Source organism: Natator depressus, chromosome 7 (assembly GCF_965152275.1).
Source record: "Natator depressus isolate rNatDep1 chromosome 7, rNatDep2.hap1, whole genome shotgun sequence".
In the NCBI taxonomy this organism is placed as follows: Eukaryota; Metazoa; Chordata; order Testudines; family Cheloniidae; genus Natator; species Natator depressus.
The window spans coordinates 105184840-105456827 of record NC_134240.1 but is presented as its reverse complement, the minus strand read 5'-3'; the positions used below and the strand labels follow the sequence as shown (position 1 = coordinate 105456827).

The following is a 271988-nucleotide window of genomic DNA, read 5'->3' as shown; positions in this document are numbered from 1 at the left end:
TCTGTAGCCTCAAAACACACATCTCTTCTACCAGGAAGTAACTGCTTGCCATAATTAGGGGTTTCCTCTTAGACATAGTTCTCCCTGATTGTAGCCTAATAGGTTATCTGCTACTAAGGAAATTTCACACCTCTCTTTAAATATTGTAAACTGGAGAAGTCCAATCATAGATCTTTCTGATGTACAGATTACCCCTCAAGTAACAATTTCTGCAAGTGAGAACAGAAGGAGGTAGTTTAACTGGTGCTGGTATCTTTTTAAAAACACTTCTTGATTCTTACAGATGCTTCCCTTTCCTCATTTGCAGCTCACCTCAGAGGGAGGTAAAATTCTGCCTCCAGATATTCTTTCAGTGCAGTGGGTTTGGTTACAACCCATCAAATCATAATATACATTGTCAGTCTGAGTAGGTATTTTCAGAGGATGAAGATCACCAGTTATTGATGGAAATCTAGCAAACTTAGGGCCCAATCTTGTGAGGTGCTGGGAATTCAGGGAAGAGCACTCAGCACCTTGCAGGATAAAGCCTTCAAAGGGGCGCCAGGAATTTTTTTCAAAAGGAAAGATTAATGAATTGAAGGGAGTGAAACAGTAGACAAGGTTGCTATGATAAGGTGACATACTGGCAGAGAATGGAATACTCAAAGCCATCTATTTCCCTGGAATCCACAGCTATTTACAAACACTTTTCCTCTTCCTTCTCACATGTATGTACATGAATAATTAATAAGAATAACCAGCTAACGGTTGGCTAGATATTCCACACTTTGTACTTCTGATGTTTTAAAAGGAATTAAAAGCAGAAGCAATGCCAGGATACTGTATTAAGATCCAGCTGGTGATTTGCCTGAGTTGCAATTTTTGGTAAATAATATAGCACTTATTCTGATACCTATGCATTGAACTTTAACTTGCTGATAACAACTTTATGGTCAAATAATCCATATTAATGCATTTGTCTTTATTGTAACACCTCGCATTTGTGGCATCACCAAAAAATTAGTTAAGCCTCAAAACTCCTGTGAAATAGATAATTTCTTAATGTTTTTTTGCTGACTTGGATATGTATCCAATGAGGCAATTAAATGCCTCTATCTCAGTAAATGGTTTGTTTTCATTTCAGCAATAAACCATTTCAGAAGGTGCTTAACCAAAGCTGCTACATAATTCAAATCAGGTAAAAACATCTTTAAGAGTTATTTCAGATATTAGGGATAGATCTCTAATTCCAGTGGAATCTCAATCTCTACTACTCAGGTGTGCATCTCATGCTCCACCCCTCCCCCTGCTTTCCCCCGACACACTTGGATTTGCAGTACAGTCCTAAAAATGGTGGTATGATCTGTGCTGTTTTATTACTACCCAATCCTGAACTCCTAACTGAGAGAACTCCCATTGCCTTTGTCATGTTCCACTGAAAAATGTTCATTAGGTGAGGCAAACAGTTTAAAGTCACAGAGGTGTAGCCATAGGACAGAAAGGTAGTGGGTGTAACTCCTGTGGAGTTATACTGGTGTGAGAACTTGACCCACTATTTTAAACAGCTAAAGAAAAACAGACTGCACTCAGTTTGCAGTAGTTGGGGGCTGCCTGCTTCTCATGTTGTTCTCATCCAGCATCTGATGTGTCATAGCTACAAAGCTCTCAGGATCAGATTCCTTACACTTCATTGCTATCCAACATAGTGTTCTCAAACATAAGCCAATTCACATTAATAGAACACTTTCATGTGATCCCAGGGGAAAGGGGTTCTATACACCACCAAGAAGGAAAGCAGTACAGAGGGTTATAAAATAGGGACAGAGTGGCACATTGTTGTGGCTTTTTTATTTTAGGAGGAAAGCTGGGTAAGTAAATCACAAATCGTATTTTTCATTAATCCTTTTAATAATGTACAGATTGGAAATTGCTAATTGGAATTTTAGGAATTACAAAAAGTCCAAGTGCTGGAGAAAAGTTTGTTTGCTTATAAGCAAAATTAAAGGCTCATTTTGAGGCTTTTTGTTTTCATAATCTTTTGCATAACTTGTTTTACAATCCATATAATCTGCAAAGTTGTGTGTGTGTGTGTGTGTGTGTGCGCATGTGCGTGTGGTATGGAAAGTTTTTTTTTTTTTTAATTTCAGTTTTTCTACTATTAGGCTAGTCACAAACTATGTCCAAAAGCAGGTTTTTGAAAACATGATAAAACATTTGACAGATATAGCTACTTACAAATGTTGGAGTCTAATCATGTCTGTCTTCCACCAATGCTCTCTTTTCTTTAAGATGCCAGGACTAGCTCTAGGACTTATTTGAGAAAGTGTTGCTTGTTGACTTTAAATTGCTATGGTCTAATGATAAGAATGTGTTTCCCGTCAAGTATTTCAGTGATAACATTAACTGCCTAGTCATTCAAAACTGATATTATGCAAATTGTCAATCCATATTCTTAATGACAAGCAGCTATAAAATGTTGCATTTTCATGCATGAATGAGACTCCGATCAATTTTAAAACACAAACTCTGGACACATCAATGGCAAATTGTGACTCTTGGGGAGCTGAATCCTTTCACATATCCCTAGTCAGTTGGACTTCTAGCCTTTTATTTTAGAGTATTGACCAGTATAATACAGTCTTTCACTAGTTTGAGATGCATTAGAATTAGATTTTTTGTACTGCAATTTTGAACAATGGCATAATATTGATTTATATTTTCCATGTGTAAACCATTGATGCTTACAAGTATGACACTTTTAGAATAAACATTAAACTGCCACTATTATGGAAACTAATTTACAGTAAATCTACCCTCAAATAGGTAGGTTCATGACTTGCCTTAGACAGAGGAACGAAGCATAGAACTGAGAGATATAAATTGACAATGTTTCTGGTCCTCCTATAGGCAGAGTCTGTTTATACTATGAAGACGGTATGATCTACACGGAATTTGTGTATATGAACAAAACTGGCTGTTCTAGAGCTTGATCTTGCTCTCCTTGCCTCAGTTGTTGAGAATCAGGACTTAGGAGAAAATCATGTTCACTTTGCATAGCCTGAGTAAGTGGGCTAGAGCCCTACTGCACATATAGGGGTTAAAATAAGTCTTCCCCGTCCCCTAAAGCCATGGGGTGGCAGCAGAATCTACTACTGCAGTATCAAAGCTGAAATAGGCAACAGAGCAGTTGTATCCCACAACCCTATCCCCCAACATACCCAGACTTTTCGGGGGAGGAGATGAGGGGAGGAGAAATATGGAAGGCAGACAGTTGGCTGGTGAATCCACATAGGGACCATGCCCGGTGGACTCATGACTATGCCTTACTCACCCTGTGTCCAAAATCCCCTCTAAACTAGCTCTTGTTGTGGGTTCTTAGTATCTTACCTATACTCCCTAAAGAGTCTGCTGCATTCAGGCCCTTTATATATTTTAAATGGACTGGTGTATTTTTCTTTTAAGGTCTGATCCTGACACTAAAGATCTACTCTGCTACGACCAATAGCAGGGGAAAAGCCTGTGCATGCTGCAATTACCTTTCACTTGGTATTTAATTAAATACATCCATGCATGCTTCCTTCTTAAAAATAGATCTGTAATGATGGCTAGCTTGGGTGGTGCAGGGAGTTCGGAATCACTTTGTTTATATTCCATAATTCTCGAGTCACTCTTCCCGGGTGTAGGGCTGGGAGGAAGAGTTTAAGAGGAGGGATATTTTTAAATGCTACCTTTTAAAGAGTATTTGTAATTTTAGCTTTTGGATTTGACTTCTAGCTTTTGGCAGATTATCTTTAAAAATAAAATTCTATGTAATAAATCTAACATGTCAAAGCAAAAATTACGCCCCCCCCCCAAGTCTCTGCTTTTGTTCTAGGAGATGTTGCAATTGCCTACTTGCTACCATAGAGATGGAAGAACTTGTTCTGCCAAATGTTTGTCAGAAGTTATGTTTAAAATTCCTAATGCTAACTTTGCATTCAAGTAGGCAGCCTTTACTCTGTTTCAGAAAGAGAGCACAAGAGGAGCTGGAAATGTTTAAAAAAAGGATGCACTGTTTTTAATCCTGTGCTCGAGAGGTTAGTCTGTTCTAACATGTGTTGTTGAGTATTATATGCAGCTGCCACTTAGGTAGGTCTCTTCTGGGACAATGATCTGTGTCTCTTTGGCAAGACTTATACAGAGTATTATATAAATGATGTCAGTAACAGTGTGAAAAAATTACATAGCAGAGGCTCTACCTACTGTAACATAACCCAGAAGGCAGCAGTCACTATAGTTCATGCTCTTCTCAACTGTCAAAATCCACAGAAGGGAAGAAAATAGTCTCAATCCCATATGTCCCCTCAGTGAAGCAGTCTGGAGTGGCTCATAAATGTGGGTGCCAGCTTCATGGCAGACTGTTACAAACCAGGGCACAAATCTCCAGTTGGCTGTGTGTTCTATAATTAGATTCCACTAACCAAGTATAAAGTGTGAACTCATCAAGCACCATAACAGCCTTACCATGGAGTCACAGACAATCCTCTTGGGCACTCTGCTCTATCTTGCCACCCAGGCAAACTTGCCTTTGTGATAGATGGTCCTTACACCAAAAATCACAATATTCAGGTTATTCCCAGTCCCAAAGGAACAGTCACTTACCCCAGGTCAATTGCATCTCAGATCACATACCAAAGACAATGCTTGTAGCCAATCTTGTAATCAACTAACTAAAGATTTATGAACTAAGAAAAGGAAACACATTATTTTCAAAGTTAAAGCAGATTAACATACACACACAAATGAGTTAGGTTTTGGAACCTAACACTGTAGTTCTTTAGAGCTAAGCAGATTGGGGATCCTTCCTTATGCTTAGAAATATTGCCCTCTTCAAATTCCAAGCAGCCTAGTGATGCCAATTTCTTCTTGGCAGGGATTTTTATTCCCTTCCCCCAGAGTTCAAGATGTGATGGGACAAGTGTTTGTGCATGTCCCCTCTCCATGGGTATAGGGTAAACAATCAACAAAACGTATGTCTACACTGGACATAAAAACCCATGGCTGGCTGGCTGACTTGAGCTCAGGCTAAGGGACTATCTAATTGTGGTGTAGACATTTGGACTGAAGCCCTGCCTCTAAGACCCTGCAAGATGGGAGGGTCCCAGAGCTTCGGCTGCAACCTGAGCCTGAACGTTACACAACAATTAAAACTGCCCCGTATCCCAAGTCCCACAAGACTGAATTAGCTGGTGTGGGCCAGCCGTGGGTCTTTAAGTGCAGTGAAGACATTCCCAAAGTCTTTTGTCCACTGATGTTCCACAAAGGTTCATCTAGTGTCTACAGGTCTTCCTTTGTTTGCCAGGACCTGATACCTCTTGTTGTAAACTAGTATTTTACACTTGGGAACTGCTTCTGTCCTGACTATGGGGGTTTCTAGTTTCATAGCAAACACTTAAATATTGCTTTATAACATGGGATACAGATATTATAATTGAGATTAATGCATGCAGCAACTCACAAGCACTTCATAAAGTCCAAACACTAAACACATTTCTCTAAATATAGTACCTATTTTAACAATATTAACACACAGGTGAGCCAGATAGGTTTCCAGCTATGCATTTGTCAGTGTTCAGAGAGGCCTAGGCATGAGGTGGCACCTGGTCTGCCAGCATCGAACAGTTCTGATGTGACAGAGTGAGGGCAGGAAGCTTGACCAGATAACTGGGATGCCAGAGATCCATGAGGAATCCTGGGCTCACTACGTAGACCCCAAGCCAGGCATTCTCTCCTTTTGCATTCTATCCCTGTATCCCCCAACCCTTCCAACAGGTGGCAGTAACATATCAATGACATTCATGGTAGAAGTGGTCAACAAATGGAAAACATTCAGAGGTGGTTTGTGGTTTCACAGGGCTCCAAGTGCACCCATTATTTATTTAGTGTTTTTTTTTTCAATGACTTTTTATTGAAAAATTATTATCAATATTTTGTTTACTAAAAACCCAGTTTTCAGTCAATGAAAAATTTCAATGGGTATTTTGATAAAAATGACAAAGCAAAAACTTCCATAACATTGACAAATTTTCATGAAAATATTCATCTAAAAAGCCATTTTTTATTAAAAAAATTAATTTGAAAAAATAAAAAACTAGTTTATTTGTTAATAAAGCCAACCCCCAGGAAATGGGTAAGCTTGGACTGTCTTGTAGAGCAGGTTGGGAAGGGCACCTGTTCACAGCTGAAACAACTCTCTTGCAGATAAAATAAATGATCTAATTGCTCAGAATACAGTCTCTCCCCCACAAACACCCCCACTGAATGGGTCTCACTTATGCAAAAACTACACACTGTGTTAGCAGATTGTGGGGCCTGTTACACTGGTGAGCAGGAGACAGGGAACAGAAGAGAAGACTGCACAAAGCAACAGTAGCTTGGAGATCTCTCAGGAACAAATGGGGTATGAGTTTTCCTGTGAAAGGGGAAGGCTGTGAAACCTACTCTAAACTATAGCAGGTGGTTATCTAGATCCACTTGAGATTTCATTCACCTTGATAAGAGGAGAGAAGCAGGAGCTTCTGAGGAGTGTAGAATGGGGAAGTGCTTCTGGGTCTCTGAGCTGGCTCTCTTCCAAAGTCCTTACAGACTACACAGAGTCTCAGATGCTTTTGTGTCAATAGCAAAAACTAGTGATAGCAGAGAACTGACTCTCTCAAGTTTCAGCTCAGCACTTACTTCCTCTACCTGTGGAGAAAAGTCTCTGGCTTTTGGTCCATTCAAAAGGTCCTTTCCTAACCTGCACTGGCTATTTTTGGGAAAAATGGGCTTTAATTTCTGTGATTGCTAGAGCCTATATCAATGTTCCAGTAGGTGTTCAGATCATTTTTTGGTTCTGCAGTGATTGTTGCCAGTGGGATTGTGTTTACATGAGCTCCCTAGGTCTGCATAATAGGGCTCACAAACAAGTGGTTAATCTTATGGAGGTTACACTTCAATGCACTGATTTCACCTTGACCCTGTGCTATAAATTTCAGAGATTAATAGGGACTGATTCTGCTCTCACTTACATCAGTGTAAATCAGCAGTAACTCCGTTTACTTCAATGGAGTTACATTAGTGTAAAGCAACTGTGAGAACAGAATGAATCAGGCCCATAGATTAATGTTATTTTGACAAATTAGTTTAAAATACTAGTTTCTAAGTACTGCATGACAGAACAAAGCTTGCTTTTTTTTTTTCACTTTTATATACTGTACATCATTAGAAGCACTTGAAACAGGGTATTAAGAAAATGGTTGATCACAATACATTCCCAGAAGGCATTGCTCAAAAAGTTTGGCAAACTATGTAAGGATACATTCTTTGCCTAATTAAGTTGATCATAACATGCTAGTTAGGACTTGGCAAACATTGTACTTCACGGATTTCACAGCAGGCATATGACTCAACTAACACTTTTAGTTCCAGGTCAGCCACAAGACACCAAAGATCCAATTCTTTGAGTCTTTGCAAAGGAGTTGGGGTTGGTTTTGTTTCATATTTAAAGCAGTAACATGCTGCTAGGATCTTTGGGCGGGGGCTTCAAAGTACCCCTTTCAAAAGTTCTGCCACCTGACACAAGGGAAGCTTAGGATGTTTTCACTGCCCGTGAAATTTGCCTCCCTGAATATTTCTAAATCAGGAATGGGTTCTCAAACTGTGATCTGCAAGATATGTTGCTTCATGGAGGGCTTGCTGGATACATGGTGTTGGCTGTCTTATTTCTAGCTGCTAAATCACATTAAAAGACAGCTAAAATGCATTAAATATTTTCCTATTATTACTTTTCCATGTAAGCAATTGTTGTAGCTGCCACAGAGATGTTTTGGAAGGGCATGTGATCAGTGTAATAACAAGTAGAAGAGCAGGACCATGAGATGTCAGCAGCGGGGAAAATCACTGGTGAGATTTAGGATGGCTGAGGTGTCCAATTCATGCTGTATAGGTGTTTCCACATATGTGACAAGTGGTTGCTTGGAGAGAATACAACTGCTGGCTGGGATGCTGTACCCATTCCTTCCTCCTCTGCCATTTCTCAGCCTCTTGAGCAAGGTGATTCTCTTCAAAACGGACTGAGGCTTGATGTAAGATGTGATGCCATTGCAGTCTATTACCAGCAAGCTGAGCTCTTCCCAATGTTGGGTGTCCTTGTAGCATTTCCTCTGTCCCCCATGGGGTCCTCTTACCATGATTAAGTTGAGAAAAGAGGACTTGCTTCGGAAGACAAGTATCAGACATTTGCACACAATGACCAGCCCAACTAAGTTGAGGTTTCATAATCTTCACCTCGACACTAGTGATGTTAGCTGCAGAGCAAACACTGGCATAGATGCGACAATCTTCTCATCTGATATGGAGAATCTTCCGAAGGCTGGTGGTATCGCTTCAGATGCTTTAGATGGTTTCAATATGTCATCCGTGTCTCGCACCCATAAAGAAGAGTGAGGATGACTACTGCAGCCTCTTAGTTTCCAGGATCTTAGTTTCCATCCACAGATCTCTGTAAATAAAGACATGATGGAGCAACTTTCTGAAGGTTACACTGACTCAATATATCCTATGTTGAATCTCCCCGTTAAGATTGGCTTTTTGGGAGAGGTGGCTACCAAGGTAAGGGAAATGCTCAATGTTTTCTAGGGGCTCACCACCAATGACAAATTGTGGGGGAAGAATGATAATTTGTGGGTGGCAACTTGTGCTGGGGCTGGCTGGTAGAGCACCTTAGTTGTCTCAATGTTGAGGGAAAGTCTCAGGGTATAGTAGGCACAGGAGAAGAGATCTAGAGTGGATTGCAAGTTAGCCTCAGAGAGCTGAGGATAGCACAGTCATCAGCATACTGAAGATCGATAACAACAGTCCTGGTGACTTTAGTTTTAGAATGAAGATGCCACAGATTGAAGAACTGGCTGTCCATGTGCTACTCAATCCCAATTCCAGAAGAAAGGCAGTCATGAATAAGAATCAAGATTATGGCAAGCTATATGGAAAAAGGGGTTGGGGCAATAACGCAGCCCTGCTTAACCAGTACAGGTGATGAACGAGTCTGTCTCCAGTCCATTACAGAGGATGGTGGCGGTCATGCCATCACGAAGTAGCCTGAGAACATGAATTAACTTTAATGGACAACCAAACTTAGACAGCACCTTCCATAATGCTTCACGACTGATGGATTCAAAGGCCTTAGTTAGGTCAAGAAATGCCATAGACAACTGCTGGTGGTGTTCTCTACACTTTTCTTGGATCTGTCATGCAACAAAAATTATATTGGTGGTGCCCCAAGATGTTCTGAAACCACAGGAGACAGTCTCTCTGTCGAGAGATAGTTCAGGCTGTGAAAAAGTTTGAGGACACCTATACTAAATCACCGCTTATAGTGTCTATTTTTTACCAAATGACTGGCATTTCAAAATATTCCCTGGGGGAGGATAATTCCAGACCCCTTCTAAAATCTTTGTCTCCACCCATTTCAAATTCTACACTGTGCTAGCAAAAATAGGTTCTGGGAGTAAATTTCTAGCAAATGAACTTCATAAAATTTTGGTGAAATGGTGCTCCCTCCTTCCTTGTTCAGAAGAGCATTTTTGATTAATAAGTGTGTGGGTGTATGGGGGGGGGGACAGGGGGAAAAGTGAATAGATTTCTTCTCACCTTTGCCATAGAGGTTGGGGAGGATGTGGCTGATGCACCTTGTGCTTACACCACTGGAATGTTTGAACAGCCCCTATGGGGCTGAACTACTCCTGATTGTGGCTGGGATTGGGATCGCAGATCAGCTGAACCCAAGGATCAGGTCCTTAGACGGGAAAGACAATGGCCTTGGCTGGGATTATAACACCTAATTGTAATACACATCTGCTGTTGAGTGGGAAGAAGTGCCTTAGACTAGGAAGCAGATTCTGTGGCTTCTTAGCTAGGGAGCCTGATTTTTATGGGTCAGGACAGAAAGTTTACAGTGGCGGGTGTCACTGCTCAGGGCAACTGCACCTGTATTCCCCATTTGTGTCCACCCACTTATAGGCTCCCAGCTTCTCAGCCATCACCTCTTTTGGGTGGAAACCCATGTCTCACCCTCCTGAGCAGGGGTTTATCCAGGCTGCACAATGCCTTGCCTATACTGTTGTTCCCACTAAATGAGCAGCATCTGTGCTTTGCGCTTTCTCTTTCTCTCTCTCGAGGGTATAAACTATGTAATTGCCCACAAGTTATAAGATGCCACACAGCTTTTTCTAAGCAAGCACATTTATTCTTAAGGTGAAAGCATTACAGAGCAAACCTATAAAAACAATGGAAGTTCCTATCTGCATGCTAAAAGCTTCCCAAAGGTCACCCACCAGACTTACGGGGCCAAAGTCCTTCCAATCCTTCTCAGGAAGGATTGAGGCCCCTCTTAGACAGAAGATCCTGGTGGTTGGTTGGATCAGAAAGAAGGCCCGGAGTCTATTTACATTTAGGCTATTTATCCAAAAGTCCTTCCTTTGTATGGTCTCTGGAGAATCCAGTTTGAACCAGTATATGCAAGCCTCTCCAAGTCGTGGTATCTCTCTGGAGTGTTACAATCTGGGTGAATTTTCCTAATCACCCCCAACTGTTCTTAGTTCCTGGAGGGCTGAGGGCACCCTCCCCCATGGAATTACATACAATCACTGGCCTACACATACATTTAATACAGTAAGATGTCTCCAAGATATTGCAGGAAATTGCCATATCTATCACAGTGGGTTTTTTATGTCTACATTTTAATGAATTTGTGGTATTTTACTTGCAAGATAGGTTGGCACTGGGGAGTCGCCATAATTTTAGGGATGTGTGTATCTATTGCACAAAATTTTCTGCAGCATTATCCCAAATTAATGTAATTGGCATGTTATCCCACTCAAGGAATATTTCCAACATACCTCTGAACAACATACTAATCCACAGAGACGTCCCTACCAACACTACAAAAAGAAGGATTCTAGGTAGACTCCTCCTGAAGGTCGAAACAGCAGACTGGACTTCTACATAGAGTGCTTCCGCCGACGTGCACGGGCTGAAATTGTGGAAAAGCAGCATCACTTGCCCCATAACCTCAGCCGTGCGGAACACAATGCCATCCACAGCCTCAGAAACAATTCTGACATCATAATCAAAAAGGCTGACAAAGGAGGTGCTGTTGTCATCATGAATAGGTCGGAATATGAACAAGAGGCTGCTCGGCAGCTCTCCAACACCACTTTCTACAAGCCATTACCGTCTGATCCCACTGAGAGTTACCAAAAGAAACTACAGCATTTGCTCAAGAAACTCCCTGAAAAAGCACAAGATCAAATCCGCACAGACACACCCCTGGAACCCCGACCTGGGATATTCTGTCTACTACCCAAGATCCATAAACCTGGAAATCCTGGGCGCCCCATCATCTCAGGCATTGGCACCCTGACAGCAGGATTGTCTGGCTATGTAGACTCCCTCCTCAGGCCCTACGCTACCAGCACTCCCAGCTACCTTCGAGACACCACTGACTTCCTGAGGAAACTACAATCCATCGGTGATCTTCCTGATAACACCATCCTGGCCACTATGGATGTAGAAGCCCTCTACACCAACATTCCACACAAAGATGGACTACAAGCCATCAAGAACACTATCCCCAATAATGTCACGGCTAACATGGTGGCTGAACTTTGTGACTTAGTCCTTACCCATAACTATTTTACATTTGGGGACAATGTATACCTTCAGATCAGCGGCACTGCTATGGGTACCCGCATGGCCCCACAGTATGCCAACATTTTTATGGCTGACTTAGAACAACGCTTCCTCAGCTCTCGTCCCCTAACGCCCCTACTCTACTTGCTCTATATTGATGACATCTTCATCATCTGGACCCATGGAAAAGAAGCCCTTGAGGAATTCCACCATGATTTCAACAATTTCCATCCCACCATCAACCTCAGCCTGGTCCAGTCCACACAAGCGATCCACTTCCTGGACACTACAGTGCTAATAAACGATGGTCACATAAACACCACCCTATACCGGAAACCTTCTGACCGCTATTCCTACCTACATGCCTCCAGCTTTCATCCAGACCACACCACACGATCCATCGTCTACAGCCAAGCTCTGCGATACAACCGCATTTGCTCCAACCCCTCAGACAGAGACAAACACCTACAAGAGCTCTATCAAGCATTCTTACCACTACAATACCCACCTGCGGAAGTGAAGAAACAGATTGATAGAGCCAGAAGAGTTCCCAGAAGTCTCCTACTACAGGAAAGGCCTAACAAAGAAAATAACAGAACGCCACTAGCCGTCACCTTCAGCCCCCAACTAAAACCCCTCCAACGCATTATTAAGGATCTACAACCTATCCTAAAGGATGACCCAACACTCTCACAAATCTTGGGAGACAGGCCAGTCCTTGCCTACAGACAGCCCCCCAACCTGAAGCAAATACTCACCAGCAACCACATACCGCACAACAGAACCACTAACCCAGGAACCTATCCTTGCAACAAAGCCCGTTGCCAACTGTGCCCACATATCTATTCAGGGGACACCATCATAGGGCCTAATAACATCAGCCACATTATCAGAGGCTCGTTCACCTGCACAACCACGAATGTGATATATGCCATCATGTGCCAGCAGTGCCCCTCTGTCATGTACATTGGTCAAACTGGACAGTCTGTACGTAAAAGAATAAATGGACACAAATCAGATGTCAAGAATTATAACATTCATAAACCAGTCGGTGAACACTTCAATCTCTCTGGTCACGCGATTAAAGACATGAAAGTTGTGATATTACAACAAAAAAACTTCAAATCCAGACTCCAGCGAGAAACTGTTGAATTGGAATTTATTTGCAAATTTGATACGATTAACTTAGGTTACCTTGCATAATGACTTAGCCACTCCCAGTCTCTATTCAAGCCTATTTCCCCTTGTTTTTTCCTACCCCCCGCCCCCTCCTCAGACGTTCTTGTTAAACCCTAGATTTGTGCTGGAAATGGGCCACCTTGATTATCATACACATTGTAAGGAGAGTGATCGCTTTAGATAAGCTATTACCAGCAGGAGAGTGGGGTGGAAGGAGGTATTTTTTCATGATTTGTGTGTATATAAAAAGATCTTCTACACTTTCCACAGTATGCATCCGATGAAGTGAGCTGTAGCTCACGAAAGCTTATGCTCAAATAAATTGGTTAGTCTCTAAGGTGCCACAAGTACTCCTTTTCTTTATCCCACTCTTGTCGTCATTGTTTTAAAAAATGGCTTCTGGTTAATATATCCTAGAGTGAAATACTTTGTGTTGCCATTATATAAAATATTTGAGAAACTAAAATGATAGCAATTATCTTTACTTGCTATTGAAACAAGTTGTCTGTGAAACATCCAGACTATTACTCATAGTTTCCATGCAATTCCTAACTGAAAATGGGAAGATAACACACAACCACCTTCTTTATGAAAAAGAGCTGCTGTTAACCACAAATCTGGAGTATTACCCAGTTTTACTGAATCCAGAAGAAAAACTCACCATGTTGTGGCTTTTTAAATTCATGGTTGGTGTAAAACATTTTCTTTCCATTTCTTTTGCAGGAGCTTGATCCATTCTGCCATTTACATGGCAAGACTATTGGGGGAAGGTAGGCATCAGGTTATTTTCACCAGTGATGACATTCTAATCAAACTAGCTTCAAAATCTGTTTAATTGTACTCTGTAAATACCCTTTACAAGTAGAATTACCAGCCCAAAGCCAATATTCTAATCACAGCAACATTAGACATTTTTTATTAATATAAAGAAGACGCAATAGTTTCAGAAAGTGGTACTAAGCCTTTCAATAAAGAATAACATGAGATTTCTTCAGTGTACCCTACAATCCTGCTATATGTGGCAAGTTATATTCTCATATTTTAGATTAAACATTTCATCCTATCCATAGGGCCCCCAGATCTTTCGAAGAGCAATATTATTCCTTTTCATATTTATTAGATTTTACTAATTATGCCTTGAAAGAGTTTACTCATGCACAGAATAAGTCCTGATTCATCTCACTTATACTAGTTTTATTTTTGCCCTCTGTTTCTGTTCCTGCACCTTTCTTCTTCTAAGTTTCTCTCCTTTTTCTTTTTACCTCTCTCTTCTCCCTCACACCCCATCTGCTTTCCTTTCCTGCACCAATTCCATCTCCCATGGACTGCTGTCCTCCTCTTTCCCATTTTGTCCACTAAAATGGCCAGCAGTTAAATCGTTAATATAGCATTTTAAAGCAACTTCATTGGACTTTAGAGTCAATGCCCCATTGAGATTAATGGGTGTGGGGAAGTCCACACCTCTAAGAGCAGTTGTTCCAGCCTGTTTGCAGACTCAGGAAAAAATATTGTGACTTTTTATTCATATTTTGAAGGTTTTCTTTCCAACCTTTCGCTCAACTTTACTGTTCCTGCTTAAAAAACTTAAATCCAGTACATACAACTAAACTTTGCCCCAAACTTTTGCTGAATAAGGTTTCCAATCTCTGGGGCATTCTCCCCAAAGCAAACACAAGTTTGAGTTACAGCATGGCTAATCTTAGGCAGGCCCGATGTGTGTACTAACCATAGTGAAATCCTTATGGAAAAATACAACTTTAAAGAAGAGTGAGCTTCTGACACTAGATACTTTCTCACTACCCAGCAGTGTGTTTATATTACTGGAAAATGATAACATAAATATAAATAGTGCCAGACCCAAGGGGCAAGGTAATGTGCTATGAATTTAAATCTGTCATTAGGAGAAGCTGATTAGGCCTTATGTCTGTCTAAAGGATGAAGACTTGTGCCATCTGTGATAACAGCGACTGGCTTAGTTACTTATCTTCAACAACTACAGTGGGACCTGGGGCCACTATCCATTACCATGTGATTAGATCACCTTTTTAAAAAAAGCCACCACCACGTGAACAAACCTGAAGCAATGCTTCATTTTAGGAAGTGATAATGTATTTAGCAACCAGTCTTGTTCACCAGGTCATAACAATTACTTCAGGTTTTGTGTTTAAGTGACTTTCTTTTTCTTGATATTTTGAATTCACCTAGTACCTGCTTGCTAATATTGAGTTGTACCACAGCAATCGACAAAAATCTAGGTGCATAATTTGCACATTAGTTTTAAACACTAATGACAGGTTTCAGAGTAACAGCCGTGTTAGTCTATATTCGCAAAAAGAAAAAGAGTACTTGTGGCACCTTAGAGACTAACCAATTTATTTGAGCATAAGCTTTCGTGAGCTACAGCTCACTTCATCGGATGCATACTGTTGAAAATACAGAAGATGTTTTTATACACACAAACCATGAAAAAATGGATGTTTATCACTACAAAAGGTTTTCTCTCCCCCCACCCCACTCTCCTGCTGGTAATAGCTTATCTAAAGTGATCACTCTCCTTACAATGTGTATGATAATCAAGGTGGGCCATTTCCAGCACAAATCCAGGTTTTCTCCCCACCCTCCCCAACAAACCCACTCTCCTGTTGGTAACAGCTTATCTAAAGTGATCACTCTCCTTACAATGTGTGTGATAATCAAGGTGGGCCATTTCCAGCACAAATCCAGGGTTTAACAAGAACGTCTGAGGAACAGGGGCAGGTGGAGGGGGCGGGTAGGAAAAAACAAGTGGAAAAAACAAGCCACTCCCTCTGTGGCTAAGTCATTATGCAAGGTAACCTATTTCCAGTGAGCTGTAGCTCACGAAAGCTCATGCTCAAATAAATTGGTTAGTCTCTAAGGTGCCACAAGTACTCCTTTTCTTTTTGCGAATACAGACTAACACGGCTGTTACTCTGAAACCGTTTATCCTCAGCCACTGATCGCGTGGCTCCCTTGTCATTCTCTTCCATAACTCTGACCTCATAAGGTGGCTTTCAACAGTTAGTATGAGCTTCCTTCTCTTGGTAGCTACTTTAAGTTCCTCTCATTGAAAGGAAGTTTCAGGCTAAATTGTCTGCTTTTGAGGGTGCTGGATGTGTTCTGGAGGGGACGTACACCATCAAAGGAATTCCTACATGTACTGTGAGCAGCACAAAAAAAACCTAAGGTCCCCAAGTGAATACCCCAGTGCAGGAGACCTTCTGTAGGAGCCAAAGAACCATCTCCACTGATTCCATGGCCCTGGCATGGGAGTGATAGGGAAGGGCAAGGGAGGAATTGAGAGAAGTCCCGCAGCCCAGCAATTCTGCTTTGCCACTGCAGCCTCAGGGCGGGTGGGAGGGGGGCAGAAATTAAAAGATGAAACATGGCTGCCAGCCACAAGCAGGGAGAGGCAACTGTTGGCAGCTGGATCAGGCTGTTCCTCCACAGCTTCAGAGGGAGGGGAAAGGAATCATCCATTTTCCAAGTAGCCCTTGCTCCCTTTTTCTTGTCTGTCCTTCTCCACAGCTGTCACAATATCACCAGACTCAACTTACTGGCAACCCCTGGAGCTTTTCTTTTCTTTTCTCTCTGCCTGTCTCTGGGAAGAAGGAGGGAGCAGAGAGGGCAGAAGAAGTAGGTCAACTCTACAGCTGCTGCTGCCAGGGGAGCAGTAGGGTGGAGAAGGAAGCTGGAGCTAGGCAGGAGATGAAAGATTCCTGGCACTGTTCCATGTATGGCTTTGACAGTGTGGTCTCCCCTCTCTGTATGTGGCTTTAGTGATCTGGTGAGCCAAATAGCAGCAGCTTATCCTTCCCCTTCTGCCAGCAGATAACTGAGACCATCTTTGGCTGTCTGTGGATTTTGTCCCACTTTCCCTATTGCTGTAGTTTGGGGGAGAAAATGCCCCTTCAGTATGGCCCAGAAGTCAGCAACCGTGCCCATCAACTCAGATCTTTGCTTCCCAGCACTCATGCTTGCTCTCTCCCAACCCCACCCTCACAAAGTCAGAGCAATGTCCTTCCAGCCTCTGCCTCAGCTAGGTTTAGGAATTCAGTTCCTTCATTTCCTACCCAGTGTTGTGTGTCTAAAATATGGTGACACCCACCGTAACAGGCACTTTGACTGTGTATCTAATTATGTAATCATAGGTTTCAGAGTAACAGCCGTGTTAGTCTGTATTCGTAAAAAGAAAAAAGAAAAGGAGTACTTGTGGCACCTTAGTCTCTAAGGTGCCACAAGTACTCCTTTTCTTTTTTCTTTTTATGTAATCATAGTTGTCTAATGATATAACTGGGTGTGAGGTATTTTCTTAAATTAATATGGAATGGACACAAGCAATCATGAAACCTGGATACTCTGCCCCCTTCATGGTGCCACACAATCAGGTGGAAAACCCTAGAGGCTTCCAGACCAACTTTCATCCTATATTGCCATGGGACTATTTGGTATTACTAAAGGCTGAAATGGGGCACAGTTTTTTCAACCTGGGAAATATTATTCCAGGTCTAGAATTCACTATTAATTAGCATAGCCGTCTTTCATCAGAGAACAGGACAATGTTCTGAGTACATAGATGCTTTTTACTCACTCAAAAGCAATATCTTGGGTGATTTTTAAAAAGATTAAGAAATTTTGAAGTAGAAAGGCTAGTGGATTGGAATAAGACTCAGGAGAGCAGTGTTCTAATCCTAACTCTGCCACTCATGTGACCTGGGTCAAGTCACCATACCTCTCTCTGTCTCCGTTTCCTTTCCTACTCTTGGTCTGTCATGTCTGTTTAGAGATTGTAAGCTCTTTGGGGGAAAGGACAATTTGTGCAATGCCTGTAAGCGTCACTTTAATTAAGAATCAAGTGGCTGCTAAATTGTATTCTGTACTTCCCATAAATGCTGTTTGCTATTTTCTAAAACCACTTACGAAGGTGATATGTGGAACCAAGCATTTGTTTGTTTATCTTATGGTTGTGTATTAAACATGTCACTATAGTATCTAGCTACTTCATAACAATAAGACCATGAGTAAAATTTTTAAGAGGCCGATGACTTGGGAGCTTAAGTCCCATTGGAAGTCACTTGAGTACTTTTGAAAATTTTACCCCATGTCAAAATCTAATAATATAATCCATTTGGTTCTCCAGTTTAATCAGTGATCTCAGTAAATCACGATAGCATATTCACAGCCCACGCTTTGAAATCAGAACAGATAGGAGCAGAATCATAATCAGAGGGTTCCTTAATCTTAGCAAGCACTCTGGAAATTCAGTGAACAAGCTGGAAACAAACTTAAGTTATGGAGTCACAATATTCAGGAAAAAAAAGAACTTCACAGCACACAAGGCAAATGTAAAAACATATATACACAGACTTACATGCATCAGCGAAATGTCATTAATAGATTTTAACATCAAATAGAACCATTATGATTATGTAGTCGTACCTCTTGCATAAAACATGCCAAAGAACCTCACCCAGTAGTTTCTGCATATAACTTCTATTTGAGCTATAGCATATCCTTAAGAAAGGTATTCGGTCTTGACTTAAAGACTTCAGGTGATGGAGAATCTAGCACAAAGCTGTTCCAATGGCTAATTACTATTATTATTTTAAAATGCATACCTTATTACTAGTTGCAATTTGTCCAGCTTCAGCTTCCAACCATTGGATCTCATTCTGCCTTTTTCTGATAGATTAAAACCTACCAGAAATCTCTTCCCCATGTAAGTATTTGTAGATTGTGATCAAATCACCTCTTAATTCATAACCTCCTCTTGGATCGACTGAACAGATTGAGCTTCTTAAATCTGTTGCTATAAAGCAATTTTTTCAGACCTAAAATCATTTTTGCAGCTCTTTCCTGAATTTTCCATTTTTTTCAACACCCATTTTAAATTATGGCCAGCAGCACTGGATACTGTATCCATCAGGAGTCTCACTAATGCCATATACAGGGGTAATACCATCTTTCTGCTCCTCCTTCTTCTACTTTTACATCCAAGAATTTCATTAGCCCTCTTAGCTACAGCACAGCACTTGAAGTTTATGTTCACTTGTGTTACAGTTTAGGGCAACTGCACCTGTGTTTCCTTTTAGCGGATCAGCAAGGGCTCTCACTCTGTGCTCTCTAGCCATTGCCTTTTTTGGAGCACCTTGAGGAGACCTGTGTGTCTCTCCCTTCTGACCATGGTATCTCCAGGCTGAACAGTTCCCTGCTTGCCCTGTATTATTCCAGAAAAAGACAGACTGCTTAAGCAGGGCTGCTTGCTTTCTCTTCAGAGATTAATAATACTGTAACTGCACACAGTTAAGTAACTAGCTACTAGCTAAAGTTCTTCTAAGCAAGCATATTTTATTCTTAAGGTAAAAGCACTACAGAGAAAACATAGTAAAAACAATAAAAGAACCTACACATATGCTAATAAGCTTCCCAGAGATTGCCCCCTCCAACATGGACTCAGGCAGGAGAAGTCCTTCAAAACCCCACCTAGGGATTTCCCTCTGGTTTCAAGTTCATCACACTCTTTGCTGAGAACAAGAACCCTCATGAAAAGTTTAGTCCTTCCTGTATACAGCTTTGAGGTCTTTGAATTGGAGTTTTTAGGAGTAGGTAATCAGTAGACAATTGGTTTCTCTCCCAATGGCATAGCTTCAAAAGGATTGATTGGAAGTGCATCATTTGCATTCTCCTCTCCCCTGTATTTCCTAGGAAATCCACTTCACATGTATTGTCCCAAAAACTCCTTTGAAGAGCCTAACATCTTCCACAGATTGTATTAATCATAACCTTCCTCTTGAAGAAGTTCTATACAATCCCACAATAGCACATAAATATTTGCATTTTCAATACAATGGACTCCCAAAATACTTAAACTTAATTCAAAAAGGTTTAACTATATTCCATAATGTCTACCCAGGATACTGCAGGATATTATCTGTCACATCTTTGTTATCTATCATGACCTCTCCACCCCCTCGTCTTTTTTGGTGTCACTGCATTCCCAGATACAGTCCCCTTAGTGAGACGAACATTATATACCGCCTCACAAATTCTTATCATCTCAAACTTTACCAGCAATGAGTTATCAATGATCTGGATGAAAACATAAAGATACTGAATAGCTTTGGCCCAAGAACAGGTCCTTGTGGGACTCTGCTAGAAACACCCCCATTGAAGGCACAATTTACAATTACTTGTGTTTTATTGGTTAACCAGTTTATAATCCATTTAATCTGGGCTATATTGATTTTTGTATAGTCCTCATTTTTTTTTAATCAGAATGTCACACAGGACTAAGTCTTGCAGAAGTATAGGCATATTATGACAATATAATTATCAACAAAAACAGCAACCTTCTCAAAAAAACAATGCCAAGTTTGACTAGACCTATTTTCCATAAAACAGCATTGATTGGCATTAATTATGCTACTGTCTTTTAATTCTCTGTAAAATGCATTGCATATCTGTCTTTCCATGATTTTGCCCAGGATAGATTTGATTCAGCCTATAACTTTCCAAATCATCCTGTTTACCTTTATTGCCACAAAATTAGCTTTCCAACCCCCCCAGTCCTCAGGAACTTTCCCAGTATTCCAAGGTTTGTTAAAATCAACAGTAATGATTCAGAGTGCTCCTCGGCCAACCTTTTTTTTAATATACGCGTGTGCAAATTATCAGGTCTTGCGGATTTAAATTGCTTAACTTTAATACTTGCTGTTCAACATCCTTCCTAGTTACTGAGGGAAGATGATATGATTGATTCATGTCAATAGAGTAAGTGTCTAAGGAAATCTGAAGGAGAATAATAGCTGAATTATTACTGTAAGATACTGTAGTGTATAAAATCAACATTGCTAGATGTAGTACTTGTACCATTAAAGTACAACGTTGTAATTTTTTAATAAGGTATTACTCTCCCCAACCTGGCATGACCACATAATTGGTTTTCTGTTGCTGCGGTCAAAGCCAGACTGTGGGTCCCCTAAAGTTGATGAAAATAGGGCCCTAGATCTGGAGGACCTTAAAATGTAAGGAGAATCTTAGGTTTCTTCTTTTAAAAAAAAAATTAATAATGATAATATCTTTAGTCCTGTAGTAGCAGAATGGTAAAAGTAAGTTTTGAAGTAGAATGAATCAGACAAATGTGGGATGTATCCCAAAATTATCCTCTCACAAACACTCCCCCAGATCCTCTGTCCCTGTGCATAGTGGTGCAACCATGGTGGACAAATACTGGTTGCAGTCCATTTAGGGAAGGGGCAGCAAAAAATGGTTTCACAGGCTTCCCCCCTTAAAAGCCAACTCTGGTTGTGGCTGCTAAGCAACAGTATAATTCTGCAGTTTTCACAGTGGCTCCAGCTGCCAAAGTTGCTAAGCAACATCAAGTGGAATCAATGTGTGCACTTTTGGAATAATCCAATAATATCCATTATAGGAAGAGTGCTTTATGGGATTTCTCCTAGATCTTAGCCTGGCTTTTGCTAGTTGTTGTATGACAGGAAATTAGGGCTGGAAACAACTTTAGGGTGATGCTCGTTATAGGCCTTCAAGATATTATGATGATTCAGAAAGCAAACAGACTGGTTCTGCAGTGGGTATGTTAAGATTATACAGTGCCGAAATTATATCTCTTCTGAACACACCCCTCTGCTGTGTCGTCCCTCGGAGTGTAGCAGATGCATAACTTTATGCTCAGTATTTCCATAGAGTTCTGCAATTTAATCCATTTATTTCACAGTACCAGGCAGTGTGACATTAAGGAAAAAATGTATCCCATCTTCCTTTGACAGTATTTGGATTCTAAGTAAAATGACCCTGAGCTAACTCTTTTACCATATAGATTTTAGCCAAAGAATATTCTGCTCCTCTAAAAGTCACAATACATGAGTAGCCTATGGACCTTTAAGTCTACAAAGGACTTATATGCTAGGAACAAATTCAGGTCACCTCTTACAAATATGTAGAATCAGCTAAATGATATATAGCTCATTGGCAGCTTCCCCAAAATTATGTTGTTTACCCTCTTGATGTCCACAAATACATTGAGAGCTGTTCTGGAGTAGGTCCAAGGGTTGGGGGTGTGGTTGATGTGTCTTAGCGCATAGCCACCTGATCCCATATGCCACTCCATCCACCTTTCAGATTACTGATGCTTCTGGCAGTAGTAAACTGCTGCATAGGAGCTGTGCAAATATTTGCAGTTTGGCCAGACAAAGGAATGCTGCTTTGCACATGTTCTGATAGCAAATATAAAGAGTGCCTGAATCATGAACAACTACAAAAGGTTGATTTCCCCTCTCTTCCCACCCCCAGTTTGTGCTGAACAAGTTATATTCTGCAAGGCACCTTCCTCAATTTCAGATAGTTGGGTTTACCCACATCGATATGATAGGTGGAATAGTGCCATGTACTGGCTTGGTGTGTGCGCGTGTGTATGAGTGAATGATGCTGCCTTTTCGTGATGGGCAAAGAGAGAGGATATGGTACCTGCCTACTACTAGTGCTAGCTAGTAGTATTTTCCTAAGCTCCAGTAAGAGGCCTTTGGTTTTACAGGTGAAGAGAAAGAGCTCACACATACGTTTTAGATAATTTTATTGTCTGCCAACAATGAACATTATGATGGCCCAACTAAAAATAAATAAATAAAGGGGGTATTGTCAGGTACAGTGAAGACCCAAATTTCATAAAATAAGCTTGATTAAATAAAACATTGATAAAATAAGCTTTTACAGAACCTAAACCAGGAGGTGGAGCCCAGGGGATAGGTGTTTTAAAGCCACTTTTGTTCCCTCCAGTTTGTAGGCTACTGTGAAGACCCAGACCAGCATTTTGTTGTTCTCATTTATGGCAGCCCATCCTGAGCTCCCTGTGAGCTGTGGCGCAGAATCCCCATGGCACTATGTGCTACAGAACCACCACTAACTCCACCCTGGGCATGCCAGGGTTTGCAAAAGTGAGTAGGGAAATAGTCACTTATGCCTGCACCAGGGAATTCTCCTCTGGTCAGTAGCCATGCACCAGCGTATAATGGTTAGAGTTGGGGACAGAATCGCTTCCAGTATATTGTTAACAAAAATGGTACAGAAGCAATGGAATTCACTTAGGCCTTGATCCTGCAAATACTTTGTTCAGTCAGACTGCTCATATGCATAAAGTTATTAAATTGCATATTTGAAGAACCAGGGTCATTTGCAAAATCCTCTGAGATGAATTCAGTTGTGAGTAACTGTAGGAAAAGAAAAGGAGGACTTGTGGCACCTTCGAGACTAACAAATTTATTTGAGCATAAGCTTTTGTGAGCTACAGCTCATTTTTGACAGCTGCCCAATGAAAGTCCTTCCACTTTTGCTTCTTTAGATAGCATGCATACAACAGTGCAAAAATTAGTACAGTAGTGCAATCCCTCAAAATGCAATAAAGGACCGTTTGTCATGTCATGTGGTACCAGCAAGAGCCACTTGCAGTTCTAACAAATGAGAAATTCATTGGCTGTTGCTGTCAGCTGCCTTTGTGAGCTCCCTTGTTGGGTGCACTTCCTGGAACTGACAGCAAGCAGTAATAATAGCAATTGGCTCACACCATAAACCGGTCCTTCTTGCACAATCACATTTCAAAGAGTTTTTGTTATCGGCCTCCACCTTTCAAGATGATTCATTGGGAAATTACTCCAACATACAGCCTGTGCGAGAATATTTAAATTAAATTTTACTTTGGCAGTAAACACTTCCGGGAGTTTCTGACAGCAGGGTCAGAAAATGAAAGACAAACTTAAAAAATACAAATAAGCAAAAACAGTGAAAATAATATTTTTTTCTATTAAAATAAACCACCACCTGGTTAATATTGATACAGTTTCACCTTGAGTAAATCTTCAGTGTAAGTAGAAGTGCTAATGCGTTAGATGGACAAGTACTATACATTGTGATGAAGAGACAAACATTTTCTGAAATGGTATTTGTATAATACAGTAGCATTTTTTTTAAAATGAAATTGCAAATCCATAATCTCTCACTTGAACAGTACAGAGAGAGACAGAAAGAGAGAGAAACTGGTTCTCTTCTGTGCCTGGGGTGGAGGCAGAGTTGTTTGTTCAACTGGTTATGTGTAAATTAAGTGGGTGTGTTGCTGAAATAAGCCTACATTTCATGTGATTCTGAGTGGAAGAGGAGGTGGAAAAAGAGGTGGAGGTTTGTGAGGTGCAGTCGAAAAGAATGGTTTAAAGACAACAGTCTGAAGTGTCAGTAGTTCCAGAGCAATCATACTTAATCCTGGAATGTAAGTGCAAAATAAAGTATTCTCTTTATTTAAGGGGGCAAATGATTTTATTGTACACCAGAAAAGGGCTTGAAGGATTTACCAGGCCAGCTTTGTACTAGCAGTTACATTTTGAAATGTGAAGTGTTAAATTACATTTAATTTATTTAAAATTATTTATTTAAAGTTGTTCCATGGTATTTAGGAACATAGGAAGGATACACTATATTTTAACTGAACTAATATTTAATTTATAGACTGAGATTTGTTTTATTAGCAAGCTTTTAATATTCACTTGAAATAAAATAAATATGAAAATGTTAAGCAAGAACACTCAGTTTAAGACCAGAGTTGTGACTTGCATTGAGGAAGTGTTTTAGAACCGTATATGGACTCACATATATGTAAAATAAACCCACTGGAATTATATTTTAATTGGCAAAAATGTCTTAACTCAGCAATGTACACTTCAGTTATTAATGTAGAGACTTTACTTTTACTCCTAATTTCTGGCAGATTTATTTTAACTCCTGGATAAGGGATGAGATCTGAGCTGAGGAGCCCAGACAGCTTTATATTGCAAGGAAAGAAAAAAAAATTAAATATTTTATTGGGGATTAGTGATTAGAGTTTTTAGTACTTATATGTCTGCTGCATTTTCATGTATCTTAATGGCTGTAAATTCTAATAAGGTCCTGTAAGCAACTCTGTATTATTTTGGTTGTAATCGTACCTTACAGTTTTAGTCTCCCTTAGTAGTTGCTGTGCTTAACAGTACTGAAGTGGTGTAACAAGCCTTGCAGGATATTCTGAAACGGAGTGAATTTCACCTGAAAGAAATTTTAAACAACACTAACATGACACAAGCGGACCAAAGCAAGGGAAGAATTGAGCCCCAAACTCTGTTCTTGATGATGATTCGCAATGCTGAAGGGGTGTGGGGGGAGAGGACATGAAAGTTAAGGCCAATGGGCTAAATTCTGGTCTCAGGTGTGCACTTCTTCCACAGATGCTATTGCTGTGCACATCCATCAGAGGGCAGAATTGGGAGCTTTGACTTTGAACTTCCTGGCTTTTTCATTTAGTATCACAATCTCAACATTATCTGAGTACAAGGCCAGCTGTTTTCCTGCCACAGAACAAACTGTGGGAACAGAAAAAGTTTTTGGTCAGCAGCGTGGAAACGTCAACAAAGTCTTCCCTTGGGAAAGGAATTAAATTCGCTAGTGTCTTGGACTAGTTGTTTAAGCAGTTTGTTAAGACACTTTTCAGAGTAGCAGCTGTGTTAGTCTGTATTCGCAAAAAGAAAAGGAATACTTGTGGCACCTTAGAGACTAACAAATTTATCTGAGCATAAGCTTTCGTGAGCTACAGCTCACTTCATCGGATGCATCATCCGATGAAGTGAGCTGTAGCTCACGAAAGCTTATGCTCAAATAAATTTGTTAGTCTCTAAGGTGCCACAAGTATTCCTTTTCTTTTTGTTAAGACACTGTTACATGTATGTATTTCAAAATATATTATAATATTTACCTGTTAGCCTAGGATGGCTCAATAGGACCTTGTTTCAGAGACTCATCCTGTGAGATTGGAGAGGCAAGGTGGGTGAGGTAATATATTCTATTGGACCAACTTCTGTTGGTGAGATGGACAAGCTTTCAAGTTTTACATAGAGCTCTTCTTCAGATCTGGGAAATGAACTCAGATTGTCACAGCTAAATACAAGGTGGAACAGATTGTTTAACATAAATTGTTAACACATATTTCAAGGGACCATTCAAGGTGAAGTGGCCCATTAACACCTCTCTAGTCATTGTTGGGGAAGGGGTAGATTAGTGAGTTATAGATCGTTGTAATAAACCATAAATCCAGTGTGTCTATGCTGTTCGTGATTTTTAGTATCTAGCAAAGTTATGAATTTAAGATCCAGGCTCGTCTTTTGAAGGCGTTGTGCAGGTTTCCTTTGAGAATAAGGACAGAGAGGTCAGATATAGAGTGATTGCTTTGTGAAAAGGGTTCATCCACAGGTGTTTTTTGGTCATGTTGTGGGATTTCCATTTCAGATGCAGGGCCGTTCTTAGGCATACGCGGCTGCGTAGGGCACCTGAAAATTTGGGGCACCACCAGTGCAGCAGGTAAGAGCGGGTCAGCTCCTGCACACCTAGCGCATGCTGCAGTCTCCTTAGGCAGGGGCCATATTAACAGAGCCGAATGTGCCAGCACAGCACATTCTGTGTGAGGGAGAGTGTACAGGGGTCTCTGTGGGGAACTGTGATTCTCCGCCGCCGTGAGGTGGGCCGGGCGGCTCGGTATCCTTTGCTGCCTCGTCCCACCCCCCTAGGCTGCAAGCCCGAGGTGCCGCAGTGTCTGCTCCGTACGAAGCTCGGTGTGTGTCAGTAATGGGGGGCAGTGGGTTCTTCTGGGGGTCTGCGGGTGGGGGTGGTCGCTGTGCCCCAAGTCAGGCATGGGGCACCAGTTTAATAAAACTAGGTAGGGCCCCATAAATCCTAAGGACGGTCCTGTTCAGATGGCAAAATGATGAGACTGAACATCCTCAACTGTTGTTGATTTTAATGGGAGTCGAGAGCATTCACCATTCTATGATGAGCCACTTTATCTCTTGGGAGAACCCATCCTGAAATTTGGTATGATCTTTGAGCCAGATCCTGCTCCCTTTGAAACCAATGGGAGTTTTGACAGTAACTTCAACAGGAAAAAGCTAGGGCTCCTATTAAGGATATGTCTGCACAGCAAAGAAAAACCCATGGCTGGCTGACTGAGGCTCGCAGGGCCAAGGCGGTGGGGTTGTTTCATTGCTGTGTAGACTTCAGGACTCAGGCTGGAGCCTAAGATCTGGGCCCATCACACCTCACAGGGTCCTAAAGCTCAGACTCCAGTTTGAGCCCAGAAGTCTACACAGCAATTAAACAGCCCTAAAGCCTGAGCTCCATGAGTCCGAGCTTGTAGAGGCCAGCTACGGGTTTTCTTTGCTGTGTAGACATACCTTAAGGGCTTAATCCTGCGCCCGTAGGAGCAGGTTCAGGCACTGTACATAAGCACAGCACCAAATAACGTAAAAAACCCCCTCCAATTTAAAAAAAGTTACCATTCTATTCTATCATGGTAATAAAATACCCTACAAGCTTATGGCGTTTTATGGACTACTAGAGCCCAATTCTTTTCTTACACCAACATAGTGTCATCAGCTTTAGTTAGCTACTCTTGCTTTATTCCAGAACATGAGAGCAGATTTAGGCCAACAGTCTGGAATTTCATCATAAGGCAAAAAGTAAAGAGAGTATTTGTAATATTTTGGTGGAGGATTCCTTGGGGAATACACCTGCATTTTACACTACTGGAAATGAAGTCTGAACTACTGTGCAGGCTATGTTTTGAGTATCTTGAGTCAGTCATAACAGTGAGTTGATAAATTAGGAAAATGAGCTGGTGGTAACCCCCTAAGTAGAGAACAATTCCATCCTTTTTTTTTTTTTTAATCTCCTTGTGTAGATTGGATGAACAAAGGCCCAGTTCTGCACTTTTTACACAAGGAAATAATCCATTGGGCTTAAATTCTGGAAGTCAGGAGTAATTCCATTAAAATCAATGAAGTTACACTGGTGCAAAATGGTTGGAAATGAAGATCAGGCCCTGTTTGTGTGAAACTGGTATGAAATCAGAGTCAGGCCCACTGCCTGTAAGTGGAGTTTTGTCTAAGTGAGGGCAGCAGGATAAGATTTCATTTAGTGTTAAGGATGTAAAAACCAAATGCTTTTATCTAAAACTCAATGGAAAAATAGTACTTCTAATGTAGTAAGTTGACAGACTTAACATTACAATTCCAGACTCCGTATGAATTCAGGATAGTATAAGAATTTAAAAAATTATTTGAATACAGTTAAAACCAAAAAGTTTCAAATGAGCTGTCCATCAGAACTAACTTTGGCAAAGAAAATCCCTAACCACTCAGATGATATACACAGTGCTTGTGGTAACTGAGAAACATAGCAACAAAGTTGTATTTAGAGGAGAGTCTGCCAGCTTCAGCAAAAACAATGTTGGAGAAGAGATCAGGGAGGAGCATCACAGAAGGAACCCTTAGAAAGCTATTTTCCCTTGATGCGTTGGAGCTGAAGAACATTATGAGCCTTAACGTTAGGAGAAAAAAGGATGGGGAGACAAAGCTTCAAATCTCTTGGTTATACAATGAAGGTTTACAGTTTTTCGTTTCTTCTAGTTATCTGGCTTAACCTAATTATTGTGTGATACTGGATCTCTTGCATCACAATGGGGAATGAAAACAGCCGCACAGAAAATCAGGTGGGTGTGATAAAACTTTCCTTCCCCCTTGTTCTTACTGCCTATCTTAGAGCAAGTCTTTTCAGAGAACTGCTCATTTTCCTGATGTGTTAAATTCTGCTCTGTAATACCCATGCAAGACCAAGGAGTTTAATGAATGCAACTGCGGGCAAAATCTGGGCCTTAAAGAGTAAACTGTTATATTAGTTTCCTCCTCTTTCAAGATAACTGTCTAGTTTACATGTGTTGATCCAGGCATTTATACATTGCTCAGCACAAGAGTCCTCTAGTATTTAATTTTGGTGGAAGGTGATCTTGTCTGATAAATGTGCAGATGTGTTTATCCTTCAAACATTTTATTTTTTAAATCACTGCAGTGAAAAGTACCTGTAATCGTTCCCTTAGCTAAATATATGGCTAGCTAGAGCCAATGTAACTCTAAGGGCTGCTAATAGTGAATTGCAGATGCTTCAACACCTCTCAGGATTTGGCCCATTGGTTACACGTGAGAAAAAGTTGTGATTGGCCCCTTGTTCTAGGAGCTAGAGATCACCGGAACACAGCAGCTGTCTGGCCATGCCACGTTTCTTCCTTACGCTGGGGCTGGGAGTGGGATCTCATAGAGTTGATTATGCTGACTCTTTACGTCTACACAGCAGTAAAAGGCTGGCAGCTGGTCTGGGTCAGCTGAGTTGGGCTCGCAGGACTCAGGCTGAAGGGCTATAAAACTACACTGTAGACTTCGGGCGTGGGCTGGAGCCTGGGCTCTGAGACCCTGCAGGCAGGGAAGGTCCCAGATCTGGCTCTAGCCCTTCACTGCAATTTTATATCCCTGCAGCCCAAGCCCCACAAGCCTTTAGCTGACCCAGGCCAGCCGCAGCTGTGCCACAGGTCTTTTATTGCCATACATCCCTGTCCTTGGGGTATCACCCGCTGACTGGCTAAGTGAGCTTTCCACCTGCCATGTGCAGCTGGAGTGGTACTGAGAAGGCAGGACAAATGCCAGATCTGGCCCAAACCATTTGCAACATTGTGACTTTAAAAAAAAAAAAAAAAAAAAAAAGGATACAAGCCCAAATTATTTTCAGGGTCTCTTGCTAACAGAAAATGCACTATTAGGCAAATAACATTACAAATAATTAGAATTGAAAGAATCACTGAAATCTGCAAAGCATCCATTGAAAAGATTTGTTATGTTTTGCTTATCAAGTGATCCAAACTCACGTTTTAGTTAATAAATGTTTAACTATATTTGTTTTTAGTCAGAAGTTGTTGGCACAAATAAAGTCATCCTAATACCACCCAATGAAGGAACACAGCAGGTATTAGACAATGAAAATGATTTGCATGGTTTGTGTTTCAACATTTTAACATAAGTCTTGGCTGTTTGTTTGACATGCATGACCTTTTGGCTTTTCTCTTCTTGACGCTGACTGCAAATTTAGTAAGCAGTCATGTATATGTTTTCAGGAGGTTGTCAAAAAACAAAAATCAAAATCTAGTTACTTTTAAACATGTGTTTAGTTGTTCAGTAACATTCTATGCTATTAGAGAAATGTCCGATGCTAGTATGTTATTGCATGCCAGCTTTCCTTCCTGTTTTTTATGAATTAAGATGGAGAAATGAATTTTGTTGATGGAGCCAATACCAATTCACATGTGGTGTTGATATATTTATCAGGTAGCAACATCCCAAAATTCCAGCACTGAGATGTGTCATGAATAAAATGTACAAGCACGGAATCAAAGATGGGAGACTGTACGCTAAATTTAGCACTAACTTAAAAGTTAGAAGGTCTGTTTATTAATTCTGAGCACGCAAGAATATGCTAGGAGCTTCACAGAAAAGGAGTAAAAGACACAGTCCTGCTCCAGAGAGTATACAATCTACATTCAAAAATCACACAACAAGTGATGGTAATAAAGGGATACAGTGAAGCAGAAAGTTCTAGGTTTAGAACTGAACTTGGCACTTTTAAGGTTCAAGTTGGCTCTGGCAGTGAATGAGTTCTCAGCTGCTGTGTGATTTTTAACACCCCAGCTCCCTTCCCCCCCACCCCACCCCGGTCATCCTAGAAACAGGGAAAAAGTTACTTTCAGAAAATTATTCTTGGTGGTGGCATAACACATTTGGCTTCCACTGAGTTAGAAATACAGGGATTTTAAAGTCACATTTCCTTTGAAAAGCAACAGTTCAAATTAAGGGGAAATTGTGTTGTTACATTCAAGGAGAGTTAGTGACAACAAAAGTTTTGGCCCAGATTGTGCAATTAAGGCCTAGTCCTTATTAGTGTTATGTTCATAACATACACACAGAGAAGTTAGATTAAAAACAAAATACTCTTGCTGGAAGGTTGCAGCGTAACACCACTTTATGCCTTAAAATTCAGAACAACAATCCACAAGGGAGGGAGGGGGAGAGAGAGAGAGAGAGCGCGCAGGCCACTCAATAAAACAGAGGCTGACCTTTTGGCTGGCTGTAGACAGAGGGTATGTCTACACTGCAATTAAATACCTGTGGCTGGCCCGTGCCAGCTGACTTGGGCTTGGGGGTTTGGGCTAAAACAGCCCCTTAGCCCAAGCCCCGCAAGTTCAAGTCAGCTGACACACGCCGGCCGCAGGGGTTTTAATTGCTGTGTAGACATATCCTGACTGTTGTAGGTCCAGATGGCACCCTTCCCTATAGAGTCCTCTAGCCTGCAAGTGCAACACATGCCTTTTCGATGTGGCACTAGAGTTTGATGAGTCTGCTAAGAGAGACACGTCTTTTAGCTCATGCTGTAGATGCTCATGTCTTAAGCTCCAGAGATCCCAGGTTTGATCCCAGCCACTGACCACCGGGATCTGTCAGTGTTACACAAGCAGGATCGGGAAACCCTTCACCCTTAAAGTGATAGCTTGGGATTTTAACACAGTTTTTAATATACTTCAAGTAGCTGCTATGCAGAGTCACCTTTTCCTAGGGGGAAAACCGTGGGAGGCACAATGACTTCTGGCACTCCAGGAGAGCCCAGTCACTGTGCTTCCCGTTAGGTATTTAAAAACACAGCAACTGTCACTAGGGTTGCCAACTTTCTAATTGCACAAAACCAAACACCCTTGCCCTGCCCCCTTCTCTGCCCTTTCCCTGAGGCCCCGGCCCTGCCCCTTCTCCGAAGCCCTGCCCCCCACTCATTCCATTATGTCCCTCCGTCACTCGCTCTCCCCCAACCTCACTCACTTTCACCAGGCTGGGGCAGGGGGTTGGGATGAGGGAGGGGGGGCGAGAGCTCTGGCTGAGGGTGCAGGCTCTGGGGTGGGTTTGGGGTGTAGGAGGGGGCTCTGGGCTGGGGCTGAGGGGTTTTGAGTGGGTCAGGGGATTGGGGTGCAGGAGAGGGTTGGGGTGCATGCTCCAGGAGGGAGTTTGGGTGCGTAAGGGGGTTCCGACCTGGAGCAGGGGGTTGCACTGTGAGGTCTGGGAAGGAGTTAGGGTGCGGGAGGGGGGTTCCGACCTAGGGCAGGGGGTTTGGGGTGCAGGCTCCAGCTGGGCGGCACTTACCTCAGGCGACTCCCGGTCGGTGGCATAGGGGGGCTAAGGCCGGCTACCTGCCTGCCCTGGCTCCGCGCGGTTCCTGGAAGCGGCCAGCATGGCCGTCCCCTACATGGTGGGGCCAGGCAGCTCTGCGTGCTCCCCATGGCCACAGGCACCGTGCCCGCAGCTCCCATTGGCCGTGGTTCCCAGACAATGGGAGCTTTGGAAGTGGTGTTTGGGGTGGGGCCAGCGCGCGGAGCTTCCCTGATCACACCTGAGCCTAGAGGCCACAGGGACATGCTGACCGCTTCCGGAGCCAGGGCAGGTTCCCCCTGCCTTAGCCAAAAGGGCCTGGTCAGCAGTTTCCGGTCGAAAACCAGACGCCTGGCAACCCTATATGAAGCCCGAGTTGCTGTTTTCGGTTGTCCTACTTAACACGAGGTCCAAGAAGTCCAGAATTTCCAGGGGGTGACAGACAGCTGCCCAACAACCCAGTGATGTCGATCACATGGGCAGGTGAAAACCCCAGAGCAGTTCCCAGAAATCTGAGAGCCGTTCCGTAGCTGTAACGCATTTGTCCCCAAGTGCACTTTTTTTAAGCATCTGCCGCACACATTTATGCAGGTCAGGGCTGAAGCACACTGGTAGGTTGTTGTGAAGAAGCTTACGTTGCCACAGCCTGCGCTGCACCTGTTCTGGGGATAAATAGTTCAGCCTCCTCAGTCGTGCAGAAAGGTCATAAGCACCCACAGTGCAAGGAGTGCAACCTTTGGGTTCAGACTGCCATTGCTTTTTCTGAAAGGGGAAAAGAAACGTGGTGTGTGAGAGAGGGAGATTAAGACAGTGGCTGAGTATGGAAGCACAGCATTTTTACTTTTTTTTTTTTTTTTTTTTTTACATGCGCAGTTAGAGATTTCTAACTTATGACTCAGAAGGAGGAAAATAACACGCTACTGTAGGGTCATAAGATAAAAAGTCTCGGAGCAGAATTATTTTAAAATTGCTTTTGCTTTCTTTTCACAATTGCCTAAACTTTGTCCTGTTAGTGTCGATTATAAAATGGCATGGAAAAACCTCCATGATAATTGGCACACTTATCAGGGAGACTAAAGCCTGAAGGGTTGTGAAAGCTGAATTACTTTACCCACAGAAGTAGTCCCTCCAAGGTTTCTTTTAAGACACATTGATATAAAGCATGAGTAGTTATTATTATTATTATTTTTATTTTATTATTGTATTTGCTTTACCATAGTGCCTATGAGGCCTAGTGAAGGACCAAGGCCATTGTACTTGGGCCACTGACAGAACAAAAAGATCCCTGCCCCAGAAAGCTGCCACTGCCTTTGCAATGTTGGTAGAGAACTCCTCATGTTGGAGCTCTGTCAAGCAGCAACTTCTGTGTTCGCTAGAGGCTTATCTACATGGTGCCTTAGTGCACACCAGTGGGGGGTTGTTTTCTAGTGGGCACTAACTGGCTGTGTCGACCCTGTTGAGGTGCCCTAAAAGTTTCCCAATGTGCTTCTCCTTGCTCCAGAAGTTGTGACCTGGAGGCACTGACCACTTGCATCAGCACACTCTGCCCCCCGACCCCCCTACGCACCCCGCAACCCTAATCTCGGACTGGTGCAGAGGGGAGGCCTGGGTGTGTGTGTTGGAGAATGAGCCACCCTGCACTCACCCCAGATGTGGGGTGGGCCTGGCTCCCTACTCCAGGTGTTGCAAATTGGCACATGTGGTTGCAGAGCTGCTCCGGTTTGGCCTGGTTGCAGGGTTGCAGTGCTCTGAGTAGGGAGCTGGATCCTCTCCGATGGGACAGGAGCCCCACTGCTGGGTGAGTTCCTGGGTCTTCCCCTCCATGCTGGGCTAGGATTAAGGTTATGGTGCTGTGGCGAAGGGTGCTGCTGCAGGAGGAGGAGTTCACCCATCAACCCGGGACGGGAGGCTGCACCTGCCACTGCTCCATTTGTTACTGCAAATCATACAGCACAATAAAATCTCGTCTGAGGCACTGACAACACCGAAGACCTCAGTACTGAAAATATCATTTACCTGGCAGAGGAGATTGCAGTAAAGTATAGTGACCTTGCCAACAAGGATGGGATGAAAATGCAAATGATGGACCTGACCTTGCAAGGAACTCCGCTCAAACAATTCTCTGCAACCATTTTTACAAAGTGATTTTTAGGGCTGTCAAGCGATTAAAAAAAAATTAATCGCTGTTAATTGTGCTGTTAAACAATAATAGAATACTATTTATATCAATATTTGTGGATGTTTTCCACATTTTCATATATATTGATTTCAATTACAACACAGAATACAAAGTGTACAGTGTTCACTTTATACTTATTTATTATAAATATTTGCACTGTACAAATAAAATAAATAGTATTTTTCAATTTACCTAATACAAGAACTGTAGTGCAATCTCTTTATCATGAAAGTTGAACTTACAAATGTAGAATTATGTAAAAAAACAACAACCCTGCATTGAAAAATAAAACAACGTAAAACTTTAGACCCTACAAGTCCACTCAGTCTGACTTTTTGTTCAGCCAATTGCTCAGACAAACAAGGTTGTTTACATTTGCAGGAGATAATGCTGCCTGCTGCTTGTTTACAATGTCACCTGAAAGTGAGAACAGGTGTTCACCTAGCACTGTTGTTGCTGGCGCTGCAAGACATTTACGGGCCAGATGCATTCCAGAGGACGTGTCCATGCTGCTGATGGGTTCTGCTCAATAACGATCCAAAGCAGAGTGGACCAATGCATGTTCATTTTCATCATCTGAGTCAAATGCCACCAGCAGAAGGCTGATTTTCTTTTTTGATGGTTCGGGTCCTGTAGTTTCCACATTGGAGTGTTGCTCATTTAAGATTTCTGAAAGCATGCTCCACATCCTGCCCTCACCAGATTTTGGAAGGCACTTCAGATTCTTAAATCTTAAGTTGAGTACTGTAGTTATCTTTAGAAATCTCATGTTGGTATATTCTTTGCGTTTTTGTCAAATGCGCAGTGAAAGTGTTCTTAAAAAGACATTCTGGGTCATCATCCAAGACTGTTATCACAAGAAATATATGGCAGAATGCAGATAAAACACAGAGCAGGAGACATACAATTCTCCCCCAAGGAGTTCAGTCACAAATTTAATTAACACATTTTTTTTTTAAATGAGCATCATCAGCATGGAAACATGTCCTCTGGAATGGTGGCCAAAGCATGAAGAGGCATACGAATGTTTAGCATATCTGGCACGTAAATACCTTGCAATGTCGGCTGCAGAAGTGCCTTGCAAACATCTGCTCTTACTTTCAGGTGACATTGTAAATGAGAAGTGGGCAGTATTATCTCCTGTAAATATAAACAAATTTGTTTGTCTTAGTGATTGGCTGAACAAAAAGTAGGACAGAGTGGACTTGTGGGCCCTAAAGTTTTTTACATTGTTTTGTTTTTGAGTGCAGTTATTTAACAAAAAAAATCTAATTTGTAAGTTGCGCTTTCACGATAGAGATTGCGCTGTGGTACTTGTATGAGCTGAATTAAATATTATTTCTCTTGTTTATCATTTTTACATTGCAAATATTTGTAATACAAATAATATAAAGTGAGTACTGTACTTTGTATTCTGTGTTGTAACTGAAATAAATATATTTTAAAATTTAGAAAAACATCCAAAATATTTCATAAATTTCAGTTGGTATTCTATTGTTTAACAGTGTGATTAATCACAATTAATTTTTTTAATCACAATTAATGTTTTGAGTTAATCATGTGAACGATGGTTAATCGACAGCCCTAGTGATTTCCCATCCACATGATCGACACAACTATGTTATCAGAAACCTTTTTCAAGAATCCCTCTTGTAAACTCTTTTTTTCTGACCATTTTTATACTGTAGATGGAACATTAATACACACACACACACACACACACACACACACACACACACAGGCACTCCTGTCTAATAGTTGTTAGGGTATTAGATTAGAGTTTCAGGCAAGTGGCAGTATCCCACTTTGTGTATTGGATGCACTATGAATAGCAGCCTATTCTTTTCACAAGGGCTAGGCTGCAGTTTTAAGAAATTAATTTAATTCGTAAGTATAACAAGAATACTGACGAATGCTCTACTATTCAGAGTTTTAGATGAACAAATTTTCCACTACCCTTTTCTGCAATCAGTTCAGGGCAGTAAAATGAGCAGTGTCCTGGCGGCAAAGTGTTACAGATGGACCATTTTTTTTAGAGGATCAGGTACACATTTTTTTCACTTGATAATAGCCTGCTAAGTCACACATGTGCAAACCATTTGGCTGAAAAGATGTGTGGCCTGCTGTCTTTAACAGTTAACATGTGTTACCCTCCCTATTTGGTCAGCTTGGCAGTTGTTTCTGAAATCTGATTCCTGACACCATGGGGATGACCTTTGGTCCACTTCCCAGCATTCACCTGCAGTCAGATTGTTCACCATAAGCTTCTTACGGAGGAAGTTGTTGACTTGGAGTGAATGAACTGATGATTCAAACAGACAAACTTTTAAACTAATCTAAGAAATAATTAGTAGCTCATGTTAGAAAAGAGCAATGGAAGATGTGGAGAAAATAAAAGGTAAGATCTAGTTTATTGATTAAGACTTTCAAAGCTTTGTTCCATCTCTCTTTTTTCCCCCCTTCCCAATAAACACTATTAGAAGCTATGAGAAATGGAAACTGAGTGTAACTCTTCAAAGATTACTTTCAACTAGAGTCAGAACGATGGCATGTTCCAACAACTGCCATAAAAGGATGTGTGTTTAATGTAGGAATGTACCATAGGGGAAGATTTAAAAGGAAGCAACTTTCTTCATTCAAAGAAGAAAAAAATAGCCTCCACCCATTCCTTGTGTTTAAGTCCAAATTTCTACTTTTAAAACAATCGTTTTAGTGGTGCCTTATCAAGAGCTTACTGATCTGTTGGGGAAACTGTCAGACCTCTTGGAATTTTGTAATACAATACCATGGCAGCAGCTAATGCTGTTGCTAGGGCTTTAAATCGGACTGGGAGATTCAATGAGTGTTCAGGGAACCGTACTGTGAATAGAATCCAATGCTGTGTTAAAGCAACTTTCTGATTCAATAATGTTTGCCATAGTATAAGGGTGGATTTTACTGGATAATTTAAATCTCTTGGATTCTAAAATCATTTAATAATAGACTATTCTTGTAAATCATTGGTCTCTTTAGCCCCTGGTCAAACAGACTGCACCAGAAGAAAACAATTATTGGGATACTGAAAGCTGATCTTTGTACATTTGCCTTGTGCTTTCATAAGGGATCTGTCCCTTTGGAAGGATTAAATGCAGTCCCTATTATATTTCCTTTTCCAGAAGAAATAATTTTACTCCCTTAAGTATAATACAGGCTTAAAGAAAAATGCAGTATTGAGATATTTGCTGTTTCTTCTGATATTTGTATATCCTCAATGTCAGTCACTCTTAACTGTGACTTTTTTCTGATTTAAAAAATTGTCTCATCAATGATCATTGAATAAAAATTAAAAAAATGTCATGCTCCTCTGACTGGTTAAATTGCAGTGGAAATTGCAGTGTCAAATCACTTCAGAGATTTCAAGAGGTCAAACAAGTAGTAATCTTTAATTTCATATGCATGCTTTCTTTTAATGTCAGCTCTCTAACTGTACATTTTGTGTAATGAACGCTATTCATGGTGAAAAAAGAATTGTGGTGGAATCCGATCCTGTAACTTTCTACCTTAACAAGAATGTATTGTGGGGAAAATCTAGTACAGCAATTTGTTTGCATATCTTTGTGATTTGAATTCTGAACAAATTGACAAAACAGTTGAATTTTGTTTCTCTGCCACTCGGCATAGACTCACAAGTGCATACCCTTTTATGAGGGAAAAGTAGCAGTGAACTAGAAATCTGCTAACACAAACCTACTTTAAAATGCAGTTCTTGATCACTTAAAAGGTAATGTTCCCCTTTTGGTTTAAAGACCTGCACCTTGATTGTTGTGTTTTTTTTTAAGATCCTGATATTGGGCCCTGTTAGCTATTGAATATTAGATATTGAAAATTTAGTTGCCTGGCTATGTGTTCTTGCCTAACTAGATGAGAAGTGTTTTTTATTTTCCTGTCATTGATGATGGTCCAGACACCTGCCAGTGTGGGAATGTGAGGGCAAGAATGAGATTTGCCTTCAAACTGCTGAGTACCATTGAGCCAATATATACATCTCTGTGCAAGTTATGCTTGTTTAGAACAGCTATATTCAGAAAATATATAACATGGCCAAGTTCTACCCTCAGCCAATCAGAGTTGTACAGGAAAAGCTGAAGGCTGATTATGGGCCATAATCTCTTAAATACTAAGTCACTGACAATAGAAAGATATTTAGAAAAAATATTAGAGCCAGCATTCTAAACTGAATTGGATTAGTCACAGAAGATTTTCTCATACTTATTTACAGTGGGGAAAAAAACTTCTAAATGATTTATAACTTTCAATTTGTGCCTATAGCTAGCCTATGGAACCATATTCTCATTACTGTTGTTCTTGTCCTCTCACCCCTCTTCCTATTACTGTTTGTTACACACATTTTTCATTGCTTCTTAATTTAATAGATTATAAAATAATTGGGACAGGGCCCAATGCATCTTCCTATATGCCTCGTACAAAGAGGCCCTAACCTTGGCAGGGGCCTCTGGGCATTACTGTAATATACACAAGTACATAATATAAATTAACATGTGTGCACGTAGGTAACCTATAAGTTGTGGTAATGAATAATACAGGGATCAGCAACCTTTGGCTCACGGCCTGTCAGGGAAATCTGCTGGCGGGCCGGATGGTTTGTTTACCCGCAGCGTCCGCAGGTTCGGTCGATCACAGCTCCCACTGGCCACGGTTCGCCATTCCAGGCCAATGGGGGCTGCGGGAAGGGCATCCAGCACATACCTTGGCGCGCACCGCAGCCCCCATTGGCCTGGAACGGTGAACCGTGGCCAGTGGGAGCTGCGATCGGCCGAACCTGCAGATGCTGCAGGTAAACAAACCGTCCCGACCCGCGAGCGGATTTCCCTGAGGGGCCACATGCCAAAGGTTGCCGATTCCTGGAATAGTAGATGTCACACATAAAACAACACAAAACCCTGCCAAAATCATTCTGGTCCCAAAGTATTCTGGGAAGCAACAGATTTTCTAGAAAAATTGGATGTACATGACAGTGCAATATGACACAATACGGGGTCTGGAAGAATCCGGTTGTGATGCTACAAATGTGTAACATGGACATCAGCATAGTTTTTGATCAGGAATATTTACTACCAGTATTATGTGTTTTGGTGACGATACTTTGGTAATTTTGCTATCTGACATGCTGATGAGCAAGAATTTTTTTCAATACCATAATCGGGTCCACCCTATTTATTAACTTCAGGTTAATCATGCTACTTTCAGGATTCATTGGCTTTGGCTGTAAATTTAGATAACATAAGTTGCCTCTATAGGAAACAGGTTTGATAAATGGCTTTGTATGTAGGAGACATCCCCCATTACCCTTTGGCATTGAAAGTGGGATGACTTCAGGTCAGTAGGACACAGAGGATTTGTAATTTGAAAGAGACCTATGAGTTAAAGAGCTGATCTTGTGAAAGAGATTAATTAGGAATGAGGAGTAGATACCAGGACCATACTGGGTTAATGCCTAAATTCGTCACTGCATTCCTCTCAACCTGCCTGACCCTGAAAGTGAGACATCCTGACAGAAAATGTGGTGCTGAAAGCTACCGGTGGTTCATGTGCAGAGACTGTTGTTGTTCATGATTTGTAAGGTGAGCCAAAAGGCTCAATCAGAATAAGGACCCCATTGTGCGAGGTGCTGTACAAGCCCAGAGGGAGACATGGTCCCTGTCCCAAAGCGCTAGTACAATCTAATAACTTTTTAAGTAACCTCAGTTTCCTGATTGAGCATTCTGATATCTCCAATTTAACCCAAACAGTCATTGTGAGCAACTGTTTCTCCACATGCAGTACCCACAACCGTGGAATATCAATAGCCTCAGTCCTCTTTCCCATCCTCATCAACATTTATATGAAGGCATTGGGAGATCTGGGGAGACTACGCAGGTTTTAGTGCCAGCAGACAACAGCCACTTCTATCTACATTATACACAGAGAGCACAGTCTCCCCCTTTCTTGGCTGAAGTCAGCACCTTGATTAAAGCAATTGACTAAAACTGATCCCAGGAAACATTAAGTTGATGTTAGAAGAAGAGGAAAGTGTTATGCTATACAAAGCACACAGGATCTTTTATAAGAGAGAAGGCAAATACGCCATATTTATTGAAAATACAACAGTTAGCATATGCTTTTCAGTCACACACACACATAAACATCATGCACACAGTCCTGCCAGTTGATGTTTTTATAGTTACCAGTCTGGATCAATCTAGTGGCCAGCCAGATTGGTCACAGAGGGGAGCCAGGCTTTGTCGGTTGCGATCCAGTGCTCCTGGAGTCAGCGGCGTATTAACACCTAGGCCGACAAAATTGCAGGGGAAGCAAATTTATAATAGCAGCCAGAGGCTCCTTCTCCCAGCGCCGGTTCATGGCCTCTGCCCCCACTCCACCCCTTCCCCGCCCCCTTTCTCACCCCCTCCTTCCCCCATTGGTCCCCTTCCCCAAATCCCCGCCCCGGCCCCGCCTCCTCTCCTGAGCGCGCCACATTCCCCTCTCTTCCCCCCCATCCTTCGTGAACCTGTTTTGCGCACAAATACTGGCAGGGAGCGGGGAGAAGCAGGACCCGGTGGCGCGCTCAGGGGAGGAGGTGGAGCGGAGGTGAGCCTGGGCGGGGTGCTGCTGGGGCGAGTGGCAATTATTTCAGGGTCTAGAGGTGGCAAAATCATTAATCCGCCACTGCCTGGAGTAGTGGCAAGATGAACCCAAAATCCCATGGCAAAGCACCCTGTTCTTATAGTTCTTTTTCTTTGTTGAAGTCTGGATTTTGCTGTGTCAGTTTGTGACAGGTTACTCCTTAATTGGTGTATCTTTTGATGTAAACATTCCAAAACACCTCGGAGAGGGTCATCCTGTACTTAATCACTTGTCTTTAGGGGTGCCAGCCTTTACCTCAGGGTCATCAATTTGACTTCCCTCAGTCATGGATGCGCATTGATGGTACTCTGGCATCGATAAATCTCCTTAGGTGTCTTCGCCCCTCCTTTCTTGACCATCTGGTTAACAGTGGCCTTCACACCTTATCTTTTCCTGATGCATGCATTCCTCATTCACACAGTCTCTCACAGAGAAGACAGAAATTAAACTTCACTAAATCTTGTGGTCAAAAACAGTTTACGTTGTGGCTCAGGCCTTCAACATTCCTTTAATCTAATTAACACAGACACAATACAAGATCCCATCTTTTACTTACTAAACCTTAAACCAAAGAAATGACTAGAGGGCAGTTTATAATGCATATAGGAAACAAGATCCCAGTCTCAGACGGTCATTCCTTTCTGTTATTCATAAAGGGTGGCTGGCAGAATTAATTCAAAGTTTACATCAATTTTTATAGTACAATTATAAAATCCTGTCCCTACAAAAGTACTTGGAAGAACAAGCTTCCTCTGTAACATCCCCAAACTGTTGAAAGCATCTGCACAGCGGTTGTTAGATTGGTCTCTTCCCTTGGGGTTCTTTTATGTTTCTCTGTGCTACTAGAGGCCCAAATAGTTGTGGCAGCAAAAAAAAAAACCCACATCCATCTGTGAGTGGCCAGAAGATTACGCTCCATCCTATTGGACAGAGAGCTGCCTACTATGATACTCGTATTTGTGACCAGGTTTTGATTCTTGCAACTCGTCATATGGAGGAGTAAAGCCACAGACACTGAGAAAAGCTACAGCTAGTACAAAACACAGCAGTTTATTTGCTTAGCAGCGCAGCTTGCTGTGACATATCACCCTAGTACTCCACTCTCTGCACTGCTTTCCCATTTAATTAAGTCCAGTTCAAGGACTGACTTTAGAATAATGGTGCAAAGATCTCCAAGAGATTAGCCCTAGCTCCCTGAGAGCTCCTTTCCTGCCATGACCATAACTGTTGTTCAAGGTTACGTTCCACTGGAACTACGAAACTGTCAACCAGCAGAGGAAAGGTTCACGAGTGTGGGAGACAGAACATTCAGGTGAGCAGGACTTAGGCTGTACAACTTGCTCCTGCAAGAGTGAGATGAAGTCAGAGGTCACGGTTTCCAGAATTAAATGCAAAACACATTTCTTCAATATTCCTTTCTTTCAGTGAATTCTTCGTACACACACACGTATACGCACCTCTCTTGATAAAAGAGATTTTCTTTTTAAATCTTGGGAACTACTCAGATACTGTAGTGATAGGAGCCGTATACAAACCCAAACAGATGAAAAGCCCACAAGCTGGATGTCCATACACACAATAAACAACCCTAGAGCCGTCAGCCTATCCCAACTGAGCGTCTCTGGCTCTCCACTCTGACCATGAAAACTTTATGTTGGTGTGACAGCGCAGTGTTAATGTGAAAAGTCTGTGTTGGCATGACAGCACAGCATGTTAACATGGAAAGAAATGTGGTTTCATATGCAAAGTCTTTCTACAATTAAAACGTATCAACTTCATTTGTCAATGAAGAAAATACAAATACAAAAACCCAGAACTAGAAATCAGTCTTATATACCCATGAGGCTCCACGCAGATGCAGAGGTTCATATTAGTGGTTGCTGATTCAGGATTGGGCCCTTTGGCTGCACCACCCCAGGGGGCGCATCAAGAAGCATTTTGCCTTGGGGAGGCAGTTCCTCCCAGAGCATCTTGGCACTTAAAAGATGCGTACCTGCCTGTGTACCACTTTTGGGGATTCAACTTACTTCTCCTCCCTCTATCTTATGCAGCCAGCCAGATCTACTGACCCCATAGTGAGTAGCAGGTCCAGAAAAATGGCCCCATGTCCTCTCTGCTCATCAACTTTGGTGGCCTTTGCATAGATGGTGCAAGGTGTAGGAAGGCTTTTTGCACCCTCCCTTCACTGAGTAAGGTCCAGGCAGAATTCGACTCTGAACGGATAACATGTCGTAGTGCCATCTAGGATTGCACCCAATTTGACAATATTTGTGGAGGTTCTTGTAAATAAATGTGTGTAGATGTTGCTGTGACCTTGCAACTTGGGCCGAAGGTTGGGCTCTGAAGCCCTCCCCCCAACCACCCCACCATGCCCCAGGCTTGAGAGCTTCAGTCCCAGCCTGAGCTGCAAAGTCTACATAGGTATTTTTAGCACGTTAGCCCAAGCCCCATTACCACAAGTCCGTCAACCCCAGCTGGGAGGCTTGCTCCTAGAAGCACTGTAGACATACCCTTAAAGCTTCAGTTGGGTAGGTGGGACGTTGGCAGCCTTCATGCAGAAAATAATACTTAGGACAGCTTCTCTTGTGAATTGAAATACAGGTTTGTGAGCCAGGAAGCTAATATGTTGAAATTTCTAAATGTTGAAATTTCTGAAACCTTTTCCATTTTTAGGAATGTGAGTGGGGAGACTAATGTGAGTGGGGAGGCTCAGGCTTATGGAAAGCTACTGTAAATAAAAATTCATGCTATATTGATATGATCTCTTGTGCTGCCAACAAGGCTGCATGCTTGGCCTGCCGAGTCCTGAGTAGAGCCTGCTCGTGCTCCCGGCCAGGTTCTCCTCTGACGTCCATTTACAGCTGTGAAAAGTGGATATAACATGTTACCAAGTCAGAATGACATTTCATACCCACTTTGTGTGGGTGTGAATGATTGCACAAGGTACACGGCAGTGGAGAATCAGGCCTTCCTTTGTTTTGTTTTGTTTGTTAACTTCAATTAACCAATGCCAAACCTTGGATCTGAACACTCTTGTAATATGGGGGAGAATTTGAAATCTGGCTCTGAATATCTTGCTTTGGGTCCTAGGCTGATTAATGCTGATTTATTTTTATATTATATTGCAAATTGTTTGTCACCTTTATGAATAAATAAGTTATAGCTTGTTTCCATCCTTCTTCCTTCTGATGCTTGTAAATGTACTTAGCTCAAGAAAGCATTTGCTGGGCTTGAGAAAGAGAAGATGCATACCTCTTTGGGCCAGTAAATGCCTTGAGCAGTTTCAGGCATTCTTCCATCTATGCCCTTTTTCTTATATTTATTTTTTACTCAACAATTTCCCTCTGTTCAATATACAGTTAGGAAAAGAAGATGGCTTCAGGATGGAATCTCTGAGTTCCATCATAGTTACACTACTCAAAAGTTTTGTCAGTGTATGGAACAAAATGATGGAAGCTACATAACGGTCTACAAAATCTTATGTACTCTAGACTAGTGCTGCTCAAAGTGGTGGTCTGCGGACCGGTGCCGGTCCGCGAGGCATCGGCTGCCGGTCTGCGCACACATTGGGAAAAAAAATTGCCGGTCCCCCACATCAGATAGCTTGAGAAGCACTGCTCTAGACTATATGATGAGATACTTACTTGACCTTTTTCCTTAATGTTTCAGAATGTTTCCTCAGCCCTGGCTCTGGAACCAGGCCAGCCTCCTGGTAATGGGCAAGATATAAAAAAGAAAAAACAGGAAAAGAAGAGTACAGAAAGGTCTGGTGGTCAAGACGTCTTGAATCTTCTACCTGCAGCTGCTGCTGCTGCACCACTGCCTGATAATGTCTCACCATTAACTACAAGGGCTACAAGGTAGGAAATGGACTTTCTTTCTTCATATGGTCAATATTCAGAATGTAACATTAAGCTCTGTTATTTGAGAGATTGGTTGTGTGTCGTTGCCAGACTTTGTTAGTGGGCAATCAATATTTAAAATCTGTCTTACTCATGGACAATGAGATGGTCTGCAAAATAGCACATCAAAAAGCAAAGGATATTAATATTAACTAAAATTATCTTTCTTTTTTAAATACATCATTGTAAATTAGTACTCTCTAGCTACCATAATAACTGTTCATCTACATCTTCTTTGTTCATGCTAATAAAACCTTTCCTGGGGCACAAAAATACTGAGCAATGTCTTTTAGGTGCTAAAATATGGCTAAGTACAGTGGTTAGTATGTGTATAATATAGGTTTTAGAAAGGCCATAATTTAGGGATAGATTCTGCCACCCTTACTCACATTGAGTAGTACTTTACTCTCTGAATAATCACAGTGGAGTCAATGGACTTCTCAAGGAGTTAAGTACGATGTGGTATGATTAAGGATGGCAGAGGGTAACAGAACCTGGACTTCATTAAATAACACAGGGAGACTGCTTTCCCCTAAGACACTGATACCATCTAAGGAGAATTTGAATTCTACTTTTCTGATGTAAGTAATGTTTTCAGCTGCTACAATGGGGAGACTGTTTAATGCCAGCGTGATTTCAACAGGGTTGCATTCTTTCCAAATCATAAGCATGACTCAGGATGCAAACGATATCTACCATTCACAAGGAGTGGCAGGAATTATTTACTGGTGTGTGGGTTGGATTTTTGCAATTGTATTTACATGGACACTTCTTCAATAAGATAAAGTAGCCACCATTTGAGTGCATTCTTCTCGAGCAGTAATTAAATCCTATAATATGCACATAGACTTTCCTCTTTCCCCACCAACAATAGCTTCCTTCTCTCTCTCTCTCTCAGCAGCTTTTTTACATTTTTAACGTTTTAACCAAAATTATGTTTAAAAAGGTGGTGGGTGAGAAGACACAACAAAACACTGGAAACAATGATTATCATTAAACATTAGAGATAAAAATAATTATTTTCATACTTATACATTTACGTTATATTTTCATTCTTTTCACAGTCGTATAGTGTTATAAATGTAACCACTTCCAATCTCTACCAAACATGCAACATGTTTTTTGACAGAACAAAATTTGGCTGTCTGAACTGTGAAAGATTTAGAGAGACGCTGCTCTGCACGTCCTCTACAACATACATCGTGGATGGTCAGGTGGAGCAATCAATTTATTTCAATTTATATACATATGGGGCTGCCCTGCCCTACTCAGAGCCCTCTGGCTATTATTATCATTTATTATTACTATTTATTTGTATTCTTGTAGCACCTAGGAGCCCCCAGTCATGGACCAAGACTCCACTGTACTAGATCCTGTATAAACACAGAACAAAAAAGAGCTTACAATCTAAGTATAAAACAAAAGGTAACGGGTGGATACTGACAGACCATAGCAGAATCAGTATATATGTGGGAGCTGCAAGTCAGCTGATCTCACCCAGAATACGGTGGTTTTGTGGTGTATTAGTATACTCATTCTGGGAGCTATTATCTCTGTTTCCAGAGCCTAGCAGAACTTGGCCCTTTGTGTTCTTTGTTGTAATACCAAGGCAAATGATTCAATTTAATTTTAAGAAGTCTTGCAGAAATAATGAAAACTGGCAAAAATTCTTCTTAATGTAATCAGTATATCTTATAACATATAATTACGTTAGTAAGGTGACTGTGAATTGGAGTTACTATACAAAAGTCAGGTAGTAGCAAATATGTTTTAACAGGAACCCCCTTACGAACACAAATTTCTCAAAACTGGTTCCTGACTCATCAAGAGCCAAATAAAATAATCCAACACTGTAAGAACAATACTGTCTCAAACTATCCAAGATATTTAGTTCATCTCTTTCTTTTTTTAAGTGATGATACAAATTGGGAATGAGCACACAACAAATCTCTATTGTCATGCGGCAAGCTAGATGTAAGCTCCCACAAGCACAGACATTAAGGCTTTGTCTACACTGGCAAGTGAAAGACAAAACTTTTGTCGTTCAGAGGTGTTAAAAAACTACCACCCTGAAAGACAAAAGTTGTGTCGATGAAAAGCGTGGGTGTGAACAGCGCTTTGTGGGCAGGAGCGCTCTCCTGCTGACAATGCTAACACCGCTTGTTGGGGTGGAAGTTTTTTGTCAGCGGGAGAGCTGTCTCCCTCCAACAAACAGCACGCCTTTAAGTGGCAGGGCCGTAGCAGCACAGTTGTGTCGCTAAAAGGTGCGTAGTGTAGACATAGCCTGAGGCTATCACTGATGGCTTCCAAAGATGGTAGCCAAGGGAACCAGCTTTATAGCAAAAAGGTTTACCCAAGGGAGGCCAGTTTTAAAATCTGTTTGGCTGCTGTCTTGTGCCTGCTGTTGTGTTGAAGGCTTTAGAATTCCATTGATTATCAGGATTCAATGCATACAATATTTTACAGAAAAAGAATCACATGACCATAACTATACAAGTTATTCAAAGCACTCATGTGAGGGAGTTAAGAATGAGAGAGTCTGTGACAAAACTCCACAACACACTCTATATCTGCCCCAGAGTGTCGTTTAAATAGCAAAATTGGCAAGCAGCATGAAAAAACATCAACAGTCAAAACTGGTTTTAATAAGAAAGTTTCCATCAAAAATTTGTTGGATAAATAAATAGACATAGTTCCTGTGGGACAAATTCCCAGTTTTGTTCTTGCTAACAAAGTTAAGTTGATGAAGTGTTGCACTTTCTAACGATATATGAATGAGTCTCTGCCATGTGGAATCACTTTAATATCATTGACCAGGTCTGTACATGAAAACATGTTCTTTCTTGGATTAGTTCCTAATATCACAGAAAGTGTCTGTCTATATGCATCTTCAAAATCAGTGAGGCCCCATATGTGTCATTTACATTAGTTTGGCAAAATTAACCCAAGTTGTGATGTAAACTTGAGGCGGAGGAGAATTTCAAAGGCACATGTTTCTCCTCTCTGTTTATTATTGTGGTTAACACATACCACATGCAGCTACGCAGATTCTTTCCCTAGTGTATACAGTGTCTTAGCCAGTCTATGCTTGAGTAATCATTATACAGTACACTTGCTTGGGATAACTAATGAAAATTTAAATTTCTTAAAAATTATTTTAAACGTGTTGTAAGTTACCATTTGATGTATTATGTGGGCACTTCCTGCCTTGTCTCTTTAATTTCCTGTTTCTAAAACTCAGTGTATTTTAGGGTCAGAGAGGGAAAGAAATTGGGTAGGATGGGGATTAATGATGGCTGGCACTATGTTTGAGATAGCATGGTAGCTAGCACATTTTTAAAGCCTATGGGTATTATAAACTGGTGAAATGAAGGGTATATATTTGAAACTGCATCTCCACGCACACATCCTTTTTATTAGTGATGCTCATTACAATTGAGGAGAACTGTTTGTACCCACATCTATAACATAATTAACTTCCAAGATCTTTAGCATGTAGTAGTTCCTCCTTGCTCTCTCTGCTGCTTCATTCCCAGCTCCAAAGCATTATTGCGAAATTTGTTTTCTCTTTTCAGTTATCAAAAAGCACCTTTTATATTGATACAGTTTCAGCCTTTATACATGGTTAAGAAAAACACATACAAAACCTGACTACAATATCTATCTGTGGGCCCTTTCAACCCATTACCAATTATGTAACAAAATTAGAAGGTTAGTGGAAGGATGGTATTATAATTAAAACATGGGACTGAGAAATATGTGTTCTAGTCCCTGATCAAGGCTTGTCTACACGGTACAGCAATGCACACTATGGGGGTGTGGTTTCTAAAGTTCACTGATGAGTTGTACATTAATTGGTCCATGCAGACTGAGCTGGTGTGCACTAAAGTTTCCCTAGTGCACTTTAACATAGTGCTGTTTGACACAGTCCTACTTTAATGCACAGCATTAGGGTCTACATGTTAGCTTTAGAAATCACATACCCATAGTGCATTTTACTCCACAATGTCGACAAGCCCCCAAATGGGTCAGCCTGGGCAAGGCACTGAACCTTTCTGCGCATCATTTTCTGCATCTGTAAAATGGGGATGGTAATACTTTATTAAGATGTGTGCTGAAGGCTTAAAACGCTGATATTTGTAAAGGAGTTTGACATCCTCAAATGAGTCCTTAAGGTGGAAAATGTTCTAAAGAGCAACAGCTGATATATCAGAAAGTTTAAATATCTGCATAGTTCAGCAGTGAGCTGTAGGCTAACATTATTGTTGCATTCTTAAGGAAGATAGCTGGAAGCAATGCAAAAAGTTCAAGCACAGTAAATCATCAGGACTCCATCCAAGAGTTCAGAGGAAATAAATGGATTTTCAAAACAATTTTCATGACATTTCCCCCCAATTTTTTTTAAATTTGAAACTTAATCAAAATTTTGAAACTTGAAATATTTGACCAGCCTTTAGATTTATAAAAAAAATGAAGGGGGAGGGAATTTGCAAACATAATTTCAAATTTGGGGGGGGGGGCCTTGGTTTGTTTAAATTTGAAAACTTTCAACCAACTCTTGTCAAAATGATTTCCAGATATTCTTTAAACTACGTTCAGTATGGGCCACATCAACTCCCTGTCCTCCCAGTTTTTGTCATGGAGAGGATGAATTGAGAGAGTAAACCTGCTCAAATGGCCATAAATCTGTTTTTGCTCAGTCTCTGGCGGCTGAACGCCACTTGTCCCTCAAATATAAATCTATTTGAGGGAGGAAACTGAGTTTATCTGCATAGCAACATTTCCTTCTACTTATCAAAGCCCATGGGGGCCCCTCTACATGAATTCCACAGAGTTAGAGCTCCTTGGGGTTGGGAGCTGTATCTAGGCAGGAAGGTGTGTGCAGAAATGTTCTCAGCAGTATCATCTCCCAGCAGACCTGGAGAGGAATGTTGTCCTTGCAGTTCCTGCAAGTTTTCATTCTTCTGCTGCAAACTTCCTCAGAGTATTTTTTATTCCAGCCATTCAGATGTGAAAAGCCACTGCAGCCAGCCTTCAGATAGGTCTTTGCCACTGTGTGGGGACAGAGGAGACCTAGGAAGTTTCTCACAGGGCCTGTACCTTATGGGTTTTTTGAGAGACCCACAGATCTCAGGACCTCTTAGGGGTGGAGTTTTGTCCTTCTGTTGCCTGCCAAACCCTACCCACAAGAGGAGACAATGTGTAGGGAACAAGGCTATCACATTTCCTGCTTAACTATGACCTTGCTGTGGCTTTTGATGGGTTAATGATTGATCTGGCCTACTATAATTTTGGTGAGGTTTCTCATGAATATCCAGAAATCCAGTTCACATGGTGTAAAGCATATGGGCTAAATTCTGCTCTCAGTTCTTTGCATTGACTTCAGTGGAGTTGCTCTGGTGATAACAAGACCAGAATTTGATCCTGTCAGTGTACTAATTTCAAAGGTTATCAGGAAGAATGTGAGGATATTTTGAAAATGTTCTATACAAAGTTGATAGACTCTTGTTATCTTGAGATAAATAACAGCAAATATATTTGTAAAGACCCATGTAGTGAGTGTTTCTCTTTTTTCTGCTCCAGTTCTGGCAGAGAAAGCTGGTCAGTAGTATCTGATTTCAAGAAAGGGGAACCCCAGCAAGGAGTTGGGCCCAATAATCTTCTTTTTGCTGGTCTGGATATTAGTGAAGATGCAAGTTCTCAGATCCCAGCTATAAGCAGGTATAGAAATGCTAAGTGTGAATCAAAAATAACACAACTGCTTTAGCTGACATGTGGTGTGAGTATGACATACCTTACATTAATATCCACAGTTCTTGTGCGTGGGCTTTCCAAACAATAAGTTCATTGAAGAAGCAAAGGATTACAAACAAATTGCTTTGGTTTAAAACTACAATTTGATACACTTGACTGGTTTTAATTATGATTTAGAACCCACAATGCCAAGAAGTACTAAAATTTCATATTCTCCTTCCTCTATCATCCAAAGGCAGTTTATTTAATGGTAAACATACCCCTTTTTTGGTAGCTTTTCATGGTCTGAAATGCAAAACAACCCCAAATGTATGCTTTGTAGTAGTTGGTTGAGACAACTTGACATTTTGGTATGGAAAATTTTGATTTTTTTTTTTAAACTAGTGGGATGAAAATTTAGGAAAGAATAATTCTTGTTTCAGAAGACATCCTGGATGATAGAGGGTAATTTGGGCAATAGAGCTTTCAGTAGCTCCCACTTATTAAATTGCTGGCACATAGCCAGTTATATTTTGTTTAAACTATTACATCCTGGCAAAATTAAAACAATGACAATAAAAGGAAGAAACCTGATGTTCACAAATATTTCAGATTCCAGTTTGTTTATTTTAAACTCTCATTCTTTCATACTACTTTAGCCGCATCTCTTCCATGCGTGTAGATAGACCTAAACAGAAAAGCTGTATAACAATCTGTAAAGTGTTTTAATACTCATTGTGCATGGCCTGCATTCTCCTGTTAGAATATCAGTGTGTAACATATGGAAAAATCAATTTTTACTGGAGGGGCATTTAACTTCAGTATGCAAAGAAAGGTTCCGATTTTAGATTCTCTTTCCCTTTTATAGAACTAAATATCCTCTTTAACAGCAATTATTCGTTCCCCACCATTCATCTCTTCAGATGCAGTAGGACTGTTGGGGAGTTCTTAGCCAATCCCAAACTTTGCCTTGGCCTTGATGTGACTAACACATAGCCAGATCATTTCCCCCAGTACATACATAGCGGGGACTCTGCTCACACCTCCATTGTACCAGCCTCCCAGGGATCTGTATGGAGAAAGTGGGCAGGAGATCTGTATGGGGAAAGTGGGCAGGGTGCACTGTTGGTAGGGATGTGGGTGGCGGTCAGGGAGCACATCATACCCCTGTAGGCCCTGTGAAGTTTGACCAGGAAAGGTAATACAGATCAAGAGCCTCTCTTTAAGAAAATCTCAGTAGCAGCCATGGCCAAGGGAAGCCTTAGTATATGCTCCTTTGGAGCCTGCTGTCAGGAGGGCACCAGAGCCCCAGAGCAAGTGCTGAGGCAGAAGGCTTCCGCATGAATGATCGTAGTCTTAGGCCAGTCCTCAATGATCCATATAAATTCTGTGGGATCCACAGTTTGGAGATCAGCCCTGTGCTATAAAGAGCTAAGCATCAGTTGGAGGTTTCAAGTTGCCATGCATCCTGCCACATTCAGTTATTCAGTGCCACATTTTCTGTGGCTCTTAGGCTGTCTCCCACACAGAGACCGGGGACCACTTGCTGTGACAGAGAATTCAACCAGGCTAGATTACAGCATCATGAATATGTTGTTAACTAACAAAAAATAATTTATAAAGTCAACCAAGTTATCCTGAAGCCGTCCTTAATCACCATTAGAATGCTGTAGGTGGTAAAACAAGTTTTGTAACTTGGCTGGAGTCAGAACTACACAGCTAATAGTTTGGGCATTGTCTCTTAACGACCCTGAAGTGTTTACCAAGGGATGTCTTCTCTTGAGCCTTTGGTTCACCTTCCTTCCTGTTTCCCCATCATCCCTGTTGATTTAACCCCCACATGTTATACAGGTTTCAGAGTAACAGCCATGTTAGTCTGTATTTGCAAAAAGAAAAGGAGTACTTGTGGCACCTTAGAGACTAACCAATTTATTTGAGCATAAGCTTTTGTGAGCTACAGCTCACTTCATCGGATGCATACTGTGGAAAGTACAGAAGACGTTTTTATACACACAAACCATGAAAAAATGGGTGTTTATCACTACAAAAGGTTTTCTCTCCCCCCACCCCACTCTCCTGCTGGTAATAGCTTATGTAAAGTTTCAGAGTAACAGCCGTGTTAATCTGTATTCGCAAAAAGAAAAGGAGTACTTGTGGCACCTTAGAGACTAACCAATTTATCTGAGCATAAGCTTTCGTGAGCTACAGCTGATGAAGTGAGCTGTAGCTCACGAAAGCTTATGCTCAAATAAATTGGTTAGTCTCTAAGATGCCACAAGTACTCCTTTTCTTTTAGCTTATGTAAAGTGATCACTCTCCTTACAATGTGTATAAGAGAGTGATCACTTTACATAAGCTATTACCAGCAGGAGAGTGGGGTGGGGGGAGAGAAAACCTTTTGTAGTGATAATCACCCATTTTTTCATGGTTTGTGTGTATAAAAACGTCTTCTGTACTTTCCACAGTATGCATCCGATGAAGTGAGCTGTAGCTCACGAAAGCTTATGCTCAAATAAATTGGTTAGTCTCTAAGGTGCCACAAGTACTCCTTTTCTTTTTACATGTTATACAGTAAACATTTCAATATTTAACCCAATACAGTTATACAGTAAATATCCCAACAACCAGTCAACATACAGTGTTTAATAAATTACAAAGCAGTCTACTTCTGTCACAGTATGTTCTAAAACGTGTAGCAGGCTGCATACTTATAACTTTTGTAGTGACAGGCTCTTTAAATGTTCGACTGCAAGCAAGCTTTATTTCTCTGCACTTCTGTCTTATGCAAAATAACTTTAAATAATTTTAGCCAGATAAGAATTAAGAATATTATTATTATTTGGGACTATAATTTTAGGGTAATGTTTATATGTTTGAAACTTTAGGCCCAATCCTGCAAAGACTCAAGCATATGCTTAACTTGAAGCATTTAAATAATCCCCATTGAGCACATTTTAATGGAATGGGATTCTCACATGCTTAAAGTTAAACATGCGCATAGATCTTTGCAGGATTACAGCCTGATGTATCCTTCACTGAATGCAACAACTAATTTTAGCAAAATTCCTTTGCATGCCTTAAGCTATACTGAAGCAATGAAGACCTACTTTATGTTCTTTTACACTTTCTCATTTGCATGTACCTGTGTTTCTCATTTTAAATATTACCCATTTGGTATGAATTGTCCTTTAAGGATACCAAGCAAAAACAGATTATGTACAACGAAAGACCAAGTAACCCCAGTAGAGGATGTACATTTATTTTACATTTGTAAAGGACTTTCAGGGGGATAGCATCTTTTAATCATGCCACATTACTGAAATAATGGAAATATATATATATATATATACCCTCCTTGTAATTACTGATGAATAATATTTTTTCACAGAGGTTGGATTATAGCTAGGAAATATGTTTTTTAACTCCTCTGTTGCAGCCCAGAATAAAAATTTAAGACAAATTGGCATATGGTAGAAGAGGACAAAGAGTAAGAACTAGTTACCTATGTTGTCAGTACAACATATGCTATCATTCTCAGTTGATTCTGTGCAGGATACACTTAAGGTTTAAAACTTATATACAAATCATACTTGTCTTTAGGGTGACCATATTGCAAGTGCGAAAAAGCGGAACCAGGGGGGAGTCGGGGAAAACAGGTTGCCTATATAAGACAAAGCCCCTAATATCGGGGCGTCTGGTCACCCTACTTGTCTTACTGGCATGAATAAGATAGGCAAGATTTTACCTTTAGATCAAACACCAAGGCCATAAAGGGATATTTGTGTGCTATAATTCATACAGTGTTAAACAGTCTGGCGTACAGATTTTCAAGAAAAAAAATCTGCTCTGGTGAGTGAGTCTGCTAATTTAGCTCTTGAAAATAGCTACCCACATGGCATTAGACAGATCAAGAACTCACAGATCCATATTCAAGAAAATGAAACAACTCCACGCCGGTTTACAGATGTTTGACCTTACACAATGTGGACTCTGCAAATATCAGTCTGTTGTGATGTCACATGCATTTGTCAGGTCTCCAAGATACTCCAGTCAGCAGCAGGACTCTATTAGAATTTATGCCCTTGTCACTTTTTCTTTATCTGAATCTGAGTTCTTCATTTCTGATACCCCACCATTAATCTTTTTAACTATTGAGCTGTTGGATAATTCAGTTCAGAATCTGGGGTTAATGTGTTGGCAACACTATTAAATGACATCTATCATTACATAAGTGCCTGTAAGTACCATCATTTCCCACACCTCCCAGTTCTCAGTCTCATGCGACCTCTGAGCTACGTAGCTAGGCTAACCTAAGTTTTAGGTGAAGACCAGGTCTTAGGCATGTAACAACTTCCACCAAATAATTTCTTTAAGGAAGAGGTGAACTGCTAAAGGAACAAAATGCTAAAATGAAAATTGACTTAATCCCAGATATGTGGTGGTTGCCCCACCTCCCCTAGCCAGGCAGTGGGATGCATTTAGCACAGAAAGAAACTTTTATGATTGGAAATTACTTCCTTCCTTAGTGAAATCCCACTGGCACATTTTGGTTTGTTGAGGGTATCCTTTTGTGACATCACTGATACCAGATATCTCATTGCCATTCATGTTGCCATAAAAGTCACTGAATGATACATTCCAAGGTATTTTTAGAGCACTGAAAAGTGCCAGGAATGTGTCACAGTGGAGAAAATAATTTTTAAAGCCCCTTAATGTTATCAATTCAGTTTGTAAATTAGTACTGATTGATTGATTCCCTGCAGCTTGCTTAATAGAATTAAGCACACATTTCTGGTCTTGACTGAGATTTTACTTTAGACTTGTAGTTCATCTTTAAGACATGCAAATTCAGGGGGCTGGCCATTTAAAGTTGGTGAGCCTTGAAAAGAAACCAGTCTTATAAAAAACAAATCTTGGGGGATATGGGGAAACTATTTTGTAGTGATTAGGAATAGGGTAGTATCCTGGAACTTGCTTATGGGGAAGTCATTTGGACTACAGGACAGTTTCACAGTACAAAGAGAGATTTTTACTACAGCTGCTGTAGCAGTTTGCATCTTGTAGTGCATTACAACAATCTGAGGTTTTCATTCTACTTCATTAGTCACCTGAGGCTCAGTGTGGTGTAGTAGACTAAATATAGACCTACTACAAGCGAGGCAATAGTGAGTTCTAACCATTTTGGCACTGACTCAGTGTGTGACTCTGAATAAGTCTCTTCCCCTCTCTGCCTGGGTTATTCCATGTGTACAGTGGAGATGATCATACTCACCTACATCACAGGCGTTGCAAGGATTATTTAGTTAGGGTCCAGTTAGAGTTGCGACTTCTGAAGTACAAAAAACGAGGACAGCCCGATGATCCTGAGTTTATGAAACTGAAATGTTTGCAATGTGTACTGAGCACTCTTCCAGATTTCCCAGACAGCTACCTCAAAAAAGGGATGATCCTGGGAAAACCTGGACAGTGGCAACCTTAACTCTAATCCATGCTGATCCCTGCAGAGGCAGCCAGGCCTTAAAGTTTGTCTAGTGCTTTGAGTGTGTAAAGCACAGTATACCATTTCTAAATATTATAAACTGAGTTTTACTACCTCTGAATTCATTATGAGCATGTTTCTGGCAGATATAAACAGTTGGTATTTTCCCAAGCCACGACAAATCTTCCCACCAGCACATAGGTTTCCAATCTTTCCCAGCACCCTGAAATTTTATGGTGTATTGTTAGTGCTTTTAAGTAGGTCTGTCAAGTGATTAAAAAAATTAATCATGCTTAATCATGCAATTAAAAAAATTAATTGCGATTAATCTCAATGTTAATAATAGAATACCATTTATTTAAATATTTTTGGATGTGTTCTACATTTTAAAATATATTGATTTAAATACAAAACAGAATACAAAGTATACAGTGCTCACTTTATATTTTTGATTACAAGTATTTGCACTGTAAAAAAAAACAAAAGAATTGTCTTTTTCAGTTTACATAATACAAGTACTGTAGTGCAGTCTCTTTATCATGAAAGTTGAACTTACAAATGTAGAATTACGTACAAAAAAATAACTGCATTCAAAAATAAAACAATGTAAAACTTTAGAGCCTACAAGTCCACTGAGTCATATTTCTTGTTCAGCCGATCGTTCGGACAGACAAGTTTGTTTCCATTTGCAGGAGATAATGCTGCCTGCTTCTTGTTCAAAATGTCACCTGAAAGTGAGAACAGGTGTTCTCATGGCACTGTTGTAACTGGCGTCGTAAGATATTTACATGCCAGATGCGCTAAAGATTCATATGTCCCTTCACGCTTCAACCACCATTCCAGAGGACATGCATCCATGCTGATGACGGGTTCTGCTCGATAACAATCCAAAGCAGTGTGGACCGACGCATGTTCATTTTCATTATCTGAGTCAGATGCCACCAGCAGAAGGCTGATTTTCTTTTTTGGTGGTTCGGGTTCTGTAGTTTCCTCATCAGAGTGTTGCTCTTTTAAGCCTTCTGAAAGCATGCTCCACACCTCATCCCTCTCAGATTTTGGAAGGCACTTTGGAAGGAAGATTCTTAGACCTTGGGTCGAGTGCTGTAGCTATCTTTAGAAATCTCACATTAGTACCTTCTTTGCGTTTTGTCAAATCTTCAGTGAAAGTGTTCTTAAAATGAACAATATGTGCTGAGTCATCATCCTATAACATGAAATATACTATACTACAACATGAAATATATGGCAGAATGCGGATAAAATAGAGCCAGAGACATACAATTCTCCCCCAAGGAGTTCAGTCACAAATTTAATTAATGCATTATTTTTTTAACGAGTGTCATGAGCATGGAAGCATGTCCTCTGGAATGGTGGCCAAAGCATGAAGTGGCATACGAATGTTTAGCATATCTGGCACGTAAATAGCGTGCAATGCTGGCTACAAAAGTCCCCTGTGAACACCTGTTCTCACTTTCTGGTGACTTTGTAAATAAGAAGTGGGCAGCATTATCTCCTGTAAATATAAACAAATTTGTTTGTCTTAGAGATTGGCTGAACGAGAAGTAGGACTGAGTGGACTTGTAGGCTCTAAAGTTTTGCATTGTTTTATTTTTGAGTGCAGTTATGTAACAAAAAAAATCTACATTTGTAAGTTGCACTTTCACGATAAAGAGATTGCACTACAGTACTTGTATGAGGTTAATTTAAAAATACTGTTCCTTTTGTTTATCAATTTTACAGTGCAAATATTTGTAATCAAAATAATATAAAGTGAGCAGTGTACACTTTGTATTCTGTGTTGTAACTGAAATCAATTTATTTGAAAATGTAGAAAAACATCCAAAATATTTAATAAATTTCAATTGGTAGTCTACTGTTTAACAATGCAATTAAAACGGTGATTAATCATAAGAACATAAGAATGGCCCTACTGGGTCATAGAATCATAGAACCATAGAATATCAGGGTTGGAAGGGACCTCAGGAGGTCATCTAGTCCAACCCCCTGCTCAAAGCAGGACCAATCCCCAACTAAATCATTCCAGCCAGGGCTTTGTCAAGCCTGACTTTAAAAACTTCTAAGGAAGGAGATTGCACCACCTCCCTAGGTAACGCGTTCCAGTGTTTCACCACCCTCCTAGTGAAAAAGTTTTTCCTAATATCCAACCTAAACCTTCTCCACTGCAACTTGAGACCATTACTCCTCATTCTGTCATCTGCTACCACTGAGAACAGTCTAGATCCATCCTCTTTGGAACCCCCTTTCAGGTAGTTGAAAGCAGCTATCAAATCCCCCCAAAGGTCCATCTAGCCAATCCAACAGTGGCCAGTGCCAGGTGCCCCCGAGGGAATGAACAGAACAGGTAATCATCAAGTGATCCATCCCCTGTCGCTCATTCCCAGCTTCTGGCAAATAGAGGCTAGGGACACCGTTCCTGCCCATCCTGGCTAATAGCCATTGATGGACCTATCCTCCATTAATTTATCTAGTTCTTTTTTGAACCCTGTTTTGGTCTTGGCCTTTACAATATCTTCTGGCAAGGAGTTCCACAGGTTGACTGTGCGTTGTGTGAAGAAATACTTCCTTTTATTTGTTTTAAACCTGCTGCCTATTAATTTCATTTGGTGACCCCTAGTTCTTGTGATATGAGAAGTAGTAAACAACACTTCCTTATCTACTTTCTCTACACCAGTCATGATTTTATAGACCTCAATCATATCTCCCCTTAGCCATCTCTTTTCCAAGCTGAATAGTCCCAGTCTTATTAATCTGTCCTCAAATGGAAGCCATTCCATACCCCAATCATTGTTGTTGCCCTTTTCTGAACCTTTTCCAATTCCAACATATCTTTTTTGAGATGGGGTGACCCCATTTGCACACAGTATTCAATATGTGGGCGTACCATGGACTTATATAGAGGCATGATGTTTTCTGTCCTATTATCCATCCCTTTCTTAATTATTCCCAGCATGCTGTTCGCTTTAAAAATTTTTTTTAATAGTGATTAATTTTTATGAGTTAATCACGTAAGTTAACTGCGATTAATTGACAGCCCTAATTTTAAGTGAAATGAATATGGAGATAAATCATAAAAAATATCCTATTCCCTCCCACACAGACACTCTCAATCTTATTCTCTTCATTTCTTCTTCCTCAACTTTCCTCTGAGGGGGAAAAATAGCTATTGCAAGTAGTTATTTCTTCTATGTATTGAAAAAACAAACAACATATCAAAAAGGCTAGACAAAGTATGTATTATTGCATGGCAATGCGTGGGCGGAAACCTTTAGCCTCGACTAGCCTCAACTGTGCTTAAATGCAGTTTTATGCAGTAACACAGTCATGTCTTGAGGCCAGATTTTGCAAATCCTTATTACCCGGTGCAGCGCTTATTAGTATCACTAATCGCAGTGAAATCAATAGGACTGTTGTACTCTCAGAAGTAAGCACCACACCCAGAAGTAAGTGTTTTAGTAGATGGGGCCCTTATTGCTTAATTGAATAAGATCTAGAAAAGCACTACAAAATGATGATGATGATGATCAGGGACATCAGGTCCTTTAACCCTGAACAAACATTTCTAGCTCCACTGGTAGGTCTATGCTAGGAGGAACTGCAAAATTGAGGATTTTTTTTATTTTTTTGGTCCAGTTCTCTCTCTCATAATTTTTTTCGTGTTTTTCTGTCAGCATTTTGGAGGGAAAAACATATTAGTGTAGGAATTAAATTATTAATACCAAATCTGTGGAGAGGTAAAAACATAAGACAAGTATGACGGATAGTAGACAAGGCTGAGGAAGTATATTTCAGTGCAATGAGTTTTTGGATCACTATAGAGTGTGCCTCTGATATCTTGTCTCTTGAAAGCAGATTGTCAACTTTTCAATGCACGTACTGCATGGCTTTGAAACCTCAGTGGCATGAATTGTTTTTATGTTTTGCTCCACTTTCTTTGCTGACATGAAACGAATAATCATTTCCATTGTTGGCAGCAGCAGTAATGAAGGCTTCGGTAGCCACACTGCTGAAGGTTTATCTGATCCAAATTCATGTGCAGTGTCTGCAGAGGTGACGGCACAGCGTAATATCCTGCAAGAACATGGAGGACAAACTGGTTCTGACTTACTGATACAGGCTGCAGAAGCAAAGGGGAGAAGCCTACCTATCTCCATGCCTTTAGCAGAATGTGCCAAAGAATATGTCACAGCAAATCTCACAGACAGCAGTGATGATTTACCAACCCCAAAGAGTACTGTAACGGTGCCTTCCCCAAACACAGTGGATGACAAAGAAATAGGAACAGCAGATGCTATATTTGTGGACAGTGGCCCAGAAAGTGACAATATTGCTGCCTCTATCAAAAAGAGTGAGAATGATCCAGAAAATACAAGCTTAGAATCTAGCCCTTCTGCAGAAGCTGCTTTGACACAAGGAGTTACACAAACAAATTCATGTGAATTAGAACCATTATGGCAGAGTGAACAGCTGGATGGCAAGAGGGATTTGCATGCTGTCTCATTACCCCAGGGTAAAGAAGCAGATTACTTTACCACTCAAGAGGCCAAGCAGGGGCCAGGATTTTTGGAAGTGGGTCATAAGGAGCAGACTGTAATACAGCGAGGTGGACAGAAAACAGATGGCACAGAGAGTCTGTTAATGAAAAAGGAAACCTTAATCCTAAATTATCCCACAACAGGAGGCTCAGACAGTGAAAAATATGGAGCAGTTGTGAATGTTCAGAGTTTGGTTGATAGCCCTGAGCTCAGTGATGTCAACAGTTTATGTAGAAGAGATATAACCACAACTAAAGGGAATGACCCAAACCTACATCTCTCAGAAAACAATGGGAAGCAACTAGCAGCTTGCACTTTAAAGCCAGGTTTGGCTTTTAACCCTTCGGATCTGTTCCTGGTACCAAAGCCAGATGAACCTCCAGGGGAATCTGTGTCTGCAAATGAACACCAAGATCCAGGTAGAAGTAAAGCACAAAAAACAACTTCTGAAACAGTGGAGCCCAGGTTTGAAAGAGAGCCTCAAAAGGTGAATTTGTTTGTTAGCACTGAACCTTTCAACATGCCTCTGTTGCTTAAGGTAGAGGGAGAGCAAAAACCAGATCTCACATCTGAAAACACCAAAGATCAAGATAGCATTAATGAAATAATAAAAGCTGATATTGTGTCAATAGAAAACATCCTTCTTTCTGGTGTAGAAAATGCTATGAATTCCACCAAGGAAGATTCCATGGTACCTGAAAGATTGGCACTGGAAAAATATGTATTGGATTTAACTTGTGGGAGTACACCCACAGAGCTGAATCTAAAAGAAACTGTCATTAAAGTACCTGCAGAAAAAACTGAAGACTCTATGGGAAAGGACAGAACAGAGGAAGTGCAAGTTATAGCAACCAGTGCATCACCTGAAGGGTTAAATGAGGCAGAAGGGATGCTATTGAACTTTGATGATAGCAACAAGCAGGACAGGAAGGATGCCAACTGGGGGCGTGATTTCAAAGAAATCAGCTTTTCAGACAAGACTTTAAGCAGTGACATAAATGAAAATGCTGTGGAAAAGCATCTGAATTCAGAGAGTCATTTGAAAGTAGCTGAAGATAATTCACTCTGTTTCCAGTGTGAACCTGAACAACAAATGAACAAAGAGAAAGCAATTGCCACACACGACTTGTCCTCAAAGTGCAGCTTTCCACTTGGGGAAACTCCACAGTTAGGCAGGGAAGAATGCCCTCTGAGTTCTGATCATTTTAACTCTGACACAGAAGACAAAACTTTAGCCTTGTTAGGCTGTAAAATGACTGAAAAGGTGTGTTCAGTTAATGCACATGGTTCACCACTTCTGCACTCTCAGGACAGTAATATTATGCAAACTAAGCAAGATGAATCCTGGGAACACACTTTTGCTCAAGACGCTATATTGGAGTTTGAGTGCAAAACGAAGCATCAAGAAATGTTTCAAAGCAATGAAGGGTCTGAAGAAAATATACAGACTCCCAAATCAGAACTTGAACATCAGGGCTTAAGTGAATTGATAGGAACTACTGGCTGTGTTGCACTACACACAGCAAAAATTCAGGAGGCCTCGTGTATTTGTGAAAGCAAAGAATGGACCAGACAAGTAGCGGAGGTGCCTAATAGTGATCCTGCGTGCGTACCTGCAACTATTGTTGGACATAGCAGTGCTGTAGACATTAAAGAAAAGAATGAAATTAAGCAGGAGGAATGCAGAACTGAAGTGGAAAGCTGTGTAGATGATAAAGATTTGGCACTGAAAAAGGAGTGCACATCTGACACACCAAAGCAAGTTCAGCAGGAACAAATAGCTGCAAAAGGTGGCAAAAGTATGCGAGTGGCTCATTCTGAAATCTCTCAAGCATCAGCAAATACTGTGGAGTTGAGTCCCCAGCAAAAGCAGTGGAGTTTAGAAGAATCCCATGATAGCAGCATAACTGAGAATAAACAGCCATCCGAGAGTGACAAAGATGGCTCTCCAGAGACCCTTAAAAGCTGTATTAAAGAAAAGCAAGAAATGGCAGATGTTTCAATAACCTTTCCACAAACAGAGCAAAGAGAGAGCCTGAACTTTGCTGCCAGAAATAGTCAACAGCACATTTCAAATATAGGGTTTGAAAAACACAAACACCAAAGCAATCTGAAAACTGTCACAAGTACTGGTGAACAGGAACATAAAGAAATGGCTCAGAAAAATGAGCATTTAGTGGAGTTAAGTTATCAGAGTGACTGTCAGGACACATGCAGAAGCAAATCAGATATGTCTCTAGACATTACAAGCAGCCCTCAAACAGCACCTTCTGTGCTAGAGCCAGAGCCATTCAAATATAATCCTGATGCAGTGCCAGGGGAGGACTCAAATAAAAGTACTGCTTGCTTGAAAGGAAACATGTGCAGCACTGAGCATTTGCAGAATATTTCTGATCTGAAGGTAGCTACTTTGCAAGACTGCACTCAGCAAAGTAAAACTGACCCAGAGGCAGAAGGAAATCGCTTCAGTAGGCAGATCTCTAGCAAGCCCAAGCAGGAGAATAATTCTTTGATCTCAGTCAGTCATCATGAAGAAGCGTGTCAAGATGATGCATTTTCAAAAGAATCTGACATAAATGAACAGCCAGACAGCATATGTAAGACAGCAGACAATACTAATGTAAGCAGTGCTGGTGCTATTGACTGTATTCCAGGGGCACAGAATTCAATAAGTGTCACTGATATACCACAGACTTGGCTAACTGGTATTGAAATAACATGTTCTGATGATGACTCTGAAGAAAATATATATGAAAAAAACAAGAATGATACTCAAATACCTAGTTCAGAAAACCAAGAAAAAATGCAATCGTTGGTGAAAGGCTCAGTTCTAGAAACAAAAAAGGATCTGATTTCAGACAGTGAAATCATCCCAAAAGTTGAAAATATAAAACTAAATTTTGAACGGGACTCTTCTATCGCAGAGACAAGCAATCAGAAAGTAGATGCAAATTCAGGTGCAAAGGAATATCCTTGTGAATTACAGGAACACAGGGAAGTCGTGCCCAACAATGCTTCATATACATTAAACTGCATTAAAAAAGCCGAGAATGAGCATTTGCCTGCTAGCTCTGAAACAGAAGAATTCCCAATTCTTTCTACATCGACCTTTGCATTGGATCATCATAGTGAAGCTAGCCAGCAACCTGAAAACTCTAAGAATGACGGTATTGTGGGTGAGTTACTAAATAATAAGCTGATAGTTAAAACACACCAAAATGTCTTAGAAGCTGCTTCTGATTTACAGAGTACAGCTGATGCTACCGTACCTGTGCATTTAAAAGATATTTCACCAGGGATAATAAGCACAGCTGATCAAAACAGCAGTGAAGCAGTCCATTTAGAAAATACTTCCATGAAAGAAACAAGTATTCCTGGCCAAAGTTTCCAGTGTGAAGGAGAGAGTATTTCACCCATACCAGATTCTGCTGATGCAGGGCAGTTTGCAGGAAACTTATCACAATTTAATTTTGAGAAGCTGAAGAAGGAGATATCTGCAATTAAAACTAAAGGAACAAAAAGTGATGTAAACTTCAAAGCACAGCAAAGTGTCAGTTCAACGGAGCCTCTGTTCAGTCTTCCTAGCCTAGGAGAGAGGCTGCTGAGTCTTTCATCTGCTGGTAAACAAGAAGGATGTAATGAGGAAATTGCAACAAATATCTGTGTGGATGACAAGTACAGGAAGATCTTAGAAAACTCTGGAAGTGCAGAGAAAACTGAAAATGTTTTGAAAGAGAATAATAGCATAACCAAGACAAAAATAAATATTTCCAAACAGATGGCAGAAACCTGTGAAAGGGAGAATGATGTTCCGAGCTCCAGGACCTTTGGCGCTGATGCCAGCTTTCCTGATTTCAGGGAGCATCTCAGTAAAATATTTGAGAAACCTGTGCTCAACGCTCTGAATGCTGAATTACCCCAGCTTTCATCTGAAATGTATGCAGGCAGTCGGCAGAGTCCCATGGTTAAAGTTATACCTGTTCTGCAAAGTGCTGAGAACTTTTCAGAGCCTAACACAGTAGGTGAAGGAGTTGATGGAAGCATCAATAATGCAGGACAAGAAAGTGACTCAGAAATAGAGAGACAAGAGTTGCCTTTGGATTCTGAGATTTTTAGCAAAGTTCCCAAAGAGAAGTCAGCACAGCAAGAAGACATGCTCAGAGAACGAAAGCTTCCAGAAAACGAGGAACATAAACAGGCAGGTACCTTTTCAGAAAAGAAAGTTTCCAAATTGGATGGTTCTAAACCTGTTGAACTGCCTCTTACGAATTTAAGAAAGCTGGACAACAAAACTGACAGCACAAAAAGCAGTCAGATGGAAACAGAGGAAGGTACACATGCTAGCAGTATGAATGCTGGAGCTCCTGTGGATCAAGAGATAGAAAAGCTGGAATCTGATTTATCTGATGGGGCCGAAACTGAAAACGTAACTGCATCTTATGACAATAAGGACCAGCCCACTATTCCTGGGACCTCTTCAGAAGATACAGGCACTGTTCCAAAGAATGATTTAGAAAGTGCTGCCATCCCAGAGGCAGAGGAATGTAATTTAATTGTACAATGTAATGCAGAATCAGAAGATCTGATATCTTCTGAAAATCATTGCCAGGACTTTATGCCAAATGAGCAGAAGAAAAGTAAAGACTGTCACCCAAGCACTGTCAATGGTACCTGCAACATGTCAGCATCAACAATTGTTCAAGGAGACATCTTCAAAGCTGACATGAAAAGAGATGATCTTTGTATGTTGTCTGGTGAAACCCAAGAGAAATCCACTGACAATAATGTTGTGCATGAAATTAAGTCTCAGGATGACACATGTATGATGCTGGATGCTTTGGGAAGTAGAAAATGCCTGGAAATATTAGGAAATCTTCAAGACCCACAGCAGGGAAAAGAAGCAACAATACATGGATTAATAGATCACGTTAAAAATGAACTAAGCCACGATGATCATTCCCAGGCTGACTTTAAACATGAACTCAGCAGTGTGACTAAGGGGGATGTGAAGGAAGAAAGCGACACCACGTTCAGCATAGCAGAGGCAGAAGCTTCTATATGTGAGCAACTTGGAGACACCCCTAAAACAGGTATTACAAGGACAGTATTAATTAGTGAATGTGATGCAGCTTTGAAAGCAAGCATTCAAGATCAAGGGACAGATACAAACCAGCATTACTCAGAAACTATTACAGGGATGGAGCCAGAAGAGGATTTTGTAAGTACAGATTTTAATGTTGCTTCTGAAAATCAGTGGAGCAAGATGCATTCAGAACATGACAGCTCACCGCTGGATGCCGAAGAAAAGATACCAACCCCTTCATTCACTGAGCCTAAGAAACATCACATCAATGAACTTCTGGACATGGTTACTGAAGGATTACCTACAGAAAGGTACTTACTTTAAATTAATTTTGTGAGACAGAGTTGTCATTGTCCTAGGGTTGCAGAGGGATAAATTTTACACATATAAATCTGTTGTTTGTGATGCAGGTTTTCAGGTGGGCATGGTTCCCATTGACTTTAGACTAAAATTTGGTCTAAGTGGAAGACATTTTAAATCGCTTGTAAGGTCTAAATATAATAGAAGTGACCTTTTGGGACTTGTAAAGACCTTGATTTTCAACAGCTTCATTGACCTTTCCGGTTCTTAAACTCCTCTGTAGTGATTCTGTTATGACCCCAGTTTTCACACTGCATTGCCTAAAGTTAGTGAAGAAAATTAAATTTAGAAGCCTTAAATAGGTGTGCTTTAGTTGAAAAATTGGGCCTGCAGTGTTTTCATTGTAGACTGCAATCTGAAAGTTAAAAAACTCAGCTACCTTACAACCTTGATTACTCTAACCTCAGTTATCCTGATCCACTGTTGTTCAGAATAGTCCCATTCCCTGATATATTGAATAGTATTTGTATTACCACAGCACCTAGGAGCCCTAGTCATGGAGCAGTGCCTCACTGTGCTAGGCATTGTACAAACCCAGGACAAAAAGATGGTTCCTGCCCCAAAGAATTTATAATCTAAATAGAAGACCGACAAAAGATTAATACTTTTGGGGTGCGGGGGAGTACACATGATAATTATGTTAACAATGCCCTTGATTGTTTGATAATATTCAGTGTCCCCAAAGACATTCAATTAACTGAGGTTGCATTTGTATATTATCTGTGTACTATGTTAGGAGTTCATATGTGTAGCTTTCTTAAGGGTTTGTGTACGTGCAAAACATTTTGTTGGGAGCTCAAGAATGCCTCAAACATGGTTTTTATTTTAAAAACGGTAAATGAAATTTGTTTTCTTCTGTGCATTTTGAAGAAATTTTGAATTTCTAGTATGAGCACAGATGTTAATTCAAAAGAATATCAACCTATAACCTCTTTACCGCTAACTAATCATATCACTGCTTTTTCCATAACCTCAGCAACTTCCCTGAGCCCTGTCATTCTCTTCTTCCTGTACCTGAAAAGGATGCTATAGCTGTAACAGCCAAGGCCACCTCAGATGAGGCAAGAGATGACATCAGAGTAGAAAGGTACTGTGAAAAGCTTAAGTATTTCAGAGGGCAATAATGCTCTATTTAGATGCATTCTTTCTTGGTATTATAGATATGAAAAAGATGTAATTGAATAGGAAGGAAAAATAATGTTTATCAATGCCACATTCTTTAAAGTTGCCATGGTAAAACAGTGATATGAGGGGAAAATTAAGGTCTCTGTCCTCCATCCTTTAATATTGCCCATTATGGTGGAAAAAATAGGGGGTTTACTTCTTTTCTATGTAATTCTGGGACAGAAGCTCAATACAGCATACTTTTCTGAACAAAATATACACTAAAAAAGCCATCAAACTGTGATAAGGTTTAATAACAAAATTTATTTTCTTTTGGTCTCCTTAGAAATCTGTTTATAAACTGATAGGATAAAATTAGACCCCAAGTTTCATAATCTGTCTCTTGAGCTTGTTTTCCTGTGCGTGTGTCTTTTTTTTAAAAAGGATGGAGGATGCATAGTATAGTCATTTTCAAATTTACCATACCAACTGTCTGCCTGGTCTAGAATAGTGTGTGTATGAAAGAAAGAGTGTGTGTATGTGTTTAAATTAGGGTGGGTATCATTCTTTAAATTAATACCTGTGGCAAACAGGGTGAGGTCGTTGGAACAGCTGTTGGCAATTCATAAGTTATTTGCTTAATACTTGCATATGCTTGAATTCATTGTCACCTGTTTTTCCAGTATGAGTATTTTGTACCAACAAGCAGCTGCTACTTCTGTAAGCACAAATGTAACTTTTATATCTATATGACTGTCAGTGCATGTGCTATACTGTGTGCCGAGCAATTTGAAATCTGTGTGAGTGTAGATTTCACGGAACAAGGACTTCCAAAGGTAAAAAGGAGACCCTGCCTTTGTTTAGTCTTGTTTCTCATAAGAATATGCAATTATTAAAAAAGAAAAAAAGAGAGCTAGAAAACATCTATTGAGCCAGCTAGTTTATCCCCTGTTGTTTTAGTGTATTAACCAGTCCATTTTTAGATAACTCAAGAACAGGGGCTTCCTTCATATTCCTTGGCAGATTGTTCTACAATCCAGTGGGTCTCATTCTTAGCAAATATTTCCAGATATGCAGCCTAAAACGTCCTTTGTTTAATTTCGTACTCTGTCCCATATATCCCCGTCTCAGGATCTTCTGCCTCAAAAAAGTGGTATCCGTTTGTCCCTTTGCTATAGTAAATATCCAGGGTAAAGTTTGCAGACATGAGAAAATGGCACATGAATTTGGGCCTGCAATGTTTATCTGCGGTAGGGGCAGAGGAGATTCTAGTCATGAAAAATCCCAAACCAGGGTATTTGAGTGGAAATAGGTGTTTTGTTAGGAAAAGGAAATTGGTGCGTCTTGTGTTACATAAGGGGTGGTTTTCAACCCTCGTCAATTCCAAGATAACTTATAGTGAAACTTCAGTTGTGTTAGGTAGAAGGGGCCTAAATTATTGTTGTTTATTTTAGCACCTTCTTAGAAGATGGAATTCTTAATTTTCAGGACCTTCCTCTACTTTCTGGTTCGGGCAGGGGCTAGGTGGTTGCTTCTGTGGTGGTAGTACAAGTGGGAGATCCAAACAGTGCCCCTATAACAACCAGGAAGAGTCCCAACCTATGCTGAGACCTTGCCTGGGTAAAGGGGATATTCCAGCCCCAGTGCCTTCCTCTCTAATATCCACCATGGGTTGGCGTGATTATTTTCAGGAGAGGGGGTTATGCCAGAAATTCTTGTGCTTCTGGGGGAAAGTGGAGCAAAGTGCTACTAGTAGAAACGGGAGGGTTGTGTTGGCAGGTCTCTGATGCAGGCCAAGCTGTTGGTGACTACAGACGCTTAAGGAGAGGGAGACTATCCTCTCCTTCCTCTTCTCCAGGGGCAGCAAACTTCTTTTACTGGCTCCTGCTGTATTGCCAACTCTTGCCATTGTTTGGAAGTCTCATAACATTTGTGGGTTTATTTTAAAGCCCCAGCTCCTGGAGTCTCGTGATGATTAAATGGAAGGGAAAAAAAGTTAATTTCCTGCCTTTGTGGCTGCAGAGAATAGTTCAATAATATCACTCCAAAGGCTCAAAAACCAGGAGCCAAACAAAAATAACCCAAATTTTATTATTTTCAAAATCCCAAGCCAGTCCCATGATTTTGGAGGGCCTGGATTCCGAGTTTGAAATGCATGGGGTTGGAATCACTTCGTGCTTAGCAGATGGCTACTCCATCACCCTCTACTTTCCTCCTGCGTGTTCTTTACTGGGGAAGAAAAGGAGATATACATAGAAAAGGCCTGAACATGCCCCCAAACTGCAGACCACAAATCCTCAGCACTATGGAGTGATAGCACTTTCATTAGATGAGGCCTTTTTTTTTTTTTTGCTCAAGGGAGTACCAGAATAGCATCCTGTGCTCTTGTTGCTGCATAGGTATGCTGAGGGAAGAGGTTCCCTATACAAAGGCACTTCCTGTACAAGTGCAACGGAATAACATAGGCCTATATATACTTAGAAATCATTGCACCTACCACTGATATGCAGAGGAGTAAGGCCGTTATTGAGCAGTGCACCACAGCCATTTAGACCAAGATATGAAGAAAATTCTATATCCAATTGAAAGTGGTATGGGCATTTTTAGATACATTTCTGTAACTATATGGGAATTTGGCTGGGACACCAGAACAAATATCCAATCTTGAAAAAGTACCCTGGGAGGTTTAATGATTAAATGCTGTGATGTCGTTCCCAGATGTGCTGCTTTTAGGTGCTAGGAATAGATAGTTGATTTGGCAAAGTATCCAATTTATTAGTGGACTTCCAGACAGTTCAGAGGGTTAGAGATGTTCAGTTTACGAAGCTGGGGCTAGATTGTGTGGGTATGCAATGGAGGGAACGGTGTAAAGAGCCACCAAGCTGGCCACAACTGCAGATATGATTGCACAATCTCCGCTGAGCGCAGTTACCCCCTGAAGCTATAGATGAAGCTATAGCCTCCCCCTGAACCAGGCAGCAGAGCTGGCTTGTGGTGAACGATAGTGTGTGCTGCAATTCTTTAAGTGGCATTAGCAACACGCCTGCTGCCCTTGAGTGCCTTGGGAGTTCTGGAAGGCATTATGCAGTGGTACTTGTACTCCTAAATAGAACTGGTTGGGAATTTTTCGAGAAAATGTTTGGCTTGTTTTTTGTCCGAACATGCTAACTCATTTTTGAAACTGAAATTTGTGTCAGGAAGATTTCTCGGGTAGCAGAAAGAATTTCTTGTGGGGTGAGGGAGGGAAGGAAGGAGCCAGAGCAGGGACTTGAACTTGGGTCTCCCACACCGCAGGGCTATTGACTATTCTGGGGTGGGTGTCTTTTTCTTCTTGTTTTCGTTACACATCGGAATGAAAAGACACGTCAAAACCTCAACATTTTTTGCAAAATGAAATTCTTGTTTTCTAGCCAGCCCTACTCTCAATCTCTTAGGTGCTTTTGAAAATTGCACCCGATGCCTATTGAAGCTCATGCCATAATGGTGCAGACCCTGTTCCCTCCAATATTTACATTGGTTTTCATTCTCTTTTATACCTGTATTAAGCTATGTCATTTATAAAGCTTAACAATATTGTTACAGGCCAAATAAATCACAGCACTCTATGTCAGAGCAGGGTAAGTTGAAAAACCCTCTTTATTCTATTTACGTAGGCCAGACAGTAATCCTATAAGTAAAATTGGCCTAGACATGTTTTTTTAATTTTCTTTCATGCACTATTCTTGCAGTTGGAAATTGGCAAGATTAGTAAGCTGTCTGAAAAGAATGTTGACTCCTTAGTAAATAGTGACTTGATCTTTTCCCCCCTGCATAGTAAATAGAGTATTAAATATTTTAACAGTCTTTCTGAGAGAGGTATGGAATGCATAGCTCTTTCTCAGATTGTGCACTCAAGTAGGTTCTGATTGCTGGAACGTTATGCCTATTTGAGTCCTATGGTGTTTGAAAACAGAATCATTGCGTTAAAATTAATTTTGTATCTAAACTGTGATTATGCAACGCCCCCCACACCTCCGTTTCCCACTGCAGAATTCACTATTTTGTATTTTTTACCTTCTTCAGATATTGCATTCATCTCAGGATTACAACACAGAGAACAAAAAATAGCTGAAGCTGACTTTCACATAAAACGAAGAGTATCTGATTTCATCAGACATTTTTTGTCTATTTGCCTTTCTTCCTGGCACTCCAGCATCCATATTCTTTCTCTCTGTTTTCCAGTCCATCAATCTCATTCTACCTCATAGGAATAGCCATTAGTAAAGTGTTACCTTTCTAATCACAAGGGAACTGGTCCTGTAGTCCTTACCCAAATATAACTCCCATGATATCCCTATATTGGGTCAAGTGTAGAGTAATGGAGAACCAGACCCATCATAGTATTCTGGTTAAACATTTTACCTCAATTAATCTGTTTATGAACTAAAGGAGATAAGTGCATGAAAGCAAAGAACTAACTATTTATTTACTAATCCATCCCCTGCCAGCTGCAGGTGGACCTTGCTATTTTGCAATTACACTCAAGTATATTTTTTAGAAATATACTCTTAAAATAGGTACTGAAATTGACTTGGATACTGCATATGCTTTTAAAGTTAAAAGGTCCCTTAATGCCTCTAGAGAAACATTATTTCAGTTTAATAAAATGTAAGCATTCTGTTAAGGAAATGCAGTGATTGCTTTGTGATATTTTCAATGTATAAGTAGTCAAGGCACCCTGACTTCTTAATTTCCTTCTTCTTTTCTTTCTTTCTCATTTATCTAAAACACTTTTGATTCTTTTATGTTCTTGTTAGTTCTCCCCAGATGCATGTTTCAACCTTGCAATTCTCCATATGTCAGCTATCGCTGCTCTCTTTGTATTCTCTTTGCAAATTTGGACACCTTGCAATTAGGTCTATTTTCCCTGTTACTAATGGAATATGTAAAGTGGGATTAGTCCCAGCCCTGAGCCCTGTGGTGGGCAATTCAGAGAAAAGCAGTTATAGACACAGTCGTTTTCTCTGTGACTTTGGGTTGTGGCTTCGTTCCAGGTTTTTCTGCATCTTGGCACACTTGCATCTTGTTGATGCCCCCCAACAAAGACTCCTCTTCAGAGATGTTCTAAGATCCATTTTTCCCAGTGTTTCCCCCTCCCTTTGCTTTCCATTTTCACTCTGATTATGCTCTGCAACTACTCCCTCCTTCTCTTTCCTTTCTCTGTTCCTGACTCTGAACCAAGGTCATGTGCTCTATCCTTCCTGGCAATTCCTATGGGTGGGACACTGTTTTGTATGGAAAAGGTCAAGCATATGTATTGTTATGTTCATAATGAGAGTCAAATGAGTTGGGCGTATAGATTTGGCCAGGCAAATGGCTCAATGCCCATATCTAAATATCAGTGACCACAATTGGCAGTACACTTGTAATTTCAAGGGTAAGTGAATGCTTAGAATTGACTCAAATTTGTGTTTGCCTCTGTGCGTCAGCCTACCTTATCAACTCAACAGGCTGTGTGGTACTTGGAGAAGCAAATCCTGTGTAGGCAGTATGTAATCATTCTCACCTGGCACTTTGGACTAAGCACTATAATCATGGCAGTTTGAATGTGACATCAGATAATTTTCAATTAGCATGACTTGTAACCTGCATGTTGATATAATGATAGGCTTTCGGTTTACAAAATATGTATTGTCCTAAGGAGCTTGGAAGCCAAAGTGTGCCGAGTTAATAGCATCTGGGAGTTATGCAAAATAAGCTAAGCTTTAGCATTCAGGTAGTGTTTGCCGCTGGTGCTGTATACCTGCATGAAAAGTTCTGGATCAGTCTGTCTGTGTTACATACTTATTGTCACAGTTTCAGAATAACTGAACCCGTTTTGCCCCTCCACGGTCCACTCCAGGAGTGCCCAGTCAGGTCTTAGGTCTCTAGCCATCACCTGTCTCTGGGCAGAGGCCCTTGTCCTGTTCCCTCCTGACCAGGGGTTTTGAGGCTGTACAGCTCTGTCTTACACTGTGATATCCCCAGGAAGCCAGTCTACCAGTATATTGCTTTCTGTGCAAGGACTATGAACAGTGTATTGCCAGCAGTTACAAGTTACCACACAGCTCTTTCTAAGCAAGAACATTTATTCTTAAGGTAAAAGCATGCCAGAGAAAACCTAATAAACAGCTTTAAACACGCACCAAACATACCAGGAGTCACCCATCGGTCTCATGAGGCCCGAGTAGGCTGAAGTCTTTCCATCCCTGCCACAAGGGGTGCCCCCTCCCCTCGCCTTGGACAGAAGATCCTGTCAGTTTGCTGGATCTGAAAGAAGCCCATAAATCAATTCAAGCTCATCCTTTTATACCAAGAAAACTCAGCCTGACCCAGCATATGCAAACCTCCCCATGGGGTGGAACTTGTAGGAGTTGATACAGTCTCAGGGGTAATTGCCCGCTACTGCTTTTTACTTCCTGGAAAAGCTGTAGTAAACCTCTCCCATGGAGTAGAACACAATCATACAGAAATCATTCATAAATTTAATAAAGGGGTGCCCAAAGATACTACATGCGGTTGCAATATGTGTCACACTTATACCTATCTATGCTAGGTACTAACCCAGCTTCCATCACCCTAGTATCTGAGCACCTCACAATCTTTAAAGTATCTCCCTGCGAGGTAGGAAGGCATACTCCAACTGCAGTGCAGAGATACCCTAAGTGACTTCCAAGGTCACACAGGATATTTGTGACAGAGCGGGAATCTAACTCAGCCCTGGTTAATGCTCTGACCACTGGACCATCCTTCCTTGTATAAATTTGGTTTTACTCAGTAGATTTACAGTTGCTGTGACCAGTAACATACTGGATTATTCTTATAGTTCAACTTTGAAAAACCCCTGCACCGAGTGTATAGTGGAGACTTTAGCCACTACAGTCGAAGGCGTCTTTGCTGTTAACTCTCTAAGGATACACTCCCGGAAGATGCTGAGTGCCCTCCAAGATCAGGACCTAATTTAGTGAAGGGCTAATCCCTGAAGGTGTTTCAAACATATCGGGGGGGGGGTCTCCTCTTTTATAAGCTTGATCTCACCTCCTCCCTTTCTTTGAAGGCCATCCATAAGACTCTCTCCATCAGACCCCCTTCAGTCCTGATCTTCTTTCAGTAAAGAATCATAGAGTTCAGTAAGACTCTGGTCTCTAGAATGGTTCTACTTTAAATTCTTTCATTTCCCTTCACCCCACCTGATAAATCCCAGTGGAGAGGGCCTGGAAAAATAGGTAGGTCTTCACAGCATAGTCTGAAAGTCAACACACATTAGGTCAGATTCTCTGCTCCAATGCAGTGATACCAACAGAAAATGTGGCACTTGGCCTCTAAAGGCATATCTATGCTGCAATAAAAGACCTGTGGCACGGCCACAGCTGGCCTGTGTCAGCTGACACAGGCTTGCGGGGCTCGGGCTCCAGGGCTGAATATTGCAGTGTCGCTATCCGGGGTTGGCCTGGAGTTCAGGCTCTGAAACCTCGTGAGGGGAGTGGGTATCAAAGCCCAGGCTCCAGCCTGAGCCTAGATGTCCACACTGCAATTTTTAGCTCCACAAGCCGGAGTCAGCTGACCAGGGCTCTGAGAATCGGGGCAGTGAGTTTTTTACTGAAGTGTAGACACACCCTAATGACCCGCTGGGGGAATGCATTGCAGAATCAAGTGTTCTTTACCGGGTACACTCTGCCTAACATTCCATTCGTGTTTAAACTGGGAAGCTCTTTGCTCGAGCCCTTCAGATTCTCTCAACTGCCACAGTAGCAAACGAAGGAGGTAGGATATCTGTAAATTGGACAGGACCTAAACTGGTTGCCAATCTGGCCCATAACTAGCCACTCTTTCATCCAGACATGCACTCATTTATTCTGATGTTGTGGAGAGCTTCAATCTGTGACCAGTGTTCCTAGAAAATATAGGTTCCTGTTTTGTAGATGATGTGCTCTATACACTTACTGAGCCCAACATGGTTGCTTTTATGCTCCTGTTCGTAGGCACCTGAAGGTCACCAACCTGCTTTTACTCCTTTGAATTCCATTGTTTTTCACGGCTAACTTGGCTAATGAAAGATAAAACAATGTAATCTGTAAAACCCTTTTGATTTTATGAACTTACGTGAAGCCTTTGGAATTTGTTATTATGATAACATTGTTATTCACTTCTTGCTGATAGAAGCATCAAAGCTAAGAATAACTCAGCACTCACTGAAAACTGGATTTGTTTTTCAAAGGGAAGGAAAAATTGATTATACACAGGCTTGCCTGCCATAGCAGGGGACTGGACTCAATCACTTCTAGTCCTGTCTTCCCAAGTGTGCATACAATTGGTCATTTTCTAACAATTAGGGTAGTTTTACGATTTGTCTGTTTCAAAACAGATTGGTATTAACTCACTTTGATAGCTTCATTCCTCCTCTCATTCACGCAAAATATTGAACTGATTACTGTGGCACTCTACAATAATTATGTAATTATTTGATTAAATTTTTTGAAAATGCTACAGTGATGTGTGAAACTTCTGCAGTAGGGTTCCTCTCCACAAAGTCCCTCTAGTTGTTTGTTTGCTTCCTTGTTTGCTTGTTTTCACAAATAACAGCGGGGTTTGCCAAAGGGATTGATCACTGAGTTTTACAAAACTTTCAGCAAACTTGGGCTGATTTTCAAGACAGGTTGGGCCAATTTTTGTTTTCAACTGGAAACTATGCAAAAGTCTTTGGTTTCCCATCATTCTGACCCCAGACCAGGAAAAATTTGATGGTTCCAAATTTGAATATGGTTTGCTCAAACCTGAAACGCAGTGATATTCTGGAGGTTCAAACCCCTATGCAAAACTTAACTTGAAAGAGAGGTTCTCTTAAAGTCTTAAGAAACAAAACTGCTGATATTTGCACAGCTCTAACGTTCAGCCACCACAAATAGTTCTCATGAGGTTGTATTCATGTGCAGGAAACAGTGTAAATATAAGGTTCCATTCTGCAGAAAAGGTCTGTGGGTGTTTGTATTATGTACCCAGTAAAGAGGGGCATAAACCGCATTTTTATTTGGGGGGAAGGGAACATTTTGAGGTCTCACTCATGAGTTTTTTGAAAACATGAGACTGGCAATACTGCCATAGTGTGTTGAAAAACCTCAGATTAAGTTCACAGCTGAAGAGGGCAGTGCTGGCCCGGCTACCGCTAGCTAGCGAGGGCCACCGCTAGCTGCCTGCACTGAGGCAGCTCTTCTAGCCACAAGGAGGGGCAGCTTTAGTAGCATGGTCTCACGGATTAAATGGGACAAATCCCTGCTCTGATAGTGACTCCCTCTGTGGCCTTTGTCATGTCACATAGTGCAGAGTTTTCAAATGTGGACACCCAAACTTAGGCATTTGAATCCAGAATTAAAGACGTGGTGCTTAACTTCAGACACCCAGGTTGAAAGTGTTGGCCTTTAAGCTCTCTGTGCCTCAGTTTCCATATTTGTAAAATAGGACTGTGATAGGACTAAAATAGGTAGTCTGCCCTCTTAAGGGTAGTGGTTGCTAGTAGTCAGCCCACCTGTCACATGGCTTGGCCCTTTAAGGTTTGAAAGGGACAATATTTTGAGAGAGAGGGAGGAAGTGGTCCCAGGAATAATTATTGCTTGAGAGAAAATCCTATCACTGTATCTTTAAGGGCCCTGGGGCCAGGAGCCTTGGAGAGAGGGTGGGGGCAAGGCTCCCCTCCCACCCAACCAATTGGGAGTGAGCTGGGAGTAGGGGACCCAACGGTCTCCTCCCTCATAGCAGCGCAGGCACCAGTAGCAGAATCCTGCCTGGTGGATCCTCCTAGCCTGAGGATTAATTAAGGGAAAATGGGCCAGCTGAGGGAGAACCTGGCTCAGGCCCTACATTATCACCCAGCCTCACGGAGGAGAGCTGATATGTCTATGGAGAGGTAATAACTGCCCGAATTACCTGGCTTCAGCAAGAGGGCTGGGGCTCCTGACAGAAGAAGAGACAGAATGACTGTTTCATTGATGTATATACACCCTGTTCCAGGAGAAGAGCTGAGGGGGGTGGGGAAACGGACTCTGGTTCAACGAGAGACAGGGAGACTGGTTAACTCATGACGTGGCTCCAAGGAGGAGAGCTGGGGGACTCCTGTTTTGAGAGAGAGAGAGAATTGGAAGCATTATTCCAGCCCCAGGAAGGGGGTTGGGAGGCGTGTCTCCTGAACCAGGATGCAGAGCTGAGCAGGACTTTTATAGGGACCCAAAGATGGGTGTCCTGGGGCAACTAACAAAGTAAGTCACCCTTCCTAGAAAACTGAATAAGTCATACCGTTTTTGAACAAACCCAAGTCTGGTAATTTATTGAAAACCTCGGGAGTGGGGGGGTTCTGAGTGCAGTGCTCCACCCAGGCTACAAGGAGTCTCACCCCTTGGTAGGGGCTAATGATAAACTTTCCTATCTCTCAAAGGAGAATATTTGCAACAGGTTGTGTTTGGCCCCAATTCTGTAATGTACCACATGTGCTGTGCCTCCATGGAGCCCAAATGAATACTGTTGATTGCGGGATTGGGACCGAAGTTCTAAAACTCATCAGAATGCACACAGAACAAGCTGCCTCCCAATTCTCCAGCAGTGGGATCTGCTTTTGCAGCTGGGGGCTAAGGGGTCAGGATTTAAAGACCCCTCCACCCTCCTACAAACCCCCCCCCCCACGTAAACTGTTGTTACGATAATAATGATCTGGGCCTTGAGCCATCAGTTCTGTTGGGCGTGTTATAGTACACACAAAATGCTATGTACTGTCCAAACATAAAACACATTCTCTAGCCAGAAGAGAGCTAAATCTAAGCCATTTAATAAATGAAGGCTGCGGAAAAGGGATAAAAACATACAAACCCTTCTTGGGCTTTTCCCCTATAAATATCAATGATCCCCAATTTGTCTAATTTCTTGTAGGTGTCCCAGCAAATATTTGGGGGCTTTTTGGTGAGAAGTGATGTGAAGGTGGAGAGGTGTACTGGCCTTGAGGCTCACTTGAGGGAGGATACCTCGTGCATAAGGGTTGACTCCATCTCTGACTCCTCCAGGCTTCGTGGAGAGCACTCTCACTCAGGTCCTGGGCCTTGAGCCATTGCTTTTGTTGGGTGTGGAATCACATGATTCTCCCATTCTCAGATGGGGCCTTAGGCTGCAGACCTCAGGTACTAACTGTAATCACCTCAGCAGGCCTGACTTAAATTCAGCACTGCAGTTCTCTTCTCTCCAGCAGCTTTGCCCAGTGGTTCATAGCGTAAGACTATTAAAACCAAGTATTACATTATTTAGAACCAAAGCGTTTAAGAGAAAAACTGATCTTAACACAATAAACACCCTATATGCTTGCTGGTCCTTCCCTAAGTCTTACCATTCCCCGGAAGCTGGGGAAAGACACCAACTTCTTTCAGCTACCCTGGCAGGACCTGTGTTTCTGTTGTCCAGGTCGGTCCCTCTCATCAGGAAGAGCACACCCAACACGCTCTCTCTGGAGAGTCCTTTTAACTGTTTAATATCCCTCTGATCTCTAGACTCCTATGAAAACAGCTGTGTAACTTCTGGTTGAAACATGGATGCAGGCTGATGTCTTGTAGTTGCCCCAAACAGTTTATTGGGAGGTTGCTTATTCCTTCCCGGGTCATTTTCCATCAGTCCCCTGTTAAGCTAGATCAGTATGGTCATACAGGGATGTCTAATAACACACTGTACAGTAACTTCATTTTACTAATCAGGGTATCCATAAAATGATCCATACAGTATCCATAAAATGATCAGTGTTCTTGGATTATTATGTAGCAACTCCATGTCCACCAGGAGGAGCATTGGGGAAGAAATTGAATAAATTGCTGGAGAAGCAGCCAATGGAAGGGGGTTGGGGGTGTCGAGTTTAATGGCACTGGATGAATGAAGGAATTGTAATTAGAGATGTGATAAGAGATGAGTGAATAAACAGGGAGGGGACGGATTAATTAAGCCAAAAAGTCATCTCATGATCCCCTCCCCATGGTTACCCAGTTTATTTATGTAGTCTGAGACTGTGTTGTTCATTCACATTAATTCAGAGTTGGGTGTGAGCATGGTGTTCAAGTCAGTCAACTGTTTATTTTTTTCAGTGGTTGGAAAGCTAGGACTTGAGTCAGTAATATTTTTGGTGGCAGGGAGTTGGTGGCAACATGTTTCAGTCCTGGTAAAAAATGCTAAAACTGGCCCTATCAGCAAGAACTGGGATAAGCTTTGGCTATGGATGTTTGCCAAGATTAAGGGTTGTTGGGAGAGAGGAGCCTTTAATGCAACTCAGTCTCTTCACTTTTTTTCTTCTGTCCTCTAGAGCTAGTGTACCTGCAAAAGCTATTTTTAAAATGGATTCCAGATGAAAGTGGAATTGGTATTTTTCCTCCCCCCCTTGACTCCCTGTGCACCAGAGGATAGCTGGGAGCCTATACCTGCACCAGGAAAATCCCATTAACTCTTCTTTTTCCATTCCTGGTTTCCTGCTGCTCAGGTTTGGGGAGAGGGAGAAGGGAGGTGAGAGAGAATCATCCTCTCTAGCAGCTGCTTGTAATATTACCGCTGCTCCGGATCTCAGTTCTTGCTGTCAGTACTGATGCTGATTCTCAGTTCTGGAGCTGAGTGGGCTATCTGTAGCAAACCAATTTATTTGTCAAGCTTAACCCTTTTTATTAATGATTTTGCTTTTTCTTAATTTACTGGTACTTTTTTGGCAAATGCTTTATGGGAAAATTGAACAAGGAGGGGTGTGAACATGGTTGGGCAAAAAAGCAAGTCAGAATTAATGAAAATATTAGTGACTTTTCTATATGCTCCGAGAGCTGACATCATTACCGTTAGCCATCTTGAGACATATGAGCATAATTAGGAGGCGTACAGTACTGTTAAGCTCTGTGCAAGACCAAGAGCTGGGCAAAGTTCTGAGATATCAAGTTCTGAAGCTGAGGAAATAAGCCAGTTTTGTCACCTGAATAAGGATTAGTCTGCACCACAATTGAGCTGTGGGAGTCTGCAGGCTTCTACAGCCATAGCCAGGCAGACTCTTAACTTTGCTGAATTAAACCTCTATAGTTAAGCATTTATATCAAATACCTGGACTCAACATTTGGTGAGCAGTGATTCTATTAAATCTTCTATTATATGAACTAGACTTACATACAAAATAGCCTGGTGATTAACTCCTTGGTTGCTGGCAATTTGAATATACACCCAGGCCACAGAGCAGTAAACAGCAATGGAAAATCGGGATATAATTCCATATTCACAGGGACATATTTATGTTGTGGTGACCTACATCCATAGAGAATTGAAGGGATTAATTAGGGATACAGCTAACCCTTTCCGTTTCATTGTGCTACAGGGCAATAGCATATGTTTTTAGGAGTTGGAATTTAACAACACACTTAAAGGGTCTGGATTTAAGTTTACAACTCTAAACAAGTAAGGCTTCAATAATAGCTAGTAAAACTAGGCAGAACCTTGCCTGCATCTTGGAACTTTGGAAAGATCGTCTTTAAAGTTGGGCCAAACACTCTGCCAACATCAACAATCAGAGTTCCGCGAAGTGTCTTTAAAAATTAAATATCCAGTTGTATGGCTTGGCTGCATGGATTGTTGTTTATTTTGTAATCATTTAATTTGTATAAGTCTTTAGTGTCATACAGAGTGGAAAATGTGAAAACTTAAAACAGCTATCAGCTTGTCATGACTCAAAATGTTTTGGAAGAAACTTTGTAACAGACTGAAGAGAAAAGAATGAAAACCACGTGTCAGTCTCACTGGCTGTGTGTGTGTGTGTGTGTGTGTGTGTGTGTGTGTGTGTGTGTGTGTGTGTGTGTGTGTGTGTGTGTGTGTGTGTGTGTGTGTGTGTGTGTGTGTGTGTGTGTAAGAAAGAGCAAGGTCAAAATTCCTACAAATTCAGGAGCAGTTTGCTTAATGATCGATTAGGTCCTTTCCTCTCAAGCATGGTGTAAATGTCCAGAAATGCAGAGGCGTGCCACAGTAACGCAGCCCTGCATTCCTTTGACCCAAAGCAGGATCAGATGCCTTTGGAGCAATTGTATGTTTGTTAGACACAGTACTGGCCTTTCCTTGGGGAGCCTCATGGGAGGAGCCTTTGTCAGACGGCTCCAGTTTTATAGTCATTGGCCTTTTGTGTGTTTCAACTTTCAAACAGCCTTCCATTCAGAAGAGAAGCACTTTGGAAATGCAGCACCAAACACAGATTTCTGGAATATTTCTTTGGCTGACTGGGATAAGTTTTTACTTTCAGTGGATTCAGCAGTGGATATAGTTAAGTCAATCGTCCCGTTAAAGTCTGACTTTGAAGTCTGGACTGAAAGGATGGAAGTTTAGAAATTGCTCTGGTAAAGGAATCTGTGCTAAATTGGTGGGCGTGTTTTTGTTTTGTATTTTTGAGCTGAGGATGATTTGGAATGGCAGAGCTGGCTATTATTTCTTGACACTGGTAAGTGTGAATTGTTTGAGAAAAATGGTTATGCAACTAAACTTATATATAGGTTGGTTTTTAAAATAACTTAAAAAAAAAAAGCATTTGGGGATTAAAAATGAAAAGTAGTTTGTTTCTGTCCTGCCATGCAAACTCTTTATTTCTCTTTATAAAAGCTGTCACACTTTTTTTGCTGCTTCCACGCTGTTCTCCATTCACTTTTGAAGAGTAACGTGTCTTCAATATTCATATTGAGTGGAATATTATCTTTCATATAGCTCTATACTGAGCTTTTTAAGAGTCTTGAATTAGATGGGGATTAACTATCATTATCGCAAAGTAGCTGAAAAGACTTGGATTTTGTGGATATTGCCATAGAATGTGGTTGGATTCCTTTTAAACTCTCGTATCAGCGTGTGTTTAGCAGCTCAATGGAGACTTAAGGGTTAGTTATATTGCACAATGAAACTTCTGACTCACATTTACTATTCATAAATTGGAGACTTTTAAATTCTATAAAAATTACATCACAGCATGACTAAGAATATTCTGTCCTTCTAAAAAGCTGAAATACAATGAGAGTTATTGTGGCCGTAATGTAGCAAATGCATTATGCTTATTCATCTTGTGCAATCATTTATATTTGTAATATTTCATGCAACTTCTTACTGCTGTTTACAGAGGGCATAGCAAAAATTATTTTAATCTATAATGCTCTTTCAGTACATTTACTTTACAGGCTTTTTTGAACTATACGTAGATACTGACCATGGTATGCCACCTTAAATTGTAGTTTTTAATTTGATCATATTAATATAACATTCCATACGATTAGACTTTCTCGTCTATCTTAATGATTGATTGTGTTTTTTCACATTAATAGGGTAAATTAAGTATAAATATTTGAGAGGGATTCCAGGCCCTAAAGTAATTTATGACTTAACATCACTACCTGCTGAGGGAAATTCTTTATCATGTCAGCATTTCCATAAATACTGCCAGAAAAGTAATGCTTCAGAAAATTACTCTTTGCTATTGGGTGCTCTGATTGGCTGAGACTGTGATGCCATTGTCTTCCAGTTAGTATGTGGTATTTTGTGATTACTGGCAGGGACTGCAAAATGCAACATAAGTTGAGTTGGGGTTTTCTCTAGACGATGGGGATCTCCCTTGAGGAAAAATCATTTGAGAAGATTATATTTAGAAACAATTCAGCTTCTAGTCAATACAACTGTTGCATTTATCTTCCTTCCATTCTTTGTCACCAAGGATATTTTGCACACAGAGGCAATTCCCTTGTGCCTTGAAGCCACTATGTTGGGTGGAAGCAGCGTGGAGCTGTATCCCAGGAGGGATTTCAGGAAGCCTAGTGTTTCAGGCAGGCTTTTTTTAAAGAGCTTCTGAGGAGTCCAGCTACTATGCCAACCATTTGGAAGTTATAGTTTGTGCTGCCCTTTGAGCCAGGCCAACTTTGCTGCTTATCTCTCCTACCACCTGACTTCCTTTGGGATAGCTAATGTTACAGGTGACACTAACTGTGTTCTTGCACATATGGCAATTGTGCCCAGTCACTGTGCAGATCTGTAGGCGCTGGATAGAGGGTTCTTGCTGCCTGTCCACTCTCTTCTGCACACTAACACAGGGTCCATGCACATTCTGGTTGAGGATCTTTGTTTCTGAAGAATTCCTCTGCTCTGGCTGCTTATTCCTCATATGAAGGCCTCATAAATTTGTGACATCAGAATTATTTCCACAGAAGCCAGTATTCGTATCCTGGCAAGAATTATGACTTCTGGTGAATGGTAGAGAAAAGAATAGTTAGAGAAGGAATGTTATGGACAGCTGGCACAGTTTAGGGCAACTGCACCTGTACTTTTCCTTAGCGGTTCAGCAAGGGCACCTATTCCTAGACTTCCGGCTCCCCAGCTGTTGCCTTTCTTGGGTGGAGACCCACATCTCTGTCCCTTCTGACTGGGATATTTCCAGGCTGCACAGTTCCCAGAATTCTTCACTGTATTATTCCCAGCAAAAGACAGTCTGCCTAAGCAGGCCTGCTTCGCTTCTCTCCTCTCCTCGGAGACCTGACATAGTGTAATTGCTACAGCGCTGTTATCACACAGTTCTTCCAAGCAAGCATATTTTATCCTTAAGATAAAAATGCGACAGAAAAAAATATATTAAAAACCATGAAAGAACCTATATGTGTTCTACTAAGTATACCAGAGATTTCTCTCCCACACCCATCTCCACATGGGCTCTGGTCAGTGTCTGTCCTTCCAACCCTTCCCTAAGGAGTGCATTTTCTGGATCGGAATAAAACCCCTGAGCCTGTTTAAAACCAGGCTATTTATCCAAAAACCTTTTCTTTGTTAGTCCCTGGAGAATTCAGTTTGAACTAGTATAACTGAAACTCTCCAGGGGGTGGCTTCAAAGGGCTGATAACTGGAGGAATCATATTAGCATACCCCCTTCTCCTAAAGAAGATACACACAATCTCACAATAACTCATAAACAATTGGATATTTAATACAATGGACCCCAAGGTATTGAACTCAATAAGATTTGTCCAGGATATTGTTATATTTGTCGGAGCAACATATTATATTTGTTACCCGTATAGGATAAGAATAAAATTAAAGAATTAGTTAACTTAAGTTTGGTTAAGGAAATTTATTTGTGTTGTAAAGAAAAGCTTGGACTAGCAAGTACTGTAGAAGGAAGGTCTTAAAAAATAATGAGTTTGATAAAGCCAAAAGGAAAAAAGTGTGGTGAATGTTTGGCTTAAAGAATAACTAATGAGATAAGGGGAAGTTTCTAAAAAGAGGGCCTCTGACCGAGAGAGATGACTGCAGATGGTTAAATCAAAGAGAGAAAATTTGTCTTAAAAAAAGCCAGCACAGCTCTTCCCCAACCCACACACCAGTGTTAAAGCCTGTGTTAACCCAAGTGAAATGGGAAAACTGTTGGACAGTAAGAAGGGGGAGGAAAGGCCTTGGAAGAAAGGAGGTTGTAAATTTTATCTGAATTAAGAAATAAGGGTGAATAAGCAAATTGGAAATAAGGGTGAATAAGCAAATTGGTTTTTAGCTAAAGTCAGTAATTGGCAATGACATCACTTGTTTATTAAAGCGCATAAAAAAGTAAACACTTAAAGGGTTCATTGCAAATACCTGCCTGACCATGTTGGAGCCAGCCAACATGGGTCTAAGCATCCCTGGGTTTAGCCTGTTTGTAAGTGTCTTAATCGAATGCTTATAAATCGAATACTACTTGAATGTAGTAAATTGCTTATTATTTAGGCTTTGGGGGCATGTTTAGCGCAACTGCATAAAGTACCTTTTGGCCTTTGAATGTAATTTTAAAAATGGCTAAATTGGTGTTAGGTACTTTCCCATATTAATATTAATATTTTCAAACATTATTAATAATTCCAACACCTCCATCTGCCCTGCCTCACCCTGACCTCTTATTAGTCCCATTCATCTGTTATGTCTTGTCTGTTTTTACAGCACCTAGCATAATGGGACCCAAACTGGTTGAGGCTTTTAGGCACTACCAGTCCTGTGTGAAGGGAAATACATGCAGGAGCTGATGGGAGATTTTTCTGTTACATTTGAAGCACCAGTAAATATTTGTTAGCTATTCTGAATGACAGCGTATTTGTTAAAACTTTGGATAATTAAAAGTTATACTGGCTTCATTTTAGTTAATTAGGAAATATAAGCTGTGCTCTAAACTTCCGCATTTGTTACAAAAACCTGACTCAGTACACTAAGGAGAACTACCCTGAGTAGTTGTTGTCCTTCTGCTGTAACACTTAAGAGACTTCTCCTAAGTGTCCTTGAAGGAGGTATTATAGAGGAAGGAGAATGTTATTTGTCCTTCACAGCTGTTGAGTCAGCACTTTTGATTTGTTTATCAGAGTGAGATACTCTAAGGTGCCACAAGTACTCCTTTTCTTTTTGTCTCCAGGGCTGGCTCTAAGGTTTTTGCTGCCCCAAGCAAAAAATTTGCCGCCCCACGCTCAGGTGGGGCTGGGGCTCGCAGGCGGCGCTGGAAGCGGAGGGAGTGATGTCACCTTCTCCCAGCACCGGGAGGGGGTAAAGCCCCCTGGGTGGCACAAGGCAGCGCAGCCCCGGCTCCCCGGCAGGACTCGCCCTCTCGTCCCCAGGTGGCGGCTGGGCCCTGGCAGCTCAGCATCCCGGGGCTGGGGCTTCCCCTTCCCGCTGTGGCCGGGGACGCGGCGCCCTCACCCCGTCTAAGTGGCACAGCTCCAAGAGCGCAACTGCCCTGAAAAAAAAGGCTGGCCGGAATGCCGCCCCTGGAAATGTGGCGCCCCAAGCATGTGCTTGCTTTGCTGGTGCCTAGAGCCGGTTCTGACTGTCTCCTTCTGACATCAGCACAGAATGGCCTGTTCCCTCCTAAGCCTGTTGAATAATCTTTATAGGAATCTCAGAGATCATAAAGTGTAATTTTCCTTTTTTTTAAAGAATAAAAGTATTTGGGAGTGCGCAGAGTAATTACAGCAGCTTATCTCACTGTTCTGCCCTCAGTTCAATTTGATATCATCAAGGGAAACTAATTTATGGAGTAAACGTCCAAAGAAAGCAAGAGAAGCTAAAACTCTGCACCTATCCTAGAAGGAGTGAGCCAAGCACTTATTGAAACAGAAGGAACATTAAGCAATCTAGGCAAGAAGTCGGACTAACTTAGATGGGCTACTGGACCTCTTCCCATTATAAAATGTTGCTAATATGTGGTATACTAACAAGACACTTACATAAATTATATAATTAACCCTCATAACAGCCTTGTGCATTGGTGAGTACTGTTGCACATATTTTGTACACAGGTAAGCTGGGGCTCAGAGACACTGTTTGGCCTAATATCAGTCCTGGTTCAAATATATGGTATTACTATTAACTCAGGGAGTCTTGTATCCCAGCCCCTGTTCTAACCACTAGACAACATTCTCCTCCTATGCCTCTTCTCTAAAAATATGCTGGGCCAACAACACAAACACTGCTCAGTCCTCCCTTTATATGTATGTTGTGTTACTCTCCAGTATTTTCCCTAATCACTTCAAGCAGGGCTGGATCTACCATATGTGAAAAACAGGCAGTTACAAAGGGCTGCATGATATTAAGGGCAGCAATGGGTTATGCAGATAACTGGAGGATAGCTGGACTTGGACACTTACTGGTTTTATCAGAGAAAACCTGAGCCTGTTATTGACAGGCTGCAAAGGGCACCGTTGCCAACCCTCCTGAACTGAAAGAACATGAAGGGGAAGGAATAAAGGGGAAAGTATTGATCAGCCTGGAGGATTCTCTTCCCTCCTCCCCATAACCTCCTGACTTCAAGATTTTCAAAACCCTTAGTGTAAAATTGTCGTTTAGGGCATTGATGCCCAACCTTATTACACAGGAGGGCCGCATAAAACAAAGCACAGCCTAGTGTGGGCCAAACAGATTCTATATATTTTAATAGGATTTAAAGTCACCTGTGTTGACATATTTTAAGTTCAGCTTGTTTCATATGTATTTAGATAGGTTGTTTCTAGGTACAGTATTGTCTATTTACACACTTATATAAACTAAAATGATGTAAACATGATGACAAAATGCTTATGAATCATCCATTAGTGTATTTTCTTGAAGCAGACCTTATGAAATGCTCTGGTGGGCCACGTGCAGCCCATGGGCCATAGGTTGGGCACCCCTGGTTCAGGATACAGATACTGTGGATAATAATGGGAGACCTGTACATGGATTCAAGACAATATTTAGCCCTAATTTTGTAAGCAAAGCTATAATCATCCCTGATGAGTCAGCTCATCCCTGCTAGCACTCATTGTCACGTGTCAGCAAACCACTTAAGCCTTGCTTTTACCTATTTAAAAAAACAAAATTTTACCTGTGTCAAAATCAGCTGCTTTTTTTTTTTAATTAAAGCAGGACTTTAGTCTCTCAAATAGAAGAAATATCACTTATGCATGCCGTTATTCACTATTCATTTATGTTTAATGCACATCAGGAAATTGGGGCAAACTTCATCTGAGAGACTCATTAGTGACTTTATGTATGTGCCTCCCTAGCAATGATTTGAAAATGCATCTCCTCAAGGCCAAGCAGATACCTTAAGATTAAAACTGTGAAACATGAGAGACCAAGGACACTTGTTGATAGAAGGCTTAGCCGGGTGACATACTGATTGCAAACTGAGTCCTTTGGTCTTTTGACTGAATTTATAGTGTGCTAGTTGCAGCTGTTATTAAGCAGCTGGTTGTTAAACTGTGAAGTATTTTTCCTTTGAAAAATATTTCAGTCATGCTAGCCATAAGGAGAATTTGGAAGTAATTTTTAGTAGATCTCTTTAATAGATTCCACTCGACCCAGAACTCAGTCAGTGGAATGAAAAGAGGCCTTACTGATCACCCTATGCAGAGTTTATGCTGAGATAAAGTTGTCCTGAAAAACTTCTTAGTACTGTGGGGGACTTGTGGTGGTGGTAATCTGAAAGGCGTGTATTAGGCTAATATAGCTCTGATTTAAAATAATTTCTGTTGTGGAACTAGATGGAACACTTTTTTGAGTTCCCTTTATTATTAGGCCGGTGTCTAGTAGAGTGGCTTTAGTAATAAACTGCTTCACTACCATCTTTTCTGTTTCAAAATGGGTTTCAAGTTGTACAGTTTGTGACCTGTGTGAAAAGATTTGGGGCACGTCTTCACCGACAATGTTAAAGCGCTGCCATGACAGCCCTTTAATGTGGCTTGTGTAGTTGCGGCACAGCGCTGGGAGAGAGCTCTCTCTAAAAAACCCCACCTCCACGAGGGGAATAGCTCCCAGCGCAGCTTCCAACTTGAAACTTGCAGCACTCGGGGGTATTTTTTTCACACCCCCTGAGGGAGAAAGTTGCAGCGCTGTAAAGTGCCACTGTAGACAAACTCTTGGTCTCCTGTTGCGAGGGGGATAGGTGTCGGTTGTTGTCAGAATCAAAGAGAGGCAAATGACTGAATGGGAATGGAAATGTAATCTGCTTCTTACCTCTACAGTTGGTCCTTCCAGGTTATGGCAGATGAAGGTACATCAGCATGGCAAGGTTGGGAAGTTTTCAGAGCCATGACCTGTGCTGTACTTTTCTGTGTATCTACAGAAGACTATTCGTGACTGTGTTGTCAATAATTATAATAATACTCAACACTTACATAGCTTTTTATACCACAAAGCAGTGTACAATGGTGAGCTAATTAGTTAAACTTGCACACTTCGTGAATACTTAAAGTCACTTTGAAGGGAGTGTTTCCCAAAAGGGAAGATGCTCCACCTTGGGATTGTGCAAAAGATGAGGTGGTGAGGTTGGATGGGGGACCACACACAGACCTCCCAGTTGTTCTCCAGAGGTTCAGCTTTCATTTAAAAAATAAACAAAGCCCTGTTACCATTGCCAAAGCAAACATTTAAAATGTAAGGCAAGTATAACGAATGAAGACACATCGGCCTGAGTTTCCAAAGAGCCTAAAATAGTGGTTCTGAGGTCTGATGACATTCACTTCAATAGGTGCTAACATGGATACCAATGATGATAGTTTAAATGTCAACAATGTTAACTATACTATGGAACATCAAAGTATGTAAGAAAGGAGAGGAAGTATCATCATATTAAGAAGCTCTGCACCCGCATTTTCCAAAGCATGTTTAAGGGTGGGACCTCTAGAACAAACTGAGGGACATAAAGATGTAAATTAAGATGTTTAGTGCTTTAATAGCCCAGCACTTAGCAGGCTTGTAGCAGAGGTGCAGCTGGTTTCACTTTTCTAGATGGGGCTCAGTTTTTAAAAAATTGTAAATCACAGATTTAAAAAATAGCCTATGACCAGCTGCAGAGATGACACTCAAGGTCAAGCTCCATTTTATTAATAAAAAGATATACCTCCTTTTTCAATAAAGGCAAAGACACTCTATCAACCAAACTAGAAAACTTTGTAATCTACAACATCTTGGCAAAACATTTCCTTCCAAGAGCTGATCCCTGAGGTGATGTTAACCTGGGATAATGAGGACTTTTGTTCATCTAGCTTTCTACCAATAGTTGCATAAAAGTAATATTACACCTTTCAAAAACAGGCAAATGTGGTAGGTTGTCATTTTGAAATTTAGTTCAGCACAGTGGGTCAGTTCTGTTCTCCTTGGCATCGGTGTAAATTGAGGAACACTCCACTGAAGTTATTGTGGGTTCTCTGTTTACACAGCATGAATGGTTTCAGAATGTGACCATAAGTACTATAGGAAATGAAAAGTAGAAGAAAACACTAGCTCAGTAAGGGATGCAATTGTAAGGACTTTAAAAAAAAAAGTTTTATGAATTATTTTTCTCATATGAGTATGTTACTTTACATTTTGGTTAAAAATAGATGAAAATAATGATATGTTCAGATAGTAACTTTTGGATATTGCCAATATAATATTGCATCATTACAGTGCAATTTAACTCCTTGTTGTGTCCTTTTAAACTAAACTGTACTACTGTACAGTATCTCGTTTAGAAGCTAGATCTCAGCTTATCTAAGGAAGGAACAGTCTAGTGGTAAAACATTTGTCAAGTTTGTTTTTTGGTGTGAAATATGAGCATTTGGAATTATATCGACCCACATGGTCATCTTCCAGCTATTACATGTAGGTTCATACCCTTTTCCTAGCATCAGATTCTGGCCGAATCAGCATGCACACAGCTTCTATTCACTTGATATCAATGGGAGTAATATGGACATGTTTCAGAGAGCAGAACTGGGTCAGGAATAGGGAGCCCAACTTAAAACTTAGGCTATGTCTGTACTTGCACTTTTGTCGGAAAAACTTCTGTCAGTCAGGGGGTGGGAGGCGTGAAAGAAACACCCCCATGGCCAACGTAAGTTTCACTGGCAAAAGCGCCAGTGGGGACAGCACTGTGTTGGCAGGAAATGCTCTCACGCTGACATAATTATCGCTGCTCGTTGGGGGTGGTTTAATTATGCCCATAGGAGAGCTCTCTCCTGTTGGCACAGAGCAGCTACATGGACACCTTACAGTGGTGCAGCTGCTGCGGTACAGCTGTGTCACTGTAAGGTCTGTAGTGTAGACCTTAGGTACTCTTGTTCAGGAACCAATTCTCAGTGCCCAAATGTGTAACTGGAGGCCTCAGTTTAGGGCCAAATTGTAAGTATTACTGAACATCTGAAATTCCCATTGACTTCAATGGGTGTTGGAGTTACTTGGCATCTCCAAGGTTTTGGTCTTTATGGCCCAGATCCTCAATTATATTTATCCTAACTCCCATTGATATCAATGGAAGTTAGGTGCCTAAATACCTTTAGAGGATCTGGGCAAATTTGGCAAAAGGACTCCACAATAAATTCCAAGGGCGTTGCTCTCTTGTGGTTTGTGGCGGTACAGTGACTCTGGTGACTTCCCAGAAATAGCTTCCTCAGAGAAGACTCTTTCCTTATGGATTTGATAATGTGTTTGGTATATAACATTACTTTGATCCATCCACTCAGCACTTACACACCAGAAAGTGTCAACAAGATTTTAGATCCAGATTGTGTCCTGCTGTGCATGGATATACTCAGTATATGTAGGTATACTTGGTTCTGCCTCAGTGCGACTAGATGACCTCTAGAGGTACCTTCCAGCCTTACAGTTGTATGATTCTGTGATATGCAAGAGGATGTGGGACAATGGCAGAAGGAGCCCTCCATGTTCTGTGCCGCTTTGTGGCAGCCAGGCACAGTCCTGAGGTGACCAGAAAACAAAGTGTGAAGTGACCAGAGTTGATCTCCCTCCAGCACAGGGGTGGGAAAACTTTTTGGTCCGAGGGCCACATCTGGGTGGAGAATTGCATGCAGGGCAATGAATGCAGAGCAGGGGGTTGGGGTGTAGGAGGGGGTGCAGAGTGCAGGAGGGGGCTCAGGGCAGGGTGCGTTGGGGCTCGTGACGGGGTTGGGGTGCAGGAGGGGTGTGGCAGGGGATTTGGGTGCAGGAAGGGTGGAGGCTCAGGGCAGGCGGCTGGGATGCAGGAGGAGTTCAGGGTGCGGATTCCGGCCCGGCGCCACTTACCTGGAGTGGCTCCGGGGTGGAAGCGGGGCTAAGACAGGCTCCCTGGCCCCACACCGCACCGCTCCTGGGAGCGGCCGTCACCACATCCCTGTGACCCCTGGAGGAGAGGGGGAGCAGAGGGCTCCGTGCACTGCTCTCACCTGCAGGTACCTCCCCTGAAGCTCCCATTGGCTGCGATTCCCCATTCCCAGCCAATGGGAGCTGTGGGTGCTGTGCCTGCAGGCGAGGGCAGCGCACGGAGCCCTCTGCTCCCCCTCACCCCCAGGGGCCGCAGGGATGTGGTGTTGGTCACTTCTGGGAGCGGCGCAGGGCCCACGGTGCCACGGTGGTGGCAATCCTGCAGGCCGAATCCAAAGCCCTGACGGGCTGGATCCAGCCCACGTGCTGTAGTTCACCCACCCCTGCTCCAGCAGCTAATGGAATTGGTAGCAGTGTGGGGAGAGAGTGGGCTTTGTACCCATTGCAAGGATGGCTGGAGCTGCTGCTACAGTGTTCACTCCCTGGGAGCTCCAGGAGGAATTCTGGCTGATTCAGTTTCTCCTAGTGCTGCCACTACACCCCAACCCCTCCTCACCCTTGCTTGTGCAGCTCTGCCTTGCTAGTTTGAAAAAAATTCTTATGAATCTCAGCATAAGGAAGTCTTGCCATTTCTAGTGTCAAACACCAGTTTATTTTCCCATGCATTCTTAACATTGTAAGCAAAACTGGCATTGCCTCACTATTATACAGTGAGGCAGTCTTTATGTAGGCCAAAGTCCTGTTGACTTCAAACAGGCATGTGCACACCCAAAGACTAGACGGTTGAGCCATGCACATAGGTGATTTTTAAAAAAAGCTCTTTCCCTGCATTAGGTAATGCACATGGAAACATATACGTAAGGTTGCTATAGACTACCTATGCTAAACAATGTCTCCAGATGTAGGGATTAAAAGCAATTGTAATTCTACAAAGACCTCTAACTGTCATTTTTCCATCTCTCTTCTTTTTTATACAGTTCTCTTGTGCCAGGTGATGCCATAAAATTGGCTTCTTCCACTGATTCTTCCAAACAACTGTTAGCTGATTCTCTGCCTTGTGAAAATGCTGCTCCTCTGGGTGCCGCTGAGCTGACTGCAGCAAGGTACAGTAGGGGACTCATTACAGTCATGGGGATGGAAAGCAACTGTAAACTTCCTTGTGTCATGGAGGGCACTAAGTAAGAAATAAGTGGCACTGGTTTTGGGATGGGGTGTGTCTAGTGCGGCCAAATGATATGCTGTTTCAGTGCCTCTTCTTGGCAGCCTGTCACTGAAGCTCCTGTAGAATCTATGCCAGAATTTCAAGCTGCCCCCTCAGACAGAATCTGCAAGGAAAGGTGGCATATCCCATCCTCGGGGGAGTAAATCCCCCTGGGGCACAGCAGAGGCTGGTGGCACAGGCAAATGCAATTTATACCTTTATTAACTTACACCTTTTTCTCAGCACAAGGTGAGTTGGCCCTTCATGTTTAGACCTTTTCTCCTAATATTTAAATTTGCCAGATTCTTTGCTGGAATGAAGCTGATATTAACAAAGTTAGTTATTTGGAGTGGATTGGAAATTCCCGTTTTTATTATACGCTGCTTTTTTAGTGATGTGAGCAGATTACTGTTGCTCTTACCAATATTGTTTGCAGTTGGATTTTCAAGGAAGGAAGGTCTGAGGAATAGCAGTTCATGTTTTAAACTTGCAACAGTAGATGTAGTTTTAGGGTTAAATTTTCTTAAACATCTTAGTCATTTTCAAAAGTGACTTAGGCCCTAAGGAATCTACAGCCAATGAGTTTTAGGCTTCTAACTGCCTAATAATTTTGAAAATGGGACGAAGAGCATGCCTACACTACAAAATTAAGTCGACCTGACTTATGTCGGCATACAGCCGCTGCAGTAATTTCATCGCTTGTGCGTGTTCTTGATTTGCTCCTTGTGTTGGCAGTGCGCCTCCTCACCAGGAGTGCTTGCACTGATTGACCTTTCAGTGTGGGGCATTGTGGGACAGCTTCTGAAAGGCAGCAACAGTCAATGTAAGCCATGCAGTGTCTGCACTGACACTGCATTGACGTAACTACATCGATCTTGGCTCTACACCTTGTGGAGGTGGAGTTAAGTCAATGTAGTGGGTGTTAAACGTCGTCAGGAGTGAAATTTTAGTGTAAACACTTACATAGTTAGGTCAACATAAGCTGCCTTGCCTTTAGTGTAGACCAGGGGCTAGGCTCCTAAATCACTTAGGCACTTTTGAAAATTTAACCTATTTTCCCCCCGCTGCTATTTCAAATATTATATTACTTCAGTTCACAATAGGGAGAACTGAGGTTGAAAAGAGGCAGGTTAAACAAAGCATCAGAGGGGTAGCCATGTTAGTCTGTAGTCTTTAAGGTGCCAGTAGACTTCTTGTTCAGGTTAAACAAAACGCTTCCTAACAACTTGAGGGTAATTAGCATATGTTTTTGGGGAGATAAGGATGAGAAGTTAGTGATTTCTTCCTGCTGTCACTGCAAGGTTTTAATTAATATGCAGATTTCATTGATAGCTCTTTTATAAATGTAATTGGTTACTGTTTACACCAATGGGGGCGTCCTCATCATTATGATTCTGAATTTCTGCCGTAATGATGAGCCTGTTAGAAAGAGAATGAACTGTTAATGAGTTGAAGCTATGCACTTCTTTCTGACAGCAGAGGAATAAGAAAGGGTTACCCCAGCAGTTTCAGCAGCATCTACAAATGGTCTTTTGAACACAATCTAAATTGTGCTGCCTTTGGGTGGATGTTTAGTTTGTGCTCCTACAGAGACAATCAGACAGATCTACAGTGCCAACTAGCTGTTATTTTAGAAAGCATTCAGGAAGAGCAATCTCCTGTGGTATCTTCATTATTAGCTTCTTTCAAACCTCATGAGCTCCCACGAGTCAGAGGTATGTCTGTCTTCCTCTCCGGGCTGCCGGTCTTCTACCAGAACCTCCTCCGGACCTGGAAACGGTTCTCGGGGACCAGGTCAGTGGTGGCCACCGAGGGGGCAGATCTCCTCGCAGAGCCCCTGCTACACAATCCCCAGCTCCGTGTGCAGGTGGCGGAGTCCCGCTCGGTGCGCCAGAAGTTGGTCCTGGCAGAAGTCACCAGAGTTGGAGACCTCCTGGACTACAACCGGGGAGACTGGCTGGATCTCCTGACACTTGCTCGGCACATGGGGCTCTCCAGACCTCGTACTCCCTGGCTCATACTTCAGGAGGTGAGGGCTGCTTTACCGCCTGCGGCTCGGGCCTACCTCGACCGGGTCCTGCGAGAGGGCACGCCCCACCCACCCTCCACCTCAGGTCCTCCGGACCTTTTCATTGGGCCCCTGCCCCGTGGACCCAACCTGTGCCCCCGCCCCTTCACTGTGAGCCGGCTGCACAACTTGCAGCCGGATCGTTTCCAGACTGTGCCAAGGAAACATCTGTACATGCTCGTGCTCCACACCCTTCACGTCCTCAACCTCGCGTTCTGCCCCAACACAAAGTGGCAGGACCTCCTGCCACCTTTAGAGGGTGAGGAACCCCGTGGGCCAGCCTATACTCCAGCCTGGTCCCGAGGCCCGCCGGGGATATCAGTTGGCAGCTCCTTCACAGGGCCGTGAGTACGGGCGTGTATTTGGTGTACCCCTGTCCCGGACACCTGCCCCTTCTGCGGCACAAGAGAGACCCTGGCGCACGTTTACTTGGAAGTGCACCAAGTTGCAGCCCCTATTCTGGCGCCTCACAAATATTTAGTTACGTTTCTGGCTACACTTTTCCCCTCACCTCCTTATCTACGCACTCCCTATCCATGGCCCCACAAAGCCACGGGACCTCCTGGTCAACCTCCTCCTGGCCCTGGCTAAACTGGCCACCTATAAAACCAGGGAGAGGAGGTTGGCCAATGGAGACTTCTGTGACTGTGGGGCCTATTTCCGATCCTCCGTCCATTCACGCATCCGGGAAGAGTTCCTCTGGGTGGCGTCCACTGACTCCCTTGACGCCTTCGAGGAGCAGTGGGCGCTCTCCTGCGTTCTCTGCTCGGTGTCCCCGTCAGGTTCCCTTTGTTTGACACTTTGTCCGCACTCCTGTTCCTGTTATTTTATTAGTTGTCCTCTGAAATCACTTGGCTTCCAGGTCCTGTGGATCCCCCACTTAGGCTGGGGGGGACCCTTTAGCGGTGGATGAATGCTAAGTTTGTAGCTCACGAAAGCTTATGCTCAAATAAATTGGTTAATCTCTAAGGTGCCACTAGTACTCCTTTTCTTTTTGCGAATACAGACTAACACGGCTGCTACTCTGAAACAAGTTTAAGGTTAACTATGTGAAATAGTTTAATAAGATTTTGACGTGGAGGGGTGGGGTGGGAAACCATTTTTTGATGTTAGATTGATTTTTCTCATTTTTTCCCAGAAGTTACTGCCACAGACTTTTTCATGGTTAACATTATTTAATAAGAGTATTATTGCTTAATGCTATAATTATTTGTGATTGCCCCAATCTATGCTGGGTAGCTGTGCAAATTTTCTGCTGAGGAGTACAGTGTGTAGGGATCAGTTTAAATTGGGCTAGACTTGATCTCCATATAATGTCACTGTGGAAGGTGCAAGGATATCAGCAGTGATTCACCACACATGGTTGTAGGAGGTAACAAAATAGCAATTGGGGATAGAAGTATTTAGAATGAAACTAGAAATTCCTTCAGTCCATTTGTCAAAGTGCATTAAAAGGCAGGTGAGTAATACACTGAGCAATTACAGTGAACCTGTAACCAGAGAACTTTAATAAACTCAGTGTTCTTAAAAAATCACTGCACAGGTTGGTTCTTGTTGAGATTGATTAATAAGAAGAGAAAATAAGAACAAAGATGAATTTAGAAATCAAAGCCAAGTTATCTTCTTCGTACCTGTTTGCCTGTTATTCTTGGCAACTTTCATTCCCTGCTATTTGCTAACAATGAATTTGTCTTGCCTGGGCACTTTGCAGTGTCATGGCGATAGATCTGCTATAACTTCTCTGAATGTCACCTGTACACCTGGAAGAAGAGGGTTCAAGCTCAGTGTGGCTAGAGCTCACTTCTTAAGCTCCCATTCCAAACAAACAAAAGCAAGGCAGATCTCCTAACAAGAGTAAAAATCTTACACTGGTATAAACAAACAATATCATTAAAGTTAACAGGATTACTCTGGATTTAAAACTGGTGTAAATAAGATCAGAATCAGGCACTTTTTGACCAAGGAGGATGTTTAAAACAATGGAGCAAAATGTTTGTTACATTTATCATTTAGTGGTGTCTCACCTTTCCACACCCTCTGTTATGCATAATATATGCTTGTTTATTTAGCCTAACATACCCACTTACTGCTGTTGCTTTTACAGCATTTTGTATAGAATTATTCCACAGTTGCTTTTTGATATTACTTTGAAAAGTTTTTTCAGTGCACATATGCACAGTGTCTGCCTCCTATCCCTCATTATTCTGATCAAAACGTAGTGCATTGCAACACAGATGGCTCAATGCTATTCCACTTCAGCGGCAGTAAAAGCAAATTACAAAGCACCTTTTGGGGTTACTTATATATAGTTTCTTTTGCTTCCATGTGTATGTGTGCCCATAAGGGATGTCTTAGAATTCAGATAGAGTGCACTTTGACAGGAAAAATAATGACGCATATAAAGGAGGGGTCAGTTTGTGCTTAATGTCTTCCAGATGGCAGTGTGTAATATGAGATCAGATACTGTCCCTCCATCTGTCCAGTCAAGAAATTATATCTTTGTTTTGGCCCTTGAGGGCAGCTTTCGCCCCCACCCTCCTCCAGTGATAACATATTGATCAGAGAGAGCACCACATGGTCTGGTCCATGTAAGTGGGTTTTATTTACCAGATCCATAGAGTAGTGTCTTAACACTAAATAGGTAATGAGTTCACCAACTGTTCTGCCAAGCCATTTCCATTTCAGGCATAAAACAGCCCTCCTTCCCCCGCCCAGTCCACATACTGCATGAGAAAACATGAGTAAACATGCTGCATGAGAAAATAGTTTGGCTGTATTTACTAATTCAAGGGCAAACCTTCCCCCCACTGTGAAAGTGCAAAAGGTCTTTGTAGCAACAGTGCCACTGTGCATAGGGAAGGAAAGAATTTGGAGAGGGCTGGGGAGGCCAGGGATATCCCCTGTATGGTACAGAGCCCAGAGAGACAGACCAAGGGATTTGATTCTATGAAGATCCTCTAGGCTTTTCTACCTACTAAAGAGAGCTTCTGCCCTAGCCGTTAAATTTGTGTGGCAGCTGCAGACCTGCATCACTGTTGCTTCACAGCTTGAGGAGGAAAGTTCCTTCTCCCATGGTGTTTCCCAGCACCCAGCTCAGTTGCTCAAGATGAGCAAGGGGAGAAGAATGGATACAAAATCCACAGTAAGTATTTAAAAATATTAAAAGGCAAGTGAAATTATGGAGCTCAGCTATGGGAACTAGGAAATCGGTTGCTCTAAGCCAGCCTATGACTCGCTGTGAGGCCTCAGAAAAGATCAATTAATCTCTCTACCTCAGTCTTCTCATCTGCGAAATAGGGATATTAGTCAGGGATGTTGTGTCAAATTGAGTTCCTAGTGTGGAAACTCACTCTGCATGGGAATCAGGCATCCGCGAGGGCATGAAATGTGAGTGACGTTCATCTGTGGTGGTGGTATTAAAATATACTAAGGGCAGCACTGTTATATAGGGAAGTGGGTGTGGCCTAACTGCATAATATGCCCACACAGCAAAGGCCTCTTGGGGATTGTTCCTCACTGCAAGCTCTGCAGGAACAGGGGAATCTAGCAATAGAGACAGTCAGGAAGTTTTGTTCAAAATTAATTTTTTTTTTTACAAAAAACCCTGAGTTTGAAAAATGTTTGATTTCTGACGAGCTCGGCTCAGTAGGTTAATGATTGTGGAGGCAGGAGTTTAAAAAGCTCTGGGTACTACAGTGGCCAGCTGGTGTCTCTGGTGGTGTCTTAGCTAGGCGTAGTGGGTATGCTGCCAATTTGCTTTGAGAATAAAACAGTTTTATACTGAATCCTGTTTCAGTAATGACTGTTGAGTTCTAACGTAGGCACTGCAAATTTGGGGATGTGAACTGGTGCAGATACTGCCTGAAAGTCAGAGTTGCACCATGGTCAAACTGGAAGGTTGAGGGAACCTGCTTTGCTTTAGATGCTGAACGTATGTCTGTACTGCAGCTGGGAGTGAGTCATCCAGCCCTCTCGGGTAGGCAGACTCTCACTAGCTCCAGCTTCACTCAAGTTAGCTTGCTAAATACAGCAGGGTGAATGTTGCAGCACGAGTGGCCCCTCAGGCTAGCCACCGGAGTCCAGGACTGCCCGACTCCTGGGGTCCAAGCTCCCATGGCTCACCTGAGCCACTGCCCATGCCACAATGTCCACACAGTTGTATTTAGCTTGGTAATTTGAGTGGAGGTAGCACAAGTCTGTATACCCAGGCTGGGAGGCTCGCTCCCAGCTGCAGTGTAGCCATACCCTGAGTTCAGTCACCCTGCCATCATTGCTGCATGAGTGGAACAGCTAGTAATGGCAGACAGGTCTCACTTTGCACACACCACATTCCCTCTGGCCCGAACCCAACTATGGGTGGTTCAACCAGTTACACAAGCAGTGAATTGCACACCCATGTTAGCAGCACTTCATCCCACTTCCACGCCCCGAGTGATTATTTTGTCTGTATCGAAATCACTCTGGCATCATGTACACAACCAATGAACTGAGCCCAATATAGTTACCAGCCCCACATGGTCATTGTGGGAATTTAGCCATGGTTTATATAATATTTTGAAAAATGCAAAGTGCTGTCTAAATGTGAAGGGTTTGAAAATTGTTTTTATAATCATGGCTTAGGTCATAGCCCATACAAAGTAAACCATCCCTATTATAAAATCAGTTTTGGCGGCTAGTTTCATTTTGAAACACATTAGAAATGACAGTAGACAAAATATGTTTCCATGGTAAAAGTTTCTCTTTTATGTGCAGATTTAAAGGAATGTTGGTGGGAGAGAATCAAAAAGTAAGTGTGTGTGTGTGTGAGTGAAAAAGAGAGAGAGAGAGTAGTGTTGTAAGCAGTTCACTGGTGTGCCTTTATTTCAGAATATTCTTGCAGTATTTTGGAGGGTATACATGTAATAAAAAACACCTCATAAATTGTATCTATATTTGGTGTGTTCCTGTCTTGACTAGTCTCCTTGTGCATTTGTTTCCTTTTGTGATGCTCTGTTTACACTCCTAACAGATGTTCGATGGTCACTTATTTTTGGCAGTTTATTTTTTGCTTTTAATATTTTCCTCTAGTTTTGGTGCGACCCTATATAGTCATACCGACTGCTGTATATATTTGACATTATTACTATATAAGGACAAAGGCAATTTTTAGCTAAGGGGAAAATAGTAAATGAAAAAGGAAATAGCTTGTTTCTTTCAAAATGTGAAACTTACTCCCAGAAGAGATCAAAGTGACTGCAGATCTTGCCACTTTAATACATATACACACATGCACGCATGACAGGAGACTAGAGAGTCCTGTAAGCCACAAAAGCATGCTCTGCTTACCTAAAGAGAATAGTGTGAAATGATCTGTGTTGTTGCCCATGGTTTTTTACTCGGTTTCCGTCACTTAATATCCTGGTTTGGTTTGATCTGTACCAATATTTGTTCTTACACTGGGTGTTTTCTTACAAGAACCATAATTACTTTAAAAAAATCTTTTGGAGTTTAGTGTTTCTGCATTAGAATAATCATTTGCAGACAAAGGCAGAAAGAGTGTAGTTACTAAATGGTTAAAATTATTAACAGATGGCAGGGAGCCTGTTCTGGAGACACAGGATGGGTTAGGTTTCAGAGTAGCAGCCGTGTTAGCCTGTATTCGCAAAAAGAAAAGGAGGACTTGTGGCACCTTAGAGACGAACAAATTTATTTGAGCATAAGCTTTTGTGAGCTACAGCTCACTTCATCGGATGCATTCAGTGGACAGCACAGCATGGAGCAGAAAGGAAGTCTCTGAGCAAAGAGGGCAGGGGATTTTTATTTATGTTACAACAGCATGTTCTGGCTGGTTGTATTGCTGTTCATTTTATAAAGCCTGACGCATTCTTTTTAATTTTTGCATTTGGTTAATGGTTTTGTTTTTATGACCCTGCAAAACTCAGGAAGGGACGAGCAGTGCATGTGCAAAACCCGCACAGCAGGTTCTGTTAACAAGAGAGAAGACCACGATTTGGCAGCCAAATGCGTGGTCTTCTCTCTTGTTAACAGAACCTGCTGTGCGGGTTTTGCACATGCACTGCTCGTCCCTTCCTGAGTTTTGTAAGTTGCAAAGTTGAGACATCTGTTGCCAGGTGGGGTTTCGTGGAAGTTGTTCTAGTTGAGGAGGAAGCCTGTCTCCCACATATCAGTAGAGCCCTGCAAATCTCTGGATATCTGCTTTATATCTGTGGGTGTCTGCATCCATAGATGCAGATCTCTGCGGATCATGTTTGCCGATCACGGATGGATGTGGATCCAAATTTTATATCTGCAGATACACATTTTATATCCAGGGACGCAGATAGCCGCAGGCCTTGTTTGAGCATCAGACGCGGATACAAATTTTGTATCCACAGAGGGCTACCTATCAGCATTCCCGTCACCTTTGCATCCATTCTTTGTGGGTGCAAATGCATGTGTTGACTGCGCAGTGGGTGAAAGCCTACTTCATAGAATCATAGAATATCAGGGTTGGAAGGGACCTCAGGAGGTCATCTAGTCCAACCCCCAGCTCAAAGCAGGGCCAATCCCCAATTTTTGCCCCAGATCCCTAAATGGCCCCCTCAAGGATTGAACTCACAACCCTGGGTTTAGCAGGCCAATGCTCAAACCACTGAGCTATTCCTCTGACCCTTTCTGGAGGCATTACATATTGGACCAAGTATTTGAAGATATCCTAATTGAAAACTTCATTCTTTCATGGTTTAAATGCCAGGCTCCCTTCCCCCCACCGTAGATTTAAAAAAAAAGAGACCATTTTGAAAAATTTGGACAGCTGGACAAAGTTTGTCTCCATTATCGCAACACTTATATTCAAAGGTGTTCACTGTTGTACCACCACATTCCTGTTCTGAGTGCTCGAAAATGGAATAAAGACAACAGTGATGTTTTGTCTCTGGTGTCATGCCTGTTTCTGCTGTTCTTAAAGGTCCTTTGTCCTTTTCACTGTCCTGTGGCTCATCTTTAAAACAAAAGACACCCTGACAAAACTGCAGCTGTAACTTATCACCAGTATTTTTCTTGATATAGTCAGGAGAGGGCCACTCCGTTACCAAAATGACTTTCGTGCCATCACCCTCATCCTTGAAACACCCCTGTTGGCTTTTTAAAAAATGTATTTTACCTATTCTGAAATTCATGAACTGAAATCTCATATGTATTCTAAACTCAACGCTGTGAGACTTAGCAATATGGTGGCAGTTGCTCGGTATTAAAACAATACCACAGATCTCTAACCCTAATGTTTTTATAGTGAGAATTCATTTAGTTCTTCAGCATATTGAATGTTTCAAGAAAGAAAACTTTACTATTGTTTTTTAGGATTGGAAATGACAAACTGCTAAGCTCTCGACCTCTTGGGGGTGTTGTGGGGCTTAATTATGGTTTGCAAAGTGATTTGAGATCATTGCATAAAGACACTACACAGCGAACTGCCAAGTAGATAGATAGTAGCTATTAGCTATTTATTTATTCTGGGCTCTATATGTGGGAAAAGAAAACATGGCAGACTCCTAACAAATCAGTCTGACAGTAAGCTAGTGTCTCCAGGGTAATTTGCAAATGTTGTTGAAAACTTCTTGGCATTGATTACATTTTGCAGAGGTTGTTATTTATAATAATTGAATTGTTTTGCAGCGCTTCCCAGCCTGGTAGCTGCAAAGAAGTTGAGAACCCTGTTACATATGTTCCTGAGGATGCATCCTTGGCTCCTACGCCAGCTAATGATGTAGAATCGCTTGTTCAAGACAGTGAGGGATTGACAAAGGAAATAAAGAGGTATTGTGTAATGATGCATTTTATCCAACTTCGGTCTTGGGTGTTCCCTGCTTCAGAATATATGCAATAATTTTGAAATGTTTGTCCAGATATGCATGTCCGGCTGGTAGCTTTTGGAAAGAGGTATACAACTATCTTGTTTTGCTCCTATATGCACTATTCACAAAAGCCAGGAGAGGGAGCTTGGATTGCGTCAGTGGTGGTTGTTCTGATGTTGCACATCCTTTTAGATCTAGTGTTAGTGAATTGAGTTACTAAGCCAGATTTTGCATTTTGAAGTTGGATTCAAGAATTGCTTTTCTGATGAACTGTGTATGTTCAGGTCCAGGACAAGATAGTGGCTGTGCTCGGCATCATCTGGCATGAACTAGTAAGATATACCTGTCAGAGTCTGGGGTGCAATTCAGTTCAGTGAGAGGTTATGTCACCGCTTGCCCTGTAGCCCTGAATGCCTTAAAATGCTCTGCTGCTGGTCCTCCCTGTCTGGATGCTCCCAGCCAGGATATAAGCATGCACTGAGTGACTTTGTGTTGAGCAACCTTGGTTCAGCAACTCAGACTCCAACTCAGCCTGCTTGTTACACCACAGTCACACTCCGGTCTACACCAGCCTTGGTTACTACTAGCCAAGTGACCCCCAGTGCTGATTTTCCCCAGAACCATCTACCCTGAATTGTTGAGCCCTCTCCTGGAACAGTCAGAGGAGTAATAAGATCCATTGCTCCTTTAAAGAGTGAAAAAAACGGCAACTTGTTGCTTTACCCAGAGTTACTTTAAATCACTTTAAGTCAACTCAGTGCTGTGTCTGATTTGTGATTTAAAAAAACCCCAAGTTTATTTATCCAAAAAGAGAGCGGTTTTAAGTGAGATCAAGTATAAGGGATGAAGTCACTGATTTTTAGTAAGCTCAGGATTTGACTTCATGGTGAGCAGTGTATCAAGTATATAACTGGAATGGTCTCTCTTTCCAAACCCCATAATTCCAATTTTCCTTTTCATAAACCTAGAGAATCAGATTATGTTGAGGAGCTGGGTATTAGGGTACCTCCATCTTGCCTCATCCCTGGTATCTGTACCAATGTTATCAGTAGTTAAACACATATTGTAGAGGTCACAATTAGATCAAGTTGTGATCAGGTCAGACCAATTTTCACAGAATTAATTTGAATTGTTGTAGCACATCATCTATCTGAAACCAACAGATCCTTGGAAGAACTTTGTTACTTTTACAGTATGTCCCTGCTCCCCCATTATTGGCTTTGAAAGGCTGTTTTCATAAAGCTTCCCTGGGAAGTGGTAAGAATACTTCATTGGAGTTACACACAGGACTTGACATGGATGTTACAGAAGCAGGTTAGGTTCACTTGGTGCTGTAGTGAAAGCTAGTTTTCTGCTTTTCTCAGGCCTTAGAGGATGACTTGCTTCAACAGAATCAAGCTGTATCCTCTTCACATTGTATGCCTCCCTCATTTAGAATCACCAACAAAAATAATTCTAGAATCAAAGATTACTTTTCATTCCTCTCTGGCTTTGATTACAATGTCTAAAGCAATCAAAAAAGACACACACGCACCCCATGAGTGAGTTTGACCCTTTTAGAAGGTATGGATCATTCTGTTCAGTTTGACGAGTATACTGAGCAAATGAGATGGAAATTACAAAGTGGATATACAAATGTAAAACAGCAAAACCTTGGTGTTACTGACAGCTTGGCTATGCTTACATTGTATAGTGCTCTAACTTGCTGGCTCAGGGGTGTGAAAAATCCCTGAGCTTTTGGGTCGTGTTTCTGGTCACTTGCTTACTGGGCTAACAAGAAAAATGGGTGATGTGTGCAGAACGTACTCAGCCCCAGGTTGCAGGATGGTTGGTGTTGCTAAATAGATGCCACTCCTGCAAATTATGGAGTAACACTGACAAATCTGACGGTGTGCCCTGTCTAGTATTTCACCAGAAAGATTGTAGACAAAATGCAGTATCTAACTGGCGTTTTATGTGAGGACTGGGAAATAGTGAGGTCCTTAGGGTTAGGGGACCGATTCTGCAGGCATTCTATGCATGGAACTCTCATTGAAGTCAGGCAGGTGTACATGTGTGTATGTGAGATGGACGTATAGGATTGATCCTTGTCGGAGGATGTCTTGAGCCCTGTGTTGGAGGATGTGAAACAACCCCTACTGTAAAATAAAAATTGATTCCAGAGAGCAGGATTTTTGTGGCAGTTGTTCATAAAATGTAATATGTGGAATTTTAGATGGTTCTTCTTTGCAACTTGAAATTCAGCAGCATTTCCCCACCATTTTCTTCAGAGGTGGGCTATTTGGGGTATATATTAGATGTATTTTTATAGTTGGAAAGAAGCCGTATCTAGTGAGTGTTTGTGTAACTCCGATCTCAGTGTTAAACCCATTTATCAGTATACAGCCATGGACAAAAGGGTGAGCGGTAGCCCTCTGTTTCCTAGTTATTACTGTGTATTTTACAGATCCCCTCAGGCAGTATATGATATGTCTTTGCTTTTAACATACATTCAGCAGTGTGAAAATGAATCTGGCATTACACTAATTAATCCATCCACAAAGAATGGTCAAACAATATTAATTATCAGCCTTAACTCACAAAAAGCATGGCAATAAAGAAATAAGGTGGACACTCTGCATCTGGCTTACTCTGTTCTTAAGTGTTGCTGCACTTACTTTATGTGATGTGTACATGAACAATCCTTTAATGAGAAGTGTGGGTGAATTCCAGTTGGCCTCTGTGGAGTGGGATGCAGAAGTCTGCCAATCCAAAACTCAGTGTAGAATTGGGATCTGTGTAGGGTCACCTACTATTTGGAGATCCAGAAAATACCTGGGTTCTGTAATATGATGGGTAGTAGGTATACCACTGTTCTCTGTCAGACAGAATCAGAAATAACTGATCCATATTCTCCTTTAGCTAGGTAGGGGACGTGTGCTTTGGAGCAGGAGGATTTAAGTTATATCCCCACTGGTGCTGTGAACTTGTAAGTGGCCATGCTATGTAATATAGCAAGAATTTGGGAGGCCAAATTCCCAAGTTCCTGCATAGATTTTGCCCAAGTAAAATGTCCACTGACCCAAATCCTGAGTGTTTACTGAGCCTTTATGTAGGTAAACTTCCACCGGAGATTTGTTGTTTGTGGGGTGTTTTTTGACCAAATATGGATTTGGCCCATGAAGTGCTAGGTGGCCACAGATTGGTTACTCTAGAGCAATAGAATTATGGGTGATTTTTGTACCTTGGTGCAAAAATCTTCCCCTAGATCTGCATGGTGGAGTCTACCCTGTCATCCTGCCCTATCAGCATGCTCTTATCTATCTGCCACTGAAATCAATAGCCTCACAAATAGAACAGACTGTGAGTCCTTGCTTGCACTGAGTAATTCACTACCAGTGCAGCTACACCAGTAGTTGCAACAGTGGAAGATCTAGTGAAGGCAAGACTCGAGCATTTTGCCACCATTTCATTTAGCCTAGCGTAGTGCAGGCTTAGCTGACAAACGTCTGAGTCTTTTCTGCATTTCAGATTCCGACAATGAAAAATTAAGGGGATCAATTTTGCCAGTGTCAATGCAGTTTTGGAATCTCAGCCTCTGTAAGGAAAACTTGTCATTTGTGCTAAATGTGCTTGATTTTTGTGAGCCTTTTTTCAGGTCCTTAAAGACACTTGAATATATAGAGAGAAACAAAATAAAAATGTATATTTTTCATTATGTATTAGATGCATCGTCTAATTAAAATCACAGTCTGATTTTTTTTTTTTTATGTACTGTAGTTACTACAACTGAGATTACAAGAAAATAATCTTTATTCCATTTTACCAATTTATTTGTTTTGGGGCATTTGTCAGTAATTTGTATACAGTCAGTTTCACTATTCCTCCTTTAAAGTGAATTATATCAATTCACATTATGAAGCCGGTACAATGCTAATAGAGCCATGCATGTTAATAATTGCATTTATAATTAATGTTAAAGTAAATAAAATAACATAGTAAAAATTTTTAAAAATCTAAATTACATCATGTTGTAATGTCACAGCAAATGAATATATAATTTTCACATTTGTTGTACACTATTGTATGTGAGCAGTTACGTGTGGTTTTTCTGAAACTGGCGCAACTGCATGCACATTGCAAACACTGGATGCGCCAATCAGGCAAACAAGTGAATACGTATTTTTTCATGCTATTTTCTAGAATTCTGGCCTAGTAAATCTACTGCTGATGGGGACTGAAACTTATTAATAGTAATGTGATAGGGCTAAAGTTTGCAGAGACTGATAACACGGAAGCATTGCCCTTATTAAAATACATTATTCTTGACAAATAAATTTCTCCATAAGGGGGGCATGTCTAATTACTATCTGCCCATGGGACTTACAATACTGTGTGAATAAATCAACAACAAAAAATTGCTTCTGGTGTTATCCATCTTTAAAGTGTGCCTTAGCTGGAACAAATTCTATTGCTGAACCCAGAAAGAGGTCTTATTTATCTCTTCTTTAGAAGATTAGTTTTAGTATTGTTGTTATATTCCCAGAGACACATTTTGATTTTGGCTATGCTGGTGTAAATCCAGAGAAACTTGTGTGATTTCAAAGGAGCTTCTCTAGATGTTTGCCTGTGGACCTAATCCCCTGATTTGTATAAGAATTTAACTATTTCACTCAGATTTAAATGTAAGGAATGGATTTTTACAGCACTTTTAGAAAGGATTGAAATGAGCTGCTCAGAAATTGTATTTTCTTGCCAAAAATGTTGACAAAAATGAACCATAAGAACAAAATGTAATGATTTCATCATCACTTTCCGTTGAAGATTTGGAGTTTTCACCCAAAAGCTGAAAACGGAAAAATGTTCAGCCCCAAACTGCCAAATCCCAAGATGTTTCAGTTATCAGACAGATTTCAGCTTTAGTTTCCCATGAGAAATAATATTTTTTTTTTTTTGAAGGAAGCAAACACTTCCCCCACAAGTTTTGTTTTTGTCAGAAGTCAATTTTTTGTAGAGGGGAAAAAAAAAAGTTGTTTCCGTCCTTCATAGTTCTTCCCCTTCCCCCAGTCATGACAGTGAGTCAGACCAATCAAAATACCATATTGATTTGCTCCCCTCATCCTGCTTCATAGTTTACTTATTCGTTTAGAGTAGGGCTTCTTCAGAATCCCACTCCTTTACACTCCTGAAAGGACCCAGTTGGGGAAGGCTCCCTGAGGAGAAAACCACTGCCACTCTCCACAGTGCTCTTGGCTCTATCTGGTGGAACCTTAGACCTAGAGATGTGCAAGATGCTTGGAAAGAAACGTGAACTCAGATGTGGAACTCACTGTCGTAGAGGCTGGGAACTAGGAGCACTGGGGGTGCTGCCACACTCCCTGGCTTGAAGTGGTCACCATCATATAAACTAAGGGTTTACAGTTTGGTTCAATGGCTCTCAGCACCCGCACTATACAAATTGTTCCAGCACCTCTGCTCACAGTTGGTGACATACAGTAGCATGATTTAAAAGAAATTCTAGCTGAACTGCATGTTCATTGCAACACTAACTTGTACTTAGCACTCTCTATCCCAGTTGGAGAGGAAGGCAAAGGAGCAGGTGGAGAGCCAATGACAGCATAAATCTTCAGGATTCCCCCATATGCCCACATGATTGGGAAGTCATATCCCTTGTTCCTTTGGTAAAACTACATTCTAGGATTCTGCACAATGAATTGGTAAGTTCCCATCCTGAGGTGTTCCCTGTAGGAGGGGATGATCAGGCCCATGGTGTTTTACCACCCTATAGATTTACTTAATTCCTCCCTAAAATATCCCTTTGCATTAAATCCTTTAACATGTACAGCTATCATTTTATCAGTCATAATTAATTGCTAGCTCATCTAAAAGACACCCGCTAGAGCTGGAATCCCAGAAGTCGTCATTTGCATGCCTTTTTATTAGCTTTACAGTGGGTTCCAGACACAGGATGTTTCAAAGACTATATTGGTATGCTAATTCTTTCATAATTTTTAATGCTATTGATCTCACATTCAATTTAGATTCAGGAGAGCCCTTACCAACTGAACTTGGCAAACAGTGATCAATTGGTGCATTTTTAGAAATGTATTTTTCTTATGAGTTGCAATAGCCATTCTCATTGTATCCTTTTTATGTACTTAAATATTCTTTTTCTTTGAATTGACCAGGGGAAAATATGTTGAACATGTTAATCCTATTAAATTAAAAATCCTGATATACTCTATTTTTAATGAATTAAATGAGTACCAATACAAATGATCTGTCTGTGCATATTGCATTAATCTAGAGGAATGATACGCAGCATAATTATAAATACTTTGTCACATATCTTTAAGTTAACGGGTAATTTTGACAATTCATATGACCATCCTATGTCATTGGGTGTTTGCATTAGTCATGCCTAGACACCCCAAACAGGATTAGGGCCCCATTGTGCTGTACAACCACACATGAAGAGTTCACAATCTAAGGGTACGTCTTCACTACCGCCGGATCAGAGGGTAGTGATTGATCTATCGGGGATTGATTTATCGCGTCTCGTCTAGACGCGATAAATCGATCCCTGAATCGACGCCTGTACTCCACCTCGGCAGGAGGAGTAAACGGAGTCAACGGGGGAACTGCCACGGTCGACTCGCCGCCGTGAGGACGGCCAGGTAAGTCGAACTAAGATACTTCGACTTCAGCTAGCTGAAGTTACGTATCTTAGTTCGAACCCCCGCCCCAGTGGAGCCCAGGCCTAAGATTCCAACCCTGCAATTTTACCATGCTGGCAGACCCTTTCCCATTCTGTAGTTTGGATCTAAATTTGAAATGGTTATATCCCCAGCTGCTTTAGAGCAACCAACCTTTGGTTAATAACCAAATCAACTGGCCCATTGTTCCAGAGACACTTTACTTTCTTTTCATTGTAGCATAATCAGATCAAATTCACCACTGGCATAACAGGTGATGCTCCACTGACTTCATTTGGGGTTGCTCCTGCTTGTACAAGGTCCCATAATTTTCACACAACAAGGAATGCAAACAAAATATTCTGCTTTACAAAATGTGGCAGAGTTTATAATGTTTACATCATTATTCCCAGAGTACTAATACAGTTAGATGTCAGCTGTATATCAGTGTTAGTATTCTGATGTCATTTCAAGCCTCAAGTTACTTGTGCTTCTGTGATGCCAATCAAAGATCTGAATTTGTAACTTCGTGTTTCATCTAGTAACATCTGTTATCCTCATTAACTATAATCTGCAGCCTATTTGATCTTTTGTACAGTGTTTCTGCAAAGATGTGGGAGTTCTTTCATTATGGTTTAAACTGTTCAATCCTACTAGCTGGTCCACACCACCCACTGTGGGGAGCATAATCTGAAACAGTACTATTTTCCCTTTTTTCCCTGAGTGGTTAGCCAATATTTGGAGCCTTGCAGGGTTGTTTCTGTTATAAGATGAAAGATGATACAAGTCAGGTATTTCTTTGTTGCAGTCCTGTTTATTTACAAAGTCCTGTTTCCCTGAACACAGTAAGAACAAAGAGGAGGCAATTTCCTTATTCAGAAATCCAAGTTCCCCTTTCTAGTGAGTACTGTGCCTCCAAAAAATTGTCTTTCAGCTTTCTCTCAGGACCACACCCTCCACTGCTTCTCTTGCTTTCTGATGACTTTCTGCCTTTCTCACACACAGACACAAACACAGCTGCAATCAATCAATCAATCAATCCCTTAGTTCCTGTATTTGCAGTCATCCCAGAGAATCAGTCCCTTTGGCCCACATGGTTTAATTTTTGATCAGCCTTGCAATGTGGCTCATTGCCTTGGGCAGAGGCTCACTCTTGTTTCAGCTGTCACTACACAAAGGGACATTCAGTTCTTTTTATTTAGCCTGAATGAAAGGTGGTTAATACACCTATTAACTTTAACCTGGTCTGTGTTTGACCTATAGATCACAGATCAAAGACATGCTTGATGGCTTTCATTAGACACTTCTTATATGACACCAAGTCTTTTGAACATAGGTGCCACAATTTTGATGACAACTGATTAATGTCTTACCAGTGCTAGAAAACCAGATGGAACAAAAACTAACTGTTAGCATTTTTAAGGTAAGCTTTTCTATATCTGGGATGTTAGAAAAGTGAATTTTCCTGTGCCAAGCTGTCTGGAGTGGCTCAAGAGGGTGAGTACCAACCTCCAGGCAGACTGTTAAGAAGCAGGACACAAACCCCAAGCTGGTTGTGAATATTACACTTAAATTTCACCAACCAAGTATCAAGTATGAACCCCCCCAAGCACTGCAACAGCCTTAACATGGAGTCACAGACATTGCCCTTGGGTACTCTATTCTATCTTGCCACCTAGGCACACTTGCCTTTGAGATAGATGATCCCTTATACCAAAAATCACAACAACATTCAGGTTTCTACCAGTTCCAAAGGACCAGTCACCACCGGTCAGTTGCACTTTAGATCTTACACCAAAGATAATGCTTCTAACCAGTCCAATAATAAAGGTATTATTTATTAATTAAAAGAAGGAAGTGAGAGTTATTTACAAGCTTAAAGCAGGCAAACCTATACACACCAATGACTTAGTCTTAGGTTCCAAAACGTACTAGAAGCTGCTATAATGGCAAGCTTTATATGTTCTCTAGAGCTAACCCAAGCTAAGCAGCTGGGGATCCCTTGCTTTTGCTTAGAAAGTCCAAGCAGCATAGTGATACAACTTCTTCTGGTCCGGGATTTTTATTCCCTTCCACCAAAGCTGATGATGCGTCCCTGTGTACGTCTCCTCTCCACAGGTGTGGAGGGAGCAGTCAACAAAATCTTTCGTCCTCTGACATTCCACATGGTTTGCCTGGTGTCTATGGGCCTTCCTTTTTTGGGCAGGAGATAACACCTCCTGGGGTAAACTAGTATTTCACACTTGGTAATGCTTCTCTCCTGGCTGGTTTCAGAGCAAACACTTAATTATTGCCTTATAACATGAGCTACAGTGAGATTAATGCATGTAGCAACATACATGCATTTCATAAAGCATAAACAGTAAACACATTTTCATAAACCGAATACCTGTTTTAACAACACTAACGCACAGGTGAGCCAGACTGGTTTCCTACTGTGCATTTGTCAGTGTTCAGTTGAGGCACAGGGGCCTTGGCATGAATTGGAACCAGGTCTGCCAGTGTCACAGTATTGCTTTAATCCACAGTGCAGACTCTAAAGTGAGAACAGATGCACTTTGCTTGCTTTTCGTTAACCTTTTTGCTTGACTAATTTCCAGGCTGTCTCCTTTCTGTGGTGGTTTGCCACAGCTGTCTAGGACTCAGCATTATATTAGAAACACTTTCTCTAAACTTTCTCTTTGTGCTCCCCATGTATTCATGGGACATGAAAGAAATCTTTGCCTCTCTATTTAATTTTCTTAAATGAATGTCGAACGCACATATGGAAATTCCCATTTGTTTGCGATATCTCCTTTATAGGCATGGGTGGTAATTAGGAATTAGTGGAGCTAAATCCTACTAATAATGTCCCTATTTAAAAAAAAAACTGGCCCAAATATTCTGCACTGATGTAAATCCTTCCTACTCAAGGAATTAGTTCCGATTTACACTGGTGTAACAACAGAGTTTTGGACCTCTGGGTACAGTAGGATCAAACTGGGGCTGATGCTGTTCTAGCAGGACTGGAGAGGAGCACTGTTAGTGGGTGGCTTCTGGCCCAGGTTAACGTAGTGCTACTGAAGCCTTCCTTCACATGGCAACAGCAAGCAAGCATGGAAGGGACTATGACGGGCCAGTTTTTCTCCCTCTACAAAAGCTGAGCATGGGACCTTCCTGGCGTTATCTGCAGGAATGCACGAAAGTAATTGGGAGGGTTCAAGCTTGGCTCCGCTACCCATCACTGCTGCTCAACCCTTTGTTTAGCACAGAAGGAGGAAACAGGCCAGGGGGCACATGGGTCTATGTTTGGGGCTCCTACACGGAGCAAGCTGTGGAGGTGGTTCTTTGTAGATGGCTGAAGGAAGCTGGATGGGGAGAGTCTGTAAGAGCAGAGGGAAGGTGAGTTTGTAGAGAGGCTTTCTGCACAGGCAGGGGGTCAAGGAAGCCGATGAGGGGAGCAGAGGGAAGGGTAACAGTATCCTGACCACTTCTTTGGGGCCCTAGCTGTCACGGATTGTTGACATAGCTGCTAAAATGCCATATTTCCCGAGATGTAAATACTAAGTGCTGACCATTTCTCAGGGGTATGGCTAGCCTTCCCTGTCACTGGTTTGCCCTGTAACTCTGTTTAAACGGTGCATAATTGGATTTTATCTACTGTAGTCGTGTTAGACCCTCACTAGTGGTGTTGACACAGTTCCTTTCCCAGTATGCCATACCATTGTTAGAATTCAGCACTGACACCATACAAATGCACTTCGCATTCTTGGATTCAGTATAAAAACAGTCTGTTCTGTTTATTGGCACATTTTCTTAAGACAAACAGCAGCATTCCAAAGCCTCAACATTAGAAATAAATGTTTGTCATTGGAATGTTCGCCATTCTCAGCCTTGTCCAGAGTTGCTTCTTGAAGACAAAATATTCAAATTGGGTGCCTGAAGCTAGGCACCTAAATCAATGTGCATAGGCACCTTAATCAGTGTCCCAAGTGCTGGGCACCCAGTCACTTCAATCAGGTTTGTGGGTCCAACCACTGCTGAATCAGGTCATACATGTAGGTGCCTAAATATGGATTTAAGTGATTAACAACAGACACACAGGTTTGAAAATTTTGATTTTTGTCACTAATTTAGGGCCAAAATGTATCTGCTTAAAGACAGATTGCTTAACAAGCATAGATTTTTGGACAGATTTGTATGTACTTCATGCACATACAATCAGTTGAAAGCACAACTTGCACTTGTCAGAAGGGATGCTAGGCTTTTTAAAAATTTGTCTTCCCACATATTGTACTCACTGGCTTATGTGAACCTCTTTTAATTTGGCTCCTGAAGGTTTAATCAAATTAATCTTTAATCAAATTGAAAAATAATAGAATGTCTACCCTTCATTTTGATCAGTTTTCTTTGCTTTCGCCAAGGGTTATTGGTAACGCTGTCATTGGCAGGTTGATACCATAAATGTTCTTCCCCAGTGTTGGTATCCCAACATTTTTCCTTTATGACAACACAGTTGAGTTCCCGGGAATGGAAGATGGGGTAGAACAGCAAGGTAAGCTACCTTTTGGAAGTTAGAAAGTGTATGGATAAAGTGGGAACTGCCAAAAGCCAAACAGAGATGGCTGAAAAGGATATCCCTCAAAGGATATTAAAACCAATAGTAAAAGGTTCAATAGCTATATAAATAAAAAGAAAACAAGGAAAGAAGTGGCCCCGCTAAACAATGAGGTTGGGGTGGAGATTAAAGATAATCTAGGCATGGCCCAACACCTAAACAAATACTTTGCCTCATTTTGTAATAAAGGTAATGAAAAGCTAATGGGGTAGTGGCAGGGTCGCTAATGGGAATGAGGATATGGAAGTAGAAATGACCACATCTGAGGTGGATGTCAAACTCAAACAGCTTAATGGGACTAAACTGGGGGACCTGGATCATCTCCATCCAAGAATATTAAAGGAATTGGCACATGAAATTGCAATCCCAATAGCAAGGATTTTAATGAATCTGTATACTCCAGGGCTGTACCCTATGATGGGAGAATTGCTAATATAGTTCCTGTTTTTAAGAAAAGGAAAAAATGTGTTCCAGGAAACTACGAGCCTGTTAGTTTTGTCTTCAATTGTATGGAAGGTCTTAGAGCAAACTTTAAAAAAGAAAGTAGTTAAGGACATAGAGGTTAACGGTAATTGGGATAAAATACAACATGGTTTTGCAAAAGGTGGATCATGCCAGAACAACCTGATCCCCTTCTTGGAGAAGATAATTGATTTTTTACACAAAAGAAATGCAGTAGATCTAATTTATGTGGATTTCAGTAAGGCATTTGGTACAGTTCCACATGGGAAATTTATTAATTAAATTGGAAAAGATGTGGATTAGTGAGAGAACTGAAAGGTGGATAAGAAATTGGCTAAAGGGGAGACTGCAACAGGTCAGGCTGGAGGGAGGTTACTAGTGGAGTTCCTCAGGGATCAGTCCTGGGGCCAAACTTATTTAACATTTTTATTAGCACAAAAAGTGGGAGTGTGCTAATAAAATTTGTGGATGACACAAAGTTGGAAGGAATTGCCAAGGCGGATAAGGACCAGAATATCATACAAGAAGATCAGGAGGACCTTGAAAACTGGAGTACTAGAAATAGGATGAAATTTAATAGTGTGAAGTGCAGGGTCGTGTACTTAGGGACTAACAACAAGAATTTTTGCTGTTAGCTTGGAACTTATCAGTTGGAAGTGACAGAGAAAGACCTGGGTGTATTGCTTGATCACAGGATGACTATGAGCTGCCAATGTGATGTGGTTGTAAAAAAGCTAATACAGTCCTAGGATGCATCAGGCAAGTTATTTCCAGTAGAGATAGGGAAGTGTTAGTACCATTACACAAGGCATTGGCGAGACCTCATCTGGAATATTGTGTGCAAGTCTGGTCTCTCATGAATAAGAAGGATGAATTCAAACTGGAACAGGTGCAGAGAAGGGCTACTAGGATTGTCAGAATAATGCAAAACTTACCTTATGAGAGGAGACTCAAAGACTTTGGCTTGTTTAGCCTAGCCAAAAGAAGGCTGAGGGGCGTTATGATTGCTCTCTATAAATACATCAGAGGGATAAATACCAGGAAGGGAGGGGAGTTATATAAGTTAAGTGCCAATGTGGACACAATAACAAATGGATATAAATGGCCATCAACAAGTTTAGGCTTGAAATTAGACGAAGGTTTCTAACCATCAGAGGAGTGAAGTTCTGGAACAGCCTTCCAAGGGAGCAGTGGGGGGCAAAAAACCTAACTGGCTTCAAGACTGAGCTTGATTAGTTTATAGAGGCGATTGTATGATGGGACTGCCTACAATGACATATAGCTGATTTGTGACTGCTACGGCTGGTGATGGGACACCAGATGGGGAGAGCTACTGCAAAGAATTCTTTCCCAGATGCCTGTCCGGTGCATCTTGCCCACATGCTCAGGATCCAAATGATTGCCATATTTGGGGTCGGGAAGGAATTTTGCACAGAGTCAGATTGGCAGAGACCCTGGGGTTTTTTCGCCTTCCTCTGCAGCATGGGGCACAGTTACTTGCAGGTTTAAACTAGTGTATATGGCAGATTCTCCGTAACCGAAGTCTTTAAATCATGATTTGAGGACCTCAGTAAATCAGCCAGAGGCTAGGGGTCTATTGCAGGAGTTGATGGGCGAGGTTCTGTGGCCTGCAATGTGCAGGAGGTCAGACTAGATGGTCATGATGGTCCCTTGTGACTTTAGAGTCTTTGAATGACTTTGAACTACGGTGCCACTGTGTGCCTGGAAACCATCACTTCTGTGTGACTCTGTTTTATAAAGGACATCATGAGGCATGTCTGTGTATCTGAGGTTACAGTCAAGTTCTTGCAAAATCAGTTGTGGTCTCAGTCTAGTCCCTGTATCATTAAAACCCAGTGTGACGCCCTGGCATCCCCTTATTCACCACTGTCCTATAATTAGGATATGTTTTGCACAAAGTATGCCTTGTGAGGTATCATTCTAAAAGTCTTGATCTGCTAGACATTAATATTGCATTGGATTGTATGTGCTGTCATCGTATGTGAAGTTTGGCTATGTTTGTGTTACTGAAACATGTTGTGAGGTAGAAAACACCCACAAGTAGCCTTTCAGGTACAACAGTAAAAAGACCTAACAATGTTAATGGCTCATTGAGGAAATGCACCCAAGCACAAGGATTACCCCAGGAACTGTGTACAATAGAAACCTCTCAGAGACAGCACTACACAGTGGGAACTGTTTGGCCCAGGTCACAGCAAAAGAGCTTTCCAGCAACTTGGAAAAAGATATAAAAGGGGGAAATGACATCATGATGGTACCTCATTCTCCCTAAAAAACGTGGAAACTCCTGCGGAACACAGACTGAACTGGGGGAAGTGATGGTCCCAGGCTGAAGGGATTTCTAGCCTGTGTATGAAAACTTGGGAAACCCAAGCTGCAAAGCAAAGGCAGCGTGTGCCTTAAGAATCTGCCAGCCTGTTTATCACTGAGGGTGAGAATTTGCTAATTCATATCCTACTTATCTAGTATGTTGTTAAGCTCAGTTTGCGGTTTTGTGTATTTACCAGGTAATGTGATCTGTTTGCTATCCCTTATAATCACTTAACATCTATTCTTTTGCAGTTAATAAACTTATTTTGTGTTTTAATCCAAACCAGTGTGCATTTGACTAAGGTGCCTGGGGAAAATCTCAGCTTGGTTCCCACAAGTGTGCATGGTCCTCTTCACATTGAGGGAGAGGCGGACTGGGTATTAAACCCACATACTGGCCAGATTTGACCAGGGCAGGACGGTACTGCTCTGGGGTCCTAGCCTGGGAGGCTGGTAGTTAGAGAGCCTCCATGTAACTGCAGCTGGGTATTGTGTCCCCTACATGTGTGAATGCTGGTGAAAGTGCAAGCTTGGAGGGCTTTGCAGCTTGTCACAGCAACACAGTGTGAGAGGGAGCCCAGGCTGGTGGGTTAGAGGGCTCAGTGGAACCCCAATTCCAGGTGGCACCCCGGGGGCAACCCATCACTCCCAGCACTAATTGTCTTTTCTGTTGGCAGTACCTGCAGATGGGCTGAGGCCAGTGAGTAAATAGGCAGGAAGGCTGAGCTCCTCATTCTCCCATGGACGTGTTCGTGGTAGATCAGTGGGGAGGCTATATGGACAAATCTTGCATTGCTGCTGCTTGTAGTGTACCTATTTTGTGGACACAGACTTCCATTTCCAGGTGTATCAATCTTTCATGAGTATAGTGTTCACCTTCCAAAGAAGGAAAAACGCTTATATATTTTTTTCTGATTTAGGTACCACCACTGGATCTTGTCATGATTTCATCTATTAGATTAAAGGTCAGATAAATTCTCCTTGCATAAGTGCCTAAAAGACCACGATCAAATCACCTTTTAACCTTCTCTTCGATAACATACAGCTTGTGCTTCTTAACTCACATTGCAAAGCTTGTGTTCTGGACTTGACATCTGTTCTTCTAGCTATTCTCTAAACGCTCTCCAGTTTTTCAGCTTCCTTTTTAAAGTATGGACTTCAGAACTGGCCACAGCATTCCAGTGGTGCACTCACCTCCCTACTTTTACTCTGTATTCCTGTTTTTACAGCTGTATCCAAATTGGTTAGAAAAAAATTATTTCTTGGAGCTAAGGGAAAAATCCCATGCTGCCTATAAGCAGGAACAGTGTTGGGGAAGGGGAACTGTCTTTATGGTGGGTCTCATAGCCATGCTGTTGGTGCAGACAGAGTGGCTTGGGGCAGATTGTGTTCTGCAATGCACCTTACTGCTGCTCCTGAAAGAAGCAGAGTGCAACCCCACTAAAGTTTTGTGCCAAGCATAGCATATGTGCAGATAGGCCAGAGTATGGCATTCATCAAAGTTTGCAGCTCCTGAGCCTCTGTGATGAGTGTGTTAGCCAGCTCTCATGGCTGCTAATGGGGAATTTTGTCCTGCTGTTATGTAGGCGTGTTTGGGGCGGTATAAATATTCTGTTCTCTTGACCCTGCAATCACTTCCTGCCCTGGGTTGCATGGTGCAGTATTTGACCCCACACATTTTGTTAATTCTGTTGTGCTTTTGTAACATTTGAAAAACTTAAACACAGCAAGATACTATATGATGATGATGCACCTGAAACTTGATATAACCAGAAAACATGTCTTAAATGCCCATTTCACTAGTTTTCTGTTGTTCATTAGCAAGTACTGTTAGTGTTACTCTTAATAGAACACATACTTCTATTATCCCTTTTGCTTCACAGAGCATAACTGATAACCCTGTTGCTTTTTTTCCCAGTTGGATTTTTCTAAAAGTAAGTACGATAAACTCTTGTCTGCCTTCCTCTCATCTATAAAAAATAAACACAGTGGGAAGTTCGTATGACACTGAAATAAGCATTAACCAGTAACTCAGTATTAAAATAGCACATAATACTGACATTGAGTGACAGCCTCAACATAATGGAATTTCCCCAAAACAGCAGCACAGTTCTAGCTTCCTGGCTGTTACTGCTTCCTGTGTTAGACAGACACTAGAGTCGTGTTAATATTTTCACATTTATTGCTAAAGTAAATTATTTTCAATGCCCTCTTGAAACTCCACATTTTATATTGTTAGTAACACTCCTGATTTGATAGCATTTAATATGCGACATTGCTGTTAAATATTAGTACAACTGAGTCATGTTTTTATTAGGCTGCATTGACTTTCACAAGGATTTTCATACAATCTTTCAGCTTATATAAACACAGTAGTCTACACTTAGCCTGGTATACTTCCATTGATGCTAGTGCAGTTATACCAGGCATGAATGTAACTCAGTTTTTGTGCCTAACATGCTGAGCATGCAAAAATGTAAAACAATTAACAAAATAGTAACACTTTACTGGTTTTATTATCTGTTTTACAGAGTTGTAACTGTTTATGGCAGGTGTGGCCAAACTGTGGTTCAGGATCCACCTGCGGCTCTTTTACAGTTAAAGTGTGGCTCCTGGAGCCCCCCCTCCACACCTCCCCTCCCAGTCTCTGCCTACAAGATTGGGCAAAGGGGAGCTCAGGGCTTCTGCCCTGCGGCTTAAGGGTGGTGGGACTAGGGGCTTCTGCCCTGCAGAAAGGGTGGTCTAAAGGCTTTAGTCGGGGGGGGGGAGGGGAGGGGGAGGACATCGTGACAGAAGCCCTGAACCCCGGTATGTGCCGCACTGCAGGGCAGGTTGTGCGTGTCTTGCGGCTCTCGAACTTCTGAAGATTATTGTATGTGGCTCGGAGGGTCAGTACGTTTGGCCACTCCTAGTTTATGGTATCCTAAATGGTTCAGTGGTCTGGGCACTGGACTGGAAGCCAAGAATTCCTAAAAAAAAATCCTGGCTTTGATATTGATATGACATCTGTCTCTTTGGGCCAGTAAATTAGGGTCAAATTTTGAAGAGTGGCTTCTTAGTTTCTGGTGGCTAACTTGCCCGAAAAATTAGAGGCCGCTTTGACAATTTGGAGACAAACTTTGGTGTCCCAGTTTTTTTCCATCTGTAAAATGAAGTGAATCTCAGATATGTTTTGCTGGCAGTGTTGTGAAGATGAATTAAGCAATCTTTATGAAGATGAAAAGTGTTATAATAAATAATTGCCAACTGTTATTAATTATTCTTATGGTGGTAGTGTCCAAAGTCCCTAGTCAGGATCAGTTTTAACCACAGTTAATGAAATGGTGTGGAATATGCTTTGTCCTTGTCTATGCTTGTGGCTAAACTACATTCAGCACTTGTCAGCCCTGGGTTATTTTGTAGGGTAGACAAGCCTTAAAGGACTCTACTTTTTGAAAGCAGAAAATACAACACACAAGCTATTCAGCTGTGTGTACATGGAGAGGTGGGGGCGTCTTTATTGACATCTGTAAGAAATACACAGCTACACACTCTACAGTTAGAATGATTTAATATTTCTATTTTAATGTCTAATCTCTTGACTTTCTTCCAGTTAACTGAGGTTAACTATGTAGCTTCAAAGCATGAGAGTCACTGGAGTTAGCAGAGTGATCCTGAATGTAGATAGTACTGCTGCTGACATTTTGATCTCTGGGAAATATGAAGTGTAATTTGTTTATGGAGCCTCCATGTGTTTGCCAAATATGGAAATGCGAAGAGAGTGGTAGTGCCTAGGCCTTCCAGCAGCTGCAATTTACAGAAGATATTCCTGAAACGCTGGAACCTTTGCAGTAACAGAAAGACAAACTTCTCCATTGATTTTGAAATGCTGTTTTTTATCTTAAATATCCCTAGCTCTCACAGCCTATGAACAGCATCACTCCCAAGGTTCCCAAGCTTATCATTTGACAAGAAGATTCACACACAGAGAAGCAAAATGGTTAACTGTAACAATATCTTTGGATCGAACTGCTCCCCGGTTTGCTCACACATTGCCTTGTTTACCTTGGCTCTTCGTGGCATTCTCCCTATTTCCCTGATGGAAGATTCCATTTTTGCCAGAGGGATGAGCTCTTTTGTTTTAATAATAATAATACAAATATACAGTAATTCTCTCTGTTGTAATCACTGTGGACGATACAATGTGCTTACTATTAAAAGGAAATGCAGGCACAGGATTAGTACAAAATCCATTTGCATTTCAAATCAGCTGAGTCAACACAATATAATGGTCCTGCCTGTAGGTCCTTGGGGAGCCACAGTAGCTGACAATGTGTGCTTAAGAGGAGGGTCTTCATTTTTTTAAAGTCCTTCTCAATAGCCAGTGGCTCTGTTTATAGAGGTGCTTCATTGTAGCTGAGAGAACCATTGATGACTAATGGTTGGTAACCTCAGTGCCTGACACACTGGCTGGGATTTTATTATATTTTTTAAATAATATTCATCTGGACAGGAAAAAAAAAAAATAAATCCCTGGCAACAGTTCAGAGAAGAGAAGCTGCTGCTGAAGTGCCTCTGCTATTGCTGCCACTGATGCAAGCAGCTGTTTCCATCTGCACTGCAGTATTGCAGCCACTCCAGTCAGACCTCTCAGGGCTTTTTGCTGCGGGAATTAACAAGGAAGCTGGCCTTGCTTGCAGCTAGCTTCAGCTCAAGGCACGCTGAGGATGGGAGGTTCGCAGTCTCTGCAGCAGGCACAGATAAGTAGCCTGAATCGGGAACCTTCAGAGGCAATGTAAGTGTAGAATACCTTTGCTCCCTTCTTTTTTGTATTGCCAGGCCTTCCACCTTTCTGCACTTTACATGCATGGTATATACTAAGAGGCCTTTGTTAATAGTAATTGAAGATACAATTAAAGTTTTGCTATGTTTTGACCATTGCTATTTCTTTAATACTTTCATAGCACATAGGCATTCTTGGTTGACTCACTGTCTCGATTCATTTATGTCAGGTCATAGCTGTGTACCTTATGTTTGTCTTTTATATGGTGTGGATGCATAATCAATCAAACACAATGACAATTTCCAGCGAAAATCACCTCCATGCTTCTGTTTAAAATGTACAGTGTTAAGCTGCATTTCACAGTTTTCCAGGGCTTCTTTCCTTTCCATACAGATGGGGGTTTTTTGTATTTTTTCAACTCACATCACCCTTATCAACATCAACCTACGTCGTCTTAACGTTATTTCCTGTGATGAATCATAAAAACAAGGTGTCCTTAGATCCCTTCTCATTGAAGGGCAATCATGAACGATAGACTTGTTTGCAAAAGGAAAAAGCGAACAATTACTGCTCACTTAGAACACTGTACCATTTTGTTTTCAGAAGAGTATATCAGATACACTAACAACAAAGTCATTTACCATTTGTAAACTGGAATTGATCATTTTATTGTTTGTGGATTTATCAGTTCACTAGCCAGCAATCTGTGTGTGTTTTTTGTTTTTTCCTGTAAACCACCGAGCTAATGTATAAGGAAGTGGCCTTTATCCTCCAATGGATTTTTATTAGATCTGCCATGTCTTTTATTGTTTCAGTCATACAGACCATATTTAATTAACGTGTTCAAAAATTAATTTAGCCTTAGTAAGCTACATTAAGCTCACCACAATGTATGTATGTCATTACAAAGACAGGTGTCTAAAACTGACCTAATTTAGCTCATTTTTATTTACTTTTTTCAATGCAACATCTTTTTCCTAATGTAAATCTTACATTCTCAGAGTGCTTAAACATTTTGTGTGTGTTTCTTATAAGAATGTCTTCAGAGTCAATGGAGAGTAATAGTACAGTAACCGGCTTTTAACTGGCCTGATCATAAGGCCATACAGCTCCTATTGTAAGATTCCAGTGTACCCTGCAGAGAGCTTTGCTTGATATTATGTTATTACATTCATAAGATACTGGCCTAAATGGGTTTCTGCAGCCTTTGTTCTTAGCACCGATATACCGGTGCAGATATTTTCCATATAGTCCTGTTTTATGTAATGCTAATATTCTCACATTAAACATCTGTTTTAATTTGAATGAAGTGATGCTTCATTATCTTTAGAACCTGTTTAAATTTATGTTTTCATCTACACACAGAACTGTATCTATTTTTTTAACATTGAGTCACGTTGTCAGGCAATATGGATAGTGCATTGTTTCATTTATAATTTTCAGAGCCTTTTAAGAATTCGCTACATCACAGCCTTGAAAACACATTGATGAAACAGTACTAGTTCTTGTCTTATGGACAGTGAAAATCAAATGCACTAACTGTCACATCTTTCAGCAATGTTTGTGTACAGAAATAATATTCTAGATCCTTTATCTTTAAAAGAATTGCTATAGAGTTTCAATTTAACCTCTTTGTGCCTAGTATGAACCATTGACGTAACCTTCTGTTCATAAGTCAGTAGAAAACTGGTGATGTATTTGGGAATAGTTAGTGAAAGATGTTGATGGTCTTGTAGCACATGAATAATAAATAATATTGAATTAAGAAAATATTGTATTTCCTAAAAAATCCAAACTGCCTGCTATGAAAAATAAGCTATTAAAGCATGGGGACCCCTCTCTTTCTCCATGACTATGTGTGGGCCTATATTGACAAAATGTGCATCTAACTGCTATGTCTTGTGGAGACCTGCTATGGTATGAAGTTGAGCATATCTATATATGAATGGCATTTGCTGCTCGGCTTCCTATCTGCCTCTCTTTTTGTGGGTGCATTTTGCTTCTGCAAAATTGCACCCATATAACTTTGCACCTGCAAACAAATTGTGGATGCCAATACTGGCAGTTTGGATAGCTAAATATCTGACTTACACAGGTAAATCAGGTGGTAAGCTATCTGGTAAGTTTCACTGGATCTTAAGCAACCCTTCTGTGATCCATCAAGGATTGGTTCTTAATGGAGTTGGCCATAAGAATTGTACTTTCTGTGCTCTATTCTCCTCTAGATTACAACACTGTAAATCAGGAGTCACTACTGAAGTCAATGGAGTTACACTGATTTAAAAAAAAATCAGCATAAGAGGAGAACTAGGTTCTGGTATACTTGGGAAAAATCTCTTAAAGACAGATTGCTTAACAAGCATAGATTTTGGGCAGGTTTGTATGTACTACATGTACATACAATCAGTTGAAAGCACAACTTGCACTTGTCAGAAGGGATGCTAGGCTTTTTAAAAATTTGTCTTCCCACATATTGTACTCACTGGCTTATGTGAACCTCTATTAATTTGGCTCCTGAAGGTTTAATCAAATTAATCTTTAATCAGATTGAAAAATAATAGAATGTCTACCCTTCATTTTGATCAGTTTTCTTTGCTTTCGCCAGGGGTTATTGGTAATTCCGTCATTGGCAGTAAACAGTTGACTTTTAGTAAGGAAGGTCATAGTTCTGAATGGGATAAAAGGAAAGAGTCCAAGGGAAGTGCATGATAATAAAAGCTGTGTAATTCAGACCTGGTTATTGATACTATAAGCTCTGCCATGTGCTATACAAACTGCAGTATGCACCCTGGTGGTCAGATGGATAGCAAAATCAAGTGCTTGTTTCAGTCACAATAATGGGTATGGACTTGATTGAAATGAGTGTAGGTTAATATTTGTATGCTGTATTTGGGTGTGTGAATACTTGTGTTATATACACACATCCAAAATGTGTGGCAGTGAGATTTTTTTTCCTGCCTAACCTTTGACTGACTCACTAAGAGAATCTTTGAGGATAAAAATCATATTCAGCTGCCAACTGTTACGTTATTTATATTCTAGTGTTTAATAATATTTCTAACTCTTCATAATATTAGCAAAGTAGAACTGGTAGTGAATATTTATCCATGTTTTATCCCATTGATCCTTGGCTCCTTATCAAATTCCAAGATTTTCCCCTGCACTAAACACATCTTGCTTTGAGAGACTCATTATAGACACCATCCTTGTAGCCAGAGGGGACTGGGTAAGATTCATTCAGAGCCCATCAGCCAATTCCTTGATTAGCCAAAGGGTTGATGATGTTACTTCCTCCCATCGAGAGCTGTCTCTGTGAAATTTTCACCCCCTGCCAATCCAAGGAGAAATGACTGAGAGTTGAGCCAACTCTGACTGAATCAGTGGTGAAACTCCCATTGACATCAGTGGGAGCTGGATCAGAACCCAAGAAAAGGAACTTAACGCTACAGATCATTGGTATTAGGCCAAAGCTTTGGTGCCCCTGCAGGTTGTTGTTCAGTATTCCTTTCCATTGTGTGTAGTCTTTTTCTGGTATCTTGGTTGCCTAGAAAGGCTCAAACATGAGTGGCTGTCGGATTTGTGTTAAGAGCTGTAGTTAGCTAACTGGGTGTTTTATGTTTGTGTGTATATAAACACAGGCATCATTGACCATTTCATTTTCTTATTTTTTTTCTTTAAAAATACTTTAAATGTATTTAAATTTAACTGTAGCTTTGCCTTCTCACAGGTTTAAAGGAAATTAATTACTCTAGCTAATTTAGTTCTGGAAAAATAATTTTAATAGTATGAGGAAGGATTTTTTATGAGCTGATTCTGGCAAAAGTGCAGGTGTTTTATATAAAACTTGTTTATACTAATAGTGTTAAAGGATTTTATTTTCTATTTAACCAAAATTGGTAGTGATCCAGACTGATAGGTTGTCCATCCTGCCTGGTTGTAGTAAGCGCTAGTGCAGCATAAGTTTAATTTCTGATCCAGCCTTTGTTGACCACTCTGTCTATCCTGCAGGGGAATACATTCAGTCCAAGAGGTCTCTCTGCTTGGGGGTTACCTGCATGAATTAATGAGAATGGTTCATCTAGTCAAGGAAAGAGGAGAAATGCCATGTGATTTCTGCCATCAAACTTCCCATCTTCTATCCTAGCAACCCTGGTCTGAACTCTTAATGGCCTGATCCAGTGAAGTCCAATGGAAGTGTTTTTATTGACTTCAGAGGGCTTTGTGTCAAGCCCATATGTATCACTAACAGCAGTCTGGTCAAGTGTGCAGAGACTCAAAACCAGAAAAGTTAGCCAAAAGTTTTTAGGGGGTATACAGGGACATGAACAAAATTTGAGCACTCATCCTTTGTTTCCAAGGCACGTAATACAGTTCTGTGTCACATAAAATGTATTTTTACAATTGCCTACATTGTGCTTGTGATATGGACCATAATGGCTCCTTTGGAATCGTTATACCTGTTCTGTAACTATTCATATAGACAATTTGTAAAATGTATACTGGTATTGCTATTAGAAATCTGTATAAAAAGGCATTTCTATACATACATTGTAGCCATTATTTAAAATTAAATAGTTCACCCATTAAATTTTTTTTTTTAATTTATGAAAACGACTGGTAATTTGCAGATGAAGTTATTGCTTGTTAAATTTATATCAGTCATGTTTTCAAACAGTGTGTCTTGAAATATTAATGCCTGCGAGATATTTTCATTTTTTGTAATACTTGTATGGTACATTCAAAATAGCTCTATCCATAAATACATAACTTTCCTTTTTCTGAGATCTTATCTCAATACAGAGTTTTTGCATTTACTAATTGGCTTTATAGCATTCCCTAACTTATTTATTTTGTTACAGAAAAGTGCCAAGGAATTAGCTATATAATGTCCCTCCCCTCAAAGTCAATGGGGCAAATTCTTCAACTGGGGCTGCACAGGGCTTAATTGAGGCCTCAATTTGGTTTAATAAAAATATGGAAATGATGTCACTAAATCTTACGCAAGCTGTTACCCCCAATATTAGATGCGTCTGTGAGGCGTTTTTATATTTTGCGTAGGGAATCCTTGAGGTCTTCTGCCTACCTGAAGAAACATTAAGTGCTTTTGTGAAAAATGAGGGGAGGGAGGAAAAGTAGTATGTCCTACTTAATGGATATATGTGTATTTAGAGTGAGACTGGCTGCTTTTATTGGCAAAATAAGTAATACTGCTTTATACTCCTTGTAGCTCTGCCGAGCCAACAAAACAAAGAGAAAACTAGCTGGATTCTGTATTTCTTGTGTCATCAAAAGAATTGTTTACTACATTCCAATTGGTCAAACCTGTGCAAAGATATTTGAATTGTATGAGGTTGCACAGAGGCCACAGAGGGCCTTGTATGGCCTGCATATCAGGGGTGGCCAACCTAAGCCTGAGAAGGAGCCAGAATTTACCAACGTACATTGCCAGAGAGCCACAGTAATACGTCAGCAGCCCCCATATGCTCCCCCCACCCGCCCGCCCGCTCCCAGCACCTCCCACTCACTGGCAGCCCCGCCGATCAGCGCCTTCCCGTCCCTCCCCACACCTCCCGATCAGCTGTTTCGTGGCGTGCAGGAGGCTGTGGGGAGGAGGGGGAGGAGCAAGGGTGTGGCAGGGTCAGGGGAGGAGGTGGGAAGGGGTGGAGTGGGGCAGGGCCTGTGGCAGAGCCAGGGGTTGAGCAGTGAGCACCCCCCGGCACATTGGAAAGTTGGCACCTGTAGCTGCAGCCCCGGAGTTGGTGCCTATACAAGGAGCCACATATTAACTTCTGAAGAGCCGCATGGCTCTCCGGAGCCATGGGTTGGCCACCTCTGAGCTATATAAATGGGGATAATGTGCAAGATGGAAGCTTTTGAAGCCCAGGTAGAGTTTGGCCCTGGCAGACAGAAGTTTTAAGTTGTAAACTAAACACTTTTTATTTGGAAAATCATTTAGAGTCACTAAATGTTGAACTTAGCATCACCATTTTTATAGTCAATGTTAGCAGTAGAACTTTATCCATCTTAAGTGTTCCATCAGCTGCCATCTATCCAGCCAACAGAGGAGTTGAGGCTGTTGAGCACCTCCCAGCTTTGCAAGCTACAGAATCGAGGCCTTAGTTTCCTTGGAGTGAAAAATCAAGTTTGAAAAAAATCCAGGCCTTTTTCATTTCAAGTTTCTTCAAAAGAGGGAAGGTTTTGAAATTAAAATAAATATTCAGGTTTGCAGACTTCTCCGATTGTGGGCATTTTTTTTCTGCACACTGTGACGTTATTCCTCATGTTAAATATATATCAGCTTTTATTTGAAATGCAGAAATAATTAGGCTCAAAGGAAATCTCTGCTTGAATTTTCATCTGCTTCAGTATATAAAGTTACATTTATTGAGCCTGCTATCTGTTTCTTGCTTTAAGAGACTTCAGAGGTTTGCTGGGAATGGATTTTTTTTTTAATCTTTCAGGGAAAGAATCTGAGAGCCTCATATTTTAACTTCCAAAGTGCAGGGCCATCACTTCAGAATACAGATGGGACTAGGGAAGAAACAAAAAATGTGTATCTTATCTCTCCATGTTCTTGGGAGATAGAAGTATGACGCGAGTCAATTAGGTGTCAATCTAAATCACCTACCACTTTTACCAGCACACCATTGTACTGAGAAGGCTCCTAATGTGGCAGGACTTTCTCTCAGTGCTTATTGAGATACTATTTCATTGTATTGAGAGAATTGGAGCAGCATATGGTCTGTAACATGAAGAGTGAAGTCATGGCTCCATTGAAGTCAAATCTTCCACTGGCTTCCATCAGCCAGCAGTTCACCTGAAGTGTGCAGTCTAGCCTCTGTTTCAAGAAGGAAAATAACTAAGGGAGCAATTGTTCTCTGACATAATTAGCATGTACAATGGTTGTCTTTTTAGTTGATGAGGCTGTGTCACTCCTTTGCTCCCTTGTGCGCGCTGGCAATGTTGTCTTTCATTCAGTTTTCTACATGTTGGCCATGGAGGAATAAAGATTAGTGAAAATCTGTTCCTGGAGGGCCAAACTCTGCCCTGCTCTAATTCCCATGCATTCAGTGAGTTCAGAGGGGTTGCACAAGGATAAGCAAGGAAGAATTTGTCTTGGCGAAGAGATATTAGGAACTTCTCCTCTTTCCTGTACTGCATTTGTCAAATGACAAATTTAATCCTTCGCCCCCTCCCTGGAAGGAGCCACAGTCAAACCAGTATAAGGTTTTCACCAGAATGACAAGGGAACAGTTTCTCTCTGCATTACAGACTAATGCTGTTTCATGAATCTTCAGTATTACCATAGCCGGGGTTCTCCCAGGGGGTTAAATAAGTCATAGATCCATTTCCACAACTTGCAGAGATGGGTTTTTTGCTGCTGTCTTCTGAACTCTGTAGTTGAGCTAATCTGTGGGCTACAGAGAGCCTGTCCCTAGCAGGATTTAAGGGAAAGTTCTGATGAATGAAGTAACCAAAACATAAAAAGAAAAGGAGTACTTGTGGCACCTTAGAGACTAACCAATTTATTTGAGCATAAGCTTTCGTGAGCTACAGCTCACTTCATCGAATGCATACTGTGGAAAGTGTAGAAGATCTTTTTATATACACACAAAGCTTTTTTTCATGCTTTGTGTGTATATAAAAAGATCTTCTACACTTTCCACAGTATGCATCTGATGAAGTGAGCTGTAGCTCACGAAAGCTTATGCTCAAATAAATTGGTTAGTCTCTAAGGTGCCACAAGTACTCCTTTTCTTTTTGCGAATACAGACTAACACGGTTGTTACTCTGTAACCAAAACATATAGCTCTTGTTTCAAATGTGGTGTTGGTGATTTTCCTTTGCAGTCTTTGCATGCTATTGTAAAGCATTAAGAATGGAGCCACCTGGCTTGCATACCAAAGGTATATTTAACTGGCTTTTGTTTCCTGCATTAAGATTTTAGTACTTGGCACTAAGTGGCAAATGAAAGATGCCTGTCCTGAGTAGGAAATACTTCTGCCTTTAACAGCTGATGTTAATTTGAATGCCATCAGTCTGTAACCTCAGTACCATGAATAAGGTACACCAGTAATTTGGAGTCCAACTGTTAGATAATTTTAACTGTTTTCCTGGTAAGTGTTTTCTAGCTCTGAATATTGGGATATCCTAAATATGTCTTTGTTTCCTCCCGTCTCTTAAGAGACTTCTGCATTTGTAGTGCATATAGAACAGTGACCTGGTTAGTTAGAGGTACACAGATGACAATCTTGTTGTGATGCTATCAAGATAATTGTCTGTTGATGAAGTGAGTTCTATTGAAAAAGAAACATGGGCTAAGAAGAGGTTTGAGAATAGAAAATTGTACATATTGGGTCTGTTCTTTGAGTCCTGTCTCCATACCATATATGTGATCATTTAGAATAAACCTGGGGTAAAGAAAGAGGACAAACAGGCTTAGAGAGAGAGAGAGAGAGAGATGGGATTAACTTCATCATTCATTTATATTGCTAGTGCTGAAAAGCAAACCCTGTTAGAGCTGTTAGCTCTCAGGAAAAATTATAAACATTTAAAAGGAGATTTTTAATATTCGGTTTGGGCTCTCTTGACTTAAAGCAATACGAGGAACTTGGACTCTAGTCAGTTTCGAAATTGAGTTAAAAGTAGTTTTGGGTACTTCTGCACAGCTTGTGCCTGTGTCTCCTTGTCAGTTTTTGAGATTTTTTTTTCAGTTATGGGTTTCTATATTTTATTACATTTTTCTCTTCTCTGTTGCTGTGTGAAAGGTGGGAACTGACCTTTATTAGGGAAAGAGTGAATCTGACCTAAACACTACTGCCAGTCAAATTCACAAAGTCAAGTAGAAAAATAATTTCATTTTTATCCAATCTTATTTAGTTCTTTTAACAATAGAAGGTAAAAGAGGGGGAAAATCAGAAGTCTTTGTTTTTTTAAAATTCATTTCCCTTTAATTCTTCTTAGTTGCATTATCAAATTAGCAACCTGACTCCCAGAATAGTCAGCCCATGAGAAATCAGACTTTTGCATAGAGTGGGTGGTGGTTTTTGATTTACAGTTTTCCCTTTGTAATCTGTTTAAAAAGACATTTTCAAAGTGATTTCCAGTATTTTAGACACAACTCCCATTAAGGATTTGCCACAGCTAAAGTCCAAACAATACTTTGAAAATGTAGTCCACAGCATCTAAGTATCTGTTGTCACTTAAAGAAAATCCACCACCTTGTTCTCACTGCTAAACTGTCCAGAGATCACAAACTGAAAATTCACTGCTCTTCTGATAGCATGTAAACCACCTAATTAGTGTTACATTAGTACAAGTATGTCGTTGGACAGATTTACTCATCACACTGAATTTATAGTGCTGTAACTCCCATTAATATTGCAATGGAACTATTCCTGATTTACACTGGTATAACTGAGGGAAGAATAGGCCCAGAGGGTACTTTTTTGGTGTGGAGGCGGAGGAGGGGGAGAGTGGAGGGTTGTCCAAAACAGGAAAACAATCCCTGTTTCTAGTGCACATTATGCAGATTTATCTTTCTCCTTTATGTCCTTGAGTTAAACCTTGTGTTTGTCATGAACCATCATTTATGGACTGGGAAGCATCATCTTCAATGTAATATTGATTATTTTCTGGGAAGCCATATTTTCCCTGAGGTTCTATAAGTATATTTATGCTGAAATAATCTTGAAATCCTTCTCTAGACACCAACTCCCACCCCTGCTTGCTGCACACATTAATGCCAGTACTACTACTTGTATAATTGCATCGCACTAATATAGGCCACCTTTCAGATGAACAGAATTTATTTTATGAGTTCCCTTTAAAAAATAAAAATGAAAACTGCAAAGTATGCTTCTCTTGCTTTCTAGTTCAAGCCATAAAATAGTCACATGGCACTTAACTCCTTATCTTGGGGGGAAATTCTTTTGGACAAAAAAGGAAAAAACTCTTTAGTTGTTTAGCCATGTTTTAACTTGCTAAAACTATGTTCAGCAGAATTTACTGCAGCAGGAAGTTATCCAGATAGCTTTATTCTGTAGCCTGTTACCAATAAGTGAATATATTCACACAAGTTCCTTCCTCCTAGACGGCTATATATCTTTTGTGAAGATGCTTTTATTTGCATTGGTTCAAGAAGCTGGATGCCTGGGCCACTGCAGATGTAGCTTTGATGTGTTTTGGCATAATGTGGTCCAGTTCTAAGGTGGTTCCAGCATGAGATGCTCTACAGCGGTTATTAAATGAGTGTTACACAGGGAGGATGCAAGGAAACCCACTAACCAGGTAATCTAGAATGAAATTGTTCTGTGACAAGATAATCCTCTGCTGCTTTTTGGCATTAAACTGGGTAAGAAAGAAACCTTCAAATATCCCATTGTTCAGAGGCATGTCAGGCACACATTGGCTTTTAAATACTTCTCTCCTGGTTGGTATCCTAAACAGACCACATTATTTTCCCTGGAAATCATAGTTATTTACAAAGGGCCCGATCCTGCAAGACCCTGAGCACTGTCATTTTCCCATTGGCTTCTGTGGAAACTGAGGGCATTCCGCATCTCACAGACTCCCCAGAATCCTTCACAGAAAAATATATTGCTAAATCCACCCCCACCCTCCTGCATACACACACGTAATCCTGCGGCAATCCAGCTAGTATTAGAAATGGTGACTTTTTATATAAAAACAGCCATAAACTAAGTCCTGATTCTGATTTTATACCTGTACAAACCATTAATAATGGTCTACTTAAGACAGTGAAGTTACACCAGTGTCAGTGAGATTGGAATCAGATCCGTAATTTTGCCTTCAGCTCAGCTGTTCCCTCTTCAGTACTCATTGGTTAGCACCATTGTCCAGACATTGTGACAGGCTTTGCAGTTTGCCTCCTCCCAGTATGGACTGAACATGGATTTATTAAATCATAGGATAGATGATCTTGTCACTGAAAATCCTTACAACTGTGTGATAGCAGTCCATTAATAGTTAATGGTCAAAAATGTGCCCCTAAGGACCGATCTTGTAAATGGATTCCAGTGACACATAAGTGACATGTATGCACCTCCCCCATCTTCTGACCGAGATAAAGGCAAAGTCCTGTACTGAAAATGCTCCCTCCTGGGAAGAAATGGAGTGAGCAGGGCAGATGGCTTTAAATGGCACCTGATAAGTTGCTGACCCAGCTTCTATAGGTCAGACTAAGGTCACTGTTCCTGTCCTTCACCATGAATGGAAAAAGGTTCACTGTTTGTTGGCTGTACTGCTGCACTGTGTCTGAGGATTTCGCCGTTTTGATTGCCTACAGAATGTAAATTGAGGGAGGGGCAGGGGAAACAATTGCAGATAATGAATCCTACAATAGTCCTACTTAACTTGTGCATATTTCTCTTTAGGGTTTTGTATACCACTCATCACTATAACATCTAATGGTATCAGTTGCCTTAGATAATTAGATTACTTTACCTCAGCATTTGCACTGTTTCCTACGGGTCCCTATACAAATATATAACAACATTTTTGAGCATGACCACTGATGGATATTAAAAACGATTATATAAGAATACATGGATACAGCTAACAATCACAGTATTAAAGTGGCTAATTTAACTTTGAGTCCCATATTAGCTCGTTTTATTGGAACTCACTGAGTAGGCAAATATTATACAATAAAATAATTAAATCTGATTTAACAATTATTTTGTATTGTAAAATGTTTCCCAGGTCTGGTACTAGAAATAATAAATCATCTTCAGCCATAATTGTGAAATATTTTTCCCCTCAGTCCTTTTATGGAACATATACTGTGGTCAGTAAATACCAGCTATCCTAAACAGTTAATTTAACTTTCCAAACAATATTTAGAGTTTAGGTGATCTTTGCTAATTCTGAACCATGAAACTGAGGACTGAGTTCATATGGTCAGATCATAAATAAATACACTGCACTGATGCAGATTACAATTCTGGAACTGCAATATAATTTATACTAAATGTAAAATAACAGGTTATCTGTTTATAACCGGAAACAAAACTCGTGGCCACTATTTGCATTTTTTCACCACAGATATTAGTAGCTTATTATTTGTATTTCTGTTGTGCCTTTGTGGAGCAGAGTCATGGAAATCTACTACAGATAAGAATTGTAGAATCATAGGGTATGTCTACACTACGAAATTAGGTCGAATTTATAGAAGTCGGTTTTTTAGAAATCAGTTTTATATATTCGAGTGTGTGTGTCCCCACAGAAAATGCTCTAAGTGCATTAAGTGCATTAACTCGGCGGAGTGCTTCCACAGTACCGAGGCTAGAGTCGACTTCCGGAGTGTTGCACTGTGGGTAGCTATCCCACAGTTCCCGCAGTCTCCGCTGCCCATTGGAATTCGGGGTTGAGATCCCAATGCCTGATGGGGCTAAAACATTGTCGCGGGTGGTTCTGGGTACATATCGTCAGGCCCCCGTTCCCTCTCTCCCTCCGTGAAAGCAAGGGCAGACAATCGTTTTGCGCCTTTTTTCCTGAGTTACCTGTGCAGACGCCATACACGGCAAGCATGGAGCCCGCTCAGCTCACTGTCACCGTATGTCTCCTGGGTGCTGGCAGACACGGTACTGCATTGCTTCACAGCAGCAGCAACCCATTGCCTTGTGGTAGCAGACGGTGGAATAGGACTGATAGCCGTCATCGTCCTGTCCGAGGTGCTCCTGGTCGCCTCTGTGAGGTCGATCAGGAGTGCCTGGGCAGACATGGGCGCAGGGACTAAATTTGGAGTGACTTGATCAGGTCATTCTCTTTAGTCCTGCAGTCAGTCCTATTGAACCATCTTATGATGAGCAGGCAGGTGATACGGATTGCTAGCAGTCCTATTGCATCATCTTCTGCCGGGCAGGCAAGAGATGAGGATGGCTAGCAGTTCTATTGTACCATCTTCTGCCGAGCAGCCATGAGATGTGGATGGCATGCAGTCCTTCTGCACCGTCTGCTGCGAGCCAAAGATGTAAAAGATAGATGGAGTGTATCAAAACAAGAAATAGACCAGATTTGTTTTGTACTCATTTGCAACCCCCCCCCTCCACTCCCCCGTCTAGGGGACTCATTCCTCTAGGTCACACTGCAGTCATTCACAGAGAAGGTGCAGCGAGGTAAATCTAGCCATTGGTGCACATTTTTTATTGGAACCCTCCGTGAAGTCCTGCCTGAAATACTCCTTGATGTAAAGCCAGCCCCTTTGTTGATTTTAACTCCCTGTAAGCCAACCCTGTAAGCCGTGTCGTCAGTCGTCCCTCCCTGCGTCAAGAGTAACGGCAAACAATCGTGCATCTGAGTTGAGAGTGCTGTCCAGAGCAGTCACAATGGAGCACTCTGGGATAGCTCCCAGAGGCCAATATTGTCGAATTGTGTCCGCAGTACCCCAAATTTGACCCGGCAAGGCCAATTTAAGCTCTAATCCACTTGTCAGGGGTGGAGTAAGGAAATCGATTTTAAGAGCCCTTTAAGTCGAAATAAAGAGCTTCATCGTGTGGACGGGTGCAGGTTTACATTAATTTAACGCTGCTAAATTCGACCTAAAGTCCTAGTGTAGACCAGGGCATAGAAATGTTGGGAAGGGAGGTCATCAAGTCCACTCCTGCTCTGAGGCAGGACCCAGTAAACCTAATCCATCCCTGGTACCTGTTTGTCCAACCTGTTCTTAAAAACCTCCAATGATGGGGATTCCACAGTCTCCCTTGCAAGCTATGCCAGAGTTTAACTAACTTTATAGTTAGGTTGGATATTAGGAAAACTTTTTAAATCTCCCTTGCTGCAGATTAAGCCCATATTTTCTTAAGTGGACATGGAGAACAATTGATCACTGTTCTCTTTATTACAGCCCTTAACATACTTGAAGACTGTTATCAGATCCCCCTTCAGTCAGCTTTTCTCAAGAGTAAACATGCCCAGTTTTTTTAACCTTTCCTCATCAGTCAGGTTTCCTAAATCTTTTATCATTTTTGTTGCTGTACTCCAGATTCTCTCCAATTTGTCCCATCTTTCCTAATGTGTGGCAGCCAGAATTGAACACAGTACTCCAGATGGCTTCATCAGCGCCAAATAGAGTGGGGCACTTACCTCCTGCATCTTACATATGCCACTCCTGTTAATACATCCCAGAATATTAGCCATTTTTGCAACAGCATCACATTGTTCACTCAGATTCATTTTGTGATCCACTATAACCCCAGATCCTTTTCAGCAATACTATCACCTACCCAGTTATTCCCCATTTTGTAGTTGTGCCTTTGATTTTTCCTTCCTAAGTGAAATACTTTGTATTTATCTTTAAGTGCAATTCATTCCAAAGTAAATGCCTGCAGAAGATCTGCAGAGTCCATTGGAAAGAGTTTCTTGCAACTTCAGAAATTCTAAGTAGAGCAAACCAAACTAAAGCATCAAACATGATAAGAAGATGATGACAGACATATTTAGGACCTGCTTTAAGGATGCCACCAATACAACTTCCAAGTCGAGTGATAACATGGATAGCACCTGGGTAGAAGGGGGAAGAAAGGGCAAGCTAGAGAACTATTGCACAGGACAATAAAGAAAGAAGCCTAATCCGTCAATGTGACACTTAGAAGCCTGAACAGATGAGCACAAGAGTGAAATGGTGTTATACCAATAAAATAAAAACCAGCAGGATCTTATTAAAGAGGAAAAGGCAAAATACCACATTTATTGTGAATACAGAAAGAATCATAGTAAGCAGTTATAGCTATAACATTCCATTCAATCTCATATTTATTCACACATTCATTCATACAAACACACACACACAGGTTCTGCAAGGTTGTTATCATAGTTACCAGCCTTAGAGTTGCTCATGCCAAGGCACTGGCCAGGTGGCCTGGACATGAGGAGGGACCAGGGCCTTGTCAGATGCTCATCTGATGCTCCTGGAAGTTGGTTTGCAGAATCAGACCCCAAAGTTCTCACTTTCTAGAGTCTATTTTTATAGGAATTTCTTCCTATGCCAGTCTATGGGAATTGCTTCATCATGCTGTTGCTGAATCAATCAGCAGATGGCACATTCCTGACGGCTCCCTGCTGCTAGATGTTATCTTGTTCTTTGGTTCTCCCATTCTTGAGGCTGTTGGGTGGATTCCAGTCTGCCCTCCGGGGGTCCTCAGGTTATTTCCACTTGACGCCTTCTTCAGCCGATGGACACTGGATTCTTAGGCTGGCACCTCCCTGATCATTCAGTTATTATCCACACCAAGCATCCGTCCACATACATCCTCTATCTCTATTTTAATCACAATTGTTAATACAACAAAAGGGCGGGGAGTCTCTGGGTGCTGTTTCTGTTGTTACAGAGTATTGCTTTGAGTCTCTCTCTGTGTGAATTGCTTTGAGAACAGATTCTGTCTTAGAATGTACTAAGGCAATTAGCAGCTTGCAAGTTTCACACATAGAGGGAGAGAAACAGTACCAAAAACCAAGAGACCTCTTAATTAGTAATACCCTGGAATTTAAACTATGGGGAATCGAACTCATTTGTGATTTTAATACAGAACTTCTTTAATATGATCCAACAATGGAGGAAACTGGTAGATGCCCTATGCACTTGAGGGTACAGGAGGATGAAGAAAGAAGTGCCTTTAAGTCCCAGTGAAGATTCTGTGTTGTTCTAGAGTCTGTACAGACACATAGTAACAGTCAGTTTTCTGCCCCAGAGAGTTGAGAATTTAATTAGACAAGGCAGGACGCAGAGTTACAGAGATAGGTGAAGTGACTTGCCAAAGGTCATACAGTAGTTCAAAGGCAGAACTGAGAGTGTAACCTAGATTTTCTGCATCTCAGTCCAGTGCCCTATCACTAAAACATACTGCTGCTTAATATAGTTCTTGAGAAATTATATAGGGGAATCAATTTTCCTATGGACAGGCAAGGTAAAGAATCATGTGGCTTGGCAGAAATAGTACAGATCTTCTGTCTACTTTTCTAGAGCTTTGATATTGCTTTGGAAGTTTTAGGTTCTCCAAAGCTTAGGGTAAAGTGATAGACTTATTGGGCATCGATCCTGCTATCTGCTTATATGGTCCTCATCTCTATAGTACCTGTTTCCCATTGAAGTAACTGGCAAAACTCCCGTTGACATCAGAGCAGAAGCAGTCCCACTATCCCAACTAGCTGAGTTCTGGTTCTGATTGTAGCAACATCACTGATTCTGAATTGTGCACAGTGATTTTTATGATGAAATATTTCTGAAAGCAATGGATGGAGGTAAGACCACAAAATTCGTACTTCCAGTTCACTTCTTACTGAGGTTACAGGGATAAAAAACTAAGGATATTTTCAATACTAAACTCTAACATGGTAAACATCCCTTTTTTCTTGCTGATTTAGATTCCTCTCTGGGTGGCTGACAAATAGTGCAATAAATACTGAAATTTATAGCTTAATTTTAGTATACAACAGCTACAGACATTTTAGTGGGATGTTTATAGTGGGAGATGCTCATTGCCTTCAGACAATACCACACATATTACAGTCATGGATCAGCATTAGGCTGTTCACTTACACTGATCCCATCAGATTCAAGACTTTCTGATCCCCTTATACTTATGACTTAGAGCATTATTTCATAGAAACTTTGGTGCAAAGAAAGTAATGATGTGGTAAGGCCCCCATGAAGATATTTTTCTGGTAATATTGGACCAAATCCTTCCCTCCCCCATCACCTTTCAACACACTATATGGTGCCCAGGGGAACAAATCTTCAGAAAGAGCCATGATGGAGTTATAGGGCCTGGAGGAGAAAGCAGTTCTGTGGAATGAACCTATGTAGCCACTTGCAAAACACGGCCTCTTAAAAAAAGTGTATAGAGCCAGAGGTGACATGGAGGAGCAACACTGAGGGTAAGTGTACAAAGCAAAGAAAAACCCGTGGCTGGCCTGTGCCAGCTGACTCAGGCTCCCAGGCCTCGGGCTGCGGGGCTGATCCACTGCTGTGTAGACTTCGGAGAATGTTTACAGTACGTATATCCAATAGAGTTGCACAGTTCTTGTTAATTAATGTTGTTTGCATTAATGTTGTTACCCTTCATACACTTTTGCACAGTGATGGAACATAGAGTCCATATTTTTTTGTTGGAGAATGACAATGTGCATATTTTAACAGTGCTAAACTCAATACATGTAGTCAACTCCTGGTGTGTACAGATTATTTTCCTGTAGGATATGAATATGCCAAATATTGTAGTCTCTGTGTCCTAGTATCACTAAAACAAGACTGCTACATAAAGAAAAAAGAAATGGCAGATATAGTTCTCTTGAATTCTAACAATAAGGATGAGTTTTGTGTTTTCCGGAGGGTGTTGGCTTTACATAGTAATACTGCAGGTTAGACTCACAAATTCTACATATCCCTTACAAAACAGAGATTTCATTTATTCTATACCAGCTTTCATTTTTTAGCAAATCTGCCTACTCTTGCCTTAATAGTGAGCTGTGAAGTTATGGAGAAAATATTCAAATGTAAATATAGAGGGACAGATGCTAGTTCTTGTTCTAGCTGCTCTCTCTAGCTCTGGAAGCAAAAGCAACCTAAAAGAAGGCTTGACTGGCTGCTTGTGGATTCCCTTTAGCTCCATTCCCAGGCCCCAGTGCAGGGAGCATTCCCAGAGGAGGGGGCATGGCGAGGGCACTTCTTCACTCCAGTGAGCCCTGGCTGCTGGTACGGTTTCAAAACCCTCTGCCTCAAAAATGTCATGCAAGCATGCACCCCCAGATTAAGTGCCATAGTAGCTAGCACATCAGAATGCTCCATGGCTTTTGGGTAGCTGGGTAGGAATTTTCTTTTGTGTGCTTAGAATAGAAACAAATATAAAGTTGATTAAATTGGAGGAAACCTCCACAGAGGTTAATAAAGCTGCATTCATCTACATTGGTTCCAAATCTGCTCGACATTGGGACGATGTACTTTATTTAAACCACATTTTACAGAGCTTGTGCTAACCCTGTTGGTCTTTTGTCTAGTGTAGGTTCAGTAAAAGATATCAATTTTTCTTTTTCTTGCTAGATGAAGACTGCATGCACAGTTGCACTGTTTTCTTATTGCTGAGTAATAATTATAACAAGAGCATGAAATAAATCCTGGATTCTTGATAAAGCTGAGGAAATCCTGTCAGCTTTGTAACAGGTTTTATATTGAGCCTAGTCTCAAAGTGATGACTGGGATCAGTTCACTTTAGTGATTGCAGCACTTTAATAGGGTGAAGTGGTGTGGGTGGGAAGAGATCAGAATGGAGAGATCCCATTCGCACTTACTGAATTCTGTCCAGCTGTAGTGTCAGTGAAAATAGTGTCACTTCAGACAGAATTACAGTAAGTGAGGATTTGTTGTAATGTGTACCCTTCAGTGCATTAGTGGAGTAAAAAGTATCTAATGAGGATGGGGTTTCTGTGAGGACAACGCTGAGGAAGAGAAGTCATCCCAAATCATTTCCTTTATTATTTCCTCCTGAGATTTGTGTAACAACTGGGCAAAATCCCAAGGTTTCCCAGTTGGAGTGGGAACATTGAATTCTCACAAGTGTTCTCGTACGTGCCAGAATTGTGTTGATCCAGTATTATTATTGCATTTCCTGCCTCTCCTTGTAGTCCAAAAATGCTGTCATGTCTACTGCATTTGCTGTTTATACAGTAACTTTGGAGAAAGATTCTTTCATCTCCCTCTTTCTAGTCTCATTCATTGTACCCTGCTACCAATGAGACCCTCTCTGCACTCTGGAATCTTGTATACACTCCTAATCATTCTGTAGTCCAGTTCAAGCTTCTGCCATCTGTATTTTCTTTATTATCTTCCTAACTCAACTGATTTTCATCTTCTGTTCATTGTCGAGGTATGTGCAGAAATACACAAGCATAGAAGTTAGAGATGGAAAAGACCTACTTTTATATCTCTTAACCATTTTCTTGATTTGATTACTTGTCAAAGGTACTTTTTTCCCTCTGATAGTAAGCACATTAATCAAACAAATTTACCTACTGACTAGTTTACAAGTCTGTTAAGTGTTGATCGCTTGCCATGTTTTTTTAAAATCCCTTCAACCAGTGATCACTGTAAACAAAGTACAGTAGAACCTCAGAGTTATGAACATCAGAGTTATGAACTGACTGGTCAACCACATACCTCATTTGGAACTGGAAGTCCATAATCCAGCAGCAGGAGCAGAGACCAAAAAAAAGGGAAGGAAATACAGTACAGTACTGTGTTTAATGTAAACTACTAAAAAAAAAAAGAGAGTTTAAGGAAAGATTTGACAAGGCAAGTGCTTGTTTCATTTAAATTAAGATTGTTAAAAGCAGCATTTTTTTCTTCTGCATAGTAAAGTTTCAAAGCTGTATTAAGTCAATGTTCAGTTGTAAACTGTTGAAAGAACCACCATATGTTTTGTTCAGAATTTACTAACATTTCAGAGTTACGACCAGCCTCCATTCCCACAGTGTTCCTAACTCTGAGGTTCTACTCTAGCAGACTTCCAGGAATCTTTTGTAAATATTTGTTACTTTACTTGCCACATCTAGAAAACATTCAATAAATCAATCAAAATAATCAGTTTAAATGCACTGTTCTTTATAATCCAACCTTATATTTCATAATGTCAGCTTCAAGGGAATGGTGGGGGGGAAGATGCACTTTCTTCTTTTCTCTGAAGATGCTAACAATATGTTTTGCAAACAAATTCTAGAGGAAACCGTTGAAGCATAGATATTCACTGTAATCCTGCTTACAAAAACTTTACTAGTCTTTCCTTATACTCTTTATAAAACAACTTGTCACAATGGGAGGAAGGTGATAATGTAACCTCTACTATACATATGCTCATATTTTTTAAATAGAGGAATTTGATTGTGTAAGAATCTGCTTCTAGCCTAAACAACAAAAGTTTAACGTGCAGGTGATTGTTCATGTGTGAAAGACTTAAGTTTCATAACTCATCCTGGGTTCCATTGTGATATCATTATATTCCTAGCATCCTAATTCCATTTAGAACAGATAATATTGGAAAAGTGATGATGTTTACTTTTGTTTCAAGAGGAAACTTCCTTTGTAGCACATCTCTCAAATGTTGGCTGTTTTGTACTAATTTGCTGTATCAATTAGCATTTCCGGATTAATACTTCCAAAGGAAGTATGGTTAGAGCAGGGGACTAGGAACCATTGACATTGCTGTGTGACACTGATCATCCTTAAGTGCTATCTTTTATATCTCAAATACTGCAGCAGCATTATCTAGTTCTTTACTATGTTTTTCCTCTATTTATGAATATTCACTGATATTACTTAATCAAAAGAAAAAGTGTTGAAGATGAAATACTAGTTGAAAAATTTACCAGGCTACTAGTGGCCAGATAACTAAACTTATTAGCTAGAGTCACTAGGAAGAATGAGGGGGACCTAACCTGTGAGTTCTAGGGGCAACTCCCTGATGAAATAACCATCCTTTCTTCAAAATCCAGTTCTGGGAAAGGGGCGAGGATTCCTATCAAGGGGTCATTTGGGGACCTTATCTTGGGCTGCATCATTTATATCAGAGTTTGATATCTTTTTGGCTATTGGAAGGAAGTGGAGATTTCTCCCTCTCCCCATTACCACTTCTCACACCTCCTAGTTGCTATAAGGTGGGGGGGGGGGTGTCCACAGCTCTACCTCTCCCACAGCTTGTTAGCTGTGGCAGGGTATTCTGTGGTATTAGATCCTTCTCTAGACCTCTGTGTTTCTTGGATCCTCCTCTGAGCTCCATTCTGAAGCAGAGCTGGGAAATGAAGTTGATGTGATTCTTATTGGTTTCATTGTTGCTCACTGGCTTAAGACTATTAGCAGCAGGGGAAGAGCCCAGAATCTGTCTTCTCATTTTCAGTCTGCTGCTGCTTAGGAAAGTTATGGAAAGGCACTAGAGCTGCCTGTCTGCAGATTCAGGATGACAGCAGAACATGAGTTCACATTTGTAAGGATATCTTTGTAGACATAAAGGGTAGAAACATAGGGCCCCGTTCTTTCTTATCCAGGAGACTTGGTTTGAACTCAGGGAGATTCCTGTGGATACTTCCAGCCGGTGGCCATGGGTTGTGTGCCCTTCACCCAAGAAAGTAGTAAGTTCAGCTGTAAAGAGAAATGAACAATGGCAGCCTTGCAGTAGCACATACATAATGATAGAAATTGGAGTGTGTCATTAAGCCAGTTTTTATACATGAATTACAGTTTGAACAGGGTGTGAAAATAAACATTTTCCTCGCACTATATGTAATACAGTATTTTACATGTACATAATTAATACACATGCTACATATTATATATATTCATAATACTTGTTTTCTAGATATAAATGCAGCTATTACTGTTTTAGGACTACAGTGTACTCACACCAATATAATATCACACTATATTCTGTGGCAAATTGCTGGCACTACTATGATGGGTCTCACGCTTTCTTTTCTTGGGGGGGGGATTCAGGGCACCGTTTCTTGCCCCTGAACTGGGGTATTAGCTGCCCCACTAGTGTCCTAGAGGAGGGGGTGGAGAGGGAGGGACCTGGGCCCGCCCACTACTCCAGGTCCCAGCCCAGGCACCCTAGGGATAGCGGTAAACCGCTTGAACTAGCGGTTCCTTCCCCTGGGCTACTTCCCTCTCCTGCCCTCCCTCTGCACAAACCAGGTGTCCCTTTACCTAGAATCTTGGTCTTCTTAGCCCACCGCAGCACTTCTCCAAACTCTCCTCTGCTTCCCTCCAAACTGCTCTCTGCTCCAACACCAATCCACTCTGTTTCAACTCCTCCAAACTGCTCTCTGCTCCAACACCAATCCACTCTGCTTCAACTTCTCCTCTTGTCTGATTGAAGCAGGGGGTTTTTATCATGTGACTGGCTTCAGGTGCTCTAATTGGCTTCATGTGCTTTAATTAACCTATAGCAAACTTTCTTCCCTCTACAGGGAATAAGGCTCCCTGCTAACACTCTCCTGCTTCGTGAGCTACAGCTCACTTCATCAGATGCATTCAGACCTAGATGGGGAATTTGAATGGATCTGAAATACAGTGAGATCATTTGGAGTTTAAATCCCAGTTTCCAACTGTTGGAAAGCCTGTTGTAGGACTTTTCCTACTGAGAAGGGATTGTTCGCAGATGGGGAGGCTGTCTGGTTTGTTTGTTTTTTGGTTTTTTCCATTACGACAATACTAGAACTTTTGTAAATAATATGACTCAAAACTAATGAGTGAAGGAGGTTTGAATGGCTCAGAGGAGAATGCAATGGGAGAATCTCTTGTCCTGATTCTGAGTCGTGTAGTTTATAGAGCTAACCTGCTTGCTTGCATAGATATATTTTTTTCGTATACGTTTAAGTATTTGGTTTATTGTAATAGGTTTAGAGATTTATATTAAAGTAAGCTTGGCTGTAACGCAAGAGACCTAAAGGCCATATCCTGTATGTTAAGCTAAGGACAGTTAACATAACTATATTAAGACCATTTACCCAGAAAAGTAAAGTTAACCTATATCTTGTTACCCAAATAAATAAGTATTCACACATATGTCTATAACCTTCTATCTAGACCAACAGATAATGAAGAATGGCATAGGGGTTTTTTTTAATGTGGTACCCACAGACTTAACAGGTACATCACAAGGAAACTTAACGTGCGTATGTACGTGTCATCAATACGCACAAACCTACTAGCCTATGGGGTAAGTGTACCCTAACATTTGTGGGTGAGGAATAAAATTTGGGCATAGGAGGGAGGATTTCCGGCACTTGTGCCCTGTAAAAGAGGTTACGCACCTCGCTAGAGCACTTCACTTCACTCCACTCCACTCTATCATTTTCACTTACTCTTTCTTACACTCACTCTATCTATTCTACCTACAATGGCTACTACTATTGGTAGGCTATACTTGTTCTTCTTAAACTTTAAGTTTCAAGGGAACTAGGCTAAGCTTGGTTTCCCTAAGCTTTTATTCTTTGTTTTGTTTTATTAGGTTTTAAGTTTAAGTTAGTCAAGTAAACCCTAAGTTAGCTCTTAGCATTAGTTTTTCTAAGCTCTGCTTCAAGAATTGAGAAACCTGACCTGCAAGGCTGGTCCTGTGTCTCTTACCCCCAGGTTATCAAGGAAGGGTGTGAGTGTATTGACCAAAGCTTTGTAGCATATAATACTATATTATCATATGTATCTTTTGAATAGCAGTAATGCAATTATAACTTTGTAACTCTGGGTATTTTACCATTTACTTACTATTATAAATTTTAATAAAAACTCTTTAAGCCTTAAAAAAAAAAACACACATTCTCCTGCTGCCCTCTGGCCATGCTGTATCACAATTCACTATATTCATATATTTAAAAGGAGAAAAGGACATGTATTCTTTCTTTTATGCATAAAACATGATCAAATTATATAAAAAGCTGTTTGATGTGTTATTTTTCAGCCCTTTTCTTAAACTTGGTAATGTTCTCATTTTATTTTTTAGTTAAAATAAATTTATTTTTCTCTGTTAGAAAAACATCAAACAGTAACCAAATTGCTTTCCTCCAGATAGTTTCAAAGACAAAGTGAGGTTAAAGGTTCCTGCAATTGTCAGGAAACGGGAAAGGACGGTGTTTGTTCAGCTAGATGCTCATTGTAAGTAAGGCTTTCTTTTTGTTTACAGAAGTTCTCTGTTTGCAGTGATTCTTGATCTTAAAATATTGTGAACTTGAGAGATGCTGCATCTTTGAAGGAATATAATTTAAAAAACTACAATTCACCTCTTCCAATAAGCTCACTCAGCTGTGTCGGTTGCTGAACCAAATATGGTTTGAGCTCTGAAGCAAAGAATGCATTTGCGGAAGTTGATGCAGTAGTAATAACTGACAGACAGACACTTTATCCTTTGTGAAGTTCCCCAGGCAGGAGGTAACTTTATGCACAATAGACCTAGCCAGAAAAAAACCCAAACAGAATAATACTTAGCAGAAATCCTTCTGCTTTGCAGCAGTGTAGCGGTAATCAGTTAGCTCCAGAGCTAATGGTAGGGTCCAAGTAGATGCGTGTGCTGTGACAACATAACTAGTAAGACTGAGTTCTCATTGGAATTCTACAGAGCTAATTTGAAGAGAATCCGGTCCATCTAACCACTTGAGCTGTCAGGAACAATGACAGGGTCTTTTCTGCTATAGCCCACACAGACTTCATGCTGAGAGATTTAAGCGAATGTAATAGAATGCAAATCCACCACTTGCACTTTATGTGACATGGAGCTGCTTCAGATAATCTAAAAGCCTTGAGAACCCAAACAGAATTTATTGCTTGGCAGTACAGAGTTTTCTTTTAACTTTAACGAAGTCAGAGAAGTCCTTGATTCAACATACTGTATCAGGACGGCTTGTAGAGTACTTCCACGGATGAAATGGCTTTCACTTCATGGCAAATTTTGTCCCCAATGCAGTGGGCGCGCTGGATGTGGACAGCTGTAAGAAGCAGTGGAGACTACAGTCTCCTAGCCATGCAGAGAATCACTGGAAATAGGCAAGTCAGTCCTGTCTTTCAGGAAACTGTCACACCATTCAATTCATTGTATTACAGACCCAGTGGGGGAAAAACTGCATCTGAACTGCAGAAATGCTTGCTAAGTAATTAACAAGACAATATTGTTATTGCATTCTTGGCTCACAAAAATTGTTTTAAAAATGTTAAAATATAGTTTGTTTTGTGTGTTTAAAAGTACATCAAGTGTATAGCTTTCAGTTCTAGAAGGACAGTTTCCTAAAGTGGTTCTCCCCGTAGAGCAACATGTTATGTCCTTGTGCAATGTAGATCTTCATTTGATTTTTAGGCTAACTTAGTGCATCCTTTTGTATAGTTGTTTCCTTTCAAGCTTGCATTTCGTTTGGTTGTGTCCACTGTGCACCTCCTTTACACGCTTGCGCACATTCCGATCCGTCTATTTTTTTTTATGTCTATGTGATAACGCAGTGGTGGAAATATATTACTGATAGCACACAGGAGTCAATGCATTTTCCAGCAAGTGTCACTTACCATTGCCTAAAATGCTATGTAAAAATACAGCCATGATGAAATGTAATATTTCTGAGAAGCTGGGCTGGCCAGAGGCTTGCTTTGAGACTTACCCATCAGTTATTCTCGTGTGTGCTCTCTAGCCTGTCAGAACACACACAGCAATATAAGGCTTGATTATTTTAGAGCCGTAGCCTTTAATAAACAGCTATGAAACTCTCCTGAGAAGCTCCTTTTTTGTCTTTCTGTGTTGGTTTGTCTATGCTCGTGACAAGAAAAGTTCCAGAAATTCATAAAAAGGTTCCATTGTTTTTGGCTTTCATACTGGAGTCTCCGTTACGCTGCACAGCAGGCTTCTCAGGAAGCATTTACTTTCTGAGTGCATGTTCACTTGGTGACAGAGAAATCTTAAGCAGCATAAAGATTTCTTCAGAGAAAACCTGTAACCATGATATTCGTGCTCTAGAAATCATGTGTGACATTAATCCATCATAGTCCGCCTTTGAGAATAGCGGAGGTAGCCTGATGGCTGAGGTTTGCTTCCTCCACTCAGAAAACCCTGCATTTCAAAGTCTGACTTGCCCCTTCCACACACGAAAGCTCACTTTGTTCACTAGCCCAGGTTGTTAAAGAAACTCTTGTTTTGTATTTTCCTCAGGAGTTCAGACTCTGAAGAAGCATTTGAGACACCAGAATCCACCACTCCTGTAAAGGCTCCACCTGCACCACCGCAGCCACCACTGGAAGTAGCGGTGGTAGAAGCAGCAGCACCAGTAGACCCAGCTGAACAGGAAATAAGGCCACAGCTGCCCTTGGAAGACACAGGTAATGAATATATATAACGAGTGGGCTGAATCACTCAGGAAGATGACTGTAAAAGGGGACATCAGTGTTAATCCCAGTAAAGAAAGGGTGCTAATAAAAGGATGGCTGGAAGATTAGTTAGTATATGCTGTGTCCTCTTCACACTGAAAAAAATAACATATATCATAGTTTGATAATGACAATTACACATTAAATACTATCATTAGCATAGTCCTTTTTGGTATTATCAATCAACACATTCATCTCCTGATACAACTTTAGTAATGTTTTGGCGCCATCATCTTTGTTTAAAAAATACAGCCTGATTCTCCACTCTGTTATGGAGTAAGTGGTGATGAATCAAGCCCACAATATGATTTGTGAAACAAGGAAAAACTCTCTGGGGTGCATTTCTTCCATATTAAATCAGTTTCTTTATTCCTGATGTTTTCAGAACTGTATGAAACTAGTCAGATGACTAAACACACAGAGCTATATAATTAGGTGTCATTAATAATCTCAGTTAATAGGAGGGTATTTTCGGATCTCATTTCCCCTGAAATGGCAAGTGACCACATGATGATATGTTCTGAGAAGTTCAGGGTGTGTTAATAGGAACGTTAAGACTAATTCTATGAAGCAGTGTAGCAATATAACACACAGTATGTATAGAATTAGTACATAACACGGCAATGAAACCGATATTTTCCATAAAACATGAATATTGTATTTTATGTGAAGAAATTCTGTCTAAAAAACCCTAATTTCCTTTGTTTGCTGAGTTAAGTAATTGGAAGATGTGAAAGTAGAAGCATTTTCTATTAGCAAGGAGCTCAATGTGACTGTCAGCTGAGCTGCAAAACAGGCAGTCTGACTACTTATGGTCATTAAATGGCTCATCACACTTTTTGCAAGAGATGAGCAGTTAGCTCAATATCTTGGTTAAATTCCAGTGAAACACTTCCACTTTGTCTATCCAAAATTCCCATGTATTTCATTAGAACAAGGTTCTCTCCATCTGAATGGATGCATAGGGTTGCTGTGTGCTGTTCTAAAACTGCCAGCTTTCACCACAGAAGATGGATAAAGTGATATCAGTAAGTTGTGAGTAGTCTGTAAAGTCTGTCAATCTCTTGGGGGGAGGTGGGGTGTCTTTGGACGAGTTCCAGACATGTCTCCAGCTAGTTAGTCTTCCTTCAGAATTTCTGTACTTAAAATACTCAAACTATGGGAGTTTTGATTGTAATTATAATTAGCAGAAGCAATGTCCAGTATACAGATGCCAAAAAACTAAAAAGACATGATAAGAAGATATCCTGTATCTCCAGGTACCTTTTCATTTTCATCCTCAGATCTCCCTTTTCCCAGTTTTCCTTATTCTTTATCAATTTTTACAAATGTAATTTCCCTAATTCCAAAAGGAATTTAAATGCAGAGAGAGTAAAGGAGCAGATATGCTAAGCAGGCTTGGAGTGTGTGGACTTTAATTACTACAATAGATTCCCATTTACTCAGAATCCTTGATCACACATACTTTCCTGCCCATGTGTTTCTCTTCTCCCCTTCCTCCCTGTTCCCTCATTTAGGATATTACTAAGAAAAGATGGGAGATTGAATGTATCCATTTGTAACAATTGTGAACTGCACTGTGTTAACTATTTATCCTAGCTGTTCTATTTTGATGTCAGTATTTCATGTGTAGGTAAAACTTGCCTGCAACAGACAACTTACAACAAACTAACAAAGCAGTACACAGCATTCCAAAATTTAGTAAAATACAGTTATTCAGCACAGTGGGTTGCTGCAAGAACAATTCAAGTGTAGGAGGGAAATACAAAAGCATATGTTTGTTTTTAAAATCTATTAGGAGACATCACTTAACATCCCTGTTACTTGGTTAATTTAACGCTTATTTCAATGTGAACAGTGAAATGTTTTCTACTTCGAAAGCCACTTTTAAAAATCCATTATCTTAGTGTTAACTTGCCTCATAGGTTATACTCACACACACACACACAGAAAGTCAGTCCCTTATACAGGGCTTCCATGGAGCTGAAGCACAGCTCCTAATTGGTAGCATAAATCTAGGAAACAAAGGTCACATTGGTGCCATTTCAGTAAAAGAGGAATAAGGGCACCTGCAAGGCCTGGCAAACTGCAGCTGAGAAAATAACATAAAATCTGTGTTCCAGTTTAGAGACCAGGCAGCTTTGTCTTCTGGGGTTGGGGGGCGGGGAAAGTGGGAGAATGGTCGGTTTGGAACACATGATTCCAGGTAGGCCTGACAATAATAACGTATGCAGATGACTGTAATTATGCCTCATGATATGATTAGCACAACAGCTGGACCCTGCTGCTGAGGAGATGTGGTGAGCGTTCTTAATTTATTTAACTCCAGTGTAAGTTTAATAAAGGTTATGAAAGTAAAATTGTAGTTAAAACTTAAGGCTAGATACCAGTTCTTTAGGTACACAGTTCTCCTCTGACTGCTGGTGGTGTCCACTATCTCCATGTGAGCTGGGTGGGAGATTGGGTCTCCTCTGACTTGTGGGTGAGGGAACAAGGTTCCAGGATCCTTCCCACTACCAGCTCTTCAGATGCTGGGCTGAGCATGGGCAGGCTGCAGGACACCTACTCAGTGTAGCAGCAGCTTGGCTTTGTCTCCTATTCTGCTTATCCTCCTCTTGAGCAGCTAGCAGGGTGGGCTATATGGAGTATGCCCTGTTAACATGTGGTTGCACTGGTGGGAGATGCACAAGAGAAGAGATCCGCTGCATTAGTTGCTGTGGTTGTGACAGTAGTGGGTGGACGCAGAGGCCTTGTTTTAACTAAACTTTTGGGGAAATTTCCCACCATTTCCTACTAGCCCAGTGGCAGCTCCCTCCCTGGTACCAATGTAGAGGGCACTAGCATTAACCAGTGTTTCTACCACCATGTTGCCTAACTGCTCGGAGACCTGGTTTGGATGCAAGATTAGCTGTTCTCGTGAGACTTCTGCCCACAGTGGCAAATAACTTCATGAGACTACCTGGTTTTATCAGATTTACAGCAGTTTGGAACAACAGGGGATTTACTATTATTATTCTTGTTTATTATGGTAGTGCTTAAGGAGCAACCAAGAACAGGGCCTCATTGTGCTAGGCACTGTACAAACACAGTAGCAGCACAGACCCTGCCCCAGAAAGGTGGGCAAAAGGGATCACACACAAGCAGCAAAGTGATAGTAGCAAATGTCATGTTAGTTTTATGGTTTTTTTGAGGGCATGGGTTTAGTTTGGAGAGGACCAGATAAATGGAAAGAAAAGGGAAGGAAGCAGGGACATGGAAGGGAAAAAGGATAAGGGGGACAGGACAAGGAGAGAACAGGGTAATAGGGGCAGGTGTGGAGTGAAGGAGGAGGAGTCTCTGAGGGAGGGTTGGAGCAAACAGCCAATCAGCACAAGTCCAGTTAAAAGTTCAGAAAGTTGTCTGAACATTGAAAGGTCCTGACTGTGGCTGCTTCTGCAGCTGTTCTGCTGGCTGGCATCCCTGACTGGTTCCTGTCTGCAGTTTTTCCCCAAGGCCACAAGGCAGGGTGCAAGAAGTGGAGAGGAAGGAAGCTGTGTCAAATGTCAATTTCTACCCAGAATGTCTTTTGAACCCCAGCGCCAAACTTCAGTCTGGACTTGAACACTGCCTCTTCCATCCATCTCTAATATATTATAACAGTATTCATGCTAATAAAACCCTCACTCCTATGTGGCACGGAAAATTCATGCCATTTTCATGCCAGTTACAGTTCAGGTCTTTTTTTATGTATTATTATTATTATTTATTTACAAATATAAGTACATTAGGATAGCTTCCCTTGTTATTGCAGACTATTGGAGCTTTACTTTCATGGTTTAAAATGTCATCAACAACTAATAGATTTATAAAATGCTGCATAAATGATGGTTGAGTTCTCTCTCTAATTAACCACAGAACATTAAGTCGTAATTCATTCTTCCTGATATCAATGGAGGAAAATAACATTCCTCTACCATTCGTGCAAACATTTCATTTCTTTGTAACACCCTTCTGTCCTCATCCATTTGTCAGATAATAAGCTATAGATTAAAATGCCAAACATTACACAATGTCATCATGCTCTCACGTAAGAGCATCCGTAGAAGTGTAAAATCAGCATACACATTTACTATCATCCACTCATTATTTATTTTTCGTATTATACTAATGCCTAGAGTCTCCAGCTGAGATCGGCTCCCATTGTACTAAGCACTCCGCAGATATGCAGGAGAGACAGTCCATGCCACAAACAGCTTGTGGTTTAAGCAGACAAAATGTGGGAGGGGAAACTGAGGCACAGAGAGGTGAAGCAACTTGCCACAGGGCACACAGCAAGCCTGTGGGAGAGTAGGGATCAGAACCCAGGGTTTATGAGTCCCCGGTTCAGTACCCTATGCAGTGGGCCATTGTGTGATCTCCAACAGCCAGAATGAATAGTGGTTTCTAAAATAGGGGTTCTTAACCTTTTTCTTTCTGAGTCCGTTCCCCCCCCCAGCTATAGTGGAGGGCACTCCAGGCTTCAGCCACAGGAGGCAGGGGGGTTTCCGGGCTCCATGCTTCAGCTGCTGGCCCAGGGAGCGTTGGGGCTTCTGCCCCATGGAGTGGTGGGTCTAGGGGCTTCTGCTCCAAGGGTGATGGGCTTGGGCTTTAGCCCTGTGGAGCTGGGGGCTTTAGGCTTCAGCTGCGGGGCGGGGGCGGCTTGGGGCTTCTGCCCACAGGTCACTGGGGCTCTGGGCTCTAACCCCACAACTCCCGCCTCCGATCTTTCTGTCCTGGGCCCTAGCCAATCTAACACCAGCCCTACTTCGTGGACCCCCTGAAACCGGCTCACAGACGCCCCCAGGGACCCATGAACCCCTGACTGAGAACTGCTGCTCTAATCCATTACTTGCTGTTCTTTTTTAGTTTATATCAACATAAATTCTTCATACTTTTTGTACGTCCTTAGATGTGACTTGGACATAGTGGCTCTGATTCTTTGTGCCTTACCTGGGCAAAACTCCCATTCAGGTCAGAGACTTTTGCTTGAGTAAGGAATGGAGGATTGGGCCCTGTATCATAGTGAATAAAAGGCTGGAATTGCCTTCCTGGGCTCTACCTCTATTCGTAAGCCACCTGAGTTGCACTTTTGTGCTTTATGTAATCAGTTATCCATTGCGTACAGCTTAGTATAGGGACAGGCAAACTTTTTGGCCTGAGGGCCACGCTGGGTTTCTGAAATTGAATGGAGGGCTGGTTAGGGGAGGCTGTGCCTCCCCAAATAGCCAGGCATGGCCAGGCCCCCGCTCCTTATCCATCCCCCCCTGCTTCTTAACCCCTAACGGCCCCTCCAGGACTCCTGCCCCACCCAACCCCCCTGTCCCCTGACAGCCCCCCCCGCCCCATCTAACCCCCCATGACCACCCCCGGACCCTCTGCCCCTGACTGCCGCCCACCATCCTATCCAACCCCTCCTCTCATTCCTGATTGCCCCACCAGGACCCCTGTCCCATCCAACCACCCCTTCTCCCTGACGACCTCCAGAATCCCTGCCCCTGACTGCCCCCCACCGCCCGGTCCAACCCCTTCTCTCCTTCCTGACTGCCCCCCCCCGGGACCCCTGCCCCCATTCAACCCCCCTGTTCCCCGCCCCCTGACCACCACCCAGAACTCCCCTGCCTTCTATCTAACCCTCCCTGCCCCCTTACCGCGCTGCCTGGAGCACCGGTGGCTGGCGGCGCTACAGCCGCGCCGCCCAGGGCACCAGGACAGGCAGCCGCGCCACCCGGCTGGAGCCAGCCAGCCATGACACCGTGTAGCACAGTGCACCGGGACCGGCCACAGCTCTGTAGCTGTGCTGCCCGGCAAGAGCTCACAGCTCTGCCGCCAGAGCATTGCACCGACGGTGCAGTGAGCTGAGACTGCGGGGGAGAGGGAACAGCATGGGAGGAGCCGGGGGCTAGCTTCCCAGGCCAGGAGCTCAGGGGCCGGGCAGGAGGCTAGATGTGGCCCGCGCACCGTAGTTTGCCCACATCTGGCTTAGTATCTAACAATGGATGGATGTTATGCATAATTTATAACAACTTGCAGGTGAATTTCACCCCTGTACAGTGGGCCTATTAACCATGTAAGTTCTCAAAATAGGGCCAAAAGTGAGATTTAAGTGGTACATTAGACTTTGTGCTGGCCCTCTGTGCAGGAGCGTATTTCACCTTCTTATGACTGCATAATATGTGTATTACATAATGCGTTCTTTAATGAACAAACTGCAGCCTTTGTGATAAAATGTTGTGAGTAGGAGTACCCTTTTGTTTAGATCACTTTGATGTGAAAGGGCAAAATTCACTGCACTGTTGATGCACTTCTAATGTCAAAAGAGCATGGTCTAAAAAGCTCTTTGTAGTAATAAAGCTGCATTGTCTCACAACAGTAAGTACAATTCAAGTCTCCATCCACTGCAGTTCTATCATTAGAAGATATTGATGATGTAATGTAGCAGGAGTCCTACAGCAACGTAACAAATAATTTCTACCAAAAGCCCACATTTTGGATGTATCCACAAAATAACAAAAATTGACAGTGCTAATTTGAAATGTACACTGGAGAGCACTAGACTCCAGGAATAAGTAAAGGACTGGATCAGGTGTGTGTTGTGTGTGTGCTGGGAAAAGCAACATAATAAGCAGGAATCAGCTTCTGCACTATATGTGGAGCTGCCAGCAGAATTTCAACGTTGTTTTATTTTACACTGTTGGAAAGCACGGCAGCTTTCTGAGACAGTTTGGTCTTTATTACTTATAGCTGGCTGCAGGAGAAGTTAAATCCTTAAAGAAATTAACTACCAACAAAAGCAAATAATGTAACTACTCAGGCTCTTTCCTCACCATATTAATTTGCTTTATGATATATCCCCAATCCATTATTTGTTTCTGTCTTTTAGACTGTAAACCCTCCAGGGCAGAAATCATCTTTTTATATATGTTTGTACAATACCCAGCACAATGGGGCCTCAGTCTTTTTGATGCCTGACATAATGAAAGCCTTTGTTATTAATATTATGTTGTTTATTATTATTACCACAGTTTATGAAGACTCCTTGTTGGAATCCCTTTTCATTTCACACTGACCTACATCTTGGACTATGCTGGCAGAGCTATTCAGTCGTTTATTATTATTAATTGCATTTAGCTATCTTCCACTCCATTCCCATGTAAAGTGTACAGATTAGACTAATACCGGAGTCTTGTGACACTTCTGGTGTCTCCTTAGCAGTAGACTGATCAGTGTCAAAAAATGATCGCATTGTGTGAAAAGCGAACACCATCTCAGCTGCCAGCGGCAACTCTAATTAAAAAAACATTCAGCAAGACTGAACCCAAACACAACCCTTTTGGAGTAAGAAGAAAAAATACGCATTCTTAAAGTAGTGCCACCTGATTAGCATTTATTTTAAAGAATATCACAGTGCATCCGTTTTTTAATTCACATAACTCACTAAATTTTCAAAGAGAAACATGGAATTGTGTAGCTAGAATTCCAATGAAAGAAATCTAAAAATGTAGGGGTTGATCTGAAGATGCTGATTTAGGAAGTGTCTGCTATCTTCAAAGTGGCTGGCACTTTATGTTCATAAATAATATTCCTGGCAAAACCTTCACACAGATACATAATTGCCTCTGAAGCAAAGAGGAAATGCTTTCTATCCACAGGATCTAGTAGTAAAATATAGTAGTAAGGACTTAAATAATAGTTGTAAGTATAGATTCTTTGTATTTGTCTTTCATCCATGCTACCTTAACACAAAGTATTAATGGGCAGAATTGTGCAGGAAAAAGAAATGTAATTTCATGGAGAATTTCAAGATTTCAAAAATTTGGTTCTGTTCCGATTCTAATGGAACAGCATTTTCCATTTAGAAAACTGTTCTAAAATTTTCCAGTTAGCTCTGTTAGTGAGTCTTTATCCCAGTGAAGTGACAGTGACAACTCTAATGTATATGCTAGCCATACTTTTGAAATTACTTGTCTAGTATAAGGAAATAATTAATGAATGTCAGGTCCAGACAAGAAAAAAGGTAACAAATTGTTGTTTAACATTCTGTCATTAATGACTGAAAAAAATGAACAGATAGTCAAACACAATAATATCTGATGAGATATATGTCGTATGGGCACACTGCTTAAATTTGTTATGGTGATGGAGGACGTATGAGTACCTAGACAAACTTAAAGGAAATATGAATGTTACCAGATTCTGGACTATTCTATGACTCCTTAGTGCTTTTAACCTGAAAGACTGCAGTGCTATCTTTGAAGCAAATCCCAATACAATCTGATTTGATTAGTTTCTATTTATAGATAAATGTATTTGATTCTGATACAAGTGAAAGGATGGCAACCAGCAAATATCCATTCAGTTAGTGTGAGTTCTTATTTTGTAGCCTTCCACTTTACTACTAGTCTTTGTTTCAGCATAATTTAAAACACCTTGGTAAATAAGCCATAAAATGTCTTTTTAAGGAATAATTTTTTTCCTAAACCAGTAGTTGTAATCAGATGACCACATGCCTTGCTCTAGTACAGTGGTTCCCAAAGTTGTTCCGCCACTTGTGCAGGGAAAGCCCCTGGCGGGCCGGGCCGGTTTGTTTACCAGCCGCGTCCGCAGGTTCAGCCGATCGCGGCTCCAAGCCAGTGGGAGCTGCTGGAAGCGGCGCGGGCTGAGGGACGTACTAGCCGCCACTTCCAGCAGCTCTCATTGGCCTGGAGCAGCGAACCGTGGCCACTGGGAGCCGTGATCGGCCGAACCTGCTGACACGGCAGGTAAACAAACCGGCCTGGCCCGCCAGGGGCTTTCCCTGCACAAGCGGTGGAACAAGTTTGAGAACCACTGGTATAGTATTTAAATCAACTGTGAATGCCCTGTGGTCTCTGCCTGTAGCTAGAACTTTACTAGCTAGAACACAAGCAGAGCAGAATAATTGGAAGGTAATATGGCCAGACCAATGCAATCATCAGAAGTGTGGTAACCGTGAGTTTGGTCTGCAAAGTACTTGCACCTGAAATCTGAATTTAAAGGACTTCATTTTCTGTTTCAAGAGAAAATGGGAATGCATTTGTTACTCAATAATGATTCTTTGGGATGGAATGTATCGTTAAGGTATTTGGGGAAAAGTTAAGTCAGTATTAGATGAAGAAAGACTCATGAATCCCACTAATGACACAGCCCTGGCAAAATATCCATTTTCAGAATCCATAGCCAACTTATAAACCAAGAGAAAATGAGACCATCACTATTTCTGATCATCTTCACAAATTCTGGTGTCTTAATTTTCTAACTTTGTTTTGTTTTGTTGAGACCAGAATAGATGCAGAAAAAATTGTAACTAGGCAAAAATTAAATTTCTTATAAGAGGCATTTCTACAAGTTGGCAAATGGGCATCTGCTTGCTAAAATAGGCGTGTGCAAATTTTTAAATATCAACCTGCTGAAATCCACTTCGACTTCACCCAAAATGGCAGGTTAGAATTTGATGGATGCAAACATCATGCTACAGTATGGTGGTGTGTATATATTACATTTTTATGGTATAATGCAAATCCCTGTGAACCTATGGCTAGGGATTCTGGTTTTGGAGTGCAATGGCAGGGGTGGGTTGTCTGCCAGGGGACATCCAATAAGAGCCGCTGCTCTGGGGGCCTGTCCCTATAATACAAAGAGATAATGATTAGCTGCATCCCCAGAATACCAGAGTTCTCCAGCCACCTGAGCTTCATCCATGCAATGAAGGCATTGCTAAGCTGGTGTTCAGACATGACCCCATGGTCTTTTTTTGCTATCCAGCTCTTTTGTACTTCTCAGGTGAAACAGAGGGGCTGAAATCTGGCCATCTGAGAATTCCTCCAGCTGAGGGACGGGGAAAATCAAAGCTGGATCCTGTGCCAACCACTCCCACCTCAGCTTAAGGGCTCCACCAATTCTCAACTCATGGATGGTCTCTTAGGGATGATCAGGATTTGCAGAATTTTTTTGTAATCCACATAACTAAGATTAGAGATGGAAAAAGATGTAATGGGTTTGCCACAGTTCAGGGCAACTGCATCTGTAATCTCCCTCTCTGGTACAGCCAGGGCACACACTTTTAGACTTCTGGCTCCCCTGCTGTTGCCTCTCTTGGGCAGACACACACATTTCTCTCCTTCCTGACTGGGATATTTCCATTCTGTACCACTCCCAGCCTATGCTCTGAATTCCCCAGCAAAGTCATGCTGCCTAAACAAGCCTGCTTTGCTTTTCTCTTCAGAAATGGCAAACAGTGTAATTTCCATAATGAAGCTACTGCACAGCTCTTTCTAAGCAAGAACATTTGTTCTTAAGGTGAAAGCATTACAGAGAAACCATATCAAAAACAATAAAAGCATCTACATATATGCTAATAAGCTTACCAGAGATCACCCCTGACTCCAACAATGACTCTGGCTGGTGAACAGTCAGTCTTTTAAACCCCACCCATGCATCTGAGAGTCACTTCTTTGTCCAGTTCTGGTCTTTGAAGAGACTGTGAATAGGTAATCAGCCAGACAATGGGTTCTGCTCAAGGCATAGCTTCAAAAGGATGGATCTGAAGGTGGGTCATTTGTATTCCTCTCTTCCCAATTATTTCCTAGGAAGTCTACTCAATTAACAATTCATTCTTGTCTTAGCCTATTGTTTAAAAGAGTGCGCCTAAGCACATAACACTTCCCAAGATTTATATTAGTCAGGTCTCCTAAACAAGCTACATACAATCCCATAATTACACATTTCCATTTTAATACAATGAGAGGCTAAGATACTTTAACTTGATTCAATAAGATTTTCCAGGATATGGCAGGAAACTGCCATCTCTGTCACAAGGTCAGTTAATCCATTTCCTTCTCTGCCTGTGTCCTAAAATATATATTTGCTTCTGCTTTAACAGCTTAGTTTTAAATGTCCCAAGTCATGGGGCTTCTGTTAACCTCTTTAGAAGACATTGTCATGAACAGATCTATATACTTTAACCATAAGAAAGAGAATTCTGGTTGTAGAACTTCAACAAATAGGGGGTTTTTTCCACTAATGATTAAAAATATAGTAAAGTGAGGCCATTTCCAATGTTGTTTCTAATGGAAAAGTGCAATTTTAGAAACGTTTGTACAGTCAGCTTTCTCTTTGCCTGCTTTCCCTATTTTATTTATTTTTTTTTTAAATTGAAATTCTCAATACCTCATATGTAAAGACATATAAAAAATGGAGTTATCAACTCAACTCTGAATTTTAACTCTCCTTCTCCTCCCTCTTTCCCCCTCCCCTGTCCAAAACAAGAGTAGTATAGATAAACCTTGGAAAGAAAGCTATACCAAGTCTTCTCTTGCACTGGAAGGATGGTCAAGATGGAATGTGGGGACATTAAACTGGGAGAAAAATATGCAAGTCACTGAAGCTTCAGTCAAATTAGAGGACTGTGGTACCAGCTACAGTAAAAAGTTGTTAGTCTATAAGGTGCCACAAGTACTCCTCGTTGTTTTTGCTGATACAGACTAACATGGCTACCACTCTGAAACCTGTAAAAACAGTATTTTTGATACAATTCTGTAAATGAAGGTATTAAACCATTATCCTAGAGGGAAGTGTAGATGAACCAGTATTTGATGGTCAGATCACCCAGTATTTAGAGTATTTTAGCATATTCTACTAACTCGATTTCCATCTCTGTCTCCTTACCTCGCTCTGAAATAGCAACTAAAAATACTCCATGTAAACCTTTACAAGTGTATATAATGTATTGTCACCAAACTACAAGAGAGAGAGAGAAAAAAAAAAGAACTGTTCAAATGTTCTTCTGCATTTATGCCATGAGTTAAATATGCCCTGGTGTACATATATTCTTTCATTTAGGATTTAGTCCATTTGTCTCACTTGTATTTTTTGGTTTTGTTCCATTTTTGGTATATTTGTTAGATAAAATATAATAAAACACTTAAACAGAAAAGCATTTGGGGCTTAATGACTGATGTGTTTCATTCACTGACTTTTCTGTTTGTTCCCATAGGATTCTGTTCTGATACTGTGTCCATAATTGATGCATCACATAGTGAATCAATTGAAGAAAGCCCTTTCCGTCCTCCCTCCCATTCATTTTCTACTGTCTTTGATGAGGATAAGCCTATAGCCAGCAGCGGGACTTACAACTTAGACTTTGATAACAGTGAGTTGATAGATTCTTTCCATACTTTAGAACCTAGCACTCCAGAAGCTAAGAATTGTGACCCTAAAGTGAATGTTCGAAGAAAATCCACAGATTCTGTCCCAGTTTCCAGGTCTACTTTGTCTCGGTCTCTTAGTTTGCAAGCTAGTGATTTTGATGGAGTTTCCTATCTTGGCAGTAATGAGACAGTAATTCCAACGGCAGACGTGTTCAGTACTGGTTCAAGTAGTGCTTCTAGTACCCTTAAGCGAACAAAGAAACCTAGGCCACCTTCGTTAAAGAAGAAGCAATCCGCAAAAAAATCCGCAGACTCTCCACCCGTGAAAGAAACGCAACAAGAACCATCTGACATTAGCCAACAAGCTTCTGTCCCAAGTGAAGAAAAACTGGTGTCTGAGGTAAAGATTGAATCAATTAAATCTGAATGTACTGAACCTTCCCAAATCTCTACGGAGAAACAGGAGGCCCCTGCTGTGCCTGAAGCTTCCTATCCCTTAGATCGAGAGAACTTTGAAGAGATTAGTACATTTAGTACTGGAGGAAGCAAAGTGCAAACCTCTCACCCTGCCAGTAAAAAAACCCAGCCTCTTACAACGGCACCAGAGGCCGTGGAGGTGACTCCATCTGACACTGGAGGACAAGAGGATCCTCCAGTCAAAGGTCTAGCTGTGAGACTAGAGTTTGATTATTCTGAGGAACAGGGCAGCAGAGAGGACCAGCAAGAAAGCACTCACCCACCCAAAAAAGCAGGTAAAAAATCTGGTGCCAAAATGCCACTGAGGAGGCCAAAGACTAAAAAGACAGTGGAAAAGCTTGACAATTCTCCCACCACACCAACCAAGTCACTCACTGATCCAAGTGATATCCCGATTTCAAAAGGCTCTTATACTTTTGATATTGACAAGTGGGATGATCCGAACTTTAACCCATTCTCTTCCACTACAAAAATGCAAGAATCTCCCAAATTGCCTCAACAAACATACAGTTTTGATCCAGACACCTGCGAGGACTCAATTGATGCTTTCAGGCTGTCTTCAAAGATCACCAGCTCACCTTCTAAATCTCCAGCCTCCTTTGAGATACCAGCCAATGGCAGTGAAACAAATGGAACTGAAGGAGACAACCTAAATAAACCTGCAAAAAAGAAGAAGACACCACTAAAAACGTAAGTTAAAGGGTAAAGACATTTCTGGATTGTGAAGTGCTCCTCTTTGCAACCCTCTATAATTACTATAGTTTTATAATTCATGGGTTTCAGTAAGGTTAGAAGAAAGAAAAGGCGTACTTGTGGCACCTTAGAGACAAACCAATTTATTTGAGCATAAGCTTTCGTGAGCTACAGCTCACTTCAGGTGAGCTGTAGCTCACGAAAGCTTATGCTCAATAAATTGGCTAGTCTCTAAGGTGCCACAAGTACTCCTTTTCTTTTTGCAAATACAGACTAACACGGCTGTTACTCTGAAACCTGTCATTAGTAAGGTTAGAAACATTGTGCTGATGAACGTATTACTAGACAACCGGATTTATGTTTATGGCTTACCATGGTAGGCATAGGCTTTCCTGTACATTATCAATGCCATTTTGCTCCCAGCACCAAATAACTTGTCGTGAAAACCCAGAGAATTGAACCCAGACCAGGTCACTGGATTAATAATTGGATGTTGGAAGTTTAAGGGCCCAGTCCTACTCCCACTGACATCAGTACCTGAATGCCCACTGATGTTAAGTGGAACTAGGATTGGGCCTTTAGCAATTTTTGTGCCACATTTTCAATGTTAGCTTACTCGTTGTGCAGTGAGTTCAGCAATGGGAAAAAATAATTCCCCGGCCTGTTGCTAATACAAGGCCGATCCTGTGAACCCTTACTTGTGCGAGTAGTCATACACACAAACTCCTATTGAAGCTAATGGGACTGCTCACATAAATGAAGAGTACTCGTGTGAGTTAGGGTTTGTGGGACATAGTGAATGAAATCAGTGCAAAACCTGCATTGACGTCAGTAGGGCCATGTTTTCATCCAGTGGTTTTTTATGTATATGTATGAATGAGAAGCGGAAAACTGTCTTATTTTTACTAGTTTGAATTCCTGGGGTTTTGTTCATATTTTTTTTAATGTGAGGCTATAACCTTTGAAAATATTTTTTCTAGAAAAGTAGTTTAAGGATTCACAGGATGATCAAAAACCACTTGGTTTATCTCCTATTTCTATGTCCATAGGCCAAGTTGTGGGAGAAATGGTTCTAGCTGCTACATTTGGTCGGTTGGTTAATAAAACTTGGTATCCAGCCATACTGATTCAGTAGTTAACTTGCTGATGCGCACTTCTGCTATCTTATCCCTTTAGGCATAATTTTCTTTGAATTAGTTACCACAGATTTTATTCACAGGATTTTAGATTTCAGATAAACAGAGAACATATCGAATAAGATCGCTCTGAAAGTCGCTTTCTAACTTAATAGTGTCTGCTAATTAAAGATAACATACTACATTTTAAGGTTTAAGTTTCTCACTAAAACTAACACAAGACCGAAGAGCTAAAGATAAGGCAAACATTGTAAAACAAAAAAGTAAACTCCATAATGCTGTAAAATGAAGGATGGAGAATGTCCAATTGTACTTTTTATTTCCTGGCACCAGTTGGGCTTTGCCAAATTTAGGTTTGTATGTGGTTGGGGGTGTTTTGCTTTTTGAAGTTGAAGCCATTTTTGAATTACTTACGTGGATGTTATAGAATATGATACCACTGGGCAGAATGACTTCAGTTTTTTTGAGGGAGATGCCAGATTTTCTGATGATGTGTTTTAAATTTTGGGAAATGCCTGGAGTTCAGAGTAGGTGCCAGAGAAATGTAAAAAATGTCTACTGAGCCAGGATATTTTACTCAATATTCCTAAAACCTAAAGAATTCCCCAAGAATAGAATATTCAACTTTGAACAAAAATAACACGACTAAAAAGTGCATCTGTGTGTGTGAGATTTGAATTTCATTCTAGAGGGGATTTTAATATCCAAGGCCTCAGTCCAGCAATTGACTGCCAGGAAGAGGTCCCCTAGGCCTACATGGAGATCCACTGAAGTCCGTGTGCGAGCCCATGTATTGTAAATTGCAAGACAGGCCTTGTGTTGTTTAATCATTGAGAACAGAGGTTTGTGACGGGACACACTGGTCCAGATTGCCCCATCACCTGGAAAAACTTACAGGAGCTAGTGAGAGCACTCCATGAAGTTCCTTCCACAGAATTTTCTCTGTAGTCTTTCACTGGGGGTAGGTATTTACCCCCTCCCAAAGACCTCATGTCTGCAGGAGGCACAAGGCTTATCTGCCCTCTGTTACTCTTCCCTGGCTCAAGGCAACACAGTTGCCTGTGCTGTGCTGTGCTTCCATGGAGTCACCTGCCCACAGCAGTATCTGGGATCCCACTAAAAGGTTGTCCCCAGTGCACAGGAGCTGCATGTTAATGAGAATGCAGCCTACAGCTATAATATTCTTTTAGGGGATTTACTGCAGGGCTTGTTGGGGGGTGAAATGGGCAACGCTGTGTCTGTGTCCCAGTCTGTCCCCTCCCCACATAAGAGTTCGTGGCATGAGATTGCTTAATGGGGTCCACTGCAGGAGAACCATCATTTGGGGAGCCCAGTCACAAATACTTCAGGGGAGCTCCTAGAAGAAGAAAGGAAGCTATTAAAGTGAAGGACCTTAAATGGTGATTTATCTTGCTGATCTTCATTTCAGGAATTACTTGACTCAGTTTAAACTGATACTGTAATATCCTAAGATTATATTTATTTATTTTTAAAAACTAGTTTAAGGGTTAGTTTTTCAAAGCCAAGAGTCTTTGTTAACATTGAGAGTTGCAGGGAGAAATCCCTGCAGACTGCTTTGAAAATGTGTTGATAATTGTGTTTTCTAGCCGAGGGGAGCATGGTGATTTCCAGGCCAGACCTGTAGGATGCCTAGGAGTGAGTCACTAGCTTAAGCATCACTAACACTACAGTGTGCTTGATTCTGCAGTGCACATTAGTGGCAATACAAATGAGTTATCATCCTGGAGTAAAAGTGTAAACATGCTAAACACTCACTCACCACTCTATTAAAAGAACAGACTTGGGAATGGATTTCAGCTCAACTCAAATTGCATTCCAGTCATGTATCTAAATATTTAACTGTGGTTCTGAGACAGATCATTTTGCTGAGATGATACTGAACAAAGAGCAGCAGCTGCTTCCTCAGTGCTCCCTGGTTATGAATAAAGAATAGGTGGCCCGTTTAGATCTAAACCTCAACTCTCAACTGTATTGATGGTTGGGAAGCATCCAGACCATTTCAAAAGACTGTGTTTAGATATGGAAGGTGCCAGCTTTCAAGATCATCCTGCTTAAAAATATGGCATTAAAGCTGACAAGCATGGAAGAGGATGAAGACTTCTTCTAGCCCTGGTTATTCAAATAGAACTGTCCCAGTTTATTAAGCATTTGCTTTGAACTGTCAGTACTCAAACTATGATTTCATTAAGAGCCAAAAATACGAAAACTTAAAGAAATTTCCCTTTCTTTCTTAGAGTGTGAAAGTAATTTTGAAATACACAGACCAGGAGCTTTTTCTGCTGCCTTTTACTGATAGATCAATAGTCATAAAAGAACACAGGGTTCTCCTGTTTCTTTAAACTTAATTGCTACTAATTTCCTTAGGAACATTTTTGTATACTGTATATTAACTAGTGCTCTATCTTGAAAAGAAAGCAGATGGCTACCTCAGGAAAGGCAAAGAATGGGTAAAGCATTGACAGCAATTAAACTGGTAGGCCTCTGCTATGAAAAAATGGTTTTTATAAGGTGAAAACATGTCAGAAAATTATATTGAATTTAAGAACATAAACTAGTTTAGGAATTATCACCTTTCTTCTCCCCCGCTTCCCGTTAAAAAATGTTTTAAGGTTGTGCAGACTTCAAAGGATATCAAAATTGTATGATGATTTTGCTCTAACACATTAACAGAATGTCTGCAGATTTATCCTTTTTGTCAGTTCCTTCTGTCTGTCTCTCTTTTCTTTGTCTTATTTGTCTTAGGATGGTAGAAGATGTGATGTCTGTATGTTCTCTGTTGTAAGTAAATTTAATCTCACGGGCCTGTTATGGTGAAAGTGCCTTATACTTTGTTAATGGTTTATGGGCTTTTTTTAAAAAATTATTTTACTTTATTTTGCAGCATGATCAAGAATTATTGGGCATGGAGCTTTATGGTGTTATTTTTACCGGCTTATGTAAAAGTTATTTTAAGTGAAATTGCCTGGCTGTGAATACACTTGAGGGAAGCTATTCTGTCAGTGTCTGGTTGCCTGTCTAGAAGGATTGTTTTTTTAAAACTGTATATATATGATGCCCTTAGCTAAAGCATTAACACATTCTTATTAGCTTGATTAATAGAATATTGCATTATACAACACTGTACAGCCATTCTTTCTTAAACACTATCTAATGTTTAAGTACTTTTTAAAGGAAACAATTATTTTCATTATTTATATTTTCATATTTAGTAATTAACAGCCTGAATAGAATACTTATACCAGCGAACAGCTGGCCTGTTTTTTTGGTCATGTATGCTTATAGGTGAAGTATTGACTTATTCTCTGTCATTTGAAATGCTTCATTGTAATCTCCTTTTGTTGCCTTTCAAGTCATTGATCAGAGCAGAGCTATAATTTTCACCAATGCATCTAACCTCAACCACAAAGGCTTTATTGAGTAACTTGGTGTGAAATTGTGCAGGCTGTTTCCCTGCGTCTTCCACCTAACACCAAAAGCCAATTAAGTCAGGTCTGGCAGCTTGCATCTGGAGCACTGGTAGATCTTGCATCTATCTTGGAATGTTCTCTTTAGGGAATTTTTAACCTTTTGGAAATGGCAAACACACATAGGCAGCGTACATTACATATCTATACATGATAATGTGTGTGTGTTCTCCTTTCTACATCTTTGACTGGAAAACACCATGCTTTGAAGGGTTAAAACTAGGGTTGTCAAGCGATTTTAAAAAATGAATCGCGATTAATCGCACAATTAATTGTGCTGTTAAACAATAATAGAGTGCCATTTATTTAAATATTTTTGGATGGTTTCTACATTTTCAAATATGTCGATTTCAGTTACAACACAGAATACAAAGTGTACAGTGCTCACTTTATATTTATTTTTATTACAAATATTTGCACTGTAAAAAACAAAATAAATAGTATGTTTTCAATTCACCTAATACAAATACTGTAGTGCAATCTCTTTATCATGAAAGTTGATCTTACAAATGTAGAATTATGTACAAAAAATAACTGCATTCAAAAATAAAACAATGTAAAACTTTAGAGCCTGCAAGTCCACTCAGTCCTACTTCTTGTTCAGCCAATCGCACAGACAAACAAGTTTGTTTACATTTGCAGGAGATAATGCTGCCTGCTTCTTGTTTACAATGTCACCTGAAAGTGAGAACAGGCGTACTCATGGCACTGTTGTAGCTGGTGTGGCAAGATATTTACGTGCCAGATACACTAAAGATTCATATGTCCCTTCATGCTTCAACCATAATTCCAGAGGATATGCGTCCATGCTGATGACGGGTTCTGTCTGATAATGATTCAAAACAGTGCAGACCAATGCGTGTTCATTTTCATCATCTGAGTCAGATGCCACCAGCACAGAAGATTTATTTTCTTTTCTGGTGGTTCAGGTTCTGTAGATTCTGCATCGGAGTTTTGCTCTTTTAAGACTTTTGAAAACATGCTCCATGCCTCGTCCCTCTCAGATTTTGGAAGGCACTTCAGATTCTTAAACCTTGGGTCGGGTGCTGTAGCTATCTTTAGAAATCTAATATTGAAACCTTCTTTGTGTTTTGTCAAAACTGCAGTTAAAGTGTTCTTAAATCAAACAACATATGCTGGGTTGTCATCCTAGATTAGTATAACACAAATATATGACACAATGCAGGTAAAATCATGGAGCAGGAGACATACAGTTCTCCTCCAAGGAGTTCAGTCACAAATATAATTAATGCATTTTTTTAAATAAGCATCATCAGCATGGAAGCATGTCCTCAGGAATGGTGGTCGAAGCATGATGAGGCATATGAATGTTTAGCATATCTGGCACATAAATACCTTGCAATGCCGGCTACAAAAATGCCATGCTAACGCCTGTTCTCACTTTCAGGTGACAATGTAAATCATAGAATCATAGAATATCAGGGTTGGAAGGGACCCCAGAAGGTCATCTAGTCCAACCTGTTAAGAAAAGTTAGCACATGTGACTCCATTTTGGTTTGGGGCCCACCATTGTCTAAATGCCAGCACATCATACACCAGGAGGAGTAATCCTTAGATACCGAATCCGTGTGAAAATCCTCCTCCTTGTCTCCAGCCTGCCTTGATTTGCAGTATCTGGTTTTTGTCAGCCTCTGACTCCCTGTCTCTTGGCCTTGATGTGAGGCCTCCCATCCTGATAATAAAAGTTACTGATGCATGGCTTTAGGACCATGCTGTATAATTAACATACTGGTATAGCACGAGGAATGCACCAAGCAGGGATAGGTGGTAGATAAGACAAGGGTTTGTTTATTGGCTAAGGTTTCCGATGCACGAAGGCAACATGCTTTGCTAAAAAGTATATAACCTTTGTATAATCTGTATTCAGGGTCCCCTCCTGGCTAGCAGGGGGGCACCACGCTCGAGCGTAATAAACTTAGTGCCTTTTGGGAACTCTGCAGTTGTGGACTTTATTTCTGTGCCTCAGCCTAGATTCGAACTGTGCGTGTCCTATCAGGTATAATTCGCAGCACTTGTGTGCGTGTCCTAACAAGGTGTAATTCGTAGCACTTGTGTGCGTGTCCTACCAGGTGTAATTCGTAGCACATGTGTGCGTGTCCTACCAGGTGTAATCCGTAGCACTTGTGTGCGTGTCCTATCAGGTGTAATTCGTAGCACATGTGTGCGTGTCCTACCAGGTGTAATTCGTAGCACATGTGTGCGTGTCCTATCAGGTGTAATTCGTAACAAACCCCCTGCTCGAAGCAGGACCAATTCCCAGTTAAATCATCCCAGCCAGGGCTTTGTCAAGCCTGACCTTAAAAACCTCTAAGGAAGGAGATTCTACCACCTCCCTAGGTAACGCATTCCAGTGTTTCACCACCCTCTTAGTGAAAAAGTTTTTCCTAATATCCAATCTAAACCTCCCCCATTGCAACTTGAGACCATTACTCCTCGTTCTGTCATCTGCTACCATTGAGAACAGTCTAGAGCCATCCTCTTTGGAACCCCCTTTCAGGTAGTTGAAAGCAGCTATCAAATCCCCCCTCATTCTTCTCTTCTGCAGACTAAACAATCCCAGCTCCCTCAGCCTCTCTTCCTAAGTCATGTGCTCTAGACCCCTAATCATTTTTGTTGCCCTTCGCTGGACTCTCTCCAATTTATCCACATCCTTCTTGTAGTGTGGGGCCCAAAACTGGACACAGTACTCCAGATGAGGCCTCACCAGTGTCGAATAGAGGGGAACGATCACGTCCCTCGATCTGCTCGCTATGCCCCTACTTATACATCCCAAAATGCCATTGGCCTTCTTGGCAACAAATAAGAAGCAGGCAGCATTATCTCCCGTAAATGTAAACAAACTTGTTTGTCTTAGCGATTGGCTGAACGAGAAGTAGGACTGAATGGACTTGTAGGCTCTAAAGATTTACATTGTTTTGTTATTGGGTGCAGTTATATAACAAAATAAATCTACATTTGTAAGTTACACTTTCACGACAAAGACATTGCACTACAGCACTTGTATGAGGTGAATTGAAAAATACTATTTCTTTTGTTTATCATTTTTACAATGAAGATATTTGTAATCAGAAGTAATATAGAACTGTACGGGTTCTGTTTGATAATGATTCAAAACAGTGCAGACCAATGCATGTTCATTTTCATCATCTGAGTCAAATGCCACCAGCAGAGAGGTGACATTTATATTCTGTGTTGTAACTTAAATCAATATATTTGCAAATGTAGAAAAACATCCAAAATATTTAATAAATTTCAATTGGTATTCTATTGTTTAACTGTGTGATTAAAACTGCGATTAATGATTGTGATTAATTTTTTTGAGTTAATCGCGTGAGTTAACTGCGATTAATCAACAGCCCTAGTTAAAACTGTTGTATTGGCAGTTTATGTTCTGGGATTTAGAAGAGCCTGAAGCAGAATTGCCATGTCAGTAAATATATTCATCTTGAAATACCATGAAAGTCCCAAGTTTGTGGGGTTTCCTTTACCATCACTGTGAACTTAATGTGATTATCTGGTCCTGAAATCTCAGGAACAATGTGCATATCCTGCCACAAACCTTCATATGCAGTTCATCAAAAATCTGTTGTCAAGTGGTGAGGAAATTAATCTCTTATCTATCTTATGTGCATATATGGCCCCCTTTACCATAGTATCTGAACGCCTCACAATCTTCAGTGTATTTCCTATCTCACACGGTTATTGTGAGGATAAAGTACTATTATCCCCATTTTACCGCTGGGGAACTGAGACACAAAGAGGCTAGGTAACTTCCTCAAGGTCACAGAGGAAAGTCTGTGATGGGGCTGGGTCTTTTTGAACCAAGGTCTCCCAAGTCCTATCCTAGTGCCCTAACCACTGGGTAATCCTCATTCCCTATCAATATTTGACTTGAATAGTCTTTTTGAATGAATTTAGACACATGGCAATCCTGCTGTTCAACTCCCTTACTTAGTTTATCTTACTGGTTTAGGGAACAAGTTCTGTATCAAAGTGCATGATAAAAGCAATACTTAAAGCATTTTTTCAGTGGTATTACTTTGTAATGGAAGGAGTCTTAAAGCAGGAGGGCTTATAGAGGTAGTATTTTCTTTAGCTCTGTATTGCTAAATGTTATATGCTGCTGATTCTCTTTTGTATGCCATATTTACTGTTTTAACTTTGTTTTTAGTGATACATTTAGGGTGAAAAAGTCACCAAAAAGATCTCCCCTCTCGGATGCGCCCTCTCAGGTAAAGTGCTATGTTTTGACATATGTCATTAGTTTTGCAAATAGAAGGAAAGTAAATTTGATGTAACATTGTTATATTTGAATAGTTGTAAGCATTGCTAAGGTTTATTAATTTTTGTCCTCCAGTTTTAAGATCAATTTCTACAATGCCCGTTAGACCTGTTATTTGTCCTGGGAATTCCAGTTGGACTGTTCAGAAATACTCTTTGGGAAATCCTATCTTATAAATATAGTAATGAACAAATACCTGTAGGATATTAGCACTCAGAAGAATTCATCTAACCCAGGGGTAGGCAACCAATGGCACACATGCCAAAGGCAGCATGCGAGTTGATTTTCAGTGGCACTCACACTGCCTGGGTCCTGGCCACCGGTCCGGGGAGCTCTGCATTTTAATTTAATTTTAAATGAAGCTGCTTAAACATTTTTAAAACCTTATTTATTTTACATACAACAATAGTTGAGTTATATATTATAGACTTATAGAAAGAAACCTTCTAAAAACGTTAAAATGTATTACTGGCACGTGAAACCTTAAATTAGAGTGAATAAATGAAGACTCGGCACACCACTTTTGAAAGGTTGCCGACCCCTGATCTAACCTATTAGACCAGAAAAGTTTAAAGTGCACAAATAAAAATGATATGCTGAAAGAAAAGTACAAATAATGCCAAGTGTGTTAGTCTGCAGAGTATGTGGACAGAAATAGTATTTTTATTTGTCATCTTAAAACACTGGTGGGTGGCTTTTCTTGCGGGGAGGAGTTAGCAAAGACTGTGCCATGTATAAGATAATAAATAGCCTTTGGCTCACTACTTTAATCTGGGACATTTCTTTTCATGCCATTGTCCACCTCCCACGTTATGTATCCTAACCTTCCCTTTCAGCTGGCTGACACTGTAGAGAGAGGGGGAGGATTCATGACCTTTGAGGTCCATGGTTATATTATGTGAGATCATTACCATAAGGGAAGTGTCAGGGCTAATCTACATGGTGAGTGTGGTGTTTCAAACAGCAGTACTTCAAAGCACATTACAAAACATTTACTATGGAAGCTGGGTCCAGACAGCAAGCTAGTGCACTGTAGACTGCCCTGGCTTCCCGTGCACTAACTCACCATGCTGACAAGCCCCAAAAGTCAATTGGCCTAGCCATCACGCTTGAATTCCTAGGAGACTATGCATTTTACGTGCCACTTATGTACTGATCATGTACTGATCTCCAACCGCAGATATTTCTATCTTAAATCCTGAAAATCTTTGAGCTCACATGCATGACCGTCAACTCCGAATAACATCCATCTTTTTTACCTGCATCAACAGAATCTAGAAACTTATACATACATCATAAATGATGCCATGGAAAAGATAGTATGAAAAAAGTGTTCAGTAAAGATGGCAAAGAAAATCTCCTGTGGATCCCTTGTATGCTGAAGTCTTTCCCCCAATTTCCCCTCTCCCTCCCAACTGAATTGCAGTTGGCACATTTCAGTACACTTAAGTCAGGATTTTCATTCTACCTCATCAACACAGCTTTGCAATATCGGTGTTCATTATAAAAGAGTTTCATTGTACAGATAAAGAGAGTCTAATTATTGAGACAAGTTATTCCTGGTGTAATTCCAAATGCTACAGATATGAGCTGGGTCTCTTTCCTCAAGTATTTTATATGGAGCTGTAGTAGGTAGCATGGAATTAAAACAGCAGAGGGGGGAGCGGGAGAGATAGATAAAAGAATTCAGACAAATATTTCTAATTGATGGCTCGATGCAGTAATGAAAGATAATAGATTCAGGTAACATATGTTCTCTGCAGGATTCCACTCCACTGCCTACTCCAGAAACACCCCCAGTTATATCCACCGTGGTTCATGCGACAGATGAGGAAAAACTGGCTTCTTCCGTAACCAGTCAGAAATGGACTTGCATGACTGTGGATCTGGATACAGATAAACAGGATTACCCACAACCATCCGATCTATCTACATTTGTAAATGAGACCAAGTTCAGCTCCCCTTCAGAGGGTAAGCTTATAAATCACCATTCAGCTCCAGTCAATGTTTTCTTTATCAAGGAAAAGACAAAGAGTAGAGAGGAAACTGAAAGAGACTGGAAACACTCTTATTTTCAGCTGCAGATAGGACAGCAGAGCAGCACTTCAGAGCAACATATGACTAATTTTTTCTTTTTCAGTACTCTTAATTGTAAGTATAATCCACTGTTCAGAGCATGTTACACGTTCCCTGCTGTGTCTAAATCAGAGGGGATGGTGGCCTGCTATTCCTTCCAGCTAATGGGTTTAGGACCCAATCCAAAGCCTACTGAAATCAGTAGAAGGCTTTCCTTTGGTTTTGCTAGGCCTCTAGTACTTTAACTCAAGTGATAGAGACTTGTGTTTCAGTACTGAAGGTCCCAGCTTCAGATCTGGCCATCAGTCTCTCGGCTACATATCATCTCTCCAAACTCTTAAGCTTCAGCTTTCTTCAAGCATAAGAAATACATAAAACCCCACAATATCAAGTGGTGTATGATGGTTATCTTTCACAGGCACAGTATTCATCCCCATTTCCATGTCCTGAAGGTTGTCTATCTTTTTGTATGAGGCAAATAATTACAAGTTTGTTAGATTATTTTATACTATTATTATTTATGAACTGTGAAAGGATCAGAACCTATCCCACTTAAGTATTTCTCACTTGCATGTGTAGTCATATTGCCTTTCTTCGGACTACATGAAGGAGTAAGTCTTTGCAGGTTTTACCCTAGGGGTACATCTGATAAATGAATGTATAAATAAATAGTAACCAATTTCCAACTTAGTTTATGGTTGGGGACTTATTTATACTTCAGAATTTTATGATACTTTTTTATCTTGTTGGCTCTATTTCCATTGTCCTTGCCTGATCTTTTCTGCCCACATGCCCAATGTACTGTTAAAATATCAATGAACAATTTAAGGCAAAAATCTGGGGAGTTTTGCATGATTATGGACTGCAGGACTTGGCTCTTAGGCCCAATCCTGCGAACAGTTTACACATGAGCTTAACCTGTGCATCTCAGTAACTCTGCTGACTTTAATGGGACTGCTCATGTGAACATTCAAATGCACATGTGTAAGAGTATGCAGGCTCCAGGGCTTTTGTGGGGTCTGTTGGATATCCTGTTCAGATGGTGCAATCTGAATAATCCATTCATTTTTGTTGATGTTAAATTATAACTAAATGCATCTATTTTGACTTCATTGTGTGATGTTAATGTTTCCTCCTTAAAGAAAAAGTGAGCCAAAAATGATTTTTTGAACAAACAACATAATGTCTGGATGCACTAAAACCATCATTTCAGCTCTCAGACTGGTAACAGAAAGTGAACAGAGTTCCTAATTAAATGCTAATCATCCTGCTTCAGAAGCGTGCTGGGTGGTGTGTTCAGAGTTTCAGATTACATGTTAATTATAATCAACAGTGATTTCTCTTTTGAGATCATTTAAAATAATCATGATTTCCACTGACTGTTCTGTTCATGCTCTTTGAGAAATCTAAGTAATTCAAGAGATGTTTCTTAATACAGCAGTTTATACCACTCTTGATACTGTTGTGACCGTCCTCCTATAACCAAGAGCTACCTTTGTACAGACCGATCTTTGCAGTCAAACAATACATAGTACTCAGACTCATGCATATCATTTTGGCACTTTGTTAATACATTGGAGTTGCCCTCCATCTTGCCATCCACTATAAGTATGTTTGAAACCACTGAAGCAGTGAGACAAAAGAATAATCTTTAATGAGCCACGTTATTTGTTTTGTTTCTAGTTGATGTACCTCAATCCACAAACTGTCTTTTGTGTCAAATAGGGTTAAATATCAATCAACCTAAAAATCAAACCCTTTGGATTACAGCTGCAAGAGTGGGGATTAAGCAGATGCAGAGTTGTTATTATCAGTGCCAGCAGAGGACACTGACAGTATGTCTCCTGGCTATAAAGAACGTTTGTATATATTGTAACAGATTTTTTTCCAGTGTTTAAGAACCAGTTTGTAAGACTTCACTGTAATATATGAAGTGATAACAAATGGAAAAGGCATTTCTAAGCATTTGATGTTGTTTTGTCTTTGTATTACCTATAGTTAATAGTTCCTCCGAAACATCTTCCTCGGGTTCTATTTTTCTTTCATTTTACTCTTAATGTCATTATTTGTGTGGTTGTTTGTTTTTTTTGCTCTAGCTAGAAAGAGGCATGTATTTCATATGGTAGGCTTTTCCTCCTTGTTTGAATGCCTGTTACCATTAAAAATAGACCATGGGATGCCAAACACCTCAATTTACTGAACCTGCTATAGCAGGATTCCCATCAGGAAAAAGATTAATGGATACAATATCCTAAACTTCACCTATTGCAATTTTTCTTAAATGTATGGCCTGTGAAATGCATGAATTTTCAAAAACATGCTATTTACACCCAGAGAGACTTTTAACTAGAAGAGAAGTTAACAATATTTGTGGGCATTTTTTAGCATCTGAATTTCTGCACAAATGCCCTCTAATATTGTTTTCATAGTGAGATTTTCACTTTTCAAAACAATTAAGACATTAACACTAGTCTTGGGGGAAAACAGCCTAATTTATTTTAAAAATATCTACCTGACATAGGCCCTTATTCAGAATGTCGTCCCAGTTCAGGAAGTGTATTTAAGCACATGCTTAAATCCCAGTCACTTGTTTTTTACTATACAGAAATAGAATTAAGCATGTGATTCAGTGATTTCCTGAATTGGGCCCATAGGAAGAGAGTCGACTTACTGTGTGGAACATAACAAACTACAAAACTGAATAAAAATAAACAATTTTGAGGAGTGAATATTATTTAACAAGAATCCTTAATTTTTATCTTCAGGAAACAAACTCACCATTGTGTTAAAGTGTTTCTCTGAACATCAGTGGTGACTGGATTTAGATGCAAAATCTGAGATACATTTGTTGTACCTATCAATCTTTTTTTACTGCTTTGTCCTATTGCCTTTATGTATTTGCATGATCAGACCCTACACCCTGTATTTGTTGCATTTATCTTCTGTTCTGTCAGCAGTTTCTTTGTCTCTGTGTGTGTCTATATCAGTACACTGTCGAGTGACCAGGGTTTGCAAGAAGTGCTTGTTAATTCTTATTGAATAATTAAGGGATTTGAAATAGTAGAGCAACAAAACGTTTTTTAGAGGTTAGGGCAGGGCTTCTCTGTAAATACTTGGGCTTTGAACTGTCCCTTGTAACTAAAATTTGAAAATAAATGTATCTATGCTACCGTCCTGTCCGTCACCAAATAAGCATATGGATGGTTTATCCATTTTTTAATATCAAGTAATAAGATCATCATCATTCCCAATTAAAAACTGCATGGCTTTACTATGAGTGGAATCATTTGATTACTTGTCATCTTGCAATCTTCCTTCTTTCAATAGAAGAAATAGCTATGAAGACTACATCAAAATATTTTCAACGATTTGTAATGTGACACAGTACTTCAGATACCATATACTGGAGTGTTTCACAGGGCTCTGCAATTTTAGTAAAGCCACTGGGGTCTGTAATAGAATCCTGAACAAAGGAAGCAGATTAATCTGGAGTTTTATAGGAAAATTGATTCATAATGACTTGCACCAAATTCTGCCTTTGGCTATGCCATGTTGATTGACAGCTGAAAATCAAGGCACAGGTGTTTCTGTGTATTTTGTTTGTAGGGCCTGTTAGAAAAAGCATCAATAATAAAGCTGCAGGCCTGGGTGACACTTAGCAACAAGCTGCCAAGATTTCATTCACACATGCAAAAATTATATCCCCCCCCCCATGCATGAGAACATTTCTCTTTGTTTCTGTTACAGAGCTGGAATATGGCAACTCATATGAAATAGAATATATGGAGAAAATAGGCTCCTCCTTGCCGGTAAGTTTTCACTCTCAAATTTTCATTTACATTTATTTACGCGCTGTAGTCATTATGTAGTGCTGTGATAATGCTGTATGGATAGTTCCCTGCTACACAGTGAATTAACTGTACATCTGCAGCAGATTGTAAACACGGTTCTTTCTAGTCAGCGTAGTCAAGTAAATTGCGCGTGCTTTATTGTCCTTATCCTTATAGAAGTTATTTAATCTTTTTAATATTAAGGTTTAGTTTCACTTCTTGGAGAAGTAAAGGTGTTCAGTACTTCAAGCCATAGCAAGTGCAGAGCACTCTGTGTTGGGTTACCAAACAATGTATGGAAATCTTTAACTCTCCAAAACCATGACTCAAGCTTTTATGAAAAGAAATGATGAGTACTCTCTTCAAAACAAAGACTTACTGTAAAATATGGGAATAAAGTACTTTATAACATCAACATTTTTTGCCTAACTTGTATTCACTCGATTAATTAGATAGTATTAATAAGCTTCAAATGTCTGAATTTCCCACAGTGCTTATAAGAATGAAACAGTCTGTTAGTGTGGAGACTCTTGGGTGTTCAATCTGATGAGATAAAGAAGGTTCTGATTACATTTTTGATAACACTTTGTCAGCGAATGCTATATAACCCATTCAAAAAGAACAGGTGCAGAACAGTACCTGAATTCTAATTAATCCCAAATGATAGTGGAGGAACTAATAAAAATTGTGAACTACACAGTCTGTGCTGTGGTCAACAGCTTTTCTAAAATAGGCTGTTCTTTTAATACTTCCACTATGTCGTAGCACCATAGGGAGTGCTATGCTGCAGAACATAGGTTCTGCAAAACCTATGAATTTTTTCAAAAGAGAAATGGAATTTGTCAGTCACTGGGTCACTTGAGGCAATGAATTAAGAGAATGGAAAGTTGGATGATAATTATTTCCTTTTCTTTTGACAGCAGGATGGCAGCACCCTGAAGAAACAATCTTTGTACCTTGTATTTGATGCACAGCAGGAAAGTCCAGTCAAATCTCCTCTGGTCAGACTATCTGATTCTACAACTCCATGTTCAGGGTACATCACTGCAAAAAAAACAACACCCCCCCCCCCACACCAAACAACAAACAAAAACATTTAATAATAAAAGGACTGTTAGGAAAAGGATAACAGTAAAATTATTTCCAGTCAGGCAGTGCTTTTGTTGTGTGCTTTAGTTTTTGTCTGTTTTCTTTAAAACACAATCTATATCTATTAAACATATAGAGTCCACCTAAGTTCCTTCTAAGCTGCACGTCCACGCAGCAGACTATAAAGGGCCATGCAGGCACACAGCCACAGGGGCCTGGAAAGGAGAGAGGTAGGGGGTGGCTGGGGAGGGGAGCAAGTTGGGGTGTGCAGGGCTGCCACGGGCCTCTCCCCTGGCCCCGGAGCTGCTGCCGGTGGGAAGAGGCATCTCTCCTCCAGCCCCGGAGCTGTTGCTGGCGGGAAGAGGCACCTCTCCCCTGGAGCTGCTGCCAGCAGGAAGAAGCGCCTCTCCCCCGGAGCTGCTGCGGTCAGGAAGAGGCTCCTCTCCCCCAGAGCTGCTGCCAGCAGGGAGAGAGCTAGGGGGAGTCCTCTGACTCCAGCCCCGGGGCAGCCTGTACCCCAAACTCCTCATCCCCGGCCCCACCCCAGAGACCGCACCCCCTGCTGGGAGCCCTCACCACTCACACATCTTAACCCTCTGCCCCAGCCCTGAGCCCACTCCCGCACTCTGAACCTCTCAGCCCCACCCCTGCCACACATCACTTCCATATTGGTGCCCATAACAAAATTCATTCCATACATGGATATAAAAAATTAGAGGGAACATTGGGTCCAACTGTCCCTTGTTACACCAGTCAGTGGAGTAATGGAGTGGAGAATCAGGATATATATTTCTGTTGCATAGTGATGATGATTACTTTAAAGTCTGCAGTGAAGACTATGCTGTGTCTTCAGTGTAGATTATGGTTTTCTACTTACATTTTTTTATTCATTATTAAGGATAGTTTCATTTCAGTATGTCCCTCATATTGTAATTCTTCATTTGGCATTCCTAAACTTGTTTTTCTGAACAATTAATCCATTTTTAAATGATGTATCTTAAGGGTTTTTGTTTATTTTTAGAAATGGCGTTGTCCTGGGGGTTAAACTGCTGCTACGTAACAATTTTTATTTGATAGAGATTTATGTAGAAGTGAGAAATAAGGGCAAAGTGATGTGAGGGATGTGCATGAACTCATTGATCTAATCCAGTAGTACAGGGTTTATCCAGATTTCTTTTGGGTACTACTCTGAAAACATTTCTCAAAATCTTGCAAGATATATTGCTATAATTCAACCTTATGTCAATTATCCTAATTTATCAAGCTCTTGTGAAGATGAGAACATGACAGTTTAACTGAAGAGGATTTGCTGTGTTTTTAGCAGAGACTGGGCTTTTAGCCTAATCTGAAAACGTATACACTATCTATCTGATCCCAGATCAAGTTTCGAGGAAACTGAAGCCCAGCTATCCTCTGGAATGAAAATACAACACCCAGGTTCCCGGGTTCTAACCGCCAGCCAAGATATGCACTTACAGTCAACTGACAAATCAAAACAGAAAGAACTGGAGCCCATGAGCTTAGGAACAGCTTCAGACACCCTTGAAATAGTAAGTAATGTATGAGAAAAGTGATGGAAACCTTCTCCCAAAAAAGCAATCTTCCCATGTCTTAAGAGAGGAGAACATACAGACTGTGCAATTATAACATGTGTAGAGCTAGATGAAAACTTATGGAGTGAGAATATGAAAACCCCAAGTGGAAACTACTTAACGAGAACAAACTAAAAAGCAATATCACTTGCTGAGAAATTTAGCATCTTTAGCTTTATGCCTTTTCACATTAATCATAAGGATGAGAGGTCACTTTTAAGAAGTGCCTCCAACGTTGTGCTTGCAAAATTGCATGTGCAATCTTTCACATGAGCAAAACCAGCCTTTGCTCTTCCAGAGCATGTAACTAACCAGGAAGGTTTCCGTGCAGAATGTGTGCCCAAAACTACATGGCCAAAAATTATTCCCGTGGGTTTTAGTCTCTATTGATAAACATGCTTAATTTCCATTGGCAATAACAGGGTTTGATGGGACACCAGTGAGGGAATTGATCCCCATTTTGGCCAAAGAGAATACTGTTAGAATTGAGAAAAGTTGTCCTGGTTCTTATCTTAAGCTCAAATGTATGTTTGTGATCAATTCTTACAGGCAGATATTCTCAATAGCTTATTTGTTATAAGGATTTTTATGTTTTAACTTGAGAAATGTAGATATATAGGCTGTGCCCGTGTTTTCTCAGGGGGATCTTGTATGAAGATATGCGGAATTGCTTTGTGAGTGTAGCATATCTGTTGTGATGTTTTAAAGCATTAATAGATGATGAACAGATATTTCTCATTTTCTGATAAATTGCCAACTGTTTTGATATTATGCAGTACTGGAAGTGAGAGACTTTGTTAGAAATCTGCGCTTTTGAACTCAATCTAGTTCCCAATGGACTCAGTGTAAAGACTTTGAGTCTTACTTCCAAGGCTGTAGCTGCTTCTAGACTTTAGAGCACTGGTTCTCAAACTTTTGAATATTGTGGATAGATTCTCTGAAGGACCCCCAGTTTTCCCTGGCCCCGCAGCACTTGGACATATAAGGAAGAACGACAGTATTAAGGAGACAAAGTTAAAATACACTCACTTTATAATGCAACAGGCATGGCTACTGAGTTACATCTCCGTAGATTGTGTATTTGTGGTTTTGAGTTCCTGTCCTTGGGCAGAAGATTTCACATTTATTAGCCTGAAGACTCTGCTCATTGAGTGGAGCTTCCATTGCTCTAATCTCAACAGGTGAACACTGTGATTCTGACCTCTGGTGTGTTTGAGACCTCTCTAATCTTGGTGGCACCTGCAAATTTGATCATAATTGAGTTAACACCAAAGGAACAAAAAGACACATTGTCGTGAGTGCAAAAAGTTGTTTGGGGATCGTTTTAGTTGAATTGGTCAAAGAAACCTCTGAAACTCCTGTGAGAATCCTGGACTGAGCGCAAATACATTTGTTAGTCTCTAAGGTGCCACAAGTACTCCTTTTCTTCTTTCAACTTACAGGAAGTTTCTTTGCTTTAAGACAAACACAACGTGGTGACTGTCTGACAGTAAATTGACTGCCAATTGTCATAGAAGTAGCTAAAAGTGGTCCATGGACCGCAGTTTGAGAACCATTGCTTTAGAGGCTTTAACATCATTTATTTCATTCTTCATACTCAAATTTTTAATTGATAACCGACTTTCATTATATTTATTTCTGCTTGGCTATGCATGTGTGCCAGAAAGAAAATGTTACTGAAGGCAGTAAACAAACGTTTGAAGCAAATCTATGGTTTTCAGCCTGAGCCACTTTGGCAGCCTCTGTTATTTGTTCTATATCCTCCTTACCCTTCAGACAACTCCTGAGGACTCCTTTGTCTCTGCTGATGCTCTTCTCAATAGGATATCACATCAAACATCAATATGTGATCAGCTTGAATATCTAGAACCTGACTTAGCAGAAAAGAACCCCCCCGTATTTGCTCAGAAACTTCAGGTTTGTAGCAGAAATGTAAATACCAGTGTTCCTTTCTTAAGTTTCTCTAAACACCAGTAGAGAACACAATTCACTATCTTAAAAAAAAAAAAAAAAAGTTAATTAAAGAAAAATTCAGGCCCTCTTCAAAGTACCTTTTGCCTTTCAGAAACTTTTAAGAGATAGTGAGATTTGGACTTAACTTTCTGAACAAATAAGTTAGTTTCTTTAACTCCTGTGTTCTAACACTGCTGAACAGTCTCAATTCGATAATCTCACTAACTGTGTTGTAGTACAACATATTATAAAATAAAACTCTTATTTTGAGCCCTGCATTCAATCTTAAATGTGGAGAATTAACTTGACTGAATACACTTTACTTTGGTGGGCCAGTAAGCACAGAGACAGTTTCAGAGATGTAGGGCCTAATTCTGCTCTCAGGTATGCCAGGGTAAATCCAGAGTAACCTCATTAACATCAGCGGAGTTACATTGGTGCTAAAAACAGGTAAAATGAGAGTTAGGTGTTGTTTTTGTGATTGTGTTTAATTTGTCATTTGACTTGGCTTCCTCTGACAAAAGGAAATCTCTCTGGAGAGTAGGTTTACATGTATCACGGCAGATTTTCCAAATATCCAATGCAAATTTACATTTCAAAACTGCTGAGTAATGTTGAATAAAAAATGACAGCAATCATAAATACAGTGAATAGTGAAAGGGAAAAACAATTAACATGACAAAGAAATAATTTTGTCTTGTTGGGCATCATAATTGAAAAACATTTATCCCACCCAAAAAGTTGTTAACACTTAGTCTCTAGTGAAAGAGTTTCTGGATATAAATATCTCAAAACTACCTGAAAACTTGCTTTTGTGTTCTGCTGATGTTTTAATCATGAAAGGAACACTGAATGTGTGTTACCCAAAAATTATCATGATACATTAAAATACAGCATTCATTCTCTGTGTGTGTAAAACATTTACATCATGTTCTTAATACATTTTTTTCTGTGGATTGCTTAAAACCATCTGACAGGAGGAGTTAGAGTTTGCTGCAATGAGGATAGAAGCACTGACGCTAGCCAGACAGATTACCCTGTCTTCTTTCTGCTCCTTAGATACCGAGGTATCTGTTTTATGCCTGCAATGTGTGTGTGTGTGCACAGATAAAGAACCAGAGTGCTGCTTTTTCTTTAACAACAAGGTAACTAAGCCTCTCTGAGTGACGTTTGAAGCTGTGTGCACCTCAGTACATATGACACCAAAGAGCATGCTGATAGCCTCACTCGACACAAAAATGCTGTCACCCGCTCCACTCACAGAACAATTCTACTTCCAAAGTTAACTGAAGATCTGGAGGCAAAAGGCCGTCATATAAAACAGGGGACAGCCAAATTCTGCCTTTTAGATGACCATGTGTTTGTATTTGAGATCAGGATTGGTCTAAAGTGTTTGCTGGCAAAATAAATAAGAAAGTTTTTGAATAGAGTATTACAAATTCTGGCTAGCAGTGCATTTTGCCTTTTACAGGTCATTTAAGCATGAGATCTAATAACTTGACCCTAAAACTTAAAAAGTTCAATCTACCCACACTTCAGGTTTCTGAAGAACGGGATTCAAATGATTTTGAATGACCTCAAAGGCTCTCAAGGGAAAGAGCCTCCCCAGCATAAATCGTCTTTATTCATTAAGATCTAAAGATTTTCTGTATTGATACTTCTACAGCATGCTGGCTAGTGCCATGTCAGTGTGATGCATCATCAGAGTGACACTGCTCCAGTGATGCATGTGATCTCCCCTGTGTTTGAAACGAGACTGAAATGTGATCTCTGATGTAGTATCTTTGATGTTTAGTACAAAACATTGCACCAGTCTAGGAAGACCGTTATGGTGCTTTTAATAAAAAGCTCACAGCAACCCCACGAGTTTTATCTTCGTGGTACACGTCGAAAATGGTATCAACTGAATGGAATGCTGACAGGACAACAGCAAACTGCTAACGTGAGACATTTATTTCCATATCAGGAGAATGTTATTCTGCCTTGTTGTTCTCCAGTGACCTTTCTTTTCTTACAGTAAATGATTAATAAATAAGTCATTGGGAGGCCCCAACTAATTCCTTTAATATTTAAGTGGCAGCTGTTCACTGCACCATAACTGCATTTTGACTGGCTGAGAGATTAGACTTAATCTGTGCTTTAACCAATCATAAGCTAGTTGGTTCATAAAAGTAAGTCTCTTTTGATAGTGTACTGTACTGTACTTTTATGGATTAACTGATGGCCAGTTAGAACAAGTTTGAGCAGTTTAGCTTATGTTGGTAAATAGTGGCCTGTGATGCAATTGTCTAAGTGACTAATGGCTATTTCATTTTGGGTAATGAATGGTATAAAAAGATAGTAAGTAATTAATTCCCTGTGGAAGTATGAATGTTTCTGAGTATGTGGGCTCCTGTTTTTAGTGAAGCCGGTGGGAAGCTTCACTGTTGACTTGAATGGTAGCAGGTTTGGGCCCAACTTTCTAATTAGAAACAGAAGGAATAAATAGGAAGGGTTGAAATGATAAATGGCATTTTCCCAGTGGGAGTAAAATACCTGTGATTAGTTTTACTGCTCTGAATACTGAAAAATTTGTGTATTTTTTACATACATCTATAACTAAGGCATAGTGATGTCTTTAGCTGAATGATACAGATGTCATGGTAGGTTGGGAAGGACTTTTGTCCTTGGTTAGCTTTAGTCTTTAAGTAGATCTTGCTAATATCAAATTAGCCCATGATGATAACCCTTGTGACTAACACTGAGTGTCTTATAGTGACTGATGGACTCAATGTAGATTAAATATAATAGGATACACCAGATGACTGCAGTGACTTAAATCCAGAAGCTACTGAGGATAGACAGAGGATACTGGCTGGCAGGAATACTTTCTGAAAGGCACTGAATATTTTCTTAATATGGTATCAGTATATTTATAACTGTGGTGCATATCGATGTAAAATCTTGCAACACCTTTTTAATAAAAACAAAACTTCCTTTCACAGGATTAAGTTACATCTAAATCAGAAACTCAAGCATTAAGTGCTAATCTAAAAATGATAACGCTTGAATCATAATATTACTGGGCAGTAGGAATTAATCCTTTTTGTTCAGATGAAGATTGGCTTTTGTGAGAGGAGACGTTGGGTCCGGTCCTGACCTCCTGAAATCAGTGTGAGTTTTGTTAGTGACTTCAGCAGGATAGGGCCTTTTTCTTCAGTCTCCAAAGATGGAAACAATGCAGACAGTCTCTTCTCAGATACAACTGAAAAATAAGAATGAAAACAGTCAAAGGAAAAGAACTGTTACTGGCAAATGTGGCTTCAGCCTCCCAGTGCTAAAATAGCTGAACACAGCTAGGCCGAACAATCTAGGACTGTTGAACAGCCTTGTGTGTCCAACTCCCATTTTTTGTGTAGGCAGGACAGGACTCAGGAAGAGTCTGTGTCAGCCGCTCAAGAATAGCTGAGGTAGGAACATTTAAAGCTATGGTGTTGAAATAAGCACTTCTCTTGTGTAAATTAGAGAAACCAACGGAAAAAGGGTGTTGGCAGCAAGAGAAGCAATATTCATAATTGTTTTGAGAGGACAGAGGTAGCAAAAGTTTAAGGGGTGTAAGTTTTCATACAAGAACTTTCCTTTTTCTGCACAGTCATGCTTGCAAAATTGGGCCCACATTTTTGGGCCCACAGTTTAACCTGAGTGGAAGCACAAATCAAGTAGTTAAAAGGTGTGATTATTCCACTTTTTGCCCAACGTACATTTGTGAGTGCGAAAATATTGCTGCAGAAGGAAAGCCAGACCTCAGCCCAGCTAAATGGATAAATTTTATGTGAATATTATAGTAATTTCTTCCATTTCATTTCAGTGCCCATGCATATCTTTGTTTACTTGGAATTCTTTTGTGAGCTGGAATTAGTGTAGCTGGTAAATCAAGGTGTATCAGGTCACATTCCTAATTAAATATCTGAATTCTAGAAGCGATGCTTGACAAAGGAAATGTATATTCTTCCCAGTTACTTACACTAAGATTTCAGTGACCCACATGTAACATTAATTCCCCTGCAGAGTCTAATCCCTCTGTGTAAGGGTCAGTGATTTATAAATCCCTGTGCTTGTAATTGCCCTAATTAACTTTTTATCTTTTTAGTGGTGATGGTACTGTTGTTAGGTGCTGAATTCATAGTTCTGACAGTATTATTTTATATGAATACTGTAGATTTATTGGTCAAATTATCATTTTCTCAGCTGTTAAAAAGGAAAATTTTGGCAAAAGCATAATTCAATAAATATATCAGCGACGTATCTAACAGAGTATAAGAAAGAACAATGACCATTTGCAGTGTTACAGATGAAGCATTTTTAAATGTCTCCTCTTCTCCCTTTCTCAGACATTTTTCCTTATCTTGGCAGTTTCTTTGTCCCCCATCCCATCTGTATCAGAAGTAGGTGCTTGTGCCTGCTACCACAGCAAAGGTTTTCTAACAGTTACTTCAGGAAAACATAACAATAAAGTTCTGGGGGCTTTAGTCTAGGCTGGTTATCAGTGTCCTCACAAACATGCTGTGCCAATGGCCTGTCCCACTCCAGTGGTTTGGTCTGAGAGAGACAAAGTCCCCTGCATCTGAAGATTGATACTCTCTTTCCCAGTCTGTTTTCTTTATCCCTTAACAGAAAATTCATCCCTTGACTGATGCAATTCCAATGTTTAGGCTTCCTTTTTGAATGGTAGTTTTCAACAGTTGTGTTCCTTTATAGACAACACAGCCATGGCTGACCCCTATATTTACCATGATCAATTAATCCGATCTCCTGTATTTCAGTTCAGAGGGGCATATGAAACCCACTCGGAGAAGAACTCCACACCATTGGACAAGTACTTGAGGTGTTGAATCGTTGAGTACTGTATTCAATATAGTGTACTGTATTTGAAGAGTTATGCATCTCTGTCATTCTATGTCTGAGGCTCAGAGAGCTGAAAAATGAATGGAATAGCAGTTTTCTCCCTGCTGCTCCCAAATTGCCATCTCTTTGCCTGGGCTCATTTTCCTTGGGTCTTAGCCCCATAATTCCAGCTGTGCTGAAGTCCCAGTGGATTGTCCAACCACTCTCTGCCACAACTTCCACGAAGCATTCTGCTAGGGGAGAGGGAGGAGGAGGCATAGAGAGAGTCTTTTCACCCTCCTCCTTTGCTCATCATGTATTTTTGCTTTGGACAGGATGGAAACAAGTGAACTCCTGGGTTACTTGAGAGCACTTATCCCCAGTGTTGAGAAGGAAAGGGAAAAGTATCTTGTCGTAGTCATAGAAATCCTCTTGTAGCCTTTGTAAATTTTTTAAGACTAAAGAAGTATGAAGACCACACAGGAGTTAGAGATGGAAAAGAGCATGGATCATTAACGCTGTCCTTTGCACTCCGCATATAGGGTGTACTGGAGATCAAACTACTACCCTGTATGCAGTCAAAGTTGCCTTTAATTTCTCTCTTGTGTTTGTGTTTGATGAGGAGATAAAACACAAATCTTTTTTCACCCAATAATATTGAACTTACCTATAAATTGTAGATTTTATCATAATTATTGAATGGCTGGGGCCACTGAATAATTTTTGTTTTTTGCATGTGTGCAAGTGTGTAAAATATATATCTATAATATAAAATCAAAACTTTCAGATAGTCTTCTGAAATGTACTTTACTTAAGTAACTATTTTATATTGAGAGGTATTGTATATTTCAGAACATGGGCTACAGTATAGTGCTTAGAACCTATGTTGGTGTTATTGTTCAGACCAGTGAATCAACTGGATTTGATTTAGCATTTGATAATTATATTGGAGTTGGTCATGTGCCACTTCTCATTTTCTGTTATTTTACATGCTTACAATCCCAGTGCAGGAAAGGTGACCAGAGGAAAAGGAATGTGTTTTGTTCCCAAATACCAAAAATAAGAGTTCAGTGACCCCTTAAGCTTTAAAAACAGGGGCAAGGGCAGCCATGCCAGTCAATACGATACTCATACTGGCTGATCCTTGTGTGTGAAATGTGATCGTTTGTAAATCCCTTAGCTAGTTTCCTAATTAAACTCACTTTGCCTGGCTTTTTTGTGTTGATTCTTAGATGCTGAATCCAACTATACTGGGCCCTATGGTTTTACTGTACAAACTGTCACATATATACATATTTTAAAATAGCTTGTTCAGCACACAATGTGGCATGAGAACTCAGAAAGGCCTATAAAGGAACTACCTGGGATTTTGCACCCCTCTGTTCTTATAGGACAGAGATATGCGAGAAGAGAAATTGAGAACAAAGGAAGAAAAGATACCTCTTCATTAATCATAATTTTGTAGAATGATTATTTGACAAATCCCCCTTTACTATGTCTGTACAAAAGCAGGCTCATATCTCACTCACACCATAAAGCTTGTAGAGATTTTCTTTCCTCAGTGTGTGGTGTTGATATTAACAGGATCTATTGCTGTGGACATTGTGGAGAGAGGAACAGGCCCTAGAATTTGAACATTACATACTTTGCCTTATCATTTCAGCTGCAAGTGATATAATGCAACGTTCTGATTTCTGATTTCAAAACTCTCTAGAACTACTGACACTATTCCATTAACTGTGAATCAAGACTAATGTCAAAGGGACTAAATTATTACATATAGAGATGATGTCTGAACTTTAATGCTGGGTGTTTCATAGACTACTTCATTCTATATTTCAGTGTGGACAGAAGTGAAACATAGGGTCAGAATTCCATCAGTACACATAAAGTAACTAGTAGATTTAGAAAAATATTTTCCCCGTTTTTAATAGAATGGAAATCCCTTAGTAGAAAAACCATATATGAATCTGTGTTTGCATGTGAATATCTCATCAATGTTACTAAAAGTGCAATGAGTGTACAATAGGCTTCCAAAAAATAAAAATCATGAACCAGATTCTAGCGCTGTGCTTTGGCTGCTTTGCATTACACCAGCAATGGAATCTGGTCCTAAAACCAGTTTTACTGTCCTAAGGAAAGTGTGATCATCCAGTAGCAAAGTATTAGCCTAAATTCAAAGCTGAGCTTTAAAATACCATGCAGGCACACCCTGCCTGTATATAAAGAATGTGTACAGATATATTTATTCTTAAGTAAAATAATTTTACTAAAGCGCTCATCTGGAAGAAGGACGAAAGAATACTGTGAAAACAGATTTATATCTACAATATTCTGAGTTCAAATGTAAAACATATATACTCCAGAATGCAACTTGGGGATTATGTACTGGACCCAGAATTGATTATTATATATGGGGTGTGAGCAAGAGAGAGAGTGTGTCATGGGAGTGATCTGACATCTGAAATATTGTTCAGTAGGAAAGGCATGCAAATGTAGCACATAATGTGAAATGGAGTTGTGTAATATGGATCAGAGAAGAGAATAATAGATGGTTCATCAGAAAGGAATAGTTATTAATGACTACTTATTCTGTTACCCAAATTCTTGTGCATTGTGGCATTTTTGTTTACATGGAAGGACTGGTTTTAAAAGTTTTACCAATAGAGCTGAGTTGATGTCAAATGATGATGTATCAGAATTCGAAATACTGTGCATGTCGGATGAGGCTGAAAATCTCTATGGAGGGGAACGCCTTGAGCTGAGTGAAGTGCTGCAAGCTTTTTGTACTGCACAAGCTTATTGATAATACAGTAGTTAGTACAAATTTGGCATAAGGAATTTTTCTTCTTTATCTGGATTGCTATGGTTTAAGAGAACCTTGAAAAAGCATTCAATTGTCATCAATATGCTTGTTTCTAAGAGCAAATGAGCTATTTGAGAAATAAGTTACATCCCTGATCATTGCATTCTATTTAAGTGTGATATCACTGTGGTGGCTTGGGATATGTTATTTTGTTGCAGTTCAGGTACAGTCTTGGTTCTTTAATATTCCACCTGTTCTACAGGGGACTTTCTACCCTGAAGGGTAAATTCCATTGAATAAAATTGCGTTTCTGTGAAACAAGACAATCCCTTCATGGATTTTTTCAGATATCCAAGACTGTAGCTGAGCATCTGGGGAAATGGTTGATCTGAAGTCTGAGTTTCTGCAATTTAATAGTGTTTTCTCTCTTTGACAAAGCTGTCAAGTGCGTCAAGAACTTATAAAGCAAAGGTGGACATTACCATATGAAATACTGCTTTTCAACAAAGAAAAACAGTGTTCGATTGTTAGAAATGTTGGTGCTGTGACTCCTTGTTCCTCTCTAATTGTAGCTTTTAGTTTTGTTAATGTGACTTTTTTCCCCCCTCCCTGGCTCCTATATGTTGCTCATAAACTTTGCTGACTGTAAATTCTCTCTACCTGAATTCTCTTACTGTTAGCACTGATGAACATAATACATGATACCACTATGAATAGCAGAGCTGGGTAAAAGATTGTTCGGATGTTCATTCAAATTCTTAAATGATTGAGTGTTTGTGTACCTTTTTGATTTTGCTTTCCCTGAATCTTCTTGCAAACAAGTTAACTGCTGGAAATGTTTGCTGGGAGAATGAATCTGGATAAATATTGTATAATCATGGAAAACAAACTTTAAACTCAAAAAAGTGAATATTCAGAGCAGAAACATGATAGTCAGACTACACTCATCCAGTCAGAACAGAGACATGCCATATCACTTGCGTCAAATCTAGTCTAATGCAGTTTGAGTTTCAATACTTGCAACAAATGAGGTACAGAGCTGGTATTACTAGTGCACACAACACAGCAAATAATTTAGAATAATAAGAGAAAGTTGCGTTCTGCTTTGGGATCATTCTGGAACAGTAATATAAGAAAAAATTACTGAACTCTATTTGCTATGAATTTTTCACCTGACCCTAATAAATAGAAAACAACTGTAATAAGCACCATAGAAATGTCTATAAATTATATAAATAAAAGAAAATGATAACCTGTATACTCTAATATTAAAAATGAAACAACCATAATACAGAGCAAGGTATACTTAGAAACAAATTATACTTGAATTTATTCAATATAAATTTTTAAGGAAAGGAAACAGCTTCATAAATTTATGGATGAACTAAAGCAGGGGTTCTCAAGTTGGGGGTCGTGACCCCATTATGGGGGGGTGGTCGCAAGCTGTCAGCCTCCACCCCAAACCCTGCTTCGCCTCCAGCATTTATAGTAGTGCTAAATATAAAAAAGTGTTTTTCATTTATAAGTGGGGGGGTCGCACTCAGAAGTTTGCTGTATGAAAGGGGTCACTAGTACAAAAGTTTGAGAACCACTGAACTAAAGCATGATGCCAAGTCAGCATGGGATGGTGGGATTTTCACAGGGCTAGGAATCAGGAAGTTCTGAGTTCTAATCCTGACTGTACCGTGGACTCACTAGGTGTCTTTGGGCAAGTCATTTCACCTCTGTCTGTTTCCCAATTGGTAAAAATCTGACTAATACTCACCTATTTTACAGGGATGTTTTGTGAATTAAATAATAGGCCAAATACTGCTAACTTTTGTGAGCCATTTATGTTACTGGATAAAGTAAGCAGGATCTGGCCCGATATTTGTACTTTACTTTGAATATAGAGGATCAAATACAACTTTGATATAAACAATGAAATACTAACAAACCCCAAAAGCCCTATGAATATCTGAAACAAAGTCATAACAGTAAAGGCAAATCCGAAAGAAGCCAAATTCAAGGCACATAATCCAAAGGCTGTCATATGCAGTGTTTTTGTAGGTACTTGGACGTATACTACTAATTGAATGACACAAGTTATGTCAACATCTTCAGTCCTATCCATTAAACTTGGTTTAGTCTGCATGGCTACTTAGTAGATAAAGCAAGTTGCTTCTATTACCACTTTTAGTATTTTACTTAATACGTTAGCTGTTCTGTGTGTAAAGAGTTAAGCTAAACTTCCTTGACACTTGACCTTTCTTTAACAGAATTTTGTCCCATTATTCCTACTATTATATGTGACAGATCAAAAAAATTCTTACAAGCATCAGTTCTCTTTTTTCTTAAGGATTTTGTATATCTTACTGAAGTCCCCTTTACTGCAAAGTCCCATCCACTTGCTAAAGGAGTGTGTGTGTGTGGGGGGGGTAGGGTGTTCTTGGGTTTGGTTTTTTGTGTGTGTTTGTTTTTTTTTAATAGTGCTTATCTGAATGGTTGTTTATACTGACTTTGCACTAGTGTAAATGAGTAGCTGAGATACATAGTAATGGAGAACCTGGCCACTAATCTCTAGTGCCTCATTTCCCCATCTGTAAAGTGAAGATGATCATACTCCCCTCCCTTACTAAGGTATAGTGAGGCTACACTAGTTAATGTCTGTGTGATGCTGAGATAGTACAGTAGTGTGGGCCATGTGAGTGCTTGTGACGATTGAACCCCATTTCTGTTATCTTCTCTGAGTCCAAAAAAATTTGAAACTGTACATCATCAGCTAAAAATGCTGTTATTTCTAACAATATATTACCTGTATTGTACTGTCTTTCACTGTCCTCTTGTTCCACATATGAAACAATTATTGTGCAATTTTCACCCTCCACATGTTTTTCTTAAAACAGTGATGATTTATTTTTAGCACCCTCCTAATTCTCTCTTATAATCTTTCTCATTTTTTTCTGTGGCTAGCCCTGAATGCATTGTATCTTGCATTGTTTAGCTTATTATATTATTTGCAAGATAATGCATATAAGTTTTGCATAGTTGGTTTTTAAATATTTTCCCCATTTCTTATTTTATTTGCACCTTTGGGCCAAAGTGTGTTTGCCTTTCTCACTCAAGTAGTCCTGTTGACTTGATCTGAATCATTCAAGTAGGATGTGTAAGACTGGCCCTTTAGAATAAAACTGAACTTAATTTATTAATTTCTCATATAGTACTCACGCATTATATACAGGTGGAGCAGTAGCACCACCTATACTGAAATACCCTAATACCATCTATAGAATATAATTTACAGTAGATAAAGTACATTGGCTGGTACAATATCTGTTAGCTTACCTTTTTCTGTCATTTTAAATATTGTTTTACTGAAACTGATTCCTCTTCAATGATGACTGCTTCTGTTTTTTTCTTGTTTTCTTCACTCAAATGTTTTTATTGTTGGATATTTCATTTTTCTCAGGTGTAGAGTAGTTTTGAGAAGGTCTAACTCATGACTTCAGAATTTTAGATTTCCCAGCATTATCTTTATTGTTTTCTATATAAGAACAAAGTGGTAAATATTAACAGATTGGCACTCTAATGTTTTCTGTTCATTGTAAGATCATATTTCCTCATTGTTTCATTTTCCCCGTTAAATGCCAGCTGAACTATTAGTAAACCCATAATCAATGGTTAATTTCTTTTTTTTTTTTTTTTTTAAATACAGAAAGAGCCTGCTATCCCAGCAGATGTTTCCATCTCTAAAAGTACTCTGTACTCCCGAATCAGCACTTCTGAGGCAGAAAATACCACCGATCTGCTCTACCAACAAGAAGATTTGGATTCTGCACTACGAATTGCCAGACAGGAGGTAACTTTTTATAGTGTCTGGAAATAAGAAGTTTCTTCAGTTGGTAGTTTACTTCTTTCTAGTTTTCTCAAAAGCCATTCACCTGAACTAGATATAGTCTGTACTGAAAACTGTGGGCCTGATTCTTTTATATAGTAAGGCCCCTTTACACTGCTCTGGCAGTGTAAAAGGGACTTAAAATGGGAGTAAGTTTTATTTGCTTGGTGTAGATGAGAATCAGACCCAGTATACGGAAATTTGTATTATTTATTTTACATATCACTATGTAGTTACCTGCAATCTATACAACTTGAGCAAAGGAATATTGGTTTATCTTTTTAAAACAAATGTTATAAGGCTTCTACTTTTTATTATTTTTACGGTGCCTACATGGTGCTCCACAGAAAATATGAAAGACTGATCCCAGCCTGAAAAGATGATACAATCTGATGTTAGAAAAGCACAAACTGTGTGGATATAACAGGAGTGGGAGGGACTAGGAGGAATGTAGGTTATGGATATTATGATTCCGTGGTTACTCAGTCCAGACATACATGCATGAGAACAGAACCTTTCTTCAGGATAGATCCTGAAGGCGTTACTCAAGACCTACTACGAATTTAAAGATTTGGTCCCAGATATAAGGGTACTCCCTCTATAGAGGAATAGAATAGCTCTGTAAACATATCTACGTGTAATTAGGGAGGAGCATAAATTTAAACACAGGATTTACCATCTCTCAAAAGAGCTTGGGGAAGTTTGAGTTGGGTTCCACATACACACGTCTGAATGCAGACCTTATGGTTTGAAATGGAAAAATTCCTTGGGGGTGAATAGATTTGGATCCAAATCTAGATATGAAATCTTCAGCTCAGGCCTTGCTCTAGTATCAGCATTGAATATTAAATTTTAAAAGCAGTTGTGTATCCCATTAAAATATAATTTAGTTCTAATATCTAGCTACCTAGCTGTCTTAATGAATTCCTTGGATTTACCTAATTTTCTTACAGCCTGTTTCCTCTTCCTCTGTATAGACTGTGGCCAAAGAAAGAGAAGTATCCGAGTGGAAAGACAAATATGAAGAAAGCCGAAGGGAAGTAATGGAGATGAGGTGAGGCAGTCATTGATAAGATTAATTGAATCTTTCTGCTTATGAATATCCACAAACAAACTGGGATTTGCACAAATGTATTAGTTATTTGAAATTTTTCAGTATTTTTTTGGACTACACACTTTGGATTGATCCTATTCTCTACTGGTGAAATTTACCACTGTTCAGATAGACATAAGGCCAAATCACCACTTTAACTGCATAAAATCCTCAGAATAGTGAGAGTTAAGAGGAGTGGTGCATTGATCTTAGGCTGGTTCTCTGCACAGGGGTGAACTTTCTCCTACTCAGGCTATGTTGTTTAGTTGTCATTAGTCAGATAGATAACCTGGTATTGTTTCTGTTCCCTGGCTGAATGTATGCACCTGCACTTTTTATAGGAATATTCACACTGATAAATTTAATAACATTTGTGCCAGTAAAATTCAATTGCATGAATGTTTGCAGAAGGTGAACATAAAAAGAGCACGAACAGTACAGGCAAAGCAGATTCATTTACACATCCAAGTGACTATTGGCAAAGAAGTTTTTGGCAGTATTCACCCAACTCTTGAGGTCATCTTAAAGCTGTGCATAGAAGAAAGATCAGCTTGATTTTGTTTTTTGGGTCTATTTCTACCATTCCAAAGGGGGGTGATGAACTGTAGCTTCTTTCTGAAAGACACTGTATTTTGATACATTGAGAGGTATTGCTCAAAGGATCACTATTGCTTTTCCCTTTTGCTGAAATTTTGGTCTTAGTACCAGATGTGTACTAAATGAGGTTTTTTCCTTATTATTGGTGTCATCGCATAAATAGGTTGTACAAGACCAAATGAGACATAGGGTGAGCTGGTTTGTCTCACTAAACTGAGCCTGAGAATATGATTAATAGGAAAAGAAACCTGATAACAGATGTTTTAAAGGGTCTTAAAGGTTTTTAATTTTTTTGATGTATTTTTTAATTTTTATCTTATAACTAAGAGTACTATGTCAGGCCTTTTTTTTTTTTTTTTTTTTAGTCACTCCTCTAAGGAGCAAACTACCACAACCATATCTGAGACTTTACAGGGGGGAGTGCTTAAAAACCTTTCTTGCAAAGACATTGCTTAAACGAGCATTTTACAGCAAAAATTTAAGGGGCATTTCAAATGCTGAACTATTTGTACAACTCCTGCTGCTATCAAGGAGGATTGTATGCATGGATCAAGGGTAATAACATAATAGAACTGGGGAGCTAATTGTGTACGGCAAAATGTGGACTGAATGTTAGGAAAACATTTTTTTGACATTAGATCTTCTGAGGCTGTGAAATAGTCTCACAAGGTTCTCCTTGAACTATTAAATCTAGACAGGGCAAAACACTAGAACATTTTCTGTAGCAAACAGTACTACAGTGGCAAAGAAATGGACAGGATGGTCTCCTTTCTTTCTATTTTTAACTTGTATGGGCTAGTCTAGCCTGGGAAATCACATTGTATTAGCACATGGTGTTTAACAACAAGTTTGATGCCATAACTCCTCAGGTTCCTGTTCTAACACCATGTAACTTCCTAGGATATACAGAGCTGTTAAAGACATGATGTAGCTATTGGACTCTTCTGTGGATGCTAATAGAGCCCTTCCTTTCTAGGGAAAATTCCTACAGCTAACTTTGTTTTTTAATTTAAATTGCCTTTTTTACAGCAAAATTAATGCTTTGAGAGCAGCCTCAGCAACTCTGAACAAATCCCCAGGTGGATGCTACAGAGTTGTGCAGTTCATGCCAAAGCTCTGCCCTACTTTTCCACAAAGAGCATAGCACATGCCCTTGCATTTCCTGGCTCCAGTCCTGCAAAGAGCTCTACAAATCTGGATCATTACTGGAGTGTGGAGTCTCACTGAGGTCAACATGACTTCCCAGCTGAGTAAGGGTCATGGTTTTCTGACCCCTCGACAGGACTGGGGCTAATAGGGGCAGCATTGGGCCAATGAGACTAAGTACAGTGTTCATTAAGGGTGGGCTTAACATTAATTGCAGGAGTCGCTTTTAACTCGGGTTTCACTTTGTTTTTGTTTAGATGGAGAGGTTATAAATAACTCATTTGTATTTTGGGGGCTATCCCATCACTTCCCCATTATCATCAACTTTTGGACTTGAGCTTTCTCCCACCCCAGTAACATGACCTATTTGCAATACACTTTTTCAAAATGCAGCAATTAAAATCGACTTTACAGAATACAAACAAAAAAATGTAAAAGGGATATTTTGAATACGCACTTTGGACTAAGCACATGGTTATTTTGATTTGATAGACAGTCATATATGGCTCATCATTCAAAGCACAGCTAAGGCTAGTCTCATTTCATTAGCTTGATTTGGATGTGGGAAGGAATGGATCAGCTTTTCAAATCACTTTTAATCTGCTTATTTTGGTTAACCTCTTTTCAAGAAGAAAATTCAAAACAGGATGTGACTGTATTTTTTAAAATACAGACTAAGCATAAAATTATCATTTTGCTGATTGTTTTACAGAAATTGCACAAAATCAGGGCAATCAGGCTGCATGATTGACTATTTCAGGTGATTTTTCAGTCTTAAGAACTGAATGAATGTCCCTTACTTTGTATTTGACGTGCGTAAGATTTGGTAGCTATCTTTAAAATGAAAGCCTCTCATCTTTTTCCTAAAGTAAAAATAAACACAAGCTAATCAAAAGAGAGAGAGAGAAAAAGGAAGAAAATTGTGTTACCCTCTCCCCCCCCCCCGACATGAATCAAGCTGCCCATGGCTCCAGATCCTAAATGAAAATATGCCCCTTGATATAATTCATGGTTGGTGAAGTACTTTAGGATTATTGTGAATAAAAGAAACTTGTATAAAATCAGTTTCTCCTCTCTGCCTTTTATATTCAAATGGCAAATTAAAAAATTAGAATCAACATTTGAACTGCTTGGTTGTATTGAATTTATTCGCTTATTTTTGTTTCAGAGAGTCAATAATAATGCGACAGCCTCAAACAAAAAAGGACAAGAGATTATATGGCTTCTAAGTGTGTGAAGTGGATCTGTATTGCATTTTGCCATGATATAGAAGTGCAGCTATTTAATAGCCTTGTTATTCAAGTAAGCCATTAGCAACTATAACATTTGCAAACACAGCTTTTCTTTTCATTTCTTTTATAGGAAAATAGTTTCAGAATATGAGAAGACGATTGCTCAGATGATAGGTAGGTGTTACTGCTATGGAATATGGTGTTGTAGACTCTGAAGAGAGCACAGAAATATGTTTATGGCTGGGGGCCTAATTCTGACCTTGGATACGCCCGTTGAACTCCTGTTGACATTCATGGGAATTGTGTATACATCTGAGGGCAGAATTATGTGCTACTAGTTTAAGCTGAAAAATAAGTACTCCATTCTGCAGATACTATAATCTGAAGCATTCAAGATTGTCCAAGGTTTCTCTTCTACACCAAAGCAAGCTATTCCATAGAAAACACATCCAGAATGCACAACTATTTTGGCTGAGATTCAAGAATATTTCTTGCAGAAAGGCATTTGTGTCATTTAAATTACTCTTACCAGACACACACAACTTTTTTTCTTAACTACCAGTACCAAAACTTGCTTCTTCACACCAACAGAGGCCATCTTTTTTAGGTACATTTATCCCAGCAAAACCGTGAATTAACTCCACTCCCAGATCACAGATCACTAGGGCCAAACCCTGAGTGACTTACTGAAGCTAATGTGGCTTTTGGAATATAAATTATGAGAGGATCTACCCCTAGAAAAGCTGGAAAATATCTGTTCACAAAATATCTTGCAAATAAAAGATTACTTACAAAGTTTCTCAAAAACAGAAATTGCAAGATTCCTGAACTCTGCTGGCATTTTAGGCCTAGCTCAAAAGACACTGTTTTAAAAAGCTTTCTTTGAAGGACTTCCTAACCCGTATTATCTTCAGATTCTGGCTTTCTTGTTATAGAAGGTTCTCAGCTTGCTAGGCGGGGGAGAGTGGCTGGTGTTGTGTCCAGCAGGATGCTTCATTTGGAGCTTTGTCTCCGAGGGCCAGGAAAGGTAGGCCAATCAGAGATAAACTTATATCTATTTCTTTTGGAAAGTGAGCTTCAGAAGGGAGGTCAGCTCAGACTAATGAATTCATCAAAGAGAGGGGAAAGTGGTTGTATTGTAATGTGCTCAGGGTATTTCTACTGTTCTTTACAATATAGCATTATTTATAGCAGAGAATGGTCATGGGGAGTACCAAGTAAAGCTCTATATGTGTGGCATGTAATGTGTATGTGCCTCTGTCTTAAAAATAGACTGATAATGAGAAGTTTTCATTACATCTACTAGTGTATTATCATTGACATTTATAAACGTCGTTGCGTTACCCTCTGTTGAAACTGGCACTTTCAATTTTTTATGTATCATCCTGCATGACACCAAATGTTTTGGTTATTTTTATCATTTCTTCTCCATTAATATCGCTAAATTTAGAGTAATATTTTCATAATGTTGGCACTTCCCCACATGTACTGCATATATCTATGGGCTGGATGTTGTGGAAGGAGTAAGTGAGTAAGAAGCTCAGAACATGAGTTAAACATATTTCATTTAAACCGGTGAATATAACAGACTTGCTTGTTTTCGCCCAAAGCAAACAATAATAATAATGATTAATAATTTGACTAATTTTGCACCGACAAATCTCAACTTCTTTTGACGTAAATAGTAGAACCTTAGGGAGATAAATTCCCTCCCCAGCAGATCACTGATTTCGTTCACTGCAGCATTGTGCATCTCTTGCCATTCAGGTGAAAAATTTAAATAAGCATTGCATAAGTGACTTCAAAATAAGGTCTTAAACTCCTCTTCAGTGAATGCTGACCTAACTTCTCTGACCCTTTTGAATTTAAGAGCTTTAAATCCCCATTTAATTTGGATTGCCTTTGGCTGGTGCCCTGCCATTTGTAATGCACATTTTATAATAGCAGAAAACACATTGGACTGAATTCTCCACTATTTTAGACTAGATTTCTGCTGGTGTGTCTCCAGTGAAGTTGGTAGAGATGCAACAGCATAAAACTGGCTCAGTGCTGTGGAGAATCAGGCACTAGAGTCTTCCAAATGTGACTTTGCTGATTTCTCATACAATCTGAAATTGCTTCCTGTGTTTCATGTCCAAGATTCATCTATCCCGGGACTGAGTTGGCTTTTCCCTGTGTCAAATATTTTCATCCAGTATCCCAGATCGGTCTTCTTTTTCAGGTTTTGCAGCACATGGCCAGGGAGGCTGAGGATCAGGGCCGGCTCTAGGCACCATCAAACCAAGCACGTGCTTGGGGCAGCACTTTTCAAGGGGTGGCATTCTGTGCCCGCCCCCCACCCCCACCCCCTTTTTTTGTTTGTTTGTTTTGGCAGCTTTCCGCTTGGGGCGGCAAAAAACCTAGAGCTGGCCCTGCTGAGGATATATTTCCATTTTTTATGTTCCAATACTTAAGTCTGTATTCAGCCTCCACACAGGAACGAACTGCCACAACAGGAACGTAGAAAGTTCTTCAGTCTCACCTAGCTGTACATTTGGTCAGATACTACAGCTGTCCTTTTCTCCCAAGCCAGTTTGAATAGTTAACCACCAAAATACTCTTTTTCAGTGACTATTATTTCACGTTCTACTTTTAAGCTATTTAGAGCACCTTATTTTCTACCTGTTGGATGGGACTACTTATTTCCACTTACACAGTGATTTCAGTGTGACATCATTTTTGTTCAGTTAGTGCTTGGAGCTTTACAAAGTGACCTTGGTCCATGACTAGGGCTCCTAATTACTGATGCAAGAAAATGTACAGCACAGGAATTTTATAGAAAAGGGACACTGTAGGTAATAGCAAATGGGTGTCCATTACAGATGGCTTACTTTAAACTGCATACACAATTTTTCAGTTTGCAGCTTACTATGTTGTTAAAATCTTTAGCCTTTGCCTGAAGATGAACATTCAGTGTTTGAACTTTATAAATAAAATATAATTTAATAGCTGTACATCCCAGTCAAAGCTGCTCCTATCTGTTTATTTTATAAGTAGCCTCTTAAGGCACCCATGACTAGGATGCCTGAGCTCCTTTCACTGATCCACTTTCACTGATCCACTGTATCAATTTTATATTATGTAATGTTTGGTGAATGGAAATTGCTGTCTGTGAAATACAGTAGCTCCTCACTTAATGTTGTAGTTATGTTCCTGAAAAATGCGACTTTAAGTGAAACGATGTGAAGCGAATCCAATTTCCCCATAAGTATGAATGTAAATGGGGGGGTTAGGTTCCAGGGAAATTGTTTTTTGCCAGACAAAAGGCATTATATACATTTTAAACAATTTTAAACAAGCAATTTAATACTACAGTCATCATTGTAGCAAGACAGCAAGGCAGGGCCTCTGCTGTGCACCACCTGCAGCTTCTATGCAGGCAGCTGGTGGCCTCGCAAGCACTTGGTGTAGAGTCCTATTCCCGAGCAGGGCCGTTGGGCCATAAAGCAACAGTGAATGGCTGGGGATGGGGGGCTAGTGTGCACATGTTGTGTGTTTACAAACATACTGTACATACAGCACAGTCCTATAGTTGGGAGGTGCCCCCGCCTTACCCCACACAGGCACAGCCCACTGGCACTGGAGACAGTGAGGCAGGCAAGGAGGCTGAAGGTGCTGTAGGCTAGGAGAAGCACGTTGCGCAGCAGCAGTGGCAGCTTCCCCTACTCTGCAAGCACCAGGGGCGGGGGGCTCAACCCTCGGCCCGCCCACTCCACCCCTTCCCCCAAACCCCCACCCTTAACCCGCCTCTTCTTCCCCCCACATCCCCCTTTACTCCACATGCCGTGTCCTCGCTCCTCCCCCCTGCCTGCTGGCTTGCACATTCCGGAGGGAGGGGGGAGGAGTGAGGACACGGTGTGCAGGCTCCCCCTCCCTCCCCAAGGACTCGGCGCGCAGCAGTCAGCTGGTTTGTGGCATTCGGGAGGGAGGGGGAGCCTGTGCGCCAAGTCCTTGCCCCTCCCCCCTCCCTCCAGAACACCGCAAGCCAGCTGATTGCCATGGGCAGGAGGCTGGGGGAAGAGGGGGAAGGTGCTGATCCCCAGGGTCTGCTGGTGGGCGGGGGAGGGGATGTAGGGAAGCTGATAGGGGAACTGCCAGCTGTGGACAAAGCAGGCAGCCCAATGACGTTATAGCGAAGTGTTGCACAACTTTAAATGTAGCATGTTCTGTAATTGAGCAGGGATGTAAGATCGAAACAACCTTAAGCGAGAGGACGTTAAGTGGGGAGTTACTGTAGTGTCACTGGGAGTAAATTCTAAGGACCTGTAGCTGTTTTCTTTATCATTATTTCCAACAAATGAAGAATAATTAAAATTTCTGGTCTCTGATCACAGAGCAAACAGTAAGATCCTTATACTTTGAATTCATACAAATTGATGATGCTTGTTGAACTGTGTCTAGTTGTGTCAAAACAGGATCTGTAGCAGCTATTTAGAAACATGGCTCTAAATTACGTTATTAATTTTGGATAAAGATGAGCTCACTTAATTGAATAAGGAATAGGGTCATCTAGCAAGTAAAAAAAAAAAGCTGATTGGCAATATACTATACCTGTACTCATGAAAAGCCAGCTGTGCATTGTTGTTGCAAACAAAGCTGCCTTAATGATAAAACAAAATAAGGAAAATAGTGTACTTCAGCATGAGTACATTCACCGGAATTGTTTCTATTTATGACTGAATCCTTCTGATCTCTTTATAAAGCCATCTACTAGAAGTCGACTTAATTACAACTGAACCTAGTTCTCTAATCCCTTGGAAGGAATATTCAATTAGGTCAATAGGTCCTAGTAGAGCTTTTCTAGAATGTCTTGTCTCTCTATATAATCCATTAATGGGGATTTTACCGTTGACTTCAGCGGGAGCAGGTCCTAAATTTGCTAGTTTGTACATGTAGGGACAAATATTGTTCTATTTAACTCATCCAAGTAGTTTCATTCAATGATCTGTATTGTGTGGGTGAGAGCACTGTAGCTGTCAATACATAGCTCCATACCTAACTAGTGCCTTTTTGCATATATGTCTTTGCTTTCTTTTTCATTAAATTAGTTTGTTTGCCTTAGCACCTATTGCACGTTTGTACACACACACAGCATGCTCTGTTCATGAGAGGCTCATAGAGTGGACTAATAACAGTGTTGCAGATCAGGATGGAGTGCAGCTGAACTGTGTAAGAAAGCTTGCACTGCCCTTGTTTTCACTGTGTTGAGCTCAAGTCAATTCTCCATTATAAAATTCACTACTCTGCAGTACTAACAAGTGCTAACTTGTCCTGGCCCTTTGTAGAAGGATGCATTTCAGCAATAGTCCTTTGCTTTCGTGAGCATCATATTCATCTATAATTTTTTCCCTAAAGGTCTATTTTGTGTTTACTTTTCACTGTTGCAATGGAAATGTATTTGTAATTTTCTCTCCAAAAATATATTCATATATTTCAAAATTAAAGGATGTTTTTAAAAATCTCATTATAAAAACAAAAGAATTTTATGCTTTCTGCATTACAGGTTGTTAAGCATTAATTTATTTCTGCTTTTCTAACAAATTCCCTGATTTTCTATTTTGCTTCCATTTTTTTTTTGCTTCTTGCTGTTTGCTTGCAAAACAAATAAACAGGCAAACCTGGTAAGTAGTGCTTTTCACCAACTTTGACATATTGCTCCCTTTTTTTTTTTTTTGCTTTTATTCTTTGTATTTGCCTCATCCCCATTAAATAATGCAAATGTTAACTGAGATTGAAAATAGGTTTGAAAGATATTGGGTAATACCTTTCTTTCGCTCGTGTCTGTTTTTCTCTGGCTCTTTCAATAAAAATATCACTTCTAAGTATAAAGGAGGATTTTCTTATTTGTGAATTGTGGACAGTATGTTCAAGTGATGTAGAAGCCATTTTAATTAAGGAATTATATAAGCTTGCATATAAATATTTATTTATAATTATCTAACTAGGATGTTGCTGGCAGTTTATTAGCTGCACAGTACTACTGCTAAGGGAAGTCACTGAAGTTAAGTAATAGAAAATATCTATTAGGTCTTCCAGTCTCACCCCAGGAAATGTTGGATTAGTTTCCATAGTGTATATTCACACTTCGTCCAACCCTTTTTAAAATGCCCCAGGCAATGGGGCTTTCAACATTTCCCTTAGGACACTGTTCTTAAGTTTCCTAGAGCTCACAGTCAGGAAGCTTTGTCCTAATAGTCTACATTTTCCTTATCATTTTATCCTTGTACCACCTAAATAATTCCTCTCCTTCTTTGGGATCTAAGTTTGGGACCTGGCCAGATGTTGGCATGAAGGCATGACAGGGACAGCATGCAAGACATGAGGCAGATGAAGTGAACACTAAATGTCACTCTTCTAATCTCCACTGGCCAGCTGAAGAGAGTGATGGTGGTGATCAGCTTTGGTGGGAGCTGGTCCAACCCTTCTTGATATAGGGCAGCTGCCAAGATTCCAGGAGGTGGAGGGAAAGGAACTTCCTTTATGAATGTGAAGAGGTGTGTGGTGAATTCTTTACAGTGCAGATTGCCCTAGAGACAGAAGGAGAAGGAAGTCACTGAAATATCGTAGGGATTAGTGTGATTGCTGACATTGAAAAAAGGCAAAATTTTGTTTTTTTGAGTTGCCACTTAAGTGTATGGTAAAGGATTGATCCTGCAACAGTTCCACACATATGGACCCTTATTCTTGCATGGAATCACAAGGAGGTGAGATTTTGTGCAGGAGAATGGGCCTGTACCTGCAGATCTGTTTCAGGATCAGGCCCTTAAGTGGCACGTGATCCTTAAAAAAACAAAACAGAAATAAAAACTAATATTATGATGGGACTTCAGCAGAAGACCCCTGAGAAGACTGGGAAAAGAAATGAGGGATGAAAAATGGAAATGGTTCTCCCTTTATTCCCTCATGTCTATAGATATTCACAGCATTTCTTTTAGAGATCACAGTTGAAACAAGTACGTAGAATTTCTTAACAATGATTTCTAAAATATTATTAAAGGGAAACTCTGAAAAGTGACATGGTATTGTGGGGTTCAGTGTTTCTCAATGGTTTCTCCTTATCAGATGTGTATAGTTTACAAGTGAAAGAATGTTATTCTAATTCCCACACCAGCTCACTCACCATGAGAACCACTCTGGTTTTGCATCTCATACATCACCCGTAACAAAAACAAGTCTGCAGGCCAAATTATGCCCTCAGCCGCACTTGTGTAATGCCAGTGCTATCAGTGAGTTTGCACAAATTTACTGATTGGAACTTTGAAAACCATTTTCAGTTGATGGACCAGATGGAAAACCAGCTCACTTTCTCTCAACTGCTTTGGCTCAGCAGGACTAACAAAATAAGCAGTAGAAACCTCTGAATACCCAGGAGGAAAGATGATCCGAGTATGAGAGTGCCATTTCTATGTTGTCACGTTTCCGAGTTGAACTGCACTTCAAAAAGTTTATTTCAAACTACAGCCTCAATTCAAATTAAAAATTGAACTCTTTGCCATATTTGCAAACACAATAGGGCTAAATGGCTTGTGTAAAAAACACTTCGGAAAGTTGCAAGAGAACTTGTTACCTCATCTAAACTTCCATAACAAACTTAAGAAAACAGTATAAAATTATCTTTCACAGTTGTGTTTTCTTTACAATGTGTAACTATTCAGAATGCACTCTGAAATATGGAACATTGGAATCGTAGCTTGTGGTATGAAAAATGAAGCATTTTAAGAAACAGAATATCAGAGCTTCCTTTCTATATTTGCAAAGAGGTGCCAGTTTATCTCTTGAGTCCTCACTTGGAGAAAAGAGTGGTGGAATATTTTGTATAGAATCAGGCTCTTCCTTGACTTCATTCCTGGTTTTGAAGTTACAGAGATGAGAAGATCAAAAAAGATGCCATTGTACTTGACTCCTATGTTTATCATACAGATAACTTAGAAAATATAAATCTGGTGCCAAGTTTCCAGACTTGCACTGGCTACAATACACAGCAAAATCATATCTCAGTTCTACATAAACTGAAGGCCTATTTTCTCAAGAGTAATTAAATGAAGCCAGGAGTTTGTATTAGATTAATCACTATGCCAGGAGGCATTAAGATTGAGCATTACAAATAATGCATGCCACATATCAATATAGTGCAGAAATTTAACTTATTTAGCTCCTCTTTGGTGCAAAAAGGGAGAATCCAACCTCTCTTTCTTTAATGTGAACAACTGAGTTCAAAGTTTATATAAATCATCAGTGTCAAGATCTGATCACATTTGTTTCTCACATCAAAAGTAAAATCTATAACTAGAGAAATTACACTGAGCATAGGATTATGCCTCTGTATAATGCCTTTTCTGGATCGAATACAAACACTTAACTATTAATACAAGCTACACAGCAGAGTATCATAAAAACTACAGGTGATAGTCATTCAGTGTTCTTAACATAACCCATTCCATACTCTTGCTTTTTTGCAGAGGATGAACAGAGAGAGAAATCTGTCTCCCATCATACTGTCCAGCAGCTAATTGTGGAGAAGGAACAAGCTTTGGCAGACCTGAACTCTGTGGAGAAATCCCTGGCAGACCTTTTTAGGAGATATGAAAAAATGAAAGAGGTTCTGGAGGGATTTCGGAAAGTAAGTCAAAGTTTTAACTCTCCTCCTTCCAAAAAACTAAAGAAACTCTCTTATAGGTATATACAAACATTGCTTACCTTTAGCTACTGTCATTGTTTTGAGTCATTTGTCCAAGTTACAAATTGACATTAGATTGTAATGTGGGGGGGGGGGGGGAATGTATGTATGTATGTATGTATGTGTTTATGCTTGATTATGAGGGAATAGCTCCAGAAGTATTAGAGTATTATAAAAGAACAACTTCATACATGCTACACAGCAACTGCAGTATATATTGTGTTAATGGTGATTTGAATTATTTGTTTATTAAGAGATGGCTCATGCATAGCTAGTGTTGTTGGAATTCCGCCTGTAAGCTCTTCTGATTGAGGGCCATGTCTTATAAGTTTGTACAGGGCTTCGGGCAGTGGGGCTCCCTAACCTGTAAAACAAATAATTTCACTCAAGTACAACATACAAAGTGCAGTACTGTAACTTTTTGGATCATAAAATACTGCCTCAGATGACTTGTGCGTGTAGCCATATATTGCTACAGGAGTTTAAATCCTGTAATTTCACCAGCACAGACTGAAAACTGTCACCTTGTTTGTTGATATGCCATTGACACTTCAATCTGCTCGTTTCAGAATGAAGAAGTGTTAAAGAAATGTGCACAGGAGTATTTATCACGAGTAAAGAAAGAGGAGCAGAGGTACCAAGCCCTCAAAGTTCATGCTGAAGAAAAACTGGACAGGTAATTGTTTGAGTGTTTACCCTTTCAGGTGTTTAGATTACAGGAACATCCTCAATAGACAGGCCTAATATTTTATGACTTGCAGCACTGTATGCCTATATTTTATGTGACAGAGTTCATGTTCATCTGTGATGGAGAGGGCCTGGACTAATAAATCACCAGTAGTTATTCTTCTTTTTTTTCTGTGGGGGAGGGGGGCAAATCCATGGTGACAAGTGAGCACTAATACTAACACTATATTAACTGATCACAGAGAACAAGGCAAAGCCATTTGGTTAATGATAATGGTGCTCTATGAAATGGACTACATGAAGGGCCTCCTCCTAAGACAGACAGTTTCAGAGGGTTTCTTTGCTAGTTTGGTAAGATCAAGTAAGTGTTTCTAGTGCCCACTTATGTTTGAGTCTTATGATAATTATCTGAACTAAGACACACAAGAGATATTTCCAAAAGGTTAACACCAAAATTGATCTTGTGGAAAATGAAGTGATATTTGGGTTCACTTCTCCAAGGCTCTCCCAGCTTCCATCTAGTTCATGGAAACCGGAGGTGGTCATGGTCAGAGGTTTATAAAGTGCTTCAAGTGAAATCAGTTTTGTGGCACTAGAACAGTTAACTCAGGATTAAACTGTTGATAAAAAGAGTTTCACGGTCTCTATTCAAGGCAGGCCCGGAGTAATGAGACAGAACTATCTTATTATCTCAGTGAAAGGGGGCTGTAAAGTTTCAAGGGCACATTCAAAGTGGTGCCCAGCAACTGCCCAGCCACATTCATGCGCCACATCTATTTTAGCTGTCGTTAGCCTTAGTCCTCCCCTTTGCAAGAATTTAACATTCACCAGAGAAACCTATATTTCTATAGAGCTAATGCTGAAATTGCACAAGTCCGAGGCAAGGCTCAACAAGAACAAGCAGCATATCAGGCCAGTCTCCGTAAAGAGCAGCTGAAAGTGGATGCATTGGAAAGAACACTGGAACAAAAGGTAATTTAAGCATTTCTGTACTAAAACTCAGTTACAGTGATGCAGTTTGCCAGCATCAGTTGCTCTAGGTCAGTGGTTCTCAAACTTTTGTACTGGTGATCCCTTTCACACAGCAAGCCTCTGAGTGCAACACCTCCTTATAAATTAAAAAAATGTTTTTATATATTTAACACCATTATAAATGCTGAAGGCAAAGCAGGGTTTGGGGTGGAGGCTGACAGCTCGCAACCCCCCACGTAATAACCTCGCGACCCTTGAGGGGTCCCAACCCCCAGTTTGAGAACCCCTGCTCTAGCTAATGCAGTTAACCTGTCTGAACAAATTTAGAATCACAGAATGACCCCCTGATGATGATGATTATGATGATAATTTGAAGGCTAAATCGGAGAAGAAAATTTTCATGTATCATACATGCTTCATTATAAAATGCATTGTGTTATATGCTGGGTTACAAATTGTATACATTTTCCTGTTAGACTTCGATTAAGCTATATCTGTTTCCTTTTCACTAAAAGGTTTTTTAGTGCACAGAAATTGTGGTTAATTCTGTAGAATGTTAATTTTTTTATTTGTTTGTCAATTACTTTGTTTTTAAATCATGTACTTGCACCAGCTTTTATCCTTTTTTTAAGTCACGCATATTTATTGGGATTTACAGAACTAGTAGTGTCACAGTTATTAGCTGTCTGTCAGTTAGGACCCCTACCTACTTTTCAGAGAAGAACCATGCTTTGGCAGTGTTGCCAGACCATATGGGGATGGGGAAGTAATAGAGGCCGAGGGCTGATCTACAGTACCATGGTAAATCAACCTAAGTCACGCTTCTTCAGTTACGTGAATAACATAACTGAAGTCGACGTAGTTAGATCAACTTACCATGGTGCCTACACTGTGCTGTGTCGATGGGAGACACTCTCCCGCGGACTTCCCTTATGCTTCTCAGGGAAGTGGTGTATACAAATCGAGATGAGAGCATTCTCCCATCAATTTAGCATGTCTTCACCAGACCTGCTAAATTGACACTGCTGCATTGATCGCAGTACTATCCATTTCTATCTTTCTTTTCTTATTAGTGGTGAAAAGATTTTTTTCCTAAAATCACATAATAATAAATGCAAAAGATGCCTTATGTTTATATTTGTTTAAAAGATATTTTTGCACTATTAATTTGTTTTGTTTGTTTTTTAGAATAAAGAGATAGAAGAATTAACAAAGATTTGTGATGAACTGATTGCCAAAATGGGGAAAAGCTAACTTTTAACCAAATTTCTGGACTTCAATATTGAGTGCAATATGACCATTGGCACACTGATGTCCATATATTGATGTGGACAGGTTGTATTTTCACTTTTTCGTATGCACTACTGTATTTTCTTTCTAAATAAAGTTGATTTAACTGTATGCAGTACTAAGATGACTATCAGAATTTCTTGCTATCGTTTGCATTTTCATAGTATATTTCATAGCAAGTTGATCTCAAAGTTCCTGTATCAGGGAGATGGTCAAGTTCTCTAGTAAATTACAAGTTGCTGATCCTAGCCTTCCCTTCGTACATGAGTTCCCATGTTGGATATCTTTTGGATTTAATATAAACATGTATTACTTGCATGGGGACTCTTGCCTTAAGGAGTGTAAACTTGATCTGCATTTGCTGATTTGTAAAATAAAATTAAAAATGAAAAAAAATGCATGTCTCGTAAATAAAATTCTCTATTGTAAATAAATTTTTTCGTTGAAACTTGGAAATAAGCATGATTTTATTTACTTGGTGCTTTCTCTACATGTAATGCCAGAAACATGATAAGGGGAAATGCCATTTCTGCTCAAGTAATACACATATGAGTAACTTAACTCACATGAGCAGTGCCATTGTATTTAATGGGACTGCTCACAAGAGTAACGTTACTCAGGTACATAAGTATTTGCAGAGTTGGGCCCTGTAGACATGTACACATGGCCTTAATCCTTCAAGGTGCTGAGCACTCTGATCCTGACTCAGCAAAGCACCTTTCCAGGTGTGTAATGGGACTACTCATATGAGTAACATGTTGCAGGATCTATTTTTATGAGATGGCTTCTATTAAGTATATTTAGGGTAAGTAGTGAATACATTTTCTTCCTGATATTACTTTAAGAATTTGCCATATGGAAATGGACAAGTACATCTGGTCAGAAGTATAACCAGAATAAGCTAGATAAGTAGCATTCTGCACACCTCTTCATCCCCTAAGTCATCCTCTATAGAGGATTAGGTATGTAAGACAAGCATTAGGACTTTAATGACAGACAAACTGCTTTCTTTGTCTAATGGTGCATCTCTTGGATATCCATGATGAAGACAATCTTCAGCCTGGTTCTTCTCAGCTTGCTTTTTGTAATCAAAAGTAAGTAATTTCAGCTAATTCTGTTTATAGTCTCTGATATCAGACACATGCAAAGAGTTCAGCATCTTTGTCATTAATCTTTGCCAGTTTTGATTTTCCGTTGGTTTTGTATGCTATCAAATTAGTTTGTTAAAATTCGGCTCTGTTATCCACATTATCTAACATAATTATTGTAAAATACAATCTTTCTACTAATAGATTTTTAATACATGTTTCCCAGTGGACAGCGAGAGCATCTGCTTGTGTTTGCAAGTTTTAATTCAGTTGTTTAAAGTGCTTATCAAATTCATGCTTACCTTTAAAACTACCGCACAGTTTATCTTTGGATCAGTACTGGGAGGAATGAGTCATAAGATTTCAAATGAATTAGATACTTTAGGAGAAAATTAGCCCTTAGTTAGTATCATTATTTAGTATCATAGTGACAGGTAGGTGTTTATAGATCTCAGGTGTGTATTGTATTCACAGTACTGTAAACTGAAGAAGACAGTGATGAAAAAAATACATGTTATACTTCCAGTTTGTTTTAGTGGAATCTGTTTCCTAACTGTACAAAAAGGTGTGATGCCAATTACAGTACATTAAATAATCTTAGATATCTCATTATGTGCAAAATACCAAAACCAAAGCAATGTATGCATTGTATGTCTTTAAAAGCAATCTTGAGATCCAATTCTGACAAATAAAAATTGATTGGATTTTGAAAAATCCTTAGACACATTGTAAGTTAAAAATTCAGTGTAACTAAATTAGCCGTTTTCAATGTTTGCTTCAGATAGAAATAAAACCAAGAAATTGAACAGTTGCTTTTAAAATATCTTAACAAGTTCAGGAGCGATACCTATGTAAAGTAATTTTTCTTAATGACAGGTGAAGCACTGCAATGTTATACTTGTGTAGGTTCTAGTGATGAAGAATGTAACAGACAAGGAACTCAGCAATGTCCAGGGCTCTCAGATGCATGTGCAGTCATAAGAGGACAAGCAAGTAAGTAGTTGCAAAATTGTAACCAAAAAGTATCAAATATATTAATTTCTGTCAAGAGATACCTGTGAGAATTAAATTACCAATTTGGTAGAAGAGGCTAGTCGTGAGATGATGAGAAAATATAGGTAGTTAAACATGAGCTCTTTTTTTAAAAGTTCTGTTAATAAATCTTAACTCTTTATCATGTATGGATTAGCAGAAATGTGACAAATAGTAATATAGGTAGCCATTAAATTCTTCTTATTAATGCTCTATAATAATGCACCATGTAGGTGTGCATTATTGTAGATGAAATAAAATAACAAGTGTTGTAATTAATTAATTTATGCTTATAAACTCATACTTATAAAAATGCCATAGCATCAGAATGATTGCTTCTTATGATGCTCGTCTCTTCACTACGTTTGATCGTTGGATGTTTAGATTCATGTTAATAAGACAGTGAAACAAGTAGGCAAACTTGAACATCTTGATATGTTTTGGATTAAATGTGGCTCTGTTGTAGGTGGTGTTATGAAGTCCTGTTCATTCAAATCATTCTGTGAACGGGCAAGAAGGGATGGATCCAAAGCACCTGGAGTGAGCGTTCACTGTTGTTATTCAAACAACTGTAATGCCAAAAGCCTGGGTTCAAGAAACACCATCTCCATAAGCCACTTATCGCTCCTTGTCTCTGCAGTGTTGTGGCATCTGCTGTTTAACTTGAAGTGAAAAACAAAACAAAACCCCAGTAAACCCACGCTACAAGGCTGCCTTTTTAGAAAAAATGACTAACTAGTCCTAAGAATGTTGCTCACATATAATACAACAATTAGTGGAGGTTAGAGATATCTGAAAGGGAGTAGTTAAGTCTGGCATGAAAAGATGGAGGCTCAAAGGAAATGTACAGTGGCGGATATAGATTATACTGTGACTTAACAGTGTAGGCAACCTCCCTCTCCTACCCCCTCTTTAGCCTAAGGAGCTTCTAGGGATAATATATAATGTTCCACTGGAACATACACATTATTACAGAACTTTTATACATTAATGTGATATTATACCTAGAAAAAAACCCACCACCTTAGCTGCAAGTAGCAGCCTTGTAGCATGGTAAAGAAGGATTTACTTGTTTGAAATGATTTTGAATTGTTGGCATAAGTAAATTAAAAAACAAACTGAAAATTTCAAGAAGTAATTGAAAAATCTAATACACCATAATGTATCTAACAATCCTTCAAAGAATGTTCATCATCATCATTAACATGAATCATTCAAACCAAAGTTGAGGAGAGGAGGAACAATGTATGAAAAGATTCTACATTATGGATATTTTCTGTGGACCAATATGACAATCTGAGAACCTTGCTATGAAACAGCAAAACAACATTAATCTGCAAAATGGTTGTCAACTGGTGGGCTTCCTTCCAAAAGATCAACTTACTCTGTTGCTAGATTTAAGGACAATGGAGTTAATCCCAGTGTCCTAGCCAAATTACAACTTGAGTAATGACATTCTGCTTATCTAAATGGCCTCTGTGATTTCAATTGGATATAGTATTCTTTGCTTCCTGTCCTAAATGTAGGTATTTTAATAATGTGTGAAGTGATCCTTGTATATAGAGCCTGATTCTCCTCTAATTGACTTCAATGGGAACAGGAGCAAGACTATAATAATTTGTGTATTTGCTTGTACAGTAAAGCATAAAGCACTTCGGGTCATTCAAGATGAAAGGCACTATATAAACAGCAGGCATTAGTAGTAGTTCAACTATTGTGTGCTCCATAGCAACCTATCTTAATTTATGCTTAATATTCATAGCTTTTTAAGGCCAGAAGGGACCACTGTAATCTTCTGGTCTGACCATCTGCATAACACAGGTCATAGGACTTCGCTGAGTTAATTTCTGCTTCAAGTCCAATTGCTGTAGCTAAATGAGGGTATATTTTTAATATGGATTTAGAGATCTAACTTTACAAAATCATTGAAGAAAAAACTGGTCTTTGTGTTTATGGAACTCACTAGACAAATGCAACTGTACTCACAATACAATTACAAATTCACTAGATTTCCAGTTTTGGTTCTTCAGTAATTTGTTGAAAATCATTGCAAGACAATAACTTATTCTTCGGAGTCTGCAGGCATCTACAAAACTCCCTTCGTTTTATTTAGGATGGCTGTAAAATCCATTTGACTTAATTGCTGCTTTACATAAAATTGCTGACGCTGCTATATCTTCAGGATATAGTGTAACTCTGATATGCTTTGAATGTATTGCTGATTATGCGGACCAATGTTATCGAATTGTTTCCTTGTACTCGCCCATCTGTCCGTATCCCATCTGTTGTTTTTTGTCTTATATTTAGATTGTAAGCTCTTTGGGGCAGAGACAGTGTTCTATGTTTTTACAGTTCCTCGCACAATGGAGTTCTGGTCTATGACTACGGCTCCTGGGAGCCACCTTAATAGAAATATTGAATAATAATAAGATTGCAGCAGCACAAAGGAACTCAGCTGAGAGTATTTACTAAGACTATTCACACAAATGTAATCTAATATTTATAAAAGGGTATTTAGCAAATCAGCAGGGTTTTTTCATTTTATTGTTAGCTTGAATTACTTTGATCCAGCTCCTTGAAACTGTTATATTCTGCTAAATATTTATTGTCTTTATTACAGACAGTTCTGTAATAGTGAAGCTATAGTCAGAAGTAGTGTCTTTCTACATTACATACTTTTATTTTAATGAGAGAATAAAATGTGTGCAGTGTCTAATAATGTTTCTTAGTTAATAAAACTGCATCTTTAAACTGGGATTGCCAATCACTTCCTCTGCTGAGATGTCTTGAGAGAATCCCTACTGATTACATTGCTTAACAGGATATATTCTTTGAATATGTTAAAGAAAAAAAAAAGTATGTAGTGGTTAGTTGTAAAAATTGCACGAAAGGGGAGATTGTTAATTTTTTGGATACATGCTGCCTTTCACCCAACAGCTGAAGCTAGCATTTGGGGAAGGCCCTTTAGCCAAGTTGGATCTACCTGATAGTTCCTTCAGTGGCTACTATTCAGCATTAAAGGACCATATTTTCCTTTATATACATGTAACATTTAATTTGTAATACTGTAATTTGTAACATTTGTAATACTGGAAATTAAATATATATGTTAAACCTGTGTATCTATATAAATAAATAAATGATGGATGATGTCTGTGGAGTGAGCGTTTAAGAGATGTCTTAAAAAGATTTTAGATATAGACATTGACTGAGTTGGTGGTGGGGAGAAGAGTCCCAAAATCCATATAAAATTGATCTCCATTCAGAATACAGTGAGACCAGACACTAAAAGTCAATATTTGCCATCCAGAGAAAATGGGCAGGGAAGTATTCTAAAACTTCTGTGTGCAGGGCTGGTCTTATGGAAAGTAAAACATAAGGGACTTCATCCAGTTTTTTCCTCATCTAGGATCAAGTTTGTCTACCCGTTTCTGACTGTTAGGGATGCTAATTCTTCCTCCCAAAATGTTGAAAGGCCATGGGGATGAATGGGATTGGGGCTGATTATGGGAATTGATTCTTGCTTTCCGGAAAGTGAGAGTCCAAAGATGGGATCCGTTGGAACAATAATTTGGTTTGGTTTTACTCCTAGCCTCTGACCTTCATTACCTTAGAGATCTATGGCTACTCCCTGGGAGGTGGGAGTGGCTAGGTGGGTTCTTGTGGACTCACTCATTTATCTCTACCTGTTATGGTAGTAGACCAAAATGGAACGTCTACACTGTGAAAAAAGACCAATGGCAGTGAGTTTCAGAGCTCAGGTCATCAGACTTCATCTTGAGGGGCTCATACTATAGGGCTAAAAATCGTAGTGTAAACATTCAGCGTTGGGCTGGAGCCTGGGCTCTGAGATCCACCCCCCTCACCGGGTTTCAGACCATGGGCTCCAGCCAGAGCCCAAATATCTACACTACTATTTTTAGCTCTGTAGTGCGAGCCACGTCAGTTGACCCAGACTCTGAGACTTGATGCTGCGGGTCTTTTTTTTGCAGTTTAGACATACCCCAAATCTCCTTTGTTCATCTCCTTTGGTCACTAGAAGCAGAGACTGGGCTTCCTCATTCTCCCAGTCTCTTCAGAGATGGTGAGACTGTTGTGACTAAATGGACCTTCTGAAGAGGAGTAGGTGGGCAGGCGATGTCCGCCTCCCAATGAAAAGAATCCATACTCTGGAATGGTATTTCTGGGACACAGATTCCCAGAATGTAACCATCTGTAAGAATGGCAAACCCCAATCAAACCCTTGCTTAATGGACAAACCCTATAGCTTTCACTCCCTTTCCCTGTAAATTAGTTTCCCTTTGATTGCAGTCATTTTCTAAAGAGTTTCAGGCACTCAGACTGGCTCAATACTGAAATCTTTTGATTCAAGGCTGCAGTGGAATATTTCAATCCACATAAAAAATTGAAAAAAGAAAATCAGGAAATACCTATTACTATTAAGTCTTTCTAAAATGTGTGTGATTTTAAAAAAGGCTTAAAATTTTGGTCTAATTTGTGAGACAAACACACCTGTAAGAATTTATACATCTATGTTGACTTTGCTTCATCCTTAGATTTTCCTGCAACTACAAGCAAGCTTCAGGATTGGTCTCTAGTTCTTGATGTGGAATAAGAAACTCTGGAGGCTTCTGACTTTTAATATCTATATTAAAGGGGAGTACTTAAAAATAGATTGTGGATTTTAATGATGGTGCATATCTAAACTGCCATCCAGGGATTTGGGAACTGAGCGTATAGTTGCAGTTCAATTTCTTTTATGTGAACATTTTCCACATGAAGATTCAATTTCAAACCATTGTTTGGTAGCGAATGAAATAAAAACTTGTATGCAGCACTTGTGTGTGTGTGTGTGTGTGTGTGTGTGTGTGGTGGGTCGTGGGTCAATCAGTATCTGTGTTTAAATATTCTGCTGTAAGGCTGTTTCAGTGTGAGTGTAACCCATGCTGCCTCTTTGTCTCTTCTAATGGCAGACTAATGGTGGACTGTGCTACTGGCTTTAAGCTAAGAACTCAGTCTTTTTGTTCAGGCAGTAGAGATTTATACTCTTTGATCCATAGGGTTTTGGGTTCAGGCCCTACAGTTGACAACCCATCCAGAGACTTCACATTATACAGACATGCAGCCTCCCAGTTGTGATCCATAATACTAGTATCTGGGCCATTTTGTAAAAATGTACATCAGCTATCAAGGGAGGATTAGTCTCTAGCACAGCTGGGCTACCCTTGTTCTTATTTCTGTCCACACTATTCATAGTAACTATGCTAGAGCTAAGTTAGCTGTAATAGCTTTTACACGTGGATGTAGCGAGCACAGTTCTTCTGATGCAATGCATAGGTACAGGTAACTATCGGCCACTTAGTCTGACATCAGTCCCAGACAAAATAATGGAAAAGCTGAGGAATGATTCAATAAAGAATTAAAGCATAGGAATATAACTAATGCTACTCTACAGAGTTTTATGGAAAACAGTCTTGTCAAACCTGATTGCCTTCTTTGAGATTACAAGTTTGATTGATAAAAGATAACTGCAGAGATGTGATATACATTGACTTCTGTAAGGCTTTTTGATTTTAAAAGTTAGGTCTATATCATATAAAAAACCACACGTTAAATGGATTAAGAACTGGATAAATGACATCTCAAATACTAGTTGTCAATGGGGAATTATCAAATGGGGGTGTTTCTATTACAATGTAGCTGCAGGATGCTTTATACATCATTTCTTCAAGGATTTCATGATGTCATAATAGGAAGAACTTGTCATAGTAACAAACTGTCTGCATCTGATGACCACTAGAACGGTCCCTTGTGTTCCAATACAGACTGTGTCTTGTGTCTTCCATGGAAACATGATGCAGTAGCCTGTCTAGAAGAACTCCAAGGCAGTGGATGGCAGGGAAAAGGGGCTGTGATCCTTCTGCAGCTAGTCCCCAACCCTCCCCAGCTGTGTTTAAGACCAGCAATACATAAGAAAGTTTACCATTATTAACAGCATTCATCATGGCGAATTTAAAGACTACTGCTGGTTTAGTCTCCAGTCGGAAATCACTAGAGTTAGCACAGCTGACTACTTTTGTTCCCAAGATTCCTTCATTAGAAACTAAACCAGCAGACTGGTAAGTATGAGTGAATGTTTTCAGATATATTTGAAAGGAGCAGTGAGATTTCCTGCTGAATGATGATTCCTTGTCTAATAAGAGAGATCACTTCCCATCTCACAGAATTGACTTTTGTTTTCAAATGATTCCTGCAACACTATGCAACTGATACATGCATGCTGCAGGAAAACTTCCTTCTGACGTCTCACATACTTGCATTTTCCTCCTCTTATCTACGGGGCTCCTAGGCCTCTGCAGCCATTACTGAATTTAGCCTAAAAAAAACCGCACTGGGAGGAAAATATCTCCATTGTATAGCTGTGGAAACCAAGGCACAAAGTTAAGGCCGAATTTTCAAATGTGCTCACTAATTCATTGTGCCTCAATTTGAGACCTCCACGATCTCACTTTCAAAGGTGCTGAGCATCCCAGGGCCCACAGATTTTAAATATGAAATGGTCAAATTCTGTCTTCAGAACTGGCAATGCATTTCCCATTAATTCCCCGGGCATTGCGCACCCAAATCAAAGGGTAGAATTTGATCCTTCTCTAGTAGAGAGAATATGAGGAACGTTATGAATTTTTAAAATGTAGTTTTGGTCTCATGCTTTACTGACATGAACAGAACCTTTGCAGAGATTTTTTTTTTTTTTTTTTTGAAATTTTAACTGTGTTCCTTTACCTCTCAGCTATTTGCTCTCAGTCCCTTTTGCAGCCCTGGGAGGACTTTCCCCAAGTGAAAAGAAAATACCCAAGGTAGGTATAATATCTTCAGATTGATGCCTATGTCTTGTTAGAGTTAAAACGTCTAAATAGCATAAGAATCTCTAAACTGTCACTCCCAAACATACGACAGTTATTGATTTTTGTAGCTATAAGCACTGAAGACTATGATCTATTCTCTCATTGATAGCATATATATGAGGATAACTACCAATAATGCTAATGGGAGTTACACACATGTATTTACTGTTTTATAGGCAGGCTCCTGAAAACAACTAGTAGACACCCTAGAACTGTAGTAATTGTAATTCAGTTCTTAAAGGCGAATCCATTGTGACACAGGATAATTAGGTGGCAGAGATTGCAAATTTCACTCCAGCTTTTTGGGGTTGTGAAGTTGATGAGATTCAAAGTGCCATTGATCTGCAAATGCAGAAATGGTGCAGGGGTGGGTTTCAAAGCCGAAAGCCACCATTTTATTATGCTTTAACTTTAATAGGGAGGTCTAAACTACCCTCTGGCCTCATAAATGGCCTCTTACTAAATATATATTCAACCCAACCCCTACAATTCAGCCCACCTTTGGATCCTTTCTGTGAGGAGGGTTGACAGCACCTCCGTCAATGAAAATTTAAGGGGTCTCTTTCTTCCTCCAGGCTAACAGAGTCCACCAGTCCTCTCCAGGGTCTCTCATCCATGCTTGTCTCTGGGAACACCCTTGAGCATCTCACCTGCACGGTCACTGGGATGCCAGCAATTAGCTTGGCGTGTTGCTCCACCCAGTGCCTGGTATCTGCCTTCCACCAATCCAATCTCTAAGTTCTCCTAACCACAAATTGGTCTCCATGTTTGATAAATGAGCCCAGTTTCCCTGTAGTGCTCAAGACCATTGTACCTGATTTTCCTGCATGCAGTGATTGTATCACCTGTGTCCAGTAAGACTGTAGCGATGTCCTGGTTCACACTTCTCCAGACGTGATCCACATAAGGAGATTTGACAGCTTCCTGTCCTAGCTGCCTTGCAAGCATTTCAAACCAAACCTCCTTTATGTCTGACACCACTGGCCCGTATCCAACCAGCATTCCTGCTAAATCCTGACTCTCAAATTCACCTCGTGCAAACCTCAAGAAAGATCATTCTTCCCTAAAACAATAATCAGTACAGTAGATGAATGTAAGTATCCCCCACAACATGTTCCTCTTCCCTTACCATCAAAGACGGACAGCTTTGTCTCTAAAGCCCAGCTGCAACCTGCCTGTCACTCCACCACCCGCTTGTGGGCCCAATGCACCATCAAGTGCCCACAAATCCAACCTTCCATCCCGTGAGGTACAAAATAATTTACCAGCCTACCAAATTATTTCATTTTGATCACTAATAGTTAAATAAGTACACCTCCAAACAGCATAAATCAAACAGTGAAAAAGGCACAGCCATCTTAGAGAAAATCTTGGAATAATTCTCATATAAGCATATACATGTTTGTACTAAGGGCAAAATTTTCTTTTCAGACCCAATCAACACTTCTCGCCAGTATTTTGCTCTTTCTACCATACATGTATAAAATTCCCATTGACTTTGCAGAAAGCAGGATAAGAGAATGGTGCAAGTAAATAAGTGTGGCAATAACTGGAGCAATGCAGAATGTCTGTTATGACCTTGAAAGGCCTCTAGTTTCAAGTTTTGTTATAATCTCAGAATTCAGCCTAAGCATATCAGAAGATTCACATATATTACCAGTGACCCAGGGCCAATTTATTGTTTCACACAGTAACTAAATTAAATGTGCATTTTTTCATGCTTTTGTTATGAAGCCAAGTGAATGTCAATGGCTGTAGTGGAATTTTGATTGGGATAAGAACTGAGTTTAGAAGTCAGAGAGAGACTCTAAGTAAGGTGGGTGTGCATAACTTTTTCAAATGGGTATTGGCTTAGTAAAACCAAGACTAGTGTGGTATATGTGGGTCCTATCTGATAAGATCTCCCAAACCTCTAGGTCAGGGAAGAGAAGCTACTACATAATTCTGGTTTTCACCCATCTCCATTCTGAGAAGTGATGACTGGTGTACACATTGTAGATTTGACTTGATAGAGTGCTTGCTTCTGTGCTCCAAGAACACTCTTGGTGCAGAAACCCAGACCTTGAGAAACACATATTACAAAGATTTATCGTTATGTTTGTTTAAGGCTCCATTGCCCTTGAGACGTTACTTCCGCATACAAGCTGGTTTCACCAATCGCTGGCAGTTCCCTTACAGCCTAAGCTGTGATCTCTTAGGAACTGCACAAGCCAATAAGGCTTTCAGAGTCTGCCTCAACGAGACCCTGAAGAGGATGATGACAGGTAGGGAGACAGGAGAAAGCGTGATTTGCTATTTCTCATGCATTTTAAATAGAAATGCGCCCACAAGAAAATCTCCACTCCAAACACTCCTGAACTTTGGGTAAGTTTGGATTTGAACTTAGAGTCCCCCATCCTCCCAACTAAAACCCACGGCAACTGGGTGCCACTTGGTACTTGGGGAAAATCCATCTGATCAGCCACTACCTTCAGATCTAGTCTATTATTCCAGGGATGAATAGATGGCTGTTATATACCCTCCTAGATGTTTGGAACCAGCCAACTGATCCCTTCTCCTTCTTTGGATGTTCAGAATTGGCCTGTAAACCTACTGCTAGAGCTGAGCAATAGACATGATGTCTTTGACATATCAGCTGGTGCACACTTCCCTCCCCAATCTCTGTAGGGCTGTTCTTCTGGAGGCAGATGGCTTGCTTACCCTCTCGTTCTGCAGCAACGCAATGTTGCCGGCTCTCGCAATGTTATTGTGAGTTTTGCATATTTGCTGTGTGACTTAAAGCCCCAGCTTCTGGAGACAACCGAGTACACGAGAGTCTCAGCTTTCATTAAAAAAATATGTTTCTAATTCTTGTGGTTGCAAGGAAGAGCTTGAAAATGTGACCACCTGTACTGTAAAAACTCAAAAACCAGAAATCAAAGAAAAAACCCCCAAATTTATTATTTTTAAAAAAAGTCTTTCTTAAAAAAAAAAAGGGCCAGTCTCATTCTTTTTGGAACGGACTTGATTTTGCATGTTTGGCGTTGGCAATGAGACACAGAAATGCTGCTGCTATCCATTTAAACATTAAAATATTTAGGAGCAAAGACCAGAGATGGTAAACAGATCTAACAACAGCCTTCTGGAGCATTCACAGACTCGACAGCAGCAAAAGAGCCCAGCAAAGCATTTCTGGTTTTGCTGCTGCAGAACAAGGGAGTGGATCCCCAGTCAAGAGGGAGCTTTGGGTGGCGCAGTGGCTGAGGACCTCAGAACCTCAAAAGACGTTCCAGTTCTGGGGGAAAGGTTTTTTTTGTGAGGACGGATTCTGTGTTGGTATCTGAACCACTGTAACAGCCCTAGTCACAGCTGTCTTTCATCACATGGCAACGTGTTTGAACAAATCTTTTAAGGGTCCCTTCCTAAAAGATTATCAGTGCATTTAGGTGAAGCCATTATTAACCCATAGGTCCGCAAAAAGACCTAATCCCTGGCAAAACTAAAAGTACAGGTACAATTCGCATCAGAGACGTGGGTTTTCAGTTATAAGTCAGTCAATGCAGAGAGGATTTAGTCATCTAGAAATACAGTGGTAAATAATACTTTGCATTGTACAATGCTTTACATAGCAATGGACTTAGCCACACAATACACCTTTGAGTTGGGCAAGAATGGTGGCAAAGCTGCAGCTGCCTAAAAGCTCACAGTTGTTACTCTCCTTCACAATATCACTAGTTGGAACTACAACTGTGCCCTATGGCCAGTCAATTAGACCATTATTCCCATTTCATTATGGGGAAACTGAGGCAAGGATAGATTTTTTTTTTTTTACACTCCAGTTTGGCAAAGCTCTTTTAGGCAGTGCAAAGTCCTATTTAACAATGCACTTATGCATGTCCTTCACTTTAGACACATTTTTAAATCCTATTGAAGTCAATGGGCTTTAATCCTGGGCTTAAAATTAAGATGGGGTTTAAATGCTTTGCTAAATCAAGGCCTAAGTGATTTGCCTAAGAGCAGCCAAGGATGTGTTTAGCAGAGCCAGGAATTGAACTGAACTCCCCATACTCGTGCCTTAGCCATCCTCACCCCAAGAATATTATTTGTATTACTATAGCACATAGGAGCCCTAATCATGCTATATTTGAATTCTGACAAGATAGTAAAGTATCATTTTCCTCTGTGAATGATGTGAAAATTGTAAAGAGCCTGTAATTGTGAATCAAGAACTCAACCCTTTGAGTTCTTAAGTAACAACGTGATCAATCCAACTATTTTTCCTGAGTGGGGAAAAAAGTCTTGTTTTGCTAAACTGACATTGCCTGGGATTTTCCTAACCAACATACACTGAGTCAATAATAAGGAAATGTGCTTTCCTTAATTCTTCAGCTGACACACCTGTGTCCCTGTCTGATGAACCAAAGATTCAGACATCGGATCTGGAACTTGAAACACAAGACCATTGCCCACGTTTATCACCACAATCTCAGAAGGGCGATGAGCTGGAGAGGTAACAAATGTTTCTTACGTCTTTTTATACTAGCCTAAAAAAAAAACCAAGAGGAGAAATATGTATAAATATGTTTAATGTTGGTTTTGCCTCAACTTTTCTTCTTTGAGGGTACACTCCAATCAAGCCTGCACAAAAGAAGTCATCTTTTCCCACACGCAGAAGATGACAGAAGATATGGAACCGGGTGAGGTCATCTTAGATAAATACTGTCACAGAAATAATGATCTGAATCAAAAATGCTCCATGGAGTTACTCCACATTCTCACTGGTGTAACTAGGATCAGAATCTGAATTTTAACACAAGTGTTATAATTACCCAACTATTCTGTCTCTTTAGATGTGGCCTTGGAGTGCCTGGGCTTCTTATGGGAGCTTCATCATATCTATTTATTTAAATCCAAGACGCTGTCACAGCTTTTAATTTCTGCAGTAGAGCCAGTGAACATAAATGATTTGGAAAGCCAACACAAAAGCAAAAAAGGTATTCTTAGTAGTGCCTAATGAAAAAATTCAGAAGTCTTGTGGTGTTGTCTTGGAGAGGAGAAGATTAATAAGAAACCAAGTTGGTTTTAATCTCCTATAATTAAGGTTTGGTTCTCTCAAGGACAATGCCCAGTTATCAGTCAATACAGTTTGTCACATGGATCTGTCCTGACTTCTGAGTGCTCCTGAAGGGGTTGGACTTCTGGGTTAGTTCCTCTACAGGAGAGAAATGAGTGGACACAGACTCATGATAGCTTTTCCTACTCTGTTCTGCATGGCAAAAAAACATGGAACCTAACCCATAGTCCACTGAAGTTAATGGAAATTGTACAGCTTATGGCCAATATCTCCTTAACCTGATTTTGGAAGGACCACTGCCAGGATAGCTCAGTTTCCATGGTCTCTTGGCTTCTTTGTTGAGATTGCCAAAGACGGGTGCCAATTCTGATGGAGGGGAAATATCTCATTCTTTGTGTATTACACCTAAGCAGGAATTATTTATTGGTTGCCAAAGTGAGTTGTGTAGCAAAGTATTCTGGAATGTGTACTGTGAATACAATACCACAAGTCGCATATGAAATCTTCATGTATATCCAAATTTGTTTCTTGGTAGAAGGCAAACACAATAAACAGTCCAACCTGGCTGCTCAGAAAACTAAGGCACTCGGCAAAGAGAAGTCAAAAATGAAAAAGATCATCATTTCATTGGATGTTCAGGACCCAGAAGTCACTAGAATTGGTAATGTAGAGATGGCAAATTGTCATTTAGATAGTGACTATCACCACAAATGCAAACTGGATATTTCACTGTGTCCACGACATTCCTACATCAAATTAAGTCTTTGTGCTCTATGGGGGACAAAAATAAAACCAGATTTCTTATTTGGACACTTCTGAAATGTCAATATAAAGAAGCATTTGTTATTTTGTTAGAATGTTTGTTTTTAGGGAGATTTCTGATACTGACATTTGGCCCATTGATCTGGACACACATGAGAATGGAACGCAGACACAGGGATAGAATTTAAAGTGGCAGACCCCAACTTTATCAATTTTAACTTTAATGGGGTAGCAGGGAACAGGGATGGGCTAACCTCTCCTCCTCCTTTCAGGACCCCAGGGCTTGTCTATCCCCTGCCAGTCAGATCAGACATACTCCCTGTTGAGCCATGGAGTGGGGGTGGCATTTTATATGCTAGCAGTCAAACTCACCCCTGTGCAGAGGGCCAGCATAAGGACAATCCACCACTTAAATCCCATTTAAGCAGGAGCAGCACATAGGTTTGTACAAGCCCAATGCATAGGAGTTAATTTTATCGTAGAGCAGCCTATGCTTATTTTATAGCCTAGATCTCACTTATTTGCAGTCATGTTGGGAAAGCATGCAAACCATCTCTCTCAGGAAGGGCAGCTGGGTTATGACATTTATTTGCTGAAAAATTCAAAGGACTTTTTTTCAGTATCTTCCTCCAAAGGTCTCGACACTGGTGTTTCTGGGACTTTTCACCATTCAGGGGCACTGCCAGATTCTTGGGTTGTGGTTGTAAGCCCAGGGTTAGTCTCTGAGCATTAACTGAACTGAGCATGAAGCTAACAGTAAGGCTTTGCCTACACTAGACCTTTTCCCCACCATGTGGTCTCAGCGAATAATTTACTATCTACACTGAACAGGAGACGCGCCGTATCCTTTGTGCAGCCGCCGCCCCCATTTTAAGGGAAAGCACAACCTAATGCTGAAGGTTTTTTTGTTTGTTTGTATATTGCATTGTGAAGCCTTTGCTATAGCACTCAAGAATTTATACAGTACTGAACCAGAGGTGGAAGAGGGTGATGTTGTGGGAGTCCTGGCAGCTGCATCTGTGCTGCAGTTCCCTAGCCTCTTCCAGAAGTAAGTAAACTTTGTGCCACTGTAAGATGCTGGTTGTGTGTATGTTTGATGCTGTGTGATTTTTTTTTTCCCTTTACCTCAAGTGGAAGAGGCCTGTGCTTTTGGAACTGAAGGATTAGGGTTCTAGGCCTAATTGCCCTAGATGACTGTGATTTATATGATCACTATCTGCTGCCTGCAGCACATGGGTTATTTACAACACAACACCTACAATATACACTCTTCCCAGCAGCCTTGCTACCAGACTGTTAACATACACAAATGTACACAAATCTACATCAGAAAGGGGCTGTATCTTGGGAGCAGAAGAGGAAGGCCAGGCTAAACCAAAATACTTGGTCATTTTTATAACAAGAAAATAAATGGCCACTTCTTTCTGACATGGCTGGATTAGTACATGGATAGCTGTGACAGATTAAGTGTAGAACAGCTGATTCTGCAGCTGTTGAGAACTCTTCTGTATACAGGTTTCAGAGTAACAGCCGTGTTAGTCTGTATTCGTAAAAAGAAAAAAGAAAAGGAGTACTTGTGGCACCTTAGAGACTAACCAGTTTATTTGAGCATGAGCTTTCGTGAGCTACAGCTCACTTCATCGGATGCATAGCATATCGTGGAAACTGCAGAAGACATTATATACACACAGAGACCATGAAACAAAACTTCCTCCCACCCCACTGTCCTGCTCGTAACAGCTTATCTAAAGTGATCATCAAGGGAGGGCCATTTCCAGCACAAATCCAGGTTTTCTCACCCTTCCATCTCATTGGATGTCACATTTTGTTCTGTATCCTCCTTCTCCTCCTGAAAACCCCAAGAAGCACCAGAGGCTCTGAGGGAGTTCATCACAGTCAGCTCAGCATCTTCCCTTTTGCACTTTGATAAAGAAATAAAACTGCCCCAAATATATTTAGTGCTCCTATTCTGCCATATTGCTTTAGTTCTCTCATAATCAGTTATTCACCTGTACCTGTGTATTTGCATTTAAAAACCTGTGAACCTTATTTCTAATATAACCTTTTGCTCCACTAGAGGGTCAAGTCCTAAACTCTTCTTAATGTGTAGGGACTTAAGGTATTATGTATAATGTGTGCTGGGTGGGTTAGTTGTCCTGCTAGTACTCCCTTATATTATCTGGCAAAGGTCTTGCTAAGGAAACCCGGGCACGGAGTCTTCCCTGTAACCTAAATGAAAATGTGGCAGTAAAAATGTAGATGCCATCACTTGGAAAACGGAATTTCTCTAACAGGCCGACCACATTTAATCATTTTAAAGTGCAAAATGAGGTGGACACAGTCCTTTTTATATGGCAGGACAGAGTACATCAGAAACCATCAAGAGGAATTAATAATATGTCTCCTTGGCCAGCCACTGACACTATGCCATGTTGCAAACCATAACAATTAATGCTGGTACTTGATGCTGAGGCTGCAATCCTAACAGATGATAATCAGTGCTCCAGGAAAGGACCAAATGAAAATTGATTTCAACCACACCAGCTATATTAGAATGACCTAGTTCCCAGGAAGAACTTTGGTCGTGTAGTGGCTTAACAATAAAATACAGCAAATAAATCCTCTTGCTGTAACTGGAATTGGCACATGTCCGTAGAGTCAGAAATGTGCTAGCAGGGGGTCTCACAACAAATTTTTTGGTGGCCTCAGAGTGCCGGCACCAACTCTTGCTGGTGGCTGCTCTGACAATTTTTCCTAAAATAATTAACTTCAGGAAAAACAAAAACATATGCACATATCCATGTCCAAATCATTGTAATGTCATTATGTAGGGATTTTTTGCAGACTCAATAATAAAAATAATGTACAGTTGTCTCTAATCTTTACTGAACCGAAACAGAATAAAAACACAAATAATGTGCTTTGCATGTTTTCCTTTTCTGGTTGATTTAAAAAAAAAAATTGCTAGCTAGTAAGTCTGCTACTGTGAAAAGTGATATTTGTATATGTGTTAATGTCACTTTTCACAGCAGACTTACTCATCCCCGGCAAGCTGGGGGACAAATTAAACCCCTGGATGGGGCGGTGGGTAAGGAAGGCCAGGGGCGATGGGGGATTGGATTGGGGGCTGGAAGAGGTAGCGGGACTTGGGACACCTAGGGGGTGAGTCTGGGGCTGGATCCTGTTATACCAATAAAATAAAAACCAGCAGGATCTTATTAAAGGGAAAAAGGCAAAATACCACATTTATTGTGAATACAGAAAGAATCATAATAAGCAGTTAGTTATAGCTATAACATTCCATTCAATCTCATATTTATTCACACATTCATTCATACAAACACACACACACAGGTTCTGCAAGGTTGTTATCATAGTTACCAGCCTTAGAGTTGCTCATGCCAAGCCACTGGCCAGGTGGCCTGGATATGAGGAGGGAGCAGGGCCTTGTCAGATGCTCATCTGATGCTCCTGGAAGTTGGTTTGCAGAATCAGACCCCAAAGTTCTCACTTTTTAGAGTCTATTTTTATAGGAATTTCTTCCTATGCCAGTCTATGGGAATTGCTTCATCATGCTGTTGCTGAATCACTCAGCAGATAGCACATTCCTGACGGCTCCCTGCTGCTAGATGTTATCTTGTTCTTTGGTTCTCCCATCCTTGAGGCTGTTGGGTGGATTCCAGTCTGCCCTCCGGGGGTCCTCTGCTTATTTCCACTTGACGCCTTCTTCAGCCGATGGACACTGGATTCTTAGGCTGACACCTCCCTGATCATTCAGTTATTATCCACACCAAGCATCCGTCCACATACATCCTCTAGCTCTATTTTAATCACAATTGTTAATACAACAAAAGGGCGGGGAGTCTCTGGGTGCTGTTTCTGTTGTTAGAGTATTGCTTTGAGACTCTCTCTCTGTGAATTGCTTTGAGAACAGACTCTGTCTTAGAATGTACTAACGCAATTAGCAGCTTGCAAGTTTCACACATAGAGGGAGAGAAACAGTACCAAAAACCAAGAGACCTCTTAATTAGTAATACCCTGGAATTTAAACTATGGGGAATCGAACTCATTTGTGATTTTAATACAGAACTTCTTTAATATGATCCAACAATCCTGGGGTCCTGCTGCACAGCTGGGGCCTGGAGGAGGCAGCAGGGGCCCAAGGGTGTTGTGTGGGGAATGAGCCGGGTTCAGAGCCCAAAGCCCTGCGGCTGGGGGATGAAGCCCGCCACCGCATGGCCAGAGCCTGCCGCCCACTACCCGAGGGCTCAAGCCCAAAGCCCAAGCCTCACACCCCCTGGGAAGGTGGGGAACTCAGCCTGGTCACCTGCTCCTATAGTGTTTGTGGCTCCAAAAGAGGGCAGGGACCAACCCCTGCTGGCAGCCTGGGGGAGGGGCCACTGCTTCCAGCCACCCCCTCACCCCAGTCACCACCCAGGAGGCTATGGCTGCAAGAAAAGCCCTTGGTGGCTGCATGCAGCCATGGTGGCCGCATTTGAAAAATGCTGGATTAGGGTAACCATTCTGATTAGCAGAGACTGAGGGGCGTGCACTGTGCTATCTCACTCTTAGGAGTTTATGAATTGCTTTTAAAATAGCAGTATGCAAAACAACAAATTAAAACACCCAGAAAGGTAAAATCATCTTGTTTATAGCAGGGGAAGCAGCATACAAAGAATAACACAGCAGGGCATTTATGCCAGCAAAAACCAATTTATACCTCTCATCCAGAGAGACTAGGCTTGCCGGCAACAACAGCTGTGCCAGTCATTCAGATGCTCATTATTCAGAACCCTTGAAATACTTCGTGCTGGAACTGTTCCCTAGCAATAGTCTCCAATAAAGAGCTACACGGATGATATCAGGGTGACAACTGAGTAGGTTCTATTGCGTCAGTAAATCATCAAAACCTTGCAGAGTAATGAGAGTAGAATAAAAAATAAATAGAAAACATGAAAAATACCAGAACAGTGTTTTTCCCTCTTGGCAGTTTACATCCATGACTAACATGAACCCAATATCCTTGTGTCCAAACATTGGAGACTTCTTGACCAGCGTGAAAGTTGCTTGAAAAACAAATGAAAATCCCCTGCATCTCCTCAGTCTTTTCAATTAGTTGTATCTATCCCCCAGGTTCTTTAAGGACCTCATCCAAAGCCCAGTGACAACAGTGGAAAGATGTATTGATTTCAATAGACTCTGCATCAGGCCCTAAATCATGTAACCAATTACGTCGATAAAGCTTCAGATCTTCTGTTTATTGTAATTCTTATTCTTTGCAACCAGTAATAGTTAGATTAAGAACTTAATCATGTTTGCTTGTCTTTATTTTTGTGAGTGTAGCTGAAATGGTGTTAGCCATTTTGTAAAACTGTAGTCTCGGCTACCTAAGAAGGATATATCTGTAGCACAGTTGGGCTAATGTTCTTATTCTTGTCCACACCATTCAGGTTAACCATGCTCGTCCATGTTAGCATTGACACATGGTTGTAGCTAGCATAGAATAGACAGGGCCACAGTTAGTTGCTATCATGCATGTATGTTTGCTATTAGTTTCCTTATGGCTTTTACTTAAGATTCAACTTATAATGCTCGTTGAATTACACTAGCACTTCTGTATAGTAACTATAAAACTGCTGTTTACGGTTGCCAATGAGCCTGCAGGCATAAGGGTGTTTTGCTCTGCCTGTAGCTCACATTCTACAAACAGTTTATTTTAGTTCTCATTGGCTATATTTTTAGTCTCTTGGCACATGGGCCTTGCGTGAGCATCCTTAGGGTGAGAGGATGGAAAAATATGTGGTTGTCACCCAACAGAAGCACAAAACAACACCCTTGATCTGCCAACAACTGTGAAGTGAATCATCCATTGGTTTGTTATTTCACTGGAAAATATTTTTACAACTGAATATTTTTTCTTGAGTTGGCCAAGTGAGAAGTTCTTGGCAAAGGGCACTTGACCTCAGGAGCTATGAATAGGTAAACTTATTTCTCACAGACAAAAAGGAGATAATTAATACCTTTCTTCTACTTCTGTTCACCCTAACATTTGCCCTGAGACATCTGGGCTAGAGGCAGAATTCTAAAAGTACAATGAAAAGCACACTAACGGACACTAATATTTAAAATAAAATATCAAAGTCACTCAACTGATGCCCAATTTTATGAATTGTTGAGCATTCTAAAGTACCGCTGATTTCAGCATTCAGCAGCATTTAGAATTGGTCCCTGGCGGGGACAAGGCAGACCCACAAATGGCAGTCCGGAAATGGATGCTGAAGGGGTGACTACTGTCAGAAAGCCTTTCTTTCAGGATTATTAATGTAGACCACAACTGCCATAAGTTCTCCAAAGAAATAGAAAGGGAAAGCTTATTGGGAGAAATATTGGAGACACTTTTATGTTGAGATGAATATTTACAAGTGAAAAACAAGAATCAGTTATTCCTCTGAGAGAAAAATATGCTTACAAACACACAGGGTATGTCTATACTGCAAGTGAAGGTGTGGTTGGAACATGGATAGGCATACTCATGTTAGTCTGGGTGTGTACTCAAGTAACTAGTACATGCTGAGACCCAACCACATCGACATTACTACTGTTTCCCAGGAAAGCTAGATTAAAGCTAGCATGGGTATGCCTACCTGTGCTATAATCACACCTTCACTTGCAGTGAAGATGTAGCCTCAGAGATGTATGCACGCTACCAGTGATGGACTCTCATTGTTGTGTTTGGTTGGACTAATCACAGTCCCTCTCTGTGGGTATGTCCTCACTGCAAGTGAAGCTGTGATTGTAGCATGGATAGGCATACACGTTAGCACAGGTAATAACAGTAGTGTACACATGGTGGGATGGGCTTCAGCACAAGCTAGCAACCAAGTACAAGTCATTAAATCAAAGCGAGACTCTAAGGTCACAAGGGACCATCATGATCATCTAATCTGACCTCCTGCACATTGCAAGCCGCAGAACCTCACCCGTCCACTCCTATAATAGACCCATAACCTCTGACTGAGTTACTGAAGTCCTCAAATCATGATTTAAAGACTTCAAGTTACCAAGAAGCTCCCGTTTACACTGGTATAATATCCGCAGAGATATTCACCCACGACTAGTGTTGGATTCTGATTGTTCTGTTTGGTTGGACCAATCACAGTCCATCACTGGTAATGTGTGTGTGTATGTCTTCACTGCAAACGAATGGATAGGCATAACTGTGCTCGCTTCAATCTAATGTGGCATGGGCTTCAGCACGTACTAGCTGCATTAATACATACCCAAGGGGCTTTTACTCTGATTGCTAGCCAGTGCTGAAGCCCATGCCACCTTGTGTCCGCTACTAATTCCTGTGCTAGCTAGATTAAAGCTAAACCTTCACTCGCAGTGAAGACATACTCCGAGACATAGACGCGCTACCAGTGATGAACTCTGATTGCCCAACCAAACAGAACAATTTAGGTTCTTAATATACTGCAAATGCATTTTTCTACCTGGTATAAATCCCGGTGACACAGAAATGAACGGGAGTTTTAGAGTGATTTCAGTGGCATCTGGACTTAGTCTTATGCATGTAAAACTACTTTGTAAAATGGGTACTTGTTAAAGCACTTTACATATATTCCACGTACTATGTCCCCATCTCAGTCTTTTCAAAACAATGTCTCCCTTTTCCTGCTTAGCCCACTGCTCTGCATCCTTCTCTGTAACAATGGATGACTCCACTATCATTATTGTAGCTCAGGTCACAACTCTAGTACATCCTTTGGCTCTTCCCTTTCCCCAAGTGCAGTTCCTTGCTAAGTCTCGCCATTCCTTCCCCCTCATTTTCACCAAAATCTCCTCTTCTCTCCGTCCCCAATATTAAAAATCTTTATCAATGCTTTGCTCACCTCTAGTCTTCACTAATGTAACCTTCTCCTTTCTTGTCTTCTGTCTCCTCATTCCACTCTACCCAAAATGCCAATGCATTCTTGGCTTTGTGCCTTCCATCATGCGGCACTTCCTGTGCTTGGACCAGTTTCCCCCTTCAGTTCACTAAGCCAATTTTCTCAAGAATCCTTTCTTCCTTCATTTTACAAACAGTCTCTCCTAGCAGTCCTTTCCCTGAACAGTTGTCCACATCATGTCTTGTGTGCAACTTCCTGTCTATCTTACATTATGAGTTCTGACTTGTTTTGTAAAGAGCTGTTTAAATTTACCATATAAAGTATTACTGTGAAGGATGATAGGAAAGGATGATAAACTGATGGGAAAGATGATTAAACTGAGGCACATAAAGGTTAAAATAAGTCCCCTAATGTTACAGTACAACTTAGTGGCCCAATCAGGAGTAACTGGAGTGTTTTTTCTTGGTCAGTACTTTAACCAGTAAACCATACTCTCCTATTTTTTTAATGCTGTAATATTTTATATTTTGCTTTTAAAACTAGTTATTTCTTTGTGCTAGGTGTGTGTCCATTATGAAGAGTGGAATTTGCTCAGCCAATATCTGTAGCTATTATTGTGCTGCTTGCAAGGTGAGCTAGAAATGCTACTGAAGTTTAAAAAAAAATTCACTTGAGTAGCAAGGTTGCTTCAAGTTATATCTCAGACCAGAGAAAGTTCAAACTGTCTTAAAGGTTCTAGATTCCTATTAGTAAATTCTTTCAGGTGTGCTGACTTGTTTGCAACACCATATTTGGTATTTATTTACATTTATAATACATTATATGGCTATCAACAGTCTCTGGGAATTATGATATGAAATATAACACCTAGTTTAGGTTGTTGGATCTAAATGTAAATGTTGAGTAGTTCACCATCTAATTAATATTTTAATATTCCAATGAACAACATGATCTGGGCTATGGAATTTTTCCCCAAAAGGATGATTTTTCTTTGGCTTTTGAACTTTTAAAACAATTTCCATCTCAATTTGAAACAGGCCAGATCCTAATGATTGTGAGCAATATGATAAAAAAAAAGTGTAAGATAACATTAATTGAATGCAGGGTGATATACAGACATATAGTTGAAGATTTAACATTTCAGTGAAAAAACGCATTTTATTCCAATCCTTTGGTTGGCTCTGTGTTTGAGCTTGAATACTACCAGTTTTGACCACAAGGTGGTACCCAGGGTTTATAGATTTCTTTCTATTCTCTCTTTTGGTGTTTTTTAAACAGTACAAACAGGAAACACTGGTAACAGACTGCGAAAGGTGGCTAGAGGTGAACCTTGTTCCTCAGCTTAGCTCTCAGATCCATCTACGGAAACTTCCACAAGAACTGCTGCAGAAAGTGCTCAGATCTCCCAGGTCAGACTGATGTGCTGTTCATTGTTTCTGGACATGCAAATATTCTTTACTCCCTATGCACAAGCCACAATGAATACCTAATCACAATGAATCAAGTCCTCAGTGAACCTTTCTAATCAATATTACTTTGTTGCCTTAACCCGTAAAGGAAAATACCTATTGAGCATGCAGTTCAAGATGATAACTAAGACTTTCCCTTCAGATTTAAAAGCATTCTTACAGGCTTGGAAATACTGTGTTGTTGCACAGAATATCTGCTATGTTGTGGTGTTTGTCAGAGAAAAATTATGATGGCCATAAAATAGAAAACTTCTGGTGAGGTTAATATTAGTTTCATTTCAAAACAATTTGTGGATTGGCTAAAGGTTCAGAACATGAACAGTCTGGTGTGCTAAACTCTTTGCTCCTAAAACCTCCTCTATCTTATGTAGATGGGCATATTTCCCTTGTGTGTTATTTCTCTGGACCAGAATCTCACCTGGTAATTGCTATTATGAAGAGAAGTGAGGAATAAAGTCTAATGATCTTACAATTAAAAATAAGCAAATAATGCCATAGTCTACTCATTGTAGGGCACAAATTAGTTTGGGTTTATGTGATAAGGAGCTTTCTATCTCCTGGTATGTACCTGTCTGCAGGATATCTAATGATGGTTTGGTGCCCTATGTATGTGAAATGAGAAGATATCACTCCACTGCTTAGTGTCTCTAGGTTCATGTTATAACAAAAATGGCATGATGAATGAAAGATTCTCCTTTCCCTGTAACTTGGAACTCTCCTTTCTGTAATATCTTTTCAACCATGCATTTGAGCTGCCTGGATTCCAGATGCATAGTTAGTGCTGTGTATGGAATACAGAATACGTAGCCTTACTCCTCCTACAATACTTACCAGTCTCGCTTTAGCTTCCAGGACCTCTCACCTATATTTCCCTACATCTCTGGTACTAACACACTGCCACAACTGCAGCTCATTCTCTACACTCTCTTCCAAGTTGTCAGTCTTCTTTATCAGATCTGATACTCTTATGCCCAGTAGGCAAGTTACTTTGTGGTTCTCACGCTATGACTCCTCACAAAGCCAGCTATTTCTTTTTTCCTTCTAATGCTCAAAACATCTGCCACCACACCCTGCCCCTCCCTAATGCTCAGGCACTTTATGCATAAAATAGAAACAAATTGCTTCCATGGAGGAAAACAAGTCTTAATAATTCAGGAAAGTAACAATTTCCCAATAACTGGAAGGATACAGTTGTGAATAATATAATGTGATAGGTATTTGATTTTAATAGGCGGGTCTGATTGAGCTGTGTATTGAACTGGAACTCAGGTATTTTGTGCCCACTTGTGTTCTAGGGCGATTTAATTCGAGAATTCCAATAAAAAGGACAACTCAGAATACTGGGAAGGAAATTTTCACTGTCTCTCTCTCTCTCTCTCTCTCCCCCCCACCCCCCACGCCCCGTTGCCCAACAGTCACCCTGCTCCATGATATTGTACTATCACACAAAGAGTGAAATTCACTTTTCTTGCATATGGCCTGAGGAAGTCAGCTTTACAGAGGGGAAGCATGCTGAAATGCTGTAGAGGCAAATTCTGTTTTCTTAGCCTGCGAGAAATCTGTGAGTTTGATAGGTTGGAATAGTGCAACCCTTCTGTGTGATGGCATTATTGCCAGTGAGTCAGCCTGGCCCCATCACCATCTTTCACACTAACAATATGGGACAAGAGGGGAGACCCCCTCCCACTGGTAGAAAAGATTTGAAAGATGACTTTAGCCTTAACTGTAATGGACCTATTGCACCAAGTTGAATATCATCCACCAGTAAGTGAATTATGCAAGTCTGATGCCTTACCTTGATGCATCGGGCACTGACTACTATCTCATACTGGGAGCAAATAGGTCATTAGACTGATCTACAGTAATTCTTACGCAGCAAAATTCAGTTTAAATGTGAAGTATTGTTATTTTCCAAATATCTCTAGAAGCCCAATCTATAAATCCACTCCTGATGCTCTTCAATTGTAATTTTAAGTAATCTCTGGTATTTATTCTTTTCCTTAGATGACAATACAAGCAATCCATACCAACCTATTATTCATATATCATTTCTTCTTGGCAGGTTGTTTACATACAATGAATTCCACCTCCTGAAAACAACTCTTTGTTGGACCTACCTACAGCTAAACCCAAGGGTTCAGATAATACCATCTCATGAAAAAATCCTAAAGTACTTTAGCAGGTAACAGAGTGAAGGTCTCAGTAAAAAGAAATCCTTTCAATCAACATTATGAGTCCGGCAGTGCATGAGAGGGATTTGGAGAAAACTCTTCTCCAGCAGAACCAGATATTATTATCTAATGGATAGCAGAAAGGGCTAAGAAGCCCTGAGGTGAGCTGGTGGAAGAGGAATAGAGAGAATAGAGTTGATAGACTGTGAGCCGGGGAAGAGACTGAGGCAAAGGCCCACCACAGGGCAAGGTAGGAAGTGGTCTGGGAAGGCCTCCTGAATTCTAAACTGGGCTTCTCCAAATTGCACTGGCTTGTGTTAGCCCTCAAGAGGCCATTAGCTGGAGCACAGTGTGCTCTGGCCACATGTCCCTTCCTCTCCTATCTCCTGGGCCACCTTTGATATGCTCTTGCATCAAAAACTCCATGGGGTTCTGGGATAGAGCCATTGTGTCAATTCAGTGCTGGATGGTGAACACCCCTGGGACAGGAGGATTCTGTGGGAGCCACAAGGGCAGGATACCGAGGTCAAGCACAGGGCAGAACCTGACCCCTTTTCCTTAGTTTGCTAGTGTTCTTGTTTAAAACCAGTATATTTAGGGATTTTTTTAAAGATGATCCTCATGAGACATTATTTCCTATGAGTCATGAACACCATAAAGTAATTACTCTTTGGCTCAGAGTTGCACTTCCATGCCTGGAATCAACATTTTTGCTGTGAGAGATAGGAAATGAGCTGAAATTGTGGATGATTTCATTATTTACTAGTTTGACCTGAGATGTGTTTGTGTAAAAATGTTAGTGGGTCATGCATGATTAAAATGACTGAAGGTGCTAAATACGAAGTTTTTAATAAGCTAAGAGTTTTCTCTGTTATGTCACCTACATTAATATACACATATATGTTTTACTTTTAGCATGGATTTTACATTTTATCAGGCCTATTTATTTGATTAATTTAATCCTCAAACTGTATTCTGAGTGGATTTAAATGTATATTTTGAATTTAAATCACTGTCTCATCATAGCATTCTTTATGCGTTTGGATTTTTATGCTACGATATTGATATCTATGATATTTTGAGAGAGAACATGATGTATTTATTGTAGTTTTAAGATCAAATAATGCACATACAGTTATACTGGGCACGAAGGGCTGTCAGGTTCAGGTTCTAATTAAAAAAAAGTTCCAGATCTCAAGAAGCTCAAATGTGGCCAGACTTTGCAACCAAACCCTGATGCAACAACAGGAGCCAAAAACCTAGAAGCAACAAGGAGACTTATATCACAAGACAGTGGAAAAACATGCACAGGCTACAAATAAATAAATAAATGCTAAGAATAGCAGAAGAGAAGAGCAATATGTAAAAACTTTCACATTAGCAGTGTTTTTTAGGGGGTATTTACTGTAGTAATTGGAAGGTGCTTTATTATAGTTTCCACTGATAGTGGTAGGTACAGGTATTCTAGACGTTGTTACACACATATTTATATAGGTCCCAGTTCACCACATCCTATGTAAATATAAACTTCCACTGAAGTCAGTGGAACGCTATGAAGTCATGATGTGCATCTCTTTGCAGGATCAGAGTTATAGTTTCCACAACTGTTACCCATCCTCTGTTCAGGGCAGCCAAGGTTAGTCTGGGACCTGATATAAAACACTGACCCACCCACCCTCATTTTGCACCTACAAATAACTGCAGAATCATGAGAAAAATTATGTCTCTCAGATGTCTCCTGATATGTAGTCAGATCAGGAGGTACTTATCCAACGACTATCATTTACTCCTGCAATTAATTTCATCTATGAATTTCTACCCTTAATTAGATACAAGTGCAAAATGGAATTCTGGTTTTAAAATCAGGCCCGTGTTTGACATGTATTATTGTGACAGTACTCTGCTAGCTGTAGCACCCTGGGCACTCGAGTTGCTGCAGCACAGAGAAGGCTGCAGACTTAATTGAAGCCAATCAATTGTTTCTAGCGGGGATTACACTTGGTGGTTACTGAGCTAATTGTCTCATTAGCCCAGCAGTTAAGGGGAGCATATGGCTTTGTCTACACTAATGCTGTAAGTCGATGTAAGTTACGCTTGTTCCGTTACGTAAGTTTAAAAGTGATTTAAAGCAGTGACTAGAGCACACTATGTGGATGGGAGACGCTCTCCCATTGACATAGCTTGAGGTGGATTAATTAAATTGACGGGAGAGTGCTCACGTCTTCCCCAGACCCGCTGAACCGATGCCACTGCTTCAGCACCGATTTAGCCCCTAGTGAAGATTAGCCCTATGTAATTGGGAGGAATAGGAAGTAAGGAAAAGCTCAGAGGGTTCGCTTGGGTGGAGGAGAGAAGATGTATGGAAGGCTCCTCCTACTGTATACCTGTGCTATGTCCTGTCCTATTGGGAAACAGAGGATTAAAGGTGCATGTAATGGAAAAGAAACAGAGGGTGTGTTTGTGTGACTCAGACTGTGAAAACAGGCGAGGCAGCACTGCTCACTGGGCAGCTGAAGAAGAGCCTTGACAATTATAAAAACAAAGTTTAAAAACATTATATTGAAAATTCCTGCCTCCATATATTAAAGAATATTTGGCTCGAAGAGCTAGTACTTCATCTAGTGTAAATCAGTGTGTCTCCGTCGACGTATGTGCTACTACGGCACCTAAGGATCTAGCCCAGTCTATGGGTACAGTGAGCACCACAACAGGTACAGTAGGGGAAACAACACAGTGGATAAAACTAAGAGCCTCGTGCCAATCTCATTTACTCTCATATATATCAGGAGTAACTCAATAAATAGAACCAACGGATCATACTTTTTATTTATGCCAGTGAAAGTGAGATCAGCATCCAGTCCTGAATGTGTTGTCTACACCACTTGAAAGTCATTTTCTAAAATGAGATGTTGACATTTTATTCTATTATGAAACAGATGCTGTTGCCTAATTTGTTTGGATAGAACTCACTCTAGCATTTTAGCCAATAAAAACAAATTAGAAAATGATGGATAGCTTTTTAAATCTTTCAGATTTATTAATTTTGAACTAGACTGAGTGTAGACAGCTCTTAACCTATGCAATGACTCCTTGCCAGATGCTTAGGAAAAGCCAGTGGTTTTATTAATTACTGCAGGATGCATGACACATCTGAGCCCAAAAAGTCTCTCTCATGGTAGCAGTCACCTGGCGGGGGTTAGGAGGGAAAGAGAGGAGAGTCAATTTCCCAGAATTAAATTATATGCAACAGTGGTGTGGGGTGTTTTTACATACAAAAAAGGAAAAACTAAAATTGTCATGAAAAAAATGCTTCCTCTTGAGGAAAGGGAAATTTGAACAATGTTTTTATCCCAGTTATCCTATAAATTCAAAAGATTAAGTAATGCTTCCCACCATAAACTGGGTTTGAAGATGTATATTTTTTTAAATTACAGTTGGAATTTCTGATTCAGTCCTCTGAGGTCACGCTGGTAATTGCAGGCTTTCTGTTCAAAAGAAGGGTAGAGAATTTATCTTTGCTATGCTATTGCACACATAGACAAGGAAGGAAGAGGATACACAACATAGGGCAGGATTTAGCAATATATATCTGTTGCTAGGTCTCACAACTTTATTGTATATGTCACAATATTTGATATGTTGTTAAAGCTCTAGCTCCTGAGGGCAAGTGATATGAGAACCTCATTCTTAAAAAAAAAAAAAAAAAAAGAAAGTTACGTTTTTTAGACCTCATGATTACAAAGAAAAGCCTGAAAACCTGAACCAAGTGTACCCTAAGGCTCAGAAAACAGAAGGTAAATACAAAGAACGCCCAAATTATTTTTGTGAACTCTCACGATTTTTAAGACAATCTCATGAGTTTGGGGGCCTGACTCATGATTTTTGAATGCTTAGGGTCAGCAATAGGGTATGTGCAATTAGTATAAGAACTATATCTACTAACACCCAGTTTTAGGTAGGCCATGTCTTTTTTGGAACTTGTACTTTGGCTCTCAGCAAGTGGGACTTTGAACAAATGGAGACTCTCCTTAGAGGTGTAGAACTACTTCATGGCAGTTGGGGAAAGTTTTAATGTCCACTTTACAGCAACAAGGCACGTGCACAACTGTTTATTTATGGTACAATGTAGTGGAGAATCAAACCTTAAGGGTACAATCTTGACCCCATTGAAGGGAATGACAAAATTCCCATCCATCCATCTAAAATATTTCTGGGATGTCCATCACCATAGTATCAGAGCACCTGTAAAGAAAAAGCTTAATCTCTGTGAGAGGAAGTTAAGATTGAATAAGACTGCTGAAGTCAAGCATTTTTTTAGTGAAACTTTTCACTATTTGGTTTAGTTTTCTTTTGAGGCTTTGGGGTCGTTTTTATTTTTCCCTTTGTAATATGACGATGTGAAAAGCCCAGTACACCCAACACTTCATACTTTTGAAACCTAGAACAGAGTTGGTAAAATATTTGAAAAAAAATCTTTTATACATTGTTGGCAAGAAAGAAAAAAGATTTTACACCTGTATAGTGTTACTTTTTTTCTCCCCAAGTTTCCTCCCCAAAGCTGTTTCAGTGGTCACGTACACATATGCACAGTGGTCACCACTGAACATTTCAGAGACTTGGTAGGGTAACTCACATGACTGGAGCACTGTCATGGATGGGTATTAACTGTTCAGGAAGGACAGGCTGGGGAGAAAAGGTGGAGGAGTTGTACTGTATGTAAGAGAGCGGTATGATTGCTCAGTGCTCCAGTATGAAACTGGAGAACACCCAGGATCAAGCGGCATGCCCCAGAGGTCGGTCCTGGGACCGGTTTTGTTCAACTTCTTCATTAATGATCTTGATGATGGGATTGATTGCACCTCAGCAAGTTTGCGGATGACTCTGTGATGGTGCTGCCCATGGGAGCCAGCTGAGGTCACTCAATCAGGGTGAACTGCAAACAGAACGGGGCAAACAAATCCCAAACGCTGGTGAATATTCTGATTTACCAAGCCAGCACAAAACAGCTTCTGTAGTACCTCACAGGTTACTCAGAAGTCCAAATAATGCAGTTCCCTTAAAGTACCCAGCCTCAGGCCTCCATCCAGACACACATGTCAAACATATGATGATAAATGCTGAAATTCTTATTTCATCATATAAAAGAAAAGGTTCTCCTGATCCCAAAGGACCAAGCTCCAGACCCAGGTCAAATGATAACTTAGATCTTACCCAAAATAAACGCTTATAGTCAATTCTTATTAACTAAGCCAAAATTTATTTAAAAAGAAAAAAGAGAGAGTTTTGGTTAAAAAATCAGTATACATACAGACTTGAATTCAATTCTTGAGGTTCAGATACATAGCAGAGATGAGCTTGTAGTTGCCAAAAGTCCTTTTAGAAATAGTCCATAGGTTACAGTCCAGTGCCCATATTCAGGGTGACTCCAGTCAGTGACTGGGGATCTCAATCCTTATGGCTTAAGGTTTCCCCCTCTTGAAACCCAAAGCAGATCTGAGATGAAGAAGGATCCTGTCGCAAGGTTTTTATACATTTCCAGCAGCCTTTGGCCTGAGAAAACAATAGGCTTAACTTTCCTTCTCCTAAACATCAAGGCAATTAGTACAGGGTAATTTATCCATTAAACAGTTCAGCTACAGGTTACCACAACCTTCAAAGAGATATATTGACAATAATACTATTTCACTCAAGTGTCTTCTTAAATGTTAATTCTCCTTTTTTGATCTTTGAATCAAAGCTATAGCAAGAGACAAGACTTGTTTGCTTACATCACAAGACCTGAGCAAACATCTACCCTTCTATCTCTAACAATACAGGCTTGCATTTCAAAGCTCTATTCATTTACATATCTTCCTAACCAGTCTTTAAAGTTCGGGCATGGGTCAGGTCAGTCTGTGAGTTAATTAACTCTTTCTGGCCCTGACACCTTTCAATGAGATATTATATTACACTCATAATGTCACAGACTCTAAGCTGGGGGGAGAGGTAGATATGCTGGAGGGTAGGGATAGGGTCCAGAGTGACCTAGACAAATTGGAGGATTGGGCCAAAAGAAATCTGATGAGGTTCAGCAAGGACAAGTGCAGAGTCCTGCACTTAGGACAGAAGAATCCCATGCACTGCTACGGCTGGGGACTGACTGGCTAAGCGGCAGTTCTGCAGAAAAGGACTTGGGGATTACAGTGGACAAGAAACTGGATATGAGTCAACAGTGTGCCCTTGTTGCCAAGAAGACTAACGGCATATTGGGCTGCATTAGTAGAAACATTGCCAGCAGATTGAGGGAAGTGATTATTCCCCTCTATTCAGCACTGGTGAGGCCACATCTGGAGTACTGCGTCCAGTTTTGGGTCCCCCCACTACAGAAAGGATGTGGACAAATTGGAGAGAGTCCAGTGGAGGGAACAAAAATGATTAGGGGGTTGGGGCACGTGATTTATGAGGAGAGGCTGAGGGAACTGGGGTTATTTAGTCTGCAGAAGAGAAGAGTGAGGGGGGATTTGATAGCAGCCTTCAATTACGTGAAGGGGGGTTCCAAAGAGGATGGAGCTAGGCTGTTCTCAGTGGTGGCAGATGACAGAACAAGGAGCAATGGTCTCAAGTTGCAGTGGAGGAGGTCTAGGTTGGATATTAGGAAAAACTATTTCACTAGAAGGGTGGTGAAGCACTGGAATAGGTTACCTAGGGAGATGGTGGAATTTCCATCATTAGAGGTTTTTAAGGCCCAGCTTGACAAAGCCCTGCCTGGGATGATTTAGTTGGGGTTGGTCCTGCTTTGAGCAGGGGGTTGGACTAGATGACCTCCTGAGGTTTCTTCCAACCCTAATCTTCTATGATTCTATGCCAACATTTTAGCACCCTTCCCCAATCCCTTCACAACTCAGCTCCTGTTTTCTTACTTTGTGTTGCCTTCTTACCTTCTTCCATCTCTGGTGATTTTAGCAGATAGCAGGGTTTCTTCTGTGTCTTAGGTCTGCTGCCCCTCACTCCATAATGGCTTTGGTGGAGAGGAAATAAGTGGTCTGCCTCCGAGGGTTACAGCAGGAAAAAGCACAGAGCTTCTCCCTACTACTGCAGCCAACTGAAGAAGTTTTGGGATATCGACATGCCCCACAAGACCTTGTGGCCTTCACTGTTCAGGCCTATGGAAGACATGCTTATTTTTTCTCATTAGCATGTCAGAAACACATGCATTGCAGCCCCTCCTGCTGAGAAAAATCAAAATGGGCTTCTCAGCACATGGAATGACTCAGCCAATCAGAAAATAGAAGGAATACCTTGTGACTTCAGCCATGTGCATAATTCCAGTTCAAAACTCTCATTTCAAATTCACTGTGTATATTTTGCTGATAATCAGATAATGCAAAATATTTTGTGCCTAATTTCAATAATATTTGTGCCCAAATATGACAGCCAGGAATTTCCCAGGGTGCAGCATAGTTGGTCCTCCACCCACCCCTCAATATGGAGGACATGTCAGGGGTTATCCCCGCAGCACAAGATGCTTAGGTGTTATTAACAGCCAGCATAAGTGAGAACCAGTCCTGAGGCTGCATCCCCACAAATGGGAGATTGCAGGGGTAACTTTAAATGACCTTTCCCCACCCCCAAATGCTGTGCTGAGCAGAGCTCAGCTGTTCTGAGGATCTGCTCTACCTGGGTAAGGGAGTTTCATTAAATCAGGAGCAAGCCCATTTTGCATCTTTTACATTTTGCATCAGATATTTCACCCAGCTCTAGAATGTACTGTAAAATGATAAATTATTCAACCATGCTTTAGGAGTAAAACTATATATAGCTTGTGCAAGTGATTTTTCAGGAAATGAAATTTGACTTCTCTGCCTCGCTCCTGAACAAAGGCGAACTACCTTCCACTTCCTTTTCAGAGCATTAGTAATATGTATAAAAGCATATACATTTGCTGCTCTACTCTGACTTTTTGTCCACTGTTAAATACTGGGAAAAATACAGAATTTTCATATTTGGTTTCCTTGGGTAAAGCCAATTGTTGATTATAAGCAGGTTTGCTATAAATGCAGCATTGGACACTTTAGATATTATATTACACACGAAAAACCCCTATTGTAACCTTATTACTCCTCAGGGAATTCTGCACCACTGCGCAATTCAGAATTTCACAGAATTCCCTGCTTCCCCCACAGAACTGCTGGATTCCACTAGGGACTGCTGGACTCAGCAGAGGCCAGCTCACAGGGACTGGAGCGCCCAGCCTGGCAGGGCTGGAGGCTGCATGGTCTGCTTGATCCTCAGTCTCCCGGGGACAAGAGAGGGTCTGGGAGACCCAGCTCTGGCAAAGGGTGAGGAAGGGCAGGGCCGCACCAAGCCATGTTCCATGGTGGGACAGTAAAGAAGTTGGGGGGAGTAAAGGCTCTGGGGGTGCTGGAGGCTGGGGGGAGTGGGGTGCTGGTGGGTGGGTCAGGAGGTACCCCACAGCTGGGCTGTAGTGGGAGAGGAGTGCTGGTGTCTGGGCCGGGGGGTGCCCTGTGGCTCGGCTCTGGGGGGATGGGAGTGCAGGTGTCTGGGCTCTGGGGAACCCACACAGCCCCCTCCAGCACCCCTCCCCCAACTGGAACTAGGTTGTCATAGGGGTTTCTTTAACTCTCTGCTCCTGGGGAATCTTTTTTGCTGTTGTCTGTATTGTTGACATACTTGTTGACAGGTATTTTAAAATAAATTACCAAAATAATTGAAACTGGAGTGCTTATATTGTGTTGTTATGACAAAATATGCAGAATTTTAAAATATTGTGCACAGAATTTTTAATATTTTGGTGCAGAATTCCCCAGGAGCAGCATTCCCTCTAATTTTTCCCACCCATGTGCAGAATAAATTTTGTTATGTGTGCCAATATGGAGGTGATGTGTGACACATTACCTTCATATTGGTGCACATAGCAAAATTCATGTGGTGGGGGTGGGGCCGAGGGATTCAGAGTGTGGGAGGGAGCTCAGGGTTGGGGCAGAGGGTTGGGGTGCAGGGGTGTGAAGGCTCTGGCTGGGGGAGTGGGCTCTGGGGTGGGGCTGGGGATGAGGGGTTTGGGGTGCAGGAGGGTACTCTGGGGCTACGGTGGGGAGAGAGGACTCCCCCCAGCTCTCTCTCCCCACAGCAGCACTTGTAGAGGCAACTCCAAGGCTGGGGCTGCAGAATAGGCGCCCCTCTCCCAGTCCCACCAGGTGTGGGCCAGAGCTGGGTTTGGGCTGGGGGAGGGGTGCCCTGGCCACAGTGGGGTCCAGGCCAGGCTGCACTGCCCCAGACATGCCTGAGGCTGGGCCACCCTGCCCCAGCCACGCCTGGGGCAAGGCCGGGCCGCCCCGGCCGCAGCAGGTTGGGGGCTGGGCTAGGTTGGGGCCGGGGGAGAGGGATGTCCCTCCGCTGGCCGTGGCAGATCCCCGGGCGGGTTCCCTTAGCGCCTGTGTGGCGCTAAATAGGCTACTGTGCGCCCATGCAGCTTGCAGGGAACTTAGCCCAGGAGTACTTAATGTTGTTTTAAAGTCAAGCACTCAAGTTAGGAAATGAAAGAATTAAAGTTGTCTTCCATCTCAATTTCACTCCCTTATGCAATATGATAGTCTTTAATTACAAGATCACATACCATATTTTCCACAAGGCCCATGCCTCATTCAATGCACAGAATGGATGGTCCTCTCTTAGTGATCAGGTTTACAATTTTTTTGTTTTATCCGCATTGTTTGCTGTGTGGCCCCCAGCTTTATTTACTGCACACTATCCAAATCGTGCACTGAAAACAGAATTATTAACTTCATCATGGGTTTTATTCCTCATGGGCTTTTCTATGGCTCTCATCACAATAGTATCTGAGTTCTTCACAAAGAGTATTTAATCTTCACAATACCCTTGTGAGGTGAGAGGGTACTATTATCCCCATTTTACAGATGGGGAACTGAGCCACTGTGAAATGAATATCAAAAGTATTCAGTAATCCAGGGTGCCCAATGAGAGACACCTAGTACCTGTTTTTTCAGATTACTCAGCATTTTATAACCATTTATATGTTCAAAATATAGCTTCCATTTACTTCAGTTGCAGTTGTGAGTGGTCAGGACTTCTGCAAATCAAATCCTAGGATATCAAGTCAGGTACTCAAAAAAGTGGAAAGTTTGGTGTAACCAACTTGCCCAGCATCACACAGGAATTCTGTGACAGAGGTAGGATACATCCATTTCTCCAGGACAACATTCAACTTCTTTAAGCATGAGATCATCCCTTTTCTTTCTGCAGTCCCCGGCCTGAATCACAACACAATTTCCAACTTCTGCAACCAATGATGAAGGGGTCCCACAGTCTCCTTTATTACATAACCATAACATTATTCATCCCTAGAGCAGGTTCATTCTATGCACTGAATGAGTCAGGAGTTCTGTAGAAGAGAAAAGCATATGCTCATGTAATTAATGACTATCAAAATGCATATTCACAAGGGGCCAGATTAAGGTTGCACAGGCAACCTTAATCCTGGCATTTCCTAACTTTTGAGTGCTTTACTTTGCAACGCTAACTATCTTTTAACATAGGTTTTTGTGTGTAATTTCATAATTTTTTTAAGCAACCTGAAAACCCCCCAGAAATTCCATCATGTGGCATGGCATCATATTGACCCCCACATGGTTCATCAGCATGGTTGGAACCTTCAGATCCACCACACTGACCTTTGCTACTTAGCTAATGGAGTAACTGATACCAGTAGTAGGTTGTCATCTTGCATACGAACTACAACTAGAGCAGAATAGGACACTCTGCCAGTGAGTTTCATAGATATTTGCTGATAGCAAAGCAATGGTGAGACTCAGGAATCTTGGGTTCCATTCCAAGTGCTGGACTGGAGTTTGCTCTAATGGTCAGATTCTTCTGCTCATTTTCCCTAAGCTTGACCCCTTTCATCTCCACAGTAGTTTAGGCAGCCCAAATCATACTGCCAGTGAGCAGCAGTGTTGGCCAGAATCAGTGTTGCAGCATTTGCTATTGCTGCGCTTGCAGGTGCTGGAACTAGGGATGCAGGGCCGGGGGGGAGGCTGCAGCACCCCCTGGCTTGAAGTGGTTTCCATCATATACAGGATTTACAGTTTGTTTAATGGCTGTCAGCACCCCCAATTTAAAAATTATACCAGCACCCCTGGTCTTGCCTCCTCCTGGCCCTGGGGTGTGTGGAGGGGGCCTAGTAAAACAACCTGCAGTTATTCTTCCCAAATTTAATCCAAGGCTTTTCTAGCCCCCTTATGGTGCCACACAGTTTAAGGAGTTATAGCAGAAAGAGGAATTCTTCAACTTGGTGCTAGTCTGGGCTTTCACACTGACTCATTGCATGCTCTTGGACATACACATTAATCTTTGTGCCTCTGTTTCCCCATCTGTTATATTAATAGATTTCAATGGGCATTTTGACTGAGTTCAAGACTTAGCCCATTTATTATTTTGATTAATTCATATCCTGAAATGTGCAGAGAATTTACAAGGAGGCTATGCCTTTCAGGGCCCAGCCCATTAACCTTATTAAATAAAGACTGTGCAGAGAAAACAGGCAAGGCTGGAGCCTACTGTACGTTAAAAAGAACGTTTTATGAAGCACCTATTCTTTCATACCCTAAAAGGGAGCAATTGCAACAAAGACAATTTCTTCTAATGGTTACATGAATTTGCTGTGTGTTAACCTCTTTATTACTTAGGTAGATTCTATTCATATGCAGTACTGTAGCTCAGACAACTTGTTTCTCCTTCCAAACAGATAGAAGTGGGGAAAACCCCTTTTAAGTTCCTTTATCATTTTCTGAGCTGAGATACAGTAACAGAGGAGGCCCAGTCAGCACTGACCTTTTCAGTAGTGGTCAGGTACTTCTACTGATTACAAACATGAATGGTAGGAATTACAACTCGTTTCCAGTCTGTCTGTAATTATCTCTTTAAAAAAAATTGTACCCAACAGTTGGAAGTAAGTGGGAGCTATGGGGGCCAAGCAACTCTGAGAATCAGACCACCGATATTTCCTTTTAAAGCTTCCTTTTATGAGTTGTTGCAGTTGCAAGCAGTGTCCTTCAGACCTGCAGTTGCATTCTTTGCAGTACTGAAGGTTAGGCTGCTGTCAAATATGTCGATGGAGAGCAAGCTATAGGAAATGTGAATTACATAAGAAATTTTTTCTCTTTTTCTTTTTCTCTTACCGGATGTTGATTTGCTTCAGCAGTGTAACCTTCAGTACTGCAAAGCATGCAACTGCAGGTCTGAAGGACACTGCTTGCAACTGCAACAACTCATAAAAGGAAATATAGGGGAAAAGGCATTTTGTCTTATCAAATATAATCTAAGTGATGTGGGTAGATTAGTGAACACTTGGCAACTTTGTTTAGGATACAGTCTGCATAGGACTGTATTCTTCCAGCTTGGCAAGGAAATTATCTTGAAGTACCTAGTTCCTATTCATCATTACATAACACAAGTTGTTAGACATTATATATATATATCCCCTGTGGCTCTCAGCAGGACACTGGGGGTTGTGAAAAGGACAGTGCAGAGCCATTTACGTTGGGTCTGTGCTGCTCCTGTGCTGAGGGAATCCTCCTTCAGCCCCTTGAGACTGATTAATGGTCCTTCTGTGCCCTTAGAGTGATTAATAGGGACTGCAGTGGGGGCCACCATTGGCCCCAAGAAGTTTCATTTGCAAACAGAGTTTTAAAGTCACTTAGAAAACTGTGACTTTCAATATTGTAATGAATGTGCCCTAGAGCAATCTTACAGGCAATTAAAAAAAAAAAAAAAAAAGAGCCATCATGGAGATTGGGCTGTTTCCCCAAATGTTACTGCTCATGAACAAGAAAAATGATAGTGTCACAGTCTCTGGGTAGGCTGCTCCACTGAGACCCTCTTCTCATCCCCCGAGTGCGCCCCTTTCAAGTGGCAGGCCCATGACTCCACTTCTCTTTGGGGCAAGATCCTACAATTCAACCACTCTCTGTCTGTGTCTCCAGGTTATATCCCCTCTTGCCCCCAATACTAACTGTGACTAATTCAGCAGGTCCAACTGGGGCTGGACCCTACCATAGTTTCTCACTGGGAGCTTGTGACAGTATGTGTTTGCAGTGAGTCAGAAACAGCTTCATCAAACAAAATGTGATTTTTATGGACTAAAAGGTACACAGAGCTTGGAAAAGTAGCTTTAAAACAACAAAGACCTATCATGGTATTCCCCTATTTAAATTTAACCTCCATTTATAGCTCAGGCCCATCTGTCTTTTTCCCCATCTCTGAGCCTTCTCCTTCTGTCTCTCCAGGGTATGTCTACATTGTATTGTAAACCTAGGTCTGGGGACCCAGGCATGTGGACTCAGTGTTTCCAAGCCTGCAAGTGAGTGCCCACACTGTGTTGTAAACTTGGGTTTACAATTGCTGGACCCAGGTCTCACAGCCATGCTAACAAGTCTATGCTGCACTGTGCAGACTTTTTAATTGGGGCTGCGGCTTGAGCTGCGTCCACATTGCAAAATGACAGGGTTTGCACTTCAGTGACAACAGGAGTCGGGCTGCGACCCTCACCCCAGCAGGGTCCTAGAACCCAGGTCATGAGTACTTGCTGACCTGTCAGACTGATTTGTGTGTGGACAGAAGTGGGGGTTGGGCTCAAACCTGAGTCAGAGCCTGGGCTTCATGTGCAGTGTAGACATACCCTCAGTGAGTCCTCCCAGCATGTCAGCTTTTTCACTAACACGTCCTGGTCAGCATCTCTGACCATTTCTCCACTCCCTTTCTGCCAGTCAGGGTTTTTGGATCTTTTGTGTCTCCTTTGATTCCAGGCTAAGCCTTGGGAAGAGTAAAACATCCTAGCCTGGACAGAGCCAGCTAGATAACTTCTCCCCCACAGCTGATGGCCCAGCCATTATTATCTCCTTTGAAGCTGTGTACATGATGCTGACTTATCTGTGTCCTTGTTTTACCTTTCCCGCTTGGTCCATCAACAGCCCATGTACGGCCTCCTTTGATTAAACTTTCTGTGTTTGGGCAGGCAACAATACATAACTGAACAGGGAAACTAAAGTCACACATAGTCCTAGAAAGCAATGCAACCACTTTCCCAGTTCATCACATCCGTGATGGTCACATGCTAGGTCAAGCTATTTTAGGTCATTTTTAGAGATGTTTTACATATATTAATTATCATTTTCCTCACCTTCCAATCTCTGTACAGCTGAACTCATGATATTAAGAGCACCTGGCTTCAGAAATGAGGCACAAATAAAAGAGAGAGAGAGACTGAATCAAATTTTAAAAACTGTCCAAACCATTTGTCATTTTTTCTATAGCAAGGAGGTTGGCAGCAGTGTTGCTGGTAAGAGCTTAGTGCAACAACATGGGCTTGGTATGGGCAGGGAAATTTTTGTTTTGAGCAACTCTTGACTCATGGAAAAATAATCTGAGTGTCTTGGGCTGGTCCGTGCCTTGATCTGCCTTTAGTAAGCGACAGCCTGTTTCCAAATGAGTTCTGAGAAACTTGCATGATAATGTTTTCATCTCCTTTTGAGAAGCAATAGTCATTTGAAGCACATTTTTAAAAGTGGACTCACTATGTGGGTTGTTGGTTTTTTTACTTTAAATGTGTGGAATTTGGTGACCATGTGTATCCAAATCTGACCATCAGTACCCAAGCACAACTTCCAAGAAGTCAATTTTACTTTAAAAAACACAGTGAGAGGATAGGAAATTAATCAGTACTTTTTAATTCCTGTGCTATAAAAGTTGCCTTATGAATGGGTCAGATACAGTCCAGCTGAAAGCTAGTATGTTAAGAGGTACATACACAAAACAAAACCTAAATAGTGAAATTTAGAATGTGGATATGAAATCATTTTGGGTTAAGTTAAGTTTTCTGCTACTTTGTTTTGTTTTTAGTTTACCCAAGAGGTGTTCCTTTCTGGAAAGGGAAGCAGGACAGAGATATATAACTGTTTTTCAATCCCTTCGTTTACATGGAATAACTTCAAGTAAGTTTATAGTGTGTTTGTGACCTACGAAGCATTGGCCCACACTTTCAAACTGTCATCTGAAATTACGCTCACAGTAATTCACTGTGTGCAAAAGCCCAATTTATGTACACAAGTGAGCATGCCCATATCAAGGAATTATGCAACTGTCTACCTATCTTACATAGGCACACTTCTTTTGCACACACGCAGAATGCATAGTGACAGTTAAAAGTGAAAACTCCTACTCTCCTACAAGTGAGCCGAAATCAATATTTCAGTGTTTAAAATTGGATTTCTCTGAAATATATGAAAAATATTGACCCTTGAAATGTACACCCAATGGGTGAAGGACAAGTGAATAAGGTGATATTGAGAGCCCAGCAACCTTCCAAATCAATGTAAATACTTACCTGTGTGGTATATATTTTATACAAATCTAATCTAACGTTTTTGTTTCCATACCATTTTATTGGATTTTATCTAAAGATGCACCCAAATCCCGGGAGCTGACCATGTTAATATGTGCCAATTTCATAGCCTTATACACCCCATGTGGATTAATCCTACCACAGGGTAGGGATATGAAAAAAATGCACATTTGGATGCAAGCAGGAGCTATTAATATGCAAGTGTCAGTCTGCACACGAACATGTGTATCATGACCCTGACCACTGAGACCATCCCCAGAATGCCCCTCCCTAGCTCCTTTTGTGGATGATTTGCACAACAACCCTTCCGTGAATTACGTGGGGAGTCTGAAGTGAGTCTGGGTGATGAATTTTTAGTGGACTTCTATATTCGGATCCTCCCACATTGCCATAACTGTTCTCTGTAATGTGTCTGCTTTAATTCCTTTTAATAATACAATTTTATTTGTCAAACTTTCCCCCCAAATCCCAAAGGTAAGCATCTGGAGGATTTGCGGCAGATTAACTTCCTCCCGCTGCCATGGCTGACACAGATTCTGTCCCACCATTACCATGCAGTGAGTTGGTATGCTTCTACATTGTTCAAAAACTGAAAGTGTTTATATGTATATATTCATTGGAGCTCAGACGTTTTCTTATATTTTGTTCTGAGGGAGTGCCTCAAGGCCCCAGTTAGGATATAGGCCTCATTGTGTCAGCCAGGTAATGTACAAATGGAATAACAGATGATCCCTGGCTTAAAAATGCCTGTAGTCTAATTTTTCCTATGTAAAATTGCTTTGCTTTGGCAATCTTTGCTTCTGAGCTTAAGGCATGATAGTGGATAATATGATGGTTTTTTATGCTGTCATACACAAACACCCAGCTACGCTTTCTGAGAGAGTCTGTTTCCATTAGCAACTTCTTAGACACTTCTATTGTTTTGCTATTCGTGGGGGTTTTTTCCACATAAGCAGATGGGGACAAATTCACACATGGTGTAAGCAGGTACATCTCCCATTGAAGTCAATGGCCTTGCAAAATGGGAAGAGGAAGACAGAGCACAGCTGCATAGAACTTGGACCGTTACTGAGGATGTTCTGCTAGTTTGCACTGATTCCCGCTCCCTTAGGAGTTTTGTTGCAATTGGCTGCCCAGGTCAGCAGCTACATATCTCAAACGCATACTTTCTGAGGAGGGAAAAATGTGTAGGGGAGTTAATGCTACTTCTAAAAGAAAGTACTGAAATAATAATGAAATAGAAACTTGAATCAGAACATTTTATCATAACTTTCCACAACATAAATATACTCCACTTCATTAAAAAGATCTTTTTTATATTATGGTCCTGATTCTCCATTGTCTTGCACCTTGTGTAGATTTTTATACCTGTGTAGTAGGTGCAAAATGCTACTATTCTGCTTTGGTACCACTTTACACTCACTTTTCAATCACTTGGCACAGGTGTAAATGACTACACAAGATGCAAAACAGTGGAGAATTGGGTCCCATGTCACTAATTGCTCAGTTGTTCCAAACCGCTAGGAAGAAAAACTGTACAATCTACCATACATTGTCAATTTAAATATAGGATACTCGTTCCTATGAAGATTGCCTCACTGAGAAAGCAGCAGAAACAGTCATAACTTCTTTGTGCCTAGCTTTGTGCTTCTTTTATATAATATATTGAATCAATGGACTTCTTCAAATGGGGCATATTTTCCTTTCCCTTCAGCTGGAGAATGGTGGTGACATGACATTGCAGAGAGATTTTTCTATGCAAGCTGTGAGATTTGGTCTGCTGCTTAAACAGGTATGTAACAAAGAAATCAAAACTGTCCCATGGGAGTCTCTAGGCTTTGGTGTGTTTCTCAGTGGATACCGGTATTTTTACTCACGTACTTTTTATTGTAAAAATGGCAGCTGTTTTCAGATCTGTAATCTATTTTAAATGGGAAAACAAATCAAGGAAGATGACCTACATTTGTTAGTCTAGTTAGTTTCTTTGTTAGGACAACGAAAAATATTTTAAATAAATGAGACAAAGTAGTGTGACAGACCCAGACCAGTGGGGTACAGGAGTCTGGTAGAAGGCAAATATACTGGCCACTGGATGAATAGTTTTCTGTTCCCTGAGTGACCAGAACAAGGGTTGCCCTAGAGCAATCAGGAACCTGCTAGAACCAATTAAGGCAGGCAAGCTAATCAAGGCACCTGGAGCCAATTATGAGCTTTTTAGAATCAATTATGGCAGGCAGACTAATCAGGACACCTGGTTTAAAAAGGACCTCCCATCAGTTAGTAGGGGGGCACGCAAGGAGCAGGGAGTGAGAAGGTGTGCTGCGGGAGGACTGAAGAGTTCAAGCATGATCAGGCTTCAGGAGGAAGATCCTGCAGGGGGATAAAGAAGGTGCTGTGGGAAGGCCATGGGGAAGTAGCCCAGGGAGTTGTAGCCCAGGGAGTTGTAGCTGTCATGCAGCTGATACAGGAAACATTGTAGACAGCTGCTATCCACAGGGCCCTGGGCTGGAACCCATTCTCCAACTCCTGATCGGACACAAGAGGAGTTGACCTGGTCTGTGAGAAACATCAGAAGGGAAGGTCTTAATTGGAAAGGGATCTGGCCTGTTCCTGACCCACTAAATGGGACACAGAGACTGTGGGAATTGTTCTCGGTTTACCCCATGCTGGCCAGTGATGAGGTTAGCTGAGTGGATGGAAGGTTTGAGCCACTAGCAAAAGTGGCCAAACTGAGAGCTGCTGGGAATCTCTGAGGCGAGCAAATCCACCAATAAGCGCAGGACCCCCCAAGGCAGAGGAGGAACTTTGTCACACTGGTGTGAAAAGTGGGATCAGGTGCACCGCGTTGTGGAAAAAGGAGGGTGTTTTTTAAAAAAAAAAAAGAGGGAGAGGGTTTATTTTTTTCTCCCCCACCACAATGCATGGTGTAGTGCAGGCACTGATATGAGTTAACAGTGTGCCCTTGTTGCCAAGAAGGCCAATGGCATTTTGGGATGTATAAGTAGGGGCATTGCCAGCAGATCGAGGGACGTGATCGTTCCCCTCTATTCGACACTGATGAGGCCTCATCTGGAGTACTGTGTCCAGTTTTGGGCCCCATACTACAAGAAGGATGTGGAAAAATTGGAAAGAGTCCAGCGGAGGGAAACAAAAATGATGAGGGGACTGGAACACATGGGGATGTTTAGTCTTCAGAAGAGAAGAATGAGGGGGGATTTGATAGCTGCTTTCAACTACCTGAAAGGGGGTTCCAAAGAGGATGGCTCTAGACTGTTCTCAGTGGTAGCAGATGACAGAACAAGGAGTAATGGTCTCAAGTTGCAGTGAGGGAGATTTAGGTTGGATATTAGGAAAAACTTTTTCACTAGGAGGGTGGTGAAACACTGGAATGCGTTACCTAGGGAGGTGGTGGAATCTCCTTCCTTAGAAGTTTTTAAGGTCAGGCTTGACAAAGCCCTGGCTGGGATGATTTAATTGGGGATCGGTCCTGCTTTGAGCAGGGGGTTGGACTAGATGACCTCCTGAGGTCCCTTCCAACCCTGATATTCTATGATTCTATTCTAAGCAGTGAGGAGGCAGTGAGGCTGCAGCAGGAGACCAATTGCTTGTTAATGGACCAGGCCACCCAAGACCGTGCTATGTTGCGGGAACTGGTAAACCAGGTGAAGGCTCTTCCAGAGCTGAACTGCAGCCATGATGGGACACGGGTCATATGGGCCAGCAATTGGCTGTAGAAAATGATGCAGGAGGATGACATAGAGGCATACCTCCTGGCCTTTGAGAGGCCAGCCATACGGGAGGCTTGGCCCCAAGAACAGTGGTCTGGCATCCTCGCCCCATTCTTGTGTGGGGAGGCCCAGAAGGCCTATATTGATATGTCTGAAGAGACTGGGGCAGACTACCCCCAGCTGAAAGCAGAGATCCTGGCCAGTTCTGGGGTAACGACCGTAGTGTGGGCCCAGCGATATCACAAGTGGAGGTATCAGGAAAACAGAATCCCGTGGTCCCAATTATATGACCTCATCCATCTTGCACGAAAGTGGTTACGAACCGAGTCTCAGAGTCCAGAAGAGATACTAGAGATTCTGGTCATTGACCAGTACATGCGAGGACTACCGCCAGACCTTCGCACCTGGGTAAGCCAGAGCAACCCGTCCACCTACAATGAGGTTGTTGCACTGGTAGAGAGGCAAAGGACAGCGAGGGAACTGACCCAAACAGTTAAAGAAGAGGTGCCCCGAATTAAACTAGTGGCACCGACCCCCAGATCTCAATCAACTGAGTCCCCAGGAAGGCCCAGGTGGAAAAAGAGGGGGAGTGAAGGCCCACCAGAGGCCACCAAAAGTCAAAGCACTGAGAGTGAAGAGGATCGTGACGTTAGACTGCCCAAACCGAGAGACCAGGGAATGCCTAGGGCCCCATACAGATGTTACGCTTGTGGGGAGGGGGGACACATAGTTGCACAGTGCCCCAATGCTGAGGAGTCTATGCAACATAACCTAGGCAACCAGGAAAACCCATGCTCCCTAATTCACATTGTGGGGGTTGCATTAACCCCACACAAATATACCAGGCCATTGAGGTTAAATGGAGCAGAGACCACAGCACTGATTGATTCGGGGAACACCATCACACTCATCTCAGGAAAGCTCGTGAAATGTTGTCAGTTACTACAGGCAAAATGCACAGGGGTGACATGTGTCCATGGGACGATTAGTTACTACCCCACCATCCCGGTAAAAATTGAAATCCAAGGGAACGCTACAGAGGAGCAACAGGTGCTCATAGGGAGGGACTTCCCAGGATTTGATGACTTACTCCGAGTAGGGGGATTGGAGAAAGGGGAGGACCCTGAAGCTAGTGAGGCATCCACGGTAGACTATCAACTCCCAGTTTTCTCCGAAATTTCCCCAGACATTTTCTCCACTCCCAGGCGGGGCAGAAAGAAGAAAAAGGAAAGAAGGGCAGCTAAGGCTTTGGGAACCCGAATACTGACCCAAAGCCAGAGGGTCGTTCTCATGGGTAGGCGGACCCAGGCAGCTGAAAAGGAGGCCACCCAGGAGGGAGAAGCACCTGAGCCAGACCCCAACCCTAATGCCTCCGAACCGGCAGAAGCAATAGAGACCCATCCCCTAGAACTCGGGCAGACCAGCCCCAGGAGGGAACATTTCGGACGGGACCAAGCTGAAGATCCAAGGTACGACAACATTAGGAAGAAGGTAACAGAGATAGATGGGATCCCCATGGAAGGGAAAACCCAGAGACCCAGCCCCTACTTCATTATAAAAAAGGATCTCCTGTACTGGTTTGCACCAGTACAAGGACAGAAGGTAGAGCAGCTCCTAGTGCCTCACAAACACCAGAAGGCTGTATTAAGCCTTTCGCATAGCCATGTTTTGAGAGCCATTTAGGGGTAGAAAAGATCCTGGCAAGGGTCTTATGAAGGTTCTTCTGGCCCGGGGTGCACAAAGAAGTGCGGAGATACTGCGCCTCCTGCCCATAGTGTCAGCTGCACAGTCCCCATCCCCACTTGAGGGCACCTTTGGTACCCCTACCCATCATAGAGGTCCCGTTTGAGCAAATAGCCATGGACCTAGTGGGACCCCTAGAGAAGACTACCCAGGGCCACCAATATATATTTGTCATTCTGGATTATGCTACATGGTATCCAGAAGCTGTCCCCTTGCGGAACACAGCCTCTAAAACAATAGCCAAAGAGCTAGTGGGGATCTTTGCCCGAGTGGGGCTACCAAAGGAGATACTGACGGACCAAGGAACCCCATTTATGTCAAAACTAATGAGGGACCTATGTGATCTACTCCACATGCATACCCTGAGGACTTCGGTCTATCATCCACTGACCGATGGGCCGGTAGAAAGGTTCAGCCGAATCCTGAAGGCTATGATAAGGAAGGTGGTAAGTCGAGACGGGAAGGATTAGGACACCCTACTACCATACATTATGTTTGCCATCCGGGAGGTACCTCAGGCCTCAACTGGGTTTTCTCCCTTTGAGCTTATTATATGGGCGCCACCCCGGAGGCAACTTGGACATAGCCAAGGAAATTTGGGAGGAGGAGCCCAATGAGGGGAAGAATGTAACTGAGCATGTGTTACAAATGTGGGACTGGATCGCACGGGTCACTCCCATTGTGCGGGAACACCTAGAGAAGGCGCAAGAGGCCCAATGAGCTCAGTACAATCGCCAAGCCAAAGTTCAGCAGTTCCAGCCCGGAGAACGAGTAATGGTGTTGGTACCCACAACAGAGAGTAAACTTTTGGCCCAGTGGCAAGGACCCTACGAAATAGCTGAACCCGTAGGGGAGGTAAATTACAAGGTGCGACAACCAGGATGTTGGAAACAAGAGCAAATATATCATGTCAACGTTCTGAAACCCTGGCATGCACAGCTGTCTGAAAAGACCTATCCCAGGAAAACAAATCCTCCGAACAGGTGAGGGTGTCTCCCAATTTAACGCCAGACCAGAAGAATGAGGTGTCTGAGATGATCTTCCGGAACCAAGATGTGTTCTCGACAAAACCGGGTCGAACAACCGAGACATATCACCACATCATCATGAACCCTGGGGCCAGAGTAACAATGAGGCCCTACTGGGTGCCAGCAGCCAAAAGGGAGGAAATAAAAGCAGAAGTTTAAAAAAATGCTGGAGTCGGGGATCGTTGAAGAATCCCACAGTCAGTGGTCCAGCCCAATCATGTTAGTGCCCGAACCTAATGGCACCACAAGGTTTTGCAATGACTTCCGGCAACTGAATGAGGTATCCCAGTTTGATGCGTACCCCATACTTCGCATAGATGAACTAGTGGACAGTTGGGGCAATGCCCGGTACTTGACTACCCTAGACTTGACAAAGGGGTACTGGCAGATTCCCCTTGCCGAAGATGCAAAGGAAAAGACTGCGTTCTCTACACCAAAGGGTCTTTTCCAATATAATGTCCTCCCTTTTGGACTACATGGGGCCCCAGCTACCTTCCAGTGCCTCATGGACAAGCTGTTACGCCCCCATAATCATTATGCTGCTGCCTACCTAGACAATGTGGTCATTCATATCCCAGACTGGGAAACCCACCTAGAGAAGGTGGAGGCAGTCCTTGATACTTTCAGGTGAGCTGGCCTTACAGCAAACCCTGCCAAGTGCACCATAGGGTTTACAGAGGCCAAATATCTTGGCTCCATTGTGGGAAAAGGTATGGTAAAACCCCAACTGAATAAGTTAGAGGCCATCCAAAACTGGCCTCATCCAAGTTGCAAGAAACAAGTCCGGGCATTCCTAGGTGTGGTGGGGTATTACCCACGATTTATCCCCCATTTTGCCACAAGGGCAAGCCCTCTGACAGACTAGTGAAGGCCCGTGGACCTGATCTGGTGAGATGGTCTGACGCAGCAGAGAGAGCCTTCACAGACCTATGGACTGCCCTCTGCAGTAACCCCATACTGATAGCCCCAGGCAGGCAAGTAAATCAGGACACCTGGTTTAAAAAGGACCTCCCATCAGTTAGTAGGGGGGCACGCAAGGATCAGGGAGTGAGAAGGCGTGCTGCGGAAGGACTTGAAGAGTTCAAGTGTGGTCAGGCTTCAGGAGGAAGATCCGGTGTAGAGGGTGGGCCTGGGTTCCCCCTATCTCCCCAACTCCTGATCGGACACAGGAGGAGTTGACCTGGTCCGTGAGAAACACCAGAAGGGAAGGCCTAAATTGGAAAGGGATATGGCCTGTTCCCGACCCACTAGGTGGGACACAGAGACTGCGGGGATTGTTCTCTGTTTCCCCCATGCTGGCCAGTGATGAGGTTAGCTGAGTGGAAGGCAGGTTTGAGCCACTAGCAAAAGTGGCCAAACTGAGGGCTGCCGGGAATCTCTGAGGCAAGCAAATCTGCCAATAAGCTCAGGACCCACCAAGGCAGAGGAGGAACTTTGTCACAGTAGAAATGCTAGATGATGTGTATTAATTCAAAATCCTATTTTTCATTGTATTCATGGACCCTGAAAAGGACAGAGGGTGAGCTGGGAATGAGTTGACTTCAATAGGCATTGTATCAAACCCTATGTAAATTGACAGTTATCTATCTAATGTATAGCAGTTGCAGTCCAATTCCAAATAGGCTAGTGTCTACAAGACAAAATTCACTGTCATAATTGTCTCTGAAGTAGTCAGTGACTGAATGGACCTGAACACCACTCTCAGACTGAGACACATGCGGGAAGAAGCTTGCACTGGCGCTGCCAGTGCTGCATGTGTTTTGTGCGGTTAAATGTCTACCTTACAATTCTGAGGGCTTAGGTAAGGCTTAAGTAAGGCATTGGCCTTGTCTTGGCCCTCTGCACTGTGGTGAATTCCACCCTGGATGAATAGAAAATTCATTATATGTTGTAATCCAGACACAACAGAAGGCCTTCCTTCCTGCTCTACCTTTCCAGGCTAAGCTCCTAATGCTCCTCCATCCCAGTTGCCATACATATTGGAGACACTTTGGTTTTGATGAGCACATAGAGGCAAAGAATAATAAGACACAGACCCCAGGCTTCCAAGAGACATCCCCCTGAACCTAAAAGTCCCCCCGCCTTAAACGCCCCCTTACAACTCTTGTGGATCTAGAGCATTATAATTTTTAATGTCTGTATTTGATTTTCATTGCACTCCGCTTATAGCTTTCCACTAGTTTAAATATAATTTCACAGCGACTGCATTTTTTCTTTTACATGACAAGCAAAATGAGACATATTTTTCCTAATAATAATTATTTGTGATTTCTGCCCACATATTTTTGAGTTTACTTTGGAGAGAGTTTTTCTTTTTTAATTGTCCTTTAGGAGCCACGATATCATGAAGAAATAATTTCCATGTATGGATTCTTCTTTGAGATAAAAGCAATCAGACATGAAGCTTCAGCATACAGCTTTTACATTCAAGTAAGATAAAAGCACTACTTGCCTTATGTGAATTCTGTTTATTATTTATGTGAATATTATGTTTGTTTATTATCTGTTTATTCTGTTGCATTATGTAAATTCTGACCTTGCTATAAGGTAAAAATTTTGGTTTGAGGAGGTTGAGGTTGAGAATAAAGGCAAACAAATGTAGAGTGTGGGATAATACAAGCATCATAATGCGTTTTCTTTCTTCTGACTCCAAAATGATTATTCACGTGTCTCTGCACATGATGATTTTAACTAGAATCAGAAGTGGGAATACTAAAATACCACAAACAAAAATATTCACTCTGTATTTTAAGGTGTCAGTCAATAATCAGGAAATACTGGAAAATCCATAAACAGCTTATTCTCACGTGATTTTCCTAGCCCAGTTTTGAGAACATAAGTAGCTGACAATCTGCATGAAATATCAGCTGTGTCTCCTGCCTAATAAAACATGTCATCTCACATGTTCTTTGTGTGGTATCTTCAACGGGGCATAGTAGAATGGACATAATCTGGTACTTGGTATAGATTCTAAGCCTTTTTCTCCTAAAGGGCAGGTAATGCTCAGCATAGTCTTTTGGAAAACGCTAATACTGGTAGTAAATTGCATAATAAGATGCTGACTGAAAAGTGTTTCATAGTGTACGTGTTACCATTTTAATTCTTCCTTCCTCCTGTAAGAGTCTGGTTTTAATTAGATGTCAGTTAAATGCCAAAGTGAGAACTTCTCTCCTAGCCGTTTTAAAGTGCTTGGTTCCCTTTGTGTTTGGTGGCTTATTATAGACTTGAATCAGCAATGTGGTGGTTTCATTTGTTTAGCAAAATTAACGTGGTCAGTAACAATTTCCTGTTTAAATAAGTCTTAGAACATATTGCTAAGTTTGATGTTTATAAATACTGTGGGTGCAGTACAGAGGACATAATCCTGCAAGTCTTCTGCATGAGGAACTCCCATTGCTTCCAGGTGATATAGGGCATGATCCTACAAAATTCCCACCAAAGTAAACAGGAGTTCTATGCTTGCAGGGTCAGGCCCATGATTAGAAATGAAAAAGGTACACTGAGAAGTGAATGTAGTAACACTCTGGTCATGCCCCCTCCCATTCCTGACCTAGCCAGACACTGGGAGCTGATAGAACAGGTGACATAGGAAACAGCTACACTTGCGCTATACTAGGTGGGGACTTCCTTGAGCTGGGGAGATCCAGCAATTTTCCAATCCCTTTTTGCCACTAAACCAACACAAAGGGGGCCAAATTATAGTACAGAATTGAGTCTATCGTTTATTTTCTTTTTTTTCATGGAAATGTAATGACTTTTCATAGGACCAAACTCAGAGCTGGAATAAACCACCACTGACTAAAACACCACTGACATCAATGAAGTCTCATTCATTTACACAGCTCTTAGTTTGGACCATAGTGCCTTTCATCCAGAATGGTTACAAAGCGCTTTAGAAAGTATAGGTCCAAATCAGCAGTCCTTACTCAAGACAAATTCCTAGTGATTTCAAAAGAAGTTTAGACACAGGAAAGACTGCAGTACCAGGTCCTCTATACAGAGAAATCATTTCACTCATCACTGAAACATGTCAGTTGTTTAATAGTGCATAAGAATCTGACAGAGTACAGCCCCTCAGATCAAGAACTGAAGAATGCCTTGTCCATTTGAAATTACTAAAGCAGTTTTAGGCAGGCAAGGGTAATTACCAAAAATTTGGCTCATGAGATATTCTCCACTCCTACTGAAAGTGCCATAGAAACATTAATAATCAGAGCTTAGTTTTACATCTCATCAAGAAAGCAGCATCTCTTGAGGGCCATTTGTTTAATAAAGAATCAAGAATAAGAATGTCATCAATTGACTCACCAATATAATTCCATTCAGCCTCCAGAAACAGATTTTCTTGGAGGTCTCCCATCCAAGGAATGGCCTGGTCAGTTCCTGCTTAGATGGGTACTTGCTGTGATCCTGAAGATTTAAATCTCAAATACCAAGTGAAATGGATGAATATTTGAGTTGGTTCTCTAATAAACAAATGTCATTACTACGACATTGCATATTACAGATTTGTAACTGACTTGGATGCAATGTCTTTTCAGAGAGTCAAACACACAGACCAAGCTTTATCTTTTTTTACTGCTGAACGTAGCCCTGTCAGCCTTAGACAGGAGCGAGAAGTTAAATATGAAATAAAAGCACAGTGCCTGATGGAGGGGAAATGGAGGGAATTCAGTACTGATCAACTTACCCAAAAGTTTGGCATTACCAAACCATCCTGCAAAAGCCAAGTAAGTATTTGTAAAAAATATAAACTCTGCCATGCGTAGTCTTGCTATGTCCAAAAGTTGATATAGCATCCATGTAAAACAAGCATTCCTCACAATCAAAAAGCTCAGACACTGACAGGATACTCTTTCAGAATGATACACAAGACTGAAAAACCCAGTAGAAATGTGTGTGAATTTCAACCTATGAAATGCTGACAAATGCTTTAGAAACACTGGACCTGATCCAAAGGCCATTGCAGTCAATGGAAAACTTCCCATTCTGATTTTACATTATTAAATACCGATGACAAACATAATGGCATTTGTGCCCAAAGTGAAACACTTTGCCACTGATAGGAACACGCAAGGTTCTGTCTGCAAGTACCTCTTAGACATCACCACCAGTGTCTAGCAGTTTGTTTAAACAGCTGCCTCATATAGACTGCTGACTTGCGTTCCCTTTTGGCATATTTATTTCTTCATCCTTTTCCATTTATCCTTGGCAATCTAGGTATCACAGTTAACTAACTTGGGGCTTCCTAATGGTTACATAGTATTTGCAAAACTACAGTTGGTTTATATGGTATCAGCTTAATCTTCTTAAAGTTTAAATGTTTTGGTCCTCAATGCCAATATTTCTAGCAATCCAGTCATTAACTCGAATCATCTCCATAAAAAATGGTTTTATCTAGGGTTGATTCTGGGAAGTGTTGACTGCCCTCAACTCCCTCTGAAATTAGTGGAAATGGAGGGAGCTCAGCCCCTCTCAGAAGTGAAAAGCATCAGGCAGAGATGAGGCCTAATGGAAATTCTTAACTGGTTAACCCAGCAAAGTAAATCACTCAGGTAGTAGTAACAGTCTATGCAAACCAAATGTTTAAAATGGTGAGTGTATTTCTTTCCTTAATCTTACTTCAAATGCAGGTTAAACCAAAGCCATTCACAAAAGGAAATTGGCCAAATGATGTTGTGTTACACATGAGCAACCAGGTTGTGGATGTAACTGAAATCAGAATTTATGCTAATACTTTGTGTTTATATAATGCCTCTGATCTGAGGATCTCACCATGCCTTATAAACATTAATTAATCCACAGCCCCCCTGTGAGGTAGGTTACTACCTCATTTTACAGATTGAGGCATGGCCAATTTAAGTGATTTGCTTGAGGTCACAGATGGGGTTAGCGACAGAGGTGAATGAAACCCTCATGTTCAGACTCCTAGTCCTGTGAACTAACCACTAGACAAAGTGGACAAATACATGTATAGTGGTATTAGTACAGATTATACTCCACTAACAAAATACCATGTTCCTGTGAAAACATGGGAATAGGTTGTTCCATAGTTAGATTCTAGAGCTCCCTTTAGCAAAAAGTCATTTAAAAAACATTTAAGGTTCATCATCAGGCTTCTAGGTCATGACTTTTCGCGTCTTATTCAGAAAACAAAAGTGCCTGTTCACTCTGCCTTCAAAACCCAGATTCCAGGTACAGATAATATATCCTTTGCCCCCTCCCAGGCAAGCACAGTGACCAGATTTACCCCGTACTCTTTTAAAGGGAAACTGCCTCTTCAGTAAAAATTCAAAGAAACAGTTTTGCAATTTTTCTGCTGAACCAAGCACTAAACATGAGTCATTTTGTAGTTAACTAATTATGGTGTTAGATAAATACTCCAATGTTAATTTTGGTTTGGTTTTGGGTGTAGGTCTTGAAAGCACGGATACCATCAATTCCAATTTATGTGACATATGCTCTTCTTTTTCCATCATCTTGACTTGCGAAAAGAAATAAGCACTAGAGTTTTCTCTCGGCTGAAAACTGATTTCATCACTTGATATTATCAGCAGAGGCGAATCGTGTATTTTAAGGGTACAGTGTGCTTAGCCAACTAAGCACATTTGTCATAGTATGAAAATAAACTGCAACCTTTCCTTGTGTCATTCTCATTTCAGGATTAAATTCAATCAACTGCCTGTTTCTGTTACCCATAAATTATAACTGCAAATTGGCAATTTCTATTTGATTCGACATGGACTCAAATTACAAAATCTGGCTCTAGATTTCAAACTGAAAGTTTGGGGGTGTTCAGACCTGGGTTTCCCATGGTGTATTTCGAGCTTCCCATTACTGAATAATACTTTCCAAGTTGGCTGCAACTATATGAAAAAGCTGTTGCTTCTGCAAACCATGAATGAGACTAACGTAGGTCACTAGTACCAATTAATCTCTACAATTTCCACATACCACTTCTGTGCTCTACATCACCCCTAATCCTTAGTCAGATCCCTGGGTGCAACAGTGTTGGTGCTTGCGTTCTAGTGCAGAGTTTTCATTAGCTTTTGTGAACTGGAAATAGCTCTTCAGTGCCATCCAATCATTTTACCAACTCCATTCATAATGGACAAAAGACAATATACTGGCTGAAAACCTGGCTTTGTTGAAGTCAATGGGAATTTTGTCACTGACTTCAATAGCACCAGGATTTCACCCACCCACCCACACACACTCTGGCACTCTTATGCCATGTAAAAGGGCTGCCTGGAGCAGTGGAAAGCCCTGTATCCAGATAAGACAGGATTCCCCCACCACAGGTATTGTGGAAGACAGCTGGAAGGCTGCATTCCAAGAATTTCATTGTAAGCCTCTGTACAGGACTGGGGTAGAGCTGGGGTGCGGCAGCACCCAGCACTGTGGGCAGCAGAGCAGCCTAGAGCGGCTGCCAGAATTCAGAAAGGCCCCCAGAGCAATCTAAGATATGTCCTGAGCCTTTCCAGCCCCCAGAACAGCCCGGGAGCAGGAGTCCACAAAGATGGCTTAAAGCTGACCCCACCCCTTCCTCTGGGCAGTGCGTCCTGTGATGCACCTCTTAGAGGTGCAGCCCAGAATCTGAACCTTGGTATTTAGTCAGCTAAAATCAAATGTAATGGATCTCATCTAATCTTATTAAATCCACAAACTGAGTCTAAACTACATGTTTAGGATGTTTAGGAAACTAGGATGTTTCCAGCATTATCTGCTACAATGAGAGTTTTGCTTCTCTCCCACAACAGTCTGCTTTAACATACCTCTTGATGAGAATATATATTCAAGATACTTTGTGTAGCAGTAGTGACTTGGTTTTCAGGTTATTTACGTACAGTAAAACAACAGCTGCTGTGGTCTCTAGGACAAGGCATGTGACTTGAAGACAGTAGGCCAATTCTGCTCTCATGAACATCGGTGTAGTCACTCCATGTTCAACCTACTCACTCTCAGGTATTAGTCCTGGCTGTGTCACTGACTCACTCAACCATTGTTTACACCACAAACTTTTTCCTAACCTTTCCTACTGTGGTAACCAGTGGTTCAGCTCCACCAATGGTAAAAGCAATGGGAGCATTAGTGTAGACAAGGTACTATGATCTGCTGGTGTTTTAAGCACTGTGCCACGTAGAACTGAGAAAGGTAAGGTGACAAGGCACTTAAAACACGGATGGCTATTCTACACTAGCACTCCCATCTCTGAAACCCACTGGTGGAACAGAACCACTAGCAGAAACAGGTTACAGTATTGTACACACTCATAGATAAAATATAGGCAAAAAATGTAACATACCTAACCCACAGAAGTAGTCAGTGTCAGAACTGGGATTCCAAACTATGGATGAGATCCTCATTCCTGCTCCAGCCTCTTTACTCTAGCTAAAAGGCTCAGAGCATGGAAAACGCTCTAAAAGCCTCACTTCCAGCTGGGAGGTGATTCCCCTGGAACAGAAGCTATGACAGTTGTAAGGCTGTGGAAAATCCAGACAGCATTGCTATCCCCTAGGGCTCCCTTCATTTATATAGGGCACCAGAGCTAAATTACACTGTGGGCTTCTACAGCCCTTTCAGAAGCCCAAGATCAGGAGGGTGGTAAGGGTGGCTTAAAGCCACTTTATCCTTCTCCCCATAAAATGTGAGATCTGTATTGTTTATCTCAGAGGGGCAGCACAGAACTTCACCCCAAGAGTTCCTTGTGCCCCATCCTGTGATCAGACAACTAGCCCATGTCTGTATGAAAAATAAGAGACTGCTAACAATTATGAAATCATGCCATGGGAGAATAATGTTGCTTATTTGTCAGAAAATACATCTCTGAGGAGTTTTGTTTGATTCTCACACACACTGTCCCCATTATAATCCGTCGCTTTATGAAATGTGACCCAATGGCATCTGCAAAGTTCTTGGCATCTCGAAACAGCTATGAATAGATCACTCTATATTTCTGATTAAGCCACTTCATTTGTAATTCCAGTCAGACTTGCATTCCTGTAAACATATTTACTCTCATGATTTTTACTACATAAAATGCAATTTTCTTGCAGTTATGGGGGCAGGAAAACATTCTTTTTAAGACCGTCTGCACAATTCTACAGCATGAGGTTTATTTTATGTTGGCTAATACAAAAAACAGGCAGTTCCATGTGTATTTTGTCCCTACACAAAATTTAAAATATATATATAAATATTTCAGCTATCTTATATTTTTGCAGTCCCTTCTGTAAAAGTATACCCAGTTACCAGATGGCTAAGTCTTTCACTCTAAACTTTTTCTAAGAATTCTACAATAAATCCTTGTTTAGTTATCAAATAGTGAAATATAAACATTGGCTCATTTTAATGAATCATCTTGTTACTGAAGTGGTTTCTTCCATTGTGATCCAATATTTTATCCATTATAGTTTCTTTATGTTCCCCTTTATCCTAAAGAATTGCCTAATGAGCTAAAATAAAAATCAAGAAGCATTTGTATTTGGAAAATAGGGTCTGCAGCAGGGATGCAGAGAGCTGGGAGACAACTGGGCACACACGCTGATCTTTTTCCACATACTCGTAAACAAAAATCTTCATTAAAAGAGAGTTAAGGTTGAATGTGCACATCAGTGGAGTCCAGCCAACACCCTTGACAATATTGTAATTTCTTTACAAAAAATTCACACTTAATTTAAAAAAAAAATTACAAGGCCAGAGCCTCTGCCCTCCAAATTCACTTTGTGCTACTGAAGTAGCAAAAATTAACTTGAAAGCTGCCCTATTAGGTCACCAAGGATTCAGCCCACCCCATGTTGCAGGAGACAGGCCTGGGGAGTTGTTAGGAGACAGATAGAGTGGAGCCACTGTGTAATGTGTTCCACCAATCCCCAGATAGTGGACCAGTTCCTAGGGGATCTATTCTAGCTGCTCTGAGTTAGTTAAGCCACCAGTTTTGCCCTGGTAGCCTGTGACTGGGAGAGATACAAAGGTGGTTTCCTGATCTCTCCACCACTGCACCCTGATCAGCTGATGATTTGTCCATAATTTTTGGACATGGATGCATCTTTCATCACTCACTATCAGCCCAGATGACTTACGCCACCCATCCATCTTAACTTTGTCCCTTAAAATTTGCAACTCCCAAACAACAATTTACATTAGCTGTGATATTTAAAAAGAAAAGTAAAGCTAAGGGTGTTTCAGCAAATGTAACTATGCTAAGTTTATGGCAAGGGTCAGCATGTGATTGTGGGAAATTGCAGGAAATGTGATGTAGTTACTGAGAGAATGCAGACAGATGTCAGAGATATTTTTGTATTTGTAAACAAACAGTTGAACATCCAACCCAGGTCTTTGCAAAGTCTAGTGGAAAAATATCCGTCAGCCAAGTGAAGGAAAACAAACTTGAATCACACAGCAGAAATACATGCTGTTTTCTTGATCCTTTCCTAGACCTTCAGGGGGAAGCGTTTGAATGTCTGGGAGACAGGGATGGCATACTTTGTTCTTTAATCATTTCAAGAAAAAAAATCTGCCATATATATATTTGCAAAGGTACAATTTCAACATCATCATGTTCTTCCAAAATGATACCTAATTCTTTTCTTTTTTTTTTCTCTTCTGTTTTTGGATACTCACCCGCACACTCCCACCACTAATCTCTCTTCTTTTTACATCTTTTCCACATCCGTCTGCTCAGCTACTCCTATCTCTTCCTCCATCTCCTTTGCCCTTGCCTGCTCAATATCTTTATTCCCTTCAGCCACCCTTGACCTCCCTAACGCTCAAAAAGTCTTCTGTGTATTTATGATGTTCATGACCATTGTCCCTATTTCAGTATCTTTCCTGTTGTTCCTTCCCTATTGACCTAAGTAATTCACTGGACACAGTAATGCCTTCTTAACCTAGGGTCTGATTCTGCCACCATTAGAGTACGTCTACACTGCAATTAAAAACCTGTGGTTGACCCATGCCAGCTGACTCAAGCCAAGGGGCTTGGGCTAAGGGGCTGTTTCACTGTGGTGTAGATGTTTGGGCTTGGGCTTGAGCCCGGGCTCTAAGACCCTGTGAGGTGGGAGAGTCCCCAAGGTTGGGCTGCAGCCCAAGCTTGAATGTCTATACCGCAGTTAAACAGTTCCTCAGCCCAAGCCCCGTGACCAATGCTTAATCTGTGCCAGGACTTGCCAGGGGTGAGCCCCGGCACCTGGAGGCTTGGCAGTTTATAGCCCCGGCATCTCTGGGCTTGCTACATCAGTTATAAATGTACAAAAATTGCTTGAGCCCTGGCACCTCTTTCATTACAAATTAAGCACTGCCTGTGACCTCAAGTTAGCTTCAGATTTTTAATTGCAGAATAGACATACTCTTAGTCATGCTGAGATTTCAGTTACTTGTAGTTTGGAGGCTTTTGATGGCAGGAACCTTTCTCTTTATCTCATGGCATTGAAGAAATAATTATTAATGATTAATAACAAGACCTTGTAGTTCTGCAGTGTTGCCTTTCAATGCCTTCTTTGTTTCATTTTAGGTCATGACTCATCTTAGAGGTGGGTGAGGTAATATCTTTTACTGGACGAACTTCTGTCAGTGAAAGAGACAAGCTTTTAAGCTTACACAGAGCACTTCTTCAGGTCTGGGAAAAGTACTCAGAGTGTCAGAGCTAAGTACAAGGTGGAACAAATTGTTTAGAATAAGAAGCTAACACATATTGTAAGAGACCATTCAAGATGAGGTGGCCAGTTAACAGCTAAGAGTACAAGAATGGGCGTAGTGGGTCAAACGAGTGGTCCATCTAGCCCAGTATCTTGTCTTCTGACAGTGGCCAATGTCAGATGCTTCAGAGGGAATGAACAGAACAGGGCAATTATCATGTGATCCTTCTCCTGTCATCCAGTCTCAGCATCTGGCAGTCAGAGGACTAAAAAGGGTGGTCGGTGAGATACAGATTATTGTAATATGCCATAAACCCAGTGTCTTTATTATGTCCATGATTTTTAGTAAAAATATGAATTTAAACTCCCGTGCTCATCTTTTGAAGCTGTTGTGAGGTTTCCTTTGCGGACGAGGACAGAGAGGTCACATATGGAGTGATTGCTTTGTGAAAAGTGTTTGACCAGGGGTGAGATGGTGTTTTTGTCTTTTATCATTTTTCTGTGTGAGTTCATTCAAGTGTAATGATTGTCTGGTTTCACCCACATAATTGTGACTGGGACATTTAGTGCACTGGATGAGGTACACCACATGTTGTGTTAGGCATGTGTGGGACCCTTGGGCCTGGTCTACACTACGAGTTTATGTCGGATTTAGCAGTGTTAAATCTGAATTAACCCTGCACCCATCCACACAACGAAGCCATTTTTTCGACATAAAGGGCTCTTAAAGCTGATTTCTGTACTCCTCCCCAAAGAGGGGATTAGTGCTGAAATCGACATCGCCATTTCGAATTAGGGTTAGTGTGGACGCAATTTGAAGGTATTGGCCTCCGGGAGCTATCCCATAGTGTACCATTGTGACTGCTCTGGACAGCACTCTGAACTTGGATGCACTGGCCAGGTGTACAGGAAAAGTCCCGGGAACTTTTGAATCTCATTTCCTGTTTGGCCAGGCGAGCTCATCAGCACAAGTGACCATGCAGAGCTCATCAGCACAGCTAACCATGCAGTCCCAGAATCGAAAAAGAGCTCCAGCATGGACTAAACAGGAGGTACTGGATCTGATCGCTGTATGGGGAGAGGAATCCGTGCTATCAGAACTACGTTCCAAAAGAGAAAATGCCAAAACATTTCAAAAAATCTGAGGCCATGAGGGACAGAGGCTACGTCAGGGACGCAACACAGTGCCGCGTGAAACTTAAGGAGCTCACACAAGCGTATCAGAAAACCAAAGAATCAAATGGACACTCCAGGACAGAGCCCCAGACATACCGCTTCTACACTGAGCTGCATGCAATTCTAGGGGAGGCCGCCACCACTACCCAACCCCTGTCCGTGGACTCCGATGATGGGGTACTCTCCATCATGCCTGAGGATTTTGGAGATGGGGAAGATGAGGAGGAGGAGGACGAGCTTGGGGAAAGCACACAGCACACCGTTCTCCCCGACAGCCAGGATCTTTTTATCACCCTGACTGAAATACCCTCCCAACCCAACAAAGCTGGAGAAGGGACCTCTGGTGAGAGTACCTTTTAAAATATAATACATGTTATAAAAGCAAGCATTTTTTAATAATTAAGTAGCCCTGAGGACTTGGGATGCATTCGTGGCCAGTACTGCTACTGGAAAAGTCTGTTAACGTGCCTGGGGATGGAGCGGAAATCCTCCAGGGACATCTCCATGAAGCTCTCCTGGAGGTACTCTAAAAGCCTTTGCAGCAGGTTTCTGGGGAGAGCAGCCTTATTCCGTCCTCCATGGTAGGACACTTTACCATGCCATGCTAGTAACAAGTAATCTGGTATCATTGCATGACAAAGCCTGGCAGTGTATGGTCCCGGTGTTTGCTGGCATTCAAGCAACATCTGTTATTTATCTCTCTGTGTTATCCTCAGGAGAGTGATATTGTTCATGGTAACCTGGTTGAAATAGGGGAATTTAATTAAGGGGACATTCAGAGGTGCCCATTCTTACTGGGCTGTTTGCCTGTGGCTGAAAAGAAATCCTCCCCATAGTTAGCCACCCGGTGGGGGCAGGGGCGGGGGCATTGGCGCTGAGCTGTTCACGTTTGGCTAGCAGGGATCTTCCCTGATACTGGCCAGACAGTGAGGGGAGGGGTAAAGCGATCATCCCAGAGAATTGGATGAGGGGAGGGGGTTAGTTTGGTTTCTGCTGCTGCACGTTAACAGGAAAACCGCAGCACTAAATGGCCAACTCAATGGGCTTTGCTTGGTATGGGAAAGGAGGGCGCTGCTGTTATGAAGGTTGCAGAAGCCGAAAGACTATGGCTTACCATAGCTGTCTGCAAGCCGAATTCTGTTGTCCGGCACTGCGTGTGTTATCTCTAACACCAAAGCCACAGGCACTCAATATAAGATGCAAAATGCGACCTTGTACCAAAATCACATGTGCTATGTAATGTGAATAGTGTTGTTCACCGTGAAAGAGTATAGCCATTGTTCTGTAAAATGTATCTTTTTAAATACTTCACTCTCTTTTTTTCCTCCACCAGCTGCAAATGTTTCAAGCCTCCCTCCTCCATCCCAAAGGCTATCTCAGATACGGCGGCGAAAAAAACGCACATGCGATGAAATGTTCTCTGAGCTCATGCAGTCGTCTGGCACTGACAGAGCTGTGTGGAGGGACACAATAGCAGAGTACAGGACAGTGGCCGATGAACGTTAGGAGAGGTGGCAGCAGGAAGATCAGAGGAGGCATGAGGCAATGCTGGGGCTACTGCGGGATCAAACGGTTCATGAACGGCAGCAGGATCACAGACTGCTGCTGCAGCCCCTACTTAACCACCCTCCCTCATCCCCAAGTTCCGTAGCCTCCTCACCCAGACGCCCAAGAACATGGGGAGGCTCCAGGCACACAACCACTCCACCCCAGTGGACAGCCCAAGCAACAGAAGGCTGTCATTCAACAAGTTTTAAAGTGGCCTTTTCCTTCCCTCATACCCTCCTCCCACACCCCACCGGGCTACCTTGTGAGTTATCGCTCTATTTTTATAATCAATTAATAAAGAATACATGTTTTTTAGATGATAGTGACTTTATTTCCTTTGCAAGCAAGCTGTGATCGAAGGGGGTAGGGTGGGTGGCTTACAGGGAATTTAGAGGCAAACCAAGGGGGCGGGTTTTCATCAAGGAGAAAAAACAGAAGTGTCACACAGTACCCTGGCCAGTCATGAAACTGGTTTTCAAAGATTCTCTGATGCGCAGCGCTTCCTGCTGTGCTCTTCTAACTGCCCTGGTGTCTGGCTGCGCATATTCAGTGACCAGGTGATTTGCATCAACCTCCCACCCCGCCATAAACGTCTCCCCATTACTCTCATAGAGATTGTGGAGCACACAGCAAGCAGCAATAACAATGGGAATATTGGTTTCGCTGAGGTCTGAGCGAGTCAGTAAACTGCGCCAGCGACCCTTTAAACATCCAAATTCACACTCTACCACCATTCTGCACTTGCTCAGCCTATAGTTGAACAGCTCCTTACTACTGTCCAGGGTGCCTATGTACGGCTTCATGAGCCAGGGCATTAAGGGGTCGGCTAGGTCCCCAAGGATAACTATTGGCATTTCAACATCCCCAACGGTTATTTTCTGGTCTGGGAAATAAATCCCTTCCTGCAGCCGTTTAAACAGACCAGAGTTCCTTAAGACACAAGCGTCATGAACCTTTCCTGGCCATACAACGTGGATGTTGGTGAAATGTACCTTGTGATCCACCAGTGCTTGCAGCACCATTGAAAAGTACCCCTTGTGGTTTATGTACTGGCTGCCCTGGTGGTCCGGTCCCAAGATAGGGATATGGGTTCCGTCTATAGCCCCACCACAGTTAGGGAATCCCATTGCAGCAAAGCCATCTAGTATGACCTGCACATTTCCCAGAGTCACTACCTTTGATAGCAGCAGCTCAATGATTGCGTTGGCTACTTGCATCACAGCAACCCCCACAGTAAATCTGCCCACTCCAAATTGATTACCGGCTGACCGGTAGCTGTCTGATGTTGCAAGCTTCCACAGGGCTATTGCCACTCGCTTGTGAACTGTGAGGGCTGCTCTCATCTTGGTATTCTTGCACTTCAGCAAAGGGGAAAGCAATACACAACGTTCCATGAAAGTGCCCTTACGCATGCGAAAGTTTCGGAGCCACTGGGAATCATCCCAGACCCGCAACACTATGCGGTCCCACCACTCTGTGCTTGTTTCCCGTGCCCAGAATCGGTGTTCCACGGCATGAGCCTGCCCCATTAACCCCATGATCTCCAAATTGCGGGGGACTGCAGTTTTAGAGAAAAGTATGCTCATGTCCTCATCACCCCGCTTCCGTCGCCTCCTCGTCTGGTTTTTCAGGTGCTGGTTCTACATAAACTGCATGATAATGTGCGAGGTGTTTACAATGGTCATAACTGCTGCGGTGAGCTGACCGGGCTCCATGCTTGCTGTGCTATGGCGTCTGCTCCTGCTCGGGCAATCCAGGGAAAAGGGTGCGAAATGATTGTTTGCTGTTGCTCTGATGGAGGGAGGGGCG

At 41.0% G+C, this 271988-nt stretch overlaps 2 protein-coding genes across 10 annotated transcripts; both read left to right on the top strand.

Moving 5' to 3' along the window:
- Nucleotides 1-63400: 63400 nt before the first annotated feature.
- TACC2 (transforming acidic coiled-coil containing protein 2) lies at nucleotides 63401-207901 on the top strand. Of its 9 annotated transcripts, XM_074959219.1 has the most exons (21): nucleotides 63401-65879; nucleotides 66905-67015; nucleotides 92592-92717; nucleotides 102537-102677; nucleotides 147230-147396; nucleotides 159473-160793; nucleotides 164696-164731; nucleotides 169610-169670; nucleotides 171484-171691; nucleotides 175544-175605; nucleotides 176547-176662; nucleotides 178094-178265; nucleotides 180084-180224; nucleotides 181238-181327; nucleotides 191624-191767; nucleotides 192781-192857; nucleotides 196002-196045; nucleotides 204370-204530; nucleotides 205157-205263; nucleotides 206126-206246; nucleotides 207435-207901. In XM_074959219.1, exons 1-21 carry the CDS (start codon nucleotides 63841-63843, stop codon nucleotides 207498-207500), a joined length of 5511 nt encoding a protein of 1836 aa, XP_074815320.1. In that variant the 5' UTR covers nucleotides 63401-63840; the 3' UTR covers nucleotides 207501-207901. The 9 variants fall into 9 exon arrangements, with proteins under 9 accessions (XP_074815320.1, XP_074815324.1, XP_074815322.1 ...); XM_074959223.1 differs by lacking the exon at nucleotides 164696-164731 and having other exon boundaries at nucleotides 63404-65879; nucleotides 169622-169670; nucleotides 207435-207898; XM_074959221.1 differs by lacking the exon at nucleotides 164696-164731 and having other exon boundaries at nucleotides 63405-65879; nucleotides 176550-176662; nucleotides 207435-207897.
- A 7758-nt stretch (nucleotides 207902-215659) lies between these two features.
- BTBD16 (BTB domain containing 16) lies at nucleotides 215660-262303 on the top strand. Its single transcript, XM_074960029.1, has 17 exons — nucleotides 215660-215775; nucleotides 216447-216513; nucleotides 218669-218825; nucleotides 220930-221048; nucleotides 221153-221237; nucleotides 221391-221534; nucleotides 222150-222275; nucleotides 223310-223424; nucleotides 230826-230895; nucleotides 231544-231674; nucleotides 233797-233916; nucleotides 248819-248910; nucleotides 249795-249877; nucleotides 251035-251112; nucleotides 258151-258249; nucleotides 260361-260549; nucleotides 262235-262303. Exons 1-17 carry the CDS (start codon nucleotides 215660-215662, stop codon nucleotides 262301-262303), a joined length of 1860 nt encoding a protein of 619 aa, XP_074816130.1.
- Nucleotides 262304-271988: the final 9685 nt, after the last annotated feature.

What these genes read in the sequence shown, in the direction of transcription:
- BTBD16 (XM_074960029.1), top strand. Translation starts at nt 215,660, where the DNA reads ATGGCGAATTTAAAGACTACTGCTGGTTTAGTCTCCAGTCGGAAATCA. An exon ending in GAAACTAAACCAGCAGACTG is followed by an intron (nt 215,776 to 216,446) that starts GTAAGTATGAGT and finishes TTTACCTCTCAG; the next exon opens with CTATTTGCTCTCAGTCCCTT. An exon ending in TTCCCTAGCCTCTTCCAGAA is followed by an intron (nt 223,425 to 230,825) that starts GTAAGTAAACTT and finishes TCTTTGTGCTAG; the next exon opens with GTGTGTGTCCATTATGAAGA.
- TACC2 (XM_074959219.1), top strand. Translation starts at nt 63,841, where the DNA reads ATGAAAGAAACAAGTATTCCTGGCCAAAGTTTCCAGTGTGAAGGAGAG. An exon ending in GAAGGATTACCTACAGAAAG is followed by an intron (nt 65,880 to 66,904) that starts GTACTTACTTTA and finishes CCATAACCTCAG; the next exon opens with CAACTTCCCTGAGCCCTGTC. An exon ending in GCTGCCCTTGGAAGACACAG is followed by an intron (nt 147,397 to 159,472) that starts GTAATGAATATA and finishes TTGTTCCCATAG; the next exon opens with GATTCTGTTCTGATACTGTG.